This window comes from Chionomys nivalis, chromosome 21, assembly GCF_950005125.1.
Source record: "Chionomys nivalis chromosome 21, mChiNiv1.1, whole genome shotgun sequence".
Lineage (NCBI taxonomy): Eukaryota > Metazoa > Chordata > Mammalia > Rodentia > Cricetidae > Chionomys > Chionomys nivalis.
The window spans coordinates 20,596,990-20,869,889 of NC_080106.1; the positions used below are offsets into that span (position 1 = coordinate 20,596,990).

The 272,900-nt window shown below is 45.4% G+C and overlaps 6 protein-coding genes across 15 annotated transcripts; 3 read left to right on the forward strand and 3 right to left on the reverse strand.

The window, feature by feature from the left end:
- Positions 1 to 27,005: 27,005 nt before the first annotated feature.
- Positions 27,006 to 96,778, reverse strand: Wdr59 (WD repeat domain 59). Of its 3 annotated transcripts, none has more exons than XM_057754073.1 (27): positions 96,634 to 96,778; positions 88,715 to 88,764; positions 85,252 to 85,387; positions 83,183 to 83,268; positions 81,153 to 81,233; positions 78,761 to 78,798; positions 77,271 to 77,359; positions 76,051 to 76,167; positions 74,193 to 74,270; positions 71,572 to 71,728; positions 69,217 to 69,296; positions 67,298 to 67,451; positions 67,075 to 67,199; positions 65,145 to 65,309; positions 63,606 to 63,701; positions 63,292 to 63,448; positions 62,167 to 62,236; positions 59,583 to 59,736; positions 55,981 to 56,037; positions 50,014 to 50,147; positions 48,620 to 48,701; positions 44,272 to 44,384; positions 42,965 to 43,115; positions 42,787 to 42,859; positions 39,694 to 39,820; positions 39,410 to 39,552; positions 27,006 to 28,575 (listed from the first exon to the last, which is right to left on the reverse strand). In XM_057754073.1, the coding sequence occupies exons 1-27, from the start codon at positions 96,685 to 96,687 to the stop codon at positions 28,340 to 28,342; spliced, it is 3,003 nt and encodes a 1,000-aa protein (XP_057610056.1). In that variant the 5' UTR covers positions 96,688 to 96,778; the 3' UTR covers positions 27,006 to 28,339. The 3 variants fall into 3 exon arrangements, with proteins under 3 accessions (XP_057610056.1, XP_057610058.1, XP_057610057.1); XM_057754075.1 differs by having other exon boundaries at positions 85,252 to 85,358; positions 96,634 to 96,773; XM_057754074.1 differs by lacking the exon at positions 55,981 to 56,037.
- Positions 96,779 to 108,412: 11,634 nt separating this feature from the next.
- Znrf1 (zinc and ring finger 1) lies at positions 108,413 to 207,082 on the forward strand. 5 transcript variants are annotated; one of them, XM_057753447.1, is made up of 5 exons: positions 108,413 to 109,439; positions 190,669 to 190,764; positions 200,539 to 200,644; positions 203,074 to 203,165; positions 203,703 to 207,082. In XM_057753447.1, the coding sequence occupies exons 1-4, from the start codon at positions 109,016 to 109,018 to the stop codon at positions 203,129 to 203,131; spliced, it is 684 nt and encodes a 227-aa protein (XP_057609430.1). In that variant the 5' UTR covers positions 108,413 to 109,015; the 3' UTR covers positions 203,132 to 203,165; positions 203,703 to 207,082. The 5 variants fall into 5 exon arrangements, with proteins under 5 accessions (XP_057609430.1, XP_057609431.1, XP_057609433.1 ...); XM_057753448.1 differs by having other exon boundaries at positions 204,126 to 207,082; XM_057753450.1 differs by having other exon boundaries at positions 204,219 to 207,082.
- Ldhd (lactate dehydrogenase D) lies at positions 207,072 to 211,856 on the reverse strand. Of its 3 annotated transcripts, none has more exons than XM_057753444.1 (11): positions 211,726 to 211,856; positions 211,435 to 211,547; positions 211,079 to 211,220; positions 210,800 to 210,941; positions 210,507 to 210,666; positions 210,109 to 210,362; positions 209,885 to 210,013; positions 209,676 to 209,803; positions 209,018 to 209,108; positions 208,809 to 208,920; positions 207,072 to 208,721 (listed from the first exon to the last, which is right to left on the reverse strand). In XM_057753444.1, exons 1-11 carry the CDS (start codon positions 211,795 to 211,797, stop codon positions 208,556 to 208,558), a joined length of 1,509 nt encoding a protein of 502 aa, XP_057609427.1. In that variant the 5' UTR covers positions 211,798 to 211,856; the 3' UTR covers positions 207,072 to 208,555. The 3 variants fall into 3 exon arrangements, with proteins under 3 accessions (XP_057609427.1, XP_057609426.1, XP_057609425.1); XM_057753442.1 differs by having other exon boundaries at positions 207,075 to 208,721; positions 210,109 to 210,308; XM_057753443.1 differs by lacking the exon at positions 209,018 to 209,108 and having other exon boundaries at positions 207,074 to 208,721; positions 210,109 to 210,308.
- A 2,241-nt stretch (positions 211,857 to 214,097) lies between these two features.
- Zfp1 (ZFP1 zinc finger protein) lies at positions 214,098 to 240,736 on the forward strand. Of its 2 annotated transcripts, none has more exons than XM_057754374.1 (4): positions 214,098 to 214,242; positions 228,920 to 228,974; positions 232,932 to 233,058; positions 237,074 to 240,736. In XM_057754374.1, exons 1-4 carry the CDS (start codon positions 214,226 to 214,228, stop codon positions 238,141 to 238,143), a joined length of 1,269 nt encoding a protein of 422 aa, XP_057610357.1. In that variant the 5' UTR covers positions 214,098 to 214,225; the 3' UTR covers positions 238,144 to 240,736. The 2 variants fall into 2 exon arrangements, with proteins under 2 accessions (XP_057610357.1, XP_057610358.1); XM_057754375.1 differs by having other exon boundaries at positions 237,077 to 240,736.
- Positions 240,737 to 256,654: 15,918 nt separating this feature from the next.
- LOC130863983 (40S ribosomal protein S15-like) lies at positions 256,655 to 257,098 on the forward strand. The gene has a single exon (XM_057754310.1). The coding sequence runs from the start codon at positions 256,655 to 256,657 to the stop codon at positions 257,096 to 257,098; it is 444 nt and encodes a 147-aa protein (XP_057610293.1).
- A 1,163-nt stretch (positions 257,099 to 258,261) lies between these two features.
- On the reverse strand, positions 258,262 to 262,757 carry LOC130863947 (chymotrypsinogen B). The gene is made up of 8 exons (XM_057754272.1): positions 262,706 to 262,757; positions 260,304 to 260,407; positions 260,138 to 260,217; positions 259,965 to 260,043; positions 259,554 to 259,734; positions 258,734 to 258,867; positions 258,554 to 258,610; positions 258,262 to 258,423 (listed from the first exon to the last, which is right to left on the reverse strand). Exons 1-8 carry the CDS (start codon positions 262,755 to 262,757, stop codon positions 258,262 to 258,264), a joined length of 849 nt encoding a protein of 282 aa, XP_057610255.1.
- Between the last annotated feature and the right edge of the window lie 10,143 nt (positions 262,758 to 272,900).

Sequence of the window (272,900 nt, forward strand, 5' to 3'; positions counted from 1 at the left end):
CACTGTGCCTATTACAGCAAGATTTTATACTCCAAGCCCCTTGTGATGATGCTATTCATAGTGATAGAAAACAGAATTTCAAGCTGGATGTGGGTGACACATGCCTGTAATCCCAGCATTTGAGAGGAGGAGGCAGGAAGATCAAGGGTTCAAAGCCAGCCTCTGCCAAATGAGGTCTTGCCTCAAAAAACAAAAAGAGAAACAAAACAAATTTTTTTTTTTTTTACGCCTTCCTCCCAACTCTCAGGGATCATTGCGGAAGAGGGGGCAGAAAGAGTGTAAGAACCGCAGCGGGTGGGGGACCACAAGGAAACAGCATCTTCCAGATAGAGCAGGCCACCTGCACAGATAGACTCACAGCAGTGAATACAGCATGCACAAGGCCTGTGTAGGCTCAAGTCGGACCAAATCCCATCACAGAGAGGACATGAAATCTCACCTCCAGCTAAGGACGGGGAGAGACAGTTTTCTCTAAGAGTAAGCCTGTCACACTCCAGTGGAAGGCCACACACCCAAAACTATTTGGGCAGCATAAATTGGACTCTATGGGATTAAAAAACTAAAAGGACACAAAATTGGGTTGTGGGTGAACCTGGGAGGAGTTGGAGGAAGGAGTGTGTGTGTGATGGAAACACATTGTCTGGAATTATCAGAGAGCTAACTGAGCTGCATAAATACCATTCAAAATGGCTAGAGATGCTGTTCCCTGCTTTGCTGTTGGCCAAGGGGTGGCAGGTTTTCCTTGTTAGGGATATTTCTTTACAGTCGCAAACGAACATAAAATAATGAAGACAAATAATCAAAGTTCATAAGGATAAAAGATGTTAGATTCAGAAACGATAAATAAAAGCCATTTTTTTATAAATACCTATATGAAACTATTAAGTAATGCCCCAAGCTGGGATGTAACTGTGTAGAATCGGTCATGCATTTTGCTTTCAAAGTGTATTTTTAAGCTTTTACACTATTATATAGAAGTTCTCTATAAACTACTGTATGTAATCGAGCATGTTTTTATTTCAGATGGAAAAGAAACTCCACGAGGCTGAGTTAACAATAGAAATGGGCTAAATAAACCAAAAGCCACTAATAATGGAAGTGAGTTGCTCGGTAACAAAGTGGACAGGGCAGGCTTCCTCAAACAAGGCCTTCGCCTGAAAGCCCAAGCCTTGTTCTACCACACCAGCGGTCACCAGCAGTTTGATGACCTTGACCAACATGGACTGTGAAAACCTGATAAGGAGCCTGTTCCATCACAGCAGCCTTGTGAATGAACTCATTGATGTCCCAATGGCCTCTCACCTAATACATGTGAAGAAATGGAGAAGGAAGAAAGATAAAGGCTGGGTGAAGCTCCCTAAACCAAAACACGCTTGCAATGAAACAGCCAAGTCATATGCTGCCTACTATTGACCTACTAAGATGGTGGTAACAGGAAGAGAAAAAAAAGATTCACAGCCTTTCAACTGAAAACCTGTTGAGAGACATTGCTTTCATTGTGATTGGCTATTTCTTTACTGTAAAAATATCCAAAATAGGGGGCTGGATAGATGGCTCAAGAAGCTAAGAGCACTGGCTGCTCTTCCCAGAGGTCCTGAGTTTAATCCCCAGCAACCACATGGTGACTCACAAGAATCTATAGTGAGATCTGGTGCCCTTTTCTGGGATGCAGACAGAACACTGTGTACATAAATAATAAATAAATCTTCAAAAACCATATATCCAAAAAGATGAGACAGGTGGGCTGGTGAAATGCCTTAGCAGGTAAAGGCAATTGCCTCCTGGTCTAATGACCTATATGTAATCTGCAGAACCTGCATGACTGAGAGAGAACCAGCTCCCACAGGTTTTCCTCTGGCATCTACATGCATGTCTTACCCTCCATATATAAATAAAACAAGTAGCTGGGCATTGATGGCACATGCTTTTAATCCTAACACTTGGGAGGCAGAGGCAGGTGGATCTCTGTGAGCTCAAGACCAGCCTGATCTGCAGAGAAAGTGACAGGACAGGCTTCAAAGCTACACAGAGAAACCCTGTCTCGAAAAACCAATGAATTAATTAAGTAAGTAAGTATATATTTAAAATTTTTAAGATAAAAATCCTAAGTAGGCAACACACCTCACATTTTGCTAGCTAGCTAGCTAATTAATTAATTAATTGGAGACAGTGGTCTCAAGTGGCCCAGGATGTCTTTAAACTTACTATGTAGCCAAAGATGACATTGAACTTCTGATCTTCCTCTTCCACCCACAAGGAACAAGATGGCAAGCACCCACTACAGTGCCTGGTTTCTGCGGTGTGGGGATCAAACCTGGGCAGCACACGTGCTAGGCAAGCACTCTACCAACTGAGCCGTATCCCGAGCTTGGCACTTTTCTAGTTCCAAGAATAATCACAACCAACTAGAGAATGGGCATCCGTGTCTATCTGAAGCCTAAAGAGAATGCACAAGTCTAAGGAGGAATGGGATGGCAGGGCCCGCCCGCTACCCCACTCGGTGATGTTGGAGAGTCAGAGGATGAATGAACTTGATTTTATAAAAGATAAATCCAGGGGCTGGAGAGATGGCTCAGTGGTTAAGAGCACTGTCTGATCTTCCAGAGGTCCTGAGTTCAATTCCCAGCAACTACAAGGTGGCTCACAACCATCTATAATGAGATCTGGTGCCCTCTTCTGGCCTACAGGCAGGATACTGTATAAATAAATAAATCTTAAAAAAAAAAATAAAAGATAAATCCAATTCTGTCTATGTGACATCTTGAAAAGAAAAGAAAAAAGTAAGTATGATTCGTCCCAAAAGAGCAGAGAATCCAGCCATGTGGTATTGGCTCATGTCTCTAATCCTAGCACCTGGGAGGTCAAGTAGGAGAACAGAGAGTTCAAGGCCAGCCTGAGCTACTCAGCCAGCCTGGGCTACTCAGCAACACCTTGACACAAAGAAAAAAGAAAAGAAAAAAGAAAAAAAGAAAGGGAGGAAGGAAGGAAAAAGGAAGGAAGGAAGAAAAAAAAGAAAGGAAAGGGATAACATCAGAACAAAGACTACAAAATAAAATGAGTCACTCGTAGGACTTATGGAGGCTGGCAGAAGTTAATGTAGGTATGGAGAGACTTGCTGAATTCTATCTACAGAAATCAGAACAGAGATATTAGCACAGATAAAATCTGAATGATGAGAACATGAAACTCCCTGGATTGAGAAGTTAATTCTAGTGTGAAGCTGCGGCTTTAAGAGCCAGACACTGGGCATGGCTTGTATTAGCTCACCTGCCGTTTGGAGACTCAGGTTCCCATGGGCTGGCTGCCTTTGGCCCATTGCCTTAATTACACACAGTCGCATGTTTGAGACATGCATGCAGCTTAGAAGGACATAGAGGTGAACCGGTGGATGGTGTGAAGAAAAAGTTTCGAAACGGCCTGAGCTGTGGGATTTCTCCCTCTCTTCCTTTTCCGTTTGTGTGGTTCTCTGCTGTTTGCAGCATTCCACACCATGTGGCAGCCCCAGGACCTCCCAGGAAGATTTGTCCAAGTATGCCATCAATGGCTCTGCTAGGAATGGACACGCCCCTTCTAAGCTCCAGTTCCACTGGAAAAAGAAAGGGTTCCACTTTCGAAGCAGGCAAAGATGAGTAGAGAGGGCCCTTCTGAGGATGTCAGAAGCATGATGGGAAAAACCAGGCTGCACCTAGGAATGAGCTTTGGAGGCTGCTGCTGTTCTGGCCCTAGCATATAGTAGGTTCAAAAAAAAAGGTTATTGAGCCGATGATGATGAATTATGTAACCAAGACTCAAATGTTGAAAGTTCTGATTTTCTAAATGACTAAGTTTGGTTTTTAACACACAGAAATGCTTTGAATTTTTAATTCCACTCAGTCATGAGGCACGCAAAGGCACGTCTGGCCAACTATGGACAGGATGTATGATCCTAGTCCTGTATGAACTCTAATTTCTAGTGACATCATAGTCATCAGAGCATCCCTGGGTTGATGGGACGGCTCAGTGGATAAAGGCGCTTACTGCCAAGCTCGAGTTCCACCCCTGAGAAGGACAACAATTCCTGAAAGTTGACCTCTGGACTTCACAGGCTCACTGTGACACACACACACACACGTAATAAAATAGGTAAATAAATGTAATAATTTTTAAAAAGAACACCTCAGTGTAGCATAGTGCTCACAGGTTTGTGACAAGACTGGTGTAAACAAACCCAGGCCAATATGTGCAAAAGTTTTAAAAGACTGGGCAGATGGCTCAGTGGGTAAGAACACTAACCAGGAAATCAAGAGGAATTCAAGTTCAAATCCCTGAAACTACATTTAAAAAAAAAAAAGTATGACTGCACACAAATCCCAGTGCTGCACCAGGCAGAAGCAGGAGGAGGCTGGGACATGCGGCTGTCCGCCTAGCTCCACGGTCAGTGGAAGACTCCATGTCAAGAGAATAAGGTAGAGAGTGGGAGAGCAGGACCACTGATGTCCTCCTCTGTGCTCCCCGTGCACACACAGGCACACGAACCTGTACACACATGTGCACATATACCATACACACACACCACACATACTCACATACACACACAAAACAAAAACAGATTTTTAAAGTAAAAATTAAACTTCAAAGAAATAATAAAATACTTACAGAACAAAGATACACAGAAAGAAAATATTACTACAAAGAAGCAAAGAGTTTTTTTAATGTGTATAAAGTATAAAGATTACAGTAAGATAAGGTTTATTTATCATCAAAACAAAGCAAAACGAATTCAAGTTCTACTCATGCTAAGTAACTTGTATGGGTTTATCCTTTTCTTTGTTTTGTTTTGTTTTCTTTTTTTTTTTTTGTTTTTCGAGACAGGGTTTCTCTGTGGTTTTGGAGCCTGTCCTGGAACTAGCTCTTGTAAACCAGGCTGGTCTCGAACTCACAGAGATCCGCCTGCCTCTGCCTCCCAAGTGCTGGGATTAAGGTGTGCACCACCACCGCCCGGCTGGGTTTATCCTTTTTAAAAAGTGTATATGAACTGGAGTTACAGACAGTTATGAGCTGCTATGTGGGTGCTGGGAACTGAACTCTGGACTTGCAAGAGCAGCCAGTACTCTTACCCAGGGAGCCATCTCTCCAGCCCCAGGTAAATCTTTCTCATCGATTACTGCACCTTTCTGTATCCGGTAAGTTAAAACACTTGCCATGCAAACATCCATTTTAATCTTTATTTGTGGGCTTTTGTTTTTGTTTTGAGACAGGATCTCTCTACACAGCTCTAGTTGCTATTTTAATATTTAAAAATGTATGTGGGTTGGTGTGTGAGTTCAGTTGCCCTCAGAGCCAGAAATGGATCATCTGGACTGGAGTTACAAGCTGGTGTGAGCTACAAGCTAGGAACTGACCTTGGGACCTTCGTACTTGCTCTCAACTGCCAAACCATCTCTCTAGCCCTAGACGCGTAACTTTATAGATTTTTGCTGTTGTCTTAGAGACAGGGTTCTACGTATCCCCGACTCTCCCTATGTAGCTGAGAGTGACTCTGAACTCCTGATCCTCCTGCCTTCACCTCCCAAGTCCTGGGATTACAAGAGCAAGCCGCCATACCCAGCTGGAAATGGCAATTTCTAACGACCACGTTGCAGAAACTGTTCACTTAAAGGTGTAAACTTTTAGTGCCAGGATTGCTTTTACTTGCATTATTAGCTCACTAGCTGTCAACTGGCAGACATTATTCAAGTGATCTTGTTCTTAGACAATGACATTCATTTTCTATAACCAGGCAATGCAGACTTAGTATCTTAAAACATAAACACTTAAGGCCACCCGAGTATCTCATTTGAACTCAAACAAAACCTGAATACCGTTCAAGCCACAAAACACTACTAAATATGATTGGCAGGTTGTTTCTTTATCAAGTGCAGTGCCAACCTCACTTGGAGTAATCCTTCCTATACCTAAGTCTTCAGATATCCAATCATGGGATTACTCTTGCTTCCAACAATGAACCTGGAATAGAGAATTCCACATTATTTTCTAAGGGATTTGGTTTCCACTACTACATTATACACAGCAGCACATCCAACAGGCATCTGTTCCCCGGCCCCTGGCTGTTTTCTGTTGTACGAACCTACCAAGACTTACACACTAAATATCTCCTCAACTTTTTTTTTTTTTTGAGATAGGATCTCATGATGTAGTCTAGGCTGACCTCAAAAGGCTGGCTTTGAACCCAGGGCCTCACACCAGTTGGGGATGCATTACCATTGAACTGCATGCCAGCCCTACTCAATTCCTTAATCTCATACATAAATGTGTTGGTGGCTTTGTCTCCACTCATGGGTCAAAGCTGACACATTGTGATGACCTAGGGTCAGTTGTTATTCAGACAACATTTAGGTCTCTGAAGAAACCTGACAATTTTTTAAAGAACCTTTTTAAAAGAGATTTATTTATTTATTATTATGTATACAGCATTCTGCCTGCATGCCAGAAGAGGGCACCAGATCTAATTATAGATGGTTGTGAGCCACCGTGTGGTTGCTGGGACTTGAACTCAGGACCTCTGGAAGAGCAGTCAGTGCCATCTCTCCAGCCTCTCTTCAGACTTCTTGAATATAGCAATTTTTCAGCTGTCTCTTGTTTTTTTTTTTTTTTTTTTACTTGTTTTGGTTTGGTTTCTTGGGGACATGGTCTTGCCCTTGAACCCACAATCCTTCTGCCTCATTTCCCAGACAGCAAAACCATGGTCTACGGTTTTTGGATTTTACACAATCCCCCCTACTTGGAATTTCTATGATTATTTAGCTCATGACTAAATGGGGTCCCACGTTTAGGGGAGGATGTGCTAAGAAGTAAAAAAAAAAAAAATCCTCTTCATATCATACCATGGTCCTGTCTCACAGTTATCTTGACCTACCTTTGTTGGTAACCTTTATCCCAAAGGTTCTATTGCACTGTTGACATGACCTACTGTTGATGTTGATGTTGATCAACTGTCCTATCTCACAGGTGAGAAGAGCTATGGTTGATGTTAACCTGATGCACTTTCTGAGCGAAATACATTAACAAACTTCTTGACATGAACAAAGACACAGGCCAGCAGTGGAATCTCAGCAGTTCCCCAAGGAAATTAAGGTGACAAGATTTAGTGTTGGGAGTCAGGGAGGCCCTGCTAAGAGGGCATAAAGAACTTAGAAACACACTGGAAATTTAGAACACTATTTGGTCTCTACTGAGATAGGGATTAGGTACCCACACTTCACAGATGAAGAAACCCAGGCACAGAGCCAAAAACACCAACAGGAAGATTGAGATGCAGCTGCAGGTAGAGCCCCATAGTTCAGGCTCTTGTTAATTATGCATATTGCTTCCCCAATTTGGGCATGGTGACACAGGGCTCAGTCCAGCACTTGAGTAGCTGAGGCAGAAAGATAGTACAAGGTCAGCATGTGCCTACCCTGTCTTATGCACAGTGCCCCATTAGCACAATCGTTTTTCATATCCTTATTTCTCTGGTCTTAGTGATAAAACACCATGGTCGAAGCATCTTGGGGAGGGAGGGGTTTTGCAGCACAAATAATAAAAACCCAGAGACAGAGATCGGGGTTCGACCTGAAGATCAGAAAAGCAAAACAGCCAGCCACTGGCTCTTATCGCTATCTCTCAGACCGAAAATGAGTAAGATCCTGTCTGCACGAACCCTGAAGACTCCACACTCAACTCTCCACACCACACTGAGTTCTTGTCTCTTCCTCCTTATAATCCTCTCTCCACCCAGCCATATCACTCCTGTCTAGAGCTCTAGGAGAACTCCCTAGAGCTGGGATCAAAGGCACGTGAACCCAAGTGTTCTGTTTCTCTTTTAGACATATTCAATCTTGTGTAGACCAGGGTGACCTTGAACTCACATATTTTCATGTGCTTCTGTCTTCTGAGTCCTGGGATTAAAAGTGTGTGCCACCATTCCCTGAACTGTATGGCCTAGTGTGGCTGTTTTGTCTTTGTTTTGTTTTGTTTTGTTTTGTTTTGTTTTTTGAAACAGGGTTTCTCTGTAGCTTTGGAGCCTGTCCTGGAACTAGCTCTGTAGACCAGGCTCACCTCAAACTCACAGAGATCTGCCTGCCTCTGCCTCTTGAGTGCTGGGATTAAAGTCATGTACTACCACCACCCGGCTGCTTTACCTTCTGATCTTCAAGCAAGCTTTATTTATTAAAACACAAGTAATATACCACTATAGGGTTTATTTGACTTAAATTTCTGTATCTCTGTTCATCATTGAAGGAATTCTGACAAGAACTCAAACAGGGCAGGAACCTGGAGGCAGAAGAAGATGCAGAGGACATTGAGGGGCGCTGCTTCCTGGCTTGCTCCTCATGGTTTGCTCAGCCCGCTTTCCTATAGAACCCACAATGGGCTGGGACCTCCCCCATTGATCACTAATTAAGAAAATGCATTCTTTCCCCATTGTATAATTTTGGCTTGTCAAAATTCAGGTGTTCATAGGTGTATGATTAACATCAGGGTCTTCAATTCACTTCCATTGATTGACTTCTCTGTTTTTAAGCCAATACCATGCTAACCCTATCCCTAACCATGATGTTTTTATTACTATAGCTCTATAGTAGAGCTTGAAATCAGGGATAGTGATACCTCCAGAATTTCCATTATTGTACAGAATTATTTTAGCTAGCCTGGGTTTTTTGCTTTTGCATATGAAGTTGAGTATTGTTCTTTTGAGATCTGTGAAGAATTGTGTTGGAATTTTGATGGGGATTGTGATGAATCTGTAGATGGCTTTTGGTAAGATTATCAGCTTTGCTATGCTAATCCTACTGATGATGGGAGATTTTTTTCCATCTTCTGATAGCTTCTCCGATTTCTTTCTTCAAAGACTTAAAATTCTTGACATACAAGTCTTTTACTTGTTTGGTTAGTGTTACCCCAAAGTAGTTTATAGTATTTGTGGCTATTGTAAAGGGTGATGTTTCCCTGACTTCTTTCTCAGCCTGTTTATCATTTGTATAATATAGGAGAGCTACTGTCTTTTTTTCCCAGTTAATCTTACATTCAGCCACATCACTGAAGGTGGTTTTTTTTTTTAGCTATAGGAGCACCCTGATAGAATTTTTGGGATCATTTATGTATACTATCATATCATCTGTAAAAATTACTCAATGGAGAAAAGAAAACATTTTCAACAAAGGTGCTGGCATAACTGAATATCAGCATGTAGAAGAAAGCAAATAGATACATATCTATCATCCTACACAAAACTCAAGTCCAAGTGTATCATAAATCCAGTTACACTGAACCTGGTCAAAGAGAAAGTGGGAAGTAACCTTAAACCCATTGGCACAGGAGACAACTTCCTGAAGAGAGCACCAGCAGCACGGACACTGAGACTGACAATTAATAAATGGGACCTCCTGAAACTGAAAAGTCTGTAAGGCAAAGGGCACAGTTAACAAGACAAGACAAAAACAGCAGCCTACAGAATGGGATAAGATCTTCAACAACCCCATGTCTGACAGAAGTCTAATTTCTAGACTATATAAAGAACTCAAGAAACAAGACATTAAAATACCAAATAGCCCAATTAAAAATGGGCACTTATCTAACCAGTATCCTTCACAGAAGAATCTCAAATGGCTGAGACACACTTAAAGAATTGCTCAACATCATTAGCCGTCAGGGAAATGTTAATAAAAATTACTCTGAGATACCATCTTACACCAGTTGGAATGACTAAGATCAAAAACACTAATGACAGTTTATGTTGGAGAGGATGTGAAGTAAGGCCAATGTTCCTCAGCTGCTGGTGGGAGTGCAAATTTGTACAGCCACTTTGGAAATTGACATGGTGGTTTCTCAGAAAATTGGAAATTAGTCTACCTTAAGACCCAGCTATACCAATCTTGGGCATATACTCAAAGGATGCTAAATCATACCACAAGGACACTTGATCAACTATGTTCATAACAGTGTTATTCATAATAGCCAGAACCTGGAAACAATCTAGATATCCCTTAACCAAAGAATGGATAGAGAAAATGTGATACATTTACACAGTGGAGTATTACTCAGCTGTAAGAATCAATAATATCATGAAATTTTCAGGCACATGGACAGAACTAGAAAAAAATCATCCTGAGTGAGGTAACCCAGACCTGGGAAGACATACCATGTTTGTGGATATTATCCGTAAGTATAATATGTGGATATATGGATAATATCCATAAGTGGATATTAGCTGTAAAATAAAGTATAACCATGCTACAATCCACAGCTCCAGAGAGGCTCGGTAACAAGGAGGGTCCAAAGAGGGACACATGGGCTTTCCTGGGAAGGAGAAATAGATGGGAATCTCTTGGGTTAGCTGGGACCTGAGAGGTGGGGTGAGATGGGAACATGAGGGATCATGCCGAGCGTGTTGGGGGCAGATGGGAGGGGAGAGTGAGGAAAGAGGGGACATTTTGAGGTCAGGGAGAAACCTCGTGCCAGGGAAACTCACAGTAATCCACACGGATGACCCCAGCAGAGTTTCCTAGCAGTAGTGGAGAGAGTGCCTGAACTGGCCTGTAGTCAGACTGGTGACTACCCTAACTGTCATCAGAGAGCCTTCAACCAGTAACTGATGGAAGCAGATGCAGAGATCCACAGCCAAGCCTTGTACTGAATCCTGTTGAAGAGGAGGAGGGATTATATAAGCCTGGGGGTAACCCACAGACACAACAAACTTGGACTCATAGGAGCTCACAGACTCTGGACCAACAGCTAGGGAGCCTGCATGGGACCCATATAGTCAGGCCGTCTACAGATGTGTGACAGTTGTGTAGCTTGGTCTATTTGTGGGACTCCTAGCAGTGGAATCAATGCTAATGCTTGAGCTGAATTTTGGGAATCTATTCCTCATTCTGAGGTGCCTTGTCCTGCTGTGGGATAATGCTTTTGTACGATGTAAAGATTTGTTGTTCATATTGGTCTAATAAAATGCTGATTGACCAGTAGCCAGGCAGGAAGTATAGGCGGGGCAACCAGCCTAATAGAATTGTGGGATGAGGAAAGGTAAGACACAGAAGAAGCAAGATGAGAATGCCTTACTGAGAGAAGGTACCAAGTCACATGGCTAAACATAGACAAGAATTATGGGTTAATTTAAGTTGTAAGAGCAAGTTAATAATAATCCTGAGCTAATAGGCCAACAGTTTATAATTAATATAAGTCTCTTTGTATTTCTTTGGGACTGAACAGCTGTAGGTCTGGGTGGAACAGAAATTTCTGTCTCCTTTGTCCAGCCTTAATACAAGAGGATGAGCTTAGTCCTACCTCAACTTGATACGCCATGCTTTGTTGATACCCAGGGGAGGCCTACACCTTTCTGAACAGAAACGGGGGGGGGGGGGCAGAGGTGAGGCGGAATGAAGGAATGGGAGGAGAGGAGGGAGGGGAAACTGTAATGAAGATATAAAATAAATGAAAAAAATAAAAAAGAAAGTGAAAAAAATAAAAGAAAATGTCCTAAAGCCAGATGTCATGGAGGCATTTTCTGAACTAAGGCTCCCTTCCATCAGATGACTCTAGTCTGTTTCAAGTTGACACAAAACTAGCCAGCACACCTGGTTACTAGTAAGATAGGTGTCTTTCCTTAGATAAATTAGCTATTGGATTCCTTTTTCTTCAAAAAAAGTTTATATTTAATAATGGGAAAGGAACATAGACCATAATGAACATGCAGTGGTCCAAAGAGACTCTTTCCTTTTACCAGAGAACCCAGGAATTGAACTCAGGTAGTTGGGTTTGCATAAGAAGTATTTTTCCGGACAGGCACCAAAGCTACAGAGAAACCCTGTCTTGAAAACAACAACAAAAACAAAAACAAACAAACAAAAAAAGAAGTGCTTATCCCCACTGAGCCATCCAGCCAGCCTGGACTTCTTGTTAAGACCCTAGTTTTGACAGGTGATACAAAGCAACCGGGAAGAACACTGGTTTTCAGAGTTGGCCCAGGCCTGCCTAGGTGGCACCTATGCTCAGAGGGGCTGGATGGTACCGCTGGCAGTCAGACTATAGAGCGGGACTGTCTCTAGGTTGCTATTCTAAATATTCAGTTATCCAAGGTCAACCTTGATTAGAAATTTCCAGAAATAACTCATCAGTCTTAGACTTTGGATTTGGAATGACTCCTATTGGCCTGTGGTTTGAAAGTTTAATACCTGGTGAAGCAGAGTTCAGAGGTCAAGTTTTGTAAGATGATTGAATCACAAGGGCTCTGATATTATCAGTGGATTAGCTCATCAAAGGAATCATAATTCAATGGGGTAATTGGGAAATATTAGATACTTTACCAGGTGAGTCCTACTTAGAGGAAGTAGAGCACCAGGAGCAAGCCCTAGAAGGGCACATCTTGTCCCAAGGGACCCTCCTTCCATTTAAGGCCACCTCCAACCCCAACTGCCACGAGGCGAGCAGCTTTGACCTCCACACGTTCCCTGCCACAATATTCTGCTTCATTTCAGGCTCAAAGCAAGGGGAGCCAATTGACCATAGAACGAACACTCTGAATACATGAGCCAGGTTAACTTACCCCTCCTTAAGTCATATTCCAAGTGTTTCTGTCGCAGAGACTGGAAGCTAACATGAGCTCTACACTGTGTGCCGTTCTGAGAAACACCGGTCTCGTGCTGTCCTGCTCCATCTTGCTTGGAATAGGAATCACCCCTTGGTCCAGTGTACCCACACTGCATAGTTGCTAGCCATGTGTTATCACTCAGATATCAGATGCTTATGAAGGTATAATCCTTATTTTATTTAATGCCCGCAAAAGGCAAGAGTAATGGGCTGATCATTTGAATATGGTGGGGAGAAGACATTAAAATGCTTTGAGTGAAAGGGCTAAATTCTTTCACTTACTTGTTTACTTACATGTGCACGTGAATGTTTGTGAGTGGGTGTGTGCATGTGGGGGCCAGAAGATCATGCTGTGTGCCCTCCTCAATCACTCTCTATTCATTCCTTTGAGCAGGTTCACTCCCGGAACCTGGAGCTTGAGCCTTTTCAGTTAGTTGGACTGGAAATCAGCAAACCCCTGTGATCGGTTTGTCTCCATCCCCGTCGGAGTTGGGGTTACAGGCATTTTACAGGGATGCCTGATTTGTCCTATGGGATCTGAGCTCCACTCCACACAATTGTGAAGCTGGGTTGTTTACATCAGGTCCATCTCCCCAGCCCTACACGTTCTTGACAATATGGAAAGAAAGACAAATCCTTACACAGGTGATAGAATCTATGTAGAAACAAACCCTCTATTTGCGAAAGTATGAAGGTAAAGAAGTTCATGCCCATCTCTTCCTTTAATTCTTTTAGAAACAAAGGCTTGCTTTGGAACATAGACTGACCTTGAACTGACATTGATCCTCTTGCCTCAGCCTCCCAAGTGTTAGCATCATAAACATCAGCCCCATCTTGACTCCATGCCAGCTTTCTACAGAGCCTCCGTGTTTATCCATCCCGCCCAACACTCCCTTGCCAGCCTGGCTTGACCTCAGTTCAAATTCGCACCTCCATTAGGTTCCAAAGTGGTTGCTTCACTCCGTCCTGGCCTTTTGTCCTTCCCAAACTGATAAAAAGATGTGATACAAAGTCATTACAGTTGGCATACTTTTCTATGATTGGTAGTCAAGGGTAAAGATAGGGTAAAAGACACAGATACAAAGTCATTGTAGTTGGCATACTTTTCTATGATTGGTCGTCAAGGGTAAAGATAGGGTAAAGGGGGGAGCAGGGAGCATTTAATGTTTAATGTCAAAGACTACTGCTTTAAGAAACTAGTCAGGCACTGGCAAATTTCTCCTCACTGTGTCCCTCCTGGAGACCAGATCTTCCCACCCCTTTTCATGTTTCTTTTGATTTGATTTCTGAGATTATAATATAATCACAACATTTCTCCCTCCAAATCCTTACATCTACCCCCACTCACGACTTTAAAGTCTTGGCCTCTTCCCCACTGTTATTGCATGCACATACGGATACGTATATACATATTTATTCCTAAGTATAGCCTGCTCCATCCATTGCTATCACATGCCTTTTCTTCCCTTCTTTCTATAGCTCCTCACTGTTTTCTTAGTCAGAGAAACGGAGCTTCCATTTTGTATTTTCTGCCTTTTGCGTACATGGCAGCTCCCGTGCAGAACACAGGCTGGCTCAGGTTCTTCCCTACAGAAATACTCCACGGCAGTGTTGCTGCAGGGGCATGCCTTCCTGCATGCCTTGTACTGAGCTGAAATCTGTGTTCTTGTAACTTGGTTCCATTTCTCCTGTTGTTCATTGTAGAAGCATAGACTAAACTGATTTACTCTATCATTAGAGTTAGTCATTGAAAGTCAGGTTTTGTTCCATCTTGTGTCTGAATCTCCTCACTACCAACTCAAAGATATCCTAATTCTTGCTATAAGGTTTTTTTTTTTTTTTTCTGAGACAGATTCTCCAGGGTAGATTTGAACTGAAAACATGGCTGAAGATGACCTTCAACTGACCTTCCTGCCTCTACTTCCCAAGTGCTGGGATTTATAGGCATGTACCACCACATCTGGGCTCCTTTTACCACTGTTTCTTTGTTGTTTTGTTCTACGTAGCCCTAGACATCTCGGAATACCCTGTGTAGACTAGAATGACCTTAAACTCACAGATATTGCCTGTCCTACTTCCGGTTGCCACCACATTTGGCTTTCGTGAGCAGCTGTTCTAAAAGCTTTTTCTGGCCACACAGTCTTCTTGTTAAACCCGGGCGCTGTGACAGAATGAGAGAAATCAGGCTGAGCTCTAGCAAAAATGGTTCCAATCTTCGTCCGAAAACATTTTTATTACATTCATTTATTGTTGTGGGGGGCCAGAGGAACAGGTGTGGAGGTCAGAGGGTAACTTGGAGAGGCTGGTTCTCTCCTTCCACCACGGGGGTCCTGATCACTGATTCCAGACCTTTCCCCCCATCTCGCTGGCTCCAATCTCAGTTCTGTTGTTCCCCAGACACCAGCTCTCTGGCATACTCTTTTGGTATAGTCTTACCGAATGTCCAATGGGGTGTAGCCCTGACAGGGATGGTGTGAGGACCAATGATGAAATCATATGAAAAGATTCCCATCTTACCCTCTCTTGCTTTCCTTATTTGCTCTTGTTTCCAACACAGGCCTCATTACGGCAGCCTTGTCTGGTTTTGAGCTTGCAGTGGTTCCCACACCTGTGCCTCCTGAGTGCTAACAGGCCTGGGTCACCACCTCTAGCCTTGGTAAGAGCCATGTTCATACCTAATGCGGCTTTTCTTTCCTGGGGGCCACATTTGTGCAGTCGCTGAATTGTCTGATAAAATTACAGAGAACATTTTGCAATGTGCTTTACTGGCTAGGACAAAGTAATCAACAAAAAGACAAGCCCCTTGGGCAAAGAAAAAGAAGACAAGACAGTGAGCTAAGTCCCGGCAGGGACATCTCTCTGCCTCCTGACTGCAAACACAGGGAGACCAGCTGCCTAGAAAGCTTCTGGTACCACCACGATGGACCGTGAGCCAAGCAAACCCTTCCCTGTTTGGAGTATTCTGACACAGCAAAGAGCAAGGTGACTGAATCTTTCATTTTACAGTCAGAGAAGCGGGTATCGACTGACTTGGATGACTACTTCAGATGCAAAGGCTCAAATTTGTGTGAGCTCTGCTGCCACCTAGTGTTAAGTTTCAGCTTGAATGACATAAATGGTCACAGCCTGGAGAGACTGTTACTTGTTACTCTGGTAGAGGACCTAGGTTCCATTTCCAGCACCTGAAGAGTCCAAGAATAAGAATATAGAAATGTAGATTCCGAAAATAAGAACGTGAAAATAAAGAAATATAAAATTGTAAGCCTCGGAGAATGGGAGCAGGCTGTCAGCAGCTTTCTCAGCAGCTTAAGGGTTAACTCTTAATAGTGGGTTATTTCACTTTACAACCATAGCTCTGTCTGCAAGGTTGCAAGCTGAGAGACCCTCTGCAAACTGAGGATCAGCTTTTATATAAACCCCTGGCCACTCATGACCAGCAATTGATGCGAGCTGAGCTAACTTTTAAATGACGGGATGGACGTGTCTTTTTGGTTGTGTCTTTTCCCATACCATTCTCTGTTATACAAAACTGTCAGTATCAGGTAAATACCATCAGAAAGTGCCAGAAGAAAACAATGAGCTAAATACAAACACTAGTCTAACTGAAAAACCTTGTTAATGGAAATTGTAAAAAAAAAAAAAAGGCAATTTGTATCTCAAGATCCTCAAGATTGTAAAAATTCTTTTGTTCATGCCTAATGCTTGCTTCTTGCTATAAAAAGGGGAGTTCAGAAACAGCCCAATTGCCACAGCCTTACAAATCCATCTCTGACTGTAATCTCAGCTAGCTGATAAACTTTTTGTGCCCCATGGAGACTTTTTTTTTAATTTTTAATTTTTTTTCCTGGAATAAAGTTTGCTTCTGGATTAATAGATCTTGGTGATCTATCTCCCATCTTTGTGCGATCCCTGTGGCTCCAACACACCCACATGGCGGCTCACAACTCTCACCCCTGTCCCAAGGGATATGGCATCTCTTCTGACCTCCGCAGCTGCTGTGAGACAATGGTCTGCACCCTGTCACTTGTATTTTAAATAAACACTGATTGGCCAGTAGCCAGGCAGGAAGTATAGGCAGGGACACCAGGCAGGAAGTAGAGGCGGGGACACCAGGCAGGAAGTAGAGGCGGGGCTATGAGAATTCTGGGAAGAGGGAAGTTTCAGTCTGCAGTGGTCACCCAGACATGATACTGGTGTTGCTCTCCTCGGTGTTGCCTGAACACAGGATTGTCTTTGAACCAGGAGTGCTAGTGGTTAGATTTGGCAGCAATCGCCTTAACCCACTGAACCATGTTGCTGGCCCCTGTATCCTTATAGAGCTTTTGGTTAGGTCGGTGTGAAGACAGTTTATCCATGGGCTTTCCTGGGAGGAAATGACCAGTCTTCCAAGATGTAAAGACTATTAAAATGGTATTAAAAAATAGTAGTGCAAATACCACTACTATTCCATATTACTGAAACTTATGGGGTCATTTGGTGGTACTGGTCTTTCCCGGAAGTTGCTACATAGCCCAGGCTGGCCTAAGTCTCCATCTTCCCACCTCCCATCAGGTGTGTGCCACTTTGTCTCACCTACTGGTTGTTATTTCTTTTCAACCTCAAGTCTTGCTAGGGAGTAATTACTAGGAGGGAAGAGAGTCAAAGTAGCAAACTGGAATGAAAGACAAGAAGTATTTATTTTCCAAGGTCCACCGTTCCTTGCCCTCATGGCAGCCAACTCACTTTGTTACTAAGCACCCCCCTTTAGTACTCTCTCCATCCCCTCACTACTGGCTCCTCATTGGCTTTAGACGATGCTGTTAAAGGAGAGGCAAAATCACAGTAGCAGTTCACACAATCAGCTATTGTGCTGGCTGGGCAAGAACCCTTCACCAGCGTGCCTCCAAGGCCAAATCTTGCTCCCCCAGCAATATAGGATAAGTTCACCAGCCCTTGCACAAATACCCTGCTGAACATTATTAGTCAAAAAAGTCTTGGGGCTGGTGAGATGACTCAGCTGTTAAGAGCACTTACTGCTCTTCCAGAGGACCCAAGTTCAGTTCCCAGCACCCATGGTAGACAGCTCCCAACCACCTGCAACTCTAGGGCCAAAGGATTCAGTGTCCTCTTCTGACTTCCATAGGCACCTGCACTCATGTGCATGCAGGTGTGCCCCTACACACACACACACACACACACCCCATACGCACACTTGGAGATTTAAGGAAAAAATAAGAGAGAGCCTGTACCGTATGGGTCTATCATGGCTGGGCTGTTCAAAACTTATCATGGTTTATCAGAATTCATTTTGAATCATAGTGTCCATATTTCAGAAATTAAACTAATCGAAATAATTTTAAATACACCTGGTTGGCTCAGTTTAGCTTTTGTTGTTTCTTTTTGAGACAAGATTTTATTAAATATGTAGGGTAAATGGGCCAAAGAAAGAGCACCCTGACCCTGACTTGACCTCAAGCCCAAGACCGGGGTCTAGAAGAAAACAGAAAACAAGGACCCCCGACTCCACACATCTTAGCTGTAGCCTTCAAGGTGTACCATGAGAGAGACGGAAAAGTCCCCAAACAAAAATACCTTATGCTAACGAAGACCTTTCAACAGGCTGTAGCAACTATTCGAGTTCCCTGGCCACCCAAAGCCCGAAAACCTCTAGGTCCCTGGTTCGAATGTGGTCAGAATTGGACCTGGGTCTGTTTGAACCTTGTAAACCATTCAGACTATATCCAAGGTGCCATCAAGAGGGACACTGGACTGCTGACTGTCCTCATGTCCCTTGAGGCATCAAGCCCAGACGGCCCTCCAGCCAACTTCCTAGGTCTGGCCATGGATGACTGAGGGGGCCCGGGATTCCTTTGGCCTGACCACCGCTATCCCCAACAGGGGGCCTTGGGTAGACAACATGCTATCAGAGCAGCCCATCTCCTTCCTTCTGGACACCGGGGCCGCTTTTTCAGTCCTGATGGAGTTTGAGGGACCCACCTCTCCTTCTGTTGTCAGAAGAGGGGGACAGCCTCACCATTCTCACCAAACCCCACCACTTAGCTGTATCTTTAGGGGTATTCCCTTCACCCACTCCTTCCTAGTGCCAGCCTTCCAGTCCCCTTGTTGGGAAGCCTCCATTTCCTCTGCCCCCCCCCATCCGCTTGACCCCAGGCTTCCTGGCCAGTCCTCTTCTCCTCCAAACCACACAATCAGACACGCCTTTTCTCTTACTGACCTCCTCGTGGCTCCCCCTGTATGGATCACCCAAAACCCCTCTAGAGCCAAACATAATTCCCCTCCCATCACTCAATCACAAAACCCCACCAAATATATCATCAAGGCTGATACCTGCTCTCTCCAGAGTCTCAGAGGGGACTTAAGCCTCCTCTCATGCCGACCTTTAAAGAAGAAAAAAATCTTCTATGCCCCACACCTCCCCCCTTTAACATTTGTTTACTCGCAGTTAAAAAAAATACAACTTGGTTCAGGATCTTCTACTTATCAGCTCGGCCTGGTTCCCCTTCACCCCATAGTACCTGACCCTATACTCTCCTCTCTGCCAACCCCCAGAGACCTCCCCCTTCTCCGTCCTAAACCTCAAGGATGCCTTCTTTCCCATTCCTCTTGATTCCCCAGTCACAAAGTATCTTTGCCTTTACTTGGACTGACCCAGACCCTCGCCCTTCTACCCAACTCATTTGGACCGTCCTACCGCAGGGGTCCAGGACAGCCCACATCTATCTGGACAGGCACCACAGCCTTTGATTTACTCTTTGCCTCTTTAAATCTAAGCTTATACAACACATAGGTGATCTCCTCCTTTGTAGTCCATTGTTGCAAATGAGCCGGGCCAGCACCTCTACCTTATTAAATTTTCTATCCAGACGGGGACGTAGGGCCTCACCCTCTAAGGTCCAGCTTTCCACCCCTCAGATTACTTATCTGGGACTAGCTATTACTCTAATTCACAAGGCAATTACCCTAGATAGAAAACACTCAATTCAGTCACTCACCGTCCCCGCCACCATGGATGAAATTCTTATGTTTCTTTTTTTTTTTTTTTTTTTCGAGACAGGGTTTCTCTGTAGCTTTGGAGCCTGTCCTGGAACTCCCTTTGTAGACCAGGCTGGCCTCGAACTCCCAGAGATCCGCCTGCCTCTGCCTCCCGAGTGCTGGGATTAAAGGCGTGCGCCACCACCGCCCGGCTCTTATGTTTCTTACTAGCTTCCTACACTCCCGGATTCCTTCTTTCTTCTTGCCCACTCCTTATATGGGGCAGTTCTCGGCTCCTCCTGTGAACCCCTATTTGCACCCATTGCCAAGCCTTTTTGTAAGCTTCAACAGGACCCTCTCCAAGCCCTGCCCGCCATCTTCTGAACTTAACTCTCCCCTCTTCTTCCCATGCTACAGAAAAGGAGGAGTATGCCCTCAGGGCCCTGGGTCACCAGCTGGGACCTTACTTAGTGTCTGTTGCACCCTTGTTGAAGAAAACCAGACCATACTATCCAAATGTGGGCACCTTGTCTGCGTGCTCTGACCACATCCGAGCTTCTCACACATGAATCAGAAAAGTTAACCTTCGGGTCACCTAGCATTGTCTTCTTGCCACCGGTTCCACCCTCTCACATATGAGGGTCTCCAAACACTACTCCCTTCCCGAGGTCTCTCTCGTCAGGTAGCAGTGGTAGAGAATGTCGCGCTTACCTTCCAGCCCTGGCCACGGCTCAGCATTTCAAGCTGACTCTCGCCGCTGATTTGACTCTCTTAAGGGGTGTGTGGATCGTTGGTGTGCTGGCTTCTGCCACCCGTCATTATAAGAGTCTACCTCTTCAGCGGCTTCTCCCTTCCACCCGCTCCAACCATCTGTCTCTCCTCACCTACTAGGTAAGTGTCCTCTCTCTGGCTCCCCAAGCCTGCTACACCCTCCAGGCCCCACCCTGCGGGCAACTCTCTAGTTATTAAGACACCTGCTCCTCTCGCACTGGTGGAACCCTCCCTGTTTCCTTGCCTCCTCCCCTTAGGAGCTGCCTGCTAAGCCCCACAGCTTCCTTCAGGCCTCCTAGGCCTCTTGAGTCCTTGTCCCTCCTGTCTGTCAGCTCAGTCCTGGAAGTCTCACATTTTCTCTGTGCCCTCCCGGGCTTCTCTCTTGCCTCGAAGCTCCCACTTGGAGTTTACAGAACTTCCCTCAGGTGGAATTCATTTTGCGACCCTTGCTTTCTTCCTCCACAGACTCAGATTTTGTTAAAGCCTCGCTCTGTTACTACAAAGTTTGGCCTCAGCACAGTTCAAAACCGGTGGGCTCAATTTTCAGTAGTGGCCACTTCTACCACTGCACCAACAAATGAGCTGAAAATCTCCTCTGTCTAAACTTGCTGTCTCCTCCTCTGTTTCTTCTTATCTACACATGTCCGGGGTAGCTCTCACAGATAATGTCCACCCCAGAGCTGTGACACTTTCACAGGGGAAGCCTTTCCCCTGAGAGCTGCGACACTTAGAATATAGCCCAAGGCTGACTGCAAACTCACGATCTTCTGGCTTCAGCATTCCAAGTGCTGGGAGGACAGGTGTACATCACACATTTATTATTTAAATTATGTGTCTCTCTGTGCTGGGGGGTGTATATGCTCGTGTGAGTGCAGGGTTTAGAAGAGAGCGCTGGACCCCTGGAAGCTGGAGTCACAGGCAGTTCTGAGCCACCCCGCTGTAAGTGCTCAGGGCTGAACTCAGGTCCTCCCCTGCGATAGCAGGATGTGATCTGTTTAAAGGATTTCTTTTTAATTGTGTGTGAGAGAGAGCGCATGCGCGCATGCACTTGCACGCGCATGCTCGTGCATTGAGGGCCAGAGGTGTTGGATCCCCTGGAGCTGGAGTTACAGGCTTCCTGAGCTGCCTGGTTTAGGTGCTGGGAATTAACTCAGGTCCTGTGCTCAGGGGCCATCTCTCCAGGGATGGATAAACTTTTTAGACGCACACATAGATCAGTTTCACTGAATCAGCAGGTTTGTGCTTTTCACTGAATTAAGGAGTTTCTGGCCAGCGCTTTTTCAAACTCCTCCTTGACACCTCTCTTTTCGGTCATCTTTTAGGACTCCAGTGATACGAGGATCCTTCAGCCATCGTCCAGCTGGTGCCCCAGGCACTCATTTTATTTCTGGTCAGCTTTCTTTACTCAGACTAAGTAAATTCTCTTGATCTCTTCTTAAATTCCATGATGTATAGTCACCTCCATTCATTCCTTAACTTCATCCAGCAAGTTATTAGTCTCTATTATATTTTCAGCGCTATCATTTCCATTTGGTCACTATCTGACAAGTTCTATCTCTTTGCTGAGATTTGCTCATCTTTAACCTGCTTCAAGGGAGCTCCCAATTGCCTCTTCCGTGTTTTTATGACGCTGTTTGTCAGTCACTATAGTATCTTATCTTGCTGTTGGCACTGGATATCTTTTTTCATTCAAAGTACTGCTTCTTGATGTACTGTGACTTCGTGTTGTCTACTGGACATTATTTCACCACATCAGTCAGGAGACTCTAGGTCTGATTAAACATTAGATTTAATACTTGAGTTGCTGGGGTTCTAATATAACGATTTAATTTTCTGAGGTTCCTCGGTGTTATTTGGGTTTGGTTAACTTGTCTGGCACCATCTAAAACCACTGGTCTCTCCGCTGATGCCCCTTGAAAGGTCAAAGAATTTTTCCAGGGTGGGCTTCTTGGCTCTGGGAAACATTTGGGAACAATTACACTTCGTAAGCCAGGAACTTGCTGCAGTGAGATGTCCCGTGCCAGTATAGGGGTCTCAGGTACAATGAGGAAGGGGTGCTTCCTTCTTGGGGGAGCACTTGCTGTGGGATTGGACTATCAGGTGCCTTTAATGGGAACAGGGAGAGTGGGAGGGAGGGAAGGGCACCTTCCTGTTGCTTGTGTGACTCTCCAACACTTGCTGGTACTGCAGGCTCACCTGGCTGCCCTGGATGATGGGTGCCGGGTGCCCCCACTTTGTTGTTTTCCCAGTGCTGGTAATCTGGTTCACCTTTCCCCAGTTTTTAGGGTTCTTTGGCTGACTGTTGTGGTATTTTCAGGTTTAACAACTGGATTTAGCTAGGAGGAGTAGGGATAATCAAGTCCACCCCATCTTGTCCTGATCAGAACTGGAACATTACTGGGCCTGTTTTTGTTCTTTCCTAGGGACTACGGTTGAAAACGCAGTCACCTCTTCCACAGCATCTTTCACTAGAGGGACACAAGGTCTATTTTATCTTTTATTTATATGCATATGTCTGTGTGTATGGATATATATGTGTGGCCCATGGAGACCAGAAGAGGGCATTAGATTTCCTGGGGCTGGAGTTACAGGCAGCCGAGGCCTATGGGTGCTGTGAACTAAATTAGGGTCCTCTGGAAAACAGGAAGTGCTCTTAACCACTGGGCTGTCTCTCCAGACATTAAGCCCATTTTTTAAGTGAAAAAAGCAAATATCAGAGTAAGTCACAAAACCATACTTTCCATCACCAAACTATTATTCATTTGCACATTTTGTATGAAAATATATATTGGTTGCTAGAGAGACAGAAGACTGTTAATTTTTATATACTCCCAGCATTGTTTCACTGATTTCAGTAAACACCTTTGTTCTGTTTTGTAGAGTTTTTTTTTTTCTTTTTAACAACGCATATGACCTTGAGCTCCTGTCCCTCCCCCACCTCCCAAGCCTTGGGATTTAAAGTGTGTGCAACCATGCTTGGGCCATTTTTAAACATTCTTGACATAATACTATCATTGCTCTATTAGCAAAATCACTGATTGTTGAGAGTTCAGATATCCTAATAGGATAGCTTGTTTATGTGTGTGTACGTCTTCTATTGCTCTCCTCTGTATCCTTTTGATTTGTGAAAATACAAAAACAAAACAAAAAAAACTACAAATAAAAAATCATATTGGGACGACATCTGTCGGGGTCCTGCCTCTACGGGGTCCACATGTCCCAGAGTAGGAACATGGGGTTAGAAATATTAGGCAAAAGGAACAGAGACACAGAGACAGAATAGTGCTGGGAGGGCAATCCAGTGAATACTGAATTCGCCTGCATTTATTTTCCATTTGCTTTTATGCCCCAATCCAAAAAGTGGGGGGAGGCAAAAGACTGCTTTGACATGATGCAAAGACCAGACAGAGCAGTCACCTCTTCAGTATCTGAAGCATCTAGCAACTATGCTCTGAGTTAAGTATTCTATTGTTTAGGCAGGATGTGTAGCAACTATACCTTAGGCCAAGCATCCTGTATGCAGCCTGTCACTCCCTGGGTCAAACCTCCTGTCATCTCCTTGAAGGAGCAGGAACAGCCAGAACTTTCTGACCTTTGGCCAAAGTGGAATAGACCCACAGAAGTGGGCGCCCAGTTTAAATACAAAAAAAAAAAAAAAAAAAAAAAAACTACAAATGAAAAAGCATATAGGGCTTGGATAAAAAAGACAGAACTAACAAAATTTAAAACAGTTCTGTAATTAGAATAAAAGCCTAAGATACTTTCATTGTTATTTTTTGTTTTCTGCTTTTTGAGACAGTCTTTCTGCCTGTCCTGGAATTCACCCTGTAGACCAGGCTGGTTTGGAACTCACAGAGATCCGTCTGCCTCTGCCTTCTGAGTGCTGGGATTAAAAGCGTGCACCACCATGGCCAGCTTGTCTTCTTTAAAATGTGTGTGTCAGGGGCTGTGGACATGGTTACACAGGTAAAGTGCTTGTTGTGGCAGCATCGAAGGACCAGAGTTTGACCCCCAGCGGAAAAGCTGGCATAGCAGTGCACACCTGGATGCCTGGAAGGTGGTCTCAGGCAGGTTCTAGGGTCTCACTTGTCTATCCAAAAGGGTTCAGTGAGAGATCCTGCCCCCAACACATAAGGTGGAGGTGGGCAGTGGTGGCGCACACCTTTAATCTCAGCACTCAGGAGGCAGAAGCAGGAGGATCTCTGTGAGTTACAAACCGGCCTGGTTTACATAGGGAGTTCCAGGACAGGCAGGGCTAAGTAGAAAAACCATGTCTCAAGCAGGTAAATGTGGAGAGCAATAGAGAACGACAGCCAGTGTTGACTTCTGGCTTCTACTCACGAGGACATAGGCAAGCAAATCCTGCAGCTACACATGCATCTCACACACTCAAAAGAAAACTTTTCACCGTGTGGGTTAAAAACAGCCCTGCACGTGAGTGGAGACCCTGTTTTCCTCCCGAGTTATTTAATGAGCTGCGCATATTTGGCCTCCGCTCTGGTTCCTGAGAGTAGCAGTAGGACCATGGTGGCAGTCTTTTCAGATTTGGTCTTGGCTGGAGTTTCTGACATAGAGTTCCTATGACCTCGGTCATTTTCTTAATTGTAGGAGTATTTATTCTAATACCGTGACTTCCAGATCTCTGGTTGCCGGACAAACCAACTCTATCACGAGAAGCCTTGCCCCTGGCCTTGAAGGAGAAGGACCTTAGGTCAAATGTTTAACCAGTGGCTGATAATTTTATCAATCATATTAATCACTCTTAAATAATAAATTCTCCTTAAAAACACAAAGGGGTGCATTTGAGGAGTTTCAAGGTGGCTGAAGATGTGTCGGTATCAAGAGCGTAATGTCTGGGTGAGGGCTGTGAAGCTCCATGGCCGTCCCCACACACTTTGCTTTATGACCCTCAGCATCAAGATCGCTGTTTGTTTTGTACTATCTTTATAGCAAATGTCACGTGTAAGTAAAGCACGCCCCTGAGTCCTGTGCGTGCATACGCTTCTCTGTGTGTGTGTCCTGGATACGTGTGTATAGAGGCCAGAGGTCAATGCTGTCTTCCTCTACCATGCTCCACCTCATGTTTTTGAGACCCGGTCTCTCTCTGATCCCAGAGCTCACCGAATGGCTGGGTACACTGGCAGGCCAATGAGCTCTGGGGACCCACTTGTCTCCCCTGCAGCCTAGAGCTAGGATTACAGACACATCCTACCACACCTCATTTTTTTAGTGTGGGTTCTGAGAATCCAAACTCAGGTCCTCATGTTTGTGAAAGGGACCAACTGAATCAACTCCCCAGTCCCCTGATTCCCACCTCCTGAGACAAGGTCTCACATAGTAGCCCAGCTTGGCCTCAAACTCTCCAGTGATATGGTTGACCTTGAGACCCTGATCTTCCTGCCTTTATTTCCTAAATGCTGGGATTATACCTATGTATTGCCTCCCCTAGTATAGTGGTGCTGGGGATCAAACCTAGGGCCACATGCATACAAGGTAAGTATTCTGCTAGCTGAACTTCATCCCTAGTACCTGTTTCATTGGGCTCTGGGAGCTTGATTGCACCAAAGGAATGAGTCAGTGGTTAGAGGAAGAGCTTAAGAACTGAGGACTTGGGGGCTGGAGAGATGGCTCAGAGGTTAAGAACACTGGCTGTTCTTCCAGAGGTCTTGAGTTCAATTCCCAGCAACCACATGTAATGAGGTTCTGGTGCCCTCTTCTGGCATAGAGGAGTACATGCAGGAGGAACATTGTATACATAATAATTAAATCTTAAAAAAAAAGAAAAGAAGAACTGAGGACTTGATGTAGGGATCTGAAGTGGAGTAGTCTTGTGAGACTAAGCCCTAAGTCTTTAGGATCTTAGTGATCCAAAGGATGCCTGCCTGGCATTTGCTGCAGTGTTGGCGGATGGGGCACAAGGCCAGGAGTCCAAGTGACATTAACTAGCTGCTCCTTCTGGGCAAGGGAAGGATGGCGCAATGGTGAGGGCTGAATACTGACACCACTCCACACAGGCAGGGTGGGCTGGAGAGCCTGAAAGGTAAGCAGGTAGGAAGGAGGGAGAACCCAGCAGCAGCTTCTGAGTCAGGAAGGATGAAGACTCCAGCCTCCAGATAAAGCCCAAACTCTCTGGCGCAGGGTTCTGATGCTTGCCTCTCCCTAGCCCTGATTATCAGCTTCGGTCTGTGCCGCACTGATAAGCAACTGCTTGTGCCCTTCAACGCTGCGCAGCCTGCTCTGTCCGTCCTTGGCAAAGCCCTCCGTGTGCCTTTCCACTCCTCCCTACTGGAAACACCCACCCTTTCAAGAATCAAGCCGATGGTCACCTAGAACACATGGTTCATTCTAGTCAGCGGGCTGGCTGAAGAACCTTTGGTACATTAGCCAGCACTGCTTTTCTTGGCGAGTCTCTCTCTCTCTCTCTCTCTCTCTCTCTCTCTCTCTCTCTCTCTCTCTCTCTCTCTCTCTCTCTCTCTTTCTGTTTGGTTTCTCTGTGTAGCCCTTGCTGTCTCCAAACTCTTTGTAAACCAAATTGGCCTTCAACTCATCAGTCAGCCCCGGATAATCTCAAGCTTGTAATCCAATCAGCTCAGCCTCAAAGGAAAGATTACAGACATCTGCAACCATGCTCCAATGACACAGATGACTTAGATCTCTCAATTTGGAATAATAAAATTTTAATCCCATTTTTTGGTGTGTCTGTGTGTTTGTATGTACATCCACACACCACAGCACACATGAACACACAGAACAACTTTTGAGAGTCAGTCCTCCTTTCCATCATGTGGGTCCTGGGGATTGAATTTAGGTTATGAAGCTTAGTAGCAGGCACCTTTCCCCAGTGAGCCAAATCACAGGCCTCCGGGATTTAAATTTCTAAAAGAGAGGATTTCAGTATGTGGCTTTTTTGTCTTGTTTGTTTTAATTCTCTTCTCTGGCATATATACATGAAAGCACTGAGAATCCTGAAGGAGCCAGAGAGATGAGTTTGTTAGGGAGTTCAAGGTGCCCCTGGAGCCCAGCCAACCTGTCCGGAGGCAGACGGAGACTTTGGTATCGATGTGGAAATGCAATCTCATTTCCTTTTGGCTAGAAGAAATAATTATGAGACTCTTGTGGCTAGGAAGAACCTTAATGTCAGATTCCATTTCCTCCCATCAGATGATCAAAGTCAAACAGCATTTCCTTCAGGAATCATGGGACTAATTCTAGTCCTTCCGAAACAATCATCCTCAATCACAAGTACAGTGCAAAAAGAACCACTGAGATGGTCAACTTCCTGCTTCTTCTCAAGTATAAATAATACCTGTTTATAGATAAAAACAAGATGTCTAGCTTTATTAGTCAAGGGAAAGCAGATAGAGGAGAAACTTAAAAATATATACACCTTAAGACTCCTTAAGGGACTGGCAATGTAACTCGGGTACAGCTAATCACTAATAATGTGCAAGCCCCAAGTTCAGGAAAAAAGTCTTTAAGTACAACATATCTTACACTTTAGTACTGTATCTTATAAGGCCTCTGCTCATTGACTCATCAAAGCTACCAACTTCTAAAGTCACAGATGTCATGGGCTCACTTGTCGATGACACTAACACCCAGTGTCCTCTGGCTCAGGAGACCGTCTTTTGTCGCTGATGTGATCGTTATACTGGCATCTGGAGAGCCCATTCTGGTTCAAGGACACCTCAAAGGCTGGCGCTCTGGAAACAGGTGCTGCTCCCCATGAAAGCATCCTCTGTGGACTCAACAGACAGTGCAGGAGGGCAGCTCTGTGCTCCCCCTACCTTCATCCAGCATCTTCTGGCCCCGGCAGCCAGAGAGAAGGGAAGGCAAAGGCTCGTGAGGATCAGATGTCTGTGAGGGACTGTGCTCCTGAGTCACTGGGGATAAGCCGGGTTCTGGAACTTTCCACCACCATCAGCAGAAAGCCGTCTCCAGCATTTACAGAGTCCTCTGAGATTTCGGACGGTCCCATCGTCTCTTGTGTTCAGAAAGTGCTCTCCAGCAGGCAGTGGCAGCCACACCCAGTGGGACAGACCTCCTGGGTCCGAAACCATTCCATCATGTGGCTTGTATGGCCACCATGCCCACAGGTCAAGCAGAAGTTGGATGATCCCCGCACAGCCACATGGCAGATGGCACACTGGAACGTGAAACCTTTGCAGATGGCACACTGCGTGCCACGGACCTCGCTCCGGCAGTGACTGCAGTACACACCGAACTCTGCAAATGGGGGGAGATGGGCAAAGCAAGAGGCAATGTTAGTTTGATTCTAGTAAAAAAAAGACTGGGCATTGGTGGGTGAATACCTACTCCCCCAGGATTCTAGCAGGTTCCGGCAGACCAGTGCTTTCTTTCTTTTTTTTTCTTGTGTGTCCCAGGCTGACCTGAACAGACTATGGAGCTGAGGATGATCTTGAACTCCTCATCCTACTGAGTTCTGTGATTACAAGTATAAACCACCATGCCCAGTTTTATGGGGTTTATTGCATGATGGGCAAACACTCTAAGTTATGACCCAGCTCTGCTTTTCTGTTTATTTCCATGTATGAGCGTGTAGTGCATGTGTGAGTTTGAATATATGTGTGAGCGCAGGTATAGGTGCCCTTGTTTATGTCAGGGCCGATGTCAATGTCAGACGTCTATCTTTCTTCACCCCATTATTTTCAAAACAGTGGCTAGACTGGCTGGCCAGCAAGAGGGGATCCCTAACTTTCTCAGCCCCAGTAGTGAGGTCACAGACATGTGTCATCACACTGGATTTTTACTTGGGTGTTTGGGACACAAGCTTGCTTATGTGGCAGGCTTTTACTGACTAGGATATCTCTTCAGCCCCTCCCTCCCTTCCTTCATTTTCTCCCCCGAGTCAAGGTTTCTCTGTGTTGCTGTGGCTGTCCTGAAATTTGCTTTGTAGACCAGGCCAGAGATCTGCTTGCTTCTGCCTCTTGAGAGCAGGTCCAGAAGGTCAATTTTCTTTTTTAAATGATAGAACTCCCACAATCTAGATAGTTCTACTAACTAGGAGCTGTCTTTACTACTAGGATGAGGGCAGGGGGCATAGGCAGCATTCGGCTCTCTGAGGTCCTGTAAGAAACCCAGTGTGATAGGAAACCCTGCAGCAGAGGGTCGCTGCACCTTTTACATCTCTGTGCACATGGAAGACTTCTAGTCTTTCTACAGACGCGCACGCACGTACACATGGAAGACTTCTAGTCTTTCTACAGACGCACACGTACGTGCACACGGAAGACTTCTAGTCTTGGGTTGCCATCTTCATCCATTTCTTTTTTTTTTTTTTTTTTTTTTTTGGTTTTTCGAGACAGGGTTTCTCTGTGGCTTTGGAGCCTGTCCTGGAACTAGCTCTGTAGACCAGGCTGGTTTCGAACTCACAGAGATCCGCCTGCCTCTGCCTCCCAAGTGCTGGGATTAAAGGCGTGCGCCACCACCGCCCGGCCATCCATTTCTTAATAGGATTCTTGTATCTCAAAAAATCCACCTCCCGGATTCCTGAACAGCTGTCCTTTCAGCTCTCTCTAGTCCACGCCTCCGCCTCCTCAATCTACCTGCCTTTTCTGGTTTCACGGTTCTCTTTGGCCAGCCTGGAGCACCTGCACTAATTTCATGTTCCTGCTTTTACGAATATACGCAGATCCTTTTCCTCACCTGGGCCAGCTGAAACCCTGACTTAGCCACACCACCTGCCCACTGCACATCTGTGCCAGGGAGCAAAGCCACCCGAAGGCCCCCCGAAAGGCGTGTTTGTTCCTCTTTACATCGGTAGAGCCCAGGCACAGTATGACCCTGCTCCTGCCTTCCTCACACTGCTCTCTTGGCTCACTGCCACACTGCAAATTTCTCCCACATGCCTTGGCTGTTGTCTGTTGCCTGCTGTTCTCTCTTCTAACTCCACTGAGCAAACAGAAGCCTTTAAACGGGGCCGGGGGACCCCTTTATCTTCACTACCACTTCTTCAAATTTCTGGAGGTTGGTGGCTCCTCTCCTTCCTTCCGACAGTGCGAACAATCGGACCTAGAGAGGATGGCTCAGCGGGTAGAGCATTTGTGTTTTACTAAGGACCTGGGCTTAGTCCCCAGCACCCAATGGTTGCTAAAACCACACATATACATACATTCAGCCAAAACACTTATGAACATAAAAGAAAATAAATCTTTATCAAATTAAAACTATAGTTGGGTGATGTTGGCGCATACCTTTTAAGCCCAGCACTTGAGAGGCAGAGGCAGGTGGATCTCTGTGAGTTCAACGCCAGCCTGGACTACAGAACAAGTTACAAGACAGGCTCCAAAGCTACAGAGAAACCCTGTCTTGGAAAAAAAATTAAATATATAAGGAAAGAAAATCTTATTTCCTTTCTCCATCGTTATCCTTCATCTTAAGTTATACTTAAATAAATTGAAATAAAACATACTTTAATGACATCTTATTACATTTAGCCCTCTAGAATTCAGGGAAAGGATCCAATAATAGTTCTTATTATGGATTCTAAAATCACAGGGAACCATAAGGACAAGAAGACCATAGCAGTCATATACGGAGTGACCACATCTATAAAACTGCCCCCAAATAATGGTCATGTGTCATGCAAACTGTCTCCTACTGTTTTAAAATAGCTTTGGCTTTCTTATTACATTTATTTATTTTGACTATATGTGCATGGGCGTAGAGGTCAGAGGACAACTTGTGATTCGGTTCTTTCTTTGCATCATGTAGGTCCAGAGAGGGACTAGGACTCAGGTTTTCAAGCTTGGTGGCAAGCGACTTTACACACTAAACCATCTTGCCAGCTCCTGCCTTTGCTTTTCAATAAAAAAGCATTTGTTTAGAGGAGGGCTGGAGAGACGGCTCAGTGGTTAAGAGTACTTGCTGCTCTTCCAGAGGACCTGCCTTTGGTTCTGCACACCACACGGAGGCTCACAACCACTTGTACCTCCAGTCTCAAGGGTCTAAAGCCCCCTTCTAGTCTCCAACATGTGGTTTACGTAAACTCAGGCAGGCATATACACATAATAATTTTTTTAATCTTAGAAAAGAACCAGAATTTAAAAATATAATTAGGTAAGAATAAGTAATTTTTTTAATTTAAAGAAACTGACGTGCATAGATCTGAATTTTTTTTTTTTTTCGAGACAGGGTTTCTCTGTGGTTTTGGAGCCTGTCCTGGAACTAGCTCTTGTAGACCAGGCTGGTCTCGAACTCACAGAGATCCGCCTGCCTCTGCCTCCCAAGTGCTGGGATTAAAGGCGTGCGCCACCACTGCCCGGCATAGATCTGAATTTTTAAGGAAGGAATTATCCCTAAGGAAACAAACTCATCCAAGACCGGGTGCCTCCTCTCCTTTCCTGGCGCATCTGTCTCTGCTCTGAACTGACGCTGGCCTTGCTACAGAACACAGGCTGGCAGCAGACTCCTCTGCTGCCGCAGACGCCATGGCACTACAGTACAGGTGTTGGATTTTGTATGGTGTCTGCAGATCTGATGACTCTTACAGACTGAACGGAAAGGCAACTGTTGTCTTTCAATGTTTGCTGTGCCTTGTACCTGGGCAGCTAGTTCCTCCAAACTCAGACGAACTGACTCCTGTGTATATTTGCAATCACAGCTTCCACTGATGCTTTTGCCTGTGAGTTTCTTTCATAAGCCTCCTGCTCCCTTTCTACAATCCTGTGACATTGTCTTTACTGGTACTAGGATATGCATTCATTCTGCTTTTGTTTGTTAGGGTTTTGTTTTGTTTTGTCTCTTATAGACCAATATGTTGTCAAACTGATATGGAGCTGGGGCTGGCCTTGCACTCCTGATCCTTCTGCCTCTACCTCCCAAGTTCTAGGATAACGGGTGTGCATTCCCACACCTGGCAATACTAAGTTTTGACTATCACTTATCTGTCTTCTATTCCAGGCCCTCTGAACTGCACGCATGCACACACACCGCCCACATCTATTTCTCTGTGTCGCCTGCACAGTCTTGCACAGTGCTTCCGAGCAGGAGATGCCAACAAGGGTTTGGCTGACTGACGGCTGACATCAGTTCTATATCTCCACGATGCAGATGTTTTCCTGAGAACTAATTTTAAAAGACAAATTATTCTAGGCTATCATAAATCTCTTCCTGGTACTCTCTCCTGTATTTAGATGCTCTGAAAAAAATAATACATTGTCAAAACAGAATTCTGTATGTGTATTTCTTCAAGCATGTACACCTTGGTATACCTTACTAAAATAACTTTGCTATTTATTGTCTATACTTACAAACGCTTCTCTGGTTTGTTTTCTCAAGTGGAAACTAGAGACACATGCAACATACAGAGTCAAACAATTCTCTGTCTTTCATCAAAGCCCAAGCGTTCCCTCCACTCCCGAGAGGAGATCTCGCCTACTCAACCCACCATTCCCTTTACTGTCTCGCGGCTAAAGACTGCTTTGTAAAGCAACCCCATACTCATTGCAAATGAGTCTGTGTTTCGTAAGGACATTCGTGTAAATATAGGATGTACTTTGAGCCTATTCCATCTCTTTTCCTTCCCCTCCCCTTTCTTCCCAGCCCCTCTCCTTCCTCTCTTAGGCTGGCATGTCATATACATACGTGATTTTAAATACATTAAGATCTAGAATCCACAAGTCAGAGACAGCGTGTGACACTTTTTTTTTTTGAGATGGAATTAGTTCACTTAAAAGGATAATTTCCAGTTGTATCATTTTCCTGCAAACGACACAATTTCATTCTTGATGGACAAATATAATTCCATTGTGTATATACACCACATTACCTTTATTGACTCCTCTGTTGATGGAAACCTAGGCTGGGTACATAACTTAGCTATTATAAATCATGCTGCAATAAACATTGATGTTCAAGCATCTCCATGAAATTTTTTTTTTTTTTTTTTTTTTTTTTTTTGGTTTTTCGAGACAGGGTTTCTCTGTGGTTTTGGAGCCTGTCCTGGAACTAGCTCTTGTAGATCAGGCTGGTCTCGAACTCACAGAGATCCGCCTGCCTCTGCCTCCCGAGTGCTGGGATTAAAGGCGTGCGCCACCACCGCCCGGCTCTCCATGAAATATTGACTAGAACTAGGAAATATAGAGAAGTGTGATGGCACACGCCTTTAAGCCCAGCACTTGGGAAACAGAGGCAGGTAGATCTCTGTGAGTTCAAGGCCAGCCTAGTCTACCTAGTGAGTTCCAGGACAGCCAGGGTTATGTAGAGAGACACAGCTTCAATTCCCAAACACCCCTAAATGCCTCCCTGCAAAAACAAAATAATATGTAAACAGAGGCTGTTCGTTCATTTCCTGAATAATCACACAAAAGCTATATTAATTACAACACTGTTTAGCCAATGACTCAGGCATATTTCTAAGTATCTCTTACATCTTGAATTAACCCATTTCTATTAATCTGTGTATTACCACAAGGCTGTGACTTAGCGGGAAGGTTCTGGGTCCTTCTCCTTTGGCAGCTACATGGTGTCTCCTTGACTCTGCCTACTCTCTATATATATCTCTGCTCAGATTTCCCGCCTGGCTTTACTCTTCTAAGCCATTGGCTGAAACAGCTTCTTTATTAGCCAATGGTAATAAAACGTATTCACAGCATACAGAGGAAAATCCCACACATCAAAATGGCACACCAACGTAGGGTAACTACACCCACATAAAACCTGAGAGAGCTTAGAAAGGAATTCTAGATGCAAAAGAACAGAGTTAAGCACAGTTTCTTGGTAACAGCATTTTCTCAGGTGGGCTCTATTTGCTAGGGGCAAGTAGAGACAAGATTCCTTTAAGAGATGGCTTCCTGCCGGGCAGTGGCAGCGCATGCCTTTAATCCCAGCACTTGGGAGGCAGAGGTGGGTGGATCTCTGTGAGTTCGAGGCCAGCCTAGTCTGCAAGAACTAGTTCCAAGACAGACTCCAAAGGTACAGAGAAACCCTGTCTCAAAACACGCCCCCAAACCCCCTCCCCCCAAAAAAGAAAGATGGCTTCCTAACTCTGCATTAGCAGCAAAAACTGTGCGGCTCCTTTAAGAGCTGGCTTCCTGGTTCATGCTGGTTCTGTTAGGGAGCACTTAAATGGGGTCTGTGAGCAGCCTGTTACAAATTGCTTAATGGCGATATAGACCTGCTGCATCCATGAAGCTGGGGCAGTGTGCATGGCCCTCAGAAATGGTGACCATGAATCTGCCATGTTAGCCTGAGTGGAACAAACAAGCAGGGCCACAGAGTTGGTCCTAGCCATGCCTGCTTAGTATTTTTTAAAAAAGGCGCTCCTGGTCAGAAATGATTACAGATACATAATGAAGAGAGATTCAGACATAAATAAGCCTCTGAGCGGGTCACAGAATATTTTTAAAAATGTATGTAAGTTGGGGAGAAAGAAGAAAAAGAGTAGAGACAGTTATAAAAAGAAGTCTTTAAAGAGACACTAAAAGTAATATAAAAGAGTACAGAGAGTCATAGATTAAAGGAGTAAAGAAAAAGAAGCCACTTAAAGATGGAAAATACACAGAGAGTCTGGATTATGCATATTTATTATGTTTTCTTTGAATTTTTTGACTAAAGAGACATTTGATTCTGGGGTTGCTAAGTTAAATCAACATAAAGGTAACTTGACTTCAAGTTTGGGCCTAAGGATGTGTTGCTGAAGAGGCTCTGCTTTTGTTTCCACAGAAGATGAGAACCTGAGGCCGGGCAGTGGTGACCCACACCTTTAATCCCAGGCAGAGGCAGGCAGATCTCTGTGAGTTCAAGGCCAGCCTGGTCTACAAGAGCTAGCTCCAGGACAGGCTTCAAAGTTACAGAGAGACCCTGTCTCAAAAAAAAAAAACAAAAAACAAAACAAAACAAAACAAAACAAAAAACAACAACAAACAAAAAAAGATGAGAACCTGAGGATTCCTTCCAGGCTAATATAGTTTGGTAGAACAAGAACCCCCTGAAAGGTCTCTGTGAACTCTAAAAATACTTTGCCCAACAAACAGCAGGAAGCAGTTTGGAGAAAACAATGCCCAAATTCCCATAATGATTGTTTATAAATGTTTGTTTTCATTAAAAGGGGGATATGACATAGAGATGAATATTTTGCATTGGCATGGATCTTGGCCTATTGATACAGATTTAAGGTCGATTTTGTTACACTGTGTATATGTATTTCTGCTCTTGTTTAAGAATTATATGTTTGTGCAGCTCATTTAAAAATGTAATGTATATGAATTAACAAATAATCATCTGTAATAGTCAAACTTGTAGTCATATTAGATTTTCTAGATATACAGAGATATACTTCAGATGGATAGATGTTCTTCACACTGTTCAAAGACATACAGAATATGGCATTTAAAATGTTTTAAGAACTTAGACTTTTCTCGACAGTGAGACATGTCTGCTTCTGGAAACACCAATTACTTCAAAGAGGCTGATGAGCATTGAAGAAATTTGTTATGGAATTTGCCTTCAAAGTGACAAGGCAAAAACATGCTCTTGCCTGAACTGCTTGATGATATGCTGTACGAACTGGACATGCAGGACCCAGAGAAAAATGACTGCTGAACTTGCCTAAAGAAGGTGAGACAGTCTTCAGGGTTCCTGCTTCATGAAAGAGACTGCCAGACATTTTGTAGGACACAGAAGAAAGTGACTGACGAACTGCCAATATAGGCTAAACAGTCTTTCAAATTTAATGGAAAAGTCTGCCAGACATTATGGACTGATACACTGAAGATGGATGCCCCATCATTACAGAAGGACTTAGGGTGACTGTCCAGGCGGCAAGATGTCCCTGTCAACTCTAGAGTTTTGGAAGTTGCTTACATGCACTTTCTGTTTACTTAGGTAATATTATATCCTTCTGTAGTCTTTTATGGAGTTGAAGAATAGTTTTATTTATAGTTTTTCTTAGTTATGATAAAAGATAAACTAGATATAAAACTTTAGAGTCACAAGGATATGATAGAGTATTTTCCTTAACTTGCCAAATGTAAAAGGACTAAATATTGTAACTGTAATTCTTGCTTGATAACTGTTTTGTGTATGTAATTTTACTATGTTAAATTTAAAACCTTCCTTTTATTTAGACAGAAAAGGGGGGGGTGATGTGGGATTCCCCTCTGTATGCTGTGAATATGTTTTATTACCATTGGTTAATAAAGAAGCTGTTTCAGCCAATGGCTTAGAAGAATAAAGCCAGGCGGGAAATCCTAACAGAGATATAGAGAGTAGGCGGAGTCAAGGAGACACCATGTAGCTGCCAAAGGAGAAGGACCCAGAACCTTCCTTCTAAATCACAACCTCGTGGCAATACACAGATTAATAGAAATGGGTTAATTCAAGATGTAAGAGATACTTAGAAATATGCCTGAGTCATTGTTGTAATTAATACAGTTTCTGTGTGAGTGTTTGGGTCTGGGTGGCTGGGAAATGAACAAGCAGCCCCCGTCTACAATAACAAGCAGTAAACACGTCATGAGTGTCTGTGTTCCTTGGGCAGGGGCAGGCTAACCTTATAGAGAGCTTCCAATTTTAGTGTCTGTGCTGTCAAGGTGGGCATAAAAGTATTTTGTTTTTGTTCTGTTCTTGGTTTTGTGCTTGTTTGTTTGTTTTGAGACAGGGTTTTTCTATGTAGCCCTGCCTGGCTGGAAACTCACTACGTAGTCCAGGTTGGTCTAGAACTCAGAGACCCACTCACCTCTGCATTGCAAATGCTGGGATTAGAGATTTGCACCACCATGCTGGACACAAAGCTAATTCTCGAGTACCATATTCAGGCACTGTGTGATGGCTTCCCAGAGTGGGAACTCTTCCCTCCTGCAGTCTCCCCACCATGCACAGCACCACCTGGCGCCCTCTCCCCAGCAGTTTTGGCTAGACCACATTAGGCTCTTACATTATTTACCTAAGTGAACATTATTCAAGCCATGTTCCATGACACTTTCTCTTTCTTGCACATTTTGTTTTTCCCAGAATTAGTAACTGCCTCAGTCTTTCATTTGCTTAGCTTGCTATGTACTTATCAATAATTCATCTCCAAACTGTCCCTCAAATGTCTGTGTCTTCTATAAATATACTCAACAGTGAAATACATTCAATTTTTTTCAACTTTCTCTCCTGGGAGGCAGCTTCTGGAGCACCTGTCTGCACGGTCCATCTCTAGGTCTGTCACAGTGAGTACTCTCCGTCAACACTGATTCCTTCAGCTCCTGGACTGAATCTAGACCCGGTTCTTAGGTACACCCAAAGTTTACCTCGTACGTGGCTGATCACTTGGGTTCAAAATTCCAGGTTAGAAATTCTTTTCCTGAGAATTCTGGAGAACCTGCTGCCTGGTCATCTAGTAGCCAGGGACAACCCTCAGAGTTGATACATTCTACATTCCTCACGCTTCACACTGGAATTCTTCTCTTTCTGGGAGCTTCTGGGTGGTCTCGGGGTCCCCAGCCTCTTTGCATTCATCATGGAAGTGGACCCATCCAAACTGCAAACGTGTTTCTCTTCGCTGGAATAAGCTTACAGTTTTCTGTTAGGGTCATGACCTGTTCTACAAACAAGCAGAGGAATCTCGAGGATCCTCCAAAGGCCATCGAATAAAACCAGCTTTTAAATTTCATCTTTGAGCCCCTCCCAGAGGATTAGAAGCCCCTGATCCCTAAGCCGTGGCAGGGTCAGGCCTTAGAGGTCACCTACCAACAACTTGTCCATTTCCCAGCTCCTAAGCTTTATTGCCAATATTACTTCTTCTTGTGCGATTAACACCTTTTCAAAAACTCTGTACAGACACTTGCTGAGGTCTGAGGGGAAGGGAAATGTGTGGCCAGACCACTCCCTCTAGAAGTCTTCCACTTCCTTCCTGTAAGGAAAGCTCTAGCTCTGCTTCATTTCCTCCAGGGACAGTGCGGCCTCTCACCAATCTAACCGGTGTCTCATCTTGGCCTCGGTTTTCCATCTTCATCTTGGATGCAACTCCAAGCACTCACTTCTCTGAGTCCAGGCTAGACCAGGGAAGACTGTGCTCCCTATATTCCTCCTTTCCTTCCTCAGCTCCCAGATAAATACACCTTTTTTTTTTTAAAAAAAAAAAAAAAAAAACAAGGTCTGACTATGTAGCCCACTAGCTGGCCTCAGACTCACAGACATTCCCCTGCCTCTTCTTCCTGGCTTAGGTGTGTCACTATGCCTGGATAATACATACTCTAATGGGCTTACACACCAACTGTATAGTGAAGATCCCCAAATAACCAGCTCTAGCTGAATACAATCTCTCCTGAGAACCAGATTCGGATCTAACTGTGTGAATTCTCCTGACCACCATTTCATCACACACACACACACACACACACACGCACGCACGCACGCACGCACGCACGCACGCACACGCACACAGGCAATTCTGACTTCCAGTCCTTCCATTTGTTTCTATCTGCGGTATAATATTGTTATCTCGCAGTACATTAGCTGGAAACCCAGGAATCATCAAAGCTATCTTTCTCTTCCTCAGTCCATCTCCAGTTTATCAGCAAACCATACTGAGACTAACCCTTAAAAAAGATACTTTATTTATGTGTATGGCTGTTCTGCTGAGATGTATGTTTGTGTATCATATGTATGCAGTGCCCACAGAGGCCTGAAGGTGGCTTCGGAACCTCCAGGTGGAGTTACAGACCAATGTGAGCCACAATGTGAGTAACGGGAATTGGACTCAGGTCCTCTAGAACAACCAGTGCTCTTAAGCCCTGCGCCACCTCTCCAGCCACAGTATAGTACTACAATGTTTAACTGATTAATTTTCCCTTCTCCTCTGCCACGGTTCACTGTGCTCACCAGGGTTGATACCCGAAAGCTGAAAACGTGGATAATCATTTACTGTGTCTAAGACAGCGGCTGATATGTTATGTGAACCTTGTGAAATGCAAGGCTTGCAGAAGCTTAGAAAAGGCTCACGTTTCAGAATCTTCTGCCTAAAAATGAGAAGCTCAACCTTCCAAACCTACAGGGAAATTAGGGCATAGGGCCTTCTAGACAGTGGCAGGAAAAGAAAAACATCCATATTCACCAATTCCTTTGTGAGGGTCAGGGGGGCAGGACACAAACTTCAGCACTTCCGCTCGCTTCTCTCTCAGACCCCAGCGGTAGAGGATCTCTCCATAGCACTTCTTAAAGTCGTCAAACTGCTGGGTGTTGGCAGGGTCCAGCAGTCTGGATAAACCCAAAAGGTTCCGTTAGCTCCTTTAAGAGAAAAGCAGTCCCTAATGGCATTTCTATTAAATGTCATCTTCTCAAAGCTTGACTCTGAAGTCGTGAACTCTGCAGCTACAGTTGGGCAAGGTGGCTGGTTACCTTTTGTTTTTATCATGCTGGTCACGCTCCCGCTCCCGGGGGTCACTGTAGGTTAGACTCCCAAAGCGGAGTTCTTCTGGAGAAGACTCTCCCCAAGGTGAAGACACGTGTTCTGTCTCTCTTCCCGCTATAGAAAAGCAAAAGAGAAGGGAACATGGCGGTCAGAGAAGGCACAGGAACTAGGAACTAGCTCATGTTCTACTTTTATAATCAAAAGCCCCTCCCATCTCCCACACCCCGGTATGCATCCACTCTATTCTCTAGAAACAAAGTCTGTGAAGCTGAAGACAGAGGAACGGAGTCCTACACTACTCTTTCCTGGGCATCCCTCTGTGTCCAGGCACTTATCACCGAGAGAACCTGGTAATTAAGTACACACGATAGCTAAGCAAATTATGGCTTAATGATATAGTAGAATGTGATGCAGCGATCTGTTATCAAAATGCTAAATAACACGAGAAAATGCTCATGATAAAATTAAAAGCAGAATACAAACCAGCATAAATCAAATAACTACCCACCCATACACACACACAAAAAGAGGGGGAGAGGAAGAAAATGTTCTCAAATGTCAACAGGTGTTATTAAGTGAGAGACGTGGAGATATCAATCATTGCTATTTTTTTTCTCAGATACTTTTTGTTTATTCTTCATGTTTATACTACATGTCCTGTATATATATATGTTTTTGGGTAGGAGAGTGTGTGTGTAGACAGATCTTTCTATGTAGCCCAGGCTACCCTTAAATTCTCAATCCTCTTGCCTTCACTCCCTGAGTGCTAGGATTATTTTCTAAGATGTAAGGTCTTGCTGTGTTGCCCAAGCAGGCCTCAGACTCCTGAGAAGTTGGGATTACGGGCGTATATTACTACAGCTGGCTCATGTTCTTGGTGTTTTGTTTTTTGTTTTGTTTTTGTTTTGTTTGGTTGGTTTTGTTTTTTTTTTTTTGTTTTTCTGAGACAAGGTTTTTCTATGTAACAGTACTGGCTGTCCTGGAACTTGCTCTGTTGACCAGGCTATCCTCAAACTCACAGAGATCTGTCTGCCTCTTCCTCCTAAGTGCTGGGATTAAAGGAGTACACCAGCTCATGTTCTACCTCTATAATCAAAAAAATTAAGATCATGGTCATTAAGCTGTTTTATTTCTGTCCACTAAAAGGAATCATGGGAAGAAATGGATGACGTGATGTGGCAGATGACAGTGGAAAAGGGGGGATGTGGAGGAGGAAGGGTAAGCATGGGCTTCATGGGATAGGACAAGTCCCACTGCAGCCTCTCCAGCAGCCCAGAGTAGCACAGTGACCTCCCAGACATGCAAGGTCAGGCCGTGGGCTGACACTGCCCCCTCCACTGAGTGGAAAGCAGTGAGAACCAGAGAAGAGCGTGTGCACCTTTGGGTGGAACCTCCAGCTCGCCCCTGCATCATCTGGAAGACCCCCCCCACCCTACCCCGCTCCTGTCAGAGAGACTCCAACAAAGAAAAGGTGCCAAAAAGCCCAGTTCCGCATTCCTGGTGACTACTGCAACTTGCTCCTCTGTTGCCGCCCAAGTCCCCACCTAAGCTTTCCAGGTTTTGACCACACTTGGGCACAATCCCAGCTTGTGGTGGACACACCATCATCCCTTTATTACAGGTTATATAATCCCCTGCTTTAGTTCAGCTGTGTGGCTTCTCCAGCCTCAGTCTCTAGGGCTGGAGGACTCACCCGGTAGTTGCTTTGCTCAAATAAACCTGTTCTTTTACTTTTTCAGTTAGGCTTGATCTGGCTTACTGCATAGGCAGAGAAACCTATTATCTGGGTACAGAAAACCCTTTATCTTGGTGCCGAAAATTCAGGAGGACTTGAGTCTCCCTGCTGGGTGGACCAAGTTCTTCGGCCACATAGAGGCCACCCTTTTCCCTTTAGCTTTCTCTCCCCAGATGTGATCAACTTTTGACTAGGAGTAAGTCACCATTTTCCAGCCACCACCTACAAAGGTACTGGGTACCTTTCTCCAGGTCCAGGATCCTCAGGATCCCCTGCCAAGCTATGGCCATGCCAGAGCAAGCTGGTCAGTTCTGGAGCAGAGACACTCTATGTTCCAGGGGACAAAGGCTACTCCCACCCCCATGCTCGACCCCAGGCTACTGCATGAGATGCCTTGCCCTAGTCTTCAGGCCCTAGTCTTCGGTCTCTAGCACAGGTCTAGAGATGGGCAATGCCGGGTCTAAACCCAATCCTCGGTCACCCCTGGGGCGTCTCCTATGAAATTTATCCAAATTGTGGCTGTCTCACCCCATATACCCAAAATGCTGGGTTTTCTTTGGCTTTGTGACCTGGCCTCAGTACACTCTTGATGTAACCTGTTAAGATGGCCACCGGAGGGAACTCTTATCTTTACTATCTTTCATGATCTTGAGAATCTCTACCGGCAGCATCGGATTCTCTTACATCCAGCGTTTCTGGTTTCTGCGCCTGCCCCTCCCTCTGTAGTCAGCGCTCAAAGGCCCAGGTTTTGTTGGCTAGGGTTGCAGCACCTTCAGACCTCCTTTTATCTGAGGACTTGGACCCTGAGCACACCTGAGCCACTGGCATCCCCGCCCCTTCCCTGAACCCTGCCTTCCTCTACCCCCTACACTGCCACAGGCTCCTTAGTAGTCAATCTTCTTTCCCTTACCCACCCTTCCCTTTTCCTTCCCCTCCAGGACAAAGGCTGAGAGCCAACCTTCTCTCCTTAGCTACCTTCTCTCCCTCTCCCTTCTCCTACTGCCTCTCCTCCTCTATCCTCTCCCCCTCTATAACGCCACAACCTGCACCCTGGTCCCCATCCACACACTGACCTACTCCCCCCCACCCCGAATTCTCCCAGTGGCTTCTCCAGTCTCAACCTATGGAACTGGAGAACCCACCTTGGAATTGCTTTACGAAAATAAACCTGTTCTTATACTTTTTCTATTCGGCTTGATCTGGCTTACTATGTGGGCAGAGAAACCTATTATTGGGATACAAAAAAGTCCTATTATGCCCCAACTAAACTTCTCATATGAACAGCCTTCACTAAGCCTCAGGAATAGCCAAAGTGCAATGTGGGCTGTGCCATTCCCTCACCAACCTATGTTCCAGCCACCGGTGTTGAACCCTGGGTCTGACATGCTGGAGCAGGACCCCGAGGAGGTAAAGCTGGGCTAGAAGGAAGAGGAACACACACTAGCATCAAACACCATCCCATTTCAAAGTTACATGTGAGGAAAGAACAGACCTCAAGGGAAGCCAGAAAACCATGAGCTTACATATCGACTGTGGGACACCATAAGATTAGAAGAACGGTTAGGGAAAGGCCCGAAAGGGTTTGGTAACCCCTGAGGCCGGGACTGGGCTTCAAACACGCTGCACAGCATAGCCAAGGTCTGGACGTCTCGGAGTTGGCAGTAGTGAGCCAATCTGTAAAATACAAGAGGAGAAAAAAAAGAATAAGCCAAGAGGAGGAATGGAGGAAGGACAGTTACCAGTCATAACTCTACTGTGGGCTAGGCTGGCGAGGTTCCATCCTTCCTCTGACCTTGTCAGAAACAGGGACTTTTACAGAGCCAAAGTCTCACCTACCAGGAGACTGGCCCCATGTGTCTTGGCATCAGTGTTTTCAGAATGTTAGTGACAACCTAGACATCAATTTGAAAGCTTCCAGGTGGCACTCAGGCACGGGCTCTAACACAAGTTCTCCAGCATCTGAGAGAGGTGGTCCAAACTCTCTCACTCTCTCCAGCTCTGGGAAAAATCCCCTGCTCTGTGGTAAGTTTCTATGTCCTTCCTCTGACCTGATACTAGCAGGAGGCAGTCAGAGCACACAGCACACCACAGCATGGGCTGCTGACTCTGCTTCCTGGATTAAATACGAATGACAAGGCACACATTCGTCTTCATCTTAGGTTCTCATTCCCTTTATCTTTCAGACACTGTTCTAGAATGTGAGTGTAGGGGTAAGAAGCCTTTGTCTTGAGGCTTATACACACTAAGTAGGGCGATCCCTGCCTTGAGGACGCGGCAACGAGAGCAACAGCGGGTGCTCCAAAGCCTGGCCTCAACCAGCAGAAAAGCAAACTTCAACTTGAAGCAGTGGAGTTTCTCTGCCCAGGCCCAGAGCCTCACTGTGAGAAATACTTGAGCGGTCACTTAATGGAACATTATTTCATATAATCCAACTTTCTGTATTTCGAAGCGGTAAGTTGGTCATAAATGTGGTCCTAGTGTTGGGAGAACAAACACATACAGTTCTGCCCCTGTTCCCAAAGGCCAAGTCACACCACACTACAGAGAAATCACCACACCCAGTGCCCAGAGGCCTGTGTGCCCAGAGGTGTGAGGGATGGACTGAGGCACACTGATGCACGTGGGACTCTTAAGGTTTCAAAGTCTTCTGGGTGACAAATATTACATAATGCCTCAGCTGTCAGAAGTTCTTTCTGTTCAGAGGCTATTTCTGTGCTAAAAGCGTCACTCGTCTGGCCTCTGCGCCCTCACCGAGGCAGTCACACTTCACATGTTCACAGACCTCAAACCCACGTCACTCATTTCCCTCACTTTAGCTCTCAGAACCTACAGAGACTCCAGCAGCTGTCGCCCAAATGGATGTCGAGCCCAAGGTGTCTCCAAATCTGGGTCAGACTTCGGACCAAGGCAAAGATCTGTAGCTACGGTGGCCAGCGACCAAACCTGGACAAACCAAAGAAAGAGGCTCACATTCAAACCACTGAAGAGATGAACAGAAACTGTCAAGGAGCCCCATCTGCCGCCTGTAACCTAAAACCTTACCACAAGGGTGGCAAAAGCTTGAGGTGTGGAATTCTAGGCCCCACCCAGACTGCCTGGGTCAGAACAGACATTTTAGCAGATCCTCAGTGACTGAGTACACTGTACAGCCGAGGAACATAAGCCTTCAAACCTTCACTAGAAGTTAAGCTGTGACTCAGGTTTGCAATCCCAGCACCGGGAGCCAAGACTGCTGAGGGCTGGAGAGGAGAGACAAGGCGAGGCGAGGCTACACAGTGAGTTCTACAACAGCCTACTACCCGGCAAAACCCTAGCTACTAAAATAAGTAAGAAAACCTCTCATGGTTCTTTCTCAAGGAATGGGAAACTTTGTTGCCTCCATTACAAAAGTTTTAGTATACTTTTAAAGCTAAAGGAAAACAACTTTGGCTTTTTTTTTTTTTTTTTTTTTTTTTTTTTTTTTCCAGACAGAGTTTCTGTACAGCTTTGGAGCTGTCCTGGAACTAGCTCTAATAGACCAGGCTGGTCTCAAATTCACAGAGATCCGCCTGCCTCTGCCTCCCGAGTGCTGAGATTAAAGGTGTGCGCCACCACTGTTCAGCCTAACTTTGGCTTTCTTTATAGTGACACCAAGTCTGATGAACACCCCAAACTTTAACCTTCACGGAGCTTAGAATCACCAAACTAATGTCCACGAAATGTCTATTAAACCCAAAGTCTTCAATACCCATCACAAAGAGCTTTCAAAAACTGAATGCCACTTTTGGAAAAATCTCTTCTGTTTTATTTGGTTTGGGAAAAGTAATACAATCACTGTACCCACTAACTGAAAGACACTACTCTAAACTCAAAAGGAAGAAGACACAAACTTTCTATAATTTCAGATAAGCAAGTAGATAAAAATGCAGAAAAGCAAACATCAGATATGCAAAATCAATAGTATGAGGGCAGCCAGGCGTGGTGGAACATGCCTTTAATTCCAGCACTCAGGAGACAGAGGCAGGCGGATCTCTGTCAGTTTGAGGCCAGCCTGGTCTACAGAGTGAGTTCTAGGACAGCTAAAGATACACAGAGAAACCCTGTCTCAAAAAACCCAAAGTATTGATCCAAGGAGGGACACGCAGTTTACAGCCACAGCCACGACAAACAACCCACTTCAACAGCTGCTCAAAGAAGTTAACGACTTTTGGGGGCAGGATGGGCTTTCTACCCGGCTGACAACTGCGTCCGTTTCTCCCTAGAACACTAGCACACATCTTGTCTCTTAAAGCCTTCAAGAGAAGGAAGTCCCTGATATCTACTTCTCCAGTAAACTTGAGAGTTACAAGACAGTAAGCACCCCTTTATCAAGGGCATGAAGAAAAACAATCTTGAACAACATTCTCCAAGCACCCACTGTCACTCACGTTATTTCTGGCCTTAACCATTGCCAGATTACAATGATAGTCCCAGAGCAGCAGGGGAGGCATTTCCAAGGACCAGACAGCTAGGAGAATTCACAAATTTACTCCATTTAGTTCCTTATGAATTTAGAAGTATTGCTCCATTTTATAGAAGAACCCTGGGGTTTAGAAAGATGGGGTGGTTTGCCTGGGATTCACACACAAAAAGTCTGTCAGGGCCCAAAGTCAAGCGGAGTTTGTCTGAAGAGAAGAGTCTCCCCATTTCACTTAGACTGGCCTAGCCTTCCACACCAGTTCTGCCAGAAAAGAGGCAGGGGAGGAGTTGGAAAAAGGAGAAAAGAAAAAGAAGGGGAGGGAAGAGAGGAGATGAGGAAGAGGGACTAAAGAAGATGGAGAGAGAACACACAAACTTTAGGGAGGAAACTGTACTCAGAGAATATTATTGTCCTGTTCCTTTAAGAGAAAAGCCCCACCCACTTCCCCCTCCACTGCAGAGGCAGGGTAGATCTTCCTTCCACTTCCAGTCTGAGTCCCTTCCTTTCAGTCTCTCTCCTTTCTGCCTTGCTCCTTTCTTCCCACTTCTCTCCTTCCCCCCCTTCCTCTCCCTCTCACAGTAGTTATCTTTCTCTCTCCCTCCCTCCCTCCCTCCCTCCCTCCTTCTCTCTGTCTGTCTGTCTGTCTGTCTCTGTCTCTCTCTCTTTGCCTTTCCCCTTTCTCCCCTTCCCTCTTTTCCTTCCCCTCCATAACCCACTGAATAAATATCCAACCTCACTCTACATGGAGGTGCCTGTCCGGCTGCCTCTCGCCCATGGAGTGTCTCCCTGCCTGGGACCAGCTGCCTTCGGAGACCTGCTACGTGGCCTCGTGGCATCCCTATTCATCGCAGGACACTCGGAGACTCCCTACCTGGGACTGGCTGCCTTCCTGGCCTGCCATGATCTCGGGACCCGCTGCCCACTGCTACCCCTCTGGGACCTGCAGCATTTTATTTTTACCATTACATTCTCTGCATGGTATGCCCATCCATCTCGCTCTCTCACCTGCCATGTGGCTCCCTGCCCCTCGTGGCCCCCAGGCCAGCCTTTACATTCAGTGACTCATGAACCCCAGAGGGTAATGCTTTGGGTTCTTGTGCTGGAAACCCCCTCCCAGGCTGAGGTGACCTGCCCAGGTAGTTCCCTAGCACTCTGAGCCGGACTCGGCCTCCCACTATAAATTCCACACTGTTCCTATCACCTTCTTGGTGTTCACAGAGTCTGGGTGGGTGGGGGCTGACGGAAATAGACTAAATTCATGAGAGGGTTTTTCTTTAAAGAGTTTCTGAGAGAGACATGGTGATGTTTATTACAAGATGAATGGAAATCTTAGGGAATTTTTTAATCAAATGAAATCAAGGGAAGGTCTTAGTTCAGCCTCACTGGTACACTAAAGAACAGGGCTTGACTGGCGGTTGCCCAGGGCTGACAGGAAGAACAGATGGAAAGACAAGGAGTTTCTTCCCTGTGATGAAAACATCCTGAACAGTTTCCAACTGCACATCTCCCGCAAAACCAGGAATTACCAACTAGCACATTTTAAATGGACAGGATGCAGGGATGCAGGCTGTATCTCAGTAAAGGAGTTTGCAGAACAGCACAGGGGAGCTACAAAGAGCTACAAAGTGTAAGGAATCTTACACTTTATAAGTACTGACATTTTATTTTTAAAAGTTTTATTAATATTGTATTGTGTGTGTGTATGAGTGTTTTACCTTCATGCATGGACGTGTACCATGCACATGCCTGTAGCCAGAAGAGGGAGTCAGATTCCCCAGGACTGGAGTTACAAAAGGTTGTGAATTGCCATGCGGGTGCTGGGAACTAAACCAGGGACCTCTATGAGAGCAGCCAATGCTCTTACGACTAAGCCACCTCTGCAGCCCCATGATGTCATACATTAAAAACTGAACATCTCTACCTAGAACACTCTGATAAATCTTCTTATGAAACATTCTTTAAAGTTTTTTTTAAAAAAATAATTTAAATAAAAATGACAAAGTCACAGATGCTCAAGTTTAGGATCTGACAGTCACCATGGTACTAAAATATGACAGAACCTTGGCACCGAACTATGACAGTAATCGTGGCACCAAAATATAACAGTCACCGTGGTACCAAAAAATGACAGTTACTGTAGCATCAAAATACAATCACTGTGGTACTGAACTATGAAGTCATCGTGGCACAGAAATACGTCACTGTGGTACCAAACTACGACAGTCACCGTGGCACCAAAATAAGACAGTCACCGTGGTACCAAAAAATGACAGTTGCTGTAGCATCAAAATATAGTCACTGTGGTACTGAAACAGAAACACACATAGTTCAAAGAAAAAAAAACACTTAAGGATCTCCCCACTTAGCACTAATAAGAAAAATATCCAGGGTAAAGATTTAGGAAGCTGGGCTGGAGAGATGGCTCAGAGGTTAAGAGCACTGGCTGTTCTTCCAGAGGTCCTGAGTTCAATTCCCAGCAACCACATGGTGGCTCACAGCCATCTGTACTGAGATCTGGCGCCCTCCTCTGGCGTGTGGGCATACATCGAGGCAGAATGTTGTATATATAATAAGTAAATAAATCTTTAAAAAAAAAAAAAAAAGATTTAGGAAGCTGCTGCAGCCCTACAGACAGGCAAAGAAAATCAAAAAGAAACTTCAAAATAGGGGGCACACTCTGTGAATGTCACTAACTCATAAGTGTGGAGGCCAGAACGTCACCAACAGGAATTTGCAGTACCTGGACAAGATCCTTCCTTCCAACAAGCATGGCCGAAGCGGCGTTCTTCTGACAGGTCTCCTGAGTGTCATTCACGTTCAGTCTGAAATTAGAGCAGAAAAGACTTCTACTTTAATTTCCCAAGAAAGACTCCTGCTTTAGTGGACTAGAAAGTGCCTCTTTGGTTGTCATTCAAATCTGACAGGAAGAGAAGAATTAATTAGAGCTGGTGCTACCAGGCTGTGGGTGCCCACCTGAGGGGAGGGAAATCACTTGCCACTTTCAGGGAAGGAGGAGGCAATAAGAAAAACACTAATTTGCCACCAGCTTTTCTGCTGAGTTCCCAAGGTTTGGGATTTAAATATATGAAAACTAACTGTGATGTCCACATTAAAAAGTATCACACTGTGAGTTTACTACAAAAGAAAACACTTTCTGTTAGTGTTCAAGCTCAGGAGGACTTAGGGGGCCTGTGGGCCAGACTCCACATGCTGAACACTCGGCTCCTAAGGGCTTCAACCAAAATAACTCTGCTTTGATTTGCTTTACATATTGGGTGTGTGTGGTGGTCTGAATAGGAATGGCCCTCATAGACTCATGAGTTTCAATACTTAGTCCATAGGGAATGGCACTATTAGGAGGTGTGGCCTTGTCAGAGGAAGTGCGTCACTAAGGGGTGGACTTTGAGGTCTCAGAAGTTCAAGCCAGTTCACTTCCTACAGCCTAAGGATCAAGATGTAGAACTCTGAGCTCCTTCTCCGGCACCATGTCTGCCTGCATGCTGCCATACTGCCCATCATGATGACAATGGACTAAACCTCTGAAACTGTAAACCAGCTCCAATTAAATGTTTTCCTTTATAAGAGTTGCCATGGTCATAGTGTCTCTTCACAGCAGCAATAAAACCCTAATTCAGTGTGGGAGGCAGAATTCTCAGATGGTCCCCAGAATTCCTGGGGAATTACTTTCACAATTATGTTATTAAGCACTTGACCTGGAGTCTGCCAAAAGGCAGAATATTCCATGGGGCCTAGGTCAGGCAGGACCTTCGGGAAAAAAAAGAAAAGTTCTATGCTGGTCACAAAGAAAAATGTGCCAAGAGCTCTACAGCCAGCAGGGTCTGAATTCAGCTACATAACCCAGCTCCTGGACCCTAAGCACTGGAAGAGGACACGGTGGAACCAAGGTCATGTTTTCAGTTAGCTGAGATCCTGGGCAAGGAGGGCTCACTGAAGCTAGGTTCCCAACCTACAGGAACAGCGAGGCAATAAATGCATAGGGTGTGAAGCTACAGCTTGGGTCAATTTGTTAGGCACCAAAACACTAACACTGAGTTTCCCCCAAAGTGTCTAAAACTTTGAAAAGGTCTGCAGATCTTAACAACAAGCTCAGTGTACCTGTACTTCCGAACTTACATGTACATCTCTCCCAGGGACTTGTGAACAGGAAGGAGGCAGGAAACATCCTGAATGATAACCTTCCCAGCAGCCTTAATGGGTCGATTGCCAGAGTCCGATCCTTCCCGCTTACTTTTCCACCTCCTTGATTTCTAGGGGAGACGACAAGATGTGACTAATGGGGACCCGGAGAGCGGAAGCCTACAGTTGCAGAGCACATCATATTTGGGTCATTGGTAATTTGCAGAGACTTTAAATTACATCATGCCCACAATTACATGAATCAGCATCTGTAGGGAGTAAAAGGATAACAAATGGCACCAAGCTCTTGATCCAAAATCCTAACAGAACAAGCACCTACGGCAGGGCTATTTACATTCTGCAGGTGCTCAAAAAATAGACACCAGGAAACCAGAATTAATTAATTAATTAATTAATTAATTAATTTTAAAAATAGCAGGTAAAGAAGTTAGTAAAGGCCCCCCAAATGGGGGGAAGGCGCTTTAAAGTGTTCAATACTAGGTTCAAAATTCTTGCCTGAAACGATTCAAAGCTTTTTCTTCTTAGACAACTCCAACAGGGTTGCTGATACTATAATTCAGACACGGCAGTATGGGCTCTGCAAACCTTAGTATATGAGGACAGAGAAACTTGGCAGTACAAGAATTGCCTTGTTTTGTAGCAGGCCCGAATTACTTCTAAAAGCAATCTTTTCTAAAGGCCAAAGTTACTTGGTTGGGGAACTGGGTAACAGACATGGGAGACCATGAACACAGGCTTCAGCTCCCAGAGTCGTCCCAGCAAGCGGCGGTGGGGAATCTGCTCATGTGGAATGAGAAATGTCCTGGGAAACAAAAGGCAGCAGAGTGTAGCCCCATCTGGTATCTTCAAAACGACAACCAGTCACAGGAGCAATATCCTATTTTATTTCCAAAAATTAAAAAAAAAAGAGGTCACCAAAGTCATTCAACTAAGCAAGGGAGCAACACGTTTACTAACAAAGGAGGCAAAAGGAGCGACTGAAAGGGGCCTGCAATCTGACATCAGAAAACTAAGGTGCTGTGTGGCCTGCCTCAGTATGGCCCTATGCAATTTGACACTAGTGAATCCTTTGCTGAGGACTTAGAGCCTCACCCGCATCGCTCTTTCTGTACTTATTGGTAACCTGTGACTAACGCGAGCTCTGTCACCCAACCTCAGGAGGTCAGGAAAGGTATGATGAGAAGACGGATGCAACCCCAAAACTGCAGTGATGTTCTGTAAGTGTACATAAATGGTCAGGAACCATCACTATTCACATTACCCACACATTCGCTTTTCCACTAGTGATTCTGTATCATCATTCTTTCATGACTCAGTCTAGATCTAAATCCAGGCATTTCTGATCACTGATATCCCAACCAATGCTCCAGGTGTCCACTGCATTAACTTCCCATACAATCAATAGGTCCTGAGACCCACTAAATGTGATCCAGTGAGGCAGGCTAGCTGGACCATCTAGGAAGTGTTCATAAGAGAACTGCTATCCATCTGGAGCCATTGGATCTTAAGAAGCAGTTCTGTTACTATTTGTTACTTCTCCACTCCTCTTGACTCTTCGGTGCACAGGGATCCTGGGTCTATTTTTACGAGGTAAGCCTCCGGGTTTCTACATGCCCTGATTACCTGAAGAATAACTATGTCCACACTCCAGCACTACTATCCTATCACCCAGCTGCGTTCACTTAAAGGAAGGACATGTCAGAGTGGGCTGGAGCCAGGCAGTGCTACCTGAGCTGAGGCGGAAGCGGTCACGCGAGCACTCAGTGTGGGACCAGTTGCGGGGAGGGTAACTTAGGGTATGGCTATCCAAATGAATAACACAAAATGCTTGACTAGCCAGAAACTATATGCCCTCGGGTCCCTGACAATTGACCATTTCAAATGAGATCTAGGATGCTGAATTAAAAAAAAAAAAAAATTCTGACTATGTGAGATAGTTCAGTGATGGAAGATTCTTACTGTCCAGCCTGACAACCTGAGTTTGATACCCAGAACCCATGCAGTGGAAGAGGAGACCTGACTCCCACGGCTGTCCTCTGAACTCAGATGTGTGACATGTTTACACGTACACATGAGTGCACATACACACATAAATGTGAGAAGCTTCACTTTTCATTTCTATGCTACCAAGAGTCCATCTGGAAGGGAATAGGATCCATCTAGTGTATCTTCTGGGATGGACTGACGGCTTCTAAAGCACTGTGAACACGAAGTCACCGTGGCTCCTTCGTAAGGGGAAAATGACAAGTGCTCAATACCTAGCAGTTCAGAGCATCACTTAATTATACGACTGGAGCAAACGGAGGCCTTGTGAGGGGCGGATGGGCCCGCGAGCTTCCAGAGTACACTGGAAATAACCATCTTCCCTGACTCTGAAAGCAAACCTAACAAAAGCACATTACTAATTACTCAAAGGCGCGTGTGCCAGGAGGAGCTCATTTGCAAGACTAGCTCATTTGGCAACAGATCACGAAACAAGTGCAAGTGTCCCGATATCTGACTCTGGATTTAAAGACTTTTCTATTTTTATTACAAGTGTTGGTTCTTGCTGAGCCGGCAGGTGCCTCACTGCAGCTCCGTAAAATGGGGGTATTACCTCCATTTTGTAAACGGAGATGTGAACCTTATACAAGGTCATGGTTATGGAGCTGAAATTTGAATAGGTCTGCCAAGCTGCAATGCTCGTGTGTGTGTGTGTGTGTGTGTGTGTGTGTGTTCAGAGGCCAACATCTGGTATCTTTCTCCATTAAACATTTTGTTTTTGAGACAGTCTCTCACTGGACCTGGGGCTCACAGATTGGGACACTGGCTGCCCAGTAGCCTGTCTCTACATCCAGTGCTAGAGCTACAGACACAGACCTGGTCCTGTGCCTGGCTTGCATACTGGCACTAGGGATCTGAACATGGGTCCTCAGGCTTGTGTGGCAGGCACTTTACTAAGCCACACACCCAGCCCCGGCTAAGCACGTTTGTGTTAACTTGCTTTTCAGTACTGAGTGGGATTTTAAGAGTCAACAAAGGAAAACTCGGTCCTAATTAAGCTGTCAGTAAATACATGAATAGTTCGGTCTGTCTTTAAGGAGAGCAATTTCTGTAAATAAAGAGATTGACATTTGATTCTAGTGGTGCTAACCCTAAAACATCCTCCATAATTACTTTTTCTGTGACTTATTTCTCAACACCATGACTGTATCCTGCTAAATCAGGGTAGTTTGCTGAAGGCCTTGTTTTCTCCTTAAAATCTCGCAGGAACTCCAGAGCCACTGCTGTTTGCCCAGCTGTGAAGCAACAGCACCAGGATTTCTCTTGGGATTCTCTTGTTTAAGAGGCTAGTGACACAGTTTTCCCTGGGACAAGCCAGATTCAGCCAATGATACTTTGTCTGAAGGGTTTCAGGCTGGCCTTGAGAATGTGCCTCCCGGTTGCATGTGTGTGTGTGTGCAGCATGTGATCTTTTCTGGGTTTGTTAAGATTAGGCATCTATGAGCTGGAGAGATGGCTCAGTGGTTAAGAGCATTGCCTGCTCTTCCAAAGGTCCTGAGTTCAATTCCCAGCAACCACATGGTGGCTCACAACCATCTGTAATGAGATCTGGTGCCCTCTTCTGGCCTGCAGGCATACACACAGACAGAATATTGTATACATAATAAATAAAATATTTAAAAAAAAAAAACTATGTTAAAAAAAAAAGATTAGGCATCTAGAAGAAAAATCAGAGTCCAAAGAGATATCTTAAGACTCTTCCCCTTTTTGCAGACCAGCAGAAACAAACAAATGTGAGCTACCAATCCCTTAGGAAAAACAGAAAGCAATGATCTTCATCAACCTTCTACAAATGTCCCTCACTGAATTGCAGAAATTCGTCTGTATTTCCTAGAACTACATGAGACAACAAGCTTCTAGGAGTTTCCATCCAATATGTCATGGGTGTCTACGAAATGACTCACACAGCACCTCAGCCTGTAAGAGGAGGTTCTCCAACACAAGGCTGCCCCAATTTTAGCTGCTGCTGGCGATAAACCGTAAGTGTGGTCAGGGAACAGCACCAGTGTTTTGTTTCTGTGGGGTTCTCTTTGTTTTGGCTCTTTCATTGTTGCTGTTTTGTTTGTTTTAATCTAGGAAGGAATAACTGCAAAACAGTGCCTAAAATCCTGCAGGGGCAAAACAGGTAGTTGTTTTTGCTTTATGTTTTTTAATTTTGTAGGGTGGCAGTTTTAAATGTCTCCCCTTCAGGATGCAGGGATCATTCAGTGAGCCACTGGATGGTCAATTATTCTAGAAATTCAAACATAACAAAGCTGCCTAAACAAAGAAACGATGAATCTTGAAACAGAAGTTAGCTGGGGCCTTAAGTCCTGGTTGCTCCCTGATGAGAAGGTGAACAAGTTTTTCAGGAAATTTCCTACAACTTTGGGTAATAAGAAACATTCCTGCCCTATCCACTTTCCCTAAACCTAACGTTCTCCTTAATACCTTCGGGTACTTTAGGGCTGTCTGCTGTCTGCTCAGCTGTCAAGTGATATCACTGGCTTTCTCTGCTTGGAGAGAACATGGACATACAAGGTTGAGTTGTAGTTATTCTGTCCAGGTTAGGGAAGGGCACCATGGTCTAAAACTTTGCCCCTCGCTCTCCTGCACTGCTCCAGTCCCATTCTGACAGGTCTCAAGGTGGAGTCCTTTCTGTACAGCAAAATGGGTACCTCTAGGAGGCCAGGCCTCTGCCCTCCTCTCGGGTCTTTTCAGTGCTCCACCAACAGAATAAGCCCTTCCTCACAGATGTCATGAGAAGAGACTGAGGAGGAGAGACAAAGCAAGGCAGACAGGTTATCGCATGAGGAGCTCTGGGAGGCCCCTGTGCACACCCTGGGGAGGTGGTTGTGGAGGACAGCAGAGGACAAGGTAGAAGGGGCCGGAGGAGGGAGCGCTACATGACAACCACTAGCCAGCTCATGAGCACCACTGGTGTCACCGCTACAATCGAAGGCAACATCGATGCCAGTAAATGGGTTAAATGTAAAAACAGCCCAAGAATAAGCCACCAACTGCTTCGCAGCAACCCCGTCAACAATGCATAATCAGCAGAGTAGGCAGCGAGTCAAATGAGTTCCTATTTAAAGAGCGGTGGAAACCAGCGAAACTCAGCAAGGGAGCAACAGAAGCAGCTCTCTGAGAGAAGAGGCCGTGCTGGCGGCTCTACCTGAGAGCTGCTGAGCGGAGGTTCTTGCTACTCCAGGCTCTTGCTTTCAACTGGTTTTTGTAGGACAGGGTTATTGGTCTGTTGTTCTAAACGTTCTTTATAGCAAACAAAATTGACACTGGCCTCAAGTCTGCCTTAGGCCACCTGGGTACCACTGAAACATGAAGGGGGTGGGAGAGGAAGACAGAAGAGGGGAGATGGCCAATAGGAATGAGCAGGAAAGGAAGGAGAACAGAGGATGTCCACAGCGAATTTCATTATGAATTCAAAATACTATGGTAAGAAGAAAAATTTGTCCCAGAAAATTCCTGAAGGATAAAACCAGCTCAGGTAGTACGCCAATGAAGCAAGTAGGTACTTCCCCGTCTGAACTGGTCTGAGACTATAAAACAGAGACTAAATGGCAGAAGTCTCTTCTATCTTCCTCTGCTCCCCCCCATGCCAAAGATAGGTGTTGGAAGTCATTTGATCAGGGTCCCTTCCAAGAACCCAGGAGTGAGTTTCATCTGCAAAGAAGCCCATTCATGATCCTTAGGCGTTTACCCATTTGAAATACCATATCTGGCAAGGGGGCAGTCCTTGGTGCCTGCCTCCCCAGGGGGAAAATTTTAGTGTCGCTGGTCCTCAACAACCAGCCAGCCTGTCTGTAATTCGGGTTCCTCAAAGCCAGGCAGGTGGCATTTTATTCTTGGGCCTTTGGTAGAGACAGGATTAGTCAAGGAGAGCATTTGCACAGCGCACAGTACCGGGAAGTCGTTAATTGCTTGTATGGACCAACGTCGCCGGGCAGAGCGAGGAGACATCTGTGCGTGAAAACGTTACACCCAGGAAAAGGGAAGAAAAACACCAAGAAAATTAAAAGGGAAAAATATAGAATAAAATGAAAGCTTCCCCACATCTGATGGATTTATAGGTACATCTGCTCCAAAATGGGAAGTGGGGTGACTGAAAAGGCCGAGCCTGAGCCGGCAGCGCCTGCGCCCCCTCCTCCCCCGCCCACCGGCCTCATGCCCAGCTTCCTTCTGTTATGCTGCTCCCTAGCCACTGTCCAGGGTATAAGGAGGCGATGTCAGCACAGCTCTGACAAAGGAGCCCAGGGGAAGGTAGGAGGGGCTCTGACAGGACTAAGGTCCTGCTGCAAGTGGAGAAACAGGAAAGATAGTCTCCCCTTCACCTCACAGCTGTGGGGAACACACCAGAGCACACTCCTGCTCCTAAAGCGCTTCTTCAGTAGGCTCAGTGCCCAGTGTGCCTGGGGAGCAATGAGGCACTGGGGCTGAACACTATTTTCAGAGCAATGTCAGGGAAGGAGGGGCTAAGCTGAGGAGGGAGCTCTCCAGGCGCTCCACCTAGCCAAGGGGGTCTGCAGGTGGGCAGAATACCAGACTATTTCTCTGTTACCTGAAAGGCCTCTCCAGCTACTTACACAGAACTATTTTAATAGCATAACCTGAAGCAGAGATGAGAGGCTGCAAAATCTGAAAGGTACCTGTAGGTCGATGCTCCGTATTTATTAGAAGTTCTAGACTGGCCACCATTTCTTTGGCTGGTAATCACTGGCCTATTTGCCAAGTCTGTCCTTGTGAACATCTGTGCTTTACGACTTATACGAAACTTGACAGATATTTAGGTCACTCATACTTTTAAATTTTTGGTAGCAAACCCTGTAATTTCATCTAGAAAACACAGGGTGAATGCAAATTCAACCTAAGCTGGGCAGATTAAAAACAAAAGAGAAATAAACCACTGTCTTTAGGCGCTGCATGAGACCCTGCAATCTCGAGCAATTCCTTCTTGGTAGGCCTTTACCAGGCACATCAGCCCTTCCACCTCCCTCAGCTATAGCTCTCAGGGGCAGAGATCTACAAGGACATAGAAGTACACCGGAGAAAATGTGGACACACAAGATTTCAGTTAGCTGGAAACATTTCCGGATCAAAAATAATAAAATGAAATCATTTCTCCTGAGGAGAAAACAGTCCTCAAGAATTACTGACCTCTGTGAGAAAGACAAGGCCGCCTAGGGAAGCCAGCATGGGACTTCCATTACTTTAGCTGCCCTGCTCTATTTAAACAGGATAAAGCATGAACGAGCGGCAGGGAGAGATAAGGTTATTTCAAATTTCACAGAACAACTGACATTTGTTTTGGGCATCTTAAATACACTGACCACATGAAACTTTAGATCAAAAGTGGCCAAACAGAAGCAAGTGTCCAGAATTTACCTTCACAATTATTATGTGCCATTCTTTAAATGTGTCTCCCTCCCTCAGGGACCAGGTCTTACAGTCTTCTGTTTTTTTTTTTTTTTTTTTTTTTGACTGGGGTACTTGTTAATTCTCTAAACTACACATTTATGACCAGCTAACATTATTGTGCACATGGTATACAGCAGCACAAGAGTTTCATGCTACACTGTGATAAAAAAAAAAAAGTGTTCCCCATTTTATCTGGTTGCTATGCAAAAATAAACCCTTCCTATGTCAGATCAGACCACCAGAACAGCCCGTTTCCTGTGGAGAAGGCAGTCTAGAAATTGCCCCACGCTGAGATCTCCTAGTCCTTCCCAGCTGCAGCATGAGCAGCCACATGCTCTCCTGGTGCCTCTTTTGGAACACAGTGCTGGTGGCTAACGGGGCCAGATCATCTTAACCGTGAATGTCGGCATCACCGATGACTCTGTCTTGGAACCACAAGCACTCTGAGTACAGATAGGCTTTATGTGAGCACCAAGTCAAATATGTAGGCCAGTCTATCCTAGCCAATCAAACTGCAAGCCGGGTGGTAGCACACGACCTGAATCAAAGAGGCATTCAGAACTGCCTCTGACTCGGGGACCTCTCCAAACCAGCCCTGAAACGAAGTAAAACCCTCATTTACCTAACCCTAAGTGGCTCTGAAGCCAACAGAATGCTCCGACTAGCAAATCTTCTACCCAGTTACCAGATGCCTTGCAGAAAAGGGGACAGGAGCTCATCATTTTTAATGTAAATGACTTTGGGGAGATAAAGTTTGGTGGATGTTTGAGGACAGTCTGTGACAGCCAGCAGGACAGAACCCCATCAAGGAGATAGGGAGAGGGAATGTGGAGAGTGGCAGGCAGGCAGGAAGGCAGCTAGAACTACATAGCTTGGCCCAAGACTGGACCAGTGCAAATATCAGCGGCTGCCTGACTTCAGCCACATGAGCCCTGAGACTAGAACTAGTCAGAGCTGGCCAGCCATCAGTGGGAGCTGGAGGCAGACTCCACTGCAACACGTAAAGATACCTAAAATACTTGATAGAAAAACCATTTTTTTTTATTTTAAATGATTCTATTTTTAAGGCTGATTTTAACTACTGGCAGGGATTTCCCATTTTAAAGGAAACCATGAAGAATCTTAAGGACAGAGTGTGTGCAGTGTGCAGTAGGTCAGCAGAAACACCGAGTGTTCAGGCCTGTCAGTGCCGACGCAGGCCCTCACTGGCAACACAGAGAGACTTCTAGGCATTCCGGGCTCAGCAGGTTCCTGCCCGCCAAACAGTAAGTCCTGTAGGTACTGCACTCTTTAAGAATCCCAGAAAAGCCAGGCATGGTGGCACACACATTTAATCTCATCACTCGGGAGGCAGAGGCAGGTGGATCTCTCTGAGTTCCAAGCCAGTGAAGGTTACCAAAAAAAAAAAAAACAAAAAACAAACAAACAAAACAAAAGAAGGCTAGAGAGATGTCTCAGAGGTTAAGAGCACTGACTGCTCTTCCAGAGGTCCTGAGTTCAATTCCCAGCACCCACATGGTGTCTCACAGCCATCTATAATAAGATCTGGTACCCTCTTCTGGCTTGCAGGCATACATGGAGGCAGAATGTTGTATATATAATATAATAAATAAATCTTTTTTAAAAAATTAAGGGCAAGTTCAGGTAATTTTTGTTCCAACTGTTCCACTCTGGAAAACCTAGAGATCAGGTAGTCCCAGATCCACCAAGACCTCCAGCTTAAAGAAGCAGCTCTCGGTGTGTGGACAGGCATCAGGATATTGGGATATCAAGGAAGAACTGAAGTTAATTATTCTGCCTGATATGTGGGAATCATTCAACGGATGGGGATTGCCAGGACAGATTTTAAACAAGGAGTAAAGTGCACTCTTTATAGTTCTGGTAAAAGAACGAACCATTTCTCCTTCTACCCCACAGTTTACAATATTTCAAACCAACTGAGAGCAACAAAGCAATGACCTTTCTTATATAAACTACAACAGTGAAAGACTACAAGGGGTTACTAATTTAGCTACTGCCCATGGAACGCAGGGGACAGGGAACAAGAATGCAGATGGGTAAGAAGCCAAGGCAATGGCTCAGACACTTACCCGTTCCTTGTAGTAGAAGGAACTGATGGAGACCTGCTCTTTCTCGCTGCGAGTTGGGCTCCCACTGTACAAACGCAGGTTCCCAGGGGCCTCGGTGCGGATTTTCATTGGTGCAATCAAGCCAGTGTGGTAAGCAGAGAGGGCTGAGAGAGATCTGTGGTTGGAATGAGCGTTATTCATATTGGCTGTAGCCTCTAACCCTGAGTAACATTCTTCTTAGGAATTGATGAAACCAAGGACGTGGAAAGGGAAGAGAAGGGGAATCCAAACAAAGAAACAAAAACAATCAGCTTTAGAGATGAAAACTTCAGACTGCAGAAGCAGATTCTTCCATGACTATATACTCCAAAAACTACTAGACCTAACTAGTGGCTTTAGATACAAGGCTAATCTACAAAAATCTGCTGTGTTTTCAGATACTAGAAATAATCATTTGAGGGCCAAAAGATGGCTCAGCTGGTAACGACACATGTGCACTCACACACATAGCTCAGCTAATAGACACACACACAGACATAAATTTGAAAAGTTTTAATTTTTATTTATTATCAAAACACATCAAATAGCTAGAAATAGGACTCACACTTGTAATCCCAGTCCTAGAAGAGCTGAGACGGAAAAGCTACTATGAGTTCAAGGCCAGGCTGAGCTACAGTGAATCTCAAGGCAGTCTGAGCTATTGAGGGAAGCCCTGTCTAAAAAAAAGATGAAAAAAATATGCAGTATTCCTAAGAATCATTAAAGAAGATACATAACAACGGAGAAACACACCACACCAGGGATGAAAAGATTCCACACTGTCAAAGCACCATCTTGAGCACACCTCTAATCCCAGCATTTGGGAGGCAGAGGTAGGCAGATCTCTGTGAGTTTGAGGCCAGCCTGGTAACAGAGGGAGTTCCAGGACAGTCAAGGCTGCATACAGAGAAACCCTGTCTTGAACAACCATTTTAAAAAATCCAATTTATCTTAAGTAATACACAGAGTCAGTATAATTCCAATCAATACGAGCAGGCACTGTAGAAACTAACAAGCTGAGAGAATTTTGTGGAGGTACAAAGGCCAAGAGTAGCCAACAAAAAAGCTGAACAAAAATAACGTTCGAGAACTTACTCTACCAAATTTTAAGATTTATCACAGAAGGCTACATTCTGAGTAATAAGACATGGGGAAAGACGGATAGATCCAAAGAATAACCAGGGTACCGAAAGAGATGACCACTTTTCAGCCATGCAGGAAGGCAGGCTGCATAAACAATGCGAGAACCAACAGTTGACTTCTATTAAATAAAACAAATGTCCACCTTTCCTCACATCATGAACATCAAAGAGACTGAGACCATGGACCTTAAACAAGGAATTTAAAGCTACAGACTCTCAGAAGAAGATGCAGAAGGGCATTTTTGTGACCTTGATGTAGACTGAGGTTTGCTCTCTCTCTCTCCCTCTCTTTCTTTTTGATATAATAAAAAAATCACTAACCATAAAATTAAAAAATGATGAATTAGACAGCATCAAAATTGAAAACCCTGTTCACTGAATGTTATTAAGGAGGGAGAAAAAACAGCCACATATTCGAAAAGAATCAATGCCTACATCCAGCAAAAGATCTGCAATCAAAATAGAGAGCTAGCGCAGATACGCAACACGGCACCTGGAACTTGAACAGACACGTCACAAAAGGAGACGCCCAAATGGTCAATAAGCACACAGAAGCTGCTCATATCATTAGTCATCATCGTGGAAACGCAAATTAAAGCAACGAGATAATATTTCCCACCCACCACAATGACAGAAGTTGAACAGATTGGCAATACAGAGAGATGTGGAGCAATCAATCCTGTGAGCCTTCAGTGAGAAGGGGACAAACGCCCTCCCCACTGAGCACACTTCTCCAAGCTGAACAGACGTCTGACCTGTGACTCGGCAGTTTCACTCCTTGGGTCAGGAAATCAGTGTATCCATGAAAGAAGAAAAAAGGGGTGTATGTCTAGTTTATTTTTAATAGCCCCAAATGGGAAATGATCCAAATATCCATCAACAGAACAAATCACCCTGCATTATGTTCATGCAGTGCAATTACTGACTCATGCAGCCATTCATATCAAGTTCAATAACATAAGTTGAACAAAGTAAGTCAGATATAAAACAGTTCATGCTACATGATTCTAATTCAATGAAGTTTAAAAACAGACAAAACTAAAAGAAGATGACAGATGTCAGGGCAATGGTTTCCTATGGAGCTTGGCAAAGGGACCAGGAGTTTTTAGGGGTCAGGACAATGTTTTTGTCAGGGAGTAAAACACTTAGGAAGAATTCCTCTTTCCCCTCCGAGTCCTGGGGGTGGGACTAGGCCCCGTACATGTACTACCATGAGGCTTACATCCCAGCCCAAAGCTGCCTGAACAACCGCTTTCATCAAGCTGTCTTCCCAGTGCTTTGACACTAACCTTACAGGAGAAACAAGTTAACGAACCTCAGTCTTTGAAGAAAGAATCTCCTAAGAAGAATTTCACTGGAGAACTGAAATGAACTTTCCAGAGAGACCCTGAGATGCAGATTCCTGCTGCATCTCCCAGACTCACCTAGGAGTAGGCTCTGTTGGAGACACTGCGCGATGCATCGTCATGGGCCTTGTGAAGTACACCAGGTAACCTGACAAAGGAGACACATGAGCATGGTGGAATCAGCGAGCTGGACATGGGAATCCTAAGGCAGGACTGGGTAGTCTTTTTGTTCTTTGAGACAGGGTCTCACTACGTAGCCCAAGTTGGACCAGAATTCACAGCAAGCCTCCAGCCTCATCATATTAAGAACTGGGATTAAGGCATGATTAATGCCTGGATTAATAACTACTTAAAAGTTTGGTGGTACCAAAGACTGTACATGGGGCCTTGCACATGCTAACCATTCTTACCACCAGCCAGGCAGAGGTTTTTTTTTTTCTCTATTTCAGTATACCTGAGGCACATCTCCACAAACTGCCAAGGCTCGTGACTACACTGATCCTTAAAAGAAACAACGTGAGCCGGGCGGTGGTGGCGCACGCCTTTAATCCCAGCACTCGGGAGGCAGAGGCAGGCGGATCTCTGTGAGTTCGAGACCAGCCTGGTCTACAAGAGTTAGTTCCAGGACAGGCACCAAAACCACAGAGAAACCCTGTCTCGAAAAACCAAAAAAAAAAAAAAAAAAGAAAGAAACAACGTGAGAATCTATAAGATCCAGGAGAGGTAAATGAATCAGGGATCTACGTAGATACAAATTCGGGATCATCAGAACTAAACCAGTGAAGACTTCAATTACGGCAAACATTCTTTTTACAAAAGACTTATTCATTTTATTTACGTGTCCATGTATGTGTCTCTGTATGTGTATGTTATGTATGTCCAGAGGTGCCTGTTGAGGCCCAGAGAGCAAGTCAGATCCCTCAGAGCTGGAGGTTCAGGTGGTCGTGAGCTGCCGTGTGGGTCCTGGGCACTGAACTTGAGTCGCCTGGAAGAGCAGCAGGAGCTCTGTACTGCTGAGTCATCTCTCTGGGTCCTTGGTAAATGTTCTTAGGCTATATCCACAGACACCAATTTAGCATTACACCATATGTTGTTTTGAGCTCTTGCAAAGTTAAAAACAAACATTTTCTGATAATTATGCAGAAAATTAAATTTCTTAGCTACACTCCTTCAGAGTTAGAGTCAAAGAACAGAGAGACCTACCTGCTCCACAGAACCTGGCCCCAGAGGTCCTAGGAAAGGGAACATTGGCATCCTGGTATGACCCGTAGGCAGTGGTCACCCGTGCAAATGTTGGTAAGGGTGGTGTGACAGAATTTGGGAGTGCAAATGGGTTGCTAGAAGCACTATCCTCTTGGTTCTGAAATCAAAGACAAACACACTAGAGCCCACAGCCCATCGTTAAGTTGGATTACAAAACAGCGGTGCAGTACTACAACTGGAGCCGGGGTCTCGGGGATAGGAACCGCAACACGACACTAAAGCACAGGCTGGCCCCACAAGTTCACATTTCCCACCACAAAAGACTCAAGGCAGGAGACGAGCTGGCGCAGGCAAGGCTCCAAACAGCTCTGGTTGCGTTTCACTTTCTGCAGGGAAGTGTCCTTTAGGATCTGGAAAAGACCCAAAACACCATCAGGGAGATAATCATATGTCCATATGTTTCACGCGTGGTTTTGTTCTGCAAAGAGGCTGGAAGCATGCTGGCATTGGGCGGGTGGCGCATGGTCAGGCCTGAGGCTTCTTCTATCGGTTCCCATAGGGGCTCAAGGGAAGAACTTTCCTGAGTCATACACAAAATGACTATTCTTTCTTTCTGGTAAGTTCTACACAGATCTACTTCCACACATGAGAAATCTCATCATTTTGGACAAACAATCACTGAGTTGGAGTGAAAACTATTCTGAGTGATATAAGCCAGGGCAAAGACTTCTATTTTTATCCACTAAAACGGTGACCTCCGCTATTATAAGGTACACGCTAGGGATATGAACTGGACCACTGCTGTCACTACCTGCACAGACCACAGCAAGTGTGCCTCCTCCAAACTCACATCTGCTGCAAGGAGAGAGTTCACAACAGTACAGAAGGCTTTATACCAAAATTAAAATGTGTAAAGTATCTCATTTTGGGGGTCGACCCAGGGAGTCATGTAGCCCAGGCTGGTCTCAAACTTGCTATTTAGCTTAGCTGACCTAGAACTCCTGACCTTCCTGCCTCCCACACGAGGACTGTACCACCCTATCTGGCTCATTTTCACTAATTATATAATATTACTTTAGATGTGCTGAATTAAATAAAAGTACTATTAAAATTAATTTATCTTAAGATTATTTTACACACACATCAGCTTCTAAACCCACAGGACTCCTTTTCTGAGATTTTTTTTTTCTTAAGATTTATTTATTATGCATATAGTGTTCTGCCTGCATGTATGCCTGCAGGCCAGAAGAGGGCACCAGATCTCATCATCATGGTTGTGAGCCACCAGGTGGTTGCTGGGAATTGAACTCAGGACCTCTGGAAGAGCAGCTAGTGCTCTTAATCTCTGAGCCACCTCTCAACTCCTCCCCAGCCCCACCCCGAACTTTTCTGAGATTTTTAAATGATTATATTTTTTTACTATCAAATACTTTTTCGCTTTAAAATCTATCTTGCCTATTCTTTCTAGATAACTGAAGCTGCCTTGCTGAGAGCATCCCCTCAGACTAACGCAGAGCTTTAAATTCTCAAGCACATTCCCTATGGTTCATGTATTTGCACGCAATATTTGTGAAACCCTTCGTATCCAACATTTGTAAAAGCTTTTCTGAAGAAAAGCCAGTTTTTATTAGAATTCCAAAAGACATCCATACCCACCCCTTCAAGAAGGCAGGTTAAGAACCCTGCCCAACTGCTGACTGCACCAAGGGGAGGCCAGGACAGTAGCTATGCAGCAGAGGCTGCAGCATCAGGCAACTTCTAAATCTTACTGATCCTGGTTTGTGCTCAACCTACAGCTCATCCCGTGCTGCAGACTCAAGGAGAACTCAAGAAAGCTGGGAAGCCGGCCTTACCTTCAGCAGCTTGGCCTTCACAGCAGACGTGATGGTGGTAGGGTTAATGAACTGGAAAGACGGAGCAGCATTGTTGGGGTACTGTGCTGGGAACGTTACCAGCATCTTGACACGGTGGTTGCTACAATGCACAGATACTGTGCAGCTCCTGTCTGCAGCGTCCATCTGCAAAACACAAGTCCAAGATGGAGACAACTACAAAGGATATTCAAAGGAAAATACATTTACCTTGTCATATTGTGCTGTGTTTTATTTGCGGTGCTGAGCCTCAAACCCGAGGCCTTGAACAGGCGAGACAAGTACTCCTCCCCCCCAGCCACACCCTTAGCAGGACACAAGTGGATTTTAATGAGCAACATAAATGCTCAGGCTCCTAGTCACTGAGTAAAAGGAAAGTGTTATAAAAACAAGTGAGTCTGAAAGATAATTCATTTTCAGAACAGATTTTTAAGTTTTAGTACTTATTAAAATAAATAAAATATATTTTTTATTTTATACATATGGGTATGTCTGTGCACCACCTATGTGCCTGGTGCCTTCAGAAGGCAGAAGAGGACCCAGGTTCAATTCTCAGCACCCGCATGGCAGTTCACAGTTGTCTGTAACTCCAGTTTTGGGGAAATCCGAGTGCCTTCTTCCGACCTCCGCAGGCACTGTACACATGTGGTGCTCAGACACACATACAAACAAAGTACCCATACACATAAAACTTTTTTTTTTAATTAAGATTTTAAAAATCAAAAACAAATATTATCGCTTCCCACCCAACAGCTGCTGGCCTTTGAGGTCATTTTGTGACTTGTGTCTCAGTTTCCTCGTCTGTAAAGCGCAGTGAGAGTACACATGACAGGATGGCGTGGAAGACCGAACGAATCACAGCAACGCAGACCTTACCTGTCTATAGTGCGGTAACTCTGAGTAAAAGAAAAATTAACAAGGCTTTAAAATCCCTTCCTGGAGTGACACTCAGTTCTCTGACACAAAGAATTTTGAAATATGTGAGCGTGCGCACACGCACACACACTGTTCCATGTTGAGAGCCAGGCCAATCCAAGGCTTCTCAGAGGCCCTGATGAAACCGCAAAAGGAACCTAGTTTTCTGTCCTTGCCAAGGGGCAGACTAGGTATGGTCTAGTCTGGAGCTGGGACCTGGGCCTTGAATGAATCAGGGTTTTGGTTTCTGGGAACTTGGCTTTTCCCTTTGAAGAAACTGAAGTTATCAGTCCCAAGGTTGCTGTGTGGTCAGTCTGTGACGTGCTGTGATACCCTGTATTTTCCTTGTGCAATATCGCTTGATTAGCATCTTGCTGACTTAATCCCATTTCTCCCCCTGGAAACAGTATATAAGATGCTGGACTTCTTAATAAGTCTGCTTGGCATAAGACATAGATTTCTGTCTTCTTCATCTTCATCTCCTGGCCATGTCCTCCTCAGGACCTGTCACTGAAGAATAACCTTCTGACCCAGGTCTGTTTCAAGTGCTTTGGTCACCTTCTTACTCTGAATTTACATCAAAGGAAACACTAGCTCACAAAGGGAAGGTGGAAGAGACTTAGGAGATCGGCTCCATAGTCCGCTCTGCCATTAAGCTCATAATCTTGTCAATCAGTAGCCTTCCCAGAGCAAACATCGCACACAGTGAAATAAGGGTATGGAGAGATGAGATGCTGTGGCACATGAGCTTCAAAAGCGTCTGCATTGTAAACCCCCTATTTCTTTAGAAAACTTAGGAATTAAAAAAGATGCCTGGCACTAGAGAGATGGCTCAGCAGTTAAACACGCTTCCTGTTTTCCCATAGGGCCAAGGTTCAGTTCCCAGCACCTGGGTTGTGCAGCTCAAACTACCTCTAACTCCAGTTCTGACAGACCCATCACCATACGCCCATACACTGCACCCACAAGCATGAAATTCATGAGTATTCTGACTCACCTCCACATTGACATTCCGGATTTGCACGTTGATCAAGGAGAATTCCTGCTGCAGAGTCTGAGGCAGGCCTAGTTGGTCTGGTTTCCTCTCTTCCAGCAAACTGCTGGGAGGATCTTCCTTTAAGGCTACCAGGAGAGACAGTCAGTGTTGGAAATGTTTTAGACAATGAGTGAGTTCTGGAGTATGGGCCACGTAACTCTGGGATGCACAGTGGACCCCTCACCTAGGACATCAGCTGCAGTACCATCTTCCTCTCCATGGCTAGAGCTGGGCTGGTGATCTGTATCTTGAGTGTGTAGGGTCTTTTCTGGTTCCGGCAGAAGAGAAATGCTCTCAATGAACTCATCAACACCATCCAGTATGTCATTGGCACAGAGCTGAAAGCAAGGGCAGAGGGTGGGGTGGAGAATGTGGTTCAGTGTTAAAGTGCTTGCCTAGCAGGCACAAGACCCTGGGTTTGACTGACAGCAGCACCAAAAACTACAACAACAAAACATAAGGGTGAAGATGTAGAGCTAGAGAGGTAACGGAACAATGGGAATTATAAAGGACAGGTTTTGTGTGATATTTGTGTTCTGACAGGTTGCCTGGAGATCAGAGGATGGAGCTAGCCAGCTACTAGTTAAACATAAGGCCGAGCGGCAGTGGCTCACACCTGGAACCCAAGCACTTGGGAGGTGGAAACAGGAAGTGTTAAGGTGGGGTGCAGACAGGATCTCAGTCCTTTTGGATGCAGGAAGGAGAGAGGTAGAAAACAGCTGGCGACTGCTCCCGCTTCTCTCATCTTCCAAATTTTTACCCCATATCTGACTCCTGATTTTTATTGATTAAGATTCATTAGATTGCTGGGTGGCGGTGGTGTACACCTTTAATCCCAGCATTTGGGAGGAAGAAGCAGGTGGATTTTCTGTGAGTTCGAGGCCAGCCTGGTCTACAAGAGCTAGTTCCAGGACAGGCACCAAAGCTACAGAGAAACTCTGTCTTGAAAAACAAAAACAAAAAAGATTCATTAGATTAGCACTTCAGACAGGGAATGTGTCAGCTAAGAACTATCATAATCAAAATGGATTTTACCCATCACCAATGTTCCCTGGTTACATACAAAGAATAATACACTCTATTACCCCACTCTAGACATTTTCCATCATGATCAGAATAAAAATGCCAAGAAAAAAAAAGGTCAATTTAAATTCCAAGTCTTAATGGAATTTTTCAGCTAAGTCACAAGCAAAGATACCATAACCCTAAACATTTGGACCAAATATATGTTCTGGAAAAAACAGATTTAAATAAAAAGCAATGAGATAATAGGACTTAACCAAAATGCTCAGGTGGCGTTAGACACAGTGCTGTGAATTTCACCCAGCATTTCCCATCAGTCCTGGAGGAGCTGGTATGAGAAATGCTGTTGGATAGGAAACACCAATGGGCTGTGTTTTTCACCATCAGGAGAGCCAGCCACCCGGCGAGAAGACTGTCCCATGACTGCTCAGAGCAGCATGCCAGGTACCACGTCCATTCATGTACAAAACAAATGCTCATATATGAAAACACTGGGCGCTCGAGAGATAGCTCAGTGGTTAAGAATACTGGCTGCCCTTCTAAAGGTCAGAAGTTCGATGCCAGGCGGTGGTGGCGCACGCCTTTAATCCCAGCACTTGGGAGGCAGAGGCAGGCGGATCTCTGTGAGTTCAAGACCAGCCTGGTCTACAAGAGCTAGTTCCAGGACAGGCTCCAAAGCCACAGAGAAACCCTGTCTCGAAAAACCAAAAAAAAAAAAAAAAAAGAAAACACTGGAAGGCGCCTCATAGGGAAGGTGGTACTGATGGGTGAAGGGGCTCTGAACAGAGCACAAGGGCAGGCTTCTCAAAGCATTGAGAAGAGACAGAAATGAAGGGCTAAGCCACTTCTCAGTATGGTACCCATCCTGTCTCATACTAGGACAAGAGGGAAAAAATAGTCTTTAGCCTCAAAGTGCAGAATACTTTGGTTCTTAAAGACTCCCAAGCCAGTGTGGCATACCGAGTTGCCAGCCCTCCACAGGCATATAAATGTCAGCATTTATTCTCTAATTTCTTGTATCTTTTGGTTCGATTTCTGGTGTATCACTTGTATTTCTCTACAATAGCGCTGAATACATACCCTCTGCATTTGGTAATCCACCCGCCACATCCTCAAGGTTTGATCCCGAGACCACGTGACAAGTTGGTAGTCCTTGGATCCTAGAAATCATCAAATAAAAATCCTAAAAACAAACCCTCTAGATTTGACATCCATTTGTTATAGGCAGGGATGGAGTGAGAGTGACTCATCCATTCATTCATTCATTCATTCATTCACTTACTCACTCACTCAGTCATGCGTATGTGTATACAGCCCACAAATAGCTACCTAACATCTCAGCCTACGGCAGATACCCGCCTAGGCCCCAGAGCAGTAGCATGAAAAAATCATCTATCTTTATAGAGCTCAAGGTCCCAGTGGTGGGAAAAGACCCGCAAATAAACAGGTGATAAAATACTGGTGGTGATGAGAAGCGAGATTAACACCGGAGAAGAGGCCAGAGGCTGATGAGAGCTCTTTTCAGCTAGGACTCCCTGGGGAAGTCCCATGAGAGCAGAAACAGAAATGAAGTGAAATAATAATTGGCAAATTAGCAGACAGAGAGGGATGCTAAGACCTAATGTCACCGAGACTTCCGCCTCTGCAAATGTGCGCCCAAGGAACTGGGAGGGGGGGACTCGTCTGCAAATGTGAACTGTTTTCTGCGCATCAGTGCATCTCAGAGCTCAGAGCAGTTCTATAAAGTAAATAATCAGCCTGTCAACCCTTTTAATTGGCTGAATCATACTCTTTAGACATTGGGTCTGGTCAAAGGGATGACTCAAGTTAAGGGCGCTTCATGAAACAGCGTACAAAAGATGAGGATAACCATCTACAGTCTCCTTCATGGCCATCTTCAGACAACACAGAATGCAGAAAATAGTTCACTCAGTTCCCTCATTTCATAGCTGAGGACACTGAGACAGCAGACAGCATGATGTACAAGGTAGCAGAAGTGGGCTTTGGCCAGGGCAAGTTCTCTTCTCCAACAGTCCCCTCTCTACGTCACCACTCCAACCCAGATGTCACCCAGACGTCCTGGCACATCTGACAAGAAAGCAACCTTTCTGAGTCACCACGCTCACCCGTGCTCTGGCCTGACGTTCACACGCTGTTCACACGCCCTGGCTTGGAGGAAAGGCGCACTAAGTGCCTTATACTCAGCCCCTTTACCTGCGCCTTCCATGCCACGCCCACACACTCCCAAGGGGCCTTGCTCTCCCACTGACTTCCTTTCTTGCATCTTCTTCCTGCTTTCCCCAACTGCCCATCCCACTCCTCATCTGGGAAGCAACAAGCACAGTCCCTACCTGCTCACTTCCGTTACCTAGGGATCTGGCTTCTGGCCTCAGTCCACTTTGGAGTTCTTCCTTACCCATCAAGCAGCTTCCTCTGTGCTCCATCAAATGTCTTATCTCACCTGCATGCTGGTCCTTCAGCTACACCCAACCCCGGTGACCACGGCTTCTTTCCTGGGCCCTCTTCACCCTTAGCTACCACATCCTGGTCCCTCCCCACAGGGAAAACCAAAGCCAAACTGTAAGGTGGTCCAATAAAAACTAACTGAGGGGAAATGGTGGTAAAAATATGCCAGAGCAATATTAGGTCACGAAGAAGGTCAAATTTAAAAAACACTTAGGATAATTAAGTTATGGAAGGTTCAAACAACAGTCAAATCTAAATTAGCTTTAGGAATTCACAAATTGATAGTGAAAGACAGGGGCGTAGTTCAGTAGCAAGTGTAAGGTTATAGGTTTGATCTCCAGCACTAATAAATAAACAAATATGCAAACAAATAGACAAAAAGAAGGAAGGGAGGAAGAGAAGGAATGCAGGAGGAAAATTGCTACTAGTTTGTTGGTTCTGTCAGACTGACCTCGAACTCAGAGATCCACCTGCCTCTGCCTCCCAAGCCCTAGGAATAACAGCGTGAGCCACCCTGCCCTTCCCATTATTGCAACCCTTTAATATAGTCCCTCATGTTGGAGTGACCCTCCCAATATAAAATTATTTTGATGCTACTTCATGTAATTTTGCTACTGTTATGAATCATAATATAAAGATCTGATATGCAAACCCCAAAGGGGTCATGACCTACATGAGGATTGCTGCTGAAGTCTTCGGCCCTTGAAAGGATTCAACAACAAACTCCTCTCAACCTCTTACTGGAGCAGATCTCTTCCAAGTAGAAGAAATTAGAATGGAGGTTGGAGAAGAGAACTAGGGAGACAGAGAAGGCTACACACTCCCTTTATCCACCTGTAACTAAACGCAGCCCTCCCTGACCACTGGCTCCTAGAGCCAGCCCTGTTCTGCTACCTCCTCACTATCCCAAATGACTGCTATAGCTGTCCACAAGCGCTCAGAAGACAAGCCCGCCACCTTCTCACTCACCTTCCTTTTGTCTCCTCCACTGGAACTCTAGCACCACATCATCGTGTCCCACAAAGGTGTGAACTGGAGTGTTCAAATCAAAAACATTCCATAGGAGCAGGCTGTTTTCCCTCCGCAGCTGGGGAACCATCACCGTCACTAAGCCGTTGCTGAAAGGCTACAGCCAAGAAGGGGGAAGCTGTTATTTTTCCGTGGAGAATCAGACAAAACTAAAGCTGGATTCTTCCTATCTAAAATAAACTACACAATGGACATGGCATGGCGGCTCACGCCTGTAATACTAACACTGAGGAAGCAGAAACAGAAGGATTGTGGCTAGCCTGGTCTAGTTATCAAATTCCAGGCCAGCCCAACCCAGCCATGGCTACATAGGAAGAACCTATCTTTTTCGCTTTTTGCTTTTTTCAAGACAGGGTTTCTCTGTGTAGCCTGGCTGTCCTGAAACTCTGTAGACTAGAGTGGCCTCAAACTCAGAGATCTACCTGCCTCTGCCTCCCAAGTGACAGGAGTAAAGGCGTGCACCATAACCACCAGGCTAAGAACCTATCTTTAATTTTAAAAATCTATATAAGTTCAAACGCATTTAGAGAAATACCATAAGCTGTCTTCCACATATATAGCCCTCTGTCTGGTAATGGAATGGAACACAGCAAATGGGAAATAAGGCTGAGCCAAATGTTTAGACAATGTGGGAGCCAAAGTTATCTTGTAAGTTTTAATTACCGTGCCTAGGAGATCTCAAAACAAAAAGGCCTCTAACCTGTACGTAAGCCCTTTGCCCAAGGACAGGTAATTCCTAAGATGCTAGAGGCTGCTGTCCATAGATAACGACAAGCCACGTGTTTTCACTTCCCTAAACAAGTTTGGTTGACACAACTTCACCGGATATGCTTGATCATCCACAGGCAGGAAGTATGTCAGGATGTCGCTTGCCCCCAATTGGACGAAGGCAGGAAGTACGTAGCCTTATAGGTTTACCTTTCTAAGCACCTGACCAAAGGAGCTCATGGCCATTTTCTGGGAACCCTGAATAGACCTTGCCAGAGTCCATCATCCTGGCCAGGATTTACTTAAAGCTTCCTTCAAATTTGGCTCAAAATTGGGTCTTATTCTTGCCCAGTGGGATTAACAATAACTCTGAAAATTCTACAGCATGCAAACACCTCTTTCTGTTCCATGTCCTAACTACTGTTCAGGAGATCCTCCTCAGGAATGAGTGTGCAAGGCTCACTGGGAAAACCTGCAAGCAGCCAGGTCAGGACGCCATCTACATGAAGCGCCACTGTCTCGGTGTGACACTGACCCAAAGGAAAACTTAGCAACCTCAGGACTGCTGTTCACCTTAGCAACACTCTGTCTGTAGGGGAGTTGAGAACCCATTTGGCTTACAGCCAGACTCTGCTATTTAAGGAAAAAAGCATTGTTACACAAGAGCACACTTATTTATCTCCTCTCCTCCCAACAATTCTCCCCAACTTTCATGTTTCTTTTTTAAAGCAAGCATGAACCCAGAGATGTCAGCACCTAAGAACAGCGTCTCACTTCTCGGCAAGTGATCCCAGATGCAAAAACAGCATAATGTCCAATTATCTTCTTTGCTCCACAGTGTCCCACGGTGACAGACTAATGCATAAATGCAGCTTTGTTCATCCCCACGCTTGCTTTCAAAGTGACATTAAAGGAAATACACTTATCTCTGACTCACAGCTATCAATGTGGCCCTGGGAAAAAGGGTGGAGGAGGACAGCAGCCTATTTGTAGTGTTCTGTGATTTACAAGGCACATTCATGTGCATTACCTCAAGTGGAAGGCAGACTGTGGTATTTCCAGTGCCACAGGATTGTCCACTTTAGAATGGCGACTATTATGGCAATAATGAAAGTGGGGGCAGGGCTGGAGCAGACAGCAGCCATTACAGGGAACACACCCAACATCCACAGCAGGAAGCTCACAACCTCCTGTAACTCCAGCTCCAAGGGATCGGATGCCCTCTTTTAACCTCTGCGGGTACCTGTACTCCCACGGCACACACACACATGAACAGAAACAACATCTTGGAGCTAGAGTGATGGTTAAGCAATCAGAAACAGTTAGTTCTCTTCCAGAGAACCCAAGTTCTGTTCCCAGCACCCATATTGGCTGACTCATAACTTCCTGTAACCCCAGCTCTCTTCTGGCCTCTATGGGCACATACATGCACATGGCACATACTTACACAGACATACACACACAGAGACACAAACCCTTAAAAAGAATTTAAGGACAGAGTGAAAAGTGTCCTTCAACTCCACAAATCACTGCTTAAACAACCAACTGTTCCAGGACCACAAAAGCATTAAATGGTAGGGTTGGGCCCCAAATCCTCTGAATCTAAAGCCAGTGTTCACCGGCTTCCCCTCACCCCACCCCCCTTCTCCTTCCTACCCTGTTGAACTACCCTTGGTGAATAAGTATCTTCACGAGCTTGCTTCTCTGGGAACACGCAGATAGTCTTCCAAAGGTAAGTGCCTAACACCATGACTACATTCACCACACTTCAAACCAAGACAAAGGGAGAAAGCAGCCTCACAAAGAAAGCAAGAAAATGCACACTTCAGACAAGAGGTGGGGAGCTCACTCACCGTGTATCTGGCTTTCCAGACAGGCACCTGGCAAGGGAGAATATTGAGGTATTTCCGAGGCTGGCGGTAATCCCAGAACTACAAGAAAATTTGTGAAATAAATGCCATTTAAAAAAACTCCACTTCTGAGGTAAGCGTGGCCTCAAACTCACTGCTCTTCGTCCTCCAATCAGTTCCACCCCATAGCATGTCCTGTCAGACACACGTCTATCAACATTACAGCAGGATTTCTAGATCGACTGCCTATTAAATAACCACTACAGTTCAAAGGTGAAAATAACAGGTTTCAATCCCGCTAGTTTTACATCTAAAAGGAATTTAACAGGTAACACGCCCTGACAACTTACTGCTTCCAGACAGACATTTAAAACTTTTTCACCTCACCCAGTCTTTACAGCTAACATGACAGGACGTTCCTATTCTTTTTTTCAAATGCACAATGAGTTAAGTTTCTGTTTCCTGAATTTGGGAGATTAGGGACAGAAACCTACAAAACCTAAAATAAAACAAACAAGTAACTGTGACACAGAGGCAGGGGATTGACAAACATCCAGACAGAGGTACTTTGAATCCTCACATAGAGTCGCTTGAACTCAAATTTAGCTAACCAAACCAGAAAGGTTAGAGCTATAGAAATCTAATAAAACATTATAATAATGATCATTGTATGCTAAACCAACTTCTGTGGCCAAGTCCTGACCTGCAGGGATAGAGACTTTGTAATGATTCAGCCACACAGCATGGCTGACACTTCCGAGTTCTAGGGCCATATGCACGTGCGGCAAGCCCTCAGACAGAAATGCCCAATGCCCCCGGGGGATCTTAAAGGACCCTGCTTGTGACCCATGTGAGGCAAGGTTGCAACACCTACATCTGACACAACTGCGTGAGTCCTTGTGTGCATGCATGAGCTCCGTCATCTGTGTATGACATAACCATGTCATCTCCCTGTGTGCATGCGCTAGGCAGCCCTTAAAAGCTGGATGCGCCATCTTCAAGCTCTCTCTCTCTGTACACCAACCTCACCAGGCCTGCACACAGCCCCCCCAATAAACTCCTGAGCAGGTTTGCTGCATGTTCCGTGTTTCCTTCTCACTCGCACCAGGTAACTCCAGATTTGCATACAGAAGGAAGGGTAGAACAGAGAGACCCTGCCCTGCATGGCTGATGCCACAGCTAAAGAAAACAAAGGGCAGCCGGGCGGTGGTGGCGCACGCCTTTAATCCCAGCACTCGGGAGGCAGAGGCAGGTGGATCTCTGTGAGTTCAAGGCCAGCCTGGTCTACAAGAGCCAGTTCCAGGACAGGAACCAAAAACTACGGAGAAACCCTGTCTCGAAAAAAAAAAAAAGAAAACAGGGGAAACACTGTCTCTAAGAAAAATCAAAAACGACAGAGCTCCTCAATCTTGAGCAGGTCTTAAGTTAGGGAACATTAGCCAAAGTCTATCCTAGCAATGCTAATGTCTGAGGTCACGCTTTCACAGATACGACAATCACATGAGGAACGGATGGCTTGCACCATCAACAGACAAACTAGAATCTCGGTGGCTTTAGATCGTGTGGGCTTCTAATCCTTGACTTTATCTCTGCGCATACATCTGGCTTCTTCTCAGCTTCCTCTTAGATAAACCTTTCTGTCTCTGCCTTTCAGAGGAAAAGAAAATCTGCACAAGTTAAGAAGCTCACCAGTCAGCCACCACACTATCACTTCTGCTGGTCAGAAGGCCCCAGGGAGCACATGTACCGTGAAGCACGTGCAGCATACCAGCAAACTGCATGCTTCCTGCCAGAGTGCTAGCACGCATTCCTGATGCCTCCCACACGCAGCTCCTCCAAGACTCCAGTGGGGACCACTCACCTTGACAGAGTTATCTTGACTGGAGGTGGCGAGAATGTGCTCGCTGTCTGGGTGCCAGTCCAGGCCATGGATCTTGGAGAGGTGGGCTGCTAGATACTCCACTGCTGTACTGGGTTTCTACAACACAGCGACACTGGGTTTGCTGCTTTTGAAAGAGCTCATTGAATGTCTACCATAGAATAGCTGCTGGGTGCTGAGGGGACTCTGGACACTGCCAGGACAGTTACGGCCTCTACCCTTCATAAGCTCTCTTTGTTTAGACCAAATAAGGCCAATAACAACAGAAGACTTACCCTGAGCTCTTCCACACGCCCCGGGAGTGAGCCTGTCAGTCTCATCTCTCCCCACTCCAGCCTGACGCATAATTTTAATACGAGATTCAGGTAGTGGTTGTTTGTCATCTTTCAGAGGGGACCATTTCTGTTCCCCCTCCTAACACAAGAGGAGGTACTGTGACAGTCAAACGGACCCAACCTCAACAGTGAGGGTAAGAGCGTATGTCTTCTAGTGACTGAGCACTGAGAGCCCCCAAAACCTCCATGTGCACACATACATCCTCCCACCCGACACACAATTTAAAATGTTAAGAAATTTATTAAAAATCTCCTTCTTGGGCTGGAGAGATGGCTCAGTGATTAAGAGCACTGACTGCTCTTCCAGAGGTCCTGAGTTCAATTCCCAGCAACCACATGGTGGTTCACAACCATCTGTAAGGAGACCTGGTGCCCTCTTCTGGCATGCGGGTGAACATGGAGGCGACAGCACCCATGTGCAGGCAGAGGCAAGAGCCCTGAGTTCCAGGTTAGCCTGGTCTATATAGTCCTGGCCTACACAGTAAGTTCCAAGTATGGTGGGGGTACACAGTGAGACCCTGTCTCAAAAAAAAAAACAAAAAACACAAAGACATACAAGAAAGGCCAGGAAAGCTTGAGGAGTGACAATGGCTTACCTAACGTGCTAACAGGGAGCAGTAAATTGAGGCTCTGTCTTAGGTCAGGCCAAGTTTATTGTATTAATCACTGATTACAATGCCTTACTTTTCTACAGCAATTCGGATAAGAAGCTAATGTCACTTGGTTACAATGACAACTTGTCATGCCCCATAGGATTCTTTACTCTATTGAGACAAGTCCTGGGACTCGATAACACCCTCTCCACGCCCTCTAGGAGAAACTAAATACCAACTACGGGAGAGAGGTCACAGGGAACAGGCCACTCACCCGCTTATCCCATATCCGTACGTCACCATCATGGCTGGTGGCAAGGTAGTTAGCGTTTTTCTTATTCCATTTGACCTGGGAGGCACCAGCTGCAAAGAAAAAACAGAGGCACAGGAAGAATGCCGCTGCCCTCACGGCTTCCTGAGGCAGAGTGGAGCGTCCAGGGGAGCTGGGTAATGAGCTCTGATGCCATGAGCAGAGTCCTTCCAGCTTCTCTGACTGCACCGCTCCGCCAGGACAGATGAAAAGTATTGCAAATAAGTGAGTTAACACATGGGAACAAGATCACAGGGGAGGATCACAGTCACCTATGGAGGAGACAGTCTCTAAGGGAAAAGCCACAGGGGACTCTGAGCACAGTCAGCGGGGACAATGAGCTGCTTACAGTAGCAAGAATGGAGTAGTTTGGTTGGCAACAAACAGACTTGTCACAAAAATCTGACTCCCGAATAACAACTCTCACTCTGACCCCTGCCCACTCTATTTTCTCAGAGTTGTTTTGCATAACAGTCTTAGGGGAACACTAACTCAAGCTTTAGAATTGGCCCCAGTTTGGGCAGCACACCACCCCCACTTTTTTTTCTTTTGGTTTTTTGAAACAGGGTTTCTCTGTGTATCAGTTTTGACTGTCCTAGAACTCCCTCTGTAGACCAGGCTGGCCTCAAACTCAGAGATCCGTCTGCCTCAGCCTCCGGAGTACTGGGATTAAAGGCGTGCTCCAGCACCACCTGGCTGTTTTTTTTAATTTTTGAGGCAAGATCTCACTATGTAGCCCTGGCTGGCTAGGAACTTGTTATGTAGGACAGGCTGGCAGCTATGTCTGCCTCTTTGTATCACCACAGCCAGCCCTACGCATCCCTCTTGACTCTCATCATGCCCTTAGCAGTTAGTTTTAGCCACTGCCACTGTGCTCATGAGATCAGGGTGACATGAACTGGCCTGGAGCTCACCAATAAGCCCCAAGGATCCTTCTGTCTCTGTCTCCCTAGATCTGGGATTATAATCACACACCACCATACCAGGCTTATCTTATATGAGTTCTGGGGATCAAAGATTGGATGGTAAGAATGTTACCAACTGAGCCATCTCTTTAGCCCTCAATAGGTTCTTTGTGTGTGTGTGTGTGTGAGAGAGAGAGAGAGAGAGAGAGAGAGAGAGAGAGAGAGAGAGAGAATATACAGGATACATAATAAAATATTTGAAGAAATAATGCAATATACAGATTTTGCTTCAAAATAATCACAAAGGGAATGAGGGTGAGACAGGATTGGATATCGGATGACAACTGTTGAAGCTAATGGTGAGAACAAAGCCGCAGATAACCTAGGATCAGGGTCAGGGTTAGGACTCAGCCCAAAGCAAGTGTCTTGGAGAGTGGGACTTAGTCTTACAGGCAGTCACGATGGAGCATGGGCTGTGAATAGTCAGAGTTGTGAGCAGGATGAGCAGGAGGGGACCAAGAAAGCCAAGCCAGGGGTGTGCACACTTACCTACAGCTGACAGGGCAACAGTAGGTTTTCTTGTGTCTCTGAAACAGACAAACAGAAGCCAATGCCTGACTCATTGTATACCAGCAGCCAAACACTGCCATTCACCCTTTATGTGCATTTCTTCACTCTCCTCTAGGAGAATTTAGAATTAACATTGTTTGAGGACCTTTGAAAAAAGTATAAAGAGCCAGGTGGTGGTGGTGTACACCGTTAGTCCCAGCACTCGGGAGGCAGAGACAGGCGGATTTCTGTGAGTTCTAGGCCAGCCTGGTCTGAAGAGTGAGTTCTAGGACATTCAGGACTACACAGAGAAACTCTGTTAAAGAAGACTCAGAATCCCTTGCTGTCGTCATGATTCCTAGCTGCAACAAGGCAACAGTCGGTACTCAAAACTGCTACAGGAGCTGCATCTACCTCAGTGCTAAAGTACTCACCTTGCATGGGAAAGGCAGAGATGAGTCTCCAGTAGAAAGGAAAAAAAGAAAAGAAAATGCCAGGCATAGCAGCACATACTTATAACCTCCGTACCCAAAGGCTGAGGCAAGAGGATTGTAAACTCAAGGCTAGCCTGGTCTACACAGAAAAACCCTGTCTCAAAAAAACTGGAGAAAAAAAAAGACACGGCATTCCTTCGTTGGTTATTTAAGTCGCGCCTGAATGGGGGTGGGGGGTAGTTAGGTCCTAAAACATTTGGCAACAAGAAAAAATTTTTGAACAGTCAGTGACCAAAAAAATTAATTCAAAATCAAACACAGAACGAATCTAAGGTGTTTTGATTTCATACCTGTTTTATAAACCTGTGAACCCCAGGGTTGCATGAAAATTTCTTAGGTGAAAAGGGTATGTCAATTCGGGAAGTTTAAGAAACTCTAAATAGTAAGCCTCCTCAGCCCTAGGGAGTACCTGGTTCCCTCAGGTGTCCTCTGTGGAGAAAGTTACCCCTGACTTTGTAGTTAACTGCTGTACTTCTTCGTATCTGTGATAATTATTCCTCACTAAAACCATGATGACATAAACCACAAAATCTGTCACCCTAACCATTTTTGTGTCTGCTGCTAAACTGTGCTAAGTACATCTATATCCTTCTGTCACTTGTCTCCAAAGCGCCGTCATGCAGATCCAAACTTCACACATTCAACTCTCCATCCCCTCCAGCACTTGGAACTGTGCACTTGACTCTGGCCAACTGCAGTTGCACGTAGCAGACTTTCTTTGGGCCGCCAACCAGCTCCCAAATTATGATGTGGAGACTTATTAGTTACGAATGTTTGTCCTTAGCTTAGGCTCACTTCTTGCTGGCTCCTATAACTTAACCTCTTGAGTGCTGGGATTAAAGGTGTGCACTACTACGCTTGGCTAATTCGGTGTCTTTAAATGAAGAAAATACTTGTTGTCTGTACATGAGGGGTATTCCCCATCTTGCCCCTTGGTTCCCTGAGGACTTTCCATTTGCTGAAGAGCTCTCCTCTTCACTTCTGGATTCTTCTCAGGTGCTGCTCTTAGACCCAAAGTCTCTAGGGGCTGGTCTGCAGGGAAGGTGGCTGTATTTGATCAGGCCAGACACACACACCTTACTGCCCCAGAACACTTTTGCTGGTCTGACAGGCCTGTTTTCCTTCCATCTCTGTCTTGTCATCTGTCAACACTCCCTGTTTACTGGCAGGGTAAAACAACTCCAAGTTATTGCCACGAGGGAGGCAGTGACCTGGGTGCCAAGGGGGCTGTGTCTACAGACAGCCCCCTTGGAATGGCCAGCTCTAATCATCAGCAAAAGCAGTCCTGTTCCTAGACAAGCCAGACCTCAGGCTGGAAGCTCCTTTAACCCTACTTTAGGAACTGTAACCCTGTGAAGAGGCCATTAGCCCCTCTTTGACAGCAGGGAACAGAAGCCTCACAAGGAGCCAGTAAGAGCTAAGCAGATGTCTTAGCAACTCATGACTGCACTTCAGCAGACCAGCTCGACTTGCAAATGCCAGCATCTGCGCTGCTTTGCCACAGGGATTCGCCTGGCCTCGGAGGACTGCTTTGCAGAACCCTGACAAGCCGAAGAGCTGGGGAATTCAGGCTGCTGGGGGCAGCCATCAGCTGTGACTGTATACTCTGCTTCCAGGCCCTCAGTGGGACACAGCTAAGGAAAGAGTTTCCCACCAGAGACTGATGCTCCCAAGGAAGACTAGGCTCTATAGTGGTACCCAGGGAGGCCAGGCCTGCTCTCCACAGCCTTCCAGATCTGCCTGTCTCCATCCCTGGTGACTCTTCTCTTACCTCTTACTTTATCTACTCTCAGATCCTGGTCTCAGGATCTAATACAGGAATCAAACTAAGACACTTAACCTCTAACAGTTTCCCACTGTCCCCCAGCTAAGTGGCCACGCCTCCTCGCTGATCTTACTTGATATCCCAGATGTAGATGTAGGTGTCCACAGAGCTGGTGACCAGGAGATCTGGCTCAAACACTGCCCAGTCCAGGTCACTGACAGAGACAAAATAAACAGAACAGAAAGGCAGAGCTTCAGTGTCTGGTTCCAAAGCACTAACAAATCCATCTCTAGTGGCTTCGCAGGGTGCTGCCTAACATGGCTCGGGGCAAGGCACTAAAGGCCTTTGCAGATGAACAAGAGCTAACTGAGCTCAGAAGGAAACTCAGGTCCTGCCCCTCAGAATTGCCAGCCATAATCCTGCCTGCTCCCGAGAAGAAATGGGGCCTTTCAACTTACAACATGCGCAGCTGGGGAGCTGCGTTCCTGCCACCCACCTCCTGGCCGCCTGGCTAGCTCATGCCCCAAAATAACGACACACAAACTGTATTCTTTTAAACACTGCCTGGCCCATTTCTTTTTTTTTTTTTTTTTTTTTTTAGTTTTTCGAGACAGGGTTTCTCTGTGGCTTTGGAGCCTGTCCTGGAACTAGCTCTTGTAGACCAGGCTGGTCTCAAACTCACAGAGATCCGCCTGCCTCTGCCTCCCGAGTGCTGGGATTAAAGGCGTGCGCCACCATCGCCCAGCTGCCTGGCCCATTTCTATTAATGTGTGTAGCACCGAGGTGCGCTTACTGGGAAGATTCTAGCCTACGTCCATCCTGGGTCGGAGCTTCATCGCATCTGCCCCAGAGAGGAGAGGAAAGAGCTCACTTCCTCTTTCTCCCAGCATTCTGTTCTGTTTACTCCACCCACCTATGTTCTAACCTATGAGGGCCAAGCAGTTTCTTTATTAATTAACCAATGACCTTCCTCCATCACAGCTGCAGATGACACAGAGCTGCAGTGAGGTTTTGCTGGGCCTGCCCTTTAGCTCAGAGAAGCACAACTTTTCCTTTTCTTCTCTCTCTCTCTTTCATTTTTCAAGACAGGGTTTCTCTGTATAACAGCCCGGGCTGTCCTAGAACTCACTCTGTAGACCAGGCTGGCCTTGAACTCAGAAATCTTACTGCCTCTGCCTCTCGAGTGCTGGGATTAAAGGCCTGCATGCCATCATACCAGCTCCTTCTAGCTCTTTCTAGACATGCTTCCCCTAACACTTTTTACCTAAAGATCCTGTCCTCACTGCAGGTGCCTACCCTCCATGCAGGCTTAATTCAAACAGCATGGCCTTTTCTCTTTCTCTTCTCCTTCTTCTTCCAGGCAGCGCTGAGATCTATAGCTTGCCACCCTGGAGTTTTCTTTTAATCGCTAATAAATTAAATTGTCTTTAATCTTCAAAAACAACAGCAAACAAGACATAAGCTCCTTCCCTCTAACAAACAAAATGTACAGGAGCCTGAGTCTTCCTCTCTCTGCTCTCTGAATAAACAGACAAAACAAAGAAGAAACAAAGTTATCTCTACATTATCAACCACGGGAGCCTTGGGTAAACCCTCTTAAGCAGGGGCAAACTTCTTACCTCCTGCCCGACGCCTTCAGTCCTAGAAAAGGCTGTACTCTCTGCACACACAAGTACCTAAACTTTCCTGTCACTTTCAGGTCATTTTCCCGTCCCTATGCTCCCTGCTACTACTCTCCAGAAAAAGGAAATAGTGACCCAGAGGCTCAAGGAACACTCTGGAAAGCCCCACATGGGAGGAAACAAGACAGGAGTTCCGTGAGACAATCAGTGGCTGCTGCCTGGTGTACCCTTGCACTCCTCACCACTAAGGACCCTGAATGGGAGATTCTGTTATATAACAACTTTTTCCTTAAGCAACAATCAGCCCTGACCCTGTACTTTGGACTGGCTGTAGCCAAGTCTTCTGGGATTCAGGTTATACTTCCTAAATGTTAACAGGCTGTTTTCTAGATCACTGGCAGCACTGTGCCGTGAAGACTGAGGCCCTGTTGGCGACTCAGGGTGAATACAAGCCAGCAGGCCAAGCATGGAAAAAGGAATGCATCTTCATGGCACCCATCAAAGTGAGACAGGCCAAGAAGCTGCCCAGGGCAATGCCTACCTGATTACTCGAGTGTGGCCTTGTAACGTTGTACCAACTTCCCCACTGCCATCTTTCCACTTATAAAGATCAACCCGCTGATTACTCTGAAAAGAAGCAAGAGTGAGAAGACAGTGAGCGGCACAGCGCACAAGTGGACAGAAGTTCTCGCCTCTATCGCCTAACATAAAGAGGTGATAAAGAAGGCAGCTCGTGGGCAGAGATCCTACAGGGTAAACAAAACAAACGGACAGAAACGTCCAGTGAGTGCTGTGGAGACAGCTCAGTCAGTAACGTGGTTGCCACATAAACATAGGGACCCGAATTCGATGCCCGAAACCCACATCAAAAGCTGGGTGCAGAATCTCTGTGCTGGGGAAGTGGGAGAAGAGAATCCCTGGGGGTTAGCGGCCACTCAGTCTAGCCAAATTAGTGAGCTCCTGGCTCAGTGAGAGACCCTGTCTCTAAAATTAAGGTGGAAAATGATCAAGAAAAACATTCACACTGACCTCTGGCCTCCACACGTATGTACACACACATGCAATCATACACATACACGCACACACAAACACATATCCACATGTACATACACAAATAATAATCATAAAGGGCCAGGTATGGACATCTACAGTTGCTCTAGAGCACAGTTCTCAACCTGTGGACTTAGAGCACAGTTCTCAACCTGTGGGCTGTGACCCCTTTGGGGTCAATGACCCTTTCGCAGGGTCGCCTAAGACCATCGGAAAACAGACGTTTACGTTACAGTTCATAAAAGTAGCAAAATTACAGTTATGAAGTAGCAACAAAAATAACTTTTGGCCGGGGGTCACCACAACATGAGGAACTGAACTAAGGGTCGCAGCGTTAGAAAGGTTGGGAACCACTGCTCTAGAGAAAATGGTGACAAAGAATCAGGAGAAAGATGCCAGAGATGACACAGCCCAAAATCTTCTGAGGTGTGATAAGATTCTCAGAAAAGAGAAAGAAGTTGGGTGTAAACCCTGGGGAACTGACATATAAACAGGCACCCGAAGTCTGCAGAGGTTAATCAATCTAATAAACTCCATAGGGAAGGAATTCCACCCTTGGAACAGAGAAGGCATTTCTGTTTTAGTTTATTTTATTTTTGACTGTCTATGTGTGGGAGGGGTGCACTCCAGAGGCCCCTGGAGCTAGAGTTACAAACAGCCAAGGTGGGTGACGGGAACTGAACTTAGGTATTGCTCGTAACTGCTGAAGCAACTTTCCAGCTGATGGATGAGGTGTCTGAGCCCTCTGACAGCACAGAAGGCTAGCTCCAGACCAGCTCACGCGCCTCTCCTTAGAGCACCTTTCTGGGCATCCGCCATGCAGCCCCTGGCTAGTCATGCTGTCACTAAGGAACGTAACTCCCTACACAGAAATGAAAGCACCTACCTGCTTCCCCTTTAAAAAATCTGAATTCAAGCCGGGCGGTGGTGGCGCACGCCTTTAATCCCAGCACTTGGGAGGCAGAGGCAGGCGGATCTCTGTGAGTTCGAGACCAGCCTGGTTTACAAGAGCTAGTTCCAGGACAGGCTCCAAAACCACAGAGAAACCCTGTCTCGAAAAACCAAAAAAAAAAAAAAAAAAAAAAAAATCTGAATTCAGTCCCTAGAAATAAATACAAAGGCTACACAGACTAGGGGCCAGCAAATCAATTATGCACACACACAAATACATGTAAAACACACAATAACTTGTCTCATCTTTCAGAAGCAGGCAAATCTCTTTTTTAAGATTTATTTATTTTTATTAAATGAGTTTGGGTGTTTGCCTTCACGTATATCTGTGTAGTGTGTGCGTGCCTGGTGCCCATGGAGACTGGATGAGGGCGTCAGATCTTCTAGAACTCAAGTCATGGCAGTTATGGTTATGAGCCACCATGTAAGTACTGGGAATCAAACCCAGGTCCTCTGGAAGATCATCTATCCACTGACCTTAAGCATTGAGCCGTTCGCCAGCCCCACAAACCTCTATTTTTTTAAACTGAGCAATGAAGACTACTTCTCTATACAGGACAAAGACCTGCAGCCCTCAATGACACATTTAAAAGATGACAATGAACTCACCGACGCTGCAAAATAATGTGCGAAGCTGTCATGAGGGTTCCACTGCACAGCTCCAATGTCCCATTTGCTCTGGCGGGAGATTTTGCGGTGACCTTCAAAAGGGGCATCTAGATTGACGATGTACAGGAATCTTCGGCTAGAACAACATCAACATTGTAGCAATACAGCAACATAGCAGCATGCACGTCACGACAGAGAAGCACATCTTGCGTTGCGTGCAGCTTGTAAGCACGGCTCTGACACTCTCAGATACACGTAGCAACTATCTACTCTGAAAGGCATACAAATGACAAGTGTCCCCAAGCTGAGGATTAAGCAAAGGGGAACAGTACCCCTGCTAGAGCTACTGTTGTATTTGGCCTTCCCTACCCATGTCCACCCGTGAGAGTGCGTCTGCTGTCTGCTCCCTCTGTGTTCAGCTCCAGCCTGCTCCTCTCCCAGCCTTTCCCAAAGACCCAGTTCCAGGGTAAGCCCACTGCAGGGTCTACATTTCAACTATGTTTCCTCTACAAGAAGGCTACCAAATGTTAAGGCTCTTGTCTCAATTCACCTGCATATCTGGAAACTAAACCATAGCTAAAATATCTTTTTAGGTCCATTATCACCAGGCACAGAGCTTTATGTGGAATGAATGTGTTAAACACACTTATCACTGGGCCAAACTCTTGCAGAAAAATCTCAGATTCCTCTGCAAGTCTACTACTCAGAAACAAAACCAGATCTACCAGGAAGAGAACTAATGACCCAAGAAAAAGGAGTAACAATTAAAGTAGCATAGTAAGGCTGTCATAGTGCATTTAAAGTGTCAATCAATATAAAGAATCTGAAAAATAAGAATGCTGTGTACTCATTTTAAGAAAGAAAGAAATGACTGGCTGTGAATTGACATCCCTGAAGCAATCTGGCATTGATTTTAATTGGAGAACATGCTAAGACTCTGGGTATCAATGAGGATTAATAAGCCCAAGGAAAAAAGATTAACAGTCCCTGTTTGGAAAATAACTGAAAATTCTTCTAGAGAGTAGCAGCGATTGAAGAGGGGTGGTAGTTAAGGGGGAAGAAGGGTAATCCAGGGAAGACAGAATCTCACAGATCTTCTGGAACGTCTAAGGAAGTTAAAGCAGAACGAAGACCAGAAGCAAAGAAAGCACTTGCCCTTGCAAGAGGAAGGATGGTGTCTTCCCATCAGAAGGAAAAAGAGTACAGACAAGCTTTCTCATGAGCTGTGCATCACTGGGGAGCTAACAGTGCAGACCAACGGAGAACAGCAGGAAGGGGTCTTTAGGACAGACACCAGTGACTAAACATGTATTTATCTTCATTCCCCAACCCCCTGCGAAAATATAGTTTTAAAAAAAGAGAGAAATGAAAGCATATGGACAAATGGCAACTGATCATGAATAATAACTACAGACAATAAGCCAAGAGCTAAAGCCAGCAAGTGTCTCAGAATCGATCTGACTTGAGGTGCAGGATCTGAGGGCACCTTCTCTAGGCAAAGAGGAGTAAGGCTGGAAGGCAAAAGCAGAACCAACAAACAAAACTAGAATGCCTGAAAGCATGTAAATAGCTATTCTAGTCATTCTTTACTCTTTTTTTATCCAAATTTTTTTTGGGGGGGGAGTGTGCAGTTGTGCCCACAACTGGAGGCCAGGAAAAGAACACCCCTTTCTAACACCCTCTGTCTAGACCTTTGAGGCGTCATGTTTTAAACAGTAATTCAAGTCTTTGAAATTCAAGTTCTTGAAAATTAAAACAGTTGAAAATTAAGAAAATCTAACAGAGGGCCAGAGAGACGGGGCAGTAGCTAAGAGCACTGGTGTCCCACAGAAGACACGGGTTCAGTTCCCAACACCCACGTGATGGCTCACAACTAACTGTCTGTAACTGCAGCTTTGGAGAATCTGACGCCCAGTTATGGACTGAGGGCACCAGGCACATGCATGGTGCATATACATAAATTCAGGAAAATCATACACATAATTTTTTTCACCGTAAAACTCCACTCACTGCTCGTCCAGAAGATCCAGGTTTATTTCCCAACACCTACATTAGGCGACTCACAACCACCTATAACTCTAGTTCTAGGGGATTAAATGACCTCTGGCTGCTGTGAGCATCCACACATACCATGCATATAAATTCATGTAGGTGCACGCACACACAAATAAATAATAAAGAAATATATCTCAAAAGAAAATTTAAATGAAGAATTGGAAGTGATCATTGAAAACTCTTAGAAGAAAAAAGAAAAGAAAAAGGCCAGGGACTGGGAGAGATGGCTCAGGTTAAGAGGATTGGCTGTTCTTCTAGAGCTCCTGAGTTCAATTCCCAGCACCCACACAGTGACTCACAACCATCTATAGTAAGATCTGGTGCCCTCTTCTGGTGCACAAGCATACATGCAGGCAGAACACAGTATACACAGTAAATAAGTAAATCTTTATTTAAAAAAATAAAAAGGCCAGAAAAGTATCCACATAGGAGAATTAACACTAACACTATAGAAACAAAGAATGAGGAAAGAGAAACTAGATGGGAGAAAATTATCAAGGGTATAAGGCAGGAAAAATTGTCCAAACTAAAGGACACACACTTCACACTGGAAGGGCCTTCTAATGTGTTAAAAAATACTATAATTTAATTAGAATGGTGACTTCATAAGCATATAGATTTGTAAATTTATTTGAGCTATTCACTTCATATTAGTATAGCCCATCCATCTCACTACATATATTTTTAATTAATTTTTTCTTTTCATTGAAAGTAGATTCTTTTTTTTTTTTCTTTTTTTTTTTTGGTTTTTCGAGACAGGGTTTCTCTGTAGTTTTGGTGCCCATCCCGGAACTAGCTCTTGTAGACCAGGCTGACCTCGAACTCCCAGAGATCCACCTGCCTCTGCCTCCCGAGTGCTGGGATTAAAGGCGTGCGCCACCACGCATGAAAGTAGATTCTTAAAGGACAGTGGTGGCACACACCTTTAATCCCAGCACTCAGGAGGCAGAAGCAGGCAGATCTCTGTGAGTTCAAGGCCAGCCTGGTCTACGTAGTGAGTTCCAGAACAGGATCCAAAGTTATAGAGAAACCCTGTGTGTGTGGGGGGGGGGGTAGATTCTTTCCTTACACAATATATCCTGATCAGTTTCCTCTCCCTCCATCTCTACTCTACTCCTACCCGCTTCTTCCCCTCCTCCCCTCCATTCCCTTTGCCTCTCATTAGAAAATAGGCTTCTAAGAGATAACAAGCATGACAAAATAAACCAGCTATCATACTGAAGCTGTGTGAGAGGAAATAACAGACACAACCAACTGCAGAGAATCCCTGCTGATGCCCATGTGTCCTTGGGATGTGAATGCTAAACCCTTTCATTGTCCTCAAACGTAAGGCTATTTTCCAGTTTCCCAGAAACTTAGAAAGTGTTCCCCAGAACTTATGGCCAACAAACGCTGAAGGTTCACTTACCCGGAAAGCACAGCATGTTGCCCAAGACAGTCCACAGACATGGCAGTTGCCTGTGAGAAAGAACAGTTTCAGTTCTGCCAGCAAACAGTCAGGGGACAAGACTGATCCTACCTGGTGCTCTTCTTCCTTTCAGGCAGTCCCCAGCTAACAACAACCAACTATGAAGCATTAGTTCTCGGCAGTGGACACTTTCCAGCGGTTCTTTTTTTTTTTTTTTTTTTTTTTTTTTTTTTTTTTTTTTTTTGGTTTTTCGAGACAGGGTTTCTCTGTGGCTTTGGAGCCTGTCCTGGAACTAGCTCTTGTAGACCGGGCTGGTCTCGAACTCACAGAGATCCGCCTGCCTCTGCCTCCCGAGTGCTGGGATTAAAGGCGTGCGCCACCATCGCCCGGCTTTCCAGCGGTTCTTAACCTTCCTGACCCTTTAAGACAATTCCTCAAGCTGTGCTGACCCCCAACTATAAAACTGTTTTCATTGCTGCTTCATAACTATCATTTTGTTGTTGTTATGAATCATAATGTAAATATTTTTGGATATAGAGGTTCATCAAAGGGGTTGCGACCCACAGGTTGAAAACCACTGTTTTAAGCCCTTGTAGTTCCCACCTGAATCTCGAATTCACTTTGACAACATGACAGCTTTTATTTCACACACACACACAGAAAGAGAGAGAGAGAACAGGATTATACACAACCAAGGCAGTACACCCTACAATAAGAAGACACAAGTTCTCGAACCCTCAGAGAATGACTAGCACCGAGCAAGAGGCAGCTACTAAACAGTCTCTCCCAAGAAGAACCTAACCTGGGACACTGCCACCTAGACACTCACAAAATACACTCATTCCTTTCCATAACATGTGGAACCTTCTTGAAGCCATATGGCATATTATTCAAATACTATCCCTGCTGATCCAAGGTTTTATTCTTAATATTTTAGCTATTTTTTATTATACAGGATTATATAAGGCCATTTCCATTCGAGTTCATAATGTACTTCGAGTATATTCCCACACATACCCCTGTACCCCATTCTTCTCCAAGGTAATATTCTTGTTACTAATATGTCTCATTCACATTCTCTGAAATTCCATCTCTCAGTTCCTCGTGAACACAATCATCATGATTCAATACCTCATCTCCAAAAGACCGCACCAAGTTACAGCCTTACATTGTCATATGTGTGCCATCTTGGTCACTAAATGCTCCGAGTTCTTTCCCAGACAGCATGCTGGAAGAATTCCCTTCATGCTTGCTGCCATAATCACAGACTATAAATGGCAAGCACCAACCCCTTCCCCTCACTCGCACTAGCTCTACTAATGGTTTTCTCACACTTATTTACTACCTAAAAGCCATGTCATCCGTAATACTGGAGCCTTGGAGCCAGAGTACTCTCCCAGAGAACGGAAGGTAGTTAAAGGGCACCCTTCATATTGCCCTGGAGTTCTGAGCAGAAAGAAGCCTGGCTACAAAGGCAAGCCAGATGCCATGCTTCTCTAGAGCTCTGCTGTGAGATGTATATATTAAAGCTGTAAATCAGTCGGCTTCCTGTTGTCCACAAGATGTTGGACTTGCAGCTACCAGCACCACATATACCTGCATGATGCCATGCTCCCCATGATGATAATGAACTGAACCTCTGAAACTGTAAGCAAGACACCCAATTAAGTGTTTTCTTTATAAGAATTGCCATGGGCTGGGTGGTGGTGGCACACACCTTTAATCCCAGCACTTGTGAGGCACAGGCAGGCGGATCTCTATGAGTTTGAGGCCAGTCTGGTCTACAAGAGCTAGTTCCAGGACAGGCTCCAAAGCTACAGAGAAACTCTGTCTCGAAAAGAAAAAGAAAAAAAAAAAAAAAGAGTTGCCATGGTCATGGTGTCTCTTCACAGCAATGAAAACCCAAACTAGGACAGTATTCATCCCCCCCGCCTCGAGACAGGGTTTCTCTGTGTGTCCTTGGCTGTCCTGGAATTTACTCCATAGACCAGGCTGGCCTTGAACTCAGAGATTCACTTGCCTGGTGTGGGAAGTCCTTCTGTTATATGTGTTGCTTTTATTGGTTAATGAATAAAGAAGCTGCTTTTGGCTAATGACTTAATACAATATAACCAGGCTGGAAAAGATATATAGAGTAGGTGAAGTCAGGGAAAAGTCATGTAATCTCCACAGGGGACAGACGCGCCAGAACCTTGCCAGTAAGCCACAGCCACATGGCGATACACAGATTAATGGAGATGAGTTAGTTTAGGGTATAAGAGCAAACTAGAAATAGCTTAAGCTATTGGCCAAACAGTATTGCAAATAATATAGTTTCTGTGTGGTTATTTCGGGTCTGAGCTGCCAGGAATGGACAAACTGCCTCTCCCAACAGCTCAGTGTTCATGAGAGTTTGCTGCTCTTACAGAGGACCTGAGTTTAGTTCCCAAATTGCTCACAGCCTCCTGTAACTGTAGGTTCAGGGAATTTCAGACCCTCTTCTGGCCTCTGCAGGCACCCACACGCATGTGTGTACAAACACATGTGCCACACACACACAAAATTTTTTTATTATTTTATGTGTATTTTGCCTATATGTATGTTTGTGGATGATGTGTGTGTCCAGTGCTAGAAGAGGCCAGAAGCGTTGAGTCCTCTGGAAGTGGAGTTACAGACAGTTGTGAGCTGTCATACGGGTGCTGGGTCCTCTGGGGATTTGTTGGTAACAGTCAGGTACTGTAACACATGCTTGCAGGAGGTAAGGACAGATGGATGCTTCCTGAGGATCAAAACCCAAGGTTAACCTCTGGCCTCTACATGCATGTGCACACACAGTTACAGATACATATACAAGTAAATATGCATGTGTGTTCCCAGATTCATCCCAAACTGACACCTAATTTATATACAGGCTGAACCAGTGAGACAAGAAAGAAAGAAAACCCTAGGGCCTCAAGCATGCCAAAAAAGCACTCTCATTAGCTACATCCCTAGCCTAAAGTAATTTTAAATTTCTAAAACTTACATTTATTTATTTGTGTGTGTTGGGTATGGCAAGTGCAAGAGCACATGCCACAGTTCCCTAATGTGGAAGCCAGAGGAGTCAGTTCTCTGCTTCTACCATGTGATCCCTGGGGATCAGACTCAGGTCACCAGCCTGACAGCAAACACTCTGGCCAGTGTCTTAGTTACTTTTCAATTGCTGTGACAAAACACCATGACCCAGGCAATTTATAAAAGAAAGCCTTTAATTTGGGGCTTATGGTATCAGAGAGCCAGAGTCCATGACTCAAGGCAGGGAATGTGGCAACAGGCAAGCAGGTATAGTGTTATAACAGTAGCTGAGAGTTTACATCTTTTCGGGGGGCGGGGCAGTTTTGAGACAGGTTTTCTCTGTCCAGCTCTGATTGTCCTAGAACTCACTCCGTGATCCTTGAACTCACAGAGATCTACCTGCCTCTGCCTCCTGAGTGCTGGGATTAAAGATGTGCACCACCACAACTTGGTGAAAGCTTACTTCTTAAACCACAAGCAGGAGGCAGAGAAAGCTAACTGGAAATGGCATGGGCTTTTGAAACCTAAAGGTTTGAAACCTAAAGGCTGGCTCCCAGGAACACATCTCCTCCAAGGCCACACCTCTTCCAAGGCCACACCTCCTAATCCTTCCCAAACAGTTCCATAAGATGGGGACCAAGCATTCACATTTATGAGTCTGGGAGATATTCTTATTCAAACCTGCACAGCCTGCTAAAATTATTTTTTAGAATATAAAATAAGAATATGGTACCAGGTCGGGTGGTGGTGGCACATGCCTTTAATCCCAGCACTCGGGAGGCAGAGGCAGGCGGATCTCTGGGAGTTCGAGGCCAGCCTGGACTACAAGAGCTAGTTCCAGGACAGGAACCAAAAGCTACAGAGAAACCCTGCCTCGAAAAATCAAAAAAAAAAAAAAAAAAAAAGAATATGGTACCAGGTAGTAGTGGTAGCACACACCTTTGATCCCAGCACTCGGGAGACAGAAGCAGGGAGATCTCTGTGAGTTTGAGGCCAGCAAGGTCTACAGAGTTCCAGGACAGTCAGCATGGCTATATGGAGAAATTCTGCCTCAAAAAGATAAAACAAACAAACAAACAAAAAGAATATGGAGCATTTTGACAAGTTTGCTATTCTGATCCTCTTTTTTAGAGAGGCAACATGAAGTTTTGACTTTTTCTTTCTATGTAATAGAAAAGTTAATAAAATAGGTTTCTGCCTCTTGCCAATCAGCATCAGAAAAAAACTGGCAAATTCACACTCTATATATACCCTTTAAACTAAATAGAAAAATCCAAAGGAAAAACAGATACTCCCACAAGGCAGTTAAATTACCCAATTTACTTTATTCTCCTGCCATGTCAACTGCTGTTTAGGCTTAATTATTTGCTCCTACTTCCTAGCACTCCAATATAGGTGTCAGAACCCTCTCTGCAGGTCTCTTCAGTGACGTCTCTATAAAGAAATAGGGGTTGAGACTTCCCGGGTTTCTGTGAGAATTAAAAGATTTATAGATTAGCATCTTCCAAATTAGCAGGCTTAGACATGTGATACATGTTCAGTTCTGTCCTGATCCCCAGCGAAAGCAATTAACAAGAAGGGTAACTGCAATATGTTTGCCCCCCTAAGAGTCTGGCACCTCCCTTGGGAAAGCAGGCCTCACACTGACAATGCTGACAGTACCAAGTGTTTCAAGATCCCTTAATCCGAAAGACTGTTGGTCAAATTCTCCATGGTGCCTACTTATCGGAGGGCACCCGGAGCAGAGTGGTGGGTGGCTCCTTCACATAGTAGCAATCCTCACAGCAAAAGACAGGATGGGGTTTTAAGAAGACCTGCATCATCCACTTACTATAATCCAGATTTCAGTCAGTGTAAAACCAGCTGGAGAGCAATACTGCGCCTAGCACAGTATGCACCCAATAGGAGCTCAATAAATCCTTATTCTTTTTTTAAAAGGGGATAGAGCTGGGGGAATGGCTCAACAGTAAAAACACTTGCTTACAATCATGAGGACCAAAGTTCTGATCCCCAGAAAACCACATAAACATTGGATGGGCATGGAAACCTTTCTGTAATTCTAACTTTGGAAGGCTAAGATAGGGGACCTCCAGAGCAAGACTAGCCACACTGGCAAGCTCTGGGCTTCACTGGGAGACCCTGCCTCAATAAATAAGGTGAAAAAGCATGTGTACACACATACAAGCACACCATGCTCATAAAAACTGAAATAAGGCCAGGCGGCAGTGGCGCATGCCTTTAATCCCAGTACTCAGAAGTCAGAGACAGGCAGATTTCTGTGAGTTCGAGGCTAGTCTGGTCTACAAGAGCTAGTTCCAGTACATGCTCCAAAGCTACAGAGAAACCCTGTCTCGACAAACAAAAACAAAAAACAAAAACAAACAAAAAAAAAAACCCTGAAGTAAATCAGTCTTTATTAAATAAGCAACTGAATAAATCTGGAATGCAGGAAGTATTCAGGGCTAGAGAGATGGCTCAGTCCTAGGTTACTATTACAACAAAAAATATTAGAATATATTCAATAAATAGTTGTTGAATAAATAAAAAAGAAATTGCCAAGAAATGTCCTAGGTAACAGGAAAGGGATATGTTATATTTATTATGGACCTATGTGTGACACATTATGAGCTATTAAAAGGTGAAATAATACAATGGGCTTTGGGGTCAGAGACCGTGTCCAAATCCCAATACCATCAGCCACATACAGGAGGCCTTAGCCAGGTCTCCCATGATTAGCCAAACAAGAGTCAGCTCCCATTTTGGTATAAAAAGATAATACCTACTTAGCCTGCATGGCTCTTTCATTACATAGAAAAAAAGAATATGTAGAGAAACTGCTTAACACAAAGCTTGTCATATGGAAGACTCAGTATAGAAAAATGGTAAAATATGTAGGGCTGTAGCTCAGTTAGTATTGTGCTTGCCTAGCATGCTCAACCCTGCGTGCTGCATAAAACTATGAGTGGTAGTGCACACCAATGACCTCAACACTCAAGAGGTAAGGGCAGGATTAGAAATTCAAGGTCATCTTCAGATACACATCAAGTTCAAAGTCAGCCTGGAGTACGTGAAACTGTCTTAAAATAAATAAATAAAAGGAAAAGGGCCCAGGTGTGGTAGAGCACAGCTTTAATCCCGGCCCTTGGGAGACAAGCAAGAGGATCTCTGTGAGTCTGAGACCAGCCTGGTCTACAGTGGAAAAAAAAAAAAAAGAGCGGGGCTGGGGGGAGGCAGGAGAGATGGGCCTGGTAGTTAAAAACACTGGTTCCTCCTCTCCCAGAGGACACAGGTTAGATTCCCAGAACCCACATGGAGGCTCACAACTGTTTGTAACTCCATGCCCTCTTCTGGCCTCTGCAGTTACCAGATATGCAAATGGTGCACACACAAACATACAGGCAAAACAACCATACACCTAACATTTCAAATGGGTGCCTTCAAGATGGCCCATACGGTAACAAGTCTTGCTGGAAATGACTGCTGACCTAAGGTGGATGTTCAAATCCCACAGCAGCAGAGAACAGCTCCCAAGGACTGTCCTCTGATCTCTATGCACCCACACTCACACATCATACATCATATAATATAATAACATCATTTTTTTACATTTAAAGAAAGACAGAAAAATGCTTAAAAAATTAAATTCAGCCAATGCAAACTTTTTTTGGGGGGATGGGGTTCAAGACAGGGTTTCTCTGTGTAGCCCTGGCTGTTCTGGAAATCGTTCTGTAGACCAGGCTGGCCTTGAACTCAGAGATTCTCCTGCCTCTGCCTCCCCAGAACTGGGATTAAAGGCATGTGCCACCACTGCCTGGCCTTTTATTTAATTTTTAAATTCGTTTATCTCATTTATTTTGTGTGTATATGAGTGTGAGCACCCATGTCTCGCCATACATGTGAAGGTCCATGAACGACTTTGGGGAGCTGGCTCTGTCCTTGTACCTCACGGGTCCTGGGAATGGAACTGAAGTCTTTGTGCCTGAAACATTTCCAAAACTCATACTAACACTTGAAGGTATACTTTTTATTATGTTTATTTATTTATTTATCGGTGTGCCCCAGCATGTGTATAGAGCGAGAGGACAAGGAGCTGGTTCTCTCTTTATGGTATGTGGGTCCTGGGGGCTGAACTCAGACTGCAAGCTTGGCAGGAAGTGCCTTTACCAGCTGAGCCACCTTGCCGGTCTCCAATGTTAACAGTTTTTGAGGCTTACCATATGCCCATCACTGTGCCACACATCTTAAACTTCTGGCCTCACAAAATCCTCACGCCAGGCCTGTAAGTATAATGACCTCCCTTCTAAAGGTAAGAAAACTGATGTGTAAAGAGGGATGTCAGGCATGGGCTACACAGGTGTCCGACCTAAGCAATACATGCATTTTGTCAACAGCAGAGAATTTTCCACATTAGCAGCTACTTAGGTCAGGGGCTGAAACAGAGGCTCTGCAAAACAGTATTTCACAAATTCACCCCCAAAATGTTTCAAAGCGAGGTTAGTTCAAGTAACGGGGGCTCAGAGAAGTTTTGCAACTTTCCCGAAGTCACTAAGTGCAGCGAACCGCCTCAGGGAGTGGACAACTCCTGGCTCACTACCTAGAACAAGGGAAGAATCCCTCCAGCATTTACTATCGCTGCCACGGTGTCCCAAGACGCAAAAGCCCGTGTGGAATCCTAAAACCCCGTATACACCTGTCCTAACTGCCCTGACCAGTTGTCAAAGCTCCCCTAGACCGTCCTGACTCTGAGAGCTCCAAGTCAGCACCATAACCATCGCCCCGTCCTGGGCAAGGGGATGGGTGGGACGGCGTAAGGTTTGGGGGGGGGGGGGGGGAAGGAAAGCCACGGAAGGCGCATGTCCAGGCAGCTCCATTCACGCACGACTCACCTGAGAGTCCCGAAATTCCACCACCACGTTCTCGCTGCTCCAGCGTGCTGCCATTTTCTTATCCCGACTGTGGGGGTGCCTGTCGGCGACCCCCCCAATCCCCAACCCTGAGACTTCCCGGGCTAGTAAGCTCCACAACGCCTGGCAATAAATTTGGCCACGCCCGTTTCCCCGCCTTCAGCTTGACCGTAAGTCATTGGATAACCCAATGGTAGACCCCGCCCCTTGTTCTTTCTCCCCCAACGGCGAACCTCGCCTGTCCCAAAACAGGAACGCCCCCTTCATTCCGTCATCAGTAGAAGTCACCCAGGCACCGCGCGGCTGCTGACACGCCCCTTTGTCGTGAGCTCTGCCGGGAATTGTAGTCCAGAGTCACCACAGAGTCGGTGACCGTCGAAGAGCCGGAGGTTAGAGAGCAGATGCCAGTTGTCCTGTCTACTTTCTGGTTGGTTGATGTTCCCGTATTCTCCTTCACACAGCTTATAAACAAAACCGATATCCGTACCAAAGGAAAACACCTCTTCTGACGCCTGCCATCAAGGATTTGAAAAATTTCAAGCGCACATTTTATTGTTTCCTGCTATACCGCCACGCCTCTTAAGTATTCAGGGGCTCTTGAGGGTCTCCGCGACACTTTGGGGGTGGGGAGGCAAGTCCCCAAAGGTAAAACAATTTCGTAATCCTACTAACACATTACTTTCCCTTTCTCTCACCAGCGTGCGGTAGAGTTCTCCTATTGTGCGGTGCATAACCAATAGAGGGAATGTGCCCAGAGAGGTGATTTAAGCAAATGATAAACGACTTGCCACTCTATCGATAGTATCGTTTTGGTTTTGGAAAGTGTAATTGTTGGTTTTTGTTTGTTTCTTCACTTAAGATGTGTAACTAAGTCGGGCGGACGTGGCATACACCTCAGAGGCAGGCGATCTCTTTCTTGAGTTTGAGGCAGCCTGGTCTACTGAACAGAGTTCCAGGACAGCCAGTGTTTGTCATACAGAGAAAAGATGTGTAATTAGTGTTAATGAGAGTTGCTGTTTAACCGTAACTTTTTATTCACGACTTTAATTTCTAATAATTACTATCAATACATTAATCCACACAAATGGTTTTTGGCATCTTAGATAATTTTTGAGGGTGAAATAAAAAATAATCAAGAAGGTTAGTATAATAGATAGTAGTTGATTTTTCTGCAGAAGTGGAAATGGTTTGTCTTATTTAACTGTTGTAAGAATCCACAGAGCCTGACGTGTTGTAAAGGCTCAAGTATAAACTATTATTCTTACTATTACCAGTGTGCTGTTGGTTGTTTTCCTCTTTTTGGCTTTTTCCCAAATAAACACACAGAGGCTTATTATTACTTATGAATGCCCGGCCTTAGCTTGGCTTGTTTCTCACCAGCTTTTCTTATCTTAAAGTATCCTGTTGATCTTTTGCCTCTGGACTTTTCCATTTTCTTGCTTTTGAATATCTTACTTTACTTCTTTTTCTGTGACTTGTGTAACTGGGTGGCTGACCCCAGATGTCCTCCTCTCCTTGTTCTATCTTGCTCCTTCTTTTATATATTCTGTCTGCCAGTCCTGCCTATCCTCACTATTGGCCATTCAGCTCTTTATCAGACTATCAGGTGTTTTAGACAAAAAAAAAAAATCACAGCTTCACAGAATTAAACAAATATAACATTAAAAAATTGTAACACATCTTTGCATCATTAAAACAAATATTGGTACAGCATAAACAAATGTAACACATCTTAAAATAATATTCTACAATATCAGTATTGTTTTTATTTTTATTTTATGTGCATTGGTGTTTTGCCTGCATGTATGTCTATGTTACAGTTGCAAGCTGTCCAGTGCTCTTAACTGCTGAGCCATCTCTCTAGCCCCTATTAGTAGTATTTTTATGTGTAAGTCATTGTATGAATGGAGAAAAGATGTGGGCTCCTTTACCCCTGGAATGCTGGTTGTTAAAGGTTAGGGTGACCATTATCTCCCTGTTGTCTCTGCCAGGAACAGTCCAGATTTTAGAATCATATCCAACAACAGCAACAAAAAACTCTTGCATCCCAGAAAACTGGAACAATTGATCACTACACAGTAGATAAATACTCGGCAGAACTGAATTAGATAATAGACTTGTAAGCAATGTGTCAGGATGAAATAACCTAAATTGAGAACCTGAAGTGGCACCTTGAAGGTGACATTTGAGTGTTTCAGTATATTAAGATTTATATAGGGCACACTATTCAAAGGGAAAGTACTTCATTAAGAGTGTGAACAAAGTGCCTGGGGAGGGTTGCACACCTTTAATCCCAGCACTTGGGAGGCAGTAGCAGACAGATTTGTGAGTTTATACCAGCCTGGTCTACAGAGTGAGTTTCAGGCTAGCCAGAGCTATCCAGAGAAACCCTGTCTTGGAAAACAAAAATAAAAATGAAAGAGTGTGAACAGAGACCTTGGTGTGAAGAGCGAGTTGTGTTCCAAAGATAGAAGAATACTGGTCTCCAATTTAACTCTCTTGTGGCACTATACTTCTTCACTTCAAAGTACACATTGCTTTTTAATTCAATAATTATTTAGCATTTCCAAACTTCAGAAAAGAACCCTGGTCCATTTTGTTGGGCCCTGCTTGTTACTGCATGTACAGTAAGAAGCAGATGACCATGCTCCCAGACAGCTTTGTAGGTTGGAAGGACCTTCTGTGAAGCCAAAAGTAACTTCAAGACTACTGAAGCCCTTCATGTGTGACTCTCTTTTAAAAGACTTATTTAATTTATTTTTAATTGTGTGTGTGTGTAGGAAGGTTATGTGTGTGTGTGTGTGTAGGAAGGTTATGTGTGTGTGTGTGTGTGTAGGAAGGTTGTGTGTGTGTGTGTGTGTGTGTGTGTGTAGGAAGGTTATGTGGGGGGGGGGGGGAATAATGTAAGATGAGTGCAGTTACCTGAGAAGGCCAGAAGAGAACATCAGATCCCCTGGAGCTGGAGTTACAAGTACTTGGTGATCCTTTTGGTGTGAGTCCTGGGAGTGGAGCTCAAGTCCTCTGCAAGAGCAGTGTATCGATGGGTCATTTCTCCATCCCTGTGAAATTCTGTACATCTGGGAGAAACATAAGATTGCCAGTTATTTTCCTGAATTCTTTCTTTCCTATCTTCCCATCAGGTTTCTCTCACACACTGAAGCTCCTTAAAAGAACAAAAACAAAAAACTACTAGAGGGCTAGAGAGAGATGGTTCAGTGATTAAGAACACGTGCTCTGAAATCACAAGGGCCAGAAATTGGATCTCAGGTCCATGTAACAAATCTAGGTTCCCGCATGCACCTGTAGCACCAGATCCTAGTTGGGTGGAGATAGGACAGGAGGATCACTAGAGCTCACTGGCATTCATTCTCACTGAGAAAACATGAGCTGTAAGTTCAGAGAGAGACTCCGCCTCAAAACAATAGGTGGGGGAAATCTGATGTCTTCTTCTGGTTTCCCTATGCACAGGTGTAATGCACATGAGTGAGTACAAACACATATACCAAGGTACTCATACAACCTTCTAGAGTGAACTGTAATGTCGAGTTTTAGTCAATCCCAGAACTTAGGGTACACTATCAAAACAGGATCATTAGGGGTCTGGAGAGATGGGGCATTGGTTAAAGCACTTGCTGCTCTTCCAGGGGTCTAGAGTGGGGCTGCTCACAAGAGCATATAACTTCAGCCCTAGGGTACCTGATGCCTTCTTCTGGCCTTCGTGAGTACCTGCATACATGTGGCACATACACACATACACATAAACAAAAATTTAAAAAATCTTTAAAAAAAATTCAGGCGTGGTGATACATGGCTTTAATCCCAGCACTGAGGAGGCAGAGGCAGGTGGATCTCTGTGAGTTCAAAGCCAGCCTGATCTATAGAGCAAGTTCCAGGACAGCCAGAGCTTCACAGAGAGACTCTGTTTCTAAAAATTTAAAAAAAATGGTTTGGGGGATGGATAAGATATTACAAAACTCTGCTTGTCCAAATGTAGCCTGGTAATGTGCTGGATCACCTGGTGTGGGCTTTCCTGCAGTATTTCCCCACTCTTGGCTCCTTCACCCACATTTTTCCAGTTCTCCCAATCTTGTCTTTTTAAAAGACAGGTTCCCTTCGAGACCAGCCTGGTCTACAAGAGCTAGTTCCAGGACAGGCTCCAAAACCACAGAGAAACCTTGTCTCGAAAAACCAAAAAAAAAAAAAAAAAAAAAAAAAAAAAAAAAAAGACAGGTTCCCATGTAGCCCAGACTGGCCTGGACCTCACTGTAGCTCAAATGATTTTGATCTGATTCTCCTGCCTCTGGCTCTCAAGTGCCAGGATAACAGGCTTGTGCGACCACACCTGGCTTCCAGTTCTCAAAATGTGCATGTCACCTGCTAAGAACACGCAAAGTACTTTGGAACTGAGATCCTGGGCGCTCCCTTCCTCAATGCTGTCTTGCTTTCTATAGAAAGAATGTCAGGGAGCCAAGCATGTGTGCCTCCCAGTTGCCTCCTCAGGCCCCTCTTTAACATCTTCCACCCACGCTGTATCCCACCCACAAAGTCATGTCATGACTCTGCCATCAAAGACAGAGGACTCTGAAGCAAAATCAAAAGCTCTCTGGCTGCTTTCTCGTTCTTGTGCACATCTGAGAGAGTCACCAGTAGTGTCCTGTCTGTGGCAGAGGCTGGGGAACATCGGCCCTTGTCACATAGACCTCAATGTACTGACCACACAACAGGGCTCTTACCTTCCTGTCTTTCCAGAAGGTCACTTCATTAGCAATCCAAAGAAAAGCAAGATACACAGAGACCAGGAAACCCAGGACCTCAGCTGGCTTTTAACAGCAGCTAGCCACAAAATTTCAACACAGCTGTGTTTTCTTCTTCACTGGGTGCTGGAGGGTGGCTTAGTGGTTAAGAGCACACACTGCTCTTGCAGAGGACCCACATTTGGTTCCAAGCACCCAGGTTAGGCAACAATGCCTTTGACCTTCATTGACACCTGAACCCACAGACAGACACCACACACACACACACACACACACACACACACACACTGAATGAATCAGTACAAATGTAAAAAAAAAAAAATTAAAGGTAGGTTGATCCGTAACTTAACCACTGGGAAGATACCTGCCGTGAACACTGGTGTGCCGGAACCTGTGTTTCAGACTGACATGGAATCTTTTTGGTAAATACTCAGGAGTGGTATAGCTGGATCACATGGTGGATCTATTTTTGGTGTTTTGAGGAACCGCAATACAGCGATACTGATTTCCATACTGGCTGGACTAGTTTACATTCCCACCAGCATTATATAATACAACCCCTCTCTTCCTAGTCTCCTGTTTCCTCTTCTGCAGGATGTAGAGGTAGCTCCCTGCTCCCTGCACCACCACCACCACCACCGCCGCCACCGAATCCTTTTACACCTGGAAACCTTGGACCCTTGCTCTGAGACCCACTAGTAATTTTTCTCTCTTTGTAAATCAGCAAATATTTGAGGATGTGCTCACATGCTTAGCCCACTGGCTTTGCATATTTGGTTGCTTGTTTCTCCGCTCAAGTTTTCTCTTTTCAAGTAAAACAATAAAAACATACAGAGCTCTGAGAGGGGTCAAGAGGACGTTTCTCAGGGGAAGATTTTTATCTTTTCCTGGGGAGGTTCTGGGGCTCTCTCAAAGCGGGGAAAGCCCTTCCATCCTCTGACTCATAAGAGACAGGGAGAAGTTCCCCACTGTTGCCCAGGGGCTGGCCCTGACAATCCGTCCCCTTTCTTGTTTGAACTGTGCAAGCCTCAGACTTCTTGTAGATTTCCTAAGGTGTTGAAACAGGGCTTTGCAGCAACGTTGCCTGCGTTTTCACTTTTGCAGTGGGCTTTTGCAACACCTATTTTATCAGCTTTCTCCTGCCAGTTATAGAAGGTGGGTCAATCAATATTCATTAACCCTGCTGCATGAAAGCGTGCCGTGAAGCAGCTCACCCATAAGCAGTAAGAATATAAAGATTTAAAAAAAAAAAAAAAGGAAGAAAGAAATAAAGGAAGATAGAAGTCAAGGACCTGTAGCAACAGCTAGTGGTTATTGCACTTCCACCAGCCATGCAGGGCAGCTCACAACTGCCTGTAACTGCAGCTCCAGGGCATCTGGCACTCACTTCTGGCCTACCCAGGCACCACTACACACATGGTATAAACAGAAATAAAATAAAAATCTTTTCTTTTTTATAGATAGCGGTCCAATTCAAATAAGGCCTCTGCTGTTATGGGGGGTTACAGAATACTGGTAGGTTCTGAGACTCCATTGTCTCTTGTGCCCATGAGGACCCTTGTTCCACTCATATATCATCTGAACACATAGGAAAGGATTTGCTGCCTTTCCCAGACCCATTAACCTTTCCCCTCCGTGGTGCTAGGAATCTAACCCAGAGCCTGAGCTACCCAAGTGCCTGACCACTGAGCTATAGTCTTAAACCTTCCTCCCCACTTTTTTTTTTTAACGCAGATTTTTGCTAAATTACTCACACTAGCCTTGAATTCACTCTGTAACCCGGGGGGTCTTAAACCCCAATTCCCTTATCTCAGCCTCCCAAGTAGCTAGGATTACAGTCATGTGTTGCCAGTCTGGCTTCACAGTATGTGGGCATAGGTGTGTATGTGCATGTCTACATGTTCAGTGCATGTGGGCATACGTGTATGGGAGTGCAGGTACACATACACACTGGAGGCCAGAGAGGAAGATATACCAGGTGTCTTTTTCTATCACTCTCTACCTTATGTATTGAAGCAGGATCTCTCACTTGGACCCAAAGCTTGCCACTTTGGCTAGTCTAGCTAGCCAGCTTGCTCCGGGTAAATCCCCTGTCTCCACCTCCCATGTGATTGGAGTACAGGGAGGTTGCATGCCCACCTGGTATTTACATGGGTACTGAGGATCCATACTCTTCTTTCACATTTTCCTCATGCTGGCATGGTAAATGCTTTACCTGCTGAGCCATCTCCCCAGTCCCTCACACTGGACTCTTGATGCAACAAATGACAACATGGGACTCCTCTAAGACCTAAGACCTTGTTGCAATGTCATGAATTACTGCCAGGTAAAGGAAGGACTCAAGAGACTGAACCCCAGCTCCATATCGTAATGTCCCTTCCAAGAGAAAATTGTAATTTGGGTACATGTACAGGGCGGTTGCAAGGGCAGTCTCTTAGAAGGGCACCGAAGCTGAGCTTTAGCGTGTTCCAGAAAGAGGGGGCTTCGTTCAACTGTTTGGCTGGCAAACCTCTGAGCAGCAGCCTTTTAATAAACAGTAAGATATAATATAAAACTACAGGCCAAATGACTCATTTGCAAAAAGAAATATAGCTTGAAGCAGTCCTAATCTTTGTCATTTTGTTTAAAAGCATACAAAGCAAACAAAACTGTCATCTGGAGATTTCATGATTAGCATATCCACTTTAAAGCACTGAAGCTCAGTTCTCTTCCTACTGGCTGTGGGACTTTTTCGTGTACATGCGGCATGTATTTTCTGTCTATCCATCTAAATTTACAGGGCACGGTGACCATGGCAGTAAACACCTATAACCTTGACACTCCGAAGGCAGAGGCAGGAAGATCAAGAACCCAAATATATCTCGTGGGACTGCACAGTGAGATTCTGTTCCATAAATAAAAATAAGGTGCTGGGGAGATAGTTCAGCGGTTAAGAGCATGCGTTGCTCCATCAGGGGACCAGAGTTCAGTGCCCAGCATCTGCACGGTGGGGTTCCCAACCAGTTCCAGGAGACCTGACTCTCTCCTCTGACCTCTGTGGGCACTGCATGCATGTGGTGCACATATGTACACACAGGGAAAACATTTACACACATAAATCTTTAAAAACGTTTAAATAAGAAATTTACACGGAAAAGAGCCAAAAATACTAAAACATATATTATGTGGACAATGTTTTTATCTATTCTGTCACCCAGAATGCTCTAGTGGCCACTGTCTCTCTCCCAAGGGGACTGCTATGTTGCATCATGTATCTCTCCAATTTATATGCGTGGATATACATAAATATCTTCATGTATGGACTGAAAGTACATAAATCTTTAGTTGGGGAAGACGGAACTTGTCTTACTTTAAAGGGGGGGGCCAAGTTCAAATTTCTCAATTTCTTCAAGCTTTGGGATAGCCTCTCCCTCAAGGCATGACTGGAGAAAAATACATGGAAAATGTATTTAAAGGCTGAGGATGACATTTAACTCCTGATCTTCTACTTCTCGTGTGCTGAGATTGTAGGTGTATACCACCATGCTCAGTTCATGCAATACTAGCGATTGAACTTAAGATTCTGTCTCAAATAATGCTGCAGCCTGTTGTGGTGGTGCAAGCCTGTGATCCTAGTACGTGGGAGGTGGAGGCATGACCATCAGAAATTCACGGCCACTCTTGTCTACACAGAGAATAAAGGGCTAACCTGGGCTATGTAATACCTGGTCTCCAAAATACAAAACAAAATAAAACTAGGCCTGGAGAGATAGCTCAGTCAGTAGCACTTGCCACACCTAGTAGGATTCCTATCGCACACCTAAAAATCCAGACACACTGAATGAGTCTGTAATTCCAGTGCTGGGGAGGTGGGACCAGGAGAATCCCTTGGGTTTGCTGGCTAAGGAGTCTAGCCAATCAGTGAGCTTCAGGGTCAGTGAAGAGCCTATGTCAAAAAAGCTAGGCAGTGAAGTGATTGAGGCAGATACCCTATATCCATCTCTGGTCTCCACATGCTTGTGTACCCCCACACTAGGACAGGTATGGGCACACACACAAAACCAAGTAATAAGTACAAGTTCTTTTGTGGATGTATGTTTCTTTTCCTTAGAAATATACCTAAAAGCCAGCTGTAGTGGTGCACACCTTTGATCCAAGCACTCAGGAAGCAGAGGCAGATGAATATGTGAGTTCAAGGCCAGCCTGGTCTATAGAAGTGGTTTTAGAACAGCCTGACCTACTCAGACCATACCTGTCTTGAAAAGCTAATAAATAAATAAATATATAAATAAATATATAAATATTTATACCTAAGAATGGAATGGCTAGTTTATATTGTATCTTTTTATTTTTGAGACAGGATCTTATTGTATAGCCCTGGCTGGCCTGGAACTCACAATGTAGACCAAGCTGGCCTTAAACTCACAGACACCCTTCTGTCTCTGTCTCCCTAGTGCTTGGATTAAAGATGTGTGCCTACCATACCCAGCTCTAATCTTTTTGAGGATCTGCCAGACTATTTTCCAAAGCAATCAACCATTTAATGTTTCCAGTATGAAGATACGAAGGTCTGGTCTCTGCACTTCTCTGTAGCCATTACCATCTCTCTCTGACTATAGTCATTCAAGAGGGTGCAAAATGGCTATCCTGAAGTTTATGAGAACGGGAACTCCATCTGCCTTGTTCATCCTATATCCTAGATTCCAGAAGAATCTAGGAACTTCGCAGATATTAAATATTTTATTAGGGGATTGGGTATAGCTCACTGATAGAGTACAAATCCAGCACATGCAAATCCCTAACTTCAATCTCCAGCTCCTGAGTCGGGGGGGGTGGGGGTGGATAACTACATAGGTGTACACATACACACACGTGTATGTGTGTAGTAAGTTAAAAAGATCAAAAACCACTTTGTTAAGAGGGTTACAATGTATTTAACTTCAAAAATAGAAGGATCAAGAATCTAGCTTTTTTTCTATACTACTTAAAATTGTTCCCTTTTTGTGTGTGGGTAGGTGGTTCGAGACATGGTTTCCCAGTAGCTATGGAGCCAGTCCTGGGACTCACTCTGTAGACCAAAATGGCCTTGAACTCACAAAGATCTGCACGCCTCTGCCTCCTGAGTACTGGGATTAAAGGCATGTGCTACCACTGACCAGCTGAATGTTCCCTTTTTTATCATGTGTTTGTATTATTTTTATTTATGAGTCTGTGTTTACATAAGTAAGTGCTATTTACGTGTGGGTGCCAGTGGAAACCAAAAGAGGTCATCAGATTCCTCAGAATTAGAGTTACAAATCAGACTCAGGTCCTCTCTGCAAGAGCAGTCCACTTTCTACTGAGCCACCTCTGCAGCCTCTGTAATTTCCTTTTCTATTTCTTCAGGTCACCCCTTTTCTCTTTTAGAAGTGCACACATTCCTGATTTAGACACAGATGATAGATATCCTGGATATTATCTCAATGTGTTTGTTCTATATTTACATTTTATGAAGTTTTAGATTTACCTGCTCTTTGTATATGCCTTGCCTGCATGCAGGTAGGTGGTGCATCTTGTGCATGCTTGTTGGGTACCCTGGATCTGGGGTTACAAATGGTTGTGAATCACCACATAGGTGCTAAGAATGAACCCAGGGCTTCTGCAAGAGTAACAAGTGCTCTTAACCCCTAAGCCATCTCTCCAGCCCGGACACACACACCCACATTGGTTTTTCAAAACAGGGTTTCCCTGTGTAGCCCTGGCTGTCCTGGAACTTGCTTTGTAGACCAGACTGGCCTCAAATTCAGAGATCCCCCTGCCTCTGCCTCTTGAGTGCTGGGATTAAAGGTGTGTGCCACAGCCCAGGTATTTCTTGCATTAGTTTTTCTTACAAAACTTTCAAATTCTTTGTTCAGGCCTTTTTGCTCATCCCCAGCACTAAGCTTGCAAATAGACATCTTCTTGTGGCCTTCTAGGCTAGCCACACTGGAAGAGACATGTCTATTAGACCTTTTTATCTCTCTCCAACTCCACACTCTATACTCCATCTCTGGAAGCACCTGGCACACTTGACAAGGAGACAGAGAAGCTCTGGACTGGATGATGCTCACATCCAGCGCTGAGGACTTGAAAAATTATTTGTCCAATAAATAAGGTAACGTGGATATATGAGAAAGACTGGGTCTGAATTGGGAAGGTGATTGTTGCAAAATGCAGTTTGGTCAACAAAGATTTATTGAGTGCTCACTGTGTCCTTGCCTTGTGGCTCTATTTCAAAAATACATGGTAAACAAAAACAGGAGTCGGCCTTGGACAAGGAGTTTCAAAAACCACTTCTTAGCTGCATCGTTCTATTTCCATGCTTTTTATCCACCTATTGATTTTTGAGGATTACATTCTAGCCTAAGGAATTGACTGGCTTCCTTAGACCCAAAAAGTTGGTTCTGATTTGTCAGCAAAACCCTGATTCCTATATGCCCCCAGGGCACTGCTGTATCTCCTAACAGCTAACCCTAAATGTTAAGACTCCCGATGTTTGGGTCCAAGTCAACTGCCCCCAAAATGCTAAAACTTCCTAATGTTGGTTGGGGTCCTTGTATGGGAACCTCCAAACGGACGCACAGCACATCCACCAGAGGGTGCTGTGAGGGCAGGTTTGTGGCGGGAGGGGGCTCGCCCAACGACCCTCAAACCCAGGTAGGCGTCTTAGTTGGTTTTCTTTCTTTCCAGTTTTCTTCCCATCCACTAGAACCGTCGCCGCCCCTCCCCCACGCAAGGATTCTTCTTGAACGTAGTGACTCGACTTTCGCGGCGACTCTAGCCGTGCTTGGTTCCGGAAGAAGTCTGGGCCTCTGTCGCAGACGCCCCGCGGCTGGAGCTTGCCGGTTCCCGGACCGCCACGGGCGCAGGCGGCGGGTGGGTGGGGACCTCCAGGACCGCAGCCGTCCGCCGCGCCGCAGGGGCCGCGAAAGGGTTAACCCGGCGGGGGGAGGGGGAAGGGGGGCCGCGGGTCGCGCGTGCGCTCTGCCGGCCTCCATTGTCTCCACGGCGGCGAGGAGCGCCGGCGAGCGCAGCCCGGGACCGAGCGGGGCGGTGCGGCTGGCTGGCGGGGCCGGCGGCGGCTGGAGCCGGAGCGCGACGCCACGCGACCGCGGCTTCCAGAGCTCCGCCTGGCTGCCCCACCGCCGCGAGCCCTCCCGAGGCCTGGAGTCCGGACCGTCGGCCCCGGTCGTCGAGTCCTGAGACCGGGGACGCGCGCGGCTCCCTGAGCCTCCGCCGCTTCCTGCTGCGGGCGGGCGGGCGGACGGGCGGCCTCCTCTAGCGCCTCCCTCCCTTTGCTGCGGCTCCTCAGGCTCTCGAGCCCGGGGGCGGCCTGTGGCGCGCGGCGCCCGCTCCGGACCGCGCGTCTTCGGACCTTAAGGAGAACATGCATTCGGCTTGAACTGTTTGAAATTCTTAGTTTGGGGTCCCCGCTCGCTTGCTTTTTCCGCCCCGCGGATCTTCTGAGGTTTTTTCCATCTCTCTTTTTCATTTTCTCCCTCGGGGCTCTTTTGTAACCCCCCCTTTATGTTCGCCCAGTCTTCCACCCGCTTCTGAGTAGTGGGGGAGGGTTTCGGCCTCGAGGTTCCCGCCCCACCGGGGCCCGGGCGAACATGGGGGGCAAGCAGAGCACGGCGGCTCGCTCTCGGGGCCCCTTCCCGGGGGTCTCTACCGATGACAGCGCCGTGCCGCCGCCGGGAGGAGCGCCCCACTTTGGGCACTACCGGACGGGTGGCGGGGCTATGGGGCTGCGCAGCCGCTCGGTCAGCTCGGTGGCGGGCATGGGCATGGACCCCAGCACGGCCGGAGGGGTGCCCTTTGGCCTCTACACCCCCGCTTCCCGCGGGACCGGCGACTCAGAGAGGGCGCCGGGCGGCGGAGGGTCCACGTCGGACTCCACCTATGCTCACGGCAATGGTTACCAGGAGACAGGCGGCGGTCACCATAGAGACGGGATGCTGTACCTGGGCTCCCGAGCCTCGCTGGCGGATGCTCTACCTCTGCACATCGCACCCAGGTGGTTCAGCTCGCACAGTGGTGAGTCCGCGGGTGACGGAGGCCTGTAAGGGTGGAGTGCCAAGGCAGGGCGCGCCGGGGCTCCCCAAACCTCTCAGTGTGTTAAGCTATGGGTATAAAGCTAACTCCTGCCTTTCCCTTGGTTCCTTCTCTACCAGAGGAGGAATAGGATCAAGTGGGATAACTACTGCCTAGGGAAGACGCTGTCTACCAGGCTGCGGAGTCGGGCGTTGTAGGACTGCGGGCATGTGTTCACTTGTGGATGGCAGAGTGAAACCTGCCCATTAAAGTCCCATTTATTAGCATCATGATCCTCAGAGAAGAGGTCTTCTTGACTGGTTTGGACACTTCATTTCTGCCACTGCAGCATGGTGCCTACCTGTCTGGTTAGGGAGGTAGTGTCTTCTAAACAAAGAGTGAGAAAAAGAAATAAAACTAGGGGACAAGTGGTTCCTTAGCCTTACTAGTTTTTCCACCCAGCTGGGTAACTGTACAAATTGTTTAAAATGGAGCAGGAGGCTGGCTTAGACAGGTGTGGTCTGCAATATGGAAAGCCTCCCTCCCTGGGTTCTGGTCTCTGATGCTGCATTCAGCAGACTTGGCTCAGTGACTCTCACATCCCTCCATCTTTTTTCTCCTGCTCCTTACTAAGTGCTTGCTCTCCCCGTGAATCTGCATTTTCTTGGGTTTTTTGTTTGTTTATTTTGTTTTAAACAAAGCACCGACAAGGTGGGGCATTACTGCCCAGCAGTGGGTACGTGACCGGGAAGAGGAAGGTTGAGAGACTCTGGATGGATTCATTCTGTGTGTGCATTTCTGGTGACAGGCCAGGAAAAGGCTGGAGGGGGATTTCCCAGGCTCTGGCTGGTAGGGTAGAAAAGGCCTGGCAGGCACTTCTAGAGGAAAACAGGTCTGTCTGCATGGCTGTCCTGAGAAGGCAGGGCAGGCTTCTGGAAAATTGGTCTAAAGGGGTGTGAGACCGCTGTGTGCTTATTAGCAGTTGAAGTGAAGAAGTTACATATTCAGACTCCTTTGGGTGAAATTTTAGATACTGTGTGGGAAAAAGCTTTCTCAGATCATGGAAGATTTACCTTGTGGGTTTACTCTTGTAGCTATTTCAAAACAGAATAGGGTTTCTGGGTCTCTCTTATTTTTCTCTTTCTTTTGGTCAATTCTATAATCTTAAATTTTTGAAGAAAACTTTGGTGGGGTATAGTGGCTGGTTGGAGCCCATTAGACTGCCATTAAACTGTTGGAGTCAGATACAAGACACGCCTGCCTTCGGCAACCTCTAGGCATTCAGCCTGCAATAGGCATCTTGGGGTTAATAATCTTCCTTAAGTAGTTGAGCCCAGAAAGAGTCGACTGTATTTGCAAGACTGTCGTGATTACATTTGTAAATAAGATGTCACCGGTCTGCCTTTAAAACTGAAAACAGCGTAAATCAGCTCTCCAAAGTCACAGAATTTTATAAGGGCTTGTATGGAGGAGTAAGAAGAGGAATTACCTTTTGGGTGAGATTTCTTAAGTCTGTCTCTTGCTAGAAACTTCTTTATCCTTTTTCCACTGCCAGGTTCCCTGATAAAGTTATGAGCTTACCACTGAATTCCAGATTTTCACACTCTTCAACTGTGAAACCTTGGAGTTCTTCCCCCCTACCCCCATTCAGGCCTACGATCAGGGAGCGCCACTGAACAAGGAAAGTTAAAGATGTTAACCTTTTCAGTGTCTCTAATGTATGGGAGGGAGGCTCTTGTTAACATTATAGATAGTACATTTATTTATTTTTATTATATAGGACCATTCTGTCATTTTGCAAGACTTTGAACCTATTGAATACCAGGGCATCCTGCAGTTCACCTCAGACTGCCTCCACGGATTCCCAGATGCCTTTTACTGGGGTGGGTGTCCCGGCCTGACCGAGAACTGCTGTTTAAAGGGATTTGTTCTTTGGTACAGATAGAGTAATTAGCTTTCCCTGTGCTGTTCACTTGAGGCGAGTGCTCATTTGCATCAGTGGTTCTGTCTCCTGGAACAGGCCATGGAATTTTCTGGGACATCCTTTTCTCTCTCATTCATGGCTGCAAGAAGAGAAGCCGTTTCCACTTCGGAGCTGTTGAGTTAGGTCTGAGCTGCTTTTGCTGTTGTGTGGTAAGATTCCAAAGGTGGGGCTTTCAGTGCTTGATTGACCGGATGCCTGGAAGCCGATGCAGTGTTATTACTTGGGTTTTCAAGGTGTTTCGGGGACTCCTCACAGTGCAGGAAGTAGAATACTGAGGGTTCCAGCCTTAGGTCTTCTTCTGAGTAGCTTTGACCTTGGACAAGACACAGCACCTTTCTCTAGGCTCATCTTTGTAATTTTAAAAATAGATGTGGTAATCCTCAGTGGTTGCAGCTTGTAACGGTTGTTCTCCAAAAGGCTGTGAGAGGACATACTGCGCTCGCGTTTGTCTTCCGTGTTCCTGGGCCTTCCTCATGCTGTGACCCTTGCACATCTTGCGTTCTTTATGACAGAAATGTTTGTTCGTCCATTCTTCACATAGATAGCTCCTATGGACCCCTTAGGGCTCAACAGAAATTTCTCCTCAGAGGCGACTCTTAACATCTGGCCCTTTCTGTGACAGTTTTCAATCATTTGTGGTAATCTTAATTTTTTTTAGCATGTTTTAAAAGCATTTATTTATCTGCTTACTTATTTTTCTTGGAGTTTGACTCAAGTCTCAGCTCTGTGAGACCAGAACTGTCTCTTGATCACTGCTGTAAATCTTACACTGTGCCTGGCACAAGTATTTGCAAATGAAGAAACGTGAATGGTTTATGTCCATCATCCCTTTCGTCATTGTAACTCTACTCCGTTTGCAGGGGAGGTAAGGACCCCAGACAGCTAGCTGACGGGTAGCAGAGATGGGACTGGAGTGCTCGCCTGACAGTGCCAGAACCCTGGCTCTTTTCATTTAGTATTTTGTTGGTTTGATTATTTATTATTTGCTTGTTTTGAGACAGGGTCTTAATATGTGGACCCTGACTGGCCTCAAACTTGTATATGATACAGGTTGCCTTCTCCTTCTGAGTTGTTTCAGTTGTAGTCATGTGGCCTATGACCAGCTGTCCCCTAAGACATCACTATGGCCTCTCTCATCGGTAACCTAAGGAAGTAGTATCCTGGAAACTTACTAGCCAGTGGGAAGGCTAGGCTCATGGTAAAGTGCCTGACTTATAACCTTGAGCAGACGAGTCATATAAGTCCCTGGTTTTTTATATGTTCATCTGTAGATGTCTGTCCTGCAGTCATTGAGGGTCTTTTTTTTTTTTGTTTTTTGTTTTTTTTCGAGACAGGGCTTCTCTGTGGTTTTGGTTCCTGTCCTGGAACTAGCTCTTGTAGACCAGGCTGGTCTCGAACTCACAGAGATCCGCCTGCCTCTGCCTCCCGAGTGCTGGGATTAAAGGCGTGTGCCACCACTGCCCGGCTTCATTGAGGGTCTTATGTGACAGTATACACAAAAACAAAGCCAAAGGAAATCCAAATGGAACATGGTGGTGTTTTGGAGACAGTGCTATTGCTCTGTGCCTTCTCTGTCTCCGTAGAACTTGATGGGCAGAGAGATCTACAAGTAAGGGAACATAGATAGGCCCCAGATGGAGGCTGGTGCTGCCTGGAGTCTGACCTACATCCACTTCTCCCATAAATACTACTGAGGAAAACTACCTTTGAGAAGCAGTTGAATTACTGTTCAACTGCTGGTTTTGTTCTGAGGTGAGGCTGTAGCCTTGGTTTCCTGATAGCATTCTGGAGGTCATCCTTTTGTAGTAGGAACGCCCTATGCCAACCTTGGAATAGGGCGTTCCAGGTGTGGAGAGAAAATGTGAATCCCATCCACCATGTTAGGAGATGTTGCTGTTTTCTGAGTTCTGCTGTAAAATGGCTGGCTATTGAGGGCTTTGGTCTGGCTTCTTAGTCATGCATGTGTGTGTGTGTGTGTGTGTGTGTGTATTCACCAAACCATCAGCTGAGGTTGAGATGGAGTGACTTTGCTAAGTGTCTGAATATGCTAGCAGGGTATCTGAGTTCTATTTGCTGTCACAGTAGCATTTTCAAAAGCTTTGATTTTTTTTTTTTTTTTTTTTTTTTGCTGTTCTTAAATAATGAGGGACAGTTACCAACTCTTTTGGAGTGGACCAGAAAGCCTCTTTGTGTCTCACTGTAGGTATGCTGGAGGTAATGGGCCTTTGTGAGCTCTCTGAAGAAGGAAAAGCATTCCCTGGTCCCTAAAGATATTCCCTGCCCAGCTTTGCAAGAACGTTCTAGCCTTAGTGAAGACTTTGTTTTTATTTTTTATTTTTTTTTAAATATTTATTTATTTATTATGTATACAATATTCTGTCTGTGTGTCTGCAGCCAGAAGAGGGCATCAGATCTCATTTCAGATGGTTGTGAGCCACCATGTGGTTGCTGGGAATTGAACTCAGGACCTTTGGAAGAGCAGGCAGTGCTCTTAACCTCTGAGCCATCTCTCCAGCCCAAGACTTTGTTTTTAATATAGGATTTTTAGCTTTCTATTACCATGAAGGGGCTTATTTTCTATGCTTCCTTCCGGCAAAGATAATTTCCTAAGAATCTTAGTTAACTATTCCTTGTGAGATCTGAAAGGCATTGCAAGCAAAAGTGGTTAAATTCTTAGCATGGTTGCTTTATAGATGTGTGTATTTATATTAAACAGACTCATCGCCAACTATGTCACAAGGAATATTGTGAGCCAGGGCATCCTTAACCAAAGTGCTAGCTCCATTCTTGGGAAGGAACATGCTGTGTATTTTACAAATGTGATGATAATCCATCCAAGCTCAATGGGCACTGAACTCAAGTTTTAAAATAGCCAGTTATAGCCAGCAAGGTGGCTTAGCAGATAAGGGCACCTGCCACCAAGCTGATGATCTGAGTTCAGTCCCTAGGACCCACATGGTGGAAGGAGAGAATCAACTCTCTTAAGTTGTCCTCTGACCTCCACCTGTCCATATACACATGCACACACATACATGCACACAAATAAAGTAAAACGTGTGATACATCCAAATTTGGCAGGAAAAACCTCATAGGGAGCCAGTGTTGACTTAAGTGGGATATTGGTTCTGCTCTTAGTTAGCCTTAAATTAGGTTAACCATAACAGGTCTCTGAGATTGCAGTACTTGGATCTTGAAGTTAGTCCCAAACTTGAATCCTAACCTTAGTCTCTAGAATGATAGATGAATGTAGATTTTTATTCATCTTCCTGCACCCCAAGCTTTGCTGTGGCCCAATCCAAATCAAATGGTTGCTTCTTAGCAATCCCTTCCTGCCCTTTTGGTTTTTCAAAACAGGGTTTCTCTGTGTCGCCCTGGCTGTCTTGGAACTCATTCTGTAGACCAGGCTGGCCTTGAACTCAAGAGATTTTTCTTCCTCTGCCTCTCCCATGCTAGGATTAAAGTGTGCACCACCACGGCCTGGCTGGTTCTTAGCTTCTTAACGTTATAGGTTTAAGTACTAGAAGGGGCTTATCAGAGACCTAGTAATTTGTACTTCTCAATCTTATGTTCGCATAGCACCAGGTGGCTGTGTGGACTCACACCTTTAATCCCAGCACTCAGGAGGCAGGGGCAGGTGGATCTGTGAGTTCGAGGCTAGCCTGGTCTACAAAGTGAGTTTCATGACAACCAAGGCTGCACAGAGAAACCCTGTCTCAAAAAAACCAAGGGGAAAAAAAGAGAGAACCAGGTTTCTTTTTGCATTCAGAATTGGGTTCTTGTCTCTGGTGTGCTGTTTGGATAAGGAGTGAAGACCAGTGATGGAGTTAATAAGGAATCAAGTTTCATCTTAAGTCAGCAGCTGGGACAGTTTCTGGACTGATGGCAGTTTACCTTGCGAGCTTCCTAGTTTTGTCAGTCTTGGAAGGCATGTGGGAGAGTGAAGGCGCAATAGCCTGGTGTCTCTGCCCAGGTGAGGTGAGGCATGATAACAATTTATAGTGCACTCTTGGACATATAACAGGAACAAAACGGATATAGACAAGAGTTCTCCTGGTAACTGTGAATGGCTCCAGAATAGTTTTAAATTTGACTGCCTGGTATTCTCTCGGGAGCCGCCTAACAATGCAGATGACCGGACCCCAATCCCAGAATTTGGTAAAGCTGAGGAGAATTTGTAACAGATTCTGGGAGTGTAGTTAGCGTAACATCTACTCAGCTCTGTCATGGATTTCATTTTTTTCTTCTGAAACTGAAAGAAGTTGGTGGTATTTTTGGTGCATTCATTAGCATTGTTTTCTGATACTTCTAAACTAGTTAGATATTTTCTTAGACAGGATCTGTACAAATGTTTTTCACCAAGAGCATTCTTCTTTTTTTTCACATGGAACTAAGCATTTCTCTCCTACATAAAGGCCTAGGCCAATCTGCCATGGTCTTGGGAACTGAGTGGCTCAGAACAGACAGTAACTGTAGCAGTGTCCTCTTGTGTGTGCCTTCCCCCTGATTGTTTATATAAGGCCCAGCTGCCTCTAGCTGCTGGTACCACTGAAGGGCCTACTGAGTTGTGGCCTCACACGTGCAGGCCCAGCCTGGAGTCACAGAGGTCAAGATCTAGGATAAATCATGACACTAAAGTGGATACATTACCTAGCTTCCGAGTTTCCCTCACTGTCTCAAAGCATGAGACTCCTGCCTCTGTAGACTGTTCGCACTAAGACATTCATTTAGTCTGTTGATATCTACTGAGTACCTGCTACATACCAGGAGCCTTTGTAGGTGCCGGGAACATCTTAAAGATTAACATTCTTTTCAAGAATCTTTGCTTTCTTTCTTTTTAAGAATCTGGCTGTAGATTTTATCTGCTTTATCAGTTCTATGTTGCATAACCACACTCAGGTATGTGTGAGGCTGCTGCAAAGGTGTTTCTTCTGAACTCTTCTTCGGTGACTTTGTTTTTAACTAAGCCCTGTTTCTGGGCTAGGCAGGTGATCTTTGTGTTGTGACAAAGCATTGTCTCGTGTGACCTAGTATAAGGGGGCTCTCTGTCTTCCCAATGAGAACGTCTAAAGAAGGGCTTCTTTTCAAAATTGTGAAGTTTATCCTTGGGCTTCAGTATCTTTGTTATCCCTTTGTTTTCTGGTCATTGAATATTGTTTTTCTAGAAGCATGATTCACCACTTTTTTTTTTTTTTGGTTTTTCAAGACAGGGTTTCTCTGTAGCTTTGGTGCCTGTCCCGGAACTAGCTCTTGTAGACCAGGCTGGCCTCGAACTCCCAGAGATCCGCCTGCCTCTGCCTCCCGAGTGCTGGGATTAAAGGCGTGTGCCACCACCGCCCGGCAATTCACCACTTTTTAAATCTGTCTTTGTTAAGGCAATTTCCCCCTTGGTTTGGTAAGTGTAGGTTTTTGAGCTCCATAGTGTATCAATTCAGTGTGTCCCCGCCCCCCACCAATTGCTTTTTACTGTGGTAAAATATGTGTAATAAAATTTACCAGCATCTTTTTTGGTTTTTCAAGACAGGGTTTTTCTGAGTAGCCCTAGCTGTCATGGAACTCACTGTGTAGACCAGACTGGTCTCTATTTACAGAGAGCCACCTGCCTCTGTCTCCCTGTTCTGGGACTAAAGGTGTGTGCTACCACCGCCTGGCTCATACTCACCATTTTTTTGTTTTGTTTTGTTTTTCGAGACAGGGTTTCTCTGTAGCTTTGGAGTCTGTCCTGGAACTAGCTCTTGTAGACCAGCCTGGCCTCGAACTCACAGAGGTCCTCTTGCCTCTGCCTCCCGAGTGCTGGGGATTAAAGGCGTGCGCCACCATCGTCCGGCCATCGTCACCATTTTTTTTTTTTTTTTTTTTTTTTGGTTTTTCGAGACAGGGTTTCTCTGTGGTTTTGGAGCCTGTCCTGGAACTAGCTCTTATAGACCAGGCTGGTCTCAAACTCACACCGTCACCATTTTTAAGTATGTAGTTGAGCGGAGCACTAAGGACGCATGTAAGTAGTTGTAAAGTATTTTCGTGTGACTATCTTATTTCACTTAGCATAATGCCCTTAATCTTATCCATGTTGTTGCGTCTCCTGCCAGAATTTCCTTCCTTTTTAGGGTTGAGCATACACCACACAATGTGTGTGACAAAGTATATGATATAGAATGGATGTAGCATAGTTGCGTCTCTGTGTCTGTCACTGACAAATGAATTGCTTCCATGTAGTGACTAATACTGCTGTGAATGTACAAATTGAGACCCTGGTTTGATACCACCACCACAACTGTTCCAGTACACCACTAAGACATATCCCCATATTTTTCACATATACCTAGGAGTAAAATTGCTAGATTGTATTTTTTTTTTTTTTTGAGATAGTGTCTCATATGGTTCAAGCTGACAAACTCACTATATAGCTGAGGATAAATGTGATAAATCCCCCTGCATTCACCAGCTCCTGAGTGCTAGAATTACTTGCCTGGTTTGTTTGGTGCTGGTGATTGAACTTGGTGTCATACATTGATGGCAAAGACTACTAAGATGAGTTATATCTCCAGCCCCTCTGATTCAGAACCATTATCCCCTTTCTCTCAGGTCTTGCTATATATTGCTGGGGGATATTCTGGAATTTACTGTTTAGACCCTGCTGGCTTAAATTTACAGAGCTCTACCTGCCTCTGCCTCCTAAGTGCTGGGATTAAAGGCGTGGAATCACTGTATCTGGCCTTTTTTGTTTATTTGTTTGTTTGTTTGTTTTGTTTTTTGATAATAGCTAACCTAATAAGTGTGATGTTGTAGTTTACGTTTCTGTCATATGATAAATGTTTTTTTCCTAGCCATTCATGTATCTTTGTAAAAATATGTGTTCGTGTCATTTGCTTATTTAACTTTTTTTTTATTATTATTTCATGTGTATGGGTGTTTTGTACCACATTTGTGCTTGCTACACTTTTATTCCAGTCTCCCAGAATTGGAGTTACAGAAGGTTATGAGCTTCTGTGTGGGTTCTGGGAATTGAATCTGGGTCCTCTGGAAGAGCAGCAAGTGCCTTAACTGCTGAATCTTCTCTCCTGCCCCTCCTCTGTCTATTTTTGAATCAGGGTTTGTTTGGGTTTTTTGTTGTTGTTGTTGTTGTTCCTTTTTCTTTTATGCCTGGTTTTAATGCTGTTTTCAGTAATTTACTAAAGAAGCCTTGTGTGATAACCAACACCAGTGACTATTATTCTCCAAGAATAACTAATAAACCTTTGTTACAAAGGGTACTTATTGCTCAAAATGAAGAATTTAAAAGGTTCGTGTTAAGATAGCTTTTTCTTTTTGTTTTATTGAGGAACTATGACAACTGACAGATAATGCCTTGATTTTTGAAAGGTGCTTGTGCAGTGTTGGTGTGTGTGCACATGCATGCACATGTGTGTATGTATGTGTGTGCGTGTACTTTGCCATCGTGGTCTTGGTGAATTAGACTTATAACATGGCCCCAGACTACTTCTGTGTAGTACCCTTCCCTCTATAAAATAGGATCATTCTAAAAATACTCACTTCCATATTGTGTGTTATACAATATCTTCTAAGGCCAAAGGTGATTTCTTAGCATGTGGGAGAAGCGGAGTTACTTAGATGATTTGGGACAGAACTAGAAAATCCCAGGACCCCAAGCCTGTGTGGTCATTTTGCCCACATTTCTGGGCTCTTTGGAGAGATGTTCATTTGTTTCCATCTCCAGTAACCCCTTTTCCTTAGAGAAGAGCAGGTTAGGACTTGTTTATCTTTTTTTTTTTTTTAAGATTTATTTATTATGTATACAGTGATTCTGTCTGCATGTATGCCTGCAGGCCAGAAGAGGTCACCAGATCTTGTTACAGATAGTTGTGAGTTACCATGTGGTTGCTGGGAATTGAACTCATGACATCTGGAACAGCAGGTAGTGCTCTTAACCTCTGAGCCATCTCTCCAGCTCCAGGACTTGTTTATCTTGAGACTCCCTCATGGACTGGAAATTCTACAGGAACTTAAAGGAACCCTTGGGATTCCACACTAACAAATTAGTTTTGTGAAATATTGTTTATTCTGTTTATCTGCACCCTCAAAGATATAATACCACTTAAGCTTGATAGTTTTCTACAACACTAGTCACTGCTGTCACAGCTGTCCCCAAATACCAGTCAGTGTAAACCATCGGCTATTGGGCGTACTCAACCCTGGTTAGATACTTTTGAAACTTTTGTTTGTTTGTTTGTTTTTTTGAGACAAAGTTTCTCTGTCTGTGCCTTTGGAGCCTGTCCTGGAACTCGCTCTTGTATACCAGGCTGGCCTCGAACTCACAGAGATCTGCCTGCCTCTACCTCCCTAGTGCTAGGATTAAAGGTGTGCGCCACCAACGCCTGGCTGAAACTTCTTCTTTTTTTTTTGATATTTATTGAGCTCTACATTTTTCTATGCTCCCCTCCCTGCATCTCCTCTTTCCCTTCAATCCTCCCCCAAGGTCCCCATGCTCCCAATTTACTCAGGAGATCTTGTCTTTTTCTACTTTCTACTTCCCATGTAGATTAGATCTATGTAAGTCTCTCTTTGTGTCCTCATTATTGTCTAAGTTCTCTGGGATTGTGGATTGTAGGCTGGCTTTCTTTGCTTTATGTTTAAAAACCACCATGAGTGAGTACATGTGATAATTGTCTTTCTGTGTCTGGGTTACCTCACTCAAAATAATGTTTTCTAGTTCCATCCATTTGCCTGCAAAATTCAAGCTATCATTATTTTTTCCTGCTGTGTAGTACTCCATTGTGTAAATGTATCACATTTTCCTTATCTATTCTTCAGTTGAGGGGCATTTAGGTTGTTTCCAGATTCTGACTATGACAAACAAAGCTGCTATGAACATAGCTGAGCACATGTCCTTGTGGCACAATTGAGCATCCTTTGGATATATACCCAAAAGTGGTATTACTGGGTCTTTTTTTTTATATTATTTATTTATTTTATTATGTATACAATGTACTGTCTGTGTGTATGCCTGAAGGCCAGAAGAGGGAATCCAGACCTCATTACAGATGGTTGTGAACCACCATGTGGTTGCTGGGAATTGAACTCAGGACCTTTGGAAGAGCAGGCAATGCTCTTAACCACTGAGCCATCTCTCCAGCCCCATTACTGGGTCTTGAGGAAGGTTGTTTCCTAATTTTCTGAGAAATCACCACACTGACATCCAAAGGGGTTGTACCACCTTGCATTCCCACCAGCAAAGCAGGAGTGTTCTCTTTTCCCCACAACCTCTCCAGCATAAGTTGTTATCAGTGTTTTTGATCTTGGCCATTCTTTTAGGTGTAAGATGGAATCTCAGAGTTGTTTTGATTTTCATTTCTCTGATGACTAAGGATGTTGAACATTTCCTTAAGTGTCTTTCAGCCATTTTAGATTCCTCTGTTGAGAGTTCTTTGTTTAGGTCTGTACTCCATTTTTTATTGGATTATGTGTTCTTTTGGTGTCCAGTTTCTTGTGTTCTTTGTATATTTTGGAGATCAGACCTCTGTCTGATGTGGGGTTAGGGAAGATCTTTTCCCATTCTGTAGTCTGTCATTTTGTCTTGTTGACCGTGTTCTTTGCTTTACAGAAGCTTTTCAGTTTCAGGAGGTCCCATTTATTAATTGTTTCTCTCAGTGTCTGAGCTACTGGGGTTATATTTAGGAAGTGGTTCCCTGTGCCTGTGTGTTCAAGTGTACTTCTCACTTTCTCTTCTATAAAGTTCAGTGCGGCTGGCTTTATGTTGAGGTGTTTGATCCATTTGGACTTGAGTTTTGTGCATGGTGATAGATATGGGTCTATTTCCATTTTTCTACATGTTGATATCCAGTTATGTCAGCACCACTTGTTAAATATGCTTTTTTTTTTTTGCATTTGATATTTTTTGCTTCTTTATCAAAGATCAGGTACTTGAAGATGTGTGGATTGATATCCGGGTCTTCTATTCGGTTCCATTGGTCCTCCTGTCTGTTCTTATGCCAATACCAGGCTGTTTTCAGTACTGTAGGTCTGTATTAGAGTTTGAAGTCAGGGATTGTGATGCCTCCAGAAGTTCTTTTAGTGTTTTGGCTATCCTCGGTTTTTTCTTTTCTATGAAGTTGAGTATTGTTCTTTCGAGGTCTTTGAAGAATTTTGCTTGGATTTTGATGGGCATTGTGTTGACTCTGTCTGTTGAAACTTCTATACCATTGTAACAGATGCCCTGGAGAGCTGTAGGTAAGACCTGTGGTTTACAAGCATAATCTCCGACAAGCCCAGTTATTTTTGCTGAGTTTAATCAATCAGTTTCTTACCTGTTCTTGACCCGAAGGCCAAATGCAACACAAAAAACTAAGTGAATATAAAGATCTCCTGTGTTTGGGTATGGATCTCCAATGAAGTGGCAGACCTATGAAAAATACTATTATGAGCTGTTCTATTTTGCTGTGGCTTTGGAAAACCTTTGGATTTCTTTACTGAAATTTGTTTGGGGGAAAAAATCTTTTTAATGAAACAATGTGAGTCACAAAGCAGCCACCCCTTCTTATAATAGCATTTCTCAACAGGGGAGTTTTTGGTAGCTGGTGGGGGAGGGATGTGAGTAGGTTGTGGATGATACATCCCTTGGTAGGACACAGCCAAAGGCTGCTGCATGACAGCTCTGGTGCTTTCGTTGCTGACACCAAGCTCTGAATTCAAAATGCAGGACAGCGGAAGAGAGCAGAGAAACATGGGCTAGTGAATGAATAACAGCTGCATGAACAGTGAGATTGGAGTCTAAAAGCATCATGAAAGGGGCTGGGGCCAGAGCACTGGAAGCCATGTAGAGGCAGGATATCTGCTTTCTGGGCCATGAGATGGCAATGATGCCCTTTTGAGGATCCCAAGTAGTGTCTTTGCTGTCTGCCTATCTCCAGGTTGAAGTTGTGATTCAAATAGTGGATTTGTAGAGCTTCTTTGCTCTTAAAACTTTTGGTTCAAAATGGGGTCCTATTAAATTAAAATGCTTCTGCATAGTATGAAAAGTGATTGCCAAGCCAGCCTGCTTCTCAGAGTCAGTTCTGGGACAGCCAGGACAACACAGAGAAGCCCTATGTTGGGGGAAAAAAAAAGATAGCTTATAGAATGAGAGAAATCTGCCAGGTATTGATCCAACATGAGATTAATATCCAGAATATATAGTCACAAAACAAACAAACAAACAAACATAAAACACTTAGCCAGGTGGTGGTAGTGGTGGTCCATACCTTTAATCCCAGCACTCAGGTGGCAAGGGGCAGGCAGATCTCTGAGTTGGGAACCTGCATGGTCTACAGAGCAAGTTCTTGGACAGCCAGGAGTACACAGAGAAACCTGTCACAAAAAAACCCAACAAAACAAAACAAAAAAGAATTTAGAGTAGGGCTGGAAAGGTGTCTCAATGGTCAGGAGCGTTTTCTGCTCTTCTAGAGGACCCAGGTTCTGTTCCAGCATTCACGTTGTTACTGTTGTGTGTAAATCTGGCTCCGTGGCGTTCCAGTGCCTCTTCTGACCTCTGTGAGTGCTGCATGCATATGCTGCACAGACGTACATAAAAGCAAAACTCACATTAAGAAGGAAATTAATTTAGAATAAGCCAAGATACCAGTATTCAAAAACATTTGCCCAAAACCTTTCTCCAAACCTAAGATTAAGTTTGAAAGTTTTGGGGGGTTGTGCTTGTTTGAACTAGGGTCTCATGTGTTCCAGTCTAGCCTTTACCTCCCTGTATATATATAGCTGCACTTGACTTTGAACTTCTGGTCCTCCTGCCTCTGCCTCCCTCCTGCTGGGATAGCAGGCATAAATAACTTTCTGGTTATATGGCTCTGGGAATTGAATTTAAGGTTTCATGCATGCTGGCAAGCATTCTGTCAACTGAGCTAACCCCCCATCACTTTCTTAGAAACAATAAGGTTTTGCTTATATTGGCCTATAACTTTGTATTACATGCTGGCCTCAAATTAACAATCCTCCTGCCTCAGTTCCTTGTGCTGGGTTTATAGGTATGAACCACCACAGCCATCTCTCTCTGAGCCTTAGTTTTAATTGTCATCATCTTCATTGATTCACAGTTCCACAGGACTCATTTCTGAACCACTGCTTTATGTAAGGTGTGGACACAGGAAAATCTGAGAAGTTTTACAGCTGTTAAGATTCGAAAAGTCAGCTGGGCTGGGCAGGGCAATGGTGGTGCATGCCTTTAATCCCAGCACTCAGGAAGCAGAGGTAGGCGGATCTCTGTGAGTTCACAGGACAGCCTGGTCTAAAGAACAAGTGCCAGGACAGGCTCCACAGAGAAACCCTGTCTCAAAAGAAAAAGAAAGAAAGGAAAAAGATTCGAAAAGTCATGGCTGACTTCTTTTGTGTTTTCCTGACTTTGTACTTTTTTTCCCCCAAAGTCTCATACCAGTTCCAAGTTTGAAGTTTTCAAAAGGGAGAAACAGGAAGTCTGTATTTGATGCATGAGAGCCAGTAACAACTAATAGAGAAAGGGGCACCAGTACTTGGAGGGAGAGTTCTGGGCCCTGGGGTGACCTATACCAATTCCTATACAACTTAGATTGTGTAGCAGAAGCTCAACTTTTCTATGATGGCATCATTATATTATAAAGTGTCTTTTGTTTAAGGAGCAGAACACTCAAGGAAAACGTGTATTTTATTTAGCAGTAGGAGTCATTCTCCTATTTTTCTTCCTTGGAGGTTGCTGGATGCTTATCTTAGGATCCCAGCTGCAGCCTGAAGCCCCTTCCTTTTTCCTTCCCTTTACTCTTAGTAATGAACTCAGAAGATTGTGTCTTATGGTTGGTGAATGGATAAGTCAGATGGTTAGTGCTGTTTCATTTTTTGTTTGTTTGTTTCATGTGAACGTTTCAGGAAATCAGATAGTGGCGTGACTGACTAGGAGCTCTTTGGTGCCTTATGATGTTTTCACACTAGGAGGTGATATACTTAATAGGCAAATGATAATTAAAATATTATAGACATAATTATGTGTGTCCTTTGCATTCTCATTTTCTCTATCTTCCTCAACAATAACCGCTTCCCTGACTCTGCTGTTTATCCTGATATGTGTGTGTGTAATATATAATCACGTACATATATATCATATATTATTTTTGCTGCTTTCGTTTGTCCATAACTATATTTATTGTACCTGTTAATTTTCTATACTTTGTGTAGCCTGCATCCTGGTGTCTAAATACGTGTGTGTGTGTTGTATATATGTACAGATTTGCAATGTGTAAATTAGTTTTAGATTTGCTACCACAGCAATCCACTGTCATCTTTGCATTAACATCTGTTGTTCCTTTTTAATAAATATGCATGAAAGTTATTTCCACTTGCTTCAAGAATGTTTTTACGTTTCCTTATACACTTTTTTTTTTTTTAAAAAAAAAAAAAAAACAGTTATGTAGCCCAGGCAGGCCTTGAACTCATTTTATATGGCTGGAGATGCTCTTGATCTCCTGATCCTTCTGGCTACCTCTTCCAAATGTTAGGATTAAAACATGCTGCCAGCCGGGCGGTGGTGGCGCACGCCTTTAATCCCAGCACTCGGGAGGCAGAGGCAGGCGGATCTCTGTGAGTTTGAGACCAGCCTGGTCTACAAGAGCTAGTTCCAGGACAGGCTCCAAAACCACAGAGAAACCCTGTCTCGAAAAAAAAAACCAAAAAAAAATAATAATAATAAAACATGCTGCCACCATACCTGGCCTCCTTACACCCTAATGAGTTTTTCTAGGGCACAACCTTAGACATGCATAGCTGGTTCATAGAGATGTGTATATGTGTATCTTTAGCTCTTAGTTAAATTGTACCCAATACATATCTAGTGTGCTTGTCACTCATTTGTGCTTTCAAGATAGCTTATTTTCCTTGCTTCATGATTTTGTCTAAAAGCTTAATAGGATTGGACCTGTAGTGGGTGTGAATGGCATATCATTATTTGTTACTGTATTTGCTATTTATACATTTGATAAATATATTTACATATATGTTTATATTGTATATTTAAGCATCGTTTTTCAACTGTGAAGTACTTGCTCATTCACTCATGTTACTATTAGGTGGCTCATCCTTTAGCATCTTTCCCTTCTGTGTTTATAGCATGTATATGCTCACGTTTTTGTGCCATAGTTTTTGTATGGTTTTCAGAGGACAGCTAGGGTTTCTGGAATTGAACTCAGGTTATCAGACTTTGCACCAAGCACTGTTATTCCTGAGCCTTCTCTCTGGACTGTTTCTTCTTTGGTTTTGCTTTGCTGTCATTTGTAATATACAAGTATCCTCTATTTGAGTTTATTTCTTTATTCTCTGATTTCATGTGGTTCACTCAATTTTAATATGACTGACTAGTCATATTTTCTTTCATGGTGTATGCATTTTGTGTGGTAAATATTTTCTTTCCCTGAGATTTTTTTTTTTTTTTTTGGTTTTTCGAGACAGGGTTTCTCTGTGGTTTTTGGAGCCTGTCCTGGAACTAGCTCTTGTAGACCAGGCTGGTCTCGAACTCACAGAGATCCGCCTGCCTCTGCCTCCCAAGTGCTAGGATTAAAGGCGTGCACCACCACCGCCCGGCGCCCTGAGATTTTAAAAATACTATTTTATATTTTCATCTAAAAGTTTTTTTTTTTTTTTTTAAAGATTTATTTATTTATTGTATACACAGTGTTCAGCCTCGATGTATGCCCTCAGGCCAGAAGAGGGCACCAGATCTCATTACAGATGGTTGTGAGCCACCATGTGGTTGCTGGGAATTGAACTCAGGACCTCTGGAAGAGCAGTCAGTGCTCTTAACCTCTGAGCCATCTCTCCAGCCCCTCATCTAAAAGTTTTTTTTTTTTTTTTTTTTTTTTTTTTTTGGTTTTTCGAGACAGGGTTTCTCTGTGGCTTTGGAGCCTGTCCTGGAACTAGCTTTTGTAGACCAGGCTGGTCTCGAACTCACAGAGATCCGCCTGCCTCTGCCTCCCGAGTGCTGGGATTAAAGGCGTGCGCCACCACCGCCCGGCTCATCTAAAAGTTTTAAGATTAATATATGGAGAATTAATTTTTGTTTTCTCAGAGTTTTTTTTTTTTTCTTTTTTTTCTTTTTTTTATTTCCGAGACAGGGTTTCTCTGTAGCTTTGGAGCCTGTCCTGGAACTAACTCTTGTAGACCAGGCTGGTCTCGAACTCCCAGAGATCTACCTGCCTCTGCCTCCTGAGTGCTGGGATTAAAAGCGTGTGCCACCACCGCCCGGTGTTTTCTCAGAGTTTTATATAGCCCTGGCAATACTCAAAATTTGCTACATAGCCAAGCACTGATACTGTAGGGGTACACCATGACTCCCAATTTTGAGAATTAAATTTTTTAATAGGTTTTTCTTTTTTCATATGAATAACCAGCTCTTTTTTTTTTTTTTTTTTCTTTTTTCTTTCTGGTTTTTTTGAGACAGGGTTTCTCTGTGGCTTTGGAGCCTGTCCTGGAACTAGCTCTTGTAGACCAGGCTGGTCTCGAACTCACAGAAATCCACCTGCCTCTGCCTCCCGAGTGCTGGGATTAAAGGCGTGCGCCACCACCGCCCGGCCTAACCAGCTCTCTTAATGTCCTGCTAGCAATAATCGAGTCTTTACCCTCTGGTTTGTAGAGCCACCTATCCTATCAAGTCTTTGCAGGCATATTTCTTACTGGTCAGTTTGTCTGTCATTGTGCTGATGTGCTAATGCTGTCCTGATCACTATGTTGTTTGTTTTTGAGACAGAGTCTATTGTGTAGCTCTGGATATCGTGGAACTTGCTCTGTAGACCAACCTGGTCTCAGACTCAACAGAGATCCCCAGTGCTGGGATTAGAGGCGTGTGCCCCCACTCCTAGCTATGTGGGAAGGGCAAGTCCTTTTATCTTACTAAATTATTTTTCAGGAGGACTGTTGGTTAAGTGAAACTCTGTAGGGTTACAGTAAGAGCTCAAGATCGGAGTGACGAGGGAAGCACAGAGCTCCACGAGTTGCTGTTATAGCTGGGTTCTTAATGACGGGATATCTGGTGCGCCCGCCCTAATGGGCAGCTTCACATTTTCCTCTAGTGTGTTGCACAAATAACAACATTCCCTGTGTCTTTGCATCACAAAGAGCAGTTTTGAGTGTTTCAGACAACAATAAAAACAAAAACTGCCTATTTTGGGCTCTTTTTGTTTCCAGATAAATTTTAGGATCTGCTTTGTTAATATCAAAGAGAAAAAAAGAACTGAGCTGTTGAGATTTTCATCCTGATCACAGACTCATTTGCCGTGGTTTTGTTTTTGTTGTTGTTAATTTTTCACTAACTTGTTTGTCTGTTTTTTAAGTTCCAGGTTTCCTGGATATTATGGCAATCTTTTTGTCTTGGCCTCCTAAGTGCTGAGAATACAGGTGTGTGCCCCATGTCCACCTCAGTCACTATCTTTATAAATGGATGGGATTGGATTTACAGATGTAAGAACTGTTTTTTTTAAAAAAAAAAAGTTACTTATTTTGCTGGGCCGTGGTGGCGCACACCTTTAATCCCAGCACTCAGGAAGCAGAGGCAAGTGGATCTTTGTGAGTTTGAGGCCAACCTGGTCTACAGTGCGAGCTCCAGGATAGGCTCCAAAGCTACATAGAGAGTCCCTGTCTTAAAATATCAAAAAAAAGAAAGAAAAAAAGATTTTCTTATTTTATTGTATGGGTATGGGTGTTTTATTTGCGTGTATGTTGGGTATGTCTGTGTACCACATGTATGCCTGGTGCCCATGTAGGCCAAAAGAGGGTGTCAGATTCCTTGGAACTGGAATATACACAGTTGTTAGCCACCATGTAGATGCTGGGAATTGAACCTAGGTCATCTGAAAGAGCAGACAGTGTTCTTAACTGCTGAGCCATCTCTCCGGCCCCAAGAATATAATTTTTCATAAAAAAAATTCATCCATTTTTAACTTCTGAAATTATTTTCAGAACTTTTACAAATAGATATCATACACCTGCAGCTTTAAAACTCCTCAAATGTTACCAGAAATACAAATAATTGACAAGCGTTGAGTTCTTGGCTCTGTAAAGGAGCTTAACATCTTACTAAACTAGAATTGGCAAATCTAAAAAATCCACATGGGCCTGCTCCTGGGAGTGGGAGTACCATGTGATCTTAAAAGTGGCACAGGTCTGAAGGGGTGTTAGGCCTTATAATACTAAGACCTACTTTAATCAGAAATCCTTGTGTGACCCAAAATAGACATAGCCTCTGCTCCTTGAGTTGGTGCTTTCATCCAGACTCTGGAAAGAGGCTTTAGAAAGCCTTTTAGGGGATGGAGAGATGCTCAGCAGTGAAGAGTGTTTGGCTGCTCTCGCAGAGACTTGGGTCCCGATACCTACATGGTGGCTCACAAGTCTGTTGCTGTAGTTGCAAGGGATCCAGTGTTCTCTTCTGGCCTCTGAGGGCAGCAGGCATATGTGTGGTGCATAGACGTATACAGGCAAAACAGCTATACACAAAAGTAATTTTAAAACTTTTTAAAAAATGATTTATTTTTATTTTTCCTTGCACTGGTGTTTTGTCTGTATGTCTGTGTGAGAGTGCCACACCTCCTGGGGTTGGAGTTACAGACAGTGGTGTCGCAGCACCATGTGGGTGCTGTGAATTGAACCTGAGCCCTCTGGAAGAGCAGCCATGCTCTTAACCACTGAGCCGTCCTGTCTCTCCAGCCCCTCTGAGCCGTCTCTCCAGCCCCTTAAATATTTTTGTTTTTTTTAATATAATTTACTTTATGTGCGTTGGTGTCTTGCCTGCATGCATATCTGTGTGTGAGTGTCAAATCTTAGTTACAGACAGTTGTGAGCTGCCTTGTGGGTGCTGGGAATTGAACCTGGGTTCTCTAGGAAAGTACTCAGTGCCTCTTGAATGTAGGGATTAAAGGTGCCCACCCTCAAACCCAGCCTGGCCGTATATTTTGTTTCATATCTTCCATTAGATAGGTTTGGGTTGTCTTTATCCCATACTTCCATACCTTTCTCCATTCCCTACCATCTGGATGTTTTCGGTTCTTTTTAGTTGTTCCTCTTAAATTTTTGGTCTGCATACTTCAACGAAATCTAAAGTTAAATCATTATTGTTATGTCCAAATCCACGATCATGGCTGGCTTCTACAGTTATCTCTACTCTCTTCCTAAATAAGAGCCCACAGTTTGTATTACACATTGCTTTGGTTCCGTATTATAATCCACTTTGTTTTCATACCCTAGAATAAGTTATTGCTATTCTTATTTGATAACGTCTGCTCACTTGGATTCACCCACCTGCTCACCCTTCTCTGCCTCCTGTTGCTTCTTCCATCTTTCTTCATCCTGAGCTGTGCTCCCTGCAGCCATAGGTGGGTTATACAGGTTTGTCAGTCTATTACTAAACTTGTTTTCTTTGTTTTTGTTTTTTGCTTACTAAATACATTTTTATTTGTTATGACCATTGGCTAATTAAACTGGATTTTAAAAAAACCCTCTGGGTTTGTAGGTTTTGTGTGTGTGTGTGTTTTCCCCTCTCGGTAGTTAGTTTTACCTCTGTGTTTTGTTTAGTTCTGAAGTTGCAGTGGTGAGGTCTGCTTCTAAACTCTTAGAGCTAATCTTTTGTCTGCTGCTCTGTTCTCTTTGTTCTGGTCTTAGCTACTATAATGTGATCCTCACTTGATTTACTTTTATATGTCCTGCTCGTTGTTTGTACTTGAATGTAAGATTTAATGTCCTTCGAAACACTTAAGAAAGTGCTTTGCATTTATACCTACTTTTTTTTTTTTTTTTTTTTTTTTGAAAGCAGGGTTTCTCTGTATAGCCCTGACTGTCCTGAAACTCACTCTATAGACCAGGCTGGCTTGGTGAACTCAGAGACCCACACACCTCTGCCTCCCAAGTGCTGGAATTAAAGGCATTTTGCTGCCACCATCACCCAGCTATATCTACAATTTTACTTTTTTTTTTTTTTTAAATCCTCTTGGAGTTCTCCTTTGAGAAATCCTTGCATCATACACTGGTCCTTTTGTTGTTCTTAGACATTCCTTTTCTAATTCTTGTCCTGTACTTTGGTTAATTTTTGGGGGGTGGGAGTTCTCAAAACGTGGTTTCTCTGTGTAGCCCTGGCTGTCCTGGAACTCACTCTGTAGACCAGGCTGGACTCAAATTTAGAGATCTGTCTGCCTCTGTTTGCCACCACCACCCAGATGATTGATTAACTTCTTATCTCTGCCTTCCGATAACACAGATTGTTCCTTCACCTACTTTTAATTTACAGCTTTGTATTTCATTGAACTACAGTTTAGGTTCCTTGCAGTAATAAAGTGGTGTTACTTCTTGCCTTCAGTTGTATAAAAACAAACAAAAATGAGCAAGTCACCTTAGTTATGCTTTTCTTGTTTTCCCTCTTTGGGAAAGTAAATGGGGTTAGCTAGCTGCTTTTTTTTACATTCTCTTCCTGCTCAAGAATTCCAAATTCCATGAAGCCTTATCACTCTGGCCTCATGCTGTTGCGCAAACAAGCACTATGAACTTGGGGGCCGGCAGGAAGCTAGAGCCCAGCATGGCTTTGAGCTCCACTCCCAGAGGAAGAACAGCTCCTGAGTCATGTGGGGAAACCTTACTGCATCATTGTACCTCTGGGGGCTCACAGCTGTGGCAGGAATCTGTTTCTATAGCAACAGAAGGCTTAACTCTTCCTTTGTTCTCAGAATATGCAGAGAAGTGACATGATAAACTTTGAGAGCATTCTGTGCTCTAGGCAGGCTAGATTCATTTTCTTGCTTCTAGACCTATTGTCCAGCATGGTAGCCACTAGCTGTGGGTGGTTATTTAAATTACTACTAATTAAATTTAAAATTCTCTTTCATGATTTTTAGTTTGTTTTTATATTTGAGACAATATCATAAGAAAGTGCTTTATTAAGCCGGAAGGTGGTGGCGCACGCCTTTAATCCCAGCACTCGGGAGGCAGAGGCAGGTGGATCTCTGTGAGTTCGAGGCCAACCTGGTCTACAAGAGCTAATTCCAGGACAGGCTCCAAAGCTACAGAAAAAACCTGTCTCGAAAAAACAAATAAATAAATAAATAAAGTGTTTTATTAGTTCAGACTGTACTGGACAATACCACATCAGAAGTCTAGCTTGGCCTTGAACACAAGGCAGTCCCCCTGCCATACCCTCCAAGTGTGGGATTATTGTACACCACTGTGCCAGTTTAAAATCCCATTGCTGAGTCACATCAGCACATTTCCAGGATGTTTAGCACCCACAGCTGGCTAGGGAGTGTCACAGTTGGTGGCACACACAAAGAGCAGTTCCGTAATTGTAGAAAGTTCTGTAGATGGTACTGTAATAAACTGCCACAGCCTTCTTACAGTCAACTCGTTTGTTAAATGTGTGATTTCCCTGGTCCTCCTGGTGCTCAGAGTCTGGAAGGCTCTTTTGAGTTACTAGCTTTCTGCACCATCTGTATTTTAAGACAGTTCAGAGAGGGAGGATATTGGGTTCTAAGAATGGCTTGTGGGTCATTGGTGATCTGAAGCCTGCTTCTTGTATGCATGAAGATATAATGGAACAAATTATTGTACATACTGCTAAAATACACTTTTTTTTGAGACAGAGTGTCTTACTCTGTAGCCTAACTGGCATAGACTACACTGTGTAAACAAACTGGCCTTGAATTCATAGAAATATGGCTGCTTAAAGGTGTGAGCTACCACACCTTGCCTAAAAATTACAAGGGCTGAAGGGATGGCTTAGAAGCTAAGAGCCTTGCACATTGCTCCTGCACAGGACCAGAGTCACTTCCCAGCACCACAACTCCCTCAAACTCCAGCTCCAGGGAATCCAGTACCCTCTTCTCTCTTTGCCAGGCAGTGCTGTCGTGTACATAGTACCCTTCCACACACGTATATACGTAATTAAAATAAGGTCTTAAAACACTTGGGAGATGGCTCAGTGTATACAGTAGTTGCTGCATGTCATAGTTAGCTTTAATTTGTCAACTTGACACACTTGGGAAGAGGGAACCTCAATTGTTGAATTGCTTCTATCAGCTTAATCTGTGGATCTGCCTATGGGCATTTTCTTAATTAGTTACAGGCACAGAAGGGCCCAGCACATAATGGGCAGAGCCATCTCTAGGTAGGTGGTCCTGGGTTATGTAAGAAAACAAGCTGAGCAAGCCAAAGAGCGAAAGCCAGTAATAAGATCTGACTGAAATTTGACTCAGGATAGAAGTTCCTTATAATAAAGTCATCTTTCTCTTCATCCTTTGGAGTTCTCCTTTGAGTAGGTATAGAATGGGGTAAAGGAAGACAGAACAATTATGCATAAGTGTGTGAAAGTGTGTGTGGTGTGTGCACATGCGCACACCACACACACAAATTTCATTCCCCATTCACATATAGCAGCATTCTATTGGCTGAAGTTCAGGTAGACCAAGGTTGAGAGTAGTGTAGGTTACACTAGCTCTAGGGCAGACAGTGAACAAAGTGAAGAGCCATCCTCTTTTGTGCTCATGAAAGACAATGCCAAAGTTGACTTCACTCTGATATGGAGCTCTACTGGAGGGATACTCAGAATCCTTCCTGACACAGTGTTCCCGGTGCTTGCCATCCATACCAACCCATGGCATTGCCATGTCCTTTGTTGCTGTCCTTTGCTAGGAATTTGATTCTTGGGGTTTGTATTCAGAAATTGTGGATGCTGGTAATGTAAGCCAGATACATTAGATAAGAGGTTTTTGTTGTTGTTTTGTTTTGTTTTTCTAGACAGGGTTTCTCTATGTAGCTCTGGTTGTCCTGGAACTTGCTTTGTAGACCAGGCTGGCCTCGAATTCAGAGAGCCACCTACCTGCCTCTGCCTAACCATTAGTGATGGGCTTCACAGTGTATGCCACCATGCCTGGCTAGCTAAGAGTTTTAAGAATGAACCATCATGGCCCAAGGCACAGGACAGGTACCTAAGTGAAAATGAAGCTAAGAAGAGCATGATTTGTGATGTGCTTAGTCCATTCTGAAGGTTTTGTGGGCTTGGCAAAGGTGGTTTGGGGTTGACTTTTCTGGCAAAAAATAATCTGGACAAAAAGACAGTTTGTGAGCTGAAAGGGAGGAATCCAGAAAGAATGCAGAGGCAGCATTTGTAAAGAGAAGTCATAAAAGAAAAACAAAATATCCTTCAGATGATGAACTAATTAGTGCTCTGTGGAAACAAAAGTTAATCGAACTTGCTGGATTCTAAATGAGGGATTTTTTTATTTCTTGGATAAATCTGGACCCAAAAGTTCCTCCATTTTTTTAATCACAAAAACCACTAGAATTTTCATTATAAAGTTTTCAAACATTAGTTTAGAAAGTTTAAGCCTTCATTCCAAATCCTTTCTGTGTTCTCCAGATGTTTGTCCCTGCAAATGGATGCTTGTGTATAAAACACTCGATGCTTAGCTTTACCATGTCTGGATTTGTTTACTTCAGTGTCCTTTTCATCGTTCCGTGTAATTCCATGCTTTTGTGAATTGTATTTTTTATTATTGTTTCTGTTATAGTTTATAGAAAATTTTCATCTCTGTAAGCTACACTATTCATAGGGAATCTCTCTGACTGTCCAGCCATCGTGCCTGTCTGGGTAGAGTCAGAATACAGTGACTGTCTTTGCTGGAGAGATCATATCTACTGTCTCCATAAGTTGTCTGAAGAACTGACAGGGGAAGATCACATAGCACACCCTCTAAGCTTAGCTTGTTCTTAGGGCACATTGAGTTATAAACTAGAAACTATTCAGAGCTGGGACTGGAGAGATGGTTCAGTGGTTACTGCTCTTTCAAAAGACCTGAATTCAGTGTCCAGTACCCACAAAGTCATCTTACAGCCTCCTGCACTTCCAGCCTAGGGGGCTCTGAAACCTCTGACTTTGGAGTGCACATACACTCAGCTGCTCATACCTCCTAACTCTCCACACTCGTACACATAATTAAGAATAAAATAAGCCGGGCGGTGGTGGCGCACGCCTTTAATCCCAGCACTCGGGAGGCAGAGGCAGGCGGATCTCTGGGAGTTCGAGGCCAACCTGGTCTACAAGAGCTAGTTCCGGGACAGGCACCAAAGCTATAGAGAAACCCTGTCTCGAAAAACCAAAAAAAAAAAAAAAAGAATAAAATAAATATTGTAATTTTTTTTTGAGACAGCATTTGTGTAGTTCTAGCTGTCCTGGAACTCACTCTGTAGACCAGGCTGGCCTCGAACTCACAGAGATCTAGCTGCCTCTGCCTACTGAGTGCTGGGATTAAAGGCCTGCGTTGCCACCACCACCAGGTTTAAAAATTTTTTTTTTTTTTTGAAGTCTAGAGCTGGACACCAACTGCAGGGAATATGTGGTAAATAAATAGTGCCAGCTGTGGACTCAAAGAGCCTTTCTCTCCCTGCACTCAGTTCTGGGCTTGACTTGCAATTGCTTCTTTCTATTACTCTATCTAGTGGGATGACTGCTTCTGCCAGTGACTGGATTACAGCATAAAGGTTTTTTATTGTTTATTTTTATTTGTTTTTTAAGTCTTGGATTCACAATCTGACCAACTCTAAAACAAAACACTTTGCACTGGGCTGTGTTTCAGGTTAGGCTGTGGAAGAATAAGCTTCGCTGGGGACTTTTGCTTCCTTGGGGTGCTCCATCCTGAAACAGTCAAATGAGCAGCATTCTAGTAGGGCCTGCAGTCATCTGCTGGGGCCAGGGCTGGGACTGAAACTGGTATTGGAGCACACAGGGGGTCTGAAGTGAGGTAGATCCACAGCCCCAAAGGCTGTTGGGTATCAGGCTGACTAGTGTCCTGAGGAGTCCCTGTCTCCTAGTAACCTGTGGGATTGTGAAATGCTGATAACTCAGCATTTTATTTGAATTATAAAAGACCTCTGATCTTTGTCGAGGTGGACATGGGAATTATTCCTAAGTGAAAAAAAGCTCCCTTTCTAAGTGTTAGGGTTTGACCTGGGGCTTTATACATATCAGGCAGATGTTCTGTCAGAGTCTCTTTATGTATAGCTTAAACTGGCTTCAAGTGCCCACCCTCCTGCCTCAGCCTACCAAGTACTGGAGTTATAGATATCTATTATTTAGTAATACGTTGGGTTTATTTTTGTTGTTGTTTTTAATGTTTTTTAAAAAATGAGAGGGGACTGAAGAGATGGCTCAACGGTTAAGAGTATTGGCTGTTCTTCCAGAGGACCCGGGTTCAATTCCCAGCACCCACATGGCAACTCACAACTGTCTGTAACTTCTGTTCCAGGGGATCTGATGCCCTTGTACAGGCGTACCTGAAGGCAAAACACCAATGTACATAAAATAAATAAAATTTAAAAAATAAAATAAAAATATAAAATGAGAACATGTATGCATACATATCACAAGTATGCAGAGGGAGATGTTTCTTATATGTTACTGAGGCCAATCGTAGGACAAGAGTTAAGGTATTACACCCTAGAACCTGGAAATAGGGCTCAGAATGAAGGCCAACCCATTGCCCAACAGCAGGGCTGTTGTTCACTGAGTTCCAGTAGATGACATGGGTCATTTCCTCCCTGTCCCAGAGTAAGTAGGGAAATGACCAGATTAGGAAAAGTACTTGGGAAAATTCTGTAATGATTTGAGCTTGAGCCAGGTTTAATACTTGAATACTTGAACTTTTCCCTACTGTGACTTTTGCTTTTCTAACAGTCTGAGTTTTGTTAAGTAATGCATCTTTTTAAAGTAGTCAAGTAGAATTGTAATAAATAGTAGCACGTGATAGCAATATTTCTGACAGCAGACGTTTATTTAATGAATGCTTACAAAGAGCCTGCCGCTGTTTAAATGTGTTCAGTATGTTCACTCTGTCTTTGCCCTGCAACATATTTGGCAGATGCAGGAACTAAGCTCCAGCACTTAGGAACTTGCCTAAATGTCACATAGCAGGAAAGTGGTGTGGCATTAATGAGTGGCATCTCATACTGTTACTAGGTGGCCATTCAGAAATGCAGTTATTGGGATCCTTTTTAGCCCTAATGGTCTTTCCTTCTTTTTATAAACCTTTGTAGTTCTGTAAAATGGTGGAGAAATAAAAGACATTTTCTTATTTGTATCTGCTCTAAGGGTTGCATTCTTTTTTCCTCGTTATGACCAGTCTCCTTAACCACCTTTGACTCCGGCGCAACCTGCAGTCCGTTGACCCTGTTTTCTTCACCCTGCCTGTCTTTTCCCCTTCGTAGCTTAAACTCCTCAGTCAATGATAGTTAGTCACTCTCAGTGCCCTTCCCCCTTTTCTGCCTTGTTTTAACTTGGCTAAGCCACAAGCTTGGTTAAATGAAGTCTGCCTGCTGTGTAGGTGTAGTCCTGGGAGGGAAGAAATGCAGAACACCTCCCCTTCCCCACTTTCTGTTCCTGATCACATTCAAACGTGGCCTGGGAATTCTGACTCATTTTTTTTTAAATATTTATTTATTTATCATGTATACAATATTCTGTCTGTGTGTATGCCTGCAGGTCAGAAGAGGGCACCAGACCTCATTACAGATGGTTGTGAGCCACCATGTGGTTGCTGGGAATTGAACTCAGGACCTCTGGAAGAGTAGGCAGTGCTCTTAACCTCTGAGCCATCTCTCCAGCCCTCTGACTCATTTTTATAGTGCATTCATTTCAACTTCTTAGAGGTTTGTCCCTTACCTTCTCAAGACTAATAATTCCCTTCTTAGCTGACTGTGATAGCACACACCTGCAGTCTCAACATCTGAGAGGCAGAGGCAGTTCTGGGCCAATCTGGGATGCGTAATGAGATCCTTTGTCAGTTCCCCCTCACCCATCTTAGCCTTTGGTGAAGACCTTACTTTCTTTTTCATTGAGAAAACAGTTAACTTCCCTATCTATCCATCACCCTCCTATAGACATCTCTGCTTGTCTCTCCTTTTTTTTTTTTTTTTTTTTTTTCGAGACAGGGTTTCTCTGTGGCTTTGGAGCCTGTCCTGGAACTAGCTTTGGTAGACCAGGCTGGTCTCGAACTCACAGAGATCCGCCTGCCTCTGCCTCCCAAGTGCTGGGATTAAAGGCGTGCGCCACCACCGCCCGGCTCTCTTGTCTCTCCCTTAACAGTGTGAGCTATCCATGCTCTTTGCCAAGGCTGACCCCTCTCCTTGTAAATTAGACTTTAGCCATTTTCCATAAGTAAGTACGAAATCCTCAGCATTGCTCTCCAGGCTTTCTCTGCTCTCTTCTAAACGTGACTTTTCCGGCACATTTCTGTCAGCACTGGTACAAATTGCTGGCGTTTCTCCCACTTGGAAATAGCAATGGCAGAGTATATCCTACTTTCTTTTCACTACTTCTGATGAAAGCAAAACTCCTTGAGGCTTCGCATTCTGAGAGTCAAGAGTATTTATTGCCTTTGTACAGGACCGTGGTTTCTAGTTTGTTGTTTTAGGACCCAGAGTATATGGTAGATTAGTGAATGTTCCATACATATTTGAAGAGAGAGCATTTTCTGCTATTGGAGGAGTGTTCTGTCATTGTTGGTTGGGTCAGTTTGGTTGTTGGGTTTGTTTGTTTCTTTTGTTGTTTTTTGTTTTGTTTTTTTGAAACAGGGTTTCTCCGTGTAGACCTGGCTGTCCTAGAGCTTGCTCTGTAACTAGGCTGGCCTCTAGCTCACAGAGATCCGCCTGCCTCTGCCTCCCTAGTGATGGGATTAAAGGCGTGTGCCACCATCGCCCTTGGTTGTTTTCGCCCTTGGTTGTTTTTAGTTCTTCCAGAACTATACTGATTTTCTGTTTACTTGCTTAATTAATTGCACAGGGAAGTGTTAAAAAGCCACACCAGCTTCCACTGATGAGCATTTGTAAGGCTATCTTTTTCTTTGTCTTCTGACTTTTGCCCTTCTTTGTCTTTTTGTTTTCTTTTTCCCTCCCTCCCTCCCTCCCTCCCTCCCTCCCTCCCTCCCTCCCTCCCTCCCTCCCTCCCTCCCTCCCTTCCTCCCTTTTCTTTTTGGTGTGTATGTGGGGGTCTCATTATGCATCCCTGGTTGGCCTGGAACTCACAGAGATCTGTCTGCCTCTTCCTGCCTCCCAAGTGCTGGGATTAAAGACATGCTCAATGCTCCACCCCTATCTGTATCTATTTACAGAGATTTTCTGGTAGAAAATGTATGGTTTGGCATATTGCTTTTTTTAAAATTCAGATGACTGATTTTTTTCTTTAAATGGGAGCCTCATGTTCAGTGCAATTTTCTATCAAGGAGCGGCGGGGCTGCGTCCCCGGCACCCAGCCGCCCGCATGGCTAGCTTATGCCCCGAAATAATTACACAGAAACTGTATTCTTTTAATCACTGCCTGGCCCATTAGTTCCAGCCTCTTATTGGCTAGCTCTTACATATTGATCTAACCCATTTCTAATATTCTGTGTAGTACCATGAGCTGGTTTACCAGGAAAGATCTTAACCTGCGTCTGTCTGGAGTGGGAGAATCATGGCGACTCACTGACTCGGCTTCTTTCTCCCAGCATTCTGTCTGTTTACTCCACCCACCTAAGGGCTGGCCTATAAATGGGCCAAGGCAGTTTCTTTATTAAATGAAAATAACTCCTCCATCAATCTCATTTGTTTCTGCTTCTCTAGTCCTTATTTGAATTAAAAGTTTACTTCAGCTTATTAATTTTACTTTGTTGACTTTTAGAAGGAAGACATTGCTCTAAGTTTTACAATATGGATTTATTTTTACTTGTTACAATGTATCTTTAGTTAGTGTTTTGTTTTTGAAACATGTAGACTAGGCTAGCCTCAAATTCACTTTGTAGCTAGGGATGACCTTGAATTTAAAAAAGGAAAGTTAATCTGCGAGAGTGTGGGTGTGTCACTGGAGGGTTGCAGAAGCCAAAGGAAGACACTAAATGTCCTGCTCCTTCACTTTCTACCTTCTTCCTTTTACAAAGGGTTTCGTGCTGAACCTGAAACCAGCAAGTGCCGTCAGTCCTCTTGTCTCCTCCCACACAGTGTTGGGGTTACAGGCCCAGATGCATATGCAGCCACTGCCAGCTTTTTAGGTAGTTGCTGGAGATTTGAACTCAGGTCTTCATGTTTGTACAGCAAAAACTCTTGCCCACTGAGCTATATCCACAGCCCTGACCTTGAACTTCTGATCCTCCTTCCTGTACCTCCCCAGGGTTCCCTACAGACTAAGGTAGCTCTCTATCAGCTGAGCTACATCCCTAACTCTTTCAGTTAGTTTTTATACCAATTCAATGTAAGAACAATATGAGTCTCAAGATAATATTCTTCTATTCATTTCCTCTAGTGGCCTCTGTGATTGTGTTTTTACATGCACACACACACACACACACCATCTCACAGTATTATTTTTGCTAGCTGGTTAATTATCTTTTAAAGAAATGTGATTTTATTTTTATTTTTTTTTTTTTTGGTTTTTCGAGACAGGGTTTCTCTGTGGTTTTGGAGCCTGTCCTGGAACTAGCTCTTGTAGACCAGGCTGGTCTCGAACTCACATAGATCCGCCTGCCTCTGCCTCTTGAGTGCTGGGATTAAAGATGTGCGTCACCACTGCCCGGCAAAGAAAGAAATGTGATTTTAAATGTATTCATAAATACACACCCATCAGCCTTAAGCAGGCCCCAAAATATTCACCCCATCTCAATTATGCCTGAGAGGAAGGTAAATGAGTAGGCACTAAGAGTAAAACCCAGAGTTTGCAGTTCACAAAACAGACATGTGAAGTAAGTAGGTAGTGAAACTCCAGCCAGAGGGAGAAAACATCTGAAAGGCACAAATAACCTCATTTTTCTGGTTCTCTGCTCAAGTGGCTTCAAGAATGAGGGAAATTTTAACCTAACAGACAGATGAAGGCTGGGCTATAATTAGTAAGAGGCTGCTATTATCAGTTTAATGCTGTGCAGGTCCCACTTATGTAAGAATGCAGAGGGATCATAGGGAAGCTCGGGCTTCTAAATTCAGAAGAACTCAGCTCCTTGCTGCTAGCACTCCTGAGAGGGAGAACCAGCTACCACCCTATTTCATGGGAGCCTTCCTCTTGCCCTGGTGGGAAATCCAAGGACCTGTTGCTTCAGGGTCACTGTTGACTGGCCAGTCAGGAAAGGAATCACTAAAACTTGCTTAACTGCTCTGGACTCCTGGCTCATCTTAGGTTCTCCTTTTAAGGACCCAACGCTTGCAGCCAAGTTACCTGCTTCCTTGTCCTGAAAGCTTTGGACAGCCTACCAAAAATGTAGAATCAACTTAATTTCTTGAGTTACCGAAATCTTTAACATTTACAGAGGGTTGCTGGTACTTTAATGGTACTTGTGCAAGTAAGATTTGTGCAGTAATGATATATATTTGTATATGACTGCATATGTTTAATGAATAAAGCCATGTGTGATTCGGTTTCCTTAATGTGTTTGGAGAAAACCTTTGGACTGTGTAACACTTAGGGAGCACCAGCTGCATTGATGCAAGGTGGAAGAATGCATTCATGAACTTGACATTTTTGAGTGCCTGATCTGTGCCAGGCACAGGGACAGGACAGAGATTCTCTTTTCCTTTATAACGATCCCAAACATAGAAGGAAATTTCTCCCATCATATAGTGGGAAATTACAGCATCAGAATTTCTACTCGACATCTGTATTGTATTTTGCAACCTTTAGGATGGGCAGCATTTAAATGCAATTGTTTGTTCTCTTTCCTGTTGCACAATTGACAGGAAATATTGCTCTGCAGGGGAAGAGCAGTGGATGATATTGCTGAGATCTACAGCTTTGGAGTCTTCTATTTGTCCTGTTTCAGCAAACTCTTAAGAATGGGACCCCACTGATAAGTTAATGTATATGATGTCAGTTTCACTGTTCTTCATATTTTAATTTCTAGTTTCTCTTTCCAACTCCTAAATTACTCTTTTTTTTTTTCTTGACAAGGACTAACTTTGTAGCTCAGGCTGATCTGGAATTCATAATGCAGACAACCAAGCTGGCCTTGAATTCGAAGAGACCCATCGGCCTCTGCTTCCTGACTACTGGGATAATTTGCTTTTTAATGTATAAATTGAGAAGCCACAAAACATTTTGCTGACAGATATGGAACAGTCTATGATAAGGAAATTAATTGGAATCGGCTCATGAACCCTTCTTTCCACTTGACAGTTTCTGTCTCCGAGTCCCTATGGTTTTGAGAGCTGATTCAAAACCCATTTTTAAAAATAAGTAATTTTTTATTTTATGTTTTGTTTGTGTGTATGACTGTGTAAGGGTGTTAGAAGCCTTGGAAATGGAGTTATAGATAAGCTGTCATATGGGTGCTGAGAATTGAACCCCAGTCCTCTGGGAGAGAAACTAGTGACTGCTGAACCATTTCTCCAGCCCCTCAAAATCTATTTTTGTTGTCTGTTGTTAGGCAATAAAATCTGTCTTAATACTTATGACTTGTTGAATTGGGGTGATAACTCAGTCAATAAAGTTCTTGCTCTACAAACTTAAGGACCTGAGTTCAATCCCTAGAACCCCTGGAAAAATCTAGGCATGATGTGTGCTTGTAGTCATAGTCTTGGAGAGGCAGAGACAAGTGGATCCCTTGGCCAGTCAGTCTGATTAACTTGCTGGCTAGTTAGTCAACCTAGCGGACTTGGCAAATTCCTTGCCTCTGAGAGACCCTGTCTCAAAAAGAAAAAAATTGTTGAACAGCACCTGAGTCAGGATACCCGAGGCCATCCTCGGCCTCTGCACACATGTGCTCCTGTACCCACAGAAATACAAGCTTCACATATGTGTACACATACAACTTAATGGCTCACATAGTCATTCTATGACCCAGGAACTCAGGCAGGACTCATCTGGGTTGTTCTCTGTGTAGCAACAGCTGGGATAGTTCTATTCAAACAGCAGCTGGAGCTGAAATGTCTAAAATAACTGCTAGAGTCTCTGCAGCCTTGACAGGCATGACTAGGAGACAGGAACCCCTCTCTCCGTATGGCTCTGTTTTTGTTTGACTGGCTTGGGTTTTATTAATGGCAATTAGACTCCAGGGGGAAAGCATTCTAAGTGACTACGGCAGAAGGTGTAATTATTTTTTTAATTTTTAAAAATTATTTTAATTATTGTGTACATGGGGGGTATGTGCACATGAATGCAAGTGCCCACGGAGGTCAGAGATCCCCCTGGAGCTGGGGTTGTGGGCAGTTGTAAGCCACCTGATGTGGGTGCTGGGAATTGAACTCAGTTACTCAGGAAGAGCAGTATGTGCTCTTAACCACTGAGCCATCTCTCAAATCCCAAGAAGTTGTAATTCCTGTAGGGCCTGGCTTCAGAGGATTTCTCTCTGTAGTCTGGCCCATTGACAAGGAGATGTCGGGAGAGAGGAACCTATGAAATAGAAAAATAATCTATCCCTCTGTGAAGGGCTTGAACCTCTCTCCAGGTCAATTAAGTCAGAATCCCTAAAGAAACAGGAACTCTTGGAAAGTTGGCTGTATACACTTAGAAGCATACTCTCCTGAGGTGGCAGTCAGGTTCTTCATGTGACAATGAAAGTCCTCACTCCTGTAAGTTATGCTGATAAAATAAGTTGAATATAATTTTAAGTGCTGCTGACATTTTTTCCTAGGTCATAATCCCATTTTTAACGTCTATGAAAACTCCTCAACTAGGACTGGAGTAGTTCATTAGGAAATTGCTTAGTAGCATGATGAAGGCCAAGGTCTGCTCCCCAGCACCAGAGTAGCAAAGTACAGCCCCTTTGCTCTGCTCCAGGACACACTGGCTCCCCTGCTTGAGTGATGGGCAGTTTTGAGGTGATGCCTTATCAGGATTTTTGTGTCTGTTATTACCTAATTGGCTAACAGGTTGTCGCCCTGGGCAGATGTGCTTTTATACTTTCAGGGCTGTGAGAGGAAGCTCACATTGCACACTAGTGCTTCTTCCTCAGGTTTACTTTGCAGAACGTTTCATTGTATTCAAAGTTGACTGTTTCGTCTTTTCATGCTCCACATATGTATGTCTTTAGACAGGCTGCCTTCCAAAACTGAGGGTTTGATTTTGTTTTGTTTTGGGGCTTGTGTTTGTTTGTTTGAACTAGCTCTGTAGACGCAGCCTGACTTAGAACTCAGAGATTTGCCTGCCTCTGCCGCCTGCCTCCTGCCTCCCTGGTGCTTTAGAATTAAAGGTGTGTACCACCACCTCCCAGCCAAAACTGAGTTTTTAATCTTCCTTTCTCACCAGGCCTTTCTATGTCCAATTTGCTTAACTAATATTTATTGAGAATTTAAACAGACAGGAACCGTTTTAGGTTTTACTAAATGTGTAGGAATGATTAATTATGGCTCTTGTTGGTATGGGATTTTACAGTTTAGTAAAAGTTACCAAGTTAAAGTACACAAGTGTAAAAGGCAGCATGTGGGAGTTGGGTGGAAACCAGCTTTCAGAGCCTGACGGGCTTGCGGGAGCTTCCCTTTGCACTTACAATCAATAAAACCTTGGCTCTCAGTATTAAACTCTGGATGTCCTGCTTTGGTGTAGCCATCACCTTCTTTCAGCGTCTGTGACTCACTTTCCTAAGACTGTAGGCGAGAATGCGGCAGTCTTCCTGCCTCAGCTTCTTGATTACAGGCATGGACGTCGCCATGTCTAACTTCCTGGGCTGCTGCTTCTCCTTTTGGTTTTTCAAGACAAGGTTTCTCTGTGTAGCCTTGGATGTCCTTGAACTCCCTCTGTAGACCAGGTTGGCCTCGAATTGAGAGGTGCAGCTGCTTCTGCGTCCCAAGTACAGCGCCACTCCACCTGGACTGATTGTTTGGACACGCCTTCCCTGTGCAGCCAGGGCTGTCCTGGAGCTCTACATTGGACTGATTGTTTGGACACGCCTTCCCTGTGCAGCCACGGCTGTCCTGGAGCTCATTTATGTAGCCCAGGCTGGTACTCACTATCCTGTTTCAAGAATTCTTTTCTCCAACATTGCCTAAAACTTTGATCAGAAGATGGAGGTGGTAGAGTATCCAAAATAGTGATTATTTTAGCTGCTACCTCCTCCCTTTCCATTCTGTAAGAAAACAAAGAAGCTTCATTTCTAGCGAAATCTCATGGCAGGTGCCTTAGTGGATTAATAGGGTGGTGCTTGTCTGGTGGCCTCAAGAACCTGGCTTCGGTACGTTTTTTAAGCATTTGGTGTGAGTGTGTTTTAATTTTGCCCACACTCGTGCAATCCACGATTCCTGTGCCAATACCAGAATAACCCTGGCCAGGGATCAAGAAAAGCCTGGTAACTGACCTAAAATTAAATGCTTAAACTCTGTTTGCCCTTTGTGTTACATTTTGTTGTTGTTAGGAAGTCCTGGGTCTTTTTTTCGCCTCTCAGGACAAGGCTGGGAAGAAGATACTTGGAGTCATTATCCTAGATGTAGGAAGGGTTTGGGTAAGCAGGAATGCCATTGTCAATAAGCACAGATAGAGCCAGTGTAAATTTTCTGGGTTTAAGGTAGTTTTAGCCCAGCAATAGATGCTATGACATTATCAGTCACTGGCTTGACTATGATGTGAACTATACTGAAGCAGGCCTGTGCCTGTGTTGCTCCTCCAGCTCGGCTCAGCTGCTCTTCAGTGAGCTCATTAAGTAGCCCCCAATGAAGATTTGTTATGTTTACCCATGACACCTCTCAGATTACAGGAAATCATTCAAAACCCAAGAAAGAGGCTCTTTCCTAAGATTAGCTCATGTCCTGACTACAGAATAAATTGTTTTTATCTCCCTTATGTACATTTGCTGCTGGTATCGTAGAATGGTGGTGGTGAGCTTTGTGTCCCCTGAAGAAGCCTTTGCGAGTAGGTAGTGGGAAGCAGAGTGGAACATATTTAAGCATAACCCTTTAGAGTTAGTATTTAGGATTATGTAATGTTCAAGTCACTTTTTAAAAATGTAGCATTTCAGCCGGGCGGTGGTGGCGCACGCCTTTAATCCCAGCACTCGGGAGGCAGAGGCAGGCGGATCTCTGGGAGTTCGAGGCCAGCCTGGTCTACAAGAGCTAGTTCCGGGACGGGCACCAAAGCTACAGAGAAACCCTGTCTCGAAAAACAAAAACAAAAACAAACAAAAAAAAAAATGTAGCATTCAGGCAGATGAGATGGCTCACTGGATAAAGGTGCTTGCCACCAATCTGATAGCCTGAGTTTTAACTACAACACACACACGTACATACACACACTTATAACCAAGATGAAATGTCTGTATATTTTTTATGGGACTTTATACTGTATTGGATTTTATTTTGTTTTGTTTGAGATAGGATCTGACTCTGAAAGCAGACCAGCCTGGAACTCAATATATAGTTTATGATTACTTCAAACACACGCAGTCCTTCTGCTCAGCTTTTCACAGACTGGATTATAGATGTGAGCTAGTAGAACCAGCTTGTTTCTCTATATTTATGCCATTTTAGTGAGTCCCCATAGTTTTGTGTGTGTTAATATGAATAGGTCTAGGGATGTAAGGTCAATCCCTAGTACTGAAAAAAGAAAAAAGGAAAAAAAGTTAGCTTCTTGAGATTTCCTTTTAAAATTCAGTACTGTGTTGTGTTTTTGAGATGTTCCATGCATATCCATCATGAAACTCTTATTACTTTGTATGCACAGGGAGCAGTTAACTTGAACACATTTTAGCTTTTAGAGTCACAGTGAACACTTTTGTACCTATTTGATTCTAACCATTAGCATGGATGGGTTTTGCATGTGCAGGTCTCTTGTCTTCCCCAGTGCAGATAGATGGTTCTATTATAGTTGGGTCCTTTATGCCATTTTTCTCATGCTTAGGACTGCTGTAAGGAAGTGCCACAGGTGAGGGCTTTGTTCTAGGTGCTCCAGTCTATCATCAAAGAGTCAACATGATGTTGTCTTTGGAGGCTTCTGTCCTTGGCTGGTAGACTTCCTTCTCCTTGTGTTCCCACATGGTCTTCCATTTGTGTCTATGTTCTAATCTCTTATAAGGATATCAGTCTTAGTCTATTAGGGCTCACTCTAAAATCTCCATTTTAATGTGCTAATTTGACTTCAATACACTATTGAATTTAAACAAGTAAAGTGGACCCCCTTGCTTTGCTCCTTTACAAGGAAAATGCTCTTGGAGCCTTGCCACTTGGGGTGACAGTTACAGTGAGCCTATGGACATTGTTCATTAGGTCAGAGAAGGTTCTTTGTGTCTCCTCAAGAATGGAGAGCATAAGCCCTGCCTCAAGTTAGAGATGAGAAAACTTGGATGCCTTCCTCACAGGTTCAGAAAGAGAACGTGGACTGTCTCTAAGACTGATCTGGAAGACAGGAGCTTCAGACAGAGCACGTGTCAGCATAAAAAGGCATGGTGTTTGGCAGGCACGAGAGCCCTTATTAGTCCCGTGTATGCTGCCCCTCCGTGTTCCTGTCAGCAACCCAGCATCTTTCAGCTGCCTTCTCTCTGCCCAGTGAGTAGTGGTTTTCTGTGGTCTAGTCATTATCTCCTCCTTGGTGTACTCTGGGCCTCTTCCTCGGCTTTGTGGCGGATGCTCTGATTTCCCTGTTGTTACTTCCTAGCATATGCATTTTTCCTAATTCGACTGCCATGCAGTTTCTGTATAAACCGCCTACTGAAGGTACGCCCTAGCAGATGTTAGCATGCTCACAGGGTTGTGCCACCATCTCCTCAGTCAGCTTTAGGACATGGCCATTATCTCCCGGTGAAAATTTCCCATACCTTTAAAAAAATACTTAGTTTTAAAATTATATTTATGTGCTTGTGAGCACGCTTGCCATGGCACAGTGTGGAGGTCAGAGGGCAGCTTGTAGGCATCAGTTCTCTCTTTCCCCATGTTGGTCCGAGAAATCGAACTCAAACCATCAGGCTTGTTGGAAGTGCCTTTATCTGTTGAGCCATCCAGTCAGCCTGTCCCATTCCATTTTAAAAATTTTGTTGGGGAAGGGGTTGTTTGTTTGAGACAAGATCTTGTCCTTGTCCCAGAGTGACCTGAAACTCGTCGTGTAACCCCTGCTGACCTTGAACTTTTTGTAGCCCTGCTACCTCAGTGCCCACATCCTAAGAGTCTCTGTGTCCCTGTGTATCATCCCTCATGCCCATTCTCCTCTTACTCTTGTAGTCCAGTGCAGTTTTCCTTCTGTCTGTATACATTTATATTTTTTCTTCTAGAATTTACTTTTAAATTTTTCCTGGGTTCTCTTTGAAATGTATCCTATAAATTTGTTTTTGTTGTTTTGAGACTGATCCTGTGTAGCCCAGGCTAGCCTCAAACTTAGCATGTAAATAAGTATAATTTAAATTCTTGATTCTTCTCCCTTCACCTCTCTCAAGTACCTGCGACTACAGGCTTAGCTTCCCACAGACTGTTTAATCATAATTTTTTTATGAGGAGGTGAGGGTAGGGGCAAGGTCACACAGTGTAGCCCAGGCTAGACTGGAACCTACTTATGTAGACTAGGCTGGTCTCAAACTCAAAATAATCTTCCTGCCTCATCTTCTCCAGTGCTGGAATTATAGGTATGATGCCTGACTTGAGGAATAATTCTATCCTGTTTGTATTGTTTCTTTCTAAGAATTACTTTGATATTAACATAAGAAGTCTTATGCTAATTTAGTATTCAGGATTCATAGTTATAGAATATATAGTGAAATTATTCTTAGATCTTTTGATGAAGTTGGCAATTACATTTTCTTGGATGATCCAATACAAATGCATACTATTTGCTGTTTTAGGAATTATGGAATCCAGATTGCATGAATTAAACTAATTCTCAGATGAACTACATGGGGCTTCCATATATATATCTATAAGTTTCTTGGATGAAACCCACACTAAATCATTGATCCAGATATAGTGGTATATACAGTAATCTCAGCCCAGCTCAAGGAAGATGAGCCTTGTCTACATAGTGAAGTTGAAGCCAGCCTGTGCTAAATGAACCTGTCTCAAATGACAACAACAAACATAAACAAAGCAAAAATGGGCAAAAATGTTCAATCAAGGATCATGTTTTATATGTAGTTGTCATGTATCCTTAGCTCTATTTATTCTAAAACACTCCTCTCTTCATGGGATTGACATTTCTGAAGAACAAAGACCAGAAATGTTCTATATTTTGTGTTTGTCAGATTGTTTCTTTTAGATTCAGGTTAAATTTTCTTGGCAGAAAAGGAAATGTGCAGATGATGGGTGTTCTTCTGTATCAGATTATTTTGTTCCATGAGTAAATTAAAGTAGTGTCTGGTAGGCAGAGGTGATCTGTGGTTTGCTAACTCTGAAATGGTATGACTGTCTCGTTTCCAAGTAGTCTTGGTCCCAAGGGTCATTAATAATCATCTCTACTCCTGAACTACATTCCTAGCTCTCTTCTCTTCAAGAGTATTTCTTTTATTTATTATTGCTATCATTAATTTTTTTTTTTTTTTTTGAGACAGAGTCTCACTATGCAGCCCAGGCTGGCCTGAAACTCTCTTAAGTAGACCAGACTGTCTGTCCTCAGACTCACAGAGTTCTACCTGCTTCTGCCTCCTCAGTGCCAAACCTGGCTTTCATTGGCATTTTCATCTCTAGGATTTTGAGTCTGTCTTTTCTGTCGTCAACCTTAAGTTTACTTACTTGTTCTGTCAGATTTTACCATTTCCTGTCCCTTGCCCTTGTTGGATTGCTTTGTAACTTTTGACTGTGAGTTCATCTTAGGCAGAGACTAGATCCTGGCTAGTAGCTTCAGATTGTAGGGAAGCCTTTTTGCATCTGTGTATAGCACAGGCAGAAATGTCCTTTTCTTTTTCTGCCCATTTCAGTTGTCTCTTGGTTTCCATCAGTATAAGGTATTTGAATCCTTAGGGTTTTCTAGTTATCTAGGTGTTCGTTTGTATTACTGTAACTGGAAGTTCCCAGGATTTTTATTTTCAGAATTGAAACTGGGTACTTCAAAGGGTTTTTAAAACTTTAATTTATTCCCTTCTATGATCTTTCAGAAGTAACTATAGTTGATATCTTTCTCATCATTTAGAAAGTTCTAGGATCTTGACTCTCAAATTATTATTAACCCTGATTACAGAGGTCTGACTGGAGATTGTAGAAGGGACAGGATGGTAGCGTGTAGTAAGGAGAGTGAAATCGTACGTCATAGCTTAGAGTATCTCTCCCCGCTTAATCTTTAGTTCTTAAGGGCATCAGCATATCAGCATTTTAAATATGAGATGCATGGCTTTCTTTTTAGTGTGATTAAACCTGAGAAAATTATTAGGTTTTAAAATGAAAGGCCTCCTCCAAAGCCACAGAGAAACCCTGTCTCGAAAAACCAAAAGAAAAAAAAATAATAATAAAATAAAATAAAAAAAATAAAATGAAAGGCCTCGTGTTTCACTCCTCTGACGTTCTAGTGTCTAGAGTCTGTGATCTTTTAATACATGTATTATAGAAGCCAGTGTCTTATTCACAGCAACCATGGAAAGAGCTGTGTGTTGAGCATGCTCCTTGTCTAAGTTTACTAGCAAGTAATACCCAAGATTGACATGTTATTCTGTTTTCTGTTACAAAATAACTGGAATAATACACTTAAAAAGAAGAAAAGTGTGCTTTTGGCTTAAGTTTTATTTTAGTTCATGGTCATTTCACCCCCATACAGAAGGTAATGGGCCTGGTAGCACAGTGACTTATTAAGAAGTGTGTAGTACAGAAAGCTGCTCCTTTCATGGAAGCTGGTAAACAAACAAACAAACAACAACAAAAAAAAAGTAAGAGGATAGACTAGGAAACCAATGAACTGGTGTTCCTTCCTTTAAAAAATATATTATTATTGTATATGTGTGTGGTGTAGGCAGGGGAGCACTTGCTCCACTGTGCATTTGGGGGTCAGAGGACACCTTTCAAAGTTGATCTCTCCTTCCACCTGTATGTTTGGTCCTGGGATTAAACCTAGGTCTTCAGACTTGCACAGCAAATACTGTTACCCACGGGGGCATTTCTCTGGCCCCCAAAATCCCTTTCAAGGGTATGCCCTCATAATTGGAAAATTTGTAACCAGACCCTGCCTCTTAAAGGTTCTACAACCTTCTCATTAGTCCCAATTTTACTAGCAAGTTTACTTGGCTGGGATTTTTTTTTAAACAGCACATGGACTTTTAAAGGATATTTATCCAAGCCATGGCAACTGGATATAATAGATGTGAAATATTCAGTTAAAAAAAAAAAAAAAACAGCCACGTGGTAGTGATACATAACTTTAATCCCGGCATTTTGGAGGCAGAGGCAGGCGAATCTCTGTGAGGTTGAGGCCAGCCTGGTCTACAGAGCAAGTTCTAGGACAGCTAGGGCTATTACACAGAGAAACCCTGTCTCGAAAAAACAAACAAAAACAAAAAACCAAAACAACAAACTGGAGTAGTGGTGATTACCTATATCATCCTGGCACTTGGGAGGCTGAGACTAGAGGATTGTCTTGATTTGAGGCCAGCACAGGCTACATAGTGAATTCCAGGCCAGCCTGGCTAGGAAACGAGACCCCGTCTCAAAACAAATGAAAATGTATCTTTGCTTTACAGTTCAAATCGCAGCCGCCTCAATATAATAGAAAAGGCCTGTATTTTTCTTTTGGCTCCTTCAACTGCCTTTACACCATCATGAGTTTGACTTTGTGTTGCCAGTTTTACTATCTGAGAGAAGGAAGAGGTAATATTTATTCACAAATGACTCAAAAGTAGCAGTGGACATTTTTGGCAATTAACTCCTTTGGCTTTAGAAATTGAATAGATAAACTTTTGTGGTTGAGATCCATTTATGGGCTTTGAACTTCTCTGCAGTAACTGATGGAGGAGTGTGTGTGCGTGCAGCTGACCTCATTCACAGCCACCTGCCTCTACTTTTCAAATGCTGGCATTAAAGGTGTGTGCCACCATGCCTATATACATTGGTACTTCTTAACCACAGGTGTTTCACAATTATTTAAGGAACATTTGTTTAATTCTTACTTTGAAATTATTATAGATGTATCCAAAGTTGTAAAAACAGTAGGTGAGTTCTTGACTGTTTTTTTCATAAAACTATGGTTTCTCAAAATGAGATGGACCTTGGAGCCACTGGTACAATTTACAGGTTCAGGTTTGTGGGTTTTTTGGGGGTGTTTGTTTGTTTTTCGATACAGGGTTTCTCTGTAGCTTTGGAGCCGGTTTTAGAACTAGCTCTTGTAGACCAGACTGGTCTCGAACTCACAGAGATCCACCTGCCTCTGCCTCCCAAGTGCTGGGATTAAAGGCATGTGCCACCACTGCCCAGCCTATTTTACAGGTTTTATTAGCATTTCCCAGTGTAATGGTCTGTTCTGCCCCTTTAAGAGACATATCCTGCCCACTCCCTCGGGAGGCAGGCAGATCTTCCTTCCTGTCTGCAGCCTAAGGCTTTTCTGTGGAGGAGGTAGCTGTTGCTAAAGCTCCTCTTCCCTCTCTTTCCCTCCCTCCCTCCCTCTCCCCCCTCTGCCTCTCTCTGCTCTTTCCCCTTCTCCCTTTCTCCCCTTTCCCTTCCATAACCCACTAAATAAATACCTATCTTGGTCTCTCACCTGCTGGCCCTCATTGCCCACTCACCACTTGGAGGCTCCCTGCCTGGGACCCAGCTGCCTTCGTGGCAACAACCAAAAAAAACCCAGTAATACAGAGTTCCAGGCATTGCGAGTGCACACCTGTAATCCATCACACGGGAAGTAGAGGCTGGAGGATCATGGTTTCTAGGTCAGCCTGGGCTACATGGTAAGATTTTTTTTCCCTCTTTTTTTTTTTTTTTTTTTTTGTGAGACGGGGTTTCTCTGTGTAGCCCTGGCTTCCTGGAACACCCTCTGTAGACCAGGATGACCTCAAACTCACAGATATACCTGCCTCTGCCTTCCAAGTGCTGGTATTAAATGCTTGTGCCACTACTGCTCAGTAGCATCTCAAAACAAAACAAACACTCAAGGGTTAGAGTGCAAACACTCAGTGCTACAGTGCTTGACCAACAGACAGAAGCCCTTCCTTCAACGCCAGCACCTCAAAACCAAAACAAAAACAAAAACCTGACTTGCAAGGCCATATTACTAGACAGCTACCCACCCACCCCATGTCTTTTTTATTATACTTGTTAATTGCACATTTATTTGTCCTATTCTTCTGTCCAGCCATCAACCTATTTTGATTCATTTCAAAATAAACTGTACACTTCTCTCTGCGTGTTTTGATGCAGTATTCAGTGTTGACTTTGGTGTTTTTCTCTGTGTAATGTTTATGTATAATACGCACACTAAGTATATGTTCACTGAGTTTTGCTATCAGCCCAACCTGAATCCCTCTCCAGACAGAGAATTTCACATTCCCCACCCATCTTATAGACCACAGGGAACCCTAGCATGCGTTGTCTGTCCAGGGTGTCTGGTTTTGATGTCTGTCCTGTCGGGAATGTTTGCTGCTTGTTTCCCAGACGCGAGGGCTGACCTTGTTCCTACAGAGCAGCTTCCACCCTGTGGCAGACAGGCCTGCAGGAGAGTAAAAGTGAGAAGCAGCCGCTCAGCGCCCTCCTCCCCGCTGTGTTTTCCCACACTTGCTTCATCACAAACTGCTCATCTGTGCCTCCCTTCCGTCCTCCATCTTACTGTTAATGATTTTGCTAAACGCAGACTTTATCTGTCCACGCTGTCCTCAGTGATTCCGCTCCTGTGGAGTGCAGGCTTACACTGAAAGCAGAGCTGGTGGCCCCTGTGAAAAGGAGACTCTGAGCCTGCAGACAATAGAAGCTTTCTCATTGGCTGTCGCATGGATGACGTGTGTAGACATCCTCTGACTTAGCCCTGTGAGGTGCCTAGATTAGACCTGAGGGAGGAACCTCCTGAGGAGTCGGACTCTGGAAGTCCTGCCTGAGGTGGGCCCATTGCCTTCCTGAGGCTCTATTTATAAACCTCAGAGGGAATCTAAGGGATTTTATATCACCTCCCACCCTACCTTATAAAATTAGTTCAGGTGGGTGGCTAGAACCATGAAGTTAAACACCAATTATCTAAATATACATAGGAGGTGGGAACAGAGGGTCAGAAAAGAACCCATGTTCTCTAACTTGAGGATTCCAACTGCAGAAATAAAAATGGCAGATGCCTCCTAATGTCTGCAGCTGCTAGGGGCTACTTGAGCCCAACAACTCTCCTCTCTGTGATCCACGAGTCCCGCTGTAAGTGTGCTTTGTGCTGGAAAACACAGCATGAAGATTATTAGTGGTTTTTGTTGTTTGGTTTTGAGACAAAGTTCTTTTTTGGTTTTTTGAGACAAGGTTTTTCTGTGTAACAGTACTGTCTGTTCTAGAACTCACTTTGTAGACCAGGCTGGCCTCAAACTCACTTAGATCCACCTGCCTCTGCCTTCCAAGTCCTGGGATTTAAGGTGTGCGCCACCATCCCGTCTTGAGACAAAGTCCTTATTGTAGTACAGGCTGACTTCTAACTCAGGATCCTCCTGCTTCAGCATCCCTAGTGCTGGGATTACAGGTGTGTACCATTGAACCTGGCTATAATGTACATATTAAATAAGCAAAATTTACTCTCTCAACTAGAGTTTTCCTCATAAGCTTCCATCATATCTCAGCTTGTACTTTGGCATATCCTGTCATATTTTAAAAGAAAATGTGACTTTAGAGAGAAGCATTAGCATATTTCTGGGTTGTTTCTGGGCTCCTGATTAGGCTGTCCCTTTTGTGGCATCTGTAGGCTGGGTTGTTCTGCCCATCCTGTCATGGCAATTCAAGGTCTTCTAGTGTATGTCCCTTGTGTTGGTCAGTCTTCCTGTGCCCGGTCAGAACTTTGTTTTTATTGACTCCAATATCTACCTCTGCAGTTAATGTGGTGTTACATTTTAAATTATTTGTTCACTCCTTTTTGGCAGTTGGCTCTATGCTTTCACTTCCTCCAGCATGGCCCCTCAGTTTCCCATGATTTTGTCTTAGTAAAGGCAGAAGTCCTTGTGGAAATAATTAAGCTAGTGGTTTTATGTTTGCATTGTCTTCAAGAGTGTGAGGAATCGTCAACATTTGGTTCATAGATGTTGTTTCTGACTTTCGCAGTTTGGGTTTGAAGAAGAAAACTAAAATCCAGTAACTGTTGTCAGGAGGGCTGGACTCTTCTCAGAGCTCTGGTTCTGGAGACTAGGGTGCGGAGAGGGACAGCCTGATGGGAGCGATTGATGTGGACTGTCTCTTCTGTCTTACTGATCTCTGGCTCTAGGAGCAAGCTAGGCCCCAGCTCTGAGATTCTGGGTATGTTCCCCATCAGGTCTGTGGGACAAAAGGTAGAATAATCATATCATGGAAGGAATTGTGTAAGATCATTGGGCCTCTTGCTGGGTTTTTGGCATTGATTCTGATCTCTGAGTAAGATCTCTAGTTAAACGTTAAAGAAAAATTTAATCACTTAGCAGTTGATAACCGTAGTTTCTTCTTGTCTTTAAGGGATAGTTTCTAAGATCCTCAGTGGGACCCTGGAATCACAAACTCCAAATTGTTTCTCTATATACCCTATAGTTAATCAGAGTCGGTCTAGCTTTCTGTGTCTTTTGCTCTGGTATTTTCTTTGCATTGCTGCATTTAAGATTTGAAGCTATTAAGTAAAGCAGTCATCTTCTTAACACTGTTGATCTGATAACTGACCCTTCACAATTGAGGAGTATATACAGCATGGCTATCTGGCAGGTGATTGATAGCTCAAGCAGGATGGAGCATGGTGGAGCAAAACTTCATCATACTACTCAGAAAAGTATGCTGATTAACGTTTCTGATTTAGGGCCTGGAGAGGTAGCCTAGAGGTTTAAAAGCACTTGCTGCTCTTGCAGAAGACTGGAGTTCAGTTCCCAGTATCCACAGCAAGCAGTTCACACCCGCCAGCTTCAAGATTTCCAACACTCTCTTCTGCCTCTGCAGGCACATCATTTAGACTGATCCTCTTTCTTCCCATCTCACTGCTTTTAAAAAACTCATCTGGTTCAAATAAACTTACATAAAATAAATATTAAACAATGCTCACTTAGTGGAATTTAAAGCCCATAGTGGTGTAATCTGATGACCTGGTCTGGCACTTAAAGAGACAAGCTCCACCCACTCCCAACACTTCCACTGAGCCACCAAGGCAAGGCTAGTGGATCTCCCACCTCCTCTCCAGTCCTGTCTCAGCTTCTGCCTCCCCACCTCCCCCTCCTTCTTTCTTTCTCCCCTTCCCCTTCCCCTCCATAACCCACTAAATGAACTCTATACCCTTGCTCTCTCTGCATGGTGTATCTGTCTGTCTGTCTAGTTCCCAGTGGAGGCCTCAGGTCACCTGGCAGGGACCTGCCGAGGCCTCAGGTGGCCTGCCACTGTCCCTCCTGGGACCAGTCCCCCACCACCTCTTTATAAATGATAACACTTAGTGTATGTCTCCTGTCTTAGTTAGGATTTCTATTGCTGTGATAAAAACACCATGACCATAAGTTGTTTGGAGAGAAAAGGAGCTGTAAATTCCACATCCCAGCCGTCACTAAAGAAAGTCAGGGCAGGAAATGGAGGCATGAGCTGATACAGAGACCATGGAGGGCTGGGAGATGGTGGCACCTTGCCTTTAATCTCAGCACTCAAGAGGCAGAGGCAGGTGGATCTCTATGAGTTCAAGGCCAGCCTGGTCTACAAAGTGAATTGCAGGACAGTCAGGGTTGTTATACAGAGAAACCCTGTCTGAAAAAGAAAGGAAGGAAGGAAGGAAGGAAGGAAGGAAGGAAGGAAGGAAGGAAGGAAGGAAAAGAAAGGAAGGGAGGGAGGGAAGGAAGGAAAAGAAGGGAGGGAGGGAAGAAGGAAGGAAGGAAGGAAGGAAGGAAGGAAGGAAGGAAGGAAGGAAGGAAGGAAGGAAGGAAGGAAGGAAGGAAGGAAGGAAAAAAAACCAGAGAGACCATGGAGGAGTCCTGCTTACTGCTTGTGCCTCATGACTTGCACAACCCGCTTTCTTGGAGTCAGGCAGGACTCTGAGGTCTCCTTCCACCTGCTTTCTTAAAACACCCAGGACCACCAGCCCCCAGGAGTGGTATCACCTACAATGGACCCTCCTATATCAATCATTAATTGAGACAATACTCTATGGACTTGCATTTTCTCAGTCGTAATTCCCTCTTCTCAGATAACTCTAGCTTGTATCAAGTTGTCATGAAACTAGCCGACACATGCCCACCCTCACCCTCCTGCCTGTCCCTTCGTCTCTGTCACACGCATGACTCAGCTGTTATCTTCTTGAAGTAGAGTTAGGGTCCTGTCTTGAGGGCCTGGGTAGCCCTTCTGAAGAGCTTGATATCCAGTACTTTAAATGCTGCTAATCTAGGCGGAAGTCAAGTTCTCTCCTCAGACCACGAGGTCTTTTTTCTCTGATAGACTCTGGGCTGGAGGCAGACGCTGATTTTACCCTTGGGAGGGACTTTTCTTTGTTCTGTAGGAACCCAGAAAACATATTCTCAAGTACAGTGCTTCCCCACTCCTCAACCCACCAACATTTTAAATTGAAAAGCTCAGAAAGAAACAAATTCAAGGAGGATCTTTGTCTAGGGTTGCCTGTCTGAAGATGTTCACCAAGTAGACATGAGATTATCAAAGTCTCCCTCCTTGGAGTCTGAGTAAACAGAGATTAACTCTCAGGAGAGGGAGCCCAGAGTCTGACACCTCACCCTAAGAGGCTTTAGCACTGGCACCGGCTGTTCTGCTGAGTCTTTCCCTTGTTCACAGTGCATTTATTCTACCCAATTTCCTGTGGCCTCTCTGTCCACTCCAGACGTCCTAGGCCCTGTCCCTCACTGTCATCCCCCTAGACACTCCAAACCCCTGCATTTTTCTGTAGCTCAGAATGCTACATAAGCTCAACCATGTGGCCCTTTTTAGTTTCATGATTCCGTTTACTTTTGTGTTAGTAAACTGTTCTTTTTCCCTGTTTGCCCACTTCCAGTTCATTCCTCAGAACTGAGCACCGTCCCTCTCTACAGAAAAGAGAAGCTCATAAAACAGAGGCATTGTGGGCACACAAGCTGCCCACCTAGATGAAGGCATTCCCTCCAGGCCTTCCCAGTGGAGTGCAGAGACTCAGTTCTGCTGTAAGAATGCTGTCTCTTGGGCTGGAGAGATGGCTCAGAGGTTAAGAGCATTGCCTGTTCTTCCAAAGGTCCTGAGTTCAATTCCCAGCAACCACATGGTGGCTCACAACCATCTGTAATGAGGTCTGGTGCACTCTTCTGGCCTTCAGACATACACACAGACAGAATATTGTATACATAATAAATAAATAAATAAATAAATAAATAAATAAATAAATAAATAAATATTTTAAAAAAAAAAAGAATGCTGTCTCTTGACCTCAGGACCTGAGTAGCAACTCTCCAAGTGAGCTTACTCACGAAATGACTGATTTAATAGACTACAAACACATGCATGCAGTCTTGTGAACTAATTATTGGTTTTCTGACTTAAAAATAGCTTTCTGTCATTGAAGGAGTAAGGGTCTTCCCTCAGACCGCTGGCTTCAAAGAAAGTTGGCCTGCTTTTGCTCTCCAGCTCCTGTGTGACTGCAAAGGCATCCTCGGGGTATTTAGGATTTACAATCAGTTCTTTGCTGAGCAAGCAGATTATATTTTTATGTATTAAGGTAAATTCTGGTGCTTGTCCTCATTTTAGCTGTATATAGGTGAGGGTTGGTTCTTCAGGTCTTTCTTCCCAGGTCTCCTTAGGCCTCTTTTTTATGTCTGTTTTAAACTGAATACCCATAAAGATAAATTGAGAACCTCCTTTAGAAGCAAGGTCTTAAGGAAGTTGATCTTATGAAAGAATTCACCCTATTTCCTAGAGCCCAGCCTGCAAGCCAGATGGCTTTATGTCTGTCACACTTTCATCAGACATCTCTGTCCAAAGGCTCTGGAAGGGCTCAGGTTGAATCAAGATGCCATCATTTTTATGACAACCCTCGTAAAGCTTGGTTGACTCCAGGAGAGTTATTTCACATGCTGTGGTCGCTTTCCTTGTCTCCTTTAAGGAAACTGGTCTCATTGATCACATTATGACTTTACCTTCTTTGGCACTTAGTTGAGAGGGTTTGGCCATGTTGGTTTTCCTCAGGCTGTTTCTGAACTGTACCAAGTTCTTCTGACAAGAGGATTCTGTCCTTAATCCTGCCACTCTGTAAGCAGTAAAGGAAACATTCAAAGTGAGCTAGGTCTGGGGCTAGAGAGCTGACTCAGTGGTTAAGAGTACTGGATGCTCTTCTAGAGGATACAAATCCCAGCACCAACATAATAGCTAGCAACTATGATAATTCTAGTTCCAGAGGATCCAATGCTCTCTTCTGGCCTCTGTGAGCAATGTGTGCACGTGGTACACAGACATACATGCAGGCAAAATACCCATACACATATAATAAAAATAAAAACTTTTTAAAATATGTTAACAGGTTTGCCAGTTATAGCATAAGAATAGCCTGCTGTCAGAGCTGATTCAGAGTAGGCTCATCCTTAAAGATAATCGCTGCAATAGTTCCCTGTTGTAGCCTTGGCACCAAGAGTCTGCAAGATTTCAAAAACAGCAGCATAATAAATTTCAGATACTGTGTTAGTATCAGAGAGGACTACGGCCTTTTTATTTTTGTTTGTGGTAAAGTGGCTCAGATCTCCTGGGAACCAGTTTTTCTGCCATCAAAAGATTCCATTCTCTTGAAGTTTGTTTTTGGGTCTTATTTGATCCTTCCATTTCTAGATGTGAGTAAAGAAATGTTTTGAACCAAAAGTCTGAGGGTTTTCTTCTTCTAGAAGTAGTGCTTGGAAATTGCATAAATCGATTTCAAAGTGGACATAGATTTTAAACAGATAGATTTGGCTCCTCCCTGTTGTTCTCTAGGCTGGCTTTGTTTCCTTTGATCTCTGGATTTCTTATTCTTTCTATTCCTTCATGCCATTTCTCCCTTCACTCCTTTGTGCTTATAGGGTTTATATGCCCAGGCATCCTGGTGTGATTATTTGGTTCAGTCCAGCAATATGAGATGCCTTTCATCAGTTGAAAAACAGAAACAAAATAAAACAGCAGCAACCAAAGAAACCACAGACACACTTGGATTTAGCACAGTCAACCCAAGGTGAAATGGCAGTTCTCAGCACTGTGTCAGGGGTGGGGTTGTATCTGTCTGTACATAATAGCCCCAGGACCATGAAATCCACTCTGGTGTACTGGGCATAGGAAATCTTGAAGTTAGAGTGAGGGTTTAAGGTTTAAAAAAAAAACAAAACAAAACAAAACAAAAAAACTAGATTTTATTCTTGGCTAATATCCTTAATTTTGAGGTAAGACCTCTGAGTTCATCTCTTCATTTCTTCTCTGTGTTAAGAGGTTACTAGAATTCCTTCATTATATGGGGGAGGTTGCTAAGAAAGGGAAAGCATATGAGGCTGCCCATGATGATGTCATTTGAGGGATGCTGAGGAAGTCAGACTTTGTACTGGAGATCTGACATTCTTGTCAGCCTTGTGATCAGAAGTCACCAAAGGAAAAAAACCTTGAAGTATGAGACTCAGCATGGCTATCTATATCCCAATGTAATTATCCTTCCACCTTTTTTCCCCCATAGAATGATGTACTAGATTAAAGAGTTAATCTAGCTGGCCATGATGGCACACACCTTTAATCCCAGCACCTTGGAGGCAGAGACAGGTGGGTCTCTCTTGTGAGCTTGAGGCCAACCAGAGCTACTTAGTGAACCCCTGGTCTTTTTGGAGGGGAGTTGTTATTTATTTTGTTTAAAGCTAATGCACGAGCCTGCTTCTGTGTGTTAGTTTCTGACCTGGCTAAGCCTGCTGCTGAGATGAGAGGAGCTGCTGACTTCTGTTGTATTTCTCTCCAATTAATCTGTAAGAGAAACATAAAATTGGGTTACACTCTTGGTAAAAAGTGAGCGAGAAATGCCCTTGTTCTTCCTGTGACGGTACATATGAAACACCTTGCACACATGGCCGTTCAGTGACTTCAAAAGACTTGAAACGGTTTCAAAAACTGGCTTTGACAGACTGTTCCAGCTCATTTGTAATAACAAGCTTAGAACCTTACGTGTTTAAAGGCATTTTACAAGGGCAATACCTTGAAGTATCTCACTGAAACAACACTAAGTCCGTTCCTGGGAGGTTAGGCTGTCAGGCTGACACCTTACACAGCGCTGATCTCTCAAGGCATCTCTGAAGGCAGCTGAAGGATTTCCACCGTTAGTGGCTCATGGTGCACTGACCTGCTAAAGTTGAGAGTTGCTGAAGGGAGCTTTATCAAGGAGTCCATTGAAAGGGTGAGTGAAACGGTGCGAACATGGATGTGTCTTTACCTTTCCATAGAAGCCTTTTCCTCATGTGCTTGAATTCTGTCTGTCATCTGTTCTTAAAACAGTGGGCACAGAGCCAGAGTCACCATGAGAAGCTCTTGGTACCTGTGGCAACATGCTAGTCGGTCACTGTTGTCATCCTCAGAGCATCCCCGTGAGAAAGTCTATGTTTCAGGAAACTATAGGTGGTAGAACTAGAAGGCATGGGACATTTCATCCAGTAGAGCATTCTGGGAGAGAAGTCCCAGGGCCCTGGCTCACAGGGGAGGAATTAGGAACAATCTTTGAGGTTAATCATTCCCGTGTTGATTGAAAAAAAGAATAATTCTATATTGTCCTAAATTTAATTACAAAGCCCAGAGAGGAATAGATAAGGGAAGTAAATCAGTTCAGCTGTTACCTGCCAAACCAGTAGAACTGAATGTGTGTTGAAACCTTGCTTTACACGCCCTGGTAAATGGTCCCAGTTACTACGGCATTTTTTTATATATAACTTTCCACACTGCTCACTTGAGCTGGCTCAGAAGCAACGAGTGCTTCTGCTCTCCATGCTCAAGCTTTCCACGTTGCCCTATCCTCTTCTCCATAGCTAGTATAGTTTAATGCAAGAAACTTATGCTTTCTTTCCCTAAATTTTTACTGTAGATGTGCTTTTGATTCTCTGTATCTCTAGCTGTTTTCCATCCTTGCTGCTGGTAGTTACAGAACTTTGTGTCAAGACCTTGGCCCATGGGGCTGCAGAGTTGGAATCTAGCTCAGCAGTAGTAGTACACGTTCCTCGTGTGGGCAAGGCCTTAGCTGTGTCAGGCTCCTCACACGCACCCCCAGCCCGTGCAAAGCAATAATAATAGATGAAGGCCGAGAGCGCACTGGCAGTTCTGAGAGTGGATGATGCATTTTATGAAATCACTCAGAAAACTGTGTGACTCTTGTGTGTTGAGTGACACTTGGCACCTTGTGTCAGAAGTGAGCACTTGTGAGTACACTAAACCTGTCCTGCTTCTTGGTTAGCCTACTCCCTGAGAAGGAAAAAGTCCAGTAAAGAGGAAGGTGAGGTATCTTTTCTTCTAGGGGTGTATATGCCTCCTTCTTCTGGATGGGACCAAGGAAAGAAATGGAACGTATCTCCTAGCTTGAGATTTTTTTTTGTTAAAATATCTTCTCTGTTCTTTGTTTCTTTTAGTTCTTCTTATGTATTTCTCTATCACACAAGTAATAGTATTCCTTTAAAGTTCTTTTACACACGTCTCCAAATAGCCAACCTTTGAGATAAGAGCCTGATTTTTAAACAGAATTGTTGTATTGCCCATGTTTTTAAAAAAAATAGTCTGAATTTTGTTTTGTTCTGTGCCCACCCTCCAGCACCACCACCAGACTGTAAGCATTTTCTTCCGTGTTACTTGGGGATCAGTCTGTATACTGGGGTTCGGTCATTCATAGCTAACCTGTCCTTACTTCCCTGTACCTTGATTTCCTAACTCTAAGATAGCAGTAATAGTGAGTCAGAGCATGCCCAGAGCCTCGTGAAGGCGAATACACTCAGAACTGGGCTGGCACGTGGGAACTGCACAGAGATGTGGCCACTGCTCGTGTTTGTCTTCCCACTAGTGTATTTCCCTCCTCCCACCCTTCTCCTGGGTAGATGGAAAGCTGAATGAGCAGCAGGCTCGGAGTGGCAGTGGAAGAGGAATGGAGATGTCTTCTGGCTGCTCTTGGCTATCCTTGAAGTTCTAGTACTGGGCACCCAGTTGTCTTGTATTAGTGAGAGCCAACAGTCTTTCCCAAAGGACTGATTGCCCAGCCTGTCCAAGCTCGGTGTGTTCCTGGCCATATTCCTGACAGGGCCTGCAAATATGGATGGGCACTAGATGGAAGATCAGGTTGTAGGCAGGCAGCATTCACATAACTCAGGATTGTTGAAATACAGCTCTGAGATGGGGGACAGGTCTTACACACTTGAGAACAGGCCATGTTCCTGTGGCTGCTGCTCTGAGGCCCTGTGCTTTCATAAGGAAACAGGGAGTAATATGTGTTTATTGTATGAGAAATTATACAAATCCTATTGCCTTAGAAATGTGATAATGCAGGAACCCAGAGATGAAAACAAAGAAGGTAAGAAACGAAGGAAAAGAAAGAAGGAAAAATAGAGATGCTGAGAGCCATGGGGAAGCTGCTCAGTTCTCTTTCTAGTATAGTCTATAAGGCACTGGCTGCTCTTGCAGTCATGGAGTGGGTGTGTTAGCTTGTTTAAATATGAGGATGACCACTCTGCCACACTACACCTGGGGTTCTGCTAGAGCCATGGCCTGAGACCATATATAAGTAGCAGTCTACACCAGTCTGACTTAGTTTAGACCTCAGTCATCCCATGGATAACTGGGGTGGGGAAATTTAATTTTTAAAAAATTTAATGATGATCAGAGAAATCCTGTCTCGAAAAACCAAAAAAAAAAAATTAATGATGTAATTGAGTTTCTTATCATAAAAAGCAATTAGTATATCTAAAATAAAAGGTTACGTCCCTTCCACACCTCTACTTGCTCATGAGTGACCAGGTAGTCAGTTGTGCGGCATGAGTTCAGGTGTGTCCTTGCTTGTGCCTTCTGGGTGGTAGGTACAGGCCTGTAATCTCAAAGAGGCAGGAGGATCAGTTTAAGATTGCCATGGAATACATGAGAACAAGTTAGCCTGGGCTGCATAAGACCTGTCTCGAAAACATCAAATCTCAGCAGCCAAGTAGTGGTGTTGCCACCAACAGCCCCCTTGAGCTGTGCTCGCCCTTGCTCTTCCCTGTGGAAGGACGTGTGAGTTTGTTTTCTAAAGGAGTCACATTCTTCATGATCTGCAATTTTTAAAAATTCATTTTGTGGTTAAATTGTGAATAGAAGTTTCACTAGTTTTTGTTGATGTTTATATGACTAGCTCTGAATTTATGTCAGTGTGAAGATTATCATCTTTATAATAATCAGATCTTATATAAGAATATATAATGCCTCTCCATTTATTAAATGTCTCAGGAGTTCTGTGCATTCTTGTTTAAGGAACTTCCTACTAGAAACATGATTTCTTCTGCTGTTAGTTGTTTCTAGTTAATTATTGCTGATGTGGAAAAACGTAATTTGATAAATAGATCTTATAGTTTGCATGAAACAAAAAAGCAAGTAATATCTCTTCCTTTCTGATGCCTATATTTAGATTTCCCCTCCTTAACCTGTGGATCAGTACCTCTACTGTTACGCTTACCAACGGTTTTTCTATTGAATATAAGTTTGCTGTAATTTTTGGGGAAGATATTTATATTTTTTTCAATTAAGTATTTTCTTTTCTGTTTATTGAGAATTGTAAACATAATGTAGTAATAAACGCTTCCAATTTGTTTTCTCTATCAACTGAAAGAATCATTTTCCCTTCCCCAGTCTATTGGTATGGTAAGGTTTCCTTATCTACTGGCTAGTTTTATGTCAATTGGACACAAGCTAAAGTCATCCAGAGGCGGGAACCTCAATTCAGAAAGTGCTTCCATAAGATGAGCTGTAGGCAAGCCTGTGTGGCATTTTCTGAATTAGTAATGACAGGGGAGAGCCGAGTCCATTGTCCTTGAGATGATGGTCCTGGGTTCTGTGAGAAAGCAGGCTGAGCAAGTAAGTCATTCGGAGTAAGCAGCACCTATCCATGGCTTCTGCTTGAGCTCCTGTCCCGACTTCCTTCAATGATGAACAGCGATACAGAAGTCAAATAAACCCTTTCCTTCCCAGCTTGCTCTTTTTGGTCATAGTGTTTCATCACAGCAATAGAAGACACCTTGTATTTTGGGGAAAATGCACTTTCTTTGGCTTCTGTATCCTCATACTGCCGTCAGTTACCTACTATTTATTTGGGTTTGTGTAATAGATGTTCCAGGAGCTTTTCCATTTGTAATGAGATGTTAGTATCCACAAGTCTTTTCTCTGAAGTGTTGAGTTTCAAAGAAAATCCAAATTCCAGTCTCTCCCCTGAGACAGCAGATAGGGATGCTCATGTGGCCATTCTGCCTCTGGTTCTGCACTTTCCGTCTAACTCCGTACTTAGCCAAGTCTGTAGAGTTGGTTCTCCTAAGACAAGACTTCCACAGGTAAAGGGCAGTGTCGCTAATAATTTATGGCATATCTATTCCATAACAAAATACCCAAAACTTAATGGTTTAAGCCAATAGCAACTATTATCTCTCACAATATTTATAAGCCAGAAACTTCAGACTAGCTCAGTGAGGCATGGGGGTTAAGAGTTTCCATGAAGCTGCAGTTGGATAGTGAGTGTCTGAAAGGGTTTTTTCTCACATGCCTAGATACCAGTCCAGAGAGACTCAGGAATGACTGGGGTCTTAGCATCTCTGTTTCTGTGTGTTTCATGAGATCTGTCCTGCCTCAAGTCTTCTTGGGGTAACTATATATATTGTATATTAACTTGGCTAGGACCACCATTATAAAAGATCCAGATGGGAGCCAAATTATGTATCTCATTATGTATCTGTGGCTGGCTTGGAATTCACTATAGACTAGATGGACCTAGAATCCAGAGATCTGCCCAAATATCTGACTCTGGGTTTTTATTATTCGTGCTACACTCGGGAGTCCTAGTATCACATCTGTCTTAGAGAAATAGCAGTCTGCTACAAGGTACAGTCCTATTCAAATCCTGTTTTAAATTAAGCTTTTTAAAACATAATTTTTTTTTTTTTTTTTTTTTTTTTTGGTTTTTCGAGACAGGGTTTCTCTGTGGTTTTGGAGCCTGTCCTGGAACTAGCTCTTGTAGACCAGGCTGGTCTCGAACTCACAGAGATCCGCCTGCCTCTGCCTCCCAAGTGCTGGGATTAAAGGCGGGCGCCACCATCGCCCAGCTTCTCTGTACCTTTGAAGCCTGTCCTGGAACTAGCTCTTGTAGACAAGGCTGGCCTCGAACTCACAAAGATCTGCCTGCCTCTTCTTCTTGAGTGCTGGGATTAAATGTGTGGGCCACCACTGCCCAGCTAATTTAAGCTTTTATAATGTGTATCTCAGGTTGGCCTGGAGCACACAATTCTCCTGCCTCAACCTGTGTAGTTGTTGGAGTTACATACTATATCAGCACACCAGCTTCAGAATTCTAATTGGACTAGTGTTTTTTTTTTTTTTAACTTTTTTTGTAGAGTGTATCTGGATAAGCTAACCTTTAGAGATAAAGGGCCATTTTATAGAGGTGTGCACCCATAATTTCAGGTACTTGGGAGGCTAAGGTAGGAGGATAACAAATTTGAGGCGAGGCTGAGCAATTTAACAAAACCCTGTTTGGAGATAAAATTACGGCCACAGATACGGTTCACTGGCAGAGCACTCGTCTGTCAGGTATAAAACCTGAGGTTAATCTCCATCACAAAAGAATCAAAATTAAAAGGGGAGAGGAAATATATAACTCAGAAATTTAGAGCATTTCGCACAGCATATATGAGGCCCCTGGGTTCAGTCCTCAACCGTAGACAAAAGGGGAGATTCTTGCCCTGGTGTGTTGGAATTTATAAGCTGTTAAACCATAGCCAAAGCAGTGTCTGCAAGAACAGGTGATGGAAAAGGAAATTGCGTGCGGATCTGAGAGGCAGACGCATCTACATGGAAGCTTAGCATCATATAAACGGGGCACCACAAATCTATGAAAAAGGGGGTGTGTCGCTTAGTAGATAATGTTGAGAGAATTGACCAAGTAGATGGAGAAACGTAAACTGGGAAACCACACATGACGGTAGACTGTAGGTGGACTAAAAACCTAATGAGAAATGTTCATGCTGTAAAACTAACGCACTCAGCCATTCCTCACCCACAAATCTGAAGTCTGGACACTCTAAAACCAGACGCTTACTCTTAAATCACCTGGCTTGAAAACTTGAACTGAGGTGAGTCTGTTTATAGGCTTATTCGTCTTGTTTAATATGAATGTCTGTTCCACTGCAGCTTTTTTTTTAATTTAATTTTTTTTAAGTGATTTAGCTTTTTTTGAGATAGGGTCTTATGAACTTGATGTATAGCCCAGGATGGTTTTGGACTTCTTCCCCCCTCCCCCCCCGCCTCCATATTATGCTGGCATTCCAGACATGTACCACCATACATGACCTTACAGTGATGCTATAATACCATCTTAGATCCACACTACATGAGATTCCCTCATTTATACTCAACACATGTTTATTGAACATCATTATTGCTCATTGAGCAGTAATACGTAGTAAACATTATTAAACTTGTTACTCTAACTCACACTGGAAAATGTAATACTAGCAGAAACAAAGTTGTATGGGGATATGAGCAATGATGCCTTTTGGGAGGAGACCTCCTATTCCAGTACGTTGTGGGCGTGAGATACTAAGTCATAGGAACCCTGTATTCGAACCCTGTTCCCTCTATGTAGACCTTAGACCAGTGCTTCTCAGCCTTCCTGGTGCATTGATCACTGATACAGTTCCTCATATTGTGGTGGCCCTCAGCCATAAAATTATTTTCTTTATAACCATAATTTGGGTACTGTTAGAAATCTTAATGTAAATATTTTTGGAGATGGGGGTCTGCCAAAGGGGTTACAACTCATAGCTTGAGAATTATTGCCTTAGATTCTAATCTAAGGGATATACAACTTTAGAGGGAACAAAAGTTTCTTTCTTTAGACAGATTTATTGAACCAAGATCTGGTCAGAGTTTATATATTTGGTTGATGTTTTTTCTTTTTTTTTAAATCTAGAACATCCTACCGTGTGTGTGGTGTGTATGGTGTGTGTGTGTGGTATGTGTGTGGTGTGTATGGATGTGGATGGTGGGTGTGGGTATTGTAGGTATGGTGGGGTGTGTATTGTGGAGGTGGTAGGGGTGTGTGTGCTGTGTATTGTGTGTGTGATATCTGTGTGTTAACTAGGATTTGAAGCTAGGGCCTTGTGTGTAATGGAAAGACTCTGCTGCTGAGCTACACCTCCACCTTGACAGTGGCTTTCTGCAAAGACAGAGTCAGTTGATTCCTAGAATGGCCTTCATTCTCGATTATGTTAAGTCTCCTCGGGATTGTTATTCAACCTATTCCTTTAGCCCTTTGGTTTCTTTAATAGATTAGACATTAGATTAGTCTAAATAGTTTCAGTTCAAGTACTTGGGAAAAACGAAAGTGTTGTTGACGTGCACTTCGTAGGTACCATGTGATGAAGCAGGTATTGAACTCCAGTTTCCCGTCATTTGCTTAAGGTGGTGACTGTGAGCCGGTTACTTTTACAGACTGTTAATTGGTAGCTTGCAGATGTCCTCTTCTGCCCCTGCCAAATGTCTGGTGATGATCTAATGATAAACCTCCATGTTCCTCCGAGGCAGCGGTTTCCTTAGTAGCTCAGTCAGCAGTAAGTGTGGTGCTGTCCGGGATGATACCTGAATGCTGTGCACTAGCACTGGTCCCAGGCCTGTGAGGAAGAGACCAGAAAGAAGACAGCACTGGAAAGCAGCTTTGTTAGGTAAGCGATGAAAGGCTTGTAAAAAAGCACACACAGTCAGAAACACAGGTACCACTCAGAGCCTAGACATGCAGGAGAGAAAGAGTATAGAAAATAAAGCCAAGGACCCCTGACCAGTTTTAAGAGGTTAGAGGCTGTGAATATAGTTCAGTGGTGGAATGCTCTAAAGTATCAGTTTCTTAACTAATTTTGCTTTTATGAAATTTACGCAAGGTTTGAAAGAAACAGAGTAAGTACCCAAAGTACCAAGTGACTATCGTTTCTATTACTAAAAAACAGGGGACAGCCTCAGTATCTGTGTGTAGGGAATTAACTAAATAACTTATATTTTTATTAAATAGAGTACTATATAGCTGTTTTTCTTTTTCTCTCCTCCCTGCCCCCAGACAAGATTTTTCTGTGTAGCCCTGACAGTTCTGGAACTTGCTGTGTAGACCAGGCTGGCCTAGAACTCAGAGAACTAGTGTGCCTCTGCCTCCCAAGTGCTGGGATTAAAGATATGTACCACCACTGGCAAGCAATATGTAGCTCCGTCTTAAGAGATGAGGAAGGTTCGGGATTGTAGTTCATTTGGTAGGGTGCTTGCCTACCATACACCAAGGCTCTGAGTTTAAGCCTCAACAATGTTCAAACCACCTGTAGTGGCACAAAACTGTAGGGGTGGAAGAGGAGATCCAAAATTGAAGGTGATTCTTGACTACATAGCAAGTTTGAGAACAGTCTGGGCTGCCTGCGATCTGTCAGGAGGAAGAGCAGGAGAGAAGGAGAGAGTCCTTTTCCAGGAGGCTGAAGTGTGTTCTGTTCTACACCACTTTCTTATTCCTGTTGTGTGCGGATTAGTTTTACCCATTGAAGCCACACTCAAATGTTAACTCAAACACAGACCTCGTGGTCCTGTTGTACTGTGATCTTTGGGTGTGTTTGCCACCAGCTGCTATAGGGCTGGGATTGGGACTGTTATCTGTGCAGCAGACTCCCCCATTGCTTCTGTAGCTATAGGCTACCTCCCACCGGGGCACAGAATGTAATACTCCAGTTTAACATGCAGGCATGGCCTCTTGACTAAAGCCAAAGCTTTCCTTTTTATGCTGTGCTCTCGTTCGTCCCCTGTTTACTAGGCCTTTTCCTCTTTGGGAAAGTGTGTGTACTGAGAAAGATGGGGCTCTTCTCTGGCCCTCTTCCTCCCCCTACCTTCATTCAGCAAATGGATGAAATCAAGCTGATAACCTTGAAGAGAATCAGTGGGCTCTGAGATATCCAGAAAAAATGATGTTTACTGCTCTCTTGACAGAGGTGTAAACAGTGTTAATTGAGCACCCTCTTCAAGGTTTAACTTAAATTGAATCAATGCTGGGGATGGAAGGATGGAGGACAGGGAAAGGACCACTCAGAGTACTGTGAATGGCTCCCTTAGCTGCTCAGAATAGGGTTACTTGATCTATCCTGCTCCTGCCCATCACACTACCACTTCACTCCAGCTGTTCGGCTTCACTACTTAGCCTGATTCATAACTGCAGCCAATATCTTCCCTCCCTGCTTCTTCCCCTTAACAATTACACCAGCTGTATTTTTTCCTTTGTCAGATTCCCCAAATTTGGCATGTCTAAAAGGGAATCACCATCTTCTCTTGCCCTCCTTCCAGCAACCCTTTCCTCTAGGATTCCATCCTCATGAAAACCACCAGCTGGTTTTCTCCTTGTTGTGCTCATAATCGGGAATACACCTGCTAACTCTGTCTGAACACCTCTTACGAAGTTGTGTGAGACACAGTCTGTCTGTATAGCCCTGGCTAGCCTCAAACTTGTGATCCTCCTGTCTCAGTCTTCCAAATGAGTAGTGCTGTTACAGGCTACCACACCTGCAGTGTCTAAGCTAACCTGTCCTGTGTGCTTTGCTACTGTAGCCTAGCACAAGTTATCAGTGGATGCCAAAAAGCACAATAATCAGGATAAATAATTGTTCAGAGTCAAGTCAACCAGATGTCCCTGCTGGATTCTGAGTCCACCAGATGGCCCATTGGGCACCAGGCCAGGGCCCCAGTAGCATAGGAGACCTTGATGTTTACCAAGGGTTGGCAGGGCAGTGAGGCCTGGTTCTCTCCACCCACACCACCAGTAGCCTAAATAGCAGCAACTCCTTAACTGTTCTATAAGTTTTCAGGGTCTCCCAGACTGCACTGATGCCAGAGTGGTTGATCTGACTTCTGTCAGTCTTTTTGGCTACCTGTCCACCCCCCTCATTCCCTCTCTTGGGGTGCGTCTGAGAGAGTTTTCACTTTTAATTTTTGAGACCTGGCCTCTTCTGAGCTTTGGTTAGGCTTGACAGACCAGCAAGCTCTGGAAATTCTGCTGTTTTCCACTTTTCTGTCCCCTCCCAGTGCTGAGGTGACAGGTGCATGCCCCCATATATTACATGAGTGCTGGGGATCCCAACTCAGGATCATGTTTGTGTACCTTTAATGCCAGCAGATGCAGGTGGATCTCTCTGAGTTCAAGGTCAGCCTACATAGTAAGTTCTATGCCAGCTAAAACTACAGAGTAAGTCTATATCAAAACAAACCAACAAACTAAGTATTTAATAGTTTATTAGTACTTAATAGACCATCATAAGTATATGTCTTTCTATGTATAGTGTGTCTGTACATGTTAGTGTATGTGTACCTGTATGTATATGGAGATCATATATTGTTATCAAGTGCCTTTTTTAATTACCCCTACCTTATTATTGAGACAGGATCTCTCACTGAATTTGGAGTTCACCAATTCTGCTGATTCAAGTGAGCCAGACAGTGTGTTCCAGGGATCTCCCTGTCTCCTCCACTTCTCCAGGATGGGGAATATAGGCATGTACTACTGCACCAGCATTTCATATGGGTATTAGGAATCCAGACTTGGGGCCACTTCATGGCCTGAGCAGTCTGTCCAGCCTGTACATGTATCTTGATGGCTTCACAAACCGAGCACTTCTGTATGAAGTATGACCTGTGTCCTAGGACACTGCCTCATGCCCTTTCTCCCCATGGGGTAATTGCCCTCCTGCCTTGGAACAGATTTGCCTGACTTATTTTTGTACTTAAATAAAAATCAAACAGCGTGTGCTTATAGGTTTGCCTCCTTTCCTGAGCATTTGAGAGTAAGCCAACATATTGTAGTATAGTGCCGAAGACCTTTAATTAGCCTTGCTGCAATAGTTTCCATTATATGAATGAACTGTACTTTTTCCATTTATTCTTACACTGCAGCTGCATGAAAAAAATGCCCTAAAACTTCATAGTGCACAACAGCTGTTCATTCTGTGGACATGATAGGAGCAGCTTGTCTCTGCTTCATGATACCTGGAGTCTCATGTGAAAATCTGGAGGCAGTAGCTTTGGATGTGTGGTAGTTTGAATGACAGTGTCCCATTCCCCATAGATTCGTAGATTTGAATACTTGGCCCAGGTATTGAATCTGTTTGAAATGATTAGGAGGTGTAGCCTTGTTGAAGGTGTATCACTGCAGGTGGACTTTAAGGTGCAGAAGCCCACACATTGCCATTTAGTTGCCTCTGCCTCTTGCTTATGGATCAAGATGTAAGCCCTCAGCTACTGCCCCAGCACCGTGCCTGCCTGCCTCCTGCCATGCTCCCTGCCATTATGACCATGGACTCTAATCCTCTGAAACTGGAAGCCCAAAACAAATTCTTCTATAAGTTTCCTTAATCGTGGTATCTATCACAGCAGCAGAAAAGTAATTAAGACAGGTGGATGGTTCATTCACTCACATGCCCTAAAACTCTGCAGGGGTTGTCAGCATGGTGGCTAGTTGTGAGGGCAGGGTCCTAAAACTACTAGGCAGCAGCCATATCCTTTGTTTGTCTCGATTTGTACATCATGACGTTTCTGCTATATTCTTGGTCTGAATAATTCCAAGTTTACTCGAGTAAGGGAAATAGAGTCCGGCACTAAATGAGGGGTGGCACCGAGAGTGAAACAGTGCTGGGGGAATCATGCAAAAAATTACCCAGCTGTTAATAAGCATAGTATTATCTGATGACATCGTTCCTTTTTGAGGCAGCCACATTAGAACACATCGAGTTCACTAGTCACCTCAAGACCTGGCTGGCTTTCCTCATCCTTTAGTCACAGCTTGGACTTCCCTTCTTTTTAACAAGCCTCTCCTGACGTTACTGCCTCCTAGCCTCAGAAGTTCCAGTGTAGTTCCCATTCTGTGTTCTGGGGCCCTGTCATAGCCCTTGCACAGTGTGCAGACCAGGAGGCCTGCTCTTGTCTATTTAATTGTCCTTGTCCCTGGTCAGAGTTGAGGCCCCTAAAGCAGCTCTTCCTTTCATGGGGCACGTAGTAAGCTACAGTGAAATAGAGAAAACGGATCCAGCCTTTAGTGTCTGCTTTTTAGAGACACAATGTAACGCACATAGGAATTAGCCATATTTTAAGATATCAACACATACCCTTCTTTTTTTTTTTTGGTTTTTCGAGACAGGGTTTCTCTGTGGCTTTGCAGCCTGTCCTGGAACTAGCTCTGTAGACCAGGTGGTCTCGAACTCACAGAGATCCACCTGCCTCTGCCTCCCGAGTGCTGGGATTAAAGGCGTGCGCCACCATCGCCCAGCAACACATACCCTTCTGCAGCCAATCAAGTGTTAGAACAGGAAGGCATTTTAGATAGTCTTTTCTCCTTCTGTAGGTTAAAAATGTAAACATAATAGAATCCTTTAAGTAGAAGTAGATGACCCAGTTAGCAGCAATCCTAGGCCCCCATTGTAATAAGAGGTGTTCCCATGAAGAGGCTGAGGGGGTTGAAGGAGCTCTATTTAAGCTCCTCTAGCTTTGCTCTGAGATGCAGAAACTATGTATGTTCAGTGATAGACACATAAGCCACTAGTCATACTATTCCCATGTGTGAGCTACAAGAAGGCCACCTTTCTGTGACTTGTAGGAAGAATTAAGGCATCTTTTTTCAGCCCTTCTGCCCACCTCTCCAGCCCTCAGGTCCTCGATCATTTTGCAAACCAGTTATCTAGTTGGGTAAAAGAAAGCATTTTTAAAAGGGGAGGAAGCTGGAGAGATGGCTCAGTGGCCTATAAAAGCCAAAAGAGGCTATCAGGTTCTGGAACTGGAGTTACAGGTAGCCGTGAGATGTCGTGTAGGTGCTGCTGGGAATCATAATCAAACCCAGGTCCTCACGAAGAGCAGCAGTGCTCTCCAGCCCCTCCCCTAGGACTTTAAATAGTTTTGTGTATGTTTGACTCATACATCATGGTGCTGCCGATTCTTTTTGTTTCCTCTGTGTGTCTGTGTGTGCGCGTGTGCGTAGTGCTTCCCTAAGCCTTCTATGTTTTTAAGATCTGCCACTGTATGTGTGTTTAGTCCCTTGCTTGTGCCTGCTTGTTGATGGATGTGACTAATCTACTATACTATCTCATGATATACCATGTTCTCTGTTGGTCCTGCCCATCTCCCATGGGGCTGTTCTGGGCTGCCTGACACTATGATGTGGCAGATATCCTCTGTGACTGAGAGATAGCCCAGAAGTAGGATTGCCAGGTCCTAGAGCAGTGAACTTCTGGGATCTCTTCTAAGGACCTTGATGTATCTGTGACCCATTTCCTGTTTGCCTGAGTGGGAATGGTAGGTTGCTTCAGATGTCTCTCCTTCACCTTGGATCTGGAATTTTGCAGTGATAGCCTCCAGAGAGTAGAGAGAAAGGTTGGGATGTTATTCTCCTGTAGGTTGAACTGTTCCAATGCCTACTGTTCCTTCTGTCTTGAGTTTATACCTGATTTCTGGGCCCTGTAGAGGCAGTAAGGGACACTGGAACACGCTGACCTGAGCACACATTTGACTTCTCTGTGTGCGCCCGGTCACCAGGTCACAGGATGGATGTCAGGAGTCCACTTGCCAGCAATAAATCGAGTTTGCCCATCTCTATCCTTCCTGCTGGGAGATAAGAAAAGTCACAGCACATTTATGGTGTTCTTATGTCTGGAATTTCCTTCAAAATAATCTGCAACAGGGGAACTGAGTACAATAAAGATCAAATGACTCTAAATTTTGTCATCCAAATGCAGACACATCTTAGATTAAAGGAGAGAGCTATTAATTACACTGGGATCACAAGCTAAGACCAGGATTACTCTAGCAAACCAAGACACTGTACCCCAAGGAAAAATGATGGAACTGACCCTGAGTTGACCACTGTTGAAACTGGGCAACTTGCACCTGGAAGCTCATTCTATTGTTTGTTCGTTTGAAAATTACCATAATAAAAATCTTTAGGAGGATGCTTATTAGACTGCCAAAGCACTCAGAAGTCTCCGTTGTCAAGCTGGCAATTTAGCCCAGTGGAAGAGCATTTTTCATGTACGAGTCCCTGGGTTTGATACCCTTCTCCTCCCCCAGCCCCCCAATTTTCCTTAACTATTTAGCCCTTATTGCCCAGAAAATGCCCAGGAAATCGGGACCCTTGCCAGTCTGTAAGAGTAGTAAGCTTAGGCTGTCTGCTGCCTGCATTCAGGGCACCCAGCTGGAGGCGGAGTTGAGCGGAGTTGGTAGAAGAGCCCCACCTGCTTTTGTTGACAGGAATGAAAAGCTGTGAGTTGTTCTAGCCTAATGGGACTTGGCTCGGCCTGCCCAGGGGCCAACCGCAGCAGGTCCTTCACATACACACCACAGCCTGGTAGCAGTCTGTACATAGGCACATACGATCGCTATCTGTGGCAGGAAGCGGCCTACAGATGGTGGTTTTATAACTGACGTTCTGTGGCACACACACTTCCCTGTCCTACTTAACCTTCGCCCTGGTTTTAGCAGTTGCTGGAACTGAGACGTAGAAGGTAGAAGTTTACTTCTCTGCTGGGAATAAACTCCAACCACAGGCTCATGTACCCACAATTGGTTATCTCTTTCCGTACTATGTGGTCCTTCTTGACACGTTTCAAGGAATTCATTCATTCAATGGATATTTATTTATTTATTTATTTATTATATACACACTGTTCGCCTGCATTCCAGAAGAGGGCACCAGATCTCATTACAGATGGTTGTGAGCCACCATGTGGTTGCTGAGAATTGAACTCAGGACCTCTAGGAAGAGCAGCCAGTGCTCTTAACCTCTGAGCCATCTTTCCAGCCCCCATTCAGTGGATATTATAAGAACCTCTCATATGCCAGGCTTAGAGGATACAGGAGTAAAAGAAAGGATACCTTTTAGGAACTTACTGTCGAGGGGGCCACTGACATCAGATGCAGCAGTGATGACTGCTAAAAAAAAAAAAAAAAGAAAGAGTGTAAAGTTGGTGGGTGGGTGACTGAATGGAGAATCGGGGCTTTCTAAGGGGTGTCAGAGGGACTGAAAAGCAGGTACAGCAAGGTGGGGTAGGAAAGGAGGGGCCTCTCTCACATGCTGTTGAGTGGTCAGGATCACCTTTAGGATACTGTCACGTAGGAGCCATTGGTGACCTTAGTAAGTTTGGGATAGGTACAAAATGGACAGGAAGGAGAGAGGTGAAGACACTCAGTACAAGCAGCTCTTTCTCTGTGCTTGAGATCCGCCTGCCTCTGCTGGGATTAAAGGATGTACCACCACAGACTCCTTAAATTATCAGAAGAGATAGAGACACCAGCACTCTCTACCATGTGAGGACACAAGAAGGCTATTGCCTGCAAGCCAGGAAACATGCTCTCACCACACACATCTACTTTTAGCACCTTGGATCTTGGAATTCTCAGTCAATAGGACTGTGAGAAATAAATATTGGCTCTTTAAGCCACCCAGTCCACAGTATTTAGTTACAGCAACCCAAACTGACTAAGACATCCCATATAGATTGTAGCAGGATCTACTGGGCAGTGGTGGCGCATACCTTGAATCTCAGCACTCTGGAGGTGGGGACAGACAGACCTCTGGGAATTCAAGGCCACCCTGGTCTACAGAGAAAGTTCCAGGACAGGCCTCAAAGCTACAGAGAAATCCTGTCTCAAGAAAAAAAATAAAAAACATGTAGCAGGACCAAGGAATCCCAATTACTGTTTTGCTTTCTTTTCTGAGACAGGGTCTCACTGTGTAACCCTGTCTGGCTTGGAATTCATGGAGATCCATCTGTCTCTGCCTCCAGAGTACTAGAATTATAGGTGTACACCACCATGCCCCACCATGCCCAGTAAATTCTTTTTTAGATGGGATCTCTCTGGCCCCTGGCTGTCAGGTACTCACCACACAGACCAGGCTGGCCTTGAACTCAGTAAGACCCTCCTACCTCTGCCTCCTGAGATTACAGACACGTGCCACCACCCCATACTCTTAACTCTACTTTTAAAATATAGTACTCTGGGCCAGGTGTGGTGGTGTACGCCTCGGATCCCAGAATTTGGAAAGCAGAGGGAAGCAGGTCTCTGTGAGTTCAAGGTCAGCCTGGTCTACATAGTGAGTTCCAGGACAGCCTGGGCTGTGTAGAGAGATCCTGTCTCAAACAAAACAAAACAAAACAAGAATGGGTTCCCCCGGACACACCCTAAGAGAAAATCTGTTCCCTGCTTTGCAGTTTCTGGTGGTCATCTACTTTTCCTATTGTGACCCCTTCTTCCATCTCTGATGCTTCAGTGTAAATAGTGTTCAGATATTTTCCTGACTGCTTCCCATTGTTGTATTTCTTCCTCTGGCTTTCTCCTGCCTCCCTCCTTTCCTCCTTTCTTCATAAGGATGCATGGAATTCTGTAGGGACCCCCCCCCCAGCCAACCCCATCCCATCGTAAGACTCTTCATTTATCACAACTGTGTAATCTGTTTCTTCTATGTAAGGTAACATTCACAATGTTTTGGGATTGGAATGTGGATGTTTTTGTGGGGCCATTATTCTGCCCACCACACATTGTATAAATGTGGACACATATGTTGTAATTTAATGGTTAGGTTAGTAAAAGCACTCCTGATTTACAACTGAGGTAGTTCAGTCAGTAAAATGCTTGCCTGGAGGACCTAAATTGAGTCTCCAAAACATACATAAAAAAGATCGGGCTTAGTGGTGCATACTTTTAATACCAGGGCTGGGGAAGCAGTAAATAGATCCCTGGGAATCACTAGCTAGCCAGCCTAGCTCACTTGGCAAGTTTTAGGCCAGTGAGAGGCACTGTCTCAAAAAAATAAAAGGTCAGCAGTGCCTGAGAAATGATACCTGAGACTTCCCTCTGGCCCCCACATGCACACATGCATACACACCTGAGACTTCCCTCTGGCCTCCACATGCACACACTGCACACACACACCTAAGACTTCCTTCTGGCTCCCACGTACACACACAGCACACACACACACACACCTGAGACTTCCCTCTGGCCCCCACGTGCACACACGACACACACACACCTAAGACTTCCTTCTGGCTCCCACGTACACACATGCATACACACACCTGAGACTTCCCTTGGCTCCCACATGCACACACGGCACACACACCTGAGACTTCCCTCTGGCCCCCACGTACACACACGGCACACACACCTGAGACTTCCCTCTGGCCCCCACGTACACACACAGCACACACAGCACACACACACACGCACCACTGCAGACAGTTTGGGAGGTGAAGTGCCCTGGTGTTGACTTCATTTCTCTTGAGTAGAAGAGAAAGCATAAGAATTCTAAAGTGCTGAATCTAGATCTGTATTTTTCTGTTCTGTTCTCTGGATGCTTGCTTTTTAATTCTTTCCACACATTTCAATAAGCAGTATTTGTCAATATTTATGTTCTTGAAGCCAATCTTTTGGGAAATTGATGTGCTGACTGGAAATGAGGAAATGTTAAAATCAATATAAAAATAGTCTTTGAGGCAAAATGTCAAAGTGAAGAAGGAATTTGCAGTTCTGTGGTCCTCTCATTTTGTAAGCATTTGTGAGTGAAAGGTCCGGTATACAGGCTGCATACTAACATAGTATTAATGTCCACAGAGTTGTGCTGACATTCTGTTACAGACCTTTTGCTTGCCAGACAGATTTGTTACCATTAGGAGGTCCTTAACTTTCTTAACCTTGGCTCTGTTGTCACAGTAAAGATTTATGAGATGTCCTCCTGTTCCCACTATCGTGTTGGAGCCTTTTCTTCCAGCCTCTTTGTTCCCACCCTCGACTTCCTCATTCTTATCCACCAGAGTCAAGGAATCTGAGCCAGAGAAGAAAAACAATGGACTACTGCGCTTTGCGTGGCTCAGTAGAGATCACATACTATTTTAGGGATCTTAGAATTGGAGGTCCTTTTTATTTGTGCTGTGTCCAGAGACTCTAGGAAATTCCTTTGACCCTTTAGTCAGTACCTATTGTACTCTAGGATCTTTCTAGCTGTGGCAGACAGAAAAGCAAAGACTTTTTGGACACCGACACTCCCTTTAGTAGAGATGAATGCTGCCCTGTGCCTTCAGAAAACTCCATCCTAGTCTTCTGGCATCTTTCTCTGCAGGTGCCATTTCAAAACACAGTGTGGCCCTTGGACTATGTCCTAGTATCTGCCTCCATTTTCTCTAGTCCATAAGTACAACTGAGAAGAGGATGTGCCAATGAGAAGGGGCCAGGGCTAAATCCAAGCAAGACTCCAAATCTTCCTTGTTACTGTGCACCAGTGCCAAGCTTGAGCTGATAGTTTATTTATTTATTTATTTATTTATTTATTTATTTATTTATTATGTCTGTGTGCATACCTGCCGGCCGGAAGAGGGCACCAGACCCTATTACAGATGGTTGTGAGCCACCATGTGGTTGCTGGGAATTGAACTCAGGACCTTTGGAAGAGCAAGCGATGCTCTTAACCTCTGAGCCATCTCTCCAGCCCCCGAGCTAATAGTTTTTTTTTTTTGTTTTTTTTTTTTTGATTTTTCGAGACAGGGTTTCTCTGTGGTTTTGGAGTCTGTCCTGGAACTAGCTCTTGTAGACCAGGCTGGTCTCGAACTCACAGAGATCCGTTGAGCTGATAGTTTTTGAGACATGAATGTAACCAACATATATTTTACAATCTGGGATTATAATAAGTACCTCAGAAGAACCTTCTAGTGGACTTGAAGGCCAAGACCACTGATATTAGCAGACGTTAAGCTGCACAATGCAAACAGTTTTATTCTCTATGAGCAGTTACATATCATGGCCATTTGCCAGTAAGTCATACTAATCACAATCTGATAATATATATAGTCAAGCATTTTTTTCCTCTTGTCATTGAAAAATTCCAATCAGGTCAGGGCTGGGCAGGGCCTTTAGTAATCCAGAAATAGGTGCGGTCTGGGTTCTTGGTGTCATTCTTCCCTCTGTCCTTTTCTCTTTCTTCACGGACTTTTTCTTCTCCAAACACTTTCATACTCATTCTTTCCCTTCCTCCCTCTGTACCCTCTTTTCCCTTTTAAAAGAAAGGAAAGGTGGGAGCAGGAGAGATGGCTTAGAGGTTAAGAGTACCAACTCCTCTTCTAGAGGACCTGGGTTTGATTCCAAGCACCCACATGGTAACCCACAACTGTCTGTAACTCCTACATGTGATACGCAGATATATATTCAGGCAAAACACCCATACACGTATAATAAATGAGTCAAAAACCAAAACAGAATTCGGATCTCGGGGGAGGGGGGGTGTGTGTGAGGAAAGCTAATTGAGTATTAGGATTTTAACTATATCAATAAAGAGCCTGAGGACTTAGAACCCAGTCTCTAGTTGATGGAGAAAAAAGCCTACCACAAGGCAGTCCCAAGGCCAGCCCTATTTCCTTTGGAGGTTTGCCAAGGATTGTTGCTACATTGCGACTCAGTTTCCGCCACCAGTGCCTGGCTCTGCACTGTCCCTGGACACTCCTTTCTGTTATGATATAGAGACGACACACAAGTTTTTGGTACTGATAATTGCCCTGTTTACTTAGACACCAGCTTTTCTTCTTTCCTCATTTGTTTTTGTTTGTAGATAGGGTATGCTAGTTTGAATGTAATTGCCCCCATAAGCTCATAGGAGTGGCACTGTTAGGAGGTGTGGCTTTGTTGGAGGGGGTGTGGCCTTGCTGGAAGAAGTGTCACTGTGGGGGTGTGCTTTGAGGTTTCCCATGTTCAGGAAGCACCATCACCACCACTACCCAACCCTGTGAGTCAGTCCACTTCCTGTTGCCTGCAAGATGTAGAACTCTCAGCTCCTCCAGTACCATGTCTGCCTGCTTCACATCATGATGATAATGGGCTGAACCTCTGAACTGTAAGCGAGCCACCCCAACTAAATATTTTCTTTATAAGAGTTGTCACGGTCATGGTGTCTCTTCACAACAATAAAAAACGTAAAATTTAGGGTCTCACTATATAGCCCTAACTATTCTGAAACTCATTATGTAGACCAAGGTTGATCCTGAACTCAAAGAGATCCACCTGCCTCTGCCTCTTTGAATGCTTAGAATTAAAGTCTACCAACTGCTTCAGGCTCTATCTATAAGAGAGATGACTTAGAGGTTAAGAGCGGTCATTGTACTTGCTTCCTGTAACTGATGCCATGAGGAAAAAGATAGGGCGTTTATCTGTTCTTGAAGAGAACACTAGAAATTCCACACTAGTGGTGATCAGGATTATTGGGTCGAGGAACAGGTACATAGCATGTTAGATATTGAAATTGACACGGGAGACGTGGGTGAAAGTAGAGCATGGTACTCAGCTAAATAAGCATGTTATGACTAGATTTATCCGTCTTAATTGCCTAGACTTTAGGTAATCCCTGCTATCTGGGAACTAGAAGTTCTAGCTTGATCCTTTGGATACTGGACAATCTTCCACTTTCAACAGATGGTTAAAATCCATTCTTTATATAAGAAATCTCCAAAATGCAAACCAAATGCTCCCGCTGGAGACCTTACACCCACATTTTTTTTGTGTGTGGTGGTTGGGATGCTTATAAACTTGTCCAAGCATGGTGGCCAGGCAACAGATAATAAATCAATGTTCATCTTTGCCCAGTCATTGAAAACTTGGTTTCATATTCAGGCTAAGGTTTCATTTTCTTGTGCCAATCAGGCTGGGGTCATCACATTCTTGTCCCCATCTACCATCCTGTCCCTGCTAAGTAACCCTCTTACCACTTAAAGAAATGGATTAAAAGGAAAGAGGTTTGAAGCAGTGAGTAGCCTGAGCTCCTGCTTCTGGCAGGTGCTTTTCTTATCTCCATCTGGCTGGAATGCTGCTGGGGAGCCTGGACTTGTCGTGTAGCAGGATGGGTGGGAGCCCCTGGTTCCTCAGTGCACACTGTCCCCTTTGCTTCCAGCTGTAGATGTCTTCACTGAACCTGTTCTGGTTTGCAGCTAGTGAACAAGAAGAATAACTTTACTGAGTATGTGATTGAGCTGGTAATTTGTTTAAATATGTATTTTCATATATTCTTTGCATATACTTCTCAAAATTTAGCAACCAAAAAAAATTGGTGTTCATCCTGGTGAACTGGCACAAACCTTTAATTCCAGCACTTGGGAGGCAGAGGCAGGTAGAGTTCTGTGAGTTCGAGGACAGTCTGGTCTACATGGTGAGTTCTAAATTCAAGGGGAATAAGTAAGTTCAGTGGTACTCCCTAGTGGAAAGCTAGAAATAATTGAGCGGCAGGAAGCATTCAGGACTTACCACTAGAGAAAGAAAGGATCATGTTGGAAGAAAGGGAAAACTGATGGGAAAGACGCGCCTATGCATATCCTGGTAACATTTCTGGATTTTAGGGTGAAAAGAAAAACCTTTCAAGTTTCAAGCCAAATTAACAAATTATTTACAAAAGAAAAAGAATTAAATTGACCCCAGATTGCCTGTTTGCAACACCTGGAAACTAGAAAATGGTAAAATTTCTTCTGTAAACCAGGGATTCAAGGAATACAAAGGAAACTTGTACTCAGAGGAAAAGAAAGGGCTTTGAGCTTGTGTAAGGATTCAAAGTGTGTGTTCTCCTCTTCCCCACTGTTTTGTCCTTAACATGCCAAGAGGCTTTGCTCTTGCTGTCGAGGTGTGCATGCCTGCGCATCCCTATGCCTGTGTGGATGCACATGTACATGGGTGCATGTGGCAGCCAGAGGTTATGCCAGGTGTTTTCTTCACTGTCTTCGCCACCTCATTTTGAGACAGGGTCTTTTCTTCTTCTTCTTTTTCCCCCCTGAGATAAGGCTTCTCTGTGTAGTCCTAGCTGGAACTCGCTCTGAGAATCAGGCTGTCCTGGAACTCACAAAGATCCACCTGGCTCTGCTTCCCTGGTGCTGGGATCAAAGGCATGCTCCACCACCACCCTGTCTCTTACTGACCTTGGAGTTCAGCAGTTGGCTAGACCAGATGAGCAGGAAACCCCAAGAAACTTCCTGTCTCTGCTTCCCCATGGATGAGATTACTGGTGTACACCACCATGCCTGACTTTTTACAGGGTGCTAGGAACTTGAACTCAGGTCCTCGTGTGCTTTGTCGACTGAACCGTTTTCCCCACCCCTCTTGTTCTTTTGGAACATTCACATCTCTGCTCGGTTGTCACTTCTCTCCTGAAAGTCTGCTGTATCTAAATTCACCCTTCATCTTCCTCTTCATATCATATAGCCTAGCCTTTTATCTAGTGCTTCATTATGAAAAACAGCTTACAGCAATTCTGAGAGATGTTTAGTCCATCAGCTACCGTTATGTACTTCATTTTAATGTAGCCACCTAAACTTCTAGTGTCAATGACATGTCGTCTACTGCAGTTTAACCCTTTTTTGGGGTGCAGGGGCCAGAGTCTCGTATAGCACAGGCTGGCCTCAAACTTACTGTGTGTCTGAAGATGACCTTTAAATTTTTGATCCTCCTGCCTCCATTTCCTAAGTGCCATCACCACATCTAGTACAAGTTTTTGTAATTCAGGTAAAATTATGAAATAATGAAATCTCAAATCTAAAGTTTATATTTGATAAATTTGACAGATGCATATACATGTACAGCCAAACCGTCCTCTTAATGTAGAAGATCATCATTACCCAGGAAAATTCTCAAATTACCCTCTCTTTCAACCTCTGTCCCAGCTCCTGTCCCTCAGAGACAGCCACTATTCTGATTCTACTCACAATCTATTAGTTTTTTTGTTCTAAAATTTCCTCTAATTAGTCATATTGTGTCTCCTAATAACCTTCACTGAACATGTTTTTAATGTCCACTCATTAGCTGTTACTGTGGAGTGATTTTCCCATTGTGATCTGTGCGTATATCTCAGTATTTTTATCCATTCTGTTAATGGACAGTTAGGCTGTCTCCAGTTGTTGTTTTGTTGTTGTTGTTTTTGTGGTTTTTCAAGGCAGGGTTTCTCTGTAGCTTTGGAGCCTGTCCTGGAACTAGCTCTTGTAGACCAGGCTGACTTCGAACTCACAGAGATCCACCTGCCTCTGCCTCTCAATTGCTGGTATCATAGGCCAGGGGTGTGTTTTGTAAGAAACAAGCCTGCCTCTTTCCAGATAGCTGTCATCCATTATTTCATGTTACAGCTGTTCCAGATCCTCACTGACATTTGGTTGATGTCAGTTTTATTATTTGATATTTTTAATAGACACAAATTTATTATGGTTCTCCAAGGAAATGGAAACTGTGCACACACATACATGCATATGTGTGTATAGGAATTGGTATGACTTGTGAAGCTGGGGGATCCTATAGTCAGTTGTCTGCAAACTGGAAGTCAGGAAAGTTGGTTGTGGTGTTTCTTTGCTTTTTTCTTTCCCCCAGTGGTGTTTACAGGAAGGGCAGTAGAGTCAGTCTCAGTCCAGGGCAGCAGTCTGTGTCCCATGGAGCGGTCAGACAGACTGAGAATGGAGATCTCACTTCTTTCACCTTTTTATTGTGTTCAGGCAGATTGTATGAGACCTACCTGCACTGGGAGGGCAGTCTGCTCTGTAGTCTACCCAGCCTGGTGGCAGTGTTTCTGCAGACACACTGCCAGAAACACCCAGGAATATCTTAGCCAAATATCTGGGGGCCCAGTTATGTTCACACACATGCGTGTGCACGCACGCACGCACACCTCCCCACACACACGGTGGGCTGCCCCTTGGCTCTGGAAGAGAACTGCAGAGGCCATGTCCAGAAGAGAGTTAATGAAAGAGAAAGGAATTAGAACTTGTGGGCCTTTTTGTGCTCCGAATACTCTTGGGGAGGCATAACGCGTACTCCATCTCATCAGGTGATATATTGTGCACTGGGTTTTTGAAGGGGAGAAGTGTGGAGAGAAAATATACATCTATGTCTTTCTGCTTGAAGAATGTGGAACCTATAGTATAGAAGTGTTTGGAGTGGCCAGGTGGTGGTGGTGCACATCTTTAATCCCAGCACTCAGGAGGCAGAGAGACAGACAGATCTCTGAGTTCAAGGCCAGCTTGATCTACTGGGCGAGTTCCAGCCAGGACAGCCAGAGCCACATAGACAAACCCTGTCTCAAAAAATCAAAAAAGTGCCGGGCGGTGGTGGCGCACGCCTTTAATCCCAGCACTCGGGAGGCAGAGGCAGGCGGATCTCTGTGAGTTCGAGGCCAGCCTGGTCTACAAAGGGAGTTCCAGGACAGGCTCCAAAGCTACAGAGAAACCCTGTCTCGAAAAACCAAAAAAAAAAAAAAAAAAAAAAAAAAAAAAAAAAATCAAAAAAGTAAAAAAAGAGAAATGTTTGGAGTGTCCCCCATATGGTATCTTTGTCACCTGTTTATAATACATCCCACTTAGCTTCTGTAGCCAAGTCCTGTTTTATTGTCAGTAAGCATCGCAGGATGTGGCCAGACGATGGCATCTGGGACTGCCTGGTAGAAAGAATTGGGGTGGTACCCTGGAGCTCCCAGCTGAGCGCTGCCACATCATTCCACTTTGTACAGATAGGAGGCCCCTCTCAGATATGCAGCTCCCTTCACCCTGGTTGCTTCTTTTGATTACTCCACCTTTAGGTGATCCCAAAGACAGGCAGAACTGGGGCAGCCATTAAAATAGCGCATCGGCATCGGGAGGGTGGGGAGAGAAACTGGAGCAACAAGCAGCCAGCTCTTGGTCCTGCTAGGAAATCAGGTCTTAAAGGAGAAGGTTACAGTTGGGAAAATAAGAAGTACATCTGTACCCAGAGCATGGTTTTTTGTTTTGTTTTGTTTTGTTGTTTTTGTTTTGTTTTTCGAGACAGGGTTTCCCTATGTATCAGCCCTAGCTGTCTAGCTGTCCTGGAACTTGCACTGGCAGACCAGGCTGGTCTTGAACTCACAGAGATCTGCCTACCTCTTCCTCCTAAGTGCTGGGATTAAAAATGTGCACTGCCCGGGCACCACCGCTGCCCAGCTAGCATGGAGATTCTTAAAATTTACATTGTAGAATATTTGGGAGGTGGGTTGGGAACGCTCTGGGACCAGTTACTTAGTTTGGTGCTGTCGCCAGACTGAAAAGCCAGGTTAGCCTGCCCCATAGGAAGAAGCTTTTTAGTTTACGTGACTCTGTGATCTTTCTTGAGGTCACTCTTGGATCCCCCGCCAGTGGTCTTAACCTAATATTGTGAGTGGGCTGACCTGGCACAGTGCAGACTTACCTTCTCTTGGCTTGAGTCTCTGATAGATTACTGATGAGGATTCTCCCTTAAACAGGATACTCATAGAAAGAAAGCAGCTGGGCTCTGGAGGATCAGTTCCCTTTGCTTTTCTGGTTGAGAAAGGAGAGAAATTGGATCTTCATTATGTCTTCTGTTGGTTACTCTTGATTAAATCTTGTAGCAATATTTGCATGATAGAGCCACCAAGCACAGAATCGGACCAATGCACTTTAGTGTACTCCTTCCTCATCTGAAACATGAGCGGAACAGGTCACCACCTCTGCTCAGTGCACTGACAGGAGACAAGTTACTTAGTCAACAAGCTTAACAAGTGTCAGTAGCAAAGGTGGCACCACTTACCTCCAGGTGTGCCAGGTGACTGCTTCAGGAGCACTTGGGGAGCATCTTGAAGAGATCACCTGTGGTTTTCTCTGGAAGGAAAGTAAAGCTTTTAGCCACTCTGATGCACTGCTGAGACCTCTGAGGAGTTCTGAGACAGTGATGTGGCTTTGTCACCTCTGCAGACTTTTGGTTTATCTTGGTTTGCCAGGCTGACTTTCATTCGGTGTGGACTTCTTCCAAAATGGAAAAAAGATTTTCCAGAAATTCCACCCTTCAGATAGTTCATAAATATCAGCATTTGTCATTCCATAGGGCGTTGGTGCTGAACCAGGAGTTGACAGATACAAGAAAAGATTGGGGCAGTAAAGTGGTAGAGTCCGTCTTGATCATCGGATGACCTTTCAGGAAAGAAGGTGGGGACACTGGCTTTCCCCCTTAGCTCTCCATTTTCTTCTTTCCCCCTTACCTTTTGCCCTTTATTTTCATTGGAAAGGTAATATGCAAACTCAGTGCTTTACAGCTGATGCTGCAGGCTCTGTGCCAAGTACAGTGCTGGATTCTAGGTTGCTAACCTTCTACATTGACAGAATTCCTAGAAAAATTATTATCCATGTTTAGGGATTATCTAGAAACTTGGCTGTGAGGCATTGCAGAAAACTTGAAGTGATTTGAAGACCTATGTCTATGTTGGGTTCACTGTTAAACCATTTGGTACAGTAGGGTGCTGACTTGTGGCCAGACTTGTGGCTATCAACTCTCCCTTTCTGGCTCTGTTAATGTTGAACAAGTTACTTGAGCCTTTGAACTTCCCCGTGTTCCTATGAAATAGAGTTATTATAGTACCTGCCTGCTGGTAGTACTTACACTGTATGATAAATAAGAAGCTATGTAAAGCACAGTGGCCGTCCTTAGCAATGACTCAGTAAGGGCAGAATACCATTTACCTATTATATTGCATGGGGAGACTCGTGCCCACATTGGAAGGATGGAAAGTACCAGTGGTGGGACCCAGCAGAATCTGTGCGGCTGTGCCCTTCTTTTCTCTGAGTGCATCTACTTAGTCTTGGTCTAACTAGCCCTCTCTTCTTTCCTCATCATTTATTGCTCTAGGCCTGATGGTGATGTTATCTCGTTCAGTCTTTGCAAACATAAGATGAATTCCTCAATTTTTTCCCACTAATAAAACTGAGGGCCAGTGAGGGATATATTACTTGCTAAGGTCATGAGTCTAGAAAACCCTTGTCATCTTGTCATTCTCTGCTTGCATAAAAATAGTCCCTAATTACTTCATGGAACTTGTAAAATAAAACAAAAACACCGAGAGGCACGGACTCTACTCTAGTTAAGACGCAATTCTCCCCACCACACTACTCTTTGTCTACCAGAGGCCCTGTCTCAAAAAAAAGGCAAGGTATTGGGAATAGGCTTAGTGGTTTAATAGCCTGGCTGCTCTTGCGGAAGACCAGGTTTGGTTCCCAGAACCCATATGGTAGCTCACAACCATCTGTAACTACAGTTCCAGGGAATCAGATGCCCTCTTCTGACCCCTGTGGACCAGGCATACGTGTGCTGTGCATACATATATACAAGCAAAACACATACAAAATTTCAAAAGTAAATATTGTAGATGGTCTTTATCAACATCAAACCATGGTAATTCTAACTGAAAACTGATGGAAGAGTGAAATCTACAACAGTAGTTAGATGTATTATGTTGTGTTGGCACGTTCAGGCCAGGTAAGAGTCATTGTTACAGCTGGGCAGGGGTAGGACACGCCTTTAATTCCAGCACTTGGGACACAGAGGTAGGTGGATCTTTGTGAGTTCGAGGCCAGCCTGGTCTATAGAGCTACACAGAAAAACCCTGGCTGGGGGGGGGGGAACCATAAAAACATAGCCATTGTTACCAAAGAAAGAAGCTTTGATAGCCTATGGTATTTGTGATATATGCAAATGGATGCAGACAAATCAATAACTTTTCAAAGTTGGTGGTTCTGTGGTAGAATTTGCATGCAAAGAACTGATCTCTTTGAAATTGTTCAATAATATAAAATAGAAAATACTGATATAATAACAGTTCATCTGTCTCACTACTGGGCATGTTCATCAGTGCATTAACATGCTGGGGGCGGAGAATAAACTGTGAATGTGGGGAGGGGGAGTGAGCTTTGCTTAATTGTCGTTTATCTCAGAAGATTCTCTTATATTTTTGGTTGTGAACCTAGCTTTTAATGGATGGGCCATCCCTCCAGCCCACTGAGAAGATTCTCAACCAGAATTTACCAATCCTTTTAGACTGCTGAGGAAACCCTTTGGTGTATAACAGTCCAGATTGCCCTGGAATAAAATAGCAGATTACAGTGTCGTGTTCATCTGCATTGAGAGCAGCTGCTTTATTTAGTAGTGTTTAGGACCATGTTGAAGAGCTGCACCCTTCCCCCACCTGCTCACATATTGGTAAAGGACATAAATGCTTTTGTTTCAAGGGAGGCCTTTAGTGAGGGGTGAAGGTGCTCCCCAAGGGCCGGTGACCAGAGGAATGGAGGTGCAGGCGACAGCAGTGACAATGGCAGGGTGGGAAGCTCTTATTTAAGGATTATTCAGCTGCATTCGTTGGCTGCTTCCCTGACCTTGTCTGCTAGGCCCCATTGGAAAGAGTCTAAAAGAATATCAAACTCAAGTCAGGAAGCTCTGCTAAGTGCTGTGTGGTAGAGAAAGAACCCTAGTGAAAGTTAAAGGCCATGGGGAAAGGAAAATTCTCAGGGACTACAGATTGAGCACAATGCCCGTCAAAATCCTAGCAAAATTCTTCAAAGACCTTGAAAGAACAGTACTCAACTTCATATGAAAAAGCAAAAAACCCAGGATAGCCAAAACAATCCTGTACAATAAAAGAACTTCTGGAGAGCATCACAATCCCTGACTTCAAACTCTACTACAGAGCTACAGTACTGAAAACAGCCTGGTATTGGCATAAGAACAGACAGGAGGACCAATGGAACCGAATAGAAGACCCGGATATCAATCCACACATCTTCAAGTACCTGATCTTTGATAAAGAAGCAAAAAATATCAAATGCAAAGAAGAGCATATTTAACAAGTGGTGCTGACATAACTGGATATCAATATGTAGAAGAATGAAAATAGACCCATATCTATCACCATGCACAAAACTCAAGTCCAAATGATCAAAGACCTCTCAGCATAAAGCCAGCCGCACTGAACCTTATATAAGAGAAAGTAAGAAGTACACTTGAATGCATTGGCACAGGGAACCACTTCCTAAATAGAACCCCAGCAGCACAGACACTGAGAGAAACAATTAATAAATGGGACCTCCTGAAACTGAAAAGCTTCTGTAAAACAAAGAACACGGTCAACAAGACAAAACGACAACCTACAGAATGGGAAAAGATCTTCACTAACCCCACATCAGACAGAGGTCTGATCTCCAATATATACAAAGAACTCAAGAAATTGGACACCAAAAGATCACATAATCCAATAAAAAAAAATGGAGTACAGACCTAAACAGAGAACTCTCAACAGAGGAATCTAAAATGGCTGAAAGACATTTAAGGAAATGTTCAACATCCTTAGTCATCAGAGAAATGCAAACCAAAACAACTCTGAGATTCTATCTTACACCTGAAAGTGGCCAAGATCAAAAACACTGATGACAACTTATGCTGGAGAGGTTGTGGGGAAAAGGGAACACTTCTGCATAGCTGGTGGGAATGCAAGGTGGTACAACCTCTTTGGATGTCAGTGTGGTGATTTCTCAGAAAATTAGGAAACAACCCTTCTCAAGACCCAGTAATACCACTTTTGGGTATACAGCCAAAGGATGCTCAATCGTGCCACCAGGACATGTGCTCAGTTATATTCATAGCAGCTTTGTTTGTCATAGTCAGAATCTGGAAACAACCTAAATGCCCCTCGACTGAAGAATGGATAAGAAAAATGTGATACATTTACACAATGGAGTACTACACAGCAGAAAAAATAACGACAACTTGAATTTTGCAGGCAAATGGATGGAACTAGAAAACATTATTTTGAGTGAGGTCACCCAGACACAGAAAGACAATTATCATATGTACTCACTCATAGGTGGTTTTTAAACATAAAGCAAAGAAAGCCAGCCTACAATCCACAATCCCAGAGAACTTAGACAACAGTGAAGACACTAAGAGACTCACATAGATCTAATCTACATAGGAAATAGAAAGTAGAAAAAGAGAAGATCTCCTGAGTAAATTGGGAACTTTGGGGGAGGTTTGAAAGGGAAAGGGGAGAGGCAGGGAGGGGAGCAGAGAAAAATGTAGAGTTCAATAAATATCAATAAAATTTAAAAAGGGAAAAACATCTCAGGAATTAGTGAAGGAAAATTGGTTTTGGCTCTGTCCACATTGTCTCTGTCCAGAGCGCTGACCCCACACAGTTGCTGTGGTTGAGCATGTCCACACTGACTATGGATATCTGGATTTGGAGAAGATATTTCATGTTGTTTTCCTCTCTTTCAGGTTTCAAGTGCCCCATTTGCTCCAAGTCTGTGGCTTCTGATGAGATGGAAATGCACTTTATAATGTGTCTGAGCAAGCCTCGCCTCTCTTACAATGGTAAGGGTTGTCTATCTAGTCTGCTTCCTGATGTCAAGATAAGTTGAATAGCTACTATTATAGTTTTCTTTCAGCCCGGATATCTGTGTGGTAGTGGGGAACCTGCTGTTTCAGGAGCCTTGGTTGTAAGTTGGGGTGCTGAGGAGTGGCCCAGGAAGCCAGGTCCCTCAGGGATGTAGTGGTGAGAAGGCAGATGTAGCATGAATAATAAAAACCCAGAGACAGATATTGGGGTTCAAGCTAAAGAACAGAAAAGCAGAGCGGCCAGCCACTGGCTCTTACCTCTACCTCACACTGAAATGGGCGACTCTGCCTCTGTGAATCTTCAGAATGAGCCTGAGTGTAAGAGCTGGTTCCTCCCATTTCATATTCTTCTCTAGTGCTGGGACTAAAGGCGTGCACCACCACTGCCCAGTTTCTGTGGCTATCTAGTGTGGCTGCTGGGATTAAAGGTGTGTGCCACCACTGCCAGGCTAGTGTGGCTCCTTTACACTCTGATCTTCAGGTGAGCTCTATTTATTAAAACACAAATAATATACCACTATAGAATGCTCTCAGCATTTTTTGAGGATTGTGTTTCTCCTCAAAAATCTCAAGGACTAGAGCTATAGCTCAGTGGTAGAATGGTTGCCAGGCATGCACAAGGCTCTGGGTTCTATTTTATCATCTCCCCCATTATAGTTTGTCAATTTTAGATTTTCCGACAAGATTTTGTTCTTATAAGAACTTGCTGGCCAAAGGATGGCACGTTGTATGTCTTGGTACGTGCAGCCTGAAGACCTGGACATTCCTGAAGGTCAGCTCTAAGGCAGGCTGTGGCCCTGTCATTCTTCCCAGACAGCCTTTCCTTTTCTCTGTGACAGCCCTGTTCCTGTTCTGTTTCTTTAGCCTTCCCCTGCTCATGCTCAGCTTTGTCCCGTTACCCATCTCCGCCTGGGACCATGGAGGGAGAGGGCTTTCCCCGCATCTCATAGCGTGCTGCAGTCATGGCCTCAAGTACTGTGTTCACTCTGTCCTACATGTGTTGAGACCTTATGAAGATTATTTTGTCCTGTGACAAAAAAATGAAAGCTCTCTGTAGACACTGTCTTTGCTGTCGTAGGACAAAGAATCTTCACAGGGGTGTTGGCCTGAGGGAACTTGGCTTTTAGAGTCACTGAGGAGAACTTTGTGATAAAGTCTGTGGCAGACAAAGTGCCGTCAGGACTACGTAAAACAAAGTCACCTCACATGCTCATGTGTTCTCCAGCTTATTTCCCAGAGTACCCAGGTCTTCCTGTACCATCACTGGTCTGTCCTCACCAGCAACCGGGGAAGCCCCTTAGAAAAGTGGTTCTCAACCTTCCTAGTGTTGCTATTGTTTTAATATCATTTCTCGTGTTGTGGTGACCACCCCCACACAGTTAAATTATTTTCGTTTCTACCTTATAACTGTAATTTTGATACTGTTAAGAATCATAATGTAAATGTCTGATATGTAAGATATCTGCTATGTGAAAGGGTCTTTGGGCCCATGTGTTGAAAACCATCGCCTTAGAAGAACGGAAGACTGACCATCTGAGACAGCACCACTATGGTTCTCCCTCTGATCCTTGGTTTTCCTTTATCCTTTACATTAGAAGCCTCCTCCCCCGTCTGTAAGATACAGGCAGTTCAGGGTTGTATCGTAAGAGCCAGTCTTTTCCCGCCAGAGATAGGGAGGCTAGACACTCCAGCCCTGTGAGTAGAGTTTATCCTGTGCACAGGACAGGTGGAGAAAGGAGGCTGTGGTAGTGTGAGCATGTCACGTTCAGTCTTCATTTTTGTTCATTTCAGTCTTCATTTTTTTAAAAATATTTATTTATTATGTATATAGTATTATATATGCCTGCAGGCTGGAAGAGGGCACTAGATCTCATCTTGGATGGTTGTGAGCCACCATGTGGTTGCTGAGAGTTGAACTCAGGACCTTTGGAAGAGCAGCCAGTGCTCTTAACCTCTGAGCCCTCAGTCTTCATTTTGTTCATGTAAGAGAACAGTGTTTGGGGCTGGGTGTGGTGCCTCTCGCCTTTAATCCCAACACTCTGGAGGCAGATGCAGGCGGATCTCTGGGTTCCAGGACAGTCAAGGATGCACAGAGAAACAGTGGGGCGCTTGGGGGGCAGTGTTTGCTACCTGGGTTTGTATATGACTGAATCCCTAGTAAATGTTTTGAATTCAGACAAAACATGAACTCTTGGGTCCTTAGGCCAAAGCTTCGAAGGCAAGAACTCTGGGCTTACTTTGATTTTACTGGTAACATATTCTACCTAGTTTCTCATCACCCCAATCTACTTATCTACTTTAACAACAACAACAAAAAAAAAAAAAAAAGTGGGTCCTAAAAGATGGCTTAGCAGTTAGGAGCTTGGCTGCTTTTCCAGGGGACCTGACTTCAATTCCCAGGACTCATGTGCCAGGTCATAGACATCTGTAACTCTAGCTCCAGAGGATCAAATGGCTTCTCATTCCCACAAGCACCAGGAACACCTGTGGTATGTACATAGACGTACATACAGGTAAAACACCTATGCACTTGAATAAATCTTTAGGATACAAGTTCTAAAAGAAGAAAGTAAGGAGGGAATCTGTGGCTATAAGCCATGAGCTCGTGCTCTCTCTGGAAAAGGGGGATGTGAAGCTTTCTTGGGTGGTGGTGAAGTTCTGTTTTCTCATATGCAGAGCCTGGTTAGTGGTTAAGAACACTTGTTGTTGGCAAAGGACCGGGCTTGCTTCTCAGCACTCACATGGAGGTTCACCACCTTTTTGGACACCAGGCACACATGTGGTGCATAAACATACATGCTCGTAAAACACTTACACAAAATAATAAAATAAATCTTTTTTTAAAAAAAATGTAAGTAACTAGAGGGCTGAGAATGCAGTTCAGGGGTAGAGTGCATTCCTGTGGTGTGTGAGGCTCTGTTTTTCATTTCCAGAAGTAGGAGGAGAGTGGGGAGACAGGGAGAGTAAGCACCGTGAACTGGAAAGCAAGCCCTAGAGCCTCCTGGTCACTGCCCTGGAGACCAAAAATGCATACACATTCACTCACACCTTCCACTGTTGCAGGCACAATTGAGGAAATTTCTATAAAATTTATGATAGTTATGGAAGATGAAATTTAGTTAACCACCAAAAAAAAAAAAAAAGTAGAGCCTCTTAAATGAAGCAGATAGAAAGTAGTATTTTTCTTATTATGAGGTTTGGCCCAAGTGGAGGGTTGGAAGGCCTCCAGTAGTTGCCTGCCAGATTATTTTTTAAAATTTAGGGAAAGCAAGACCAGTTTTACTGGTCCAACCAGTGCTCAGAGAAAAAGAAAACTGGCACCTAGTGCTGCTAGGGCAAGGACTCAGCCAGGGAGTCCCTGCTGGGAGAACAAGGAAGCCAAACCGCAAGCCAGCAGCCATTAGTATTCTTACTTCTGGGCCTTCCTGTGGCAGCCCTGGAACTTAGGACTCCTAGAAGCTGAGGGAGTTACAGAGAAGAGAGGAAGGTGGTGAGGAGCCTCTAGTTAAACTTGATTGCCTTCAATACCTAGATCTTTCCTTTCCTAAACTCTGGCCATCATACTGCCCAGATAGCAATACAGAAGCTCCTGAGTTGGAGGTATGACTTTTCCTTAGCAGAAGAGCATTGTGGTGGAGGCGCACACCTTTAATCCCAGCACTCAGGAGGCAGAGGCAGGCAGATCCCTAAGTTTGAAGTCAGCCTGATCTATAGAGTGAGTTCCAGAACAGCCAGGGCTGCACAGAAAAACCATCTTGACAAACCATACAAACATGGATTAGAAAGAAAATGAAAGGAGGAAAAAGAAAGGAAGAACAAAGGAAGACAGAAGGGATATTCTGGTGAGGCAGGTGTTTTGCTACAGTATCAAGGTCATGGCGACCAGTATGCTGCTTCAGTAGACTCCCGTAGTGCTGGCCCATGCCTGGCTTCTTGCCAAGAGGTATTACCCTATCTTCAGAGCTCTGAAAATGCTTTTGTGTGAGCTCACTTCCTTTCAGCCTTCCTCCTTTCCTTTCTATTTATTCTGTGTCCCGTGTGTCCACACCCACATGTGGGATTATACTGCTACATTCAAGTGGAGGTCAGAAGACAACATAGCGAGGACTCTGTAGATTCCAGGGCTTGGATTCATGTTGTCAGGCTCTGCAACAAGTTACCCACCATGTCGTCTTGCTCGCCCAGCATACTTTCTTAGAGGAAGTGGGACATGTGGGTGCATGTAAAGGCCAGAGGTTAACATCAGATGGCTTCCTCACTTTAAATTTCTTTTAGATTTACTTTTTGATTTTATGTGTATGAATGTTTTACCTGCATGAGTGTATGTACACCATACATGCCTAGGTGCCTTTAGAGGTCAGAATAAGGTATCATATCCCCTGGATGTTACGGGGTGTTGTGAACCTCTAGGTGGGTGCTGGGAACTGAACCCAGGTCTTCTGCAAGAGCAGCAAGTGCATTTAACTGCTGAGAACTCTCTCCAGTCCTCTCTTCCTATTCTTTGAGATGGGGTCTCTCGCTGAACCTGGAGCTCACGGATTTGGCTAGGCTGACCAGCTAGTGAACTCTAGGGATCCTCCTGTCTCTGCCTTTTTGATGCTAGAATTAGAGACACATCCCAACATGCTGGGTTTTTAGATAGGTGCTGGGAAAATGAACGCATATTGTGCCTGAGTAGCGGGTACTTTACCAACCGAGTCATCTCCCGAGCCCACAGAAGCTCTACGAGGCTAGAGGGGGCACTGCATGGAGAAGCTGGGAACTGCTTTGTGACTATGAAACATCTCAGGCCTTTATTTAGTTGGCTTTATCCCTCTGGGTATGCTCATTGCAGCCAAATTTGTCAAAACATTAGATTGCACCTCATAAAATCCAAGGGCATTGGGACAGGGCACTTCTGCTGTTACGAGACACTCTGCTTAAGATCTCTGTCTGGAGAGTAGGACACTCCAGCATTACTAGGAAAGGAGTCTGAGATACTGTGTCCTGTCTGCCAACACACTGGGCCAGCGTCAGCTCTGCACTCGCCAGAGTTTCTGTAAGACCAGACACTCATCTGTGCCTAAGCTACACCTTCTACTAGGAGTTTTCCCTTTGGCTTCCATCCTTCTGCCTGGCATGTCACAGGGGAACTATAGATGCGCGCCCTTGCTCTTAGCCAACTCTGAGCTGCACCTCAGCCTTCTGTTCCAAGCCCCATGCCACCAAGAGTTCTGGGGCCCCTTGGTTAGTGACTTGCCAGAATACTCCATGGGTCAGCTAAGTCCTGCCCTATCCATTGAGAACACCTGGGGACCCCCATACACCTTACAGAAATGGAAAACTTTAGCTCCCTGTGAGATGGGTAGTGTTTTTAAGCCACAAAGGAAGTTGCTTGTGTGTCCTGGACCTTTATTTTGTTTTATTTATTTATTTATTTATTTATTTATTTATTTATTTATTTATTTGGTTTTTTTGCGGCCGGGTTTCTCTGTAGCTTTGGAGCCTGTCCTGGAACTAGCTCTTGTAGACCAGACTGGCCTCGAACTCTCAGAAATCCACCTGTCTCTGCCTCCCAGTGCTGGGATTAAAGGTGTGCGCCACCACTGCCCGGGCTGTGGCCTGAACCTTTAAAGGAGACAGGTAGGGTAGCAAGAACTCGGGCTTGAGAGTCATGGCCACCTAGCAGCTATGTAGATCCTCTGCCTGGATCAAAACAAGAGCCCTTTTTCTCCTCTTCCTCTTCCTCCTTGGCTTTTCTTTGACAGATGACAGGTGTCTAGGGTGCCGTACCTGATCTTAGAGAGCAGAGGGGTGCCATTTCATCCATCTCTACCCATCGTAGGCTTTACATCTCCTGTTTGGCTGTTCTAAGTTGATTCTCTTGTGTGGTCGGAGGCCCTGGCACCAGTACTGTCTGGTACTACCCCAGGCAAGCCACTTCCCCCTTGGGCAGTGACATTGGTTGACTTTGTTCATGGCATCAAGACAGTTGGGAGCAGCTCCAGAGGCACCAAGAAAAGAACAGAACCAAAGGTAAAGCTTCTCTTTGTTCCTGTCTCTTCATCACCCAGCTTTTGCTGAGCTCCCTCTAGGAGCACTTGAATCCATCTGCACTGTTATCACCATGTGTACTGGGTCCAGGGTCCTTGGCTTTGTACTCCAGAGTCCCTGTCAGATGAGTATAGAAGTCTCACAGAAATGCTTGATAGCCAAGCCTCTGCTTCACCTGTTTCTAATGCCCTTTCCAACCCCAGACACATCTGCAGCTGCTCATTCTCAGAACCCCAATGATTGAAACAGAAGTTTTAAAGAAACCTCTTGAGGATGTGTGCTCTTCCTGCCCTCTGCTTCCTGGGTTCTGGGCTAGGCCCACACCTGCTGGATCTCCCACACTGTCAGATCCTAAGCCTCTGTGTGTGTGTGTGTGTGTGTGTGTGTGTGTGTGTGTGTGTGTGTGTGTGTAGGTGTAGATCAAAGAACAGCTTGACCGTAGTTGGTTCTCTCCTTTCACCATCTGGGTCTGGAGAGCAAACTCAAGTCTTCAGGCTTGTGGCGGGCACCTTTATGCTCTAAGCCATCTTGCCAACCCAGATTCCAAGCCTCTATTTCTTCGGGCTGCCCTAGAACCTCCAGGTGGCCTTTCACAGCCTCAGTCTCAGAGTTTCCTGCTCTCTGCTGTGTGTCAGCTTGACAGGGTAGCTACAAGGTTCTTTCTTCATACCATGCTGCAGACACTCGGGCTGGCTGGCAAGGTGCACATAGAATTGTTTTGTGAAGAGGCCATGAAAAGTCTGCATTAATCAACAAGTGTTCAAGTCTGAGCCTGCCAGTCCTCACTGACGGTGCTCAGGGTCCTACATTTGGATACTCAATGCTTGCTCTCCCTGCTCTAGCGTGATGTACATTTTGAAGAAAGAAAAGTCAGATCAGTCCTGTTGAGGAAGAAAGCCTCTGAGCCAGATCTCCATATCTGCTCCCAACCCCAGACTAGCACCCTGGGGGCCACACGGACCCTCAGAGCCGGTGCAGATGGAACAGTGAGCACAGATTGGACATAGGAGTCTTAACTTGCTTCTTAGGTTCATTGCTGAGTTACCCATTGGTAGGGGATTCTGAAGGAAAACTGGGAAGAAAAGTATGAAGGTCTATAGCCTGAAAGCTCACATCAGGGGTGAGATGCGGCAGAGAATGGGGAAGAAAGGATGACTCCACCGTCTCTAGACTAAGCGAGTTTTCCTCCCATCTCTGTTGAGGATTTTGTTCTCCAGTATGTTACCATGAAAGCATCAGGCATATCAAAGTTGAAAGGCTTTGCGGTACACACATGTTGCCTGGGCCCTGCATTTTATTATATCTTCTTTGTCTACTCACAGTGCATCCTACCCTTTGAGTACTTTCTCAATAAAATGTGAATTCAGTTGTCTTCCATCAGCGTTCCATTGCTGTGAAGCGACACCATGACCACAACAACTCTTAAAAAGTAAAACATTTAATTGGGACTGACTGACAGTTGAGGGGTTAGCCCATCATCATCATGGCAGGAAGCATGGCAGCACACAGGCGGACATGGTGCTGGAGAGGTAGCTGAGAGTTCTACATCTGGGTCAGCAGGGCAAGAGACAGTTGGCCTGACCAGCATTTAAAACCCCAAAGCCTACCCCTAATGGCACATTTCCTTCAACAAGGCCGTAACTCCTAATCTCTGTCAGGGTATGCCACTTCCTAATGACCAAACATTCAAATATATGCACCCGTGAGAGCCATTCCTTTTCAAACTACCACAACAGTGCCCTTCTTTCTATCTGCCTGTCCGTCCTCCCTCCCTCCCTCCCTTCCTCCCTCCCTCCCTCCCTTTCTTCCTTCCTTTCTTTCTGTTTGTTGTTGTTTGAGACAGGGTTTCACTGTGTAGCCCTAGCTGTCCTGGAACTCACTCTGTAGACTAGGCTGACCTTGAACTCAGAGATCCACCTGCCTCCAATTCCCAACTGCTAAGATTAAAGTCTCCATTACCACACCCAGCTTCAGTGCACTTCTTTGTTGAGGATTTTAAGTATAAAAGTAATATGTGTTCAAGCATTCAAAGCAATATAAAAGAATATTAGTGTACTTGGAATCCTACTTTGCTGTCACTTTATTTTTGCAGATTTTTCTTTATCTGCACTAAGTTACATATGGTACCTAGTGCTTTGAATGGATGGGATTAGTCACTTTAGGGTTTTCTTCTACTTACCAAGTTTGAAGTATGAGGTGACAGTGTAGTGACAGACCATTGTCCATCTCCTTTCTAAGTTTATATTGCTCTTCCTGTTGTACCTGGCTTAGCTAAATATTAAAAGAGAAAGTTATAACCATAAGTGGCCAGGAAACCAAGTGACTTCTCTCACAACTCCTATGGATAGAAATGTCAATATCAAATTTTAACTATTTATTTCTTTTTCCCGGGACTCTTAAGTAGGGGACTTTGAACCTATGAATAATGGTTCCCCCTCCCCCTTGAAACAAGTTTTCTCTATGTAGCCCTGACTGTCCTCAAATTCACTCTGTAGACCAGACTGGCCACCAACACAGAGATCTATCTGTCTCTGCCTCCCAAATGCTGTGATTAAGAGGTGTGCACCACCACTGCCCAGCCAAATAATTCATATTTTATGGTCCTTAATAGTTTTTTTTCCACCAAAATAATCAAGATACAAACAGCAGTGGAAAGAGAGGTCACCAGAACAAAGGACCCCAATCCTGTACCATTCTTGAGTTCCTGGACAATATCAAGACATGTGACTTCTCTGGGCTTCCTCATTCACAAGATAAGCATAACACTGTGCCTTGCTTAGCTTGTAAGATCCTGCAGCTCAAAGGAAAACATAGACACAGAATCTCATTGTGTATCATTACTTCAGTTTGGGACTGGTGGCCTATGTTGTGGGAAGTGATCTCAGCTCATCTTCCTTAACAGCCATAGCCTGCTCACTTAGTCTTTTGTTGTGGTTTGGGGGATTTCCGGGTGATTCCAGGTCACCTCTTCATTACCAGACCTAACTACGGGTTTATTAAACTTTCTCCTTGGACAGTCTCTTTAGTCTCTTCTCTGTGTATTTTGCCCCACATCTATTCTGAACTCCATATCTAGACTAAAGTGAACTTCTAAGAGTCTCCATTGGTATGTCCCAGTAGACCCCTTGATTCGTCTCTCTAACCTTGCCTTTCCTGTGGCGTCTCTTACAGACGTGTGCATGCTATTGCCCTAGCCTTGTTAACACGTGCTGTTGCTGCGTGCTCAGAGTTGGCTCCAGAATGCGATCCCCATCTCCACCTCTGCTGCCTCTTGGCTAAGCAAAGGAGACTGAGGTTCCACAGCACAGCACGAATCTGCCTTTGGGACTTGGTTTCACCCCTGCCTGTGACTCCTTGAGCCTCTTTGTAACCTGTCTTAGCAGACTTCCCTGAAGTTCCCAAGTGTCTGACACTGTTACCTTTGCCTGAAATCTAATCCCTCCTACCACAGGCCATGCCTTTGGCTCACATCACCGTGATTCCTCCAAAGCTGTCCTTGAACAATCTGAGTAAGCGCTTTTCTTCCCTACTCCTACTGCCTGGATTTCTGGTCAGAAGGCTCTTACAGTTACTACAAATTTCTCCCATTGCTGTGTCCCCTGCACACGAAGCATAGTGGTTTAACTCATGCAAGTAGTTCCTGGACCTGTGTTTGATCTGTGCCACCCACCTGCTGGTGACTAACCCTGTTGGTCTCCCTGTCTGTCTATCTTGCAGATGATGTGCTGACTAAAGATGCGGGTGAGTGTGTGATCTGCCTGGAGGAGCTGCTTCAGGGGGACACGATAGCCAGGCTGCCTTGCCTGTGCATCTATCACAAAAGGTACAAGGGCCTGGCAAGAACAACTCTGACAAATTCCACATCCAAGAGGTAGATGGCCTTCACCAGCCATCCAGTCCTCTCTGGTTATGGGATGGTCTGTGTACCCTTTGCTCTTTGAAAGGGGTCAGGCATCTGCTGTAGTGACGGAGGGCAGGGCAGAGGTGAATTGCTCAGGGCTCAGCTCTGCTTCAGCAGTTCACATGGTAGGAGCTGTGGGCAGACCTGGCTTGGAGGTATACAGGATCCCACCTGGAGCTTGGCTCCCTTCCCTCTGAACCCTGCCCTGCAGAGAGAGGTAGCAAGGGTAGAACAGCTGTTCTTGCTGGCCTGTGCGGCACCCTCCTCCTACAAGGGCCAAGAGGCAGGAACAGGCACTACCTGTAAGTCCTGAGCTCTGCTGTAGTTAGCCAGGCCAGAGTTTGTCCTCTGCCTTCAGCAGTTGCCTTTGTTGCTGGTTTTTCCCTAACTGGAAAAGAGACCCCTCCTTGCCCCGGACAGGAGCACACCCTGTGTTCCTGTGGCCACCACCTGCTCTCTGCTCCTCCAGTCCACACTGGCATTGGGGCTTTTGTAAGCCCAGCCCAGGACTACTGGCCTCCAATTTCACAGCTGTGCCTGGTGTGTGATTGGCCTGTGAGAGAACTGTGGTTCTTGATGCGGTTTCCACCACAGACCCTGCAGCATCCAGAGAGGCACTAACCAGAGCCAGGAAAGAAAACCCTTGGCCCTAAGCAAATTACCTGTTTGGTTACTCTCTTTGAAAATGCTGAGATGGGGCTGGAGCGATGGCTCAGTGGTTAAGAGCACTGACTGCTCTTCCAAAGGTCCTGAGTTCAATTCCTAGCAACCACATGGTGGCTCACAACCATCTGTAAAGAGGTCTGGCGCCCTCTTCTGGCCTTCAGGCATACACACAGACAGAATATTGTATGCATAATAAATAAATAAATATTTAAAAAAAAAAAGAAAATGCTGAGATGTGGGTTTACAAATCAGGACAGTGTCTTGGAGCACTTGTTTCTTCTTTGATGCAGACAGCCCTCTATAAACACTGGAAGGTAAGGCCTTACTTACACCCCTTCCCGGGCTCACTTAGCAATGTCAGAGAGCCCAAGGGTCTAGCTTCCCTTCCTGCTGTTGTAGCCAAGCTCCTGAGAGAGGTGCCTTCACTTATCACTGGCCAACATCTGGTCCCACTTCCTACCCCACCTTTGAGCCAGTTAACCTGCTGCTCTATGTAGTCCACCTGTGCTCACCTTCTTAGTGTTAACTGTTGCTATCCTGGGCTTCTTGTACTTTGACTTTGGGCCTTTGAAGGCCACTCTTGCCCTTTCTGCAAAACGAGATGGACCAAAGCCTGTATCTACTCTGCTGAGCCAGGAGCATTCTTTTTTTTTCCCCAAAGATTTATTTGATTTATTGAGACAGGGTCTCACTGTGTAGCTTCAGCTATCCTGGAGCTTACTCTGTACACTAGACTGTCCTTGAACTTACAGAGATCGCCTGCTTTTTCCTCCCAAATGCTAGGATTAAAATTGTACACCACCCCCAGCTTATTTTATTATTTGATGTACATGGGTATTTTGCTTGCATGTACTTATATGATGTGTGTGCCTGGTGCCCACTGAAACCAGAAGAGAATATTGAATCCCTATTAGCTGGAGTTAAAGATGTTTGTGAGCCACTATGTGAATGCTAGGAACCAAACCTGGCTCTTTTGAAAGAGCAACAAGGTCTCTTACCCACTGAGCCATTTCCCCAACCTCCAGGATCGTGTGTGTGTGTGTGTGTGTGTGTGTGTGTGTGTGTGTGTGTGTGTTAGCTTTAAATTGTGTATTTGTCTGTGCATCTATGTGTATGTGCATCTGAGTGCAGGGGCCTACCAAGACCAGAGGGAGGTGGCTGGAGAGATGATGGCTCAGAGGAATAGAGCACTGGCTGCTCTTCCAGAGGTCCTGAGTTCAATTCCCAGCAACCACATGGTGGCTCACAACCATCTGTAATAAGATCTGGTGTCCTCTTCTGTACTGCAGGATACATGAAGGAAGAAACCTCTATACATAATAAATAAAAAAAAAATCTTAAAAAAAAAAAAAGACCAGAGGGATCAGATCCCTTGGGGCTGCATTTGTGGGGCGAGTGTGAAGCAGAAGACATGGATGCTGTGAGCCGAACTTGGGTTGTCTGGCAGAGCAGCATGCACTCTCAGCTACTGACCCATCTCTCAAGCTCCCCTCTGCCCCTGCGTCCTCAGACCATTCTTGATAGTCTTCCCTTCCCTGCTTCTGGGGGTGGGGGGGGCATAATCATTTCTCCCTGGGGTCCCTTCAGGAAAGATTTGCAAAGCCCTTCCCGAGAGTCCAGCCCCTTGACAGCCCCCTTGGCAGTGTTGTCAGCAGCTGACGTTGTCTCCCTTTTACCCGCTCCAGCTGCATAGACTCCTGGTTTGAAGTCAACAGATCTTGTCCAGAGCACCCTGCTGACTGACCCTGCTGGGCTGGCTTGCTGACTCCTCTCAAAGGTGAGCCCATACTTGGTGGGGGCTCTGGGCTTACAGAGTCAAGTTTCTGGGCGCTGGGGAGAGGGGCCAGGCTGCCTGATATACACCCCTCCAAGAAGAACGCAGTGAGCAGTTCCCAGGATGTGGAGGGATTGATTGTCCTGGGGAAACATAAGAGAGGGACCGTAGCCCATGAAGAACTCAGTGCAAAGGTAGAATCCACTCCTTTCCCTGGGGAAAGGCAGAAGGATCCCCTGCAGAGCGCATGGGCTGAAGCTAGGGCTCTGCAGCTGTCTCCTCCTTGCTCACCTCTCGGAGGCTCCCGAGGCTCTGTTTCTTTAGAAATGGGAGAATCCCTAAACAGAGGCTGTGGAACGTCCACTGTCCACTGCCCAGTGCTTGTCTGAGATCTTTTCACTGCTGTTCTTCCACCTGAGGGCTCCGGCCACACTCAGCCCTCCCGTCCACTGCACAGTGTCACAGTAGCAGCAGCCAGCACGACAGCTCCTCCCACACATGCACACGTGTCTCCAGCGTGACTGCTCATTTCCTCCCCAGGGCACCTGTTCACCTGCTGACCCCTCTCCAGTCCCCCACCCTGTGTTTTCCGAGGTCTGTGCTGGCATATAGTCTCTTTCTCTTTCTCCCCCCCACCCTTGGCAATCAGAACATAAAACCAATAGCCCATTTCTACTTCATCTCACATCCAAAGATTTGGGGGGATTGCCTTTCTTCTCTTTCTCTCCTTGTTCTGTTTTCTTTTGTTAGGTTTATTTTATTTATTCCAAGTAAATGCCCAGACCAGCTGACGGTGTCAGGCAAATCAGGGACATTTGCTCTTTTTACCTTCACCTCAAAATCTGATGACAAGGGGAGAAGACAAAGCAAGGGTGAGAGTGAGGCAGGGGACTGGACCCTGGCTTCAGAATGCAGGTCCAAATGGCCCGCATGATGTTTGGCTTCTGGGGCCTTCCTGGACAGAACCCGACGCCCCGGCCGACCAGCCTGTCCTCAGAGGGACACGCTGCTGCCACCGTGAGATGGAGCACGGCTGACTTCTTCCGACCCACACAGGGACAGACAGCCCTGTTCCTGGGAGGAGGCTCCTCGGACACTGCACAGAGCTGAGCTTGGGACACCAGAGGGAACAGGGCACCCCTTCTGCACTGACTTCCAGAAAATGGTCCTCCCTCCGCCCTGAGGACAGCAACTGGATGAGAGCGAGTCTGAGAGCAGAATGAATTGACCTCTGTCCTTCCCTCCCCGTCAACCCCGGAGGGAAAGGGCATTTTCTTTTTCACCTTTGAAAGGCGTTGTGGGTCTGTCTTTAAAGTGTTTACAACAACAAAAAATTATATAAAAAAAAGTCTAGTGTCGACTGGTGTTTTCCCTCGTGATGTTTACAGATTGCTGTTTGCTGCCCAGCTAAAACCCACTCAGTGACAGAACCAAGCATAGCCATGTCTTCACTGCTAGCACTCTGAGAGCGGGCGGGCACTCGGTCACTTCCTTCGCCCAACACCCCACTTGACTCTCTGTCACCAACCTTTCTACTTTGGGGGATTTTTTTGTTTTCTTGTTTTTTTGTCCCATCTTTCTGGCTTCGTTTTGCACTTTTCTCCCCTTAGTACCCTGGTACCTTGATTTCCTTGCCAAAAAAAGAAAAGGAAGATGAAGAAGAGCCCATCAAGGACGCTTCCCCTTCCATTCCCATGTCTTTCCTGCCCTTCCTCCTGGATCTGGTCCAATCAGAGGATTTAACAATCACAAATTCACTGAAAAAAAGCCTGGACATTTTTCTTAGGCCCTTGTGGTTTTGTTTTGCTTTCCCTTGAGAAAACATAAGACTTATTTAAAGAAACATGTACTGCTCCCTGTTTTCAGGCACATTGAGAACATTTTAGCCATTGATATTCACACGTGGCATCAGCCCATGCAGGATAGGTTTCTGTATTTATATATTAAAATACAAAAAAAAAACCTTATAAAATATTTTAAAAATGTTCAAAGCTCGGGAGAAAAGCTTTTCATCAGTCAAGGTGTTTTGATATTAAAATAATATCTATAAAAGATACACGGTGTGATCTTATTTTAATGAAGTGTTGTACACAGTCAAGGAGTAGAGAGCAGAGACCAGTTCCCTCTGTCCACCTCCCCAGCCCAGCACTCCCTTAGCACCTAGAGTGGCTCTTAGCCACACCTGGGCCGAGGCTGGGCGATGGAGGCTCAGGTATGGCTTTCAAGTTTATGAATTCTTAAGTAATTGTCAGTCTACTGTCGTTGCTGATTGTGAGGGAATGTTTCTGGGAAGATAGTCAGGGCAAAGATCTTGCAGTCATCAGGTGCTGCAAGGATGTGGGCACCTCCAGGTGCCAGCCCTGCCCACCCTTCACAGCCTCTGCTCCCCATCTTGTATTCAGCTTGCCCGATGCTCCATCCACAGCTCAGTGCTGACTCATGGGCATGCTTCGCTGAGGCCCAGAAAGAGGCCTTGGTTTGGAGCTGTGCCAGCTCACAGTATCTGAACCAGAACCAGCCACTCAGCTCATAAACGTTGGCAAATTGCAGGCTGGGCAGGAAACTCAGGGCAGGGGTGGCAGTGCGTACCTGCCCATCTCCTAGCCAGGTTCCAGGAGTTGCATTTCAGGGCCTCCTGCAGAGCCAGCTAAGGAAAGCTCTGGAGGGAGATGGCTGCATATCTGTGCCATGGCCATTTCCAGACCTGCCCCTTGTACTGCTGCCTCAGGGCCCAGTCCCAACAGGCCCTCAAGTTTGGACTATGCTACCATTCTTGCTGAGGTCACCTTGCCTCCGATGCCTCCTGAAGTACCTACTCTGTGCGGACATTTGTCGGCCAGTGGGCATGTGCGAGCCCAGGCAGGCAGGCAGGCAGGCAGGCTCAGAGAACTGAATGCTTTAGAGTCTGAGTGTTGAGACCCTGGGACCTGAGCTGTGAGCACTGTTAATACTAGAAACTGCATTGTCTATGCTGGGGCATTTTACTTCCTGGCAGAATGGTGAGGCAGTAACTTCATCTGAACTTGATTCCTTGCATGTGAAGTGGGGACACAGTGATGCAGCTCGGAGTGAGGGTCAGGGATCTGCCCCAAAGGCCTGGCACATACACAGCAGGCTTCCTTGTAGCTTTGTCACTGCAAAGGGCACTCTTCTATCCCCAGCACCTCCAGCTTCTGCCTGGCAACTGTGTCTCCCTGTTCTATATATAATCCTACCAGCAGAACTGGCAGGGCAGGGCCCAGCCCTGAAAGCAATCTCCTTGCCTGACCCCTGGGCCTGGAGACAGGCTTCATGTGCCCACCTTGGCTATGTGAGCCCAGCTGCTTTGGCGGAGCTGTGGCTGAGTCCGGTGGTTGAGTTGGTAGGGGCAGCGCTGGGCCCCACTCTGGGTGCTATTCTAGGCTCTCTAGGCGGTGCTCATCTCATCCCCAGTGACTTCCGCCCCCACCCGGCACACCAAAGCCCTCCGTTGGCTGTCACGTCCTCTGGATTTGGACCCAGATTGCCAGTGCCTGGTATGAGGGTGGAATAGGCTTGTCTGGGCTTCCCAGGTGGCACTTGTATTTGTCACCTGCCATCCAGACCACTCTCTAGAACCCTCTGTTGCTCCTGCTCTGCCTTTCTGAGAGGGAGGAAAATATGGAAGAGCCAAAAGATGGGTTCTTCCTCTTTGCGCCAGGAGCCCAGAAGGCCTGAGAGCTCCAGGAGCCCCTTTTGGAAACCGTCCATCTAATAGCCATTTAATAGTATTGAAGCTCATAGGAGAATGTCCTTCTTAGGAGATAGATACTGAGCTATATAGTTGAGTGATTTCAAGCAATGTATAATCTAACTCCAAATGGTTCCCCCAAAAAATACACAAAGCAAATAAGGCAAAAATGTCCATTGTTGAATCTTCAACGACTGATATTTCAGCGAATAGTGTACTTGTTCTTTCAACTCTTCTGTATGTTTGGAATTTTCTTTAATAAAAGAAATTGTGGGGAAATGACTCTTTATTGAGTGTCTGCTAGTCGCTTGTTACTGGGGGGGGGGGGAGGCCCTACCCAGCGGAACTCAATTCGGGAGGGCTTGTGGGAGGGGCACACAATCTGTCTGGGTTAGGGTTCACCAGAGCCCTCTGGTTCCCTGGTGATTGAGCAACTGATGTTTGGGTTTCTACATCCTGAAGTGGTTTAGGAGAGAACCATGAGACAGACATCACAGAAAAGGGGTCCTTGGAACTGAAGTTGGACTGAAAAAGTAACAGGGTGGCAGCCTCTTCCGGGAGCATGGTGGGAGAAAAGTGGTTAGAGCGAGGAGGTTGAGAGGCTGTTACTTCCCCTGTCTGTGGCTCCTTCCTGTTTTGTTTTTCCAACCAAAAAAACCTAGGAGTAGGGGAGATGGTACTACAGTTGACCGGGACCCACAGGGGTAAAAGGTCTTGAGACTGGCCACCTGACCCTGGAAGGTAGGAACTACAAGATGCTATTTTTCAGATTTGTGGTGTCATGCGCCCTCTTGTGGACTTCTGAGGAACAACTCCCACGTACCTTCAGACAGGCTCTGATCTGGGAATCTCAAAACTGCCAGGCCCCCAAGTTGGCAATATGCTGACTTTGAAGGTAAAAGCTGGTGGCTGGTGCATTATAATGGTATAACGGTATAATGCCATGGAGACAGGTGGTACAAAGAGGATTAGCTCACCTCCATTTCTAATGGCCTATGTGGCAGCAGCTTGAAGAGAGTGTTCCAGTCTAAACCCAGTGGGGAAGCTGTCAGAAGTGACCTCCTCCACAGGTGGGTCTTCTGCCTCCGGTATGCAAATGCAGGAGGGTTGGGACAGGCTTTCTTCCAAAGCCTGAACTTGAGCCACTTCCCCAGGCTAATGTCAGTCTAAGAGGATGCCCCGAAACAAATGGCTCATTAGTCCAAGGTCAGAGACGAAGGGGTACAGGATACAGCTGCAAATAGGGTTCACATTCATGGGCATTGGCGGACAAGGAGAAGGCCTAACAGTGTGGAATGAAGGCTCCTTCCCTATGTAGAGGCGTGGTCCTGTTCCTATGTATAGGATGAGCTGTGATGGATGATGCTGGACACCAGTCTCGGCCTCCACAAAGGGATCTGATCTTACTCTGGGAGGAGACCCACACCACCTCTGCCAGCCAGGAAGAAACTCCGCTGGGAAACACCTGGGTTTTCTGCTGGAGCAGAAGGCTAAGAACGGCAAGGAAAGTAGTTCTCTGTAAGTCCATCCTCTTGACCTTCACCTTGAGAGCCAGCTACACAGAGACACCTGGCAGGCACAGATAGCATCAGTCATTCTGTCTTGTAAAGCCAGCAGCATGAAGGGAAGGTTGCGAACAGGGTCTCTGCAATCTGGGGATTGTAGGCCAGCGGTTTCAAGTTCCTCACAGCACTTTGCCTGGGTTCATGAGACCTCTGGGATCCAGTGCGTCTTTGAGCTGCCGCATAGTCGCCATGCCCACCGTGCCCACTTCCTCTTGCAGCAGCTGTCTTTTGCCCAGCCCGATGCCATGCTCTCCTGTGCATGTCCCATGGAGTGCCAGGGCGCGCCTAGGAGGCCAGTTGGAATCCTCAGCAGCCCCCTCTCCGCTGCCTCTGCCCTCCCCAACACCCACCCCTCCCTGACTCAGCCCTTACCTGCCCAGATTTTCTGCAAAGGCCTTGACCCTGCTCTGCTCCTCCACATCATCTGGGTTGACCAGTATGATACAGTGAAAATTGCCGTCACCCACGTGCCCAACGATGGCTCCTGGGGACCCAGAGAACAAAGCTGTCACCTCTAACCTCCTTGCCCAGGCACCAGCCAACCCCAGTACCTCCCAAACAGTCAGTTCGTAGAACAGAACCTGTGAGTTTTGAGGCCTTAAGCTCCTCCTTGGCCTCTACCAGGATCTCTGGCAACCGGGAGATGGGCACACACACATCCGTAGAATAGGCCTGAATCAGAAGGCAAGCTCATGTGGTTCTCCCTGTTGCCCACTGCCTACCTAGAGGTAAGGGGCCACTGTGACTCAGGCTTAGGACCAGGGGATCTTGATGCCACTGAATGAAACATCTGTCTTCCAGCCCACTAGCCTTGGTGTGTTTATCAGCTCAGGTCTCCACTGCTCCCTGGACCACATGCAGGTTCCCAGCACCACACACTACTGGGCTTCTGCATACTCTGCCCAGAGCCCAGCTTTCCCTTCTGAGTAGACTGCCTCCTTACACTCCATTTTTCCCCGGAGGCTGTTCCTCAAAGTTTAAAATTCCTAAGGGCTCAATCCTGCACATGGAACTGGCTCACATGAATTCCCAAGTTTTCAACATGTAATTATTCTCCCTCTAGGCTGGTCGGGGGTGCAGTATGCAATCCTAGGTGCCATGATCTACCCTCCTAGTCCTCATGACCACCCAGCTAAGGCTCCCTTGGGGAGCCTCAGCCTTCTCTGCTGGGTAATGGGTTGAGGAAAGGGGTTATGAGCTGAACTACCGATCCCACCTCCACCCCAGCCCCCAGCTCACCTTCCGTCCAGGAGACAGGGCCAAGACTGCGTACCAAGCATTGTGCCGTGCCGCCCAAAGCTCACTGCGCTTTTCAGCCTCCTTGGCCCAGGAGAAGTGAGAGCCCCCATTATCCTGAGTAATTGCCTCTGTAGTAGGAACAGAAAGGCTGGCCCTTAGTCCCGCACTAGGACAGCCCAGGCCCCACTGTGTTACCCTCCCCAGCGCACCTGTGCGTTGCACCTGTTCTGCTAATGCTTGCTGGGAGCCATGGAACTCCAAGAAAAGGGTGGGTGCCACGGGGCAGTTCAGTTTGCTGTGCCTGTTGCAGGCATCCATCATGACGTCATCTAGGAATTCTGAAACCATGGAGAGGGTTACTTCAGTAAGGCCTGGCCTTCTATGAGAGCCTTTTCTATAGAACCCACCCCAACTGACTCAGTTTCTTGCTCACCAATGCGAGCCACAGGCACTGCAGACTGGAGGATCTGAACGGTGCTGTCCACAGCGGCTTGAACACTGGGGAATGCACAGGTGGCTGCCACGGTGGCCTCGGGTGCAGGATGCAGGCGCAGGGTGGCAGAAGTAATGATGCCCAGAGTCCCCTCTGAGCCCACAAAGAGACCTGTGAGATTGTAGCCAGCCGAGCTCTTCCTGGACCCAAGGACACATAAGGTAGGTGGGTGATTTCTGTCTGGAAGCCTAAAGCTAGGAGACAGGCTTGGACTGATCTCCTACAGCCTCAGTTATCATCACAATGCTTGTGATTTAGTGACCTGGCTTGGCCTTGCACAGGGAAAGTCAGTGTCACTGGCCCTCCAGGGTTCCAGGGCCCTCCTGAGTATCCCTCACCTATAATGGCGGCTCCTGCCTGCAGTGTGAAGCAGCCTGCCGTCAGGCAGGACCACCTCCAGGTTGATCACGTTGTGTCGCATGGTTCCATAGCGCACAGCATTGGTGCCTGAGGCCCCAGTGGCTGCCATGCCACACAGAGAAGCATCTGCACCTGGGTCTAAAGGATAGAGTGCTGGAGAGGGCAACTTGGGAAGCTCTTTCCCTGTGGGAAAGATGGGGTCCTCTGAAATCCCCCAAACAGCCCTCCCAAGCCCTCAGGACCCTAAGGAACTGGTTAGTCCTGGGCCTACCAACAGGAAACCAAAGGCCGCTGTCCCGCAGGTGGGTATTGAGAGCTTTTCGGGTGACACCAGGCTCCACCACCACAGAGAAATCTTCTGTATTCAGCTCCGTGATTTGGTTCATATGGGTCAGGTTGATGCACACTCCACCCTGGTGGCAGGGAAGCCAAGAAGGCTGCCCAACTCGTTCTCTAGGCCAGGAGCAGCCCCTAGGACCCCATTCTGTGGCAGAGGCCCCCAGCAGTCATGCCAGAGCTCTAGGATGACAGGTGGAGCACCCCATTATACCTGTACAGCACAGACTCCCCCCTCAACACCGGTGCCAGTGCCAAACGGGATGATGGGAACACCTTGGTTGTAGCACAGGGTTGCCAGGCGGCTGACTTGGTCCACATTCTGAGGCCACACCACAACATCCGGAGGTCGGCACCTAGAAGCAGGCAGCTCTCAGAAGTTTCAAAAGGCGTTCCAGCCCCTCGTCGACTCATTTCCATTAACCTGGAGTTTTCCAAGGACCTGAGGACGGGGCCTCAGCGGATCGGAACAGAGAACACCTCTCTAAAGAGAACGCCCGCACATTCCAAACAGGTGACAAGAGACCAGGACAGCCCAGGACCCTCAGTCCCAGCAGCAGCTTCTGATACCTATGCATCGACTCGTCATGCCCGTGATGCTCTCTGACGGCAAAAGCAGTGGACACGTGGGGGCTCCCTACCACTGCCTTCAGAGCTTCCACAAAGTCCTGACTGAGTCCACCCTGCCAGGAAGAAGCAGTGCGAGGGTCATAGGGAAGATAATAGAAGCTGCAGCCCTAGCCCGTGGCAGGAGGGGAGAACAGGAGCGAGTCAGATTGCAAGAGATGAAGTCACAGAGCCTCGAGCACTTCGCACCAGGCTCCCCACCCTCCAGGACCCCATCCACACATAGACATATACCTGTGACCCCCTGGAGCAGTAGCCCCTCCAGGGACACAGCCTCTGGGTTGCCACCCGAAGGAACATGGTCATAACCAAACCGCAGCTAAGGTGAGAGTACTAGGAAGGGGAGGAGGCAGTGCCCACCAGCCGCTAGCTGGGCCCAATGGCCGCACTGGGTGGAGCCTGCTTAAGGTGGAGCTAGCTTAAGGTGGCCCTGAAGATCTGGAAACAAGGACAGCAGCCACTTTTCGCGCCTTAAAAGTCAGCTGCTTCCTGTAGCCCTTAGCACAAACTCCGCGCGGGCGGGGAGGCTTTAGAAGTTTCGCTGACTCCTCAGACTCTCCATCTACACTTCCAACCTCCTCTTTGACCTCTAGGCTCTAGCTTCCCTTTTCTTTCCAGAGCTCAGGCCAGGTTCATGACCTTGGCTCCTACACTGGACCCTGAGGTGTGCAACGCCTGTGTCTGAGATAAGTATCACAGACAGAATACCAGCCATTTCTCCACTTGGTGCATGAGTTTAGTCCTCAGGACCCACAAGGTGGAAAGAGAGAACGAGCTCCAGCAAGTTGTCCTCTGACCTTTAGTACATGCGTGTGTGTGTGTGTGTGTGTGTGTGTGTATAATGCACACATACACTCAATTTGTTTGCCTTGGTTCCCAGAATTAACACTTTCAAATCTTTTTTTTTTTAATTGTTCATTATATATACAGTGTTCTAGTGGGTGTGAGCCATCATGTGGTTGCTGGGAATTGAACTCAGGACCTCGTGAAGAACAGTCAGTGCTCTATAACCTCCAAGGCATGCCTCCAGTGCCAGAACTAATGTTTGAAAGTACCAAGTTCAAGCAGTCTACCCGGAAGCAAGCCATTTTACTAGCCCTGGTTTGTTGTTGTTTTTTTTTAAAAGCAGAGTCTACATAGCCCTGGCTATCCTGAAACTCACTGTATATCCCAAGTACTGTTTTTCATAGTCAGCTCCAGCCCTGTTTTCAAGGGCTTCTCACTCTGTATCTCAGACTAACCAGGAACTTACTGGGTAGCAGCCCAGATTGGTGTCAAACTCACAGCAATGATTTTGCCTCAGCCTCTTCAAAGTGCTGAGCTTACAGGGTTATCAAACTCATACTAGAAATGTTCCTTTTCTTTCTTTTTTGTTTGTTTTCGAGACAGGGTTTCTCTGTGTAACCGTCCTAGTTGTCCTGGGATTAAAGGCTTGCGCCACCACCGCCAGGCTCCTGCTTCTTTTTGAGCCTGTCTCACACTGACCAGACTGGCCTTGAACTAATCCTCCCGTTTTACTTCTGAGCACTGGGATTGCTTCAGCCTTTCTCTTCAGTGCTGTGTATACTTTACACAGAACTAAAGTTATCATCATTTACAAATTTTTAGGGTTTTGTTTTTAGAGCAAGGTTTCTCTGTTCTGGAACTCCTTGTAGACCAGCCTCTGCCTCTCTAGTGCTGGGATTAAAGGCGTGTGCCACCACCGCTCCACAATTTTTAAGATTTTATGCGCATGAATGCTTTGCCTATATGTCTATATGTGTCCATAGAAGGGGTCAGTACTGAAATAAAGTCATACTAGGCATGGTACCGTTCATCTGTAATCCCATTAAGTAGGAAGCTGAAACAGGAAGATGGTTAAGTTTGAAGCCAGCCTAGACTTGATGACAAGACCCTGTCTCAAACCAACATGGGGTTATTTGCTCCAGTCCTTCCAAAAATAAGGCCAAGAGGTTAAGAAAAATGGTGGTTTTGTTGTTTGTGGCTCTGTGTGTGTGTGTAGTGGGGAGTTGGTTGGTTCTAAAACAAGGTCTCACTATGTAGCCCTAGCTGGCCTGAAACTCTGTTCTCAAACTCCCAAGGATCTGCCTGCTTCTACCTTCTGACTTACTCGGGTTAAAAGCTGCACTACTGCGCTCAAAAAGACATGTATTCTTGGTTGAGATTAAAGTTGATATTTGCTTTAATATATGTGTTTTGTAGTTGAAAAAGAGTTTTGAGCCGGGCGGTGGAGGCGCACGTCTTTAATCCCAGCTCTCAGCAGGCAGAGGCAGGCGGATCTCTGTGAGTTCGAGGCCAGTCTGGTCTACAAGAGGACAGGACAGGTTCCAAAGCTACAGAGAAACCCTATCTCGAAAAACCAAAAAGAAAAAGAAAAGGAGTTTAAATAGATTACTCGTGACATTTCTAAAACCCAGTTTTTTAATAGCATACAAGGAAGAAAGAGACTGTACTGTTTCTGAGAGCAGAACACAATCTGCAGTGAACTTGTAAAGTGGTCTCCACACTACCACTCGCAGACTTCCCAGAGTCCCTAGCAGCGCGTCTCGGAGGCTTATGGGAATTGTAGTCCTGAGGGCCGCGTCACTACTTCGAGGACTCTGGGTACCGCCCCCCGCTCTACAGTCTGCGCGCTTGCGCGAACGAACGGGCAGTCGCCCTTCCCCCACCTGCCGTCGCGAGTGGGTAACAGGGCCCCCTTTCCACGCGCTTCGTGACCCGGAACCGCGGGTGGATGCTAAACCCCTCCAGGTATGCCTGCAAGGCCTGGGATGCGCGGGCCCGAGAGACGGGTCGTGTCCGCGCCAGGGTGGAAACCTCGCGGGCCGTGGCGACCCCCGTGCGTAGGTTCGGGCCTCGAGCCCTTCTGAGTTTGTCCCTGTGGGCTGCTCCCGGCGGACGCGTGCGGGGTTGGAGGAGGACGGGCAGCTGCAGTGCTCCAGCCTTCCTTTGTCAGGAGACACGCCTCTGCCCAACATCGCGGGGTTCAGGCCGCGCGGGAGTCCGGAAGCCCGGCGGGCGCGCGCGTGACCCTCCACCGGGGTGTGGGGGCGGGACCCACTCTGCTGGCCACGCCCCCGGAGCCACCTTAGCAGGCTCCGGGAGCCTCCGATTCCCTCGCGACGCCTGGTGTTTCCAGTTATATCATCACGGAATAATCGCGTCTACTCCGTTACTTCCGGTTTGAGCCACAGTGTGAACAGAATTTTCTTGTTTTTCTGAAATTGACTTTTCTGGGTAGTTCAGGTTAGCCTGCAGCTTGCAGTGTAAGCCCATGTTGACCTCGAACTCTGTAAGTCTGTCCAGCTTCACCTCTATTTTCTTGATTAGAGTTATGCTTTTTACTTATTTTTTATAAAGTTTTCACACAGGTATATATGGTGTATTAAGCATACCCCCCCATATCTCTTACTGGCTTTTTAAAATCCTCCCCACCTGTTCCCTTTTCCCCATAGTTTCATTTCTCTACATGACTTTATGCATCTCTATAAATATCTAGGAACCGCGAGTCAGAGAAAACATGATGTTTTTCTGAGAGTAATTTGTTTAATATGATTATATCCAGTTGCTTCCATTTTCCTGCAAATGACATAACTTAGTTCTTTATGGTTGGAAAAATTCTGTTGTGGGGTTAGTGAGAGGGCTGGGTGGGTAAGGACACCTCCCACCAGTGCTGAAAATCTTGAGTTTGGGCCCTGGACCCCATATGGTAGGAGAGAACTAGAGAACTGAACGCTGCTCTCTGACTTCCCCATGCACATGTGTGCACGAACATACACACACGCTCAGGTGAAAAAGTGTAAGAGTCCCATTATGTATGCCTGTCATATCTGTTCCTCTGTTGTTGGCCACCTCTGCTGGTTCATAATCGCTGTGATATTAGCATATAAATAATGCTGAAAAACCCACTAATGTGCAGTGGCTCCGTGATGTGGGAATTTTCAGGTAAAAATCTAGAAGTGGTATAGCTGAGCCATATGGAAGATCTGTCATTAGTTTCTGGAGAAACCTTCACTGGTTTCCGTAGAGTCTGGACATTCAGTCCGACGGGCAGTGTATAAAGGTTCCATTTGTCCACAGTCTTGCCAGCATTTCTTGGTTTTGCTTGTTTGTTTTTAATGACTGCTATTTTGACTAGGGTAAAATGGAATCTCATTGTAGTTTTGATTTGTGTATTGTGGCTGGTGGATTTGAACGCTTTTTCATTGACTATTTGTATTTTATCTTATTTTTTTATGTTTGAGTGTTATAACTGCATGTAGAATTTTATGCCAGAAGAGGTCATCAGGTCCCACTATGGATGGTTGTGAGCCACCATGTGGTTGCTGGACCCCTGAAAGAGCAGCCAGTACTCTTAACCGCTGAGCCATCTCTCCAGCCCCATTTTTTTTTTTTTTTTTTTCCGAGACAGGGTTTCTCTGTAGCTTTTGGTTCCTGTCCTGGAACTAGCTCTTGTAGACCAGGCTGGCCTCGAACTCACAGAGATCCGCCTGCCTCTGCCTCCCGAGTGCTGGGATTAAAGGCGTGCGCCACCACCGCCTGGCTTCCCAGCCCCATATTTTATATTTTAAGATCCACTTTGTTGATCAAAGTTGTGGGAGGTGGAGATCTTTTCTTCTCAACGACTGGGCTATTGTGACCGCCAGTATTTTATCTGTTTCAGCTGTCCAGGTTGCCCACTTGGTGGCTTTCTCTGCCAAGTATTTCCTTTGCTTGTGAAAGAGTTTTCTTTTTAAGTCAGATGGTGATGATGGATACCTTTAATCCCAGCATTTGGGAGGCAGAGGCAAGTGGATCTCTGTGAGTTCAAGGCCAGCCTGATCTACAACGTGAGTTCCAGGACAGGCTCCAAAGCTACATAGAAACCTTGTCTTGAAAAACAAAACAAAACGAAAAGAGTTGTCTTTTTTAATCATTACACATGAGTAATGGCTGCATTTGAGGTAGCATCAGTGCTGCTAGCAAGATGACGTCAGTTCCTTCGTTTCTTAGGGAGCTTTTGACCATTAATTAATCCTTTATTCCCAAATGTTCACATGGGCCTGTAGTACCAAAGACTCACACGTAGAGTCAGTTTAAATATTTACTGGCTGTCCTGGAACTCACTCTGTAGACCAGGCTGGTCTCGAACTCACAGAGATCTACCTGCCTCTACCTCCAGTGCTGGGTTTAAAGGCGTGCGCCACCACCGCCCAGTACTTTAACAGGTTTTTAAGGTGAGGTCAGAGTGTCATAGCTGCGTGTGATGCTGTGTTAATCTTCAGTTGTTTAGCCAGTGGTGAACCTTTGTTTTTTGGTTTCTTTTTTTTATTTTTGTTTGTTGGTTTTGGTTTTTTTTGTTTTGTTTTGTTTTGTTTTTGGTAGTAGTTTGTTTTATTTAAGACAGGGTTTCTCTGTGTAGCCCCGACTGTCCTGGAACTCACTCTGTAGACCATTACCTTTATCTTTGGGGACTGTCCTTGTTGGGCCCGGGAGTCACACAGAAGCAAGCTTTATTCCAGAAAAAGAAAGAAAAAAATCACCATGGGGCTGTAGCTTATCAGCTATAGCTCTGACCACAGCCAGAGATTGGGCTTCTGGAGCTGTGCGGTGGGGGCTGGTTTGGGGCCGCCTCTTATAGTAAAATCAAGCACAGGTGTGGGTCAAAGAGCTTTTACAACTTGAGGTCAGGCTTAAAGCCACATTACATTTGCACAACTTCTGGTTATAGGACATTAGAATGTTAAGTTAGCCTGTGGCTGACACAGCTGCTTTTCACTATCCCTGAAAGAATGCAAGGCAGAGAGTAGAGTCACATAGGGGAACAGTTAAAATTAAGGGGATACAATCAGAAGGTCCCATAGAGGCAACAGTTAGAAGCTAACCTTTATCTGCAGTACCTGCCTATCTGGGAAGCTGGGAAGCAGGAGACAATTGTAAAATGTTTACCTCTGTGCACAGTGGCTGCCAGGGTGTCTGCTCTTAAGGCAGAAAGTGTTTGTTAAGGGTTAATAGTGGCTGCCAGCTTTTTTTTTTTTTTTTTTTTTTTTTACCCAAAATGTGTTTGAGCTTACAACTTTATATTTCTGTATTCCAGGACTGGACCCTTTATTTCTGTATTCTGTTCCTGGACTCTTCATTCTGACATAGGTTTTGATGCTTCACTCTTAAGCCACTGGACCAGGTGCTTCATAGACCTTTGGGATTGTTTTGGAGTAGAGTGGGAGAGTTTGGAACTTAGGGTTAGAGAAGTCCTAAGATGGTGTAAGCAGAACGAAGTGGGCCATTCTAGTTCAGAGGACCAGAATGCCCAGAGAAAGGGGGCTGGAGACATGACTCAGCAGTTTAGAGCGCTTCCTGCTTTTGCTGAGAACACAGCTTCAGTTTCTAGCAACCATGTTGGGTGGTTCCAGGGAATCCAACACCTGCTTCTGGCCTCTTCTGGTGCCCACACTCAGAGCATGTACTCATAGACATACACACATATGCAAAAATAAAAATAAATCCTTAAGAGAGACAAAGGCAGAGAAACATAATAATGATAATGAACCTCTGGCCACAAGGTTTCAGAGGGAGGCAAGGACTTCTCTGAAATGGAGCCAGAGGCCATTTATGTCATATTCTGGCCAAGAACTGGACTGCCTTCTATCTATGTCCTGAGAATTTGAGTGAGGCTGAATTCAACAGTAATGGACTATTTTGTTTGGTGGAGGATGTCTGAAGACAGGATGGGGGCAGAAGAGGTGGCTTAGTGGTTAAGACACTGGCTGCTCTTCCAGAGCACCTGGATTCAATTCCTAGTGTTGTCTTCTGGATGACATTCAGACTATAGCAAGGTTACTACTCACTGTTCTTATCCCACTGAGAGAGAGCAGAAAGATAGCAAAACTATGTGGTTTGCTGGGGAAAGGAGGGGGCTTAAAGTTGAGGCTACAAAGCAAACGCTGAGATATAGCTGCAGTTGTTAGAGATAAGGGAGATCTGTTCTGCATCGAGATAATAAGAACAGTGCTCTAGGGGCAAAGTGCCCCCCTAGCGAAGGTTCCAGCTTGTAACAAAAGAGAGCCTAAACTGGGGGTGCCACTGAAGGAGTCCTCTGTCTGAAAACCACTACCTGGGGAGGTGTTTCCTCCAGGTAAGCTTGGAAGACAGACAGGGTGGCACAAGTATGGCTTGAGGGGGTCAAGCTACGTCTCCAGCAGGAAGCAGGTTTTGGCATCATGGCATAGGTATGATAGATGCCAAGAGTAAGGCTCACGGAGGCTTGTGATAAGTCTGGAAGACTTCTGAGGCCAAGCAGTGTGGCCATTGTGGGAAGTTAGGAAGGTTGTCAGGTCCACAGGAAACTCCCAATTCCCCAAACTCCAGAAAGTCCAAATAGCCAAAAAAAAAAAAAAAAAAAAAAAAATAAGCAGAGGGAACATAAGACTAGTCAGTGTAACAGCCCTGGCTGTTCTGGAACTCACTCTGTAGAGCAGGCTGGCCTCAAAATCAGAGATCTGCTTGCCTCTGCCTCCCAAGTGCTGGGATTAAAGGTGTGCGCCACCACTGCCTGGCTCATTTACACTTTTGGACAGTGTTGGAACTGTTAAAGACAACAGGTACTTCTGAGGTTGGACTGCATGAATACATTTTGCATCATGAGATGGCCATGAGCCGATAAGGACAAGAGGTGGAAGCTGGGGCTTAAAGTAGTATGTTTGTTGGGTTGACAAGTGGGAGACTAATCACTAGATAGGGTTTAGAATTGCCTGGAAGACGGGGGCTGGAGAGATGGCTCAGAGGTTAAGAGCATTGCCTGCTCTTCCAAAGGTCCTGAGTTCAATTCCCAGCAACCACATGGTGGCTCATAACCATCTGTAATGAGGTCTGGTGCCCTCTTCTGACCTGCAGTCATACACACAGACAGAATATTGTATAATAATAAATAAATAAATATTTCAAAAAAAAAAAAAAAAGAATTGCCTGGAAGAACCTCTAGGCATGTCTGTGAGAAAGTTTCTATATTGACTTAGTTGAGTGGACTCACCCATGGCCAGGGACCCAGGACTGAGTAAAAAGGAGAAAGAAGTCAGCGTGTGCCACTGTTCTCTGACAGTGGGCCCAGTGTCATCAGTGACCTCATGCTACGGCCGCTGTGACTCCTCTGTCATGATGGACTGTACTCAGAATGTGAGCCCTGAGGAGCCCCTTCTGCGATCTGCTTTTGTCTGGGCCTTAGTCCCAGCAATGAGCAGAGCAGCCAGTACACTTGCTTTTCCCAGAAAATGTTGACGTGTCTGTCAGCTTGAAGAAAGGCAGTGAGGTGGCTGTCAACTCTGTCTGCCAAAACTCAGGTTTCTGGTGTTAGAGCAAAACCAAGATTCTGTACTTGTGAGAAGGCATCAGGGCCTGGCAGGAGGAGACCTTATAACTGGTCTTGTGACCATCCCTCAACTTTGGGTCCTTTTGCTTAATTCCATCTAGAAATTAGGAAGAGGCCAGTACCATCGTCCAAAGTAGTCTTCGTGGGGCTTATGTTGGAGCTTCCGGAGAGAGCACATGGAAGGCTCTTTGGGTTATTCTCTCAGAAAGCTTGGCTGTTTTGGACAGGGTGGGGTTTCTGCACAAATATTGTTTTGAGACAGCAAATATTGTTATTTGAGACAGCAAACTCGGGCTAGCTCACACCAGCCTAGATGGAACTTACTTTGTACACTGCTCTTACCTGGATAGAAATTACCTGTAGCGCTGGCTGGCCTTGAACTCGGCAATGGTCCTGCCTCAGCCTTCCAACTGCTGGAGTTGTAAGTGTGAATAACTACCCCAGCTTTGATGAATGCACAGCCAGGTGGTCTGCTCTGAGCGCTTGCTATTGGCACACCCACCAGGAAGCTTATATATAGGTCAGGAGCAGACAGTCTGCACGGAAAAGCTTCAGGGAGGGGAAGTTGCTTTTCGAGCTTTGAAGGGAGTGGGTAGAGGGCTGCAGTAGGATGCATGTGCAGCTAAACCTTGCTTCTCGTTAGAACCAGAAAATACAGTTGGGGAATCAGGCCTGCCTTACTGCCTCATATCAGATCATAAAAACCTTCATGATACCAGGCTTTCCCATGGTCCTTGTCACTTGTTTCCGTCTTTTGTTATCAACATTTAGCAGCATTTATAATATTCACATTACACGTATCAATTTGTGTATGGATGTGGGCACTTGCATGGGGCTCAGAGGTCATCTTGGGAGTTGGTTCTCTCCTTCTACCGTGAGTTCGGTGCTTTGTGTCTCTCAGCACAGTTACTGGGGAGCCAGCTCACTGGTCTTTCTAATTTTTGTAACTTTATTTCTGTGAAGTATTTTATTGGAAATGGAATCTTTTTTTTTCTCTTTGTAGATTTGAGACCACCTCTTTTTTTCTTCTTTTGCTTTATTCTCTTATAGAATACATCCCAACTACAGCCTCCCTCCTTTCCTCCCTTTCTCTCAGCCCCCCCATATTCCTTCCCCCCCCATATCCACTGTTTCTGTTTCCCTTCAGAAAAGAGTAGGCCTTCCAGACATATCAACCAAAGACAGCATGAGAGGATGCTACAGGGAGCAGGGCCCCTTGTTCTGACAGCCCGGCTAGCTTACACCCAAAATAATCACACAGAAACTGTATTAAAACACTGCTTGGCCATGAGCCTCCTATTTGGCTAACTCTTAATATTAATTTAACCCATTTTTATTATTCTGTGTTCACCACGAGGTCGTGGCTTACCGGGAAAGATTTAGCATTTCTGACCTGGCATCTCCATGGCAGCTCTCTCACTCTGCTTTCTTCCTCCCAGAATTCAGTTCTGTCTTCCCCACCTTCCTAAGTTCAGCTCTCTCACTCTGCTTTCTTCCTCCCAGAATTCAGTTCTGTCTTCCCCACCTACTTAAGTTCTGCCCTATCAGGCCAAGCAGTTTCTTTATTGATTAACCAATGAAAGCAACACATAAACAGAAGGACCTCCTACACCAACAAGATGCAGTAAAATTCAGCATAAACCTTCCTCAGGTCAGGACAGGGCGACCAGTAGAAGGAAGAGGACCCACCCCCACTGTTAGGAGTCCCACAAAAGCCCCAAGCTAAAGGACTACACACAGCATGCATGCAGAGGATCTAGGCCCACCCAGGCTCTACAGTTGCTGCTTCAGTATCTGTGAGATCTATGAACCCTGCTTAGTTGATTCTACAAAGCCATGTTCTTCTTGACGGCTTTGACCCCTCTGACTCCAACACTCCTTCCTCCCCCTCTACTCTGGGGTTCCCAGAGCTCAACCTAGTGTTTGGCTGTTGTTCTCTGCCTGTGCTCCCATCAGCTGCTGGAGGAAGCCTCTTTGATGATTGATTGGTCTAGGCACCTGTATTTGTTAGGGTTCACAGAACTTAGAGAATGAGTCTCTCCCTTCCTCTCACTCTCTCTAAGGAAATTTACTGAAATGACTTGCAGATTGCAGTCCAACAATGGCTGGCTGTGAACAGAAAGTTCAAGAATCCAGGAGTTGCTCATCCCACAAGGCTGGACGGCTCAGCTGCTTTCTTTCTTTCTTTCTTTCTTTCTTTCTTTCTTTCTTTCTTTCTTTCTTTCTTTCTTTCTTTTTTTAAGATTTATTTATTTATTATGTGTTCAACATTCTGTCTCCATGTATGCCTGCAAGCCAGAAGAGGGCGCCAGATCTCATTACAGATGGTTGTGAGCCACCATGTGGTTGCTGGGAATTGAACTCAGGACTTCTGGAAGAGCAGTCAGTGCTCTTAATCACTGAGCCATCTCTCCAGCCCCTCAGCTGCTTTCTGTATGTGCTGGAATCCCGAAGAAGTAGGCTCCAGTGCCAGGGAAGGGATGGGTGTGCTGACAGGCAGGGCAAGGGTGGAAAAATCAAACACACCTCAAGGTCGGATCAAAGGCAGGTTGTCTTCATCAAGATCCAGATCACAAGTGTGGTCTTCCATTTCGGATTATAGTTCATTCCTGATATAGTCAAGTTGACAACCAAGAATAGCCATCACAGCATGAATCTATGAGTATAGCAGGGATCGTTTTGTTGACTTTTGTTTTGGTCAGCCATCTTTGATTCTACCCTAGGTCCTGGCCATCCAGGCAGTATGGGGCATAGGCTCCCTCTTGTGGCTTGGGCCTCAAGTTAAACCAGTCATTGATTGGCCATATGGACAAATTCTGAGTCACCATTGCCCCAGCACATCTTGCAGACAAGTTGTGAGTCAGAGGTTTTGTGGTTGGGTTGGTGTCCCAGTTCCATCACTGGGAACCTAGCCTGGTTACAGAAGATGGTGTTTCAGGCTCCATATCCTCCATGACAAGGAGCCCTTGCTAGGGTCACCCTCCTCGGATCCAGGAAGTTTGCACTACACTAGGTTTCCACATTGTCCCCTCAGTGCCCACTTATTCCAGTCATCATTACCTGTGCTTCCTCCCTCTGCTGCTCCCTCCCTCACACGAGCTCTCCTGTTCTCATCCCCTCCCACACATTTCACCTGCAAATCTATTTCCCCTTCCCTTCCCAGGGAGACCCAGAGTTCCCCCTAGAGCCCTCCTTGTTACTAAGCGTCTCTGGCTCTGTGGATTGCCGTGTGGTTACCCTTTACAGCTAATTTCCACCAATGAGTGAGTACATATCATTTGTCTTTCTGGTCTGGGTTGCCTTGCTCATGATGATTGTTTTCCTAGTTCATCCATTTGCCTGCAGATTTCATGGTGTCATTTTTTTCTAACAGATGAGTAATATTCCAGTGTATAAATATACATTTTCTTTATCTATTCTTTAGTTGAGGGACATCGATGTGGTTTCCAGTTTCTGGATATTATGAATAAAGCTGCTATGAACATAGTTGAACAAGCCTCCTTGTGGTAGGATGCCACATCTTTTGGGCATATATATATGGGTCTTGAGATTGATTTCCAATTTTCTGAGGAACCACCATATTGAGTTCCATCGTGGTTGCACAAGTTTGCATTCCCACCATAAGTGGAGCAGTGTTCCCCTGAAGTGTTGTTGCTGAAGTGTTCCAACCTTCACCAGCTTGAGCTCTTTCTTGTGGTTTTTTTTTTGTTGTTGTTGTTGTTTTGTTTTTGGTAGTTTTTTGTTTTGTTTTTTAAGACAGGGTTTCTCTGTAGCTTTGGAGCCTGTCCTGGAACTAGCTCTTGTAGACCAGGCTGGTCTCAAACTCACAGAATTCGCCTGCCTTTGCCTCCCAAGTGCTGGAATTAAAGGCATGCGCCACCACTGCCTGGCTCACTTGCATTTTTGATCCTAGCCATTCTGACAGATGTAACAGGGAATCTCAAAGTAGTTTTGATTTACATTACCCTGATGACTAAGGATGTTGAACATTTCTTTAAGTGTTTCTCAGCCATTTGAGATTCCCTGTTACATTGAGAATTCTGTTTGGATCTGTACCACATCTTTTAATTGGATTGTTTGGTTTGTTGATATCTGGTTTCTTGAGTTTTTTATATATATGTATTTTGGATATTAGTCCTCTGTTGGATGTGGAGTTGGTAAAAATCTTTTCCCATTTTATAGGCTGCAGTTTTGTCCTGTTGACAGTATCCTTTGCGTTACAGAAGCTTTTCCGTTTCATGAGGTCCCATTTATTGTCAGTCTTGGTGCCTATATACTGGTGTTTTGTTTAGGAAGTTGTTGCATATGCCGATGTGTTCAAGGCTATTCCCTACTTTCTCTATTAATAATCGGGTTCAGTGTGTCTAGTTTTATGTTGAAGTCTTTGATCCACTTGAACTTGAGTTTTATGCAGAGTAATAGATATGGATTTATTTGCATTCTTCTACAAGCTGACATCCAGTTAGATCAGCACCATTTGTTGAGATGCTTTCTTTTTTCCATTGTGTATTTCTGGTTTCTTTATCAAAAGTCAGGTATCCATATATGTGTGGATTTATGTCTGGGTCTTTGATCCAATTCCATTGACCTGTTTTTATGTCAATACAATGTAGTTTTTATAACTATTGCTCTGTAGTAGAGCTTGAAGTCAAGGATGCTGATAACCTCCAGAAGTTCCTTTATTGTTCAAGATTGTTTTAGCTACCCTGGGTTTTTTGCTTTTCCGTATGAAGTTGAGTATTGTCCTTTCAAAGTCTATAAAGAATTGTGTTAGAGTTCTGATGGGAATTGCATTCAATCTGTAGATTGCTTTTGGAAAGATGACCATTTTTACTTTAATTCTACTGATCCATGCCAATTTCTTTTTTCAAAGACTCAAAGTTATTGTCATAAAAGTCTTTTACTTGCTTGATTAGAATTACCCCAAGATATTTTATATTGTTTGTGGCATTTGTGAAGGGTGTTTTTTTTTCCCCTGATTTCTCAGTCTATTTGTCATTGTTAATCTTGTATCCAGCCAAATCACTCAAGATGTTTATCAGCTGTAGGAGTTCCCTGGTAGAATTTTGGGTTCACTTATGTATACTATCACATCATCTGCAAATAATGATACTTTGACTTCCTACTTTCTGATTTGTATTCCCTTTATCTCCTTCTTATTGTTCCAGCTAGAACTTCAAATACTGTTTGAGTAGATATGGAGAGAGTGGACAGTCTTGTCTTGTTTCTGATTTAAGTGGAATTGCTTCGAGTTTCCATTTAGTTAGATGTTGGCTCTTGGCTTGCTGTATAATGCCTTTATTGTGCTTAGGTATGTCCCTTGTATCCCTGCTCTCTCCAAGGCTTTTATCATGAAGGGGTGTTGAATTTTTGTCAAAGATTTTTTCAGCGTCTAATGAGATGATCATGTGGGTTTTTTTCTTTTAATTTGTTTATATGGTGGATTATATTGATGGATTTTCTTATGTTGAACCATCCCTGTATCTGTGGGATGATGCCTATAGGTTTGGGTATACTGTGTAATAATTTTCATTGTACTCTAAGAAATCTTTCATTTTTTTATTTCTGGCATGACCCAGTAGTCACTAAGTAGAGTTCAGTTTTCCATAAATTTGTAGGCTTTCCCTCGTTTCTGTCATCATTGAAATAGAGCTTTAATCCATGGTGGTCTGATAGGATGCAAGGGGTTATGTCCGTTTTCTTGTATCTGTTGAGATTTGCTTTGTAACAAAGTATGTGGTCAGCTTGGGAGAAAGTTCATGAGGTGCTGAGAAGGTGTATTCTTTTGTGTTTGGGTAGAATGTTCTATAGATACTCATTAGGTCCATCTCTCATATTTTGTTGGTGATGCTTGCATCTCTAGTTCCTGTTCACTTACCCAGATTTTCCATTTCTGGGATTCCTTCCATTTGTATTTTCTTTATTGATTCTTTGTCCATTTTCATATCTTGAACACTTTTTTGGTTTTTTGAGACAGAGTTTCTCTGTAAACCACCCTGGCTGTCCTGGAACTCATTTTGTAGACCAGGCTGACTTCAAACGCACAGATAATCCACCTCCTGCCTCTGCCTCCCAAGTGCTGGGATTAAAGGTGTGACCACCACCACCCGGCCACTTTCATTTGTTTCCTTCAACTGTTTGTTTTCCCTGGCTTTCATTTCCTCCAATTTTTTTTTTGTCTTTTTCTCGATTTCATTAAGAGATTCACTCACTTTAAGGACCTCTTTTCTTGTGCTTTGGCTGTGTTGGGATATTCAGGACTTGCTGTAGAAGGATAGTGGACTCTGGTGGCGCCATATTGCCTTGGCTCTTGTGCTCTTATGCTGGCATCTGGGCATCTGATTGATGGTAATTCTACAGTGCTGAATTCCGGGTTTGTCTTTGTTGGATATGTTTTGTTCCTTGGTTTCTGTTTCCTCTCTGGTCTTCTTGGCCTTTGTGGCCTGTGGTTGAGCAGGGGGTTTCCACCTGAGTTGAGGGCTAAACTGCTGGTGGCTGCTGGTCTTTTGTTGAGCAGAGGGTCTCTGCCTGAGTTGGGGGTAGGAGTTCTGGAAGCCTTCGTGGCTTCTGATCCAGCAGGGAGTGTCCATCTGAGTTGAGGGCTCAGATACGGTGTCGGGGAGGTGAGGGGGGTAGGGAGGGCAGCCTACCTGATCTTCTGGCAGGTGTAGTCTGTGGGTGGACAGGGGCTGTGTGCCCAAGGGAACCAAGAGAAGAAGGAGATCCATGATCAGGCAGCCTCCTGATCTTCTGGCAGGCATGGCCTATAAGGTTGGGCAGTCCACCTCCTTTTTTAAATATTAATTTTGTTTTTATTTGTGTATGTTTGCCTTATATGTATTCCCCGTGTGTGCTGATGCCTGCAGAGGCCCAAAGACAGCATCAGATCCCTTGGAGTTGGTGTTCCTGGTGGTTGTGAATGTCTGGCGTGGCTGATGGAAACTGAACTCTGGTCTTCTGGAAGAACAGGAAGTGCTCTTAACCTCTGAGTGTCTCTCCACCCCTCTATTTCTTTACAAATTAAATTTTTAAAAGTTTATGTGATAGATGTTTTGCCTGTGTGTATGTCTGTGCATCACGTGTGTGTCTGGTGCCTGAGGGACCTGGAAGAGGGTGTGCAATTCCCCTAGAACTGGGCTTACAGGCAGTTGTGATCTGTCAGGTGGGGGGTGGGAATGGAACCCTGTTCCTAGGGAAGAGCAATGAGCATTCTTTGCCATATCTCTAGCCCCCAAAGGAAAAAGATTAATATATGCAGCAACTATAATAATGTGCCCTGGGTCATTCTAGATATTGGTAATTTGTGTTCTTTGTTACTTTTGGATTTTTTTGTGTGGTTGGGCAAGGTCTCACTATGTAGCCAGGCTGGCCTGAAACTTGTGGTCCTGCCTCAGCCTATCAGATGTCACCAATGTTGCCATCCCTCCGCACCCAAGCGGTTTGTGTCGTCCCCACACACCCCAGTCTGGTTAGTTTTATTGATGTTCCTGATTTTTCCACATACCGGCTCTGGTTTCCTTGTATTCTCCATTGTTAGAGATTTATGGATTTCTGCTCTTACCTTTATCGTTCCCATCCTTATGCTGGCTTTGGGTTAATGCACTCTCGGTTTGGGTGGGAAGAGGGGTAGGAGTGACCTAAGGCCATTAAGACATTTTATTGCACATCAGGTATTGTATCTCATTCTTGCCATCCCAGCACTTGGGAGCCTGAGGCAGGAGGATCATGAATTTGAGGTTAGTCTGGGCCAGATGATGAGGCCTTATCTCAAAAAATAAAACAATCAGTAACTGAAGCTACTCTTTCTCAGATGTTTAAATGCTGTTTTCTTTACTATTTAATTCCTTTGCAAGGGACTGTTTTAAGGATCCATTCAAGGCCTCATGCATGCTAAGAATTTCTATCTTTGTTCCGGTTAGTGTTTTGTTACAGGGGCAGATGCCCGAGAGAAGCAGCTCAAAGGATGAAGGGTTTATTGTGGTTCCCGGTTTCAGTCAATGGTCCTTTGATTCCATCTCTTTAAATCTATGGGGACATTGAACATCATGGCAGAGGTTACTCACCTCTGCTTACTTCCTGGCAACTAGGAAGATAGGAAGGGACTGGAGACAGGTTTATCCCCCAGGGCATGCCCTGGCACGCTGCTTCATCTAAGCCTCACCTTCTGTTTCCTGCTGATGCCAACATGAGAGTCCATTGGGGATTAGTCCACAGATGAAGGACTAATGTCAGTGGTTGAACCCGGCAGCAAACCCTAACAGCCACTGAGCTGTACTCTTAAGTCCTTAGTATTTTCCTTATCACTTTGTTTTGTTTTTCAAGACAGTTTCTCTGTGTATTCTTGGCTGTTCTGGGGCTCACAGACTGCCTGCCTCCAGAGTGCTGCAATTAAAGGCATGTGCCATACCACTTGGAGTTTTCTTTTTTCATTTTTTTCTTCTAATTTCCATCTTTGCTGAGGTTCCCTATTCCTTCATGTTTGCCTTTCACATTAAAGTCTGTGGTGTAGGAATCACGTGTTGGGACCATCTGCTAGAGATCTTTCCTTCTGATTTGAGTTACTAAAGGCTGTGTCAAAGTTGTTTACCAGCTCTGCTTCACGAGCACGTGTTTGCCTTGGCCTTGAGGATCAAAGGATGAGGTTTTCACCTGTTGGCCCAACTGACTGTTGGGTGTATAAGCCTCCATGGTGCTATTGAATAAGGGGCTTCTTACCAGTGACTAGAGGTCTGTGTTTCTGTCTATCTGTGTGTCTCTGTGTGTTTCAACCTCCAGCCCTTTGCCCGAAGCTCGTGAACTGTGTGGTAGCGCATAGAGCGCAAACAGGCGTTGTGCGCTGCAATGGTAGTTGCTTTAAATTCCTTATCTGACAGCCTCGGGGATTGGGGCTTTTTGTCTCTTGATGGTGGGATTCTTATTCTTGCCCTATTGTGTGGGTGTCTCGTTGTGTTTAGCTGAATGACATTGCCAACATGCTTTTTCTGAAGAGGGGTGCTTCTTTCCATGGGGTGTATATGCTTTCTAAACAACATTCTGGTTACCAGGCAGGTCAGATCCCTAATAACACGCTTCCTTTTCTTCTAGTTGTGCCTTTGTGCTTCAGTGCCTTTGCCAACCGCAGAAAATGATGGGGTCCCAGGTAAGTCCACTGCTTATTGCTCACTTGGTGTTTCATTTCGCTTTTGGAGCGTTATATTTATGGAAAATGAAGTAAAAAGGATGAGGAGTTAGCTTTGGGACAGAAAGATGGCTCAGTGGATGAGAGCCCTTGCTGCACAAGCAGGAGGACCTGAATTTGGATCGTAGTGGGCTTGGCCCCACACCAGTGTCTCTAGCACTATGAGGGTCAGAGAAAGGATTGCTGGGGCTTTCTGGAAGCCTAGCTCCAAATTCAGTGAAACAACCCCATCAATCCTTGCCATTCTGGGGTAAGGGGTCCCTTCTGTTTTGAGGGGGTGGAAGAAAGGGTCTCATGGAGCATAATCAACCCTCAGACTCCCCATGTATTTAGAGTAGTGGTTCTCAGTCTCCTGATAATTCAACCCTTCAGCACAGTTCCTAATGTTGTGATGACCCCAACCATAAATCTTCATTGCCACTTCTTTGCTGTAATTTTGCTACTGTTAAGAATTGTAATGTAAATCTGTTTTCTGATAGTCTTGGGTAACAACCCTGTAAAAGGGCCCTTGGACTCCAAAGGGATCATTACTCACAGGTTGAGAACCTAACCTTAAAAGTCCAGCTTCTAAGGATCCCTCTCAGGGTTAAAAAAAAAAAAAACCCTCCACAATAAGTGAAAGGAACTAAAATCTGAGGGTTAAGAAATTACAACACATTCTTTCTATCCCTGTCTCTTTATTATTCTCTCTCCTTTGTACTCTATTCTGTTCTGACTGTAATTTCTTAGCTCTAAGTCTGTCTCAATCCTAATTTCAATTCTCTGCTCTATTTTTCTTCATTTCCCTATCTCTGCTAATTTCTGGGATGCTTTTGCTCTAACTTAAATGTTCCCACTTCTGTCACCTCTTTTCGTTCTTACCCAGCTGTAAAGACCCACAAAACCTTGCAGGCAGAGGTAGCCAGGCAGCTCACATAAACGGACAAGGGAAGTTTGTGGCCCTTGGTCCTTTAGCATTTTTGTCAAATGTTAGCAAACTTTAGTGTTAGCTCTTAAGCCTGATGCTTGTCAGAGGCACCGGTGAAGGCTTGTCTGCCTCTGGACTGTGGGTAGATGGTTAATTATTTTTCCTGCGAGTAAGACACAAGCAGTAAATCTCCTAAAGTCATCAGTAAGCAGAGGTGAAGGTGAGGTGAGGAGTTGGGAATCTTTTAAAGCAAGGTTAGTTTTAGGTCGTTGCTTTTCTTATCTATAAGTGAAGTAAAACCAAGGCACACTTATTTCTTCTATGTGAGCAGCTATGAATTAACAGCTCTGAGCAAGTAATTCTATGTCCTTGGATATCTGGGAATGCCTTGAATGGAATGCTTTTGCCTAAACCTTAAACACTGACCCAGTGCCTGTCAATAAAGCTAATTGCAGGAAGGCAGATCTGTGTTTACAGAGAGAGGAGCAAAGACCTGGCAGTGCAAAGCAGGCTCCTTGACTGTGACTGTCTTCACACATAGCTCAAATAGTGCTGAACTGTGGGAGATAAATCCCAAATTTATAACAGAAAGGGAGTCAGCTACAGTGAAAAATCTATAGCAGAAAACAGCCACTTTATTTACAAAGCAGTAATCTCAAAAAGCCCAGCATTGTGTTTAAAACCTTCACCCAAAACCCCTGGCTCTGATGAATCACTCGTGAAATGAGAGCGGGCTGTCTAATTACCGCAAGACTCCTCAGTTCATAGCAAGAACCCTGCTTTAGATGACATGCTCCCGGGTGTCCCCAGCCCAGGAAAGAGAACATGTGGTGTGAGTGTGCACACCTGGGCTAGGAAATGCACTGTTTGCTCCTGTGATGCCATCTCAGCTGAACCCTTCTAGCAGGTAGAGTTTTAAATTTAATTACATTTTTGTGTGCATAGGGTGGGGGTTGGTGGATTGTGGTAGACTGTACAAGGTCAGTTTCTCCACCTTCTGATGGAGAACTCAGATCTTCAGGCTTGAGTAAATACCTTTACCCAAGAAACCATCTCTAGCCAGGCGGTGGTGGCGCACGCCTTTAATCCCAGCACTCGGGAGGCAGAGGCAGGCGGATCTCTGGGAGTTCGAGGCCAGCCTGGTCTACAAGAGCTAGTTCCGGGACGGGCACCAAAGCTACAGAGAACCCCTGTCTCGAAAAAACAAAAAAACCATCTCTAGCTTTTTCTTTGTGTTCAGATTACATTAGCTAACGTCAAGCAGGAAGAGCCAACTCTAGCATTGCTGGTGGCTGTATAAAGGGCAGTGTTACTGTGAGCAGCACATGGCACTCACTAGCAATGCTTAGCTAAGCCGTGTCTAGAAAGTTTACTAGGAGACCCCTTGTCTTAGTCTAGCTGTAGCTTTCCTAAAAGTTCACAGGCCTTAACAGTGTTGGTGCATCTGGCAGAATGCTCAGTATTTTTCAACTTTACCACTTGACTGCCGGCTCTCAGGAATTAGTTTAAAAGCAGACAGATTTGTAAGATGAATGGAGTACCCTCACTGATATAAGGCAGCACGGTGCAGGAGTGGGAGAGATGTCCTTAGTACAGGTTCAAGACAAACCAGAGCAAGTGCATGTAAGACTCTGCATGTAGGCAGTCTGCCCTCACTTTAAAGTCTGGAACAGTGGCACAGGTATCTTGATGCTAGCCCTCAAAATGTCTGCTTCTGAGTTAGTTCCGGCCTGCACTAGAACTGTCTGCTGTCATTAGAGAACTGCTGTTCTGCAAACTCTTCCCGGACACTGCCCTCGGCTCTCGCTTTGATTTGTCCCTTTCTATGACCTTTTGAATTACTGTTTTATTGGTGCTTTTTTTTCTGAGACAGGGTCTCTCTATGGCAGTGGTTCTCAACGTGTGGGTTGGGACCCTTTGTGGGTAGCATATTAGTTACATTATGATTTCCTAGTGGTGCATATTAGATATTCACATTATTTCATAGTGGTACATATTAGTTACATGATTTCCTAGTGGTGCATATTTGTGGCGGCGTAAATGAATGCAGACAGATTATAAAGATATATACAGCTTTAATAAGGAAATAGACTTACAGGACCACAGGTTCCCGCGGAGAACAGGAAAACCAGAGAAAAGGGCTGCTGGGATCACGCCTGGCAGATTTATCAGTAAACATTAGCCCAAGGCGAACACGCCCCCAATGGGTGGGGCTATATCCCTACACATATTGGATATTTATGATTTCCTAGTGGTGCATATTGGATATTTAATTATAATTTCCTAGTGGTGCATATTGGATATTCACATTATGATTTCATAGTGGTAGCAAATTAGTTATGAAGTAGCAATGAAATAATTTTATGATCAGGGTCACCACAACCTGAGGAACTGTATTAAAGGGTCTCAGCATTAGGAGATGCTTTGTAATGGGGCTGTGTCAGGTCCTGGTTGTCCAGGATGGTCCCAAACTCAGATCAACCTGCCTCTGCTCTAGCTCCTGATGCTGGGATTAAAGATGCACCCTGCCTGCAGTGCATTTCTTAATCATGTCTTGAGAAAGGGTAAGAAATACTCTTTTCAAAACTTGTATTTTTGAAAGGTCTTTATTTCCCTCATTATTTGATGTAGACCTCTGCACCAATGTGGATTTGCCTCTTTCTAGCTTTTATTTTTGAGACTGTTTCTCACTACGTAGCCCTGGCTGGCTTGAAGCTAAGATCTGCCTGCCTCTACCCCCCGCAAATGCTGAGGTTGCAGGTGTGCACCACAACACCTGTTTGCCTGCCTCTACCCCCCCAAATGCTGAGGTTGCAGGTGTGCACCACAACACCTGTCTGCCTGCCTCTACCCACCCCAAATGCTGAGGATGCAGGTGTGCACCACAACACCTGTCCTGAACAAAGGTGTTTAGACGCAGCACAGTTCATGGTGAACTCTTACAGTGTGGCAGGAGTAAGTTTTCATATATCCTTTCTCTGTCTCCCAAAGCGAATCACATGTCATTTCAGGGATCGGTTTCATTCACTGATGTAACTGTAGACTTCACCCAAGAGGAGTGGGAGCAGCTGGACCCCTCTCAGAGGATTCTGTACATGGATGTAATGCTGGAGAACTACAGCAACTTACTCTCAGTGGGTAAGGACGGCCTGGGAAACAAACCTTTAACCTGGGGGCAGGAGCTGTAGTTAGGATGGTCAGTTCAGACCTCACCAGGTGTAGATGGAGCTGCTGGCAGGCCTGCTTTCATCTTGCCTGGCTCCCGCATGGTTAGCTTAACACCCGAAATAACACACAAACTGTATTCATATAAACACTGCTTGGCCCGTTATATCTAGCCTCTTCTTGGCTAACTCTCATATCTTGCTTAACCCATTTCTAATAATCTGTGTAGCACCATGAGGTGGTGTCTTACTGGGAAAGATGCAGCATGCCTGACCTGGCGGCTGGCTTCACCGCGTCTGACCCAGAGAGGAGAGGCATGGCATCTGGCTCACTTCCCTTCTTCCCAGCATTCTGTTCTCTCTACTCCACCCACCTATGGGCTGGCCAATCAAATGGGCAAGGCAGTTTCTTTATTAACCAATGAAATCAACAAATAGATGACCCTTCACCATCAACCAGGGGAGCTGTAGTTAGGATGGTCAGTTCAGACCTCACCAGGGGAGCTCTGATGAAAGGCTAGGAGAAATGATGTCCCAGCTTTTGAACAGTTTGAGCACCTTTGAGTTTTTCTTAAGACAGGTTCTCACTTATATGACCTTGGCTGGTCTTGAACTCAGAGATTACTTACCTCTAGCCCCTCCCACCCCAGTACTGGGCAAAGGTGTGTGGTCTGAGGGTTTTTAGTTTTGTTTAGTTATTCAAGACAGGATTTCCCTGTGTAACAGCACTAGCTGTCCTAGAACTCAATTTGTAGATCAATAGTCTCGAATTTAGAGATCGCCTGCCTCTGCCTCCCAAGTGCTGGGATTAAAGGTGTGTGCCACCATGCCCAGTTAACCCCAGAATCTTGCTGTCTACTTGAGAGGTATCTTCAGAGACTTGCAGAGTGATTATATCTGCAGGCTGTGAGAAATGCTCACTTTAGAGTTACCTTGTGGGACTGGAGAGTTGACTTAGTGGTCAGCGGTATATACAGTATGCTCTTGCAGAGGACTCGAGTTTGGTTCCCATTGCCCATGCTGGGCAGCTCATAAGCACCTGAAACACCAGCTCCAGGGGATCTGAAGCTTTGGCTCTAATGGCACCTGTACACACCTGTACACAGACATTTAAAGAGATTCTTCTAGGACCAGTGAGACGGCTCAGGAGGTTGAAGGTGCTTACTTCTCTGCCAAGCCTGATGTCTTGAGTTTGATTCTTAGAGCCAATATTGGTGGAGGGAGGTAACCAGTGGGAGGTGGTTGTCCTTTGACCTCCACTCACATGCCATGGGGTAATGCATGTGCACTCACACATACCACACAAAAATAAAAGTAGAAATTGGGTATAGTGTGGCACACTTCTAATCCCAACACTGGGGAGGCAGGGGCAGGTAAATATCTGAGTTTAAGGCCAGCCTGGTTTACATGGAGAGTTCCAGACTAGCCAGGGCTACATAATGAAATGCTGTCTTCAAAAAAAGGGTGGTGGTGGGCTTCAGAGGTACTGTAGTGACGGGAAGTGCTGGCTGTCCTTCCAGCCACTATGTGTTTATTCCTCGCATTTATGTGGAGGCTGATGGCCTTCTGTAGCATGAGATCTCTTCTGATCTCTGTGGGCACTGCAAACATAGCATGCAAGTAAAACACCCGTATACATAAAAGTAAATACATCTTTTTAAAAAATATTTTATGTATGGCTGTTTTTGTCTGCCCGTATGTCTGTGTACCATGGGTATGCCTGGTGCCCTCAGAGGCTAGATAGAAGAGAGCCATGGAATCTCCTGGAACTGGAGTCAGAGATAGTTATAAGCCACCATGTGGGTGCTGGGATTTGAACACAAGTCCTCTGGAACAATAGTCAGTGTTTTTTTGTTTGTTTTTTTTTTTTTGTTTTGTTTTGTTTTTTGGTTTTTCGAGACAGGGTTTCTCTGTGGTTTTGGAGCCTGTCCTGGAACTAGCTCTTGTAGACCAGGCTGGCCTCGAACTCCCAGAGATCCACCTGCCTCTGCCTCCCGAGTGCTGAGATTAAAGGCGTGCGCCACCACCGCCCGGCTAGTCAGTGTTCTTAACCTCTGAACCATTATCTAGTCCGATTAAAAAAAATTTTTTTAGGGGCTGGAGAGATGGCTCAGCGGTTAAGAGCACTGGCTGTTCTTCCAGAGGTCCTGAGTTCAATTCCCAACAACCACATGGTGGCTCACAACCATCTGTAATGAGATCTGGCTCCCTCTGGCGTGTGGGCATACATGGAGACAGAAGGTTGTATATATAATAAATTTTTAAAAAATTCTTTTTAGGCCAGGCCATGGTGGCACACGCCTTTAATCCCAGCACTCAGGAGGCAGAGGCAGGTGAATCCCTGTGAGTTTGAGGCCAGCCTGGTCTACAAGAGCTAGGACTGTTACACAGGGAACCCCCCCCCAAAAAAATTTTTTTTTAAATATTAAGTATACAATATTCTGTCTGCATATATGCCTGCAGGCCAGAAGAGGGCACCAGATCTCATTACAGATGGTTGTGAGCTACCATGTGGTTGCTGGGAATTGAACTCAGGATCTTCGGAAGAGCAGGCAATGCTCTTAACCGCTGAGCCATCTCGCCAGGCCCCCCAAAATTTTTAGTAAGTTATTTGTAGGGTTGGGGTGATTATACAAGTGAATCCCAGAGCCCCCAGAAATGCTGGGTGGTAGCCTCCCTGTTCCATCCTTGGAATGGAGTATTAGCCATATCTGGGTTCCAGGGAATATAACACCTTCTTCCTAGCCTCCATGGGAACTCAGCACACACATGGTGCACAGCCATACATACAAGCAAAATACTCACACATGCTGGAAAAATGCTATTTTGGGGCCAGTTGTTGCTGTCCATGCCTGTAATAAAGAGTGCTGCAAATCCTAGGCAAGCCTGATTATGTAATGGAGCCCGGTCTCGAAGGGTGAAAACCAGCAGGGGCGAGCAGAGCCCAGTGCTGGTGCCACTATCGTCTGGAGCTGAAGCGCCAGTCACTGACTCTGCTCCCCATGTCGTCACTGCCCATCTGCGTATTTTCTTGGTCTCCAGGCTGACTGTCCATTGTCCTCGAGGGTGCTATGAAATCCTTATCACAAATTATCTTTACCATGGCATTTATGCCCACTTTTACTTTTGTTTGTATCATGGTGAGGAGGAATGCTGTGGAGACAGACTCTTTCTGTATAGCCCAGACTAGCCTTGGACTCAGGCTGGTCTTCTCAACCCAGCATCCTGGGTGTTAGGATTATGGACGTGAGCCACAACATCCAGCTTTGACCTCTTTTTTTTCTGCCCACCTTTTTGTTTTTCTATCCAGAGCCCTGGCCATCCTGGAACTCTCTGTAGACCAGGCTGGCCTCAGACTCATAGATACACCTGTCTCTGCCTCCCATGCTGGGATCAGAGATGGTGACACCACTGCCTGGTTTTTTTTTTTTTTTGGTTTTGGTTTTTCAAGACAGGGTTTCTCTGTGGTTTTGGAGCCTGTCCTGGAACTAGCTCTTGTAGACCAGGCTGGTCTCAAACTCACAGAGATCCGCCTGCCTCTGCCTCCCGAGTGCTCGGATTAAAGGTGTGTGCCACCACCACCCGGCCCGGCTTTTTCTACTCACTTAAAGGTCATTTTTGTCATCAGGAAATACCACCCCTCCAACATCTATTTTCTTTTCTAAGTTTAAGAGATGAAAAATGTTTGTGTTGGGGATTTTTTTTTTTTAATACTGAAAGACTGGGTCTGAACCCAGAGTTAACTCTATGATGGGATCCCTTGTGGGGACTTCACACTCTAACAGAGAAGACTTAAGAAAGTCTCTTTCAGCCGGGCGGTGATGACGTACACCTTTAATCCCAGCACTTGGGAGGCAGAGGCAGGCGGATCTCTGAGTTCGAGGCCAGCCTGGTTTACAAGAGCTAGACTCTATGACAGGCTCCAAGCTATACTGAGAAACTCTGTCTTAAAAAACAAACAAAATCCCTTTTACTGTGTTTTGTCCTAGAAGTATGGAGGGCCGATGACCAGGTGGAGAAGGACCCCAGGGACCCAGATGAACAGATGAAGCCACGTATAACCCTCAAGAACCAACCACCAATTGAAGAAAGAGGAAGTCTTTTTGGGAAGACATTAAATCTGAACATGGACTTTGTTTCGTTAACACAAGTTCCCTATAAGTACGACTTATATGAAAAGACTTTGAAATGCAGTTCCGACTTACTCAGCAGTGGAAGCTGTGTGAGGAGGAAGGGTGAGGAGCGCAGTGGGTTTGGGAAGCCACTTCTGTACCTGAAGCAAGAAAGGCCCCGTGCCGGAGTAGAGTACTCAGGATACAGCGGGCATGGGAAGGCTCTCAGCCATAAAGAAGTCGTCTTCAAACATCAGAAAATGAAGAGTTTGGTTCAGCCTTTTGTCTGCAACTACTGCGACAAAGCCTTCTCCTTCAAGTCGCTCCTCATTAGCCACAAGAGGATACACACGGGAGAAAAACCCTACGAGTGTAACGTGTGCAAGAAAACCTTCTCCCATAAGGCAAACCTCATCAAACACCAGAGAATTCATACCGGAGAGAAACCGTTTGAGTGTCCCGAGTGCGGAAAAGCATTTACCCACCAGTCAAACCTTATTGTTCACCAGAGAGCGCATATGGAGAAGAAGCCGTATGAGTGCAGCGAGTGTGGAAAGACATTTGCTCAGAAGTTTGAACTCACCACACACCAGAGAATTCACACAGGAGAGCGACCCTATGAGTGCAACGAGTGTGCAAAAACCTTCTTTAAGAAATCAAACCTCATCATACATCAGAAAATTCACACGGGGGAGAAACGCTATGAGTGCAGCGAGTGCGGAAAGTCGTTTATCCAGAACTCCCAGCTCATCATCCACATGAGGACTCACACTGGAGAGAAGCCCTACGAGTGTACTGAATGTGGCAAAACCTTTAGCCAGAGGTCGACGCTTAGACTGCATTTGAGAATCCACACGGGAGAAAAACCCTACGAGTGTGCTGAATGTGGGAAGGCCTTCAGCAGAAAGTCTCGACTCAGCGTCCATCAGAGGGTCCACACAGGCTAGGTCCTGCGGCTACAGTCAGATTATACCGTGGACAGCCATCAAAGCAGAATTCTCCCGTCGAGGGAGAAACCCTGATGAAGAATACTGAAGGAACTTGGGGAATTGTATTGAGATGCAAGCTAACTCAAAAAAACTTAAGAGGAAAGGATACCATAAGAATATTATATTGAAAATTAGTATCCATATGTATATGTATGTCATACATGTATCTCCAGACCCAATTGTGAATAGATACACCCACTCTATTTCTATGAACTTTCTTGATTTTTGTGCTGCTGGGATTCAGACCTAGGGTCTTGCCTGTGATAGGCAGGGTTTTTTTTAACCACTGATCTACATCCCCAGTCTACAGTGATCTTTTTAAAATTTTGAATGCATTGAATATTCTAGGAGGAAAAATAGTTTTAAATCTGTTAAGTTTAATAGCTGCTGGGAGTTTGAAATTCTCATCTATGAAATTGCATCATAGTAAACAAGGTTTTCCATACTCAACATCACATATGCACCACAGAGCCTTTCCAGCCCAGTGTGCATCCAGAAGAACCATGGGGTGGACCTTCATGTAGCCCGTTTCCTCTGCAGCCAGCTCATACACGTTGGTGTGGCCCTTGTTAATGAGCTGTTTTAACCTGATTCTGGGTTTGAAGATGTTCCAGAGCATTATTTATATAAATATGCAAAGGTGTGAGATAATTGATCTAGAGTGGAAGAGGCAGCTGTGAACTCTGACTTGGTACCCGTTACAGAATAGAGTTGTGCTGGGCAGGCAATTCCTCATCTGCCCTGCTCTTGTTCTTTCTCCCTGAGATGTTTACATACAAGTGCATGTCTGTGTACCCCAGAAAACTATTTTTGTATGTTTTTGTCTTCCTCTTCATGCTTTATGAATTGTCCTACAAAAACAATGGGTAGGGTGCCTGTGTAGCTTACAAATGTTACATTTCAGAGACTTAAAGAATTGTCAAGAGCTGTATTTCACTGCTTTTTATAGTTTCCATGTGTGATACTCTTTAGAGATGTGCTCTTGCTGTGTCCTTTAAAGGAAGTATTTCTGCTTTCTCCCCATATGACACTGCCTTTGGGACCCTTAGCTGTCACCCTGCCTTTTGGTGTTCAAGCACTTTATAAGAGTATTTTCTACTGCAATGACAAAACACCGTGACCACGGCAGCTTTAAAAGAAGGTATTTGAGGCTCACAGTTCCATGGTTAGAGTCCCATGGCCATTGGGAGAGGAGCGGGTGTGGGAGCAGGCAGGCATGATGGAGCGTAGCTTAGAGCTCACCTCTTGGGACACAAGCACAGGAGCAAGCTAACCGGGAGCCCACCTCCAGGGACACACCTCAGCTTTACCAAATAGTCCCACCAACTGAGACCAATATTCAAACCTGTGAACCTACAGAGGCAGTTCTCATTCAAACCACCAAAATGTTGGACTTCGGTGGGCTCCATATGTTGGCATTTACAGCATTAGGGGTTTTTCTAGGTGCGATGCTCCATGCCTTTAATCCCATGGGAGGCAGAAGCAGGTGTCTGAGCTGGAGACCAGTCTGGTCTACACAGTGAGAGACCCTGTCTGCAAACAAACGTTTTATATAACTGAAAGATGATCATTTGAAGTTTGATTCCAAATCACAAGCTCAGCTTTCTCATTGTGCATTAGAATTATAAATGGAAATCACAACGATTTTTGTGTTTAATAATTTGCTTGTATGGGTGTTTTACCTGTATGTATTGTCTGTGCACTGTGTGCATGCAGTGCCTGTGGAGACCTGGAGAAGGTATTGAATCCCCTGGAGTACTATGGGTACTGGGAATTGAAACCTGGGTCCTCTGAAAGAGCAGCCAGTGCTCTTAACTGCTAAGCCATCTCTCCAGCCCCTTGGGTTTTTATTTTTGTAGATAGTTGATTCTGTCTTTTAACATTAAGAAATACATGCTGTGTGGTGGTGGCACACGCCCCAGCACTGAGGAGGCAGAGACGGGAAGATCTGAATTCCAGGACAGGTTCCAGAGCTACAGAGAAACCCTGTCTCGAAAAGCCAAAAAAAGAGAAAAGAAATACAGAATCTCTTCATACCAGGAAATTTCTGGCAATCTGAAAATTAAGAGAAAAAAAAAGATGCCAGTACTTAAGATTTTATGTTGACCAAGTTATATTAATTTTGGGTTTTAAAAAAATCATTTAAAAATGAGTGAGGGACTGAAGAGATAGACTCAGGTTAAGAGCACTGGCTGCTCTTTCAGAGGTCCTGAGTTTAATTCCCAGCAACCACATGGTGGCTCACAGCTATCTAGAATAAGATTTGGTGCCCTCTTCGGGCATGAAGACAGACATGCTAGAACACTGTATACATAATAAATCCTAAAAAAATAAAAATGAGTGAATAAAAACAGGCCTGGTGGCACACTCCTTTAATCCCAGAACTCGGGAATCAGACAGGTGGATCTCTGTGAGTTTGAGGCCAGCCTGGTCTCCAAGGAGTTCTGGGACAGCCAGGACTGTTACACAGAGAAACTGTGTCTCGAGAGAAAAATAAATTACAGTAAAAAAAAAAATGGTATGACTGAATGACTCTTCATTGAAAAGTGTATAGGAGCAAACTTCCAGATCATAGGAGAATATGTCAGTTTTTGCTTTTTCCAAATAAAGATCTAGCCACCTTCCATCCATGTTTGTGTATGCCTCTCCCTCCCCACACTGGGATTACAGGAAGGTGCCAAGCTTTTGATGTGGGTGCTGGCGATCAAACTCCGTCTTTATGCTTTCATGGCTTGCGCCTTACTAAACCACACCCCTAGTCCAGCATATTTGCTTCATGACCTGCCCCTTTGACTTGTCCATCTGGACACATTTTGGTCAGATGGAAGGCTCTCCTCGCCTGCCTTGGCTCTCCATTCTGATGCTTGGGTGACCAACTAAGAGTGACCAATAACAGTGTGGCTGTCACATTAAGGGGGGGGGGGTCCTAAGAACTTCTTAATGTCCATTTAACCAACAGCAAGTCCAGACTTGCATTCTCTGTGTCACTGTGTGTGTCTTCTGTCCTCCCTGTGGCATGAGTCTGAATCTGTGCCTGCCCTGTAGGCTGTCTTGTGACTATGTCCGTGTGTGCCTGCCCTGTAGGCTGTCTTGTGACTGTGTCCGTGTGTGCCTGCCCTGTAGGCTGTCTTGTGACTCTGTCCGTGTGTGCGTGTCCTGTAGGCTGTCTTGTGACTGTGTCCGTGTGTGCGTGTCCTGTAGGCTGTCTTGTGACTGTGCCCATGTGTGCCTGCCCTGTAGGCTGTCTTGTGACTGTGTCCGTGTGTGTGTGTCCTGTAGGCTGTCTTGTGACTCTGTCCGTGTGTGTGTGCCCTGTAGGCTGTCTTGTGACTCTGTCCGTGTGCGTGTCCTGTAGGCTGTCTTGTGATTCTGTCCGTGTGCGTGTCCTGTAGGCTGTCTTGTGACTCTGTCCCTGTGTGCCTGCCCTGTAGGCTGTCTTGTGACTGTGCCTGTGTGTGCCTGCCCTGTAGGCTGTCTTGTGACTCCTGTGTCCTTGTGTGCGTGTCCCTTATGCTTTTCTCTGCATTTGTGACCATCACAGAAAGCATCACATGGAGAACGAGTGAGGGATACTTTACAGACACTGTTTAACCGTTTTCCAACTCGCCCAGACAACAGTGTTTATAAAGCTGCGCTGAATGTGTGTAACGTTTATGGTGGATGTCCATCTTATAGGACTGTCCAACTCCTGTGTTGCTGCTTTCAGCAAATTATTGTTAGAACACAGACGTATTTTTGTGGGCCAGGAGCATGGACGACATAATTTAAGGCTTACAGCTGTGCATCAGCTTAGGCTGTAAAAGGGAATGTCAATGGGAAAGCCAAAGCATGTAGAATTGTTACACTGCTTCAAAGGCAGAATAAACAGGTTGGTGCCTGGTAGGATAACAGTTTTGTTTCTTCTTTCTTATGAGACAGGGCTCTCTGCAGCCCTGACTGTCCTGAAACTGAAACTCACTCTGTAGACCAGGCTAGCCTCAAACTCTGAGATGCACTTACCGCTGCCTCCTGAGTGCTGGGATTAAAGGCTGGCTCTATCACCATCCGGTTCAAGGTGTGTTATTAACTGAAGTTCCAGCAAAAGTTCTTGTCTCCTAGAATATAAAAATAGAGATATTTTTATCACAGTCCCTTGGCACACAACTGGAAGTCCTTTAAGACTGTGAGTCTAGACCATTGTCCACCAGAGCACAGCTGAGGGTTTCTTTGTAGATAACCTTACACCCTGTTTACAGTAAGAATGGCCCGCTGTGTCCTATAAGGCTGGGGACTGCTTTTCTTCTGGAAGTCTTTCAATCTTAGCGTGAAACGCAGCTGGCCGCAGATTTCCTGAGGTAATTGCGTTCCATCCTTTTCCCGCATCCCAGCTTTCCCTACCAACCTTCACAGTTGCAGTGCTAGTGTCTCTGCAGGGTCTGTGTGCTCTTCCCCTCCTGGCCAGACTTCCTGCTCCAAGGGACCCGCGGGAAAAGTCTCCCCATCTTCCCTCAGGGCCAGCTCAAGGCCAGGTTCCCTTTGTGAGTGGTTCCCTTGAGTTCGGCCAGCGTGAGGAAACTAGATGGAGCTCTGTCTCCACAAAGAGGGGGTGCATTTTCCCAAACCAGCCCAGCTTAGAGCATGCCTCAACCAAGTTAGCATGAGTCACATGGGAGGTTCACTGCCCTCCAGTGACACTTTGGGATGAAATGTCACCCTCTGATAGGGCCCATCTCTTTCTGACTCATTCCTGGAATGTGTTCTCAAGAATTGACTTCAAACTGACCCCCAGATTCTGAAAAGGCGGGGGCTGGGACTAATTTTCCCTTATAACAAAGTTAGGCTCATGTTCACTCCCAGATCAAGAAATCTGGCCATACCATGGCTTACTGTTATATAGCTGCATTCTATGATAAACCTTTGGTCATAATCTAGGAAAGGACTCAAATCTCTGAACCCAAACCTTCACGACCTTGTTGACAGGACGTCAGCTGTGGGAAGGATGTCGTGTGGATTCTCACACTAGCCCATCTGCCCTGGACTCAGCCCCAGTGACATACTTGATGACCCTTTGTGAATACTCAAGCCCCTGTCGGATCTGGTCTCTGCTACCAGCCTCCACCTCCACCTCACAATCCTGCTCCCTCCCTCCCCCTTATGAGGGTGGCACCAAATGAAGGTGACATTTTCTCCACCTGCAGAAGTCTAACTGCTCTTCCTTATGTCATGGTGTCATAGTTCAGCTGTTGACACATAGAGTCCCCCAGGCAGAAGGAACCTCAGCTGAACAACTGACCAGATGGGCCTGTGACCATGTCTGTGAGTATTTTCTTAACTGCTAATCTATGTAAGCGGCTCAGTCCACTGTGAGTGGTACCATCCCTACGCAGGTGAGTCAGCCGTAGAAAGAAAGGCTAACAAGTCAGAGGGGAAACAGGCCACCATCCCTCTGTAGTGTCTGCTTCTGTCCCCGCCTCCAGGTCTAGATGAAGTGAGCCTTGGGTCTGAGGACTCTTCCCTCTCATCCTTGTCAGGAGTACCCAAAGCCTCTGGGCTTAAAGCCTCTTCTGGGACCATGTCCAGTCTACAGGGTAGAGGTATAGGAAGCGAGAATGTCCCTCTTACTATGAGAACAGGCCAACCCCACCCAAGGATGTCACACTCAAGTCAAACCCAAAGCAGCACAAGTGGCCTGCCTTTGTTCCTCTCTGTAAGGAGCTGGCTGAGGAAAGAGGCTCACCTGGTCTGAAGACAGACAGGGCTATATGGCTCTCCTGTCCTACCTAAACTACAGCTGAGGCTTTCTGAAACTTCAGAGTCTCTCATGACATTTCTGCCAGGTCTGTTCTGTAATGGCCTGGAGCCATCTAGGACCTCAAAGGCCCTAACTGTCATAACATGTAGTTTTAACATGTCATAACTGTCAAAGCATGCAGCACCAGACACAGCTACTCAGAAGTTCTTGCCCAAAGTCTGGGTTATCTCCATTCCTGGACACCGACCGAAACCAGCTCACCACACTCCTCTGAAGGACCCTAACACTTTTTTTTTTTTTTTTTTGGTTTTTCGAGACAGGGTTTCTCTGTAGCTTTGGAGCCTGTCCTGGAACTCCCTTTGTAGACCAGGCTGGCCTCGAACTCACAGAGATCCGCCTGCCTCTGCCTCCCGAGTGCTGGGATTAAAGACGTGCGCCACCAACGCCCGGCCCTAACACTTTCTTTAAAGGTCCCATTATTCTTTAACACCTGAAGTGTTTACACGAGGCCAGCAGTTTCCAAACCTGCGCACACATCAGACACACCTAAAAGTCTTAGGATAGGGCTGGAGAAATGGCTCAGTGGCTAAAAACATCCACTTCTCTTCCAGAGGGTCTGGTTCTCGGCACCCGTGTCAGGCAGATCACAACCACACGGAACTCCAGCTCCAAGGGATCTGATCCCCTCTTGCAGACTCTGCGGGTACTTGCACACGCATACATACATGCACACACATAAACATGCGTGCACACACATACATTACACAGGCATACATACACATATACACATACACATGCATACACACACACGCACGCACACACAACTGAAAAGCGACAACAACAAAGACTGGAGGTGCAGGGCTCGGCCCCATCCCCATGGCTTTCTCATCTGTGGGCCTGGTGGCCTGCGGAGCTTGTGTCCCTAAGGAGTCCCAGCTGCTGCCATGGCACTGGTTTTGCACAGCCCCTGCCCTAATTAAGCCCCTTACTTTACAAGGCACTACAAGAAGCAAGGCAGGAGACTGCAATGGAGTGGAGAAACCAGCTGCCCGTGCCACATACAGAGGGAGTGCCCAGTGCCCAGGTCTGGTTGAAGCGAAGGAGACTGAGGGCAAATGGGAGGGGCCACCGATTTCTACTGATGCAGGGTTTACTGTTTTGTCGAGACTGGCCTCGAAGTCACCACACCTCTGCGACCATTTCCCAAGGGCACATTTTGTTGTTATTTTATGCAGATACAGGGTCTAGCGATGCAGCCCTGGCTAGCCAGAGCTCACTATGTAAACCTGTCTGACCTCGAACTCACGGAGAGCCACCCGTTGCTGTCTCCCAGGGTACTGGGTGGGATAAACGGTATATGTCATCTCCTGGGGAAAATAAGATCCCTGACTCTACACACACCCCAGAGACTGACGAAAGCAAAGCTATTTTTAATACGCTATTGCTGGGATCTTTCTGGAATAAGCACACTGACACCAACGAGAGCGAAAGAGACATCACCGGTGGACAAAGCCATGGTAGCTCCTGATAGGTGTCAGGTCCAGTCCAGTTTATATTCTAAAACCATAAAGTGGGGCGAGCTAGCAAGGGAGACTGGTCAGGTTGTTAAGGGCGACGAACCATTGCTTCAGCTATTTTCCCAAATCGGTTCTATTCCAGGTAGCAAGTGAGGTCATGCTTGGCAATCAGGACAAACAGAGCTTTCGGTAAATCTCTAGATAAATCATATCTAATAACCGGTCCTGTCTACCTTATTTTACTTTAATACCATCCTACAGTGTGGGATGCCTGCCTGCTGACTTGGCACAAAATAGTTAAATCTCCTGACTTCTAGAGATTCTCATCCTCTCTTCCAATAGGCCTGGACTTTTTCCCCAAGTCCCCATTCTATTGGTTTAGAGTGCAAAGCCTTACCTAGTTAGTAATCGAAGCTTGTAATGGCCCCGTTTCAGTGTTAGACACCAGCAGCGAGTTCTGAGACTCACAGGTGACAGCGGCCAGCTTGGAAAGAGAGGGGCCCAGTGCCTGCTTCTGACTCGGATGAATTCTTAAGGACACTTCACACTGAAAATGGACCATTAAAATCCTTTTTTAAGCCAGTCAATAGTGCTGCATACCTTTAATCTCAGCACTTTGGGGAGGCAGAGGCAGGTGAATCTCTGAGTTCAAGGCCAGCCAGGTCTACAGAGCAAGTTCCAGGCCAGCCAGATCTATACACACGCACACAAGCGTGTCTTGAAAACAACAACATCCATTTTAAATTACATGTGAGGGTGAGGGAGGTGTGTATGCATGCCACGGTGCACATGTGAAGGTCAGAGGACAACCCTGTAGGGCCTGTTCCCTCCTCCCACTTTACATGGGCTCCTGGGATCAAAACCAGGTTACCAAGCTTGCATAGCACCTCGCTGGCCCCAGCTTCGCTGTGACTTACTGATGCCCATGCCTTTTTGCCGTAACCCCACCTCTTGTGCTTATTTTTATTTGTTTATTTATTATGCATACAATATTCTGTCAGTGTATGTGCCTGCAGGCCAGAAGAGGGCACCAGACCTCATTACAGATGGTTGTGAGCCACCATGTGGTTGCCGGGAATTGAACTCAGGACCTTTGGAAGAGCAGGCAATGCTCTTAACCACTGAGCCATCTCTCCAGTCCCCCCCCCCCCCTTGTGCTTATTATGGTTACTACATACATTGGTGCATTGGCTCAGGCTCCCTGTACCCTCAGTAGCAGGCACTTCCTGGACTGCAGCAGCTCCCACCGTCACCCTGGCTTCAGAAGGACAGCGATTGAGGAGTCTCTTAGCCGTGGCGGTACCTGTCAGGAGCATGTCCCTTAGTGCTGTGGTGACTGCATTCACCTTTATGGTGATTCCCTAGGACACACCCACCTCGGAGCCTCCAGCCCTTCTTCCATCATGGGCAGTAATTCTAATGCTTCTGCCTTGCCAGTGTGTCCCATGGCCTTTTCCATGCTTCAAGGAACCATCTGGAAGCATGTCTGCACCATCTCCTAGGGGCCTGACCAGAGTATGAAATTGCACGGCCTGAAATAGCAGTCCCCAATGGATAAACTCATGTGGTGTGGGGCTCTGCTGGTCCCAGCCAGCCACTCCCGGCTCCTCCTGACACTTGCCAGAGCCTGCAGCTCCCTTGGGACATATTCTCTTTCTTTCCAGTCCTAAACCCCTAGTTTGGAACTAGGTACTTGCAGATGCCGAGCCAGTGTGTATGTCCCTGTGTGTCTGGAAGAAGTGAGTGTGGTCTCTGCTAGGGAAAGGGGGAACCACATCCAACCTCTCAAGGATTCTGAAGGTTTGAGGCTTCAGGCTGCATCATCCTAGGCATTGCATGTGTCTTGGGCGTGGTTGACCATCCAAGTACATGGAGAGAAGGCAAGCCAGGAACTGGCTCGCCCCTGTGACCAAGAGAAATCCTGAGATCAAATGCAGGTCCTCAGGCCCATGCAGGTGCCTCTGCCCTCGCAATTGCCCTCACACTTGATTCTCAGTTGTTAAAGATCTTACGTGTTTGTGTGTTTTGACTCCATAAAAGTCTAAAAAGTCTGTGCCCTAAGTGCATGGGGGCGCTCTTGGAGGTCAGAAGAGGATGCTGGGTCCCCTGGAACTGGAGTTACAGATGTCTGTAAGTTACACATGGGTGCCTGGGTCCTTTGACAGAGCAGCCAATTTTTGAGACAGGGTTTCTTTTCTTGGTAGCTTTGGAGCCCGTCCTGGAACTAGCTCTTGTAGACCAGGCTGGTCTTGAACTTACAGAGATCTGCCTGCCTCTGCCTCCCCAAGTGCTGGGTTTAAAGGTGTACACCACCACCAACCAGCTGCAGCTAACAATCTTAAAAAACACTGAGCTCACACATCATTTTGTCATTTTAAATTATCTGGTTTTTGTTGTTTTTGTTTTGTTTTTTGAGACAGTGTTTCCTCTGTGTAGCTTTGGTTTGGAGCCTGTCCTGGAACTAGCTCTTATAGACCAGGCTGGCCTCGAACTCATAGAGATCCGCCTGCCTCTGCCTCCCGAGTGCTGGGATTAAGGCGTGCGCAACCACGACCGGTTGAAATTGTCTGTTAATTACGTTCAGCTTGTTGCCTTTTTCCAAAGCCTCTCTGTGTCTTTAGCAACAGCCACACAAGTTCACCAACCTCACAGTTTTTACCCCTCCCCATGTATTTCTCAAAGTCCTGACATTCAATACCTGCTAACGAGCTCTAACCCGCACTAGAGTGCTCTCCTCGCTGGAAATCATGGCCCATGCCTGTAATCCTAGCACTTTGAGGCAGGAAGCCATTCCGAGTCCTATGGTGGAGAACTCTACCTCAAAAAACAAAGCAAACAAAATAAAACCCATCATGGTTTAGCAATGGAAGATCTGATGAGCTCGTTGCCACCTTGTACTTGGGCTACCAACATTTACCCCCAAAACAGCAAGGGGTCCTGGAGCCAGCCAAGTTCAAAATCCCATTTTAGCCGGGCGGTGGTGGCGCACGCCTTTAATCCCAGCACTCGGGAGGCAGAGGCAGGCGGATCTCTGTGAGTTTGAGACCAGCCTGGTCTACAAGAGCTAGTTCCACAGAGAAACCTTGTCTCGAAAAACCAAAAAAAAAAAAAAAAAAAAAAAATCCCATTTTACCGTTTTTTTTGTGTAGCTTGGCACCAGAGACTCACAGCCACGGGTGGAGTTTCAAAAGGAAGCAGCCTGAGAGATGCAAGAGGCATACATACCGGGAGAATCTGACGCTCCGAGCTGGAAGAGGGAGGGAGGGAAGGAAAGAGTGGGAGAAGCCCAGATAGCCAAAGAGAAATCAGACAGATTTCATCATTACTCGTGGTTAAGTCTGAGACACTCGGGCCTTCAAACTCTCCACAGACCAATCCCTGGAAGCGGTTACATTCCCAAATACAATGAGCAACTGAAGGCTGTCTGCCACAAAAATGCAGCTAGGTCTGCATCCGTAGGCCCGGAAGGAGCAGCTGTGTGAAGTTATCCACCGAGCAGGGTTGCAGGTGCTTGGGACGGCTAAACCTTGCCTGCTGCTGTTGTTTATATTTCAGCAGGTAAAAAGCAAAATCACCCGTGAGAGTGAAACCAGGGCCTGTCTAACAGGGTTGACTGGCGTGGGCAGATCAATCAGCAGCCCCTAATCGGTTTGGTTTCTGTTTTGTTTTCTGAGACAGGGTCTCTCTCTATAGCCCTGGCTGTCCCAGAGCTCACTATTTAGACCAGGCTGACCTCAAACTCATAGAGATCCACCTGCCTCTGCTTCCCAAATGTTAGGATTAAAGGTGTGGTCACCACATGCAGGATTTGTTTGGTTTTTTGTTGTGTTTTTTTGTCTCTAGGAGTTCAGTATATTAATTTGGGTTTATTTATTTATTTGGTTTTTCGAGACAGGGTTTCTCTGTGGTTTTGGAGCCTGTCCTGGATTAATTTGGGTTTATGAATTTGGTTTTTCTTTGCTTTTTTCCCCCTCTGTTTTGAGACAGTTTCACATTGTAGCTCAAGCTGGGTTAGGATACATTACATAGCCCAGGCTGGTTGTGAGTTAAGAGGGCATCATATCTCCTGGAACCAGAATTACAGACGGTCAGGAGCCTTCACGTGTGTACTCCAGGGAGGCCAACCAGGTGTGGAGGAAGGATAACAGCCTCTGGACTCCTGAGCTGTCTCCAGCCCCAGGCGACCCTTGAGCTCGTGGCAATCTCCTCTGCCTCAGCCTCCTCTAGTGCTGGGATTGTGTACATGAGACACCACACCCAGCTTGAGTCTGCTTTTTGATTGTAAATTTGTTATGGTTAAATACGTAGCAAGTGGGGCTGGAGAGATGGCTCAGCGGTTAAGAGCATTGCCTGCTCTTCCAAAGGTCTTGAGTTCAATTTCCAGCAACCACATGGTGGCTCACAACCATCTGTAATGGGGTCTGGTGCCCTCTTCTGGTCTTACAGGCATACACACAGACAGAATCTTGTATACATAATAAATAAATATTTTAAAAAAATACGTAGCAAGTGTGTTTGATGAAAACTTAGCCAGGCAATGGTGGTGCATGTGTGCACGTAGGCACGCCTTTAATCCCAGTGCTTGGGAGGCAGACACAGGCAGATCTCTGAGTTCGAGGCTGTCCTGAGTGTGTTACGGGACATCCAGAACAGAGAAACCCTGTCTTGAAAAACCAAAAGAAGAAAAAAAGAAGCCGGACGATGGTGGCACACGCCTTTAATCCCAACACTTGGGAGGCAGAGGCAGGCGGATCTCTGTGAGTTCGAGACCAGCCTGGTCTACAGAGCTAGTTCCAGGACAGGCTCCAAAGCCACAGAGAAACCCTGTCTTGAAAAACCAAAAAAAAAAAAGAAGAAAAAAAGAAAGTAAAAGAAAATTTAGCATGTAGAGTTGTAAATGTAAATTCTCATGAGAAAATACAATAGTCATAATTTAAAAATAAAATTCAAATTTTTACCACTAAATGATAATATTTGAATATATTGGAGTAAATACATTATTAAAATGAATTCACCTGTAAGGCCCAGAGCTGGGTTTGAAAATGGCTATGCAATTTTCATATTGACCACCAGGTGGCAACCGCACCTCAGAACTGTTTCACTCAGGCTTCCCTAGAGGCACATTGGGGCAAGAGACCTAGGTTTGTGTTCGTTGTGTTCGCTGTTCTGCTTTATATTACACTAAGCATTTGTGTATAAGAAGCTATCGAAAGCCGGGCGGTGGTGGCGCACGCCTTTAATCCCAGCACTCGGGAGGCAGAGGCAGGCGGATCTCTGTGAGTTCGAGGCCAGCCTGGTCTACAAGAGCTAGTTCCAGGACAGGCACCAAAAACTTCAGAGAAACCCTGTCTCGAAAATCAAAAAAAAAAAAAAAAAAAAAAAAAAGCTATCGAAATAACAAGATGTTTTCTTAACCTTCGGATCCAAGAGCTCTCTCTTGCCGTGGAGTTGCGGGGCGGTTTAGCTGCGCTGTTGTTGGAAATGGCATGTGTGTGGGGGGGTCTGAGAAAGAGGAACACTATGAAAGGGCATTGTATAAAATTATCAAAGAATAGTTTTTTTTAAAAAAAAAGATTGAGCCGGGCGATGGTGGCGCACGCCTTTAATCCCAGCACTTGGGAGGCAGAGGCAGGCGGATCTCTGAGAGTTCGAGACCAGCCTGGTCTACAGAGCTAGTTCCAGGACAGACTCCAAAGCCACAGAGAAACCCTGTCTCGAAAAACCAAAAAAAAAAAAAAAAAAAAAAAAAAAGATTGAACTCCTTTCTGGTTTGGGGGGTTTTGCTTTTTTGTTTTGTTGAGACAGGGTTTCTCTGTGTATTCCTGGCTGTCCTGGAACTCACTCTGTAGATCAGGTTGGCCAAGAACTCAGATATTCACCTGATTCTGCCTCCTGAGTGCTGAGATTAAAGGCGGGCCACATCTGTCGAATTCCTTTTTTAAAAGTGTGTGTGAGGGCTGGAGAGATGGCTCAGAGGTTAAGAGCACTGACTATTCTTCTAGAGGTCCTGAGTTCAATTCCCAGCAACCACATGGTGGCTCACAACCATCTGTAATGAGGTCTGGTGTCCTCTTCTGGTCTGTAGATACACTGTATACATAATAAATAAATAAATCTTTAAAAAAATAAAAGTGTATGTGTAGGGCTGGAGAGATGTGAGTGTGTGAGAGACTGGCTCAGTGGAGATGGCTCAGGGGGTTAAAAAAAACTGTGTGTGCCGGGCGGTGATGGCGCATGCCTTTAATCCCAGCACTTGGGATCTCTGTGAGTACGAGACCAGCCTGGTACAAGAGCTAGTTCCAGGACAGGCTCCATCCAAAACCACAGAGAAACCCTGTCTCGAAAAACCAAAAAAAAAAAAAACAAAAACAAAAACTGTGTGTGTGTAGGTTGGGATGTGTATAAGTGTAGGTGCTTGAGGAAACCACAAGAGGGCGCCGTATTCCTAGCACTGAAGTTACAGGCAGCTGGGAGCCATTCATTATGAGTGCTGGGATCTGGACTCAGGTCCTCTGTCAGAACAGTAAAATCTCTTAACTGCTAAGCTATCTTCCCAGCCCAGTCTAAGGATCTAGGCTATTAAATTTCTCTGTTTCTGTTAGGAATGGAACCCAGAGCCTCACGCATGCTAGGCAGGTACTCCGCTGATGAGCTACACCTCCAATCCCTGGATCTTAATTCATCATAGTTCTGAGACAGGAACTCACTGTAATAGCTCCTGATTAGTCTGGAACTCTGGATGGAGCAGACCGTGAACTCACAGGGAGCCGTTGGCTTCCCGAGTGCTGGGATTGAAAGGCTCTGGTTTAAGTGTTGCTCCTTAGCTTGGGCTTTCTCCTTTTGTTTTACTTCCCTGCACAAGTTAAAGGCTCTTTTCATAATTTCATAATTCAGTTGTCCAGGCAGCCCAAGATTCAACACCGTATCATCAGAGCGTCTAATATTCTACAAGGCAAAGAAAAATACTATGAAGAACCCTGAGAAATACAGAGATAAGCCCAGCTCCATGCCCACCAACAGGGCCAGTCTAGTGTGGCTATGGCTGCCTCACCCAGAATGACCAGGGGAGACAGAGAACCTGAGAGGAAGCAGATGGGAGCCAGGAGCAGTAGCCACAACTGAGGCCTCTTGCGGAGGCTGAAATAGGAAAGAAAGGACCAGGACCTGCTGTTTCTCCCCACTATAACACCTTGGACAAAAGAGGTGCCTGCTCAGGCCTGCCTGCAACAGCTTCTCCATTTCTCAGGGTTCAGGGGTCATGCGCACATGAAGAGCCAAGGACAACAGGAAGATCTCCTCCTTGTTCCCATCCTGTCCCTCCAGTCCCCTCTGGGTGCTACTCAGAAATCCTTGGGGGAGGGGAAGCATTTCCCTGGCATTCTGGAGCGTGGGCCTTTTCATAAGGGCTGGCTCAGCTGCGACCTCTCTGCTCGATCTTAGGACTTTGATTTCTCCCTTCCGCTCTAGTAGAATTTAATAATGAAAACAGAAAAATACTTGAAAAGAAAACCCACTCGTTGGCATTAGATTCTGTTAAAAACAGGAACCTCAGGACATGTGGACAAGATTCCAAACAAGCAGCATAAACCGTGAATGAAAGATGTTAGCAGGGTCAAGAAAGCCCATTAAAGAACCCAGCAGGAACGATATCTAAACTAGAGTTATTGACAAGGGTAGGTGGCTGGAGCAGGAGGATTGCCATGACGGAGTATAGAAGGGAGTCCACAGTGAGTTCCAGGGCAACCTAAGTTACAAAGTGAAACTCTGCAATAAAACAGACAAACAACAAACTCTCTGCTGTGACTCTAGACAGCAGTAAATGATCTCGGTAAAAGACGGAGGCATCTGAGAAATTAGTAAATTGGGTCAGTTTAAGGGACGCTCAGAAGCAGTAGAGGGAAACAAAAGACATGTGACCTGAAGACACAAGGACAAGTGCCAGTGTCTAGAAAACAGGAGTCCAGGACGCATAAATAAAATCAAAAGGGATATAAATACCCATCTGAAGAAATAATGGAGGCAAATCCCTCAGATTTCAGGAAAGGTTTCGCTTACCCAGAGGAGAAGCTGGCGTCCTGCAGTTCCAGTTTCGGGCCCGAGGCAGAAGGACAAGTGACCCCAGGAGGCTGAGAGCAACCTGGGCAGCATAGTGAGATCCCGTCTCAAAACAAAACCACAGATCTGAGCTGGTGCTGCTGTCCTGAACCGTGCTACCCTGGGGTGCAGTGTCAGCTCGGAGGGCCGCAGCTGTGGTGTGACCGCCACAGGCCCGGAGGGGTGAGCTGGTCGACAGGATAGCTCCGGGCATCTGGTAGCACAAATGTGCCCACGTAACGAAAACTCGTCAAACCGTGTTGGGAGCTGTGAACCCCCCAGATCCTGAATTTCTGATAAACAACTTGTAATGCTTGCAGCTGCTCTGAGCACGAAACCCTCAGGAGTTCCTGATGGCAGGAGAGTGGTTTCTGGTGGGTTTTGCTGGGGCGTGGCTATCACCCTATATAAGCTGCCCCTGGTCACAATAAAGGCGGTATTCCTGGGGAATTTAAGGATGATCTGTGTCTCTGTGTGTCTTTGTGTGTTTCAGTCTTCAGCCCCTTGCCCGGTTCACGAACTGTGTGGTAGTGCCAGACGGGTGTGGTGCGCTACAAAACCACACATTTCTCCAGTAAAAAGTGCACAGGAGGAGTTGGGTGGTTGCTGGGTAAGAGGGCTTGGTGTTAAAGCAAGAGGACAAGGGTTAACATCCTCAGGCCCCAAGCAGAAGCCAGGAACAGCTGTACATGCATGAGATCCCAGCTTTGTGGGACATGGGACTCCCAGGAGCTTGCTGGCCAGTCAACCTATTTAACACAGCAAGCTTCAGTTCAATGAGAAGTTCTGTCTCAGACAAGACACAGTGGAGGGTGACACAAGAAAGCTTCCTTGTCCTCCCTATTCAGGAAGGAGCATACGTGCACTTGCATACACACACACACACATAATTACTCACGCACACAGACACACATGAATCCAGAAATGGAGCTCAGTTGGTAGACTGAGGTTTAATCCTCCTCATTCCATAAACTGGGCATTCATAAATGAATTGGAAAATAATATTACCTCACAAGGAAGGGCAATTACAGACCAAATATAGACAAATATATATATAAAATAGAGAAGAAATAGGGGCTGGAGAGATGACTCAGATATTAAGAGCACTGACTGCTCTTCCAAAGGTCCTGAGTTCAATTCCCAGCAACCACATGGTGGCTCAAAGCCATCTGTAAAGAGATCTAGTGCACTCTTCTGGCCTGCAAGCATACATACAGACTGAACACTATATAGATAATAAATAAATCTTAAAAAAAATAGAGAATATATATTATATAAATATATATATTTCCTAACACTGATGAAAACACTACCTGAGAGAATCCAATAGCATATTAAAAAGAAGATATGCCATGACCAAGTGGGATTTGTCACAAGTGTGCGAAGAGTGGTTTGCATGAGAAAATCAAACAGTGTAAGGTGCCATGTCAACAGAATGAAGGAGAGGATCACATCACCGCCTCTGTTGATGCAGAAAGGGCCTTGGACAAAATCCAGCTTCATTTCATTACCAAAGGCTCTCAGAAAAGTGAGACCAGGAGAAACCTTCCTCAGCACGGCAGAGGCCTCATAAAGAATGTCACCAATTATGTCATATTCAGAGCCAGGTGTCGTAGCTCACACCTGTAATCACAGCACTGGGGACGTGGAGGCAGGAGGATCAGAAGGTGGAGGACATCCTCAGCAGCTCCAGACCAGCCTGGGACACATGGGAATGTGTCTCAAGGAAGAACACAATGGTTGAGCTTAGGTTGAAAAGGTAAAGAAGAGGTACAGTGGACGGCTGGGGGTGAGGGGGTGAGGTGGGGAGTCCTCTCCCTATTCTGGAGGCTGGACGTTCATGCCAGATCTCACTGCTCTGAGATCACAGCGTCAGAAGACCTGAGAGAGGCCGTGTCCCTTCACGCTCACCCTCTCAGCCTTCTTGAACTTGGCACAGCGGCCTCTGCTTCCACCGTCACAACTCCTTCCCCGTGTGTCACCTCCTCAGCCTCGTTCTTAGGGTGCTTGTGGCTTGGGACTCAAGCCGTTTTCCTCATGCCAAGATCTGTGATGTAATCATACCTGCACGTAACCAAGCCTGGGGACTGCCTGGCAGTGTTGGCCTAGCACACCTGAACCCTGGGCTCCAGCCCCAGCACCACGGACACCCAGCATGGTGGTACAAGCCTGGACTGGGAAGGCAGACGTAGCAGAAGCTCAAGGTCAGGCTGAAGACGTGACTCAGAGGCTAAGAGTGCTTGCTCCTCTTGCAGAGGACCTGAGTTTGGTCGCCAGCGCCCACAACCAGCAGCTAAACCACTGCCTAGAGACCCAGTTCTGGGGGCTTTGCCCTCTTCTGGTCTCCACTGGTACCACCCTCACTTGCCCCTGGCCTACCCACTTCAACAGATAATATATATTTTTAAATTCCAGGTCATTGTAGTAGGGTTTCTGTTCTGTGAAGAGACACCACGATCATGGCAACTCTTATAAGGAAAGCATTTGATTGAGGGGGCTGCTAACAGTTTCAGAGTTCAGTCCATTATCAGGGAGCATGGTGGCGTGCAGGCAGATGTAGTCGTGGAGAAGTAGCTGAGCGTCCTACATCTTGCAGGCAACAGGAAGTCACTGAGACACTGGGTGGTATCCCAAGCATAGAAAACCTCAAATCCTACTGCCACAGTGATTCTTTTCCTCCAACAAAGCCACACCTCCTGTCAGTGCCACTACATTAAACTACCACAGTCATCTTCAGCTGCAAAGAAAGTCTGAAGCCAATTTGGGATACATACAAGACCCTGTCTCAAAAACAAATAGCAAGGCAGGGTGGTGGTGGTACACGCCTTTAATTCCAGGAGACAGAGGCAGGCAAATCTCTGTGAGTTCGAGGCCAGCCTAGTCTACAAAGTGAGTTCCAGGACAGCTAGGGCTCAAAAAACAAAACAAAAACACACCAGAAAAACAAACAACAAAATAGACCATTTTTAAAATAGCATTTATGGGTTCCAGACACAAGGATGAAATGTTCCTAGTGGCCATCATTTAACCCGTTACGGTATAAGGAGAGTCCCTAAGGCACCAGAGGACAGGCACACATAATATTTGGAAAGAGAATGGCCTTCCCGCCTCCCCAGTCGCCGCCAAGATGGCCGAAGTGGAGCAGAAAAAGAAACGGACCTTCCGCAAGTTCACCTACCGCGGCGTGGACCTGGACCAGCTGCTGGACATGTCCTGTGAGCCATTGATGCAGCTCTACAGCGCCCGACAGAGGCGACGCCTCAACCGCGGCCTGCGGCGGAAGCAGCACTCGCTGCTCAAGCGCCTGAGAAAAGCCAAGAAGGAGGCGCCGCCCGTGGAGAAGCCCGAGGTGGTGAAGACCCACCTGCGGGACGTGATCATCCTGCCCGAGAGGGTGGAGAGCGTGGTGGGCGTGTACAACGGCGAGACCTTCAACCAGGTGGAGATCAAGCTGGAGATGATTGGCCACTACCTGGGCGAGTTCTCCATCACCTACAAGCCTGTGAAGCAGGGCCAGCCTGGCATTGGTGCCACCCACTCCCACTCCTCCCGCTTCATCCCCCTCAAGTAGCTGTGGCCAATAAAGACTCATGTTCAGTCAGAGGAGAGAGAGAGAGAGAGAGAGAGAGAGAGAGAGAGAGAGAGAGAGAGAGAGAGAGAGAGAGAGAGAGAGGGAGGGAGGGAGAGAGATTGATACACATGGTGGGTGGAGAGCTGCCCCCTGATTTCCACAGGCCCACCCAGTGCACATGCACACATTAAATGAATGTGATAACTTTTATGATTGACAAAGAAAAAAATGTCTAAAAATCAGTAAAGGAATAACTATTAACCCAGTGTGTTCTGTGTGGACAGCAACATTGTTACTGCTAAGTGATGGAGAGGGGAGCATCTCTAGTGAAGAATAAATGAGAATGAAATAATAATCGAGATAACTGTAATTCTCCAATAAATGGCATTGCATTGTTAATGAGGTCAAGAAGAGACACAGCAGTCCTGACCTAGGGAGGGGTCCATCTACAATCTGGCAAAGAGACTAAAGCTAGGGTGATCCAGTCTCTAAACTCCCCCAAGACAGAAAATACTGTGGGACAGGCGAGGTGACAGTACGGGAGCCAGGTGGTGATTGTGCACACCTTTAATCCCAGTACTCGGGAGGCAGAGGCAGGTAGGTCTCTGAGTTTGAGGCCAGCCTGGTCTACAAAGTGAGTTCCAGGACAGCCAAGGCTGTTAAGAAGAGAAATCCTGTCTTGAAAAAACAAAACAAACAAACAAAAAAAAAAAAACGAGAGAGAAAGAAAGAAGAAAGGAAGGTCGCTGTTAGGTTGTGCATTCTTGGGCAGTGGGGAGCAGGAACCTAAAGGCAGAGAAATGTCTCCAGCACAAGGTTCACCATCTGGCTGTTACACCCCTGAAGATGACTGATTATCCGGGACTGTGGATAATATAGTCTGGTCAAGGGCTACTGCCTTCCAGAAAACACTGTGGGTCTAGCTGGTTCTAGCAGAAATAGCTAGAGTTCTGACCAGGGTGGAGTTCTAAGAACGGAGATGGTAGGAAGAAGGGCCATCAGGGCGTATGTAACCTAGAAAGGGACCCGGAATGTGACTCCTCAGTGGAAAATACAGATAACTTCTTTCTCATGTCCCCTGGCTCACAAAGACACACAGAGTCAGTGTTCTAATTAGATGATTTTATTGCAGATGTCTGGAGGGGGAGGCAAGAACCACAGACTCAGTTGGCTTCCAAGATCTCCTGAACCCAGGGTATGAGGGCTGTGACTCGGGAGTACACAGCAGGAGTGGAGGTGGAGCAGACGCCACTGCCCCAGGACACGATGCCTGCCAGGGTCCAGACTCCATCCTTCTGGCAGACAAGAGGGCCACCAGAGTCACCCTGCAGAGAAAGACAAAGGTCTTGTCTTCAAACCTGACGAGGATACCTGGACCTGGTGGGGTGCCATTGACTGACAGCCCCAGCTGCGAGCGCTCATGGTCTCTGCGCGTAGGAGACACACACAGCTCACGGAGCTGGTGGTAATAGCGGGCTCGCTGTGGGCAGCATCTGTTGGCATCTGCCCATCCTTTTGTGGGCAGCAGAGAAGGGCAGAGGGCCATGTGAACACAGACCACTGTGGGCCTGCGCTCTCCGCTAGCCTGACCAGGGCTTAGGCAGGTCTGTGAGTGGGTGGGGTGGGAGGCTGTACCATGCAGGAGGAGACACCGCTGGCGCCTGCGCAGATCATCACGTCGGTGATCTTGGATCCCCAGAATTGCTTGCATTCAGCAGTGGACACAATGGGCAGGGCTGCCTGCTGCAGCTTGTCAGGGGTCTTGAGGGCTACAGGGACAGAGGGAACGGAGTCAGGGTCTCTAGGCCCACCAGCCTACTGGATGGGTAGTACCATGAGTCCTTTCGGCCATCTGTGAGGCTGCGGCTGTCAGGTCCCACCACAGGCAGGGCTGGGCCTCAGGCATGGCTGTCACATTGTCCTTGTCCTGCCCAGGTCCAGCCCTACCTTGTCACTGTAGGAAGTGAGTGCATAAGACTTCAAGACAGCATGACCCCCTGCTAGAGTCTCAGAGACCCATGCTGGGGCTTACCAGCCGTCTACTACCAGAGATGACAGTACCTCCTGCTGAGTTGAGGGCTTCCTCCTCCATCTTATCAGCAATCCTTTGTTTGTGCTGAGTAAGTTTTAAATATGAAGGCTTAACTGACACGTACTAATTGTTAACTTTCTACAGATTGCTAGTTAATAATTTTTTTTCAGGCAGTGTCTCATTATGTAGCTCTGGCTGACCTGGAACTCACAGTATCTGCGTGTCTCTGCTTCCCAAGAGCTGAGACTGAAGTGTGCCACCATGCCCAGCTTTAATTAACAAATTTCAAATTAAGAACTGGAAAGATGTATGAATGTTGACATTTAGACAAAGCAAGCAAGCAAGCACGAGGGGGTCACACCTGGCCTAGGCGGCCTGACCCTCAGACAGCCTCTGTGGTAGCAAGCCCAACAGCATGCTCACCGTTGTACTTAGTCTTGCCCCAGCCAGTGGTGGCACACACTGTCCCAACAGGGAAGTCATCGTCAGCAGTGGGCAGACACACGGCGGACACAGTCTCAGAGAACTGGGCAGGAGTGGCCAGCTTCAGCAAGGTGATGTCATTGCGCACGGTGAACATGTTGAACTTGGGGTTCTTGAAAACCTGTGGGGACCAGAAACTCAGCTGAGACCTAGGAGGAGATGGGCTCTGGTGAGTTCCAGGGGACACGCTCCTTTCCTGTTGGCCCCATCAGAGCAGACCCAGGAAGAGACTTCAAAGGCTAGCCCCGGCTTTACTGTGCTCCTGTCCTTAGAGCAGCCAGGGGCTTTGCCTGCTGGACCTGCTCCCTCTGCTTGCGGGCTGAGCTCCTCACCCATGCAGCAGCCCCGTACCTTTGCGATCTTCAGGACCTGGACATTTTCCTCGTCAGAGCCCTGGTCAAACTCTCCGGCCACCACCACATCAGATGTCCTAGGATTGACACACATAGGGGTGAAGATGAAGATGGGTCTCATCTCCTCCCCAACCCCAAATAAAGCTGGAAGCAGGATAGTCTGGGACTCACGAGACGCCGCAGTGGGCAGCAGTGACTACCCAGTCTTCACTGATGAGAGAGCCCCCACAGAAGTGAAAGCCAGTCTTGTCCTGGGGAAGATAAAGAGGAAGGTCAATGGCTCCCCCTGGGCAGCACCCCAGAATGTGCCCTCATGTGCCCCAAATGCCCCTCTTACCTGCAGGGACACCTGCCAGGGCCAGGATCCAGGGACAGCATCCTCTCCATTAACAATCCTGGCCAGACCCGTCAGCACAGGTTGGATGGCAGGTACCCCACAGCCTGGGGGATAGTGACAGTCATGGTGTAGAAACTCCTCGGCCAACTCGGGACCCACTGAGACCATGCCATCTCCCCTGGAAACATCTGGCTCCCCTCTAACCTCTTGGCTCAGGGGTCCCCCTCACACACAGCCTCCTGACCCAGTTATCTTCCCAGGAATGAAAAGAGGCATGGCTGCCCCTGTCCAAGCATATCACAGGAAAAGGAACAGGAAGCAGACTGGACCATTAGACTGTCTGGCTCAACCTCCGAGCTGGTCATTTCTATGGTACCTGCCTATTTTGGTAACTATGTCCCTATGTCCTATGATATTTGGTTCCTTAATTTTTTGTTTTGTTTTGAGATTTTTTTTTTTTTTTGAGACAGGGTTTCTGTGTAGACCTGGCTGTCCTGGAACTCACTCTGTAGTACAGGCTGGCTTCAAACTTAGAGATCCACCTGCCTCTGCTTCCCCAGTACAAGGGTTAAAGAAGCATGGCATCATCACCCACATCGGGTCCTTAATTTTTAAAGAAAATCAGACTTTGTGCCAGGTGTGCTGGTACATTCTTTTAATATCAACACCCAGGAGACTGGCAGGAAGATCTCTGAGTTCAAGGCCAGTCAGGGCCACATAGTAAAACTCTGTTGAGAGAGAGAGAGAGAGGAGAAAAGGGGGACTCTGATTCTACATCATGAAAGAACACAGACAGAAGACGGGGAGAAGCAGAGGGAGTGGCCAGGCATCTTGGGCATGCCGGGACACACTTGCTACAGTGGCCAGCAGAGCTTCACAGGGGCTTCAGATCGTCTCTGTGTTGGAGCGGTGTGACCCTCGGCACTTCTGGAGTCCTCTAACCTGCTCAAGGGCCAGCACAGGAACAAGGAAACGGGCAAGGCCCTTCAGTGATGACTGATATACCCCCCAAAGTCACAATAATCCATTTTTATAATAGCCAAAAAATTGAGAAATAAGAGCGATGTATTCTCACAGCAGAGTATATTTAAGTGAATGAGTTGGGTCTCCATGGCAACATGGGTTGATCTACATTGAGAGGAAAAAGAGCATGTTGTAAAACTGACAGTCAAAGTACTATTTATGTAATTTTAAGGCTGTTTGCTTATGAATTTATAAATGTGTAGTATATTTGTATAAACCTGAAGAGGAATGACTCAGAATAGGGTCGGGGAGGGAGCAAAGGAAAACTTGGCTGAATCTGAATTATCATTTAAAAAAGAAGCATTTGGCCGGGCAGTGGTGGCAGACACCTTTAACACTCGGGAGGCAGAGGCAAGAGGATCTCTGTGAGTTCGAGGCCAGCCTGGTCTACAGAGTAAGTTCCAGGACAGCCGGGGCTACTGAGGCTGAGGAGATGGCTCAGAGGGTAGTAACTTTCGTGTTTGGATGATGACCTCAGTTCAGATCCCTGGCACCCACGTAAAGGAAGAGTAGGCTGGAATAGTAACAAATGCCTCTAGACGCGGTTGCTCTGAAGGTTGACAAGCAGGAGAATTGCTTGAGCCCAAGATTTGCTAGGCTGAGCAATAGGGTGAGATGGTGGTTTCAGAACAAAATAAGCAATAGCAATTTAAAACAAAATGGGAGGGCTAGGGATTCTTCTGAAATTGAGTGTGATCGTGCATGCCTGTAATCCTGGCGCTTGGGAGATGAAGGCAGGAGGGTCAGGATGGACTACGTAAGACTGTCTCTGCAGGAAGAATCATTTCCCAAGTGCTAAGACTACAGGCACGCACCACCACGTCTGGCCAATCTCTCCCCTTTTGTCTTTACTCGTTATTTTCTTTGTTTTATAAATGAAAAGCAAAATCTTAAGATCGAGGTGGTGGCTGGCATTAAGTCTTTAACCTAAATACTTGGGAGGATGAAGCAAAAGGATTGCTCTAAGTTTGAATCTGCCTAGACTGCACAGTGAATTCTAGGCTAACCTGGGGTACAGAGTGAGGCCCTATCTCAAACAAAACAAAAAAAGCAAACAACAGAAAGAAAACAAAATGCCTAGCATTTGCCAGCATGGTAACTAAGCCCCGCACCCCAGAGACGGGCAGCTGACTCCTATGTGCCACGGCACCCCCTCCTCAGCCACATCGGGGTCTACAGGCCACTTCTGGGCCCTGGTTTGTCTTTTTGTTCCTGAACCAGGGTGTAAGGACCCTGAAAGTCCTAGAAGGGTCCCCGTCCTCCCTGAGGTTTAAGGGTGCTGGTCCTGATTCAAATGGGAAGGGTAGGGGATCAGCTCTTCCAGGATAAACCCCCTCTGTCTCCTCTCCCTCTGATGGAGCCTGAGCCCCAACACTTACCAAAGGTGGCCCCCACAAGGGCAAAGCAGGACAAGAGCCAAAGGAATGCCATGGTGTTGGTGAGGAAAGTGAGGCTTGCCTACTCTGAGACTCTTTTATATCCCCTAGAGTCCTCAAGCCCCGCCCAGTCCCTGTGACCCTCACCAACTTGGTCCAAGAACTACCCTCCTTGTTATCCAGAGACCTTGGACAGAAGTGGTGGCCAAGCCCTTATCACTCTCTAGTTTGGCTCTTAGCCTGTAATGCCCAGCCCATGGGAAAAGGACAGCCGTCCTGATAGAGCAATCCCATGAGCCTTGGTGGTGCCCAACATCCCCAAGGCCCTGTGGACAAGATCCTGCTGGACTGGGAGTACATGCCCTACAGAGCCCTGCGCGTGCATTCTTCCTGGGAGGGGGGCTAGGAGACTTGGTGTCCATCTCGGTGACACAGAGAAGCTTCTAGTTCTTAAATGAAGGCAGTTCCAGGATAGATTCAAAGAAGCTGGTGATTGGGAGGCCTCAGAGCAGATGGCTGACCCATGACCACAAATGTTGGTTACACGGACAGTCAGGATTACCCAGGGATCACCTTGTCTCCAGTCCCACCAACCAGTCTGAGGGTGGAGAGGAGGAACAGGAACGGTCCTAGACAACAGGACAGTAACCCTGGAGTGTCTACTGTGATCAATGGATTCCTTCCTGTGATAATTCACAACCTGTGGAATTAGCCTTGGGGCTGGGAGTGCCTGTCTAACACACAGGAAGCGCTGGTTTCAACCCCCACCATGTCACAGCCAGGTGGTGGAGACTATAATCTAAGCATTCCAGGGGTGAAGGCAAGAGAATCAGAAGTTCAAGGTCACTTGCTACAAAGCAAGTTCTAGGCTAACCTGGGCTACTTGAGAGCCTGTCAAGAAGGAGGAGCAGAGTCTGTATTTGGGTAAAGTTTTAGTTTCTTTTCAAGAAGACATATTTATCATACTGGGTAGTGGCTTGGGGATTAAGAGCACTGGCTGCTCTTCCAGAAGCCCCAAGTTTGAGTCCCAGCATCCATGTGGCAGCTCACAATGGTCTGAAATCCTAGTTCTAGGTGATCCAGCGCCTTCTTCTGGCCTCTTTGAGCACTGCATGCCTGTGGGGCATAGGCAGACATGCAGGCAAAACACCAACACACCTTTTAAAAAATGACAATTATTCACATATGGGGGCAGCACACGTATGTGGCATGGTGTACATGTGGGGGTCAAAGGGCAACTCATAGGCGTCAGTTCTCTCTTTCCGCCACGTGAGTTCCAGGGACTGGATTCAGATTGTCACTTTTACCCTCGGAGCCCAGAGCTTTGTTTCTGCAAGATGAGCCATTATTTCTGCACAGAATTACACCGAGAACAAATTCTTCTATTGCCACGGTTGGGGAACTGAGACAGGTGTGAAGGACACACTGGCATGCAGGACAGGCTGAATGTGTTCTCAACAGTTGGCAAGCAAGTCCCTTCTCTCCTGCACTGTTCCAGGCTGAGGTTCCAGAGCAGATGGAGAAGCCAGAGATGGACAGGGCCACTAAAGCAGTGAGCCTATGAAGCCATGATAAGGGGGACAAAGGAAGGATCTTAATCTTAATGGCGGGGCTGCAGCTGCCGTCGAGGGTGCTGACCAGGCCTCACTGGCCAGGCCATTGACAGAAAGCCAGCAGGGCGGCTATCACAACACACGCCTATAATCCCAGCACCACGGAGGCAGAGGCCTGCACATCGTAACAATAGACTAGGGACTGGAGAGCCCTAGCTAAGACTTTTTTTTTTTTTTTTTGGTTTTTCGAGACAGGGTTTCTCTATGGCTTTGAAGCCTGTCCTGGAACTAGCTCTGTAGACCAGGCTGGTCTCGAACTCACAGAGATCCGCCTGCCTCTGCCTCCCGAGTGCTGGGATTAAAGGCGTGCGCCACCATCGCCCGGCAAGACTTTTTTTTAAAAGAATTTTTATTTCGGGCTGGAGAGATGGCTCAGAGGTTAAGAGTACTGGCTGCTCTTCCAGAGGGCCTGAGTTCAATTCCCAGTAACCACCTGGTGGCTCAGAACCATCTGTAATGAAATATGATGCCCTCTTCTGACCTGTAGGGACATACGCAGGCAGAATACTGTATACATAACAAATAGATCAATCTTAAAAAAAAAAAAAAAAAAAAAAAAGAATTTTTATTTCATGTGCACACATGTTTTGCCTGCATGGGTATCTGTGTGAAGGTGGAATTGGAGTTACATGTGGTTACGAGCTGCCATGTGAGATGACTCAGCAGTTTAGAGCATGTGCTGTTCTCCCAGGCGACCAGAGTTTGGTTCCCAGAATCTGTGTCTGGTGGCTCACACCCACCTGCACAGCCAATGCTAAGGGATCTGATGCCCTCTTCTGCCCTCCGAGTTCACACATATATATTCATACTTGGACACAGCCACATAGAAACACAGAGAGAGAGAGAGAGAGAGAGAGAGAGAGAGAGAGAGAGAGAGAGAGAGAGAGAAATAAAATAGAAATAAAGTATTTGATACAGCAAATTTGTAGCTAGCCTCAGTTGGAGACCGTGTCTAAAAACCAATGTTGAAAGGAAGGAAGGAAAGCAGGCCAGTTCTTCATCTAAGGCCCCCGGGGCCCTTTGGTCTTTAAGGCCAAATAACAGTAGCAGACTTGGGTCTGAGTCGACAGCACGCGTGTCTCTAGGGCTGCTGAAGGAAAACTGTCCATTTGAATTTGTTTCGGTCTTTAGCTCGCGGGCTCAGTGTGAGCGGATGTCCCTCCAGGACAGCCAGAGCTCTGGCAGCCAGAACAACAGCCGGGACACCCCGACAGTGGCCTGCAGATCCCGAGCCCTGGGCCAGCGGCTCTCTAGCTCTTAGCTGCGGCTAAGAGCTAGAGAGTCTTTTCCCCACTGCAGCAGCTGTGCAGCTGCCCAGGGCTGTGACCCTTGGCCACTTTGATGTGAGGAATCCATGCTCTAGCTGCAGGCCAGGCTGGCTTATGGAATCCTAGCAGGAACTACATCCATCCCTCTCGTCAGCCTTTCCACGCAGGTGGCCAAGCCTTTTGGACTTTCCTTGCCTAGGGGACTTTTCCAGAGCAGAAGACAAAAGCAGCTCCAGATTATTGGCTCCCCCAGCGTCTATGGAAGCCAAACTCATCCCAGACTTGAGGACAAGGGTTGTCTGGCTCCAGACAGGGGAAGAAGAGTTTGTGTGACCCAGTTGGCGCCAAGCTACAACCTAAAGCGCTGCCGGGAGCCTCTCTTCTCTCCATCTCTATCTTTTTCCTTCTTTCTTGATGAAAAAGATTCTAGGGTGCCTTGGACAGGACTGCAATCTGATAAGATAAAGCCTTGAGTGCACAAGGGACTTGGGACGCTTCTACTATCAGTGGGGTTTTCTTTTCCTTACTCTCCTTTTCTTCATTTATTTTTGAGATTCCTAGAAATTTACAGGTTTGCTGCTGAGAAGGGAGATTAATGCAGGTGATCTATGCACGGCCTTCCGCACGATTCACTGCTATTTTAACATCCTCATTGAAACATCCCACGTAAAAGGAATACTGTCTCTGTAGGCAACTTCTACCGAGTTTGGTATGCTGGGATTCTTGCATCTCAGCTGGTAAAATACTTCAGCCAGAAGCTGGATGAGTCTTTCTGGCTTTGCCTCAGGGGAAACACGGATTTGTTATTGTGGCTCCTACCCAAAGGACTATAGGTGGCTGCCCCCCTCCTTAGGAGGCCCTCTCTGCCATCTCTGTGTTCTGTGACCACTGCCTCCCTTGTCCCCTTGGGATGAGGTGTGTGTCTACTGTGGTTAGTTCCTGGGCATCTCACAAGCCTTTGCTGGCTTTCCTACACTCCACTCACCTCTGTAGAAAGCTTTGTTGCAACTCTCCTCCCTCTCTCCTGCTATGAGTCTCCAAATAATGTTTCCTTGGGGCTGGAGAGACAGCCCAGCAGTTAAGAGCACTGCTGCTCTTTCCAATGACCTAGGTTCAGCTCCCAGCACCCACATGGAGACTTAAAATTGTTTGTAACTTCAGTTCCAGGGGATCCAATGCCCATTTCTAGCCCCTGCAGGTACCATGCACACACATGGTGCACGTATATACATGCAAACCCTCAACTACATAAATAAATTCAAAGTAATATCTTCACATCTGACAGGGTGGCTCACATCTGTGATTCCAACATGCTAGAAACTGAGGCAGGAGTATTGCTGTGAGTTTGAGACCTCAACCAAACAGAAATTCTCCTCCAATTATTTGGAGAATTTTGGTTTTGCTTTTGGAGACCAGGTCTCACACTGTAGTTCAGACTGGCCTGGAACTCCTGATGTAGCAAAATGCAAAGTAAAACCATGGTGCGGCACCACTTCCTGATTACTGGGATGCCTACAGGGTCTTACCCGGTAGCCCAGGCTGACCTAGAACTTCTCCTGCTAACCTTAAATTCCCTGCTAGAATTAGAGGCATGAGCCACCATGACTAGCCTATAACTTAAAGCACAAAAATGGGTCTGGGAATGTAGCTATATTGGTAAAGTGTCTCGAAAAACAAGCAAACAAAGAAACACAGGAAGGAATAAATGTTGGTGAGAACATGCAGGAGCCTGACAGAGAAGGTGCTGTGGAAGGGTTCCCGAGCTCCCGAAAGCTAAAGATAGCATCATTTTATGTCCTAGAAATTTCACAAGAAAATCCACAAAAGCAAGGACTTGAGCAAATAGTCACCCACCAGTGTCCACAGCAGCCGTGTCCACAGCAGCCGTGTTCACACACAAGAGCCAGTAGTAGCAGCCACCCCTCGTGTCTGTTAGCAGTGAATGACTGGACACATACAATATGGAATATGCCCACAACTGAATATTAGTCAGCTTAAAAAGAATGCAGTATAGCCACTGCCGAGCTGTGAAGACATAAAGCCAGCAGAAGTAAGACAGACAAATGATATTAATATGAGTCCCTTACAGAAATACGACAAGTGTGAAGTTCCCGTAGGCAATTGGGTTAGATGGACATTATAATGGGGACTAGAGAGAAAAGACACGAAAGTTCAGTGGGTAGGGTTTCTGCATAGAGTCATTAAAAGACGTTTGTGGCTGCAGAGATGGCTCAGCTGTTAAAGGATGGGCTCACAACCGAAGACAGAAGTTTTAAGGACTGGTGTGGTGGCGCATGCCTTTGATTCCCGCACTCGGGAGGCAGAGGGCAGGCGGAACTCTGTGAGTTTGAGGCCAGCCTGGTCTATGTAGCAAGTTCCAGGACAGCCAGGGCTATATAATGGGCCCTTTCTAAACCAACCAACAAACCAAATCCAAAAACAAACAACTCCCCACAACCACCACCACCAAATCTGATGTTTAGCTTGACGGTACCCTTTAGGAACTGGAGAGATGGCTTAGCAGTTAAGAGCACTGGCTTCTCTTCCAGAGGCCCTGGGTTGGATTCTCAGCAGCCACATGGTAACTCAAAACCATCTGTAACTCCAGTTCCAGGGGATCCAGAGCCCTCTGCTGACTCCCGAGGATACCAGGCACACATAAGCAAGGCACTCACACTTAAATGAATCTGAAAATAGTTCAGATTCTTTCCCGCAGGGTTAAGGAAGGCACTTGCTGCCTGACCTGATGACCTGAATCTCCCTTGCCATCCCTGGCACCCTTCCCCTATGAGGGAGCCAACCTTCCCTGTACAGAACCTTCCAAGGACAACCTGCCTGGTGGCTTCACAGGAAGATGTCACGCCTTCTCAGAATTGGCCCCCATGGGTCCCTACCTCTCGTGCTCTTAACGAGAGCAGATCCTGCAGGAGACTGGCGGATGAGTCCCAGCTCTTTCCCCCTCCCTATGCCCATAGTTTTGCCAAGAAACTTTGTGTGGAAGGTGGAAGCCTACACCACAAAGAAACAATGTATTGTTGGACTCTAGTGTCCAAACACTGAGGAGGAGTTGCCCCCAGAGACCACCTCACACACCACAGCCGATGCAAAAGCATGAGGATTTTATTAATTCTGTCATGACAGGGTCCCCCAGCATTCGGGAAGCCGAAGGACCCCGAATAGCTGGTACAGTCTACTTTTAAAGGGGCCACAGAAGCAAGGGGGGTTGTTCTTTGACTATTTTGATTGGCTTATTCAAAGGGCTATTACCAATAATTGACTGGAGAGCTGTTGCCAGATCAGGTGAGGTAAGAGGTCATTTTGACCCCGTTTCCCAGGGGACTGAACCAAAACATACGTATATGGGTAATTGTTCAGGAACTGAGTACGTGCATGTGTAGCTGTTAGGTCCTTGGTTCCCAGGGGAGGAGGGGAAGCACTATGGCACGGAGGCTGAGAGGATTCAGAATTGTCAAAATGGCTTCAGAATTGTCTTAAAGTCTTACAGTATAAAAACAGAACTCTGACCCCGCTCAGAGCAACTGGCCCAGGAAGTGGAATAGTAACAGAATCCAAACGATGACGCTCGGGCCAAAATGACTGGCACTTCATACCTAGCCACGACTCTGCCTTAGTCAGTGTTCTATTGCTGGGAAGAGATTCCATGACCACAGCAACTCTTAGGAAAGGAAAGCATTTAACTGGGGCTTGCTTACAGCTCAGAGGTTTAGTCTGTGGTCAGCATGGCATGAAGCATGGCCGCACACAGGCAGACATGAGGCTGGAGAGAAGCTGAGAGTTCTACATTGGGACCGTAGTGGCAGGAAGAGAGAGAGAAGCATCTGGGCCTGGCTTGGATTTTTGAAACTTCAAAGCCTGCCCTCACGCTTCTTCCCACAATGCCCACCTCCTAATCCCTCCCAAGTAGCGCCACTTCCTGATGACTGAGCACTCAAATATAGGAGCCTCTGGGGCCCTTCCTGTCCAGACCGCTATAGCTTCCCTGGGTGTCTCCTCACTTCTGATTTAGGAGGGAGAAAACCAGCTGAACGTTTCATCTGTGTTAGCCTGTGTCTGCACCTGCCTGTGCCACCACGACAGAATACCAAGTCAGGACAATTTATAACAAACAGAAATTGAGTCCTGCCCTGCTCTGCATACTGCCAAGTCCAAGATCAAAGGGCCAGCCACGGTGGTGAATCTGAGTCCAGAGGGCCCTGTGAAGGCTGCCACCTTCTGGTCTCCACCTGAAGAAAGGACCTAGAGAGGCCAAATGGGCTAAGCTTGCTCTTTCCTAAGAATTTTAATCCCCCTTTGTACACTTTAAATGGATACTCTAGAGCTCTTAAAGGGTGTATTCGAGGAGTTATCTATTCTGTAGGTAAAATTTCTAATATTTGGACTAGGGTATAGTTCAGCAGTACAGCCTTTGCCTGCTGTGCAAGAAAACCTGGGCTTGATCTCCAGGGCCACCCCGCTTCCCCCAATCTTAAGGGCGTGATGAAGGGGTAAAGCTTTGAAACTGCTTGACTGACATGCGCCAGGCCCTGGTTTGATTCCCAATGACTGAAACAAAACAAAACAAAACAAAACCTGTAAGACCTAAGACATAAGGTAGGTTTTAAGCCAATGAAATGGCTCAGCGGCTCACCACCAAGCCCGACGCCCTGAGTTCAATCCCCAGAACCCACATGGTAGAAAGAGAACCGGTTCTAAGAAGTTATCCTCTGACATCCAAACTTGTACTGTCCCATGAGCACACACCCCTACCCCCAGCCTAGGAAATAAAGATGATTCAGGAAGTCTGGCATGGCGGCTTACGCCTGGAAATCCCAGGAGGCCAAGGCTGCGTGGTGAGACCCTGCCAATGTGTGAGTATCGACGTGTGTCAAAACGAGTTAGCTGCTAAATCTAGGTGAACAGTTTCTGGGGCAATGATAGGCCTGCCTTAACAGACTTTCTGAAGATTGCATTCAAATTTTCCCAAAGAAAAGTTGAGAAAAAAAATAATGCTTTTTAAAGTATCTCGAATGAAAAGGGCTGGAGAGAGGTTTCCAGTGGTTAAAAGCATGAAGAACCAGGTTCAACTCCCAGCACCCACATGGCATCTCACAACTGCCCGTAGCTCAAGCTCCAAAGGATCCTCTGCCATTTGTTGGCACCAGACATACATGGAGTACATAGACAGACATGCGGGAAAAACACCCGCATACCTAAAATAAAAATAAATAAATCTTAAACAAATAAATAGCAATAGAGATGGGCATCTCGAGGAAAGAGCGCCATTGGGCTCATGGCACGGCAGCGTCACAACAGAAAGCTGCACTGTGATATTCCAGGGCAGGCTGTGAAGGGCCCCACAGGCTGCCGTTCTGCCATCACGGGCATGTCTGCTTCCCTTGGCACCAAGAGTCAGCTGGGAAGAAGGAAGAGCATGGATGTGCCACACGGGGAGACTTCCCCGGGCAAAGTTTAGTGGAGAACATCAGACACTCCATTGTCTAACCTGGATCACAGAGCTGTGACCCCTGCTGAGAAGCAGGAGCCGTAATGTAGCTGGGGCCCAGGGTATCTAGGGACAGGAGGGAGCCAATTCATTTAAACTGTTGGCTCTCCGAGTTTAAGTGGGAAGCATTCATGAGGAACACGGCTGAGGACACGGAGTCCCTGATGTAGAATGTCAGGTGTGATCATGCCCCAGAGGGGACGTTTTTACACAGTGGGATCTCTGGTTAGTTCAGGAATTGAACTATGCTGTCATTGAAAAGGACATTTCCATGACCTCTTAGCTAGAGATCAATTTGGGGGGTGGGGAGATTAGGTAAAGAAGCAAGCAGCTGAACTGCCCTTGGAAATGCTCACACACTGTGACAAGGGTCTCAAGTCCTGTGGAAGCCCAGGCCCTGAGTTTTTCTGTCCTTCGGAAGCTGGGAAATCACAAAGGTGATTCTCAGAATTGGCAGGGCTTGGATCTTTCTGTTCTGCTATTAAAGGAAACAGATAATCCGCATGGAAAACTGGTAATAGTTTCCACAGACACCTGTCCACCCTACCGCCCAGTCTGTCTACCTGTACACAGTCACTCAAGAGAATGACTCAGCAGGCCTGGGGCCTAGCTACTGTACACGGTCAGACAGAAGGGTCCCAAGTTCAGGGCCCACATGAGCAACTTAGCAAGGTTCTTCTCAAAAATAAGTAAATAAACTGTTTTAAAAGAGCCAATTAGAATCCAGGCTTTGGGATCGGGAATGCAAGGGCATCTTCCACCACTCAGTAAGCTGAAGACCAGCCTGAGCTACATAAGACCCTGTCTCACGGAACAAACCAAAAAGGCTAGGGTATATGTAGTTCAGGGGTAGAGTGATTTCCTAACATACTAAAGTGCTAGGGTCCGGAATTCAATCCCAATATCAAAAGTACTCAGCGTCCCCTTCCTTCCATCTGGTCCCTGTGTCCTGGGCCTCAGTTTCCCCAGGAAGCTCCCTTTCTGAGGACATTTGGAGCGATCTCTTTGAGCCTCTCTGATGGGGGGTCGGGATTAAAAACCGGGGAGCTGCACCCCCGTGCATGGGTCCCTCGCGCCTTTCCACACCTGTTGCTGTTGTGAGTCCTGAACCAGCCCCACCTCCACCCCCCCACCCTGTGACAGCTGCCCAGGTTCCCTCAGGCCCACACCTGAGCAGTCAGGCCAGCTGCGGATTCCCACGGACTGCAACACGTCAGCACAGGCTGCTGCAGCTAACAGCCTGCTGCAGCTAACAGCCTGGCCACTGCAGCCATCCCCCTCTCCCCCCCACGTAGGGAGCCCGTGCTGGCCAGCCCCTGGAGAGCACAGTGCCGCCTCTACAGTGGGGTGGAAGGTGACTCTAGATCACGTGCTCCTTCCCGGGCCCAGAATCACCCCAGAACCTGGCAGCTGGGGGTCCTATCCCCTTCCCCATACCCAGCCAGTCCCATTGCTTAGCTTGAACACTCAGCTCAGAGTCTCAGTTTCCCCATTCCTCAGTTTCCTGGGGGCCACACCATTGCCAGCTTCACAGGACTGGTGTGAGGATGCAGGGCAGACCAAGGTTCCTGCTCTGATTTTGATGTACAGGAAGTTCTCAAAGCATAGACTCTTTTTTTTTTTTAAATGAGACAGGGTTTCTATGTGTAACAATCTTGGCTGGAACTTACTTTGTAGACCAGACTGGCCTCAGACTCACAGAGGTCTACCTGCCTCTGTCTCTCAAGTGCTGGGATTGAAGACGTGCACCACCACTGCCCAGTGCATAAACAATTTTAAAGATTTATTTATATATATAAATATTCTGTCTTCCT

What these genes read in the sequence shown, in the direction of transcription:
- Wdr59 (XM_057754073.1), bottom strand. Translation starts at nt 96,687, where the DNA reads ATGGCAGCACGCTGGAGCAGCGAGAACGTGGTGGTGGAATTTCGGGAC. An exon ending in TGGTGTCCCACAGTCGATAT is followed by an intron (nt 42,860 to 42,964) that starts GTAAGCTCATGG and finishes TCTTCCTTCTAG; the next exon opens with CCCAGCTTTACCTCCTCGGG. An exon ending in CAGCATGATAAAAACAAAAG is followed by an intron (nt 39,553 to 39,693) that starts GTAACCAGCCAC and finishes GGGTTTATCCAG; the next exon opens with ACTGCTGGACCCTGCCAACA.
- Znrf1 (XM_057753447.1), top strand. Translation starts at nt 109,016, where the DNA reads ATGGGGGGCAAGCAGAGCACGGCGGCTCGCTCTCGGGGCCCCTTCCCG. An exon ending in GCCTCGCCTCTCTTACAATG is followed by an intron (nt 190,765 to 200,538) that starts GTAAGGGTTGTC and finishes TCTATCTTGCAG; the next exon opens with ATGATGTGCTGACTAAAGAT. An exon ending in CTGTGCATCTATCACAAAAG is followed by an intron (nt 200,645 to 203,073) that starts GTACAAGGGCCT and finishes TACCCGCTCCAG; the next exon opens with CTGCATAGACTCCTGGTTTG.
- Ldhd (XM_057753444.1), bottom strand. Translation starts at nt 211,797, where the DNA reads ATGACCATGTTCCTTCGGGTGGCAACCCAGAGGCTGTGTCCCTGGAGG. An exon ending in ACTGCTCCAGGGGGTCACAG is followed by an intron (nt 211,548 to 211,725) that starts GTATATGTCTAT and finishes TCTTCCTGGCAG; the next exon opens with GGTGGACTCAGTCAGGACTT. An exon ending in TAAGGCCTCAAAACTCACAG is followed by an intron (nt 208,921 to 209,017) that starts GTTCTGTTCTAC and finishes CTGGGTCCCCAG; the next exon opens with GAGCCATCGTTGGGCACGTG.
- Zfp1 (XM_057754374.1), top strand. An exon ending in AGAAAATGATGGGGTCCCAG is followed by an intron (nt 228,975 to 232,931) that starts GTAAGTCCACTG and finishes ATGTCATTTCAG; the next exon opens with GGATCGGTTTCATTCACTGA. An exon ending in CAGCAACTTACTCTCAGTGG is followed by an intron (nt 233,059 to 237,073) that starts GTAAGGACGGCC and finishes GTTTTGTCCTAG; the next exon opens with AAGTATGGAGGGCCGATGAC.
- LOC130863983 (XM_057754310.1), top strand. Translation starts at nt 256,655, where the DNA reads ATGGCCGAAGTGGAGCAGAAAAAGAAACGGACCTTCCGCAAGTTCACC.
- LOC130863947 (XM_057754272.1), bottom strand. Translation starts at nt 262,757, where the DNA reads ATGGCATTCCTTTGGCTCTTGTCCTGCTTTGCCCTTGTGGGGGCCACC. An exon ending in GCTGCCCACTGCGGCGTCTC is followed by an intron (nt 260,044 to 260,137) that starts GTGAGTCCCAGA and finishes TGTCAATCCTAG; the next exon opens with GACATCTGATGTGGTGGTGG. An exon ending in GCGGTGTCTCCTCCTGCATG is followed by an intron (nt 258,611 to 258,733) that starts GTACAGCCTCCC and finishes TGCCCACAAAAG; the next exon opens with GATGGGCAGATGCCAACAGA.